The 218,850-nt window shown below is 46.7% G+C and overlaps 1 protein-coding gene across 1 annotated transcript; it reads left to right on the top strand.

Moving 5' to 3' along the window:
• Positions 1-19,936: 19,936 nt before the first annotated feature.
• Positions 19,937-153,773, top strand: SLC25A42 (solute carrier family 25 member 42). Its single transcript, XM_082243919.1, has 7 exons — positions 19,937-20,077; positions 44,751-44,862; positions 66,879-66,904; positions 100,766-100,932; positions 106,240-106,356; positions 127,533-127,684; positions 153,391-153,773. Exons 1-7 carry the CDS (start codon positions 19,991-19,993, stop codon positions 153,714-153,716), a joined length of 987 nt encoding a protein of 328 aa, XP_082100045.1. The 5' UTR covers positions 19,937-19,990; the 3' UTR covers positions 153,717-153,773.
• Positions 153,774-218,850: the final 65,077 nt, after the last annotated feature.

Below are 218,850 nucleotides of genomic sequence, written 5' to 3'. Positions count from 1 at the left end.
GCACTAATGGAAAAGCGAGATCTGTCTCTCTTTTACTTCCTGACAGAACAGCGGTCTGCCTTGTTTACATACATTCCGCCGAACGATCCAGTGGTCCCAGCAGCCATTGCGGCTGCCAGCCCCGCTGATTGGCTCCCACTGTGTCCATTGTGTGACACAGCAGGAGTGGCGCTCCAGTGGCACGCAAGCACGCCCCAGATTGATTGCACAAAATTACATACATGTAGAGTGATTTTGCGCAGCTGGGCCGCCCTGCCGCAGTGTATAAGCAGTGGGCGCTTCGGAAGCAGTTAAAGTGATTGTAAAGTCTCCTTTTATTTGTCTTTTAAAAATACCAAACATGTTATACTTGCCTCCTCTGTGTAAAGGTTTTGCACAGAGCAGCCTGGATCCTCCTCTTCTTGGGTCCCCGGCTGGCTCTCCTGGCTCCTCCCTCCTGTTGAGTGCCCCCACAGCAAGTAGCTTGCTATGGGGGCACCCGAGCTGAGTCAGCCTTTACACACACATGAACCTAAATGGCATCCCAGTCTTAGTCCGTAGGGTTCAATATTGAGTCGGCCCACCCTTTGCAGCTATAACAGCTTCAACTCTTCTGGGAAGGCTGTCCACAAGGTTTAGGATTGTGTCTATGGGAATGTTTCACCATTCTTCCAAAAGCGCATTTGTGAGATCAGGCACTGATGTTAGAGAGAAGGCCTGGCTCACAGTCTCCACTCTTATTCATCCCAAAGGTGTTCTATCAGGTTGAGGTAAGGACTCTGTGCAGGCCAGTCAAGTTCATTCACCCCAAACTTGCTTATTCATGTCTTTATGGACCTTGCTTTGTGCATCAGTACCTGACCTCACAAATGTGCTTCTGGAAGAATGGTCAAACATTCCCATAGACACAAAGCAAAGGGTGGGCGAACTCTATGGACTAAGACTGGGATGCCATTAAAGGTCATGTGCAGGCATCCCAATACTTTTGTTAATTCTAGTGTCTATAAATATACACACAAACACACACTTTTATAAACAAACATTTCAAAATGTATTATAACATAGATGGTGTCATTAGTAGGGATGATCGAACGGTTCGGGTCGACCATCGGTTCGACCCGAACATTGGATGTTCGATATTCGGCCGAATACCGAACTTTTTGCGGCAAAAGTTCGGTATTCGGCCACCAGAACCGCCCAAAATGCACTGGGACAGGAACTGGGCTTTAAAAGCCCGTGATTGGCCCAGAAACGTCTGCAAAAGCCAATGAGGGGGCAGGAGTCTCCTAGGAACGTGATTGGAGTGACTACGGGGACCAGAGGCCAATCAGGAGTGAATACGCCCCACACTATATAAGATGGCCCCGCCTAACCCCTAGCACAGTTATCCAGAGCCTGTTGAAGAGAGTTGAAGCAGTTCTGTCTGACTCCTGCTTGCTACACTACATTTCCTACATATCGAGTGGTTCTAAAGCTCCATATAGCAGAATTGTATTTAGCTTACAGCCAGTGTAGTTAGATACAGCGATTGTGCTGGTTCTTAGAGTTAAAAAAAAAAAAAAAAAAAAAAAAACTTAAGGGACAGTGTCAGTCTTCTGCTGTATGGAGCTTTCTATTTAGTGGAAAGGGATATCTAGTGTAGTTAGGGAACTTTGTACTACATTAGTTAGATTTGAAAATTTAGTTTCTGTAGGGAAAGTGTGAGGGTTCTGTTTAGTGAGCACGTGGCACAGTGCTGCTCTATCACAGCAGGTATACGTGCTTGCTAGGCAGCAAAATACAGTGACAACTTAACGCCTGTTGTTCAAAGCGTTAGGTGCACTGTACAAAAGCCTTTGCAACTGTGCGTGACACGCAACTGCTGTGCTGTATCCAGCGACAACTGTGGGTCGCATAGCAGTGTGCGTTTTTCACCGCACACAGTTGCCAACGCATCAGTGACAACCTAACGCCTGTTGTTCAAAGCGTTAGGTCCACTGTGCAAAAGGCTTTGCTACTGTGCGTGAACCGCAACTGCTGTGCTGTATCCAGCGACAACTGTGGGTCGCATAGCAGTGTGCGTTTTTCACCGCACACAGTTGCCAACGCATCAGTGACAACCTAACGCCTGTTGTTCAAAGCGTTAGGTCCACTGTGCAAAAGGCTTTGCTACTGTGCGTGAACCGCAACTGCTGTGCTGTATCCAGCGACAACTGTGGGTCGCATAGCAGTGTGCGTTTTTCACCGCACACAGTTGCCAACGCATCAGTGACAACTTAACGCCTGTTGTTCAAAGCGTTAGGTGCACTGTACAAAAGCCTTTGCAACTGTGCGTGACACGCAACTGCTGTGCTGTATCCAGCGACAACTGTGGGTCGCATAGCAGTGTGCGTTTTTCACCGCACACAGTTGCCAACGCATCAGTGACAACCTAACGCCTGTTGTTCAAAGCGTTAGGTCCACTGTGCAAAAGGCTTTGCTACTGTGCGTGAACCGCAACTGCTGTGCTGTATCCAGCGACAACTGTGGGTCGCATAGCAGTGTGCGTTTTTCACCGCACACAGTTGCCAACGCATCAGTGACAAATATGCCTGGTAGACCAAGAAAAGGCATACGTGGCCCTGCTGCGGAAAGGGGCACAGCTTCTAGGGTGTCTAGAGGCAGGGGTGGACGTGGTGGTCAGTCCTCAGCCAGGCCACCATTTGGATTGTTCTCCGGCAGTGGCCAAGCTATACGTCCACAGTATGTACAGGAGGTGGTGGACTATATGAACAAACCCTCATCATCGGCATCATCTGCAACTACAGTGACCCAGGCAGAGAAAAGTGGTCAGTCTTCTGCAGTTGTCAGAACAAATACAGATGAGTCCATGTCCACCTCATGTCCTCCCTTAGACCCAATTTCAGACATGGCAGAGGAGTCAGCTGAGCTGTTTGACCACAGTGTCGGCCATCTACTCCAGCCTGATGCTCAGTCCTTTATGGAGTCTGATGTTGGGTCTGAGTTTGAGGAGGAGGCAGAGCAAACAAGAGGGGAGAGCAGACGGCCCGCTCCATCTAAGGCCGCACCTGTTGTCTCCCAGGCCAGGCCTGATGCTCAGTCTTTGATAGAATCAGATGTTGGGTCTGAGGTTGAGGAGGAGGCAGAGCAAACAAGAGGGGAGAGCAGACGGCCCGCTCCATCTAAGGCCGCACCTGTTGTCTCCCAGGCCAGGCCTGATGCTCAGTCTTTGATGGAGTCAGATGTTGGGTCTGAGGTTGAGGAGGAGGCAGAGCAAACAAGAGGGGAGAGCAGACGGCCCGCTCCATCTAAGGCCGCACCTGTTGTCTCCCGGGCCACTATACACACCTCATCTTGCTGGGCCTTTTTTGAGACATCCCATGCAGATAAAACAGTTGCGATCTGCAAGATTTGTAAGAAGGGTATAAAACGTGGCAAAAATGTCAACCACCTGGGTACAAGCTGCCTAAACAGGCATTTGACAACCCACCACTCGGCCCGTTGGCAGGAGCATTTAAAGAACCCACAAAAGGGCCAAAGATTGGTCAGTCGGCCTCCTAGTTCTCCTCGCGCTCCTCCTCATGCTCCATCTGCTCCACCTGCTCCACCTGCACATCAGTCTGTTCCTGGCCCTGCTATAGTCACTCGTCACCTGTTGGCAGCCTCCACTGGCAGGGATGATGATATAGCAGGCAGTGTCGCATCTACCTCCAGCACACCACCAGCTGTATCATCTAGACGCCAAATTTCGATTCCACACATGCTGGAACGAAAAAAAATGTATACTCCCCGCCACCCACATGCCCAGCGTCTAAACAGTAGTTTGGCTAAACTACTGGCTCTGCAACTATTACCATTTAACCTGGTAGAGTCTGCTCCCTTCCGTGACTTCGCAAAATGTGCAGTTCCACAGTGGCAGGTGCCAAGTCGGCATTACTTTTCCCGTAAGGCCCTGCCATCCCTATACCAACATGTGGAAGGCAATGTAGTGTCATCCCTGGCCAAGTCAGTCAGCCGTAAGATACACTTGACGGCTGACACTTGGTCAAGCAAACATGGGCAGGGACGGTACATTTCTGTCACTGCTCACTGGGTGACACTGCTTGCCAGTGGAAGGGATTGTAGCCAGGGCTCGGTGCTGCAGCCAGTGTTGCCCCCACGTCTGCAAACAGCTGGTGGTGTCGCTGATCCGGGTAGATCGATCACTTCTACCCCCTCCTGCTCCTCCTCCTCTACCTCCTCCATGCCCTCCTCTGCAGAATGGTCCTTTGAATATGATGAGATACCACGTAAACGTTCAAAGGGCTATTCTATGTCTCAGGCCAAAAGGTGTCACGCAGTGCTGCAGCTTGTGTGTCTAGGGGACAGGCAGCACACTGCCCCTCAGATTCTTGGGGCTCTGCAGGCACAGGCCCAGAGGTGGTTGACACCACGCCAGCTGCAGCCAGGGATGGTGGTTACTGATAATGGGTCAAACCTCCTGGCCGCCCTTCGTCAGGGAAAGTTAACCCATGTGCCATGCCTGGCGCATGTCCTGAATCTCGTGGTACAGCGGTTTTTGAACTCGTACCCGGGAATGCAGGATGTGCTAAGGATGGCAAGAAGGGTGTGCAGTCACTTCAGGCGGTCGTACAGTGCCACTGCACGTTTGGCCGAAGTGCAGCGCGAGTTTCACCTGCCGGTACACCGCCTCATCTGTGACATGCCCACCCGCTGGAACTCCACCTTGGCTATGCTGCAGCGCCTGTACACGCAGCAGAGGGCCCTCAATGAATACCTATGCGAGTACGGCACCAGCACTGGCTCTGCGCGCCTGGGCTTCTTTTCACCACGGCAGTGGCTTTTGATTAAGGATGCATGCGCTGTCCTCTCGCCATTTGAGGAGGCCACAAGGATGGTCAGCCGGGACAGCGCATGCATCAGTGACACCCTACCGGTACTGTTTTTGTTGGAGCACACTCTGCGTGGCATTATGGACAGGGCACTGGAGGCAGAGCAGCAGGAGGAAGAGGAGGACTTCCTTGCCTCTCAAGGCCCCCTTTATCCTGAGAATCCTGACCCCATTATGCCTAGCTCCCAGAGGCCCGAGCAGGATCCAGGGGTGGAAGAGGAGGAGGAGGACGATTCTGCGGGAACTTTTGCAGGGTTTGAGGAGGAGGAGGAGGAAGACATGCGGCAATCTGCAAGGCCTAGTTTGACTCCCTCGGGACACTTTGGAGTAGTACGTGGCTGGGAGGAGGAGGAGCCCGTTGAAGATAATGTCGTTATGAGTGACCCCGAGGAGTCAGCTTCTCAGGCCTTCGCTAATTTGCGACGCATGGGAAACATCATGCTCCAGAGCCTGCGAAAGGACCCCAGAATCAAGGCCATTAAAGAGACTAACCACTATTGGTTGGCCACCCTACTTGACCCCCGGTACAAGTGTAAAGTCTCGGAGCTTTTCCCATCCACCCATAGAGTCCACAGGATCAAATCCCTTGAGGACAGTCTCAAGAGGAATCTGGTGAACATGTTCCCCGACTCCCGTAGGGTGCAGGGGCGGGGACAACCTACCATGGATTCTACTGGTGGTCACGAGAGGAGCGTTGGAGAAGGCGTGCGGTTGACGGATGCCTTTCGGTCTTTTTTTAGTCCTCACCGCCCAGGCCTCTCAGCTGCCACATCGCATCGACAGCGTCTGCATCACATGGTGGACGATTACGTGAGGGCACAAAGTGACACAGAGGGCTTTTCATGTGACGAATCCGATCCACTGGCATACTGGGTCTTAAGATTAGACCACTGGCCAGAACTGGCCCAGTATGCCATGGAGTTGTTGGCCTGCCCTGCTTCCAGTGTCCTATCGGAACGGGCATTCAGCGCAGCAGGAGGATTCGTCACAGACCATCGAACTAGACTCTCCACCGACTCAGTCGACCGTTTGACATTCATTAAGATGAATCAGTCGTGGATATCAAGCTTTGATGCACCTGATGCAGACCTTGTAGACTAGGCTATCGTTGTGATGTGGCAGTTGAGCCTCAGTTTAAGCCTGGACCATGGTGCCACCCTCAAACCCTCCTCTCATTCTCTTTACGTTCACAGAACCTCATTTTGGTTATGACAAAAACGACAATGTTTGCGCACCTGTTCCACAGGTGCACACCTTTACAATTTTTGGGCCTCCTTCAACACCAGCTCTTTGGGGTTAAGGTGGGGAGGCTATGCTAAAACAAAAACGACAATGTTTGCGCACCTGTTCCACAGGTGCACACCTTTACAATTTTTGGGCCTCCTTCAACACCAGCTCTTTGGGGTTAAGGTGGGGAGGCTATGCTAACACAAAAACGACAATGTTTGCGCACCTGTTCCACAGGTGCACACCTTTACAATTTTTGGGCCTCCTTCAACACCAGCTCTTTGGGGTTAAGGTGGGGAGGCTATGCTAAACAAAAACTACCATGTTTGCGAACCTGTTCCACAGGTGCACACCTTTACAATTTTTGGGCCTCCTTCAACACCAGCTCTTTGGGGTTAAGGTGGGGAGGCTATGCTAAACAAAAACTACCATGTTTGCGAACCTGTTCCACAGGTGCACACCTTTACAATTTTTGGGCCTCCTTCAACACCAGCTCTTTGGGGTTAAGGTGGGGAGGCTATGCTAAACAAAAACTACCATGTTTGCGAACCTGTTCCACAGGTGCACACCTTTACAATTTTTGGGCCTCCTTCAACACCAGCTCTTTGGGGTTAAGGTGGGGAGGCTATGCTAAACAAAAACTACCATGTTTGCGAACCTGTTCCACAGGTGCACACCTTTACAATTTTTGGGCCTCCTTCAACACCAGCTCTTTGGGGTTAAGGTGGGGAGGCTATGCTAAACAAAAACTACCATGTTTGCGAACCTGTTCCACAGGTGCACACCTTTACAATTTTTGGGCCTCCTTCAACACCAGCTCTTTGGGGTTAAGGTGGGGAGGCTATGCTAAACAAAAACTACCATGTTTGCGAACCTGTTCCACAGGTGCACACCTTTACAATTTTTGGGCCTCCTTCAAAGCCAGCTCTTTGGGGTTATGGTGGGGAGGCTCCGCCAACACCAAAACTACCATGTTTGCGCACCTGTTCCACAGGTGCACACCTTCATAATTTTTACGCCTTCTTCAACAACACCAGCTCTTTGGGCTTACAGTGGTATGGCTCCGCCAACACCCAAACAACAATTTTTGCGCACCTGTCACACAGATGCATATCATTGTAATTTTTTTCCTTACAAAGGCAATTATTGCTTTCATTACCAGCACTTTCATAGGGATATGGTGTCAAGGCATCGTCCGCACCACCAAATGCCCAATTTTTAAGCATCCTTTACTTCTATTCAAAGTCAAGAGACAACACTATTCATCCAAAACATCTCTAATCTTGTTCACTCTGCACTACATTGTGGCCCCTACCCCTAACCCTCAATGTATCCGTGCATATATGTCTGTTTCTTGTGAGATTTCAAGTTAAAGTGCACCAAACACCATTTTACATGAAATAAAGTGCAATTACATACATCTTGGACTTCTTGAAACATTTGGTAATAAAAGCCCCATTGTGGAAATACACCCGTTAATTATATGCACATTTAAAGAGACAGCACCTTTTTCCAAAAAAACCTCTAATCTTGTTCCCAGTGCACTGCATTATGTCCCCATCATACACATTGGCTGAGCCGTTGATTAGGAGCAAAAGTCATTTTTGAAGGTTTGGTATGCTGTAATTCTGGTTCTGGACATGCTACAGAACTGAAACTTCACAGGTACAACTTTTAGACCCCCCAGACACTAAATCCAAAGAAATCTCTTTTTTTTTTTTTTTTTTAATTTTTTCAATAATTGGCTATCTATCAAAAACGACAATTTTTAAGAACTTTTTTTTGTGTGATTAATAGTCCCTGGGGCATGACCCAGAACCCTAGGCACTTTTTAGGGGCATTTATTGGGTTTTAGGGCTTAAAAATGGTGTTTTTTTGATTACAGAAGTTCGGGTCCCATTGATTTCAATGGGGTTCTGAAATCCGAACCGAACTTTCGTGAAGTTCGGGTGTTCTGGTCGAACTGAACTTTTCAAAAGTTCGATCATCCCTAGTCATTAGATCAGTGGGGACAGTGTCAGTAGTTTTTTATTTTATTTTTTACAATTATTTTAGGAGCCCCATTTGGGGGGCTTTGGTGAAACATCATTGGTCTAACCATAGCCCTGATAAATACACATATGAGTAGCGCTAGTAATTAAGTCATAAATTGTATGAAACAAAAAGTCCATAAAAGGTAGCACAATATTGTAGGTTGTGAGGCAAAGGACGCAGATCAATAGACTCTTCACCCAGGTGCTTGGTAAGGCATACATGGTGACACAGCCCAGCCACCACACACTGACTCTTACTGACGGGTAAAGGTGTATACAACAGTAAGCAGTTATGGGACCACTAAACCCCGTTCATGGCACCGAGCAGCTTGGGGACATCCACTGTCTAAAGCAACCTCCTCGAATCTCGCTTGTTGATATTCCACGTGTAAAAAAAGGACCCATTACTCCTATGGTGTTCTGATTGGCAATCAACCTCCTAGATTAGATAAGGGATGACACCAAAAGGAGACAAGCCCATAGTGTAGTATCCTCAGATAGCTTTAATAATAAAAAGTTGGACATGCACTCACCGAAATTAAAAGCCTCATACGCATGTAAACGTGTAAGCCAAAACACTGGACAACGTTCCTTAGGTACCAAATAAAAACATGGCCGACCTTTGACTTCCAGGTGTGACGCTTGGCTAGCTCCCCCGACGCCTTTCGTCACTATGACGTCTTCAAGGGGACGGCATAGCCCTGATGTCTCACTTTTGATACAGAGAAAGGGACTGAGGACAGAGATTCTCCAGTCCCTTTCTCTACAGCCTCAGAATGAATGGGAAGCGCTCTGTGCTGAGCAACTTCCCATTCATTCACAAACTAAAGCATAGTAAGCACAGTTTAGTATGTTTCAGTTATGACATATTTGCTGGCCCTTTTCCCTCGCTCTCCATCCTAAAACATCCCTCACAGCAGCCAGCAGGGAATGGGAGCCTGGGCGGCAGGGGGTTTAGCACTGCATGGAGTGGTTAGGGTGTACCCAGGCACACCCTGTGCGCATGTGTATGGATGATGCACAGAGATATAACAAATGCTTCTGCATGAGTTGTAGCTGTGTATCTACAGCTTCTTCCTCTGCAGTTTTGAAAACACACAGAAGAAATGATTTCTCTTCAGTTCTAGGAGCAGGGGGCAGGGTTGTGAAGCCTTCACACAGCTGTCAGCTCTAAGCCTTGATTGGAGGGAAGGGACCCCCCTTCACACAGTATGGAGAACAAGCACAGCTATGAATGAGTCACAGTCTGAGTGCTGCCTATCACCATTTTAATGGAAAAAGCTGCTAAAATGTACTTGTACTGATAAGGCAGGAGAGAGAAAAGTACACAGTATAGAAGGATGTTCTTTGTTCATATTTCATGTCTGAGGTTTACCACTGCTTTTAAATAACAAATGTAATGGTTTTGCACAGAACAGCCCCAATCCTTCTCAGGGCCTCTGCCGGCACTGCTGCTGGACCCTCCATATCAGGCCACTTGCTTATGGGGGCACCCGTGCATGCTCGCTCCCAAGCCGGCTCTGTGTCCATAAGACAGCCCCCCCTGTAATGTGGAAATTGTCAGCTACAGGGAAACACCAGGCAATAATGAACACTAGTTCTTTGCCCTCTGTCTGTTTTTTTTTTTTTCAGACGCAACTTTTAGAAATCTAACAAACTTTAAAGCCCCGTACACACGTACCGATTGTCGGCCGAACGATTGGCCGTCTTTTGTCCAGTGCTGTCGTGTTGGTTGAAAAGTGCTCAAGACTGCACACAAATTTTGTCGGCCAACAACAACCAACTGCAGAAGTGATGTCATGTTCTGGTTTACTTTCCATGTGTTTTTTCTTCTCTGAGCATGCCCAGTCTTGCTCATCTGGCTTTTGTCGCCCGAAATCTGTACTGACTGACGAACAATCGGCCGTTCTGGTGTTGGCCAACAAAAATTTTATAGCATGCAGACCAAATTTTGTTCGGCCGAAAAGTCGCAGTCGGTTGTCGGAAGCATCATACTAACAAGCCGACAATCGGCTGATCGGACGTTGGCAGAATATTTACGTCCGGCAATCGGTACATGTGTACGGGCCTTAAATCTTCTTAAGATCAAATGAAGTTGTCCTAGACAAGGGGTAGGACCTGATTGTTAAATAAGATTAGGAGAATCAGTACAAGTTTTCAGGGTTGAGCAATACTGGAATACAATTGTTTAACACCAATTGTAGAATCAAGATTACTAATCCCAGTGATGTGATTAGGGTGTGTTTTGGAGTGACTACATTTTTTTTCCTGCCTGCAGTGTTGGTTCTTCTGTGACAGTTTTTTTCTGTTTTTATTGACATTCTGTTCAGACAAGTGTGTGACAAAATATCCTGTAGCCCCACCTGCAGTGAGTATTATACATTTCACAATCGTTTGGTTAAACTAGATTTCATTTCATTGTGCTGGCTTTCCTTCTCTTTATTGATATGCTTAGATTTTGTTATCTGTTGTACTTTGACACTTAAATATCTTTTCTTTGTACTTAAAGAATATGTTACCCCAACATTTCATATCCCTGATATGTGAATGTTGTACCATGTACAGCATGGGCCAAAAGTTTTGAGAATGATACAAATATTAATTTTCACAGTCTGCTGCTTCAGTCTTTTTGACGGCAATTTCCACATACTCCAGAATGTCCCTCTTTGCCATAAAAATGAACTTTTTTTTTTTTTTTTTTTTTTTATCAGAAAAAAAGTTTTTTTATTATGAAGCCACAAGTACTAATAACCAAATGTCTGTCAAATGTAAAGCAACAACATAGCATACATAAACTGCACACAGTAAGAATCATACAAATGACATATTTCAGGGTTACAGAATCAAAATAGAGGGGGATATGCACATCTCCAAAATAGTGTGTGGTGGCTTTATTAGAAAAGAAGAAAAATTAAAAATAAAAAGTAAAAGGAACAAAAACAAAATTCAGACTATGTAGAAGCCAGCTAATGCTGGAATTCTTCAGTCTCCTGTGTTGTATAAAAATTACTTTAGAAACTACTCCTATAGGTAATATTGCAAACTGCAGCAATACTGTTCCATAGAACGAATGGTCACTATGATTGTAATAAACGATCCATAATCAATTGAGGAGGAGCAAGACCCGGTGTGTCAAGCCAGGCCCGCCATAGCAAATTTATGATGGGCTCACCTATGTTGATACGCCAGCTTTTCATGTATAAGCATGGAGTTAACCTGATCGGTCCATTTTTTAATTGTGGGGGCATAGGGAGACAACCATAATCTAGCAATTTGCTTACGAGCTATATACAAGAGCCGAATGACCGTAATGTGAAGGGGTGGGGGAGACGCCTCTTCATCCTCCGCTCCCAAAAGGCATACTGGTGGATCCATTGGTACTGTAACAGAGATTATAGTGGATATAAGTCATCACTTCTTTCCAGTATTAAGAGTTTCGGTCATCTTCATAGCAGATGAACCGTATCCCCCTCATGTATCTTACATTTAGGGCAAAGGGGGGTGTCTCTACAACCCCACCTTAACAACTGTACTGGCGTACGATAAGATCTATGCAACATAAACAACTGCAACAGTTTATATGGAAACACAGAGCTCAGAGGTATCGATTGCAAGCATAAATCCCATTTCTCTATCGTTCATTGACGGACGCAGTTCTCTGATCCATATCGGTAGGGTTATACTGCCCCCTACAGGAGTAGGCAGAAAAAAGTTATGGCTACGCCTATGGGCATCCTGGAGGATACACCCTCTCACTTCCTGCATAGGATGTCCGTTTTAATCTGCCTATTCAGGAGTATAGACCTAGTTCCTTGCTGAGATCTTTGGTCCTAGCATAAAAGTATTTTTTTATGTAGATTTTTTTTAGCTAGCTATTTTCTTCCTGTGCGATCTTCAAGCAACTATGCCGGGCTGGGCGAGGGGGCTGGAACTCTATATCCAGTGGTCATCCCAGTCTGACCATCGAGTGCGTGCAGGCCTTAGGTCCGCACTGGGTCGGCCGCGACATAGTCCCACTGGCCGAGGACTGACCCAGTGAGTTAAACGTCTCGCCAGGACTCACACGACCGGGTCTAGGCTTATGTCGCAGCGTTCCTATTTGGCCGACAGTTCAGGCTTTGGTTCAACAAGCTGGACCTACTGGCCCTTGGATGGTTTTGTACGGATCAAAAGTTCAAGATGGTATCGGTTCGCACGATGGTGGCTTCCCTACATCAGGGGGATTCCTGGCCTCCATAGTAGTGATCGACCGATTATCGGCAACGCCGATATATCGAGGGCCGATGTGCACTTTCCCCGATATATTGGAATAGGCCACCGCAGCTAGAGGCATCACCCCGTTACCAGCGTCCATAGCGGACGGTCGGCTGTCTTGTAATGACAACCGATGTGGCTGAGAAGCCGCTTGGCTGTCATTACAAGGAGCAGGCGGGTCGTTAGAACCCCCCCCCCCCTCCACCTTCCGTGGCTCACCCGGGTCTCCCGCCCCACCGGGAGACCCAGACAACCAGCCTGCACAGCCGCAGAAGGCCCGATCAAAGCAGCATTCAGCTCTGATCGGGTCTCCATGTAAAAATACTGGAAGTGATGTTACTTGGTAAAAACCCGTGATGGGTACTTGGCTCCAGATTTTAAAAAAATGATAGCATTCAAAACAGCCAAAGTGCAGAGGAGGGGGTTCAGTGCAGAGGAGGGGTTCCACAAGAGTACCTGTCAAGTAATAAAAATTTTTTTTTAAATGTACGAAAATATCGGCCAATATCCGTATCGGCAACGAAAAACCAATATCGATCGATCACTACTCCATAGACCTCAAGATGCCTACCTTTACATCCCATTATGTTCAGGACACCAACGGTTTCTCAGTTTTTGCCGTGGAGAAGGATCTCTATCGGTTTGTGGCGTTACCCCTTGGTCTCGCCTCTGCTCCTCGGGTCTTCACAAGGGCAGTGGGGTATCGGTCCTGTTTTCCTGGCCGATCTGCTTCTCCGTGTGGTGTCCCCTACGATGCTGACAATGCAGTTTGGAAGTCACCATGAGAACTCTGGAGGATTTCAGGTGGGTTCTGAACCTTCAGAAGTCATCCCTGGTCCCTTCCATGAGAATAGACTATCTGGGCCTTACTGGACTCCTCCTCAGTCAGGGTATTTTCTACCTCCAGGGAAAAAACTTTTGACGCGGACTGCTGTCCCGCACATGGTTGTCCCTTCGGACCTGCATACGAGTTCTGGGACTGATGGTGTGGTCTTTCGAGATGGTCCCTTTCACTCCATCCCTCTCGGGGATCCCCCAGATGGCTATCCTTCTTGAATGGGACTAGAATCCAAACTTTCTGGATTCGGATCCGGCTGAGACGGCTGGCTAGGGAGTCTTGATCTGGAATCCTTCCTCCCCTTTTTACTGGACAATTGTCACCGCAGATGCAAGCCTGTCCGGGTGGGGAGGAGTCCTCGGCAGGTCCTCTGCTTCGGGAGTATTGTCCCTGGAGGATCCAGGTTACCGATCAGTGTCCTGGAGCTGAGAGAGATCTGGCTTTGCCTAGTTCACTGGATGGGGTACCTGCAGCTGTCCGGTGCACATTCATTGGACTACACCACAACCGTGGCTTATGTCATTCACCAAGGGTGTTCTTGTGGCCTTGGAAGTGACAATTCTTCGCTGGGCAGAGCGCCTTTGTTCCTGCTCTCTCCGCTGTTCCCTTTCCAGGTGTGGAAACATAGGCAGGCGGATTGCCTCAGTCGACAGGCCTTGGATGCAGGGGAATGGTCCCTTCATCCAGAGGTGTTTCAGCAGTTGTGCCTTCGTTGGGGGCACTCCAGACGTGGACCTGTTGGCGTTGCATCTACTGGATAGTGCTGAGGGTTGTGGCCCGCTCCCAGGACCCTCTGGAGGGTGCTTTGGTGGCACCATGGGTTCTGTCATAGGCAAGAACATTCGCTAAGTTCAACTTGAACGATGCCGAGCAGTTTAGCGTGGTCATCTGGGCAAGGCTGATGCCGGCATGGTCGTGTGAGAGTGGAGTGGTCACGGATAAGCCTTGATCAGTATCAGCTGCTGTCTGCCTTTCCTCCTCTCGAATTGCTGCTAAGAATTATTTGCAGGATCGAGGCGGAAGGGATTCCGGTCTTTCTTGTGGCTCAGGACGGGCCTCGCCGAGCTTGGTACACCGACCTGGTCAGGCTAGCCGCAGACGCTCCTTGGAGAATTCCTCTCAGGGAGGAGTTATTGTCTCCAGGGCCAATCTCCCATCCAAGTTTACGGTCGCTGGCTTTGCCGGCTTGGCTGTTTAAAAGCCAGGTGCTGAAGGACGGGGGATTGTCTGCTTCAGTGATTCCCACCCTGCTTAAAGCGTGGGAAGCGACTTCTAGGATGATTTTTCCGCATACGGGAAAGTCCTATATTGCGTGGTGTGAGTCTCCTTGGGCTCCCCCTCGCTCTTACTCGGTGGCCCGGATCTTGGCTTCCTTCAACGGGGAGTTGATCAAAAGTTGGCCTTGAGTACTGTCGAGGGTCAGGTTTCGGCTCTGGCAATTTTCTTCCAAAGGCCATTGGCCGCCCGTTTCCTGGTGCGTAACTTCCTCCAGGGGGTGCGACACTTGGTACTTCTGGTGCGACCTCCGTCACCAACTAGGGACCTTGATTTGGCACAGTCTGTTCTTCAAGAACCTCAGTTTGCGAGTATTCGTGGGTATCCCCTGCCTACCTTATTATAGAAGGTGGCCTTCTTGGTCGCTGTCACTCTGTGCACAGGGTGTCGGCACTGGTGACTTGTCCTGTCGTTCTCCCTATGTGTTGGTTCATGGGGCCAAGTGGTACTTGGTCCGGATCCATCCTTCCCTCCGAAGGTGGTTTGCGGTTTGTTTCAGGTGGACCTCATCTTTTGTTCTGATGAGTCTTATGTTTTTGGTCGGTTATGTTTAGCCTTGGGGACTTGTTCTTTTCTGCTGTTCCCACCCCTCATTTTATGGCACTGCTTTGGGACGTCCCTACTGATATGGATCAGAGAATTGCGTCCGTTAATGAACGATAGAGAAAACTGGATTTTTGACTTACCGTAAAAGTTCATTGACGGATGCAGTACCCGCCCCTCTATTTTGAGTTGGGTTGGTGTTACATTCTGACACTGCTTTAATACAAAACTGACATCCTATGCAGGAAGTGAGAGGATGTACCCTCCGGGATACCCATAGGCTTAGCCAGAACTTTTTTTCTGCCTAGTGTCCTACTCTTGTAGGGGGCAGTATAACCTTACTGATATGGATCTGTCAATGAACTTAAGAGAAAAGGATTTCACGTAAGTCAAAAATGCAGTTACTTCACCATCAAGATCACCTAGGTCCTGCTCCCATTTACTCCTGCATGGCAATTGGGACGAGTCTTGTGTAGTGGATGCTAATGCCGTATAGGATCTGGAAATCATGCCTTTTTTGTTGCTTGCTAGCATTACCTCTCCAACCAGTGCATGCTCAGCCAGTAACATAGTAGAAATTCGGGCCTGAGCCTGTATAGCATGCCTCAGCTGGACATAGCGGTAGAACTGTTGTCTAGGCAGACCAAACTCTCTCTGCAACTCAGAAAGATTTCAATAAATTCTGAGAATACAACTGAGATATGTATCTTATTCCCTTAGATTCCCATAATTGAAAGCCCTCCAACTTGAACAACACTGCATAAGAGGGATTATGCCACAAAGGGGTTTCCTGGTGGTATCCAGTGATTTTCAACTGTTTCATAAATGTAGACCAAACTGTTTTCATCACTAAGAATATAGGACCCCTCTGCCTAGTAATACAAGTCCCCCTCTAGGTGGGTTAGGAGTGACATTTGTGAAGAGTTACCCTGAAGATGATTGCCTATGGGATCCTCCGATTCCGGAATTCCCCATCTTCCAAAGTGTTGGAGTTGAGATGCTAAGTAAGAGAGTTTGGGAATAGGTACTGCCAACCCTTTCTTTCCCATATTGCAAGGTTTATAATCGTATTCTAGCAGGTTTCTAACGCCAGATGAGATCCTTAAACAAGGTTTCAATACATTGGAACCATCGACGTGGTATCCACAGCAGAGCATTATGAAATATTTATAGTAGATGTGGAGCCCAAATCATTTTTATCAAGTTTTACTCTACCTGTAACATTAAAAGTCAGTTTACACCACATAGTGCAGTTAAGTTTGAATTATCTAAGAAGGGGAAGTAAATCTAGTTGCAAATATTCCAGGGGATCAGCAGGGACCTGTATCCCTAAATTTATGAAGGACATAGCCACTTTGAGCTCACATGCCATAGAGGCCGAGTCAGATTGTCTACAGGGACAGATTTGCTCCAGTTGATAGAAAAACCAGACAGGGCTCCAAATCTATTGATCAAAGATCATGACATGAGTATCATCTGCGTACATTGAAACCTTTTCCTCCCTCGCACCATGCCTAAACCCCACTATTTGTGAAGAATTTCTTATAGCAGAAGCCAGAGGCTCAATCGCCAGGGCAAACAGCAGGGGCGACAGTGTGCACCCCTGCCGTGTGCCTCTATGGAGCGAGAAGGACTCTGTGAGATCCCTATTAGAGGTCCCTTCTAACGTCAGGCTTGCCCAACCCTGTTATTATGTTGCTGAGGTGCCACAACTGCATTATTTTCATTTTTGTGTATCGGTACTAGTGCCGTTCTACCTTCTGGTGAACTGAGAGAACCAGCGGCCTAGTACACCCTGGTCGTAGACAAACCAGCACTGCAGTATCACTTGATGTGGCGAGTCCCATAAGTGCGCACGCCAGTAGAACCGATAGTGCCCTTCCTGATGTGCTTACAAATCCTGATTGGCCACCCACAGATTCTGCAGCGCCTGTTGGTGTCACCCTTATTCAGAAAGGGGTACCATTTACCCGCGGACAATTTCTACACAGGCATGCCACTTTTTGGACACCTCATTCAATTAGTAATTGGCTCATGTGGTCTTGTGCGATCTAATTGCCGGGGCTTCCCCCAACGGCTTGTGAATGCCCCACTTAGTCAGAGGGAGAGAGCCTACTTGAGGTGCAATGAACTGCTTGCAGTGTGGTGAAAGGACAAACTGAACTTTTTCGTTCTGTCTTCCATTCATGCAGATACAGCAGTCCAAATTACCATGGCGACTGGTGTTGTTGAGAAGCCCCTCTGTGTCCACGACTACAATCGTAAAATGGGAGGGGTGGACTTCAATGACCAGATGAAGGGGCAGTACCTAGTTTCCTGTAAGGCTGGATGCTGATACAAAAGTGTGTCTGTATACTTATTCCAATAACGCTTATGTACTATAAAAAGCGCCAGGAAGAACTGGATCCTTCCTAAAATTCCAGCAAGAGATCATCACAGCCCTTCTGTTTCCAGAGATGCTGTGGCCCAATTTCCCAATCAAGATGCAGTGAGCCGGCTGCATGAGAGGCTGTAGGAGGTGATTTCTCCACCGCAGTTAAAAATAAATAAATGTAAGTATGGCGAAGCATAGGAGATGGGGTGGACACAGAGGGTGAATCTCCCCTATGCTTTGGCATACATTTTTATTCACTTTTCTTGACAGAGATTTCTTCACCACATCGTACCACGGGCTGAACGAAAGAAAAAAAAAACAGTGCATGCCCGTTATTAGAAGTGGGTTGATGCAGGGCAATGGTGGGCATACCACTGATAGATCGATGTGAATAAAAGAATCGGTTAGGTTCTCTTTTTTTCGTTCAGCCCACAGACTGCATGAAAAAAAAACATTCCTATATATGCCCAACTAGGACCAGCAGCGTATGGTTTTGCAGCTCTCCTTTATTTTGGAAAATGAAGAAAGAAAATGAAAATGTAGTATTTTTTGAAAATTTAAAAAAAAAAAAAAAAAAAAAGAAAAAAAACTTTGTGACTTAAAGCGAGATCTGCAGAATACTCAACATGCCTCTCAGCAAATAGCTTGGGGTGTCGATTTTCTGAAAAGGGGTCATTTGGGGGAGGGGGGAAGGGGGGGTTTGTGTTATCTTGGCATTTCATGGCCTCCCAAATTGTGATAGGTAGTGAGGAAGTGAAATGAGCAATTTTCGCCCTTAGAAAGCCTGAAGGCGGTGATTGGTTTTTGGGGTCCTGTATATGGGTAGGCTCCCAAGAAGTCTCACGTGGGGTATCCCCATACTCAGGAGAAGCAGCATAATGTATTTTGGGGTGTAATTCCACATATTCCCATGGCATGTGTAATTATTTTTTTTTATTACTTGTGACAAAAAATGACGAAATATTAAATGGGCTCAACATGCCTCTCAGCAAATTCCTTGGGGTTTCTACTTTCCAAAAAGGGGTAATTTGGGGGGGGGGGGGGGGGGGTTGTACTCGCCTGCCATTTTAGTATCTCAAGAAATGAGATAGGCAGTCATAAACTAAAAGCTGCATAAATTAGTAAATAAGTAAACGTACCATAGTTAGTAGATGCTATAACTTTTGCGCAAACCAATAAATAAACTGAATTTTTATCCAAGATGTGGCTGAATACATTTTGGCCTAAATGTATAACAAAAATTAAGTTTATTGGATTTTTTTTTTTAACAAAAAGTAGAAGATTTAATATATATATATATATATATATATATATATATATATATATATATATATATATATATATATATATATATATATAATTATAATTATAATTTTTTTTTTTCAGTATTTCCTTAGTTTATATATCGCAGAAATGAAAAATCCAAGTGGTGATCAAATACCGCCAAAAGAAAGCTTCATTTGTGGGAAAAAAAGAACGCAATTTTGTTTGGGTACAGCGTTGTGTGACCGCACGATTACCAGTTAAAGCAGCGCAGTGCCAAATTGCAAAAAGTGCTCTGGCTAGGAAGGGGGTAAAACCTTCCGGAGCTGAAGTGGTTAAAGTAGCACAGTGCTGAATAGTTAAAAAATGATTGGTCGCAAAGGGGGTGAAATCTTCCGGCGGTCAAGGTGTTAACAGATGTATTTGTTTACATTTTTGGGAATTTACCTTTAGACAAGTTTATGTGGTATTTAAGGAGTGTTTCTTATTTTTGCAGTAAATACCGCCTAAACCTGCAATCAATTGAGATTTTCAATTTTTAGCATTTTTTTTTTTTTCAAAATTGTTAGTGATTTTTTGGTTTATAGCGCAAAAAAAAAAAAAAAAACATAGAGGTGATCAAATACCACCAAAAGAAGCTCTATTTGTGGGGGAAAAAAAAGGACATCAATTTTATTTGGGTACAGCGTTGCACGACTGCGCAATTGTCAATAAAGTAACACAGTGCCGTATCACAAAAAATTGGCCTGGTCATTAAGGGGGGTATACCTTCCGGGGCTAAAGTGGTTAAGCAACCATCTTCCTTTCATAACCTGCTTTCCCTGGATCTGCTTATACTGTTGATTAGCAGTTTAGGCTCAGAAATTGAAGCACCAGTTTGCACCCCTAATATTTTCATTTGTGCCTTTGAAAACATTTGGCTACGTTATTGATGTTTCTTGTAAATGCATTTATAATTGATTGCTCAGTCTGTATGGCACTTTTTTTACATATATTAAACACTGATTTTGCTGCTTGTCATTTTTACCTTGGAGTCAGGACCTTGCAGCAATGCTTGGGATGTTTTGATATAGTAGTCTGAAAATAAGCTGTTGACTAGTGCCAATGCTCAGTAACATTACTGGCTGCATGTTGCTCACCCCCCTCCTTTTTTTTTTTTTTTTTTCACCTTAACACTGCACTGAAAGTCATTAGAAGAAATGTTCTGCTGTTTACATGACTTGCTTTAAACCACCAGGTAAAAGAGTACTGCTTGAAGATATCCTTTTTTTTTTTTTTTCTTTTCTTTGTCAGGAGTCGCTTTGTTTTCTAACATAGCTGGGAAGAATCGTGGTATGGAGAATGGTATTAAGGAAAGCCAAGCGAGTCTGAACAGAAATGGAGCACATACTGTCCTTTCCACTGCTGCCGTGTCATCAGAGGTAAGGGATACTGAGCAGTAGCAAGCAGTGTCGTTGTTAGGTTTTGTTGCTGTTTCGTGATCTGGACTGAAAGAGCAGTTGTATGGTATATCCTAGCAGTAGTTTGTCACAGGCACAACTTGTTTTATCAGTGGGGCTCTGCTTCCTTTATGATGTGCTAAATTACCTAGTGTCTGGAATTATTATTATTATTATTATACAGGATTTAGATAGCACCAACAGTTTGCGCAGCGCTTTACACTAAGGGGGACAGTACAATTACAATACAGGAGGAGTAGGAGGGCCCTGCTCATGGAGCTTACAGTCTCAGGGGGAGGTGGTACAAAAGGTAATAGCTGCAGGCATGATCTGATGGAGGTGACTCAGGTACCCTTCTTAGGTGGGGGTAGGGCAGGCTTCCCTGAATTGGAAATATTAGCTGCAATTTTAACATGAACTTAATTTCATAATTTTTTTTTTTTTTTATTGAATTTTCATACTCTTTCGCTCTTTTTAGCGCATTTTTGGGCACTTAGGCATCTTTTCTGCTCGAAAGCTCCTCTCAAAAACACGAGTTCTTTAGGTTTTATGTGATTTTGTGCATATTTGTTCACGTCAAAACGTATTCTTACGTTATTCTGCACAATATGTAAATAGACGTTCGTGTGCATTTGGGCTTATTTGTGCACATGAAGCTTAAATTACTGTCCAAAAAAGCAGATTTTTCAATTTTTTTTCTGAAGAATGCACGGCACTTGTTTACGTGCCATTGTGAATAGACACATTACAATTAATGGGATGTATTTTAGCTCAGTAAAAAAAAAAAAAAGGCTGTACTGAGCTTTTTCAAGCTGCAGTGTGCAAGAGGCCTAATTGGGACAAAGGAGGAGCTGGGAAAAAAAAAACTCATCAGAAACAGGAGAAGTAAAACCCTGGCTCCAAAAACCAACTGTAGAGAACAGATGCTTAAAAGGGGCTTCGGGTGCTTCTCTGATGTAAATAAATAACTGAAAATTTTACAAAAATACCAAACCACTATTAGACATCATCATAGAGAAACTTTTATTATCCACTTCCTGCTCAACAAAGTCATATCCCATCGCAGACTTTAAAGCGTAACTCCACTTTTTGTTGAGAAAAAACACTCCCCTCTGGGTGATGCTGTACATTGCAGGAATTTTAACAAACTTTGTTGCAGATTCCTACCTTTTGCTATTCTGAAGAAATCATTGGTTTCATAATTATCTATCAGCTGTGGCAGCTGCAGGGCTCTGAGGAAATCTGCTGGGCCTGCATCCATTTAGATGTGCTCCTATTGTGAGTATCTCACCAAAAATGACATTTCTCTTTTGTTCATTGACAGATGCAGCTTCATATCTTCTTGACCATTAGTTATACTGCCCCCTACAGGAGTAGGACACTAGGCAGGAAAAAGCTTTACCATGCCTATGGGGCTGTCCCTGCAAGCATAACCCCACACACTCTGCTATAGCCCTCAGTTTTTCTGCTTAGTTTATGAGTAGAACCTAGTTCCCTGCTGGGACTTCGGTCTTAGTTGTTTTTTGGGTACTTTGTTTTTTTTTAATGATTCATTTCTTTTAGTTAGAGTTCCTGGAGAACTACAAGCAACAGCCGGCTGGGTTTTGGACTGGATGTTCTAGATCCTTAAGGTCTCCCAACCTGGCCAGCGGGCGTGAGCAGGTTATACTCCAGCACTAAGCCTCACCGCGCCAGAGCCCCGATGGATGGGGACGAGCCTGCGAGTGGACTATCTTGCCGGAACAAGGACAACCTGGGATGCCCTGAGTCGCAGCGTATCCTTGCTTTCAGCACCCCCACCCCAGGTAGGAGGTGGTCTGTTCGGAGTGGCGCCCGCCTGATACCGTGGTTTGGTAAGTGTCCCCCCCCCCCCCCCCGAATTCCCTGGCGGTCTCGGGGAGGGGGCGGCATCTGTCCTGGTGGGGTCTCCTCCTGGGGACCCTCCAATGCTTCTGGTCTGATGACCCCCCCATGGGGGTCCTGGAGACCTCATGGCGTGCCGTGGGGGCTGCCATTTTGCTCTAGACTTCTTTCTGCCTTAATGTGAATTTTTTTTCTCATTACTATGCATGGGCGGCCATGTTTTGTTAGTTCCCCATAAGAATGCATGTGGCGGCCATTTTCTTGTAGTACAGATTGCTGGACAGCAAGGGGAGACACTAAAGGCTCTAGGCATGACCCAGGTGGTTTTCATATTCTGTGGCAAATCATTTCTATCTTCATCAAGGAACGTTCCTGAAGCTTCCAGACTGGTTTGGTGGTAATGTTTTTGGGGTCCCTGTATGCATTCCCCACTCACACTGCTGCAGGCTGTGTTAGGCTGGGACTGCCAGCGGCGCAAATCCCGTTTTTGCGACTTTTCTAAAGTGACACTGCACTTTTTTCTTTTCATTGCTAATGGAGTCCCAGGACAAAATTTCACCTACAGACCCCCTCAGTACGGCTGCGGGACCCTTTGGGTCACAGCCCTTGTCTGTTTTTACAGCAGTTTTGGAAAGCCTGCTGTCAAAAGTGAATTAAGTTTTGAAAAATACTGCTAACTGAAAGCATCTTTTTGCTTTCACCTCCCTCTGTGGTATCCTCAGATTCTGAAGCAGATATGGCCGCTGCGGACGCCTCAAACAGATGTTAATGATAGTCAAGCGCTTTAAACGGCGTTACCCCTTTGAGGATGCGGTTTCCACTAGGTGGACCAATTCACCTAAGGTGGTTCATCCAGTTCCAGACTGAACAAATCTATGGTAGTTCCGGTGGAAGAATCCCCGGCTTTTACAGACCCAGTGGATAGATGGATTGAGTCTCTGTCCCGCCATTTACAAACGGGCTCCATACTAAAACCAGTCTTTGTGATCACATTGGTGTCACAGACCATTACAGAATGGGTGACGTTACTAAAAGGTGACTTGGAAACTTATTGATGGACACAGCTCCAGAATCTTCTTGACCATTGGGTTATGCTGGAGTAGGACACTAGGCAAGAAAAAACTTTACCACGCCTATGGGGCAGTCCCAGGGAATATATATCCCACTTCCTGTTATAGACACTCTGTTTTTTTTTTTTTTCTGACCAAGTCAGGAGTAAGGACCTAGCTCCTTGCAGGGTTGTCTGGTCATAGCATTTTTTTTTTTCCTTTTCTCAATGGAATTTTTTCCTTCTTATATTATTTTCTGTTCCTGTCAGAACTATAATCAACTGCCAGATTGGGAGTCGGACTGATATCCTAGATCCTTATGATCTCCCAGTCCGGCCAGCGAGCACGACCTGACCTCAGCTCCGCTCTAGGTCGGCCGCGACATAGCCCCACTGGACGGGGGCTGGCCGGCGAGTTAATCGTCTCGGGAGGACGCACAGACCTGGTCTGGCCGGAGTCTCGCGGTTTCCATGGTGTGGTAAGTAGTATCTCCCCTTCCCCTGGTGGCCTTTTAGGGTGGACATGGGCCCCTCCCTTGGACAGTCAGACCCCCAAGGAGGGGTCCTTCCCGCATAGCATCCAACCTCATTTATCAGGCCCACCCCCATTTACCCACACCTAGCTCCCCCCCCCCCCAGGTGTTGCCATACATGTAATGTCTGTTTGGGGGTGTTGAGCGCATGATGGGGGGGGGGGGGGGGGGTGCCGCCTGCTGCTAAACACATTTTTTGGGGGGGGGGGGGGGTGGTCCTGGTGGGGGCTCCTGCCAGGGCCCCTCCTTAGTGCCCATTGGTTTCTGGGGTCTTGGGAGCCGTGTGGAGCCGCTATTTTGTTGTGGATGGCTGCTGTATATGTCGGTGGCCATTTTCTTGTAGTATCCCATTGATATAAAGCGGTGGCACTGTCTTTAAAGCCTATGGAGCGGTGATTCAGTGGTGGACCTCTCTAGGGTTACTTCCTGGATTTCTTCCTTTTCTCTGATCGCCAAACGGCGTGAAGCTTGGCTCTCTGCTCTGTACATGAGTTGGTGGTGATGAGTCCCTTTTGGGTACAAACGGCTCTCCCTCTTTCTGCTATAGCAGCAACTTGGTGCACTGGGATTTCTGGTGCCGCTTTTGCAGTGGTTGGGGGTCGTTTAGCAGTGCTTTTTCTATTTTTGCTAATTTGGTCCCCAGGTTAACCATAGAGTCCCTGAAGCATGTTTCATTACCTGACCCCCCTCTCAGAGATTGGGGGGCCCCTCTGTCTGCAATGACAGCAGTCCTAGAGTTATAAGTGTCCAAGGTAGATATGGTCCTGCAAAACGGGACGGGCAAAAAGCACCCCCCGCCTTCACCTGCACCCTCTGTCTCCTCAGATTCTGAGTTTCATCTGGTTGCCGCAGACGCGAGTATCCCTACTGGATTTGTGGCCACGCACCCTGAGTGCTCTGCTAGTGAGAATGATTCCTTTTCCACTAAGGCCACGCACGAAAAGGTGCTAGTGGATGCACTGATCGTATCAGTGCAGGAAACTTTAAATCTGGAGGACGCAGCTGCTGCTGTGTCGGAGACACCGGTATATTTCAGTACCCGCAGATCCTCAAAGGCGACAAAGGTATTCCCCTTTCCCACCTATTTTGACAAAATTGTCGTGAGTCAGTGGGGTTTCCCTAAACGCACTGTCGGTGTGCCAAAGTGTTTCGCTAGGAGATATCCTTTTGAAGAGTCCCTGTTAAAGCTGACAGTACCACCTGTGGTGGATTCTCATGGTTTCCCAGAACTTAACGGAATGGGCAAAGCTTTTGCCCCAGGATTTGGAAGGGGAACAGATTCCCCCTAGCCTCGCTGAGCTGGTGGACCAGTTAGTCCAGGGGTTGCAGTTCATCTGTGATGCCTCTCTGGATGCGGCTCCCTTAGTCTGCAGGGTATCTGTAACAATGGTGATCCTTCGGCGCATGATATGGCTCAAATACTGGTCTGCGGACCAGGCTTCCAAGAAGGTCCTTTCGGATCTCCCCTTTGTAGGAGATCGCCTGTTCGGCGCTTTCATGGATGAGATCATTAAGGGTCTTAAAGAGGGGAAGAGTACTCTTCTCCCGCAGGCTACCAGGAGCAAGGAGTCTCCTCGCAAACGTGGGCTATTCTTCTCGGCTTACAAGAAGAACAAGGGATCAAAATCTGGTCTGGTAAGCTGAGAGCAGGTCTCTCCAGACCCGAAATCAAGCCCTCTTCTGCCTGAAGGGGCGCCCTCACCCGTATGTAGGGTGGGGGGATGTCTTCGCTTCTTTCAGGATCCGTGGACCTCCTTGATTCAAGACAGGTGGGTCCACGAGCTGATTCGGTCTGGTTAACATCGATTTTCGGTCTTCGCCTCCAGCAAGGTTCTTTCCTTCCAACCTGCGTTTGTCCCCAGATCGCCTGCGAGGTCTCCTCGAGTGTGGTGCAACATTTGTTCTTACAAGGAGTCATTATACCGGTTCCGGAATGGGAATGCTTTTAGGGGTTTTATTCAAACCTATTTACTGTTCCCAGGAACAAAGGCAAAGTTCGTCCTTTCGTGGACCTCAAAGCTTTGAACTGCTTTGTGCAGTTACAAAAATTCTGGATGGAGTCCATTCTGCACGGTGGTGGCATCCCTTCATCAAGGGGATCTTCTGGCCTCTATCAATATCAAGGACGCTTACCTTCATATTCCAAATTATGTTTCTCTTACGTCCTCCGACAGTCGCCGCCTCTTCATATTCGTCACATATGGGGTATTAGACTTTGCTCCGAAGGAGTAGCTAGGCAACAGAATATGTTAACAATAAAGCTTTAACATATCCCACCCTCAAGGGGTGGTCCCCTCAGTCAATACCCTCCTACTTCCTGCAACCATATCTCAGTTTTAATGTCTAGCTTGTCAGGAGTGGCTGGCTCTCTCTGTGCTGGGACTTTCTGTCCCAGACTCTTTCTTCTTTTTAATATTTTGTTTGAGTTTTCTCTCTACCTTTACTTAGCTGTTATTTTTGTCAGCATTAGTTAGTTCTTCGGACGAAGAGGATCATGCGGACTGGGTCTCGGGCTGATCCCCCTGGTCGCAGGTCGTGGGTCAGTGGCTTCCCAGTCTGCCATCGAGCGTTCAGCCAGGTAACGCTCCTGGCACAGTGAACGACCCATCCCTGTTCGGTGCAGGGATGATTGGTGAGGTGGCTACCTCACCGGACGCTGTGCGGTTTCTTAACCTCCATTGTGTGCGTCTTGAATTGCGACTCTCCCTGCCTCATGTGCAGCGGCTTGTTCGCCTGTGCGGGCTCCCCACGCCATGTGAGGTAAGTGTATTTATGTGGGGACCTGTCTGTCTGGGGGGGTCTCAGTCTGGGACTGTGTAACCTGCCTTTAATCACACTGCTTGTCTCCCTATCTCTCGGCTGCATGCTGTGGGCTGCAAGGGGGGGGGGAGCTGTATGACACTGTGTGTGTCAGGCTGGGCAGTGTGAGGAGCTGTGTGCTGTGGGGCATGTTTTTTCTTGGCATGTTTGGGCATATACAGCGATCGCTGCGGCGATCTAACATGTATCCTTATATTGGGATGTAATGTGTGTGTTTTTATGCACTGTGGAGCGGCGTTTTCGGCGCCAAACGACGCCATTTTACCGGCGCCCGCTCCGGCCGCATGGTTTACATGCACGGCGGCCATTTTCTTGTAGCCTCCATAGGCTTACATAGAGCGCCCTGGCAGCATCACTTCCTCTTTCCAGGAACACCGATCGAGGCAGCAGCAGCAGCGGGGTCTCCTCAGGTTTTATCCTTCTATTCTTGCTATCCATTGCCTGTATTCAGTTTGTATATTCCCTGTGGGGGTCTCATTGTGCCTGAGTGTGGTGCGGTGGGCTGCGCTTGCCGCGCTTGCTAAAAGGGGGCAGTTAACCCTTGGTTGTCTGGCATTACAGGGGCAATGGATTCTCAGGAGGGCAAGTTTCCTACAGTATTGGTGGAAAGCCAGGGGACCGCTGTTTCCCCCCCAGGGGGGGATTTAGCCACTATTGTGGCTGGCCTTGCTGCCCAGGTGCAAATGCTGGTGGCTGCTCAATCTACTAAACGGCCCAGAGTTGCTCTGTCCTCTGATTCTGAGGGTGAAGGTGATGGGGCTGTTCTGGCAGGGACCTCCTTATCGGGGTCCCGCTCCTCTCTTGATCTAGTGGGGTCTGAGGTAGAGGCTGAAGTTGAGGGGGTTGATAATTCTCCCCCTGGCTCGCCTGAAGAGCTTGCAATCATGGATGAGTTGATTGCTTCCATTAAGCAGACGCTACGTTTACAGGACGAAGTGTGTCCCCCCGCTGCCTTGGCGGCTTATGGGACGCAGAGGAAACGCAGGACGCCGCAGGTTTTTCCCTGCAATGCTGATTTTCAGCGCGCTGTTAAGGATCAATGGCGCGATCTGCGCAAGCCTTTTGCGGTACCAAGTAAATTCAAACTGCGTTATCCTTTCTCGCCTGCCACTGATGAACGGTGGTGTGTGCCTCCGCCAGTGGATCATGCAATTGCGGTTTTGAACAAAGCCACTGCGATTCCTGCAGAGGGTTCCCCTGTTTTCCGTGATGCCACGGATAGGAGACTGGAGTCTCTTGCCCGTCATACTTATTCTGTTACGGGTTCTATGCTTAAGGCTCTGTTTGCTTCTCTCATGGCGGCCCAGGCGATCGCAAGTTGGACGCAGATGCTTAGGCGCGTCCTAGTGGCCGATTCGGCCTCGGCGGCGACCCTGAATATGGTGGATCAGATCCACCAGGGTGTCATGTATCTGTGTGATGCGGACCTGGACCTGATTCCGTTGGCTGCACGTGTGCACAGCGTGGCGGTGTTGTCTCGCCGCCTGGTTTGGTTGAAATGTTGGTCGGTGGACCAATCTTCACGTAAGACCTTAGCCAATCTGCCTTATGATGGGTCTCGCCTTTTTGGGGAGTCCCTGGATGTGTTGATTAAGGGGATCACCGGGGGTAAGAGCACTCTCTTGCCCCATTTCCCCAAGGCTAAGGGGGCTTCTGGGAAGAAGCATGCTAATTTTCGGCCCCCTCAGGGGTCCTTTCGTGCCTTTCGGCCGCACTACAAGGGCAAACCGTTCAAAGGCCAAGGCTCTCAGAAGAAGCCCTGGTCTGGGAAACAGAAGTCCGGCCAATCCGGACCTGCAGCCCATAACAGTTCGGCCTGAAGGGGCGCCCTCACCCAGTTTTGGGGTGGGGGGACGCTTGCTCGGTTTTCTTCAGCCCTGGTTGGCCCGTGTGCGGGACAGATGGGTTCTGGAAATCGTTCGATCTGGTTACAAGATCGAGTTTCTCTCTCGGCCGGAGAGCAGATTTTTTCCCTCAAATCTTCAACTGTCTCCAGAGCGCCTGCGGGATCTGCACCTGGCGGTGCGGGACCTGAGGGCTCAGGGAGTGGTGGTTCCGGTGCCTCATCGGGACAGATTTCGGGGGTTTTATTCCAATCTGTTCACCGTGCCCAGGAAGGAGGGCAAGGTTCGTCCGATTCTGGACTTGAAGGCTCTGAACCGCTCTGTGCGGGTTCGCAAGTTCCGCATGGAATCCCTGCGCTCGGTGGTGGCTGCCCTGGTTCCGGGGGAATTCATGGCCTCCATCGATTTGAAGGATGCGTACCTTCACATCCCCATATTCGAGGGTCATCAGAGATACCTTCGATTTGCCATTGCGGAGGATCACTACCAGTTCGTGGCGTTGCCCTTTGGTCTCGCCTCGGCTCCGCGGGTCTTCACCAAGGTGCTTGCACCGGTTCTGGCATTATTGAGGGCCCAGGGCATTTCTGTCCTGGGGTATCTGGACGACATTCTGGTTCGGTCTGCGACCAGACAGGGTCTGGAGGAGGACCTGTCTGTCACAATGCAAACTCTGCAGGAGTTTGGTTGGACGATAAATGTTCCAAAGTCGACACTGAGTCCGTCGGTTCGTCTTCCCTATCTGGGAATGATACTGGACTCGGTGCAGGCGAAGGTCTTCCTGCCGGAAGACAAACTCAGGACTCTTCAGGAGGGAGTCAGGTCCCTCAGGGACGTTCCACACTCGTCTCTGCGGACGTGCATGAGATGTCTGGGATTGATGGTCTCGGCCTTCGAGGCGATTCCTTTCGCGCAGTTTCACACGCGGGGTCTCCAAGCGGAGATCCTGTCCAAGTGGGACGGGCGACCTCAATCTCTGGATCTTCAGATCTCGTTGAGTCATCGCACCAGGGAAAACCTTCTGTGGTGGCTCCAGTCCCCGTTGGTGTCCGGGGGCAAGTCGTTTCGTCCGATCTCATGGACGGTAATCACCACGGATGCCAGCCTGTCGGGCTGGGGTGGTGTTCTGGGCGTTCTGTCCGCCCAGGGGACCTGGTCGGAGGGGGAGTCTTCCCTCCCGATCAACATTCTGGAATTGCGTGCGATAAGGCTCTGTCTTCATCGCTGGACGGACCGGCTGCAGGGCTGCCCGGTTCGGGTGCAGACGGACAATGCCACGGCGGTGGCCTACATCAACCACCAAGGGGGCACCAGGAGTGCCCGAGCGGCTCGAGAAGTGGCCGACATTCTGTCTTGGGCCGAGACTCATGTCCCGGCGATAACGGCGGTTCACATTCCGGGAGTGGAGAACTGGCAGGCGGACTATCTGAGTCGCCAGACCCTGGATCAGGGGGAATGGTCTCTCCACCCGGCTGTCTTCCAGATGTTGTGCGCGAAGTGGGGTCTTCCAGATGTGGACCTGTTCGCGTCTCGTCTCAACAACAAGGTGAGAAGGTTCGTGGCAAGGACGCGCGACCCTCGGCCAGACGCGTCAGACGCGTTAGTGGCCCCGTGGCATCGGTACAGGCTGATGTACGCGTTCCCACCGATTCAGTTGCTGTCCAGGTTCCTTCGCAGGTTACTCTCGGAACGCAACACGGTGATTCTTGTGGCACCGGACTGGCCTCGCCGGTCCTGGTACGCAGACCTCGTGAATCTGGCGGTCGACGCCCCTTGGCGTCTACCTCTTCGAGACGATCTACTGTCTCAGGGACCGATTTACCATCCTGCTTTACAGTCGCTGGCTTTGACGGCCTGGCTGTTGAGACCGAGGTCCTGAAGGAGAAGGGTCTCTCTCCAGAGGTCGTTCATACTTTGATCAACGCGAGGAAGTCTTCCTCGGGGAAGGTTTATTACCGTACTTGGAAGGCCTATTTTGCCTGGTGTGAGTCCAGGGGGTTTTCACCCCGCACGTACTCGGTTTCCCGTGTGCTGTCTTTCCTTCAGACGGGTGTCGATCAGCGTTTGGCGCTGGCTTCGATAAAGGGTCAGGTGTCTGCGCTGGCCGTTCTGTTTCAACGTCCCGTGGCTTCTAACTCCTTGGTTGGCACCTTTATTCAGGGTGTGCGGCATCTGGTTCCTCCTAGGAGGGATCCTTTGCCCCCTTGGGACTTGAATCTTGTTCTATCTGTGTTACAACGTGCTCCTTTTGAACAGATCAGGGAGATCTCGTTGTCTATGTTGTCCAAAAAGGTCGCCTTTTTGGTGGCGATCACTTCGGCTCGCAGAGTGTCGGAACTGGCGGCTTTGTCCTGCAAGTCTCCGTACCTGGTTGTTCATTTGGATAAGGTGGTCTTGCGACCTAATCCTTCTTTTCTGCCGAAACGAGTTTCGGAATTCCATCTTAACGAGGATATTGTTTTGCCTTCGTTGTGCACGAAGCCTAAACATCCAAAGGAGATGAGATTGCTCTCTCTGGATGTTGTTCGGGCGATAAGGGTTTACCTTAAATCGACTGAGTCTTTTCGTAAGACGGACTCCTTGTTTGTTCTTCCAGAGGGTCCTCGGAAGGGCATGGCGGCTTCGGCCTCTACCATCGCCAAATGGATCAGGCAGACCATTGAACAGGCCTATGCCTTGCAGGGGAAGGTTCCCCCTGTGCCTGTGAAGGCGCACTCTACTAGATCTCTGAGTACGTCTTGGGCCTGCCGTCATGGGGCTTCTGTAGCCCAGGTGTGTAAGGCGGCGACTTGGTCGACCGTGCACACCTTCACAAAATTCTACAAAGTAGATGTTCAGGCATCGGCGGATGCTTCCTTTGGCCGCAAGGTTCTTAGTGCGGCTGTTCCCTAGGGTCCCTTGTTGGGGACTCCTGGCTGTTGGGATAGTTTTTTGTATCCCCTGGTTTTTTTTTTTTTGTCCTTTCCTGGGTTGTTGCTCCTGTTGAGCACTTATTTTTGCTGTTGCCCAGCTGGTTTCCTTCCTTTGGTAAGGTTCCTTTCTTTGATGTGGAGACTGCGTTGCCTTTCGGCGCGGATGCGTTTCCCACCCCTCATGTTTGCACTGCTTTGGGACGTCCCCATATGTGACGAATATGAAGAGGCGGCGACTGTCGGAGGACGTAAGAGAAAACGGAATTTTTGTAAAATCTTACCTGTAAAATTCCTTTCTCTGAGTCCTCCGACAGTCGCCGCCCCCGCCCCTCTTTTGGGGTTTGAATGTATACTCTACTGCTATTCCACTAAAACTGAGATATGGTTGCAGGAAGTAGGAGGGTATTGACTGAGGGGACCACCCCTTGAGGGTGGGATATGTTAAAGCTTTATTGTTAACATATTCTGTTGCCTAGCTACTCCTTCGGAGCAAAGTCTAATACCCCATATGTGACGAATATGAAGAGGCGGCGACTGTCGGAGGACTCAGAGAAAGGAATTTTACAGGTAAGATTTTACAAAAATTCCGTTTTTAAGCGTTTTCTTCGCTTTGCCGTGTGCGAGGCGCATTTATCAATTCGTGGAGTTACCATTTGGTCTAGCCTCCTCTCCTCAGGTGTTCACAAAGGTTTTGGCCCGGTGTTAGCGTTGCTGCGGCAGCAGGGGATTGTGGTACTGGAGTACCTGGACTATCATCTTCTGAGAGCAGTGTCCCCAACTGCCTTGTCAGACAACCTGGACATTACTGTGCGAACCTTGCAAGAGTTCAGATAGAAACTGAATTTCCAAAAATCTGCTCTGGTTCCATCCACCAAGCTGGGACTACCTGGGCCTGACCCTGGGCTCAGCCTTCGCCGGGGTGTTTCTTCCAGGGGGAAAATCTCCAGAAGTTGCAGGATGCGATTCGGCTCCTGTTGTCCAACAGTCGGTCATCTTTCAGGACTTGTATGCAAGTGCTGGATCTGATGGTCTCCACCTTCGAGGCAGTTCCGTTTGCACAGTTTCACCCGTGACTTCTGCAAAGGGAGATCTTGTCAAATGGAACAAGAGTCCACAATCTCTAGACAATGTGATCCTGTTGAGCCGGGGTACGAGAGGGAAAATCCTTCCTTCCCCTGTAGTGGACGGTGGTCACCAGGGATGCCAGCCTGTCCATGTGGGGAGGCGTCTCAGGGGGTTTGGACTCTGGAGGAGCCCAGACTGCCGATCTCCTGGAAATTCAGGATATCAGGCTTTGCCTGACCCATTGGACGGATCATCTGCATAGGCGCCCGGTAAGGATTCAATCGGACAGTGCCATGGCTGTGGCATATGTCAATCACCAAGGGGGCACAAAAAGTGTCCCAGCGGCTTGGGAAGAAGCTGGGATTCTAAGGTGGGCGGCAATTGTTGCAATTTTTAATGTTGCACGGTATATTTGCACAGCAGTTTTTTTTTTTTTTGTTTTTTTTTTTAAATGCAATTGTTTTGGAAAAATTACACTTATCACTTCCGGACTACGTCGCTACTTTGACGTTAAATACTGGGGTTATGGCAGCTATCTGTATTTTTTTCACAGGGCGGACGGTCCTCTTTCACATAAAAGTGGTCTCAGCGGCAGATTCGCCGTGGGATCACTTTTATGGGCGGCAGGAGAGGTGCCCTCCCCCTGGTTCTTTTCCCTGCTTACTGGACCTGTCGGTAGCAGGAAAACAATCCGTTCCTTTGAAAAATGGAACCCCCTTGGTTTGGTGGGACTTTAGAGGTAACAGTAGAAATCTCTCAAGAGAAAAGTTGTATATAGTAAAACGTGAAATTTATTTAGAAGGAATGTAGGTGTTGGCAAAAGATCATCATATCCATATTAACATATAATCATAAACTAGGAAATATCATAAATGATACAATAGTCACAGGTAAAAAGCAGAGTTCAACGCGTTTCAAACAGTTGTCTAGTACAGAAATCTTCCTCAGGGAATCTGCATATATTCCTGAAAAGCATAATTAAATATAAATTCCAAAAAAGGACAAAGAAACATATACATTTTACAGTATTGGTTTTACATTGAAACAAATATTATTTGCATCTGCGACAACATATTGCCCCAAATTTACCATAAAAACCTCTTCTGGTTCACCAGGGGTGCCCCCAAGACACCCTTCTGTAAGGTACCACCCCGTGGGGAAAGAAGGCCCCCCAACAGTCGGAAACAAAGCTCAAGCAAAGAAAAAAGGGGGGGGAGGGGGGGGGAAGGGGGAGAAAGAATTAAAAAAAAGGGGGGGGGGTATGAAAAAAGAACTTCCAGATGGAATACCAATTGTGTTAGGGTCACATACCTGCGAGAAATAGAGCCCCATAGGATTACCCTTCAGGGGATAGTGGTTATTCTCCCATGCGTCGAGAGCTAGAGTCAGGTATATTCTATCACAAAATATTCTTCACCTGAAATAGTGAGTACTTTTGATGACTATCAGGGATCCTGGAATGATGTGTATATATACTTATTGTTCTAATCTAAAAAAGTATAAAAATATAGATTCACCTGTTATTATTTTCCATGCAAAGATATGGAGGAGAGGGTTTTAAAAGAAGGGGGAAGGAGAATTCTTTCAAGGAATTATTATCCTCCAATGTATGTATCTCCCGGGCTTGCTATATTATTAGTCCTGTTTAGGGGAGAGGGGGGGAGGTATGAGGGTATATCTTGAGCCCTTATGGGTAGAGATAAAGATTGAACAGTACTTAATTTCTCATATTTAATGTATCTTACCTCACTGCTCTATTGGAGGGTCTAGGACGTCCTATCGACCTCCATAAGTATAGTGCATAGAGGGCTTTGGCAGTATATCCCAAGTAGGAGTATAAATACTTGCCTGGAATAAATCTAAATATAAAGCAAACAGGATATACATGTGTATGTTTTTTTTTTCTTCCTAGTTAGGAGTAAGGACCTAGTTCCTTGCTGGGATCTCTGGTCCTGGCAATTTTTTCTTTTTAGATAGAAATTTTTCTCCTGTTTTTTTTCCTGTGAGATCTACAACCGACTGCAGGACTGGGCGACGAGCTGGATAATCCAGATCCAGTGGTCACCCCAGTTTGGCCAGCGAGTGTGCGCAGACCTCAGCTCCGCGCTAGTTTGGCCGCGACATAGACCCACTGGACAGGGCTGACCTGCGAGTTAAACACTTCGCGAGGCCACATGCAACCGGGTCCCAGGCCGAGTCGCAGCGTTCCTCTTGGCCGATAGCCCCCCCATTTCGATCGCGGGGGGTTCTGTCTGGTGCGGTGCCTGCCTGGTTCCTGGTATGGTGGGTAGCTGTCCCCCCCCCCCCCCCTCTCCCTCCTCTCCCCCTGGAGGGTTTTGAGGTGGACGTAGGCCCCTCCTTGATACGTTCAAACTCCTGGGTTTCCCTCCTCCCCGTCAGGTACCCCTCCTTTACCTTGTGCTGCAATGCACAGCGGCCATGTTTGTGTAGTCTGGCAGCCATTTTGTGGTAGTTTGCCATTGAAAGTAGCGTTGGCCATGACTGTGGAGCCCTGTGGTTGGCGATTTTTGGTGGTGGAAACCCTTCCTCATCCCCTGCTGCTGACTCCTGGATCTCTTTACTTCCTTATCGCCGCACGTGGAGTGCAGATTATCCTTGAGGCTGCGGGTGCCTGTTTCTACTGGGTGGTGAGTCTGGTGGGGTCCTCTCCCTCTCTGCCGAGGATCACTTGATGCTTTGTGCCTGGCGACCAGGTAGTGCTGCCAGCGTGGTGCTGCCAACTTTTTTTGGGGTCCCCCTGGTGACTCCTGGAGTCTTTAAAGCACATCTCCCCACCTGATCCCCTCTCTGAGGCTGCAGGGCCTTCCCAACCATCAATCCATGCACTGACTGCGGTCCTGGAGTCCTTTGTGTCCCGGGTGAAGGTGGTTTTTGGGGCGACAGGCTAGCAAAAAGCGATCCCCGCCTTCCCGTCTCATCTAAACCGGAATCTGATTTGACGGCCGCGAATGTGGGTCATCCTGCTGGGTCTGCAACCATGCGCCGGGAATCCTCAGATAGTGAGGATGATTCCTCTACATAGGCAACCACGCATGAAAAGGCAACGGTGGAAGCACTGATTGTATCTGTGCGTGAGACTTTAAAAATGGAGGCTGCAGTTACGCAAGTTCTGTTTGGCACTCACAAGCCATACAGAGCGGCAAAGGTGTACCCTTTCCCTGCCTATTTTGACAGAGTTGTCACTAAAGAGTGGGGGACGACCAAAGTGTCCCCTTGGGGCCCCTAAGCGATTTTGCTAGGTGATATCCCTATGAGGAGTCCCTTCTTTGGAAGTGGACTGTTCCACCGGTGGTGGACCCTCCCGGTTTCCGGATTGGACAAGGCAACCATGATTCCTTTTGAATAGTCCCCGGCCTTTAAAGATCTGGTTGACAGAAAGGCGGAGGCTGTGGCCCTCAATATGTACACTCTGGCTAGTTCGGCACTGAGGCCGGTCTTCACCAGTGCCGTGGTGTAGCAATCTCTTACTGAGTGGACTAAGCTTTAATGCCGTGACCTGGAGGGAGAACAGCTCCCCCTTTGTCTCACAGCGGCGCATACGAACTGACTTCGGCCTGAGTTTGTGGTGTTTTCTCCTGGCCGACAGTACCCACATTACGATGGAGCGATGTCCTGTTCGGAGCAGTGCCCACCCTGTTCCTGATATGGTAAGTAGCTGTCTCCCCCCCCCCCCCCCACTACCCCTGGAAGGTTTTGGGGTGGACGTGTGCCTCTCCCAGGGATGGTTGGGCCCCCAGGTTCTCATCCTGGTTGAAGTTGCTGCTGACTGGGTTTTCCTGGGGGGAAACTGTGTGAGGGTGGCTGATGCCACTGTCTCCCGCTCGGGCATCCGCCTTCCCCTCCGCAGCCCTTGGGTGGTTGGCTTCGCTGGGGCTTGCGTCCTGGTGGCTGGGCGCCTTCAAAAATATAGGCTGCGGCCAAGTCGAGCGCCGCAATTGGGCGGGGGGCGGCCTGCCTTGGTGGAACTGGCGGATCAGTTGGTCCAAGTGCTAAAGTTTGTCTGTGACGGCTTTTGGGATGCCGCTCCCCTGCTTTCTAGACGGTCTGTCTCACCAGTGGTCCTGCGGCGCATTATCTTGCTGAAATGTTGGTCTGCGGACCAGGCTTCTTAAAAGGCCTTGTCTGATCTTCCATTTGTGGGGGATCGCCTGTTTGGATCTTCCTTGGAGGACATCATCAAGGGCCTCACATGGAGAAAGAGTACTGTTCTTCCTCCAGGCTTCCAGGGGTAAAGAGTCCCGTCGCAGACGGGGACCCTCCTTTTCCATTCACAAGCGACTTTTTTCTTTCGGGCCTCCGCTAGGGGTTCCAAAAAGTCTTGGTTGGGGCAAACCAAGAGCAGGTGCTGCCAGACCTGCGGACAAAAATTCCTCCGCATGAAGAGGCGCCCTCACTCATATCTGGGGTGGGGAGAAGTCTTTGCTGCTTTCCGGATCCGTGGCTCTCCCTGTTTCAGGACAAGTGGGTCCATGAATTAATTTGCTCCGGCTACAAGATTGAGTTTCGATCATATCCTCCGGAAAGGTTCTTTCCTTCCAACCTGCACTTATCCCCAGATTGCTTAAAGGATCTCTGTGGGGCAGTGCAAGATTTGTTACTTAAAGGGGGGATTGTTCTGGTTCCAAAGTCGGAAAGTTTTTTAAGGTTTTTACCCAGGAAGGAGGGCAAGGTGCGCCCAATTCTGGACCTTAAGGCGCTAAACCGCTTTGTGCGAGTACAGAAGTTACGCATGGAGTCCATGCGCACGGTGGTGCCGTTCCTACATCAGGGGGATTTCCTCGCCTCCATCGACATCAAGAATGCCTACCTTCACATCCCAATATGTGTTGCCCATCAGCATTTCCTCCGCTTTCCCGTGGGTGAGGAGCATTATCAATTTGTGGCATTACCCTTTGGTCTCGCTTCCGCTCCTCGGGTCTTCACAAAAGTCTTGGCGCCCGGTTTGAGCATTACTGCGTCAGCGGGGGATCGCGGTACTGGGGTACCTGGACAATCTGCTTTTACGAGCAGAGTCTTCGACCGCCTTGTTGGATAACTTGGAGATTACTCTGCAAGCGCTGAGAGAGTTCAGTTGCATTCTGAATCTTCAGAAGTCTGCCCTGATTCCGTCCACAAGCATAGTCTACCTGGGTCTGACTCTGTACTCGTCCTCAGCCAGAGTTATTCTTCTTCGGGAGAAACTTCAAAAGTTGCAGTAGACAATTTAGCTTTTGCTGACTAACAGACGGTCGTCTCTTTGGACTTGCATGCACCTGTCCTGGTACGGAGGCGTCCTCTGCACAGATTATGCTCAGGGGGTCTGGTCTCAGGAATAGTCCAGACTACCGATCAAAGTACAGGAGCCTCAAGCGATCAGACTTTGTCTGGCTCATTGGACAAGTCGTGTATGTGCATAAACGTGTAGCGCTAACAATAAATTGTGACACAAATCAGTAATCCTAAAACAATGTGCATGACCCTCCCTTCTAGATTGTAAGCTCTAACGAGCAGGGCCCTCTAGTTCCTCCTGTTTTGAACTGCATTGTCTTCCCTCAAATTGTAAAGCGCTGCGCAAACTGTTGGCGCTATATAAATCCTGTATTATAATAACAATTGTGAATCAAGACCATAAATGGTTAATAAATACTAGCACCACTCCACCTATTGGTGAAAATGTAAAATGAACGGTGGCATGTAAAATGCTTCAATGAGTGAAGAGAATTATATAAACTGTGTGTGTGTATAAATATAAAACCTAAAACTAAAATTAAAAAAATAACACTAAATGGAAAGCGCAAAGAAACAGCAGTGAACTATTATTTATAAAGCAGTTAATGTCCCACTCCACGTTTAAACCAATAAGGGACATTTGTTTTCAAACTATATATCCTACGTGTTTCAATGCAGGAAATCTCCCTTTTTAGTGTTAGAACCCCTCCAGTGATGAATAGATTTCTCAATAGCAACAAAAAACATAGCATGAGGGTTCCTATGATGACACAGATCATAATGTTTAGAAACACTATGACCCGGGAACCCTTTTTTAATGTTCCAAACATGTTCCCCTAGTCGTATTTGCAAAGCTCTCATGGTACGAACTACGTAATGTTTGCCATATTTACATTGTAGCAAATATACCCCTTTTTTTGGTGGAACATGTAATGAAAGAATTAATGTCAAATTCTCTGTCAGTTTGTTGTGAACAAAATGTCTCAATCCTCTTACCTTTTTAAAAGAATTTAGAGTGCAAATATTGCATTTGCGACAGGGGAAATAACCCTTTAATTCCGGGAAAAAAGGGGTCTAATAGGTCGGTCAATAACATTTTGTGCTATTCTGTGTCTTAAAGAAGGGGACACCTCTAAAGATTCATGGTTGGTCGGGAAGAGCTGGACCTAGTATACGATCATTCTTCACAACGGACCAGTGTTTCCAAATAATATTTTTGATTAGGAAATGTTGCATCGAGAAAGAAGTAACAAATTTAATTTCTAGAAGTCATTATTTTGATTTTTTCCGCTTACTGGATTCCAATAACGTTGATCTGTTTAATATTAGCCACCTCCTTAATGGTATTATCCAAAATGTCACTATTATAGCCCTTCTCTATAAACCTGGATTTCAACTCTGAGGCTTGTGATAAAAAAATAATTGAGGTGTGTACAATTCCGTCGTAAGAGCATAAATTGACCCTTAGGTACTGCCTTTAGCCAGGAGTCATTATGACAGCTGTCAATTTGAAAAAAAAACATTACAGTCTGTTTCTTTAAAGTGCATAGTGGTGGTTACTCGATCTCCGCATGCAATCAAATTCAGATCCAGAAAGGTCACCTGTGAGGTGCTGCTGGAACAATCCAGCTTAATTCCCCTGTTGTTCCTATTAAGGCCTTGCATAAAAGAATCAAGGGACAGCTGATCTCCATCCCATAGAAAGGATGTCATCTATGTACCTCTGCCACAAAACAAGTTGTGGCGGACGGTCTCTAAAGATGACATCCTCCTCCCATCTGGCCATAAAAAGATTTGCCAGACTTGGAGCAAATTTTGCTCCCATCACGACACCGCAATCTTGTAGATAGGTGTTACTAAACCAAAAAAAGTTGTGTGTCATGGCAAACTCCAATACTTTAAAAATAAAGGATATTTGTTCCCCTGCCAGAGAACTTTCCATGTCAAGGTAGTAACTGGCTGCTTCCAACCCTTGTTGGTGGGAAATAATGGTGTACAGCGACGCCACGTCAGCTGTAGCCATAATAAATTCTTCCCTCCAAACTATCCCTTGCAGGATATTAAGAACATGAGTAGTATCCTTTAAGTATGATGTCATCTTTGATACTATGGGCTGCAAGAACTCATCAACGTATTTACCAATACGAGAACAAAGGGAATCCATCCCACTAATAATGGGACGTCCTGGGGTTTTAACAGGGTTTTTGTGCACTTTGGGGAGAAAATAAATTATAGGTAAACGTGGAGCTGAAGGGATGAGATTTGCCTTTTGTTTTTTTATTTAAGATGCCATTGTCAAAAGCTTTATCAACCAACTGTTGGAGTTCTTTTTTAAACTTAAATGTAGGATTTCCATTTAGGAATCCATATGTGTCCCTATCACCTAAGATATTATTAATTTCAAGAATGTAATCTTCCTTGTCCATAACGACAATCCCTCCCCCCTTATCCACTATGTCCTTTTTATCGCATAGTTGTTGCAGGCCAATATGTAAGGCCTCATTTCTAGGGGGTTTGTTGATCTTAATCTTGTCCAAGTCGTTAAAGACAAGGTCCCTGAACACCTGAATTGAGGGGGATATTTTAACAGGGGCGTTAAAGAGGCATTCACAAGTGAGGTATGTGAATATCTATTATCACCACTAGTCATGGTGCGGTTAGGATTGGAGATGAGGTATCTTTTGATTAACTTTCTGATGTATTTTTGCACATCCATAAATGTGTCAAATTTGCTTAAAACTTTAAGAGGGGCAAACTTGAGGCCACGATTAGGAACTAACTTTTCCTCTGCAGAGACAACAGTCTTTGAAAGATTAAAAATACCCGCATCCTTTATACCCGTCTTCTTTTTTGACCTTGCACGCCTCCCCCCTCTGGTCCCTCTCTTTGTTCTATATTTCTTTTGTTGTTTTGATTACCCTTGAGAAAATCCCCTGAATGGTATTCACTATCCTGTTGATATTGGGGGAAAAGATCTAGAATAGTGAGGGGGTTCCCGGGAGGGATAGTCCACATGTTGGTATTGGTCCCTATCTCGATTCCACTCTCCATAAGGAGTACCAAATGGATGACGGGTGATTATCCTGCTATCAGAAGGGGACTCCCAGGCGTCATTCTCAAGGGGGGCGTATCTGTTGTAAGTAGGAATTCCCCCACCATGGTTGGGTGTATGGGTGGAATTATGGTGATTCCTATTCTGGAAAGGTTGAGGTCCTTGAAAATTCCGATTTATTGAAAAAAGGTCTCAAGCCACCTTGTTGATTATTATGAGAGGAGGGATACTGAGATTTTCCTTCTCCCTTTATTGGGTTTGAATTGTTTATTATAGTCTCCCTTTGTACTGGTCGTGGGGGTGGCCTAAGGGGCATCTCCATTGGCTACCCTTTAGTAGGAATAGTCTCTGATGTATTTGGTGCTCTATTCAACTTTCATTTGAATACTGTATAATTTCCAAATTCGTTAACATTCCGATTTAATTTGCATTTTTTCTTATTCCTCTGTTCAGATACTTCCTTCTCGAGATGTTTGAGAAGATCTGATCTTTTTTTATATTCCTCATTCTCTTTAAACTCTGCCAAAGAGCTTTTTAGAGTACGGGTTTCTGCATCTATTTTAGACCATTTATTCTTTTTGCTAATGAGGAATTGTAGGAATTTGACTCCTGCTTCATTAAAATATAGGAATCAGTCGTCAGGATCTTGTTCATCGCTTTGGGGGTTGACCTCCATCTTAGACTTCTAGGTACCATCTTATCGGCCACATAGCGTTCCAAAAACGCTATGTCCCAATTAGCATGCACCTCTAAAGTCATAAAATTTTTTAATCGCATTAAGCGACTTCCTATGTCCTCTACCAAAATGTGATTACTATCAAAAATGCCATATGTGTCTAAGACTTGTTGGCTCCGAAATTCGAAAATATCTATAGTGACAAACAATGTGAACAAACAAGTAGAATAAATCAAAGCGGCAGAAAGGATTCTATATACAAATAATAAAAAAGGAGGAAAATTTTCTGCGCTGAGAATATAAGTTCGTTCTTCACTATGGGGGATATAAATAGGCGTGGAGTCACGTCTGGTAACTAAGCCCCAGACTACGTCAACCTATCATGAAACGCGTCGGACGGTACCAGACGTGACGTCGCCATGCCCCCTTAGCCGGCTTTTTTTTATCTATGAGTTCGGGGATGCTGCTGTTCTAACTACTATCAGCAGTTTCAGTATATGGACATGCCTGATTGCTCTTTTTAACATGTGAGTGCACCTATTTTAATAAACTTAATTGCAGTTTTAATACAGTATCACACTATGTGCCTTTGTTATCCCCTTTATCTATATGGCCCTTATGCATCCTCTCATGAGTGTATCTTACCATGACATCCTGAGGATTGACACCTGGGGTTCCTGTTAACTCTTTGTCAAGCGCTGTTGGCCTCTCCATTAGGTTTGGTGGCCATTGTGATTTAGTAAGCTGCCATTCGGTGTGTTCTATCCCACGGGTGATCTTTTCCTGCTTGCTGTGTGAGGATATATTCTACATGCTAGGACGTGTTTCCTCTTCATTTTTTCACACTTTTTTATTGTGAATTCCTTATCATTCAAGGACTTTCATATGGACTTTTTATGGTCTTGATTCACAATTATGCACATTGTTTTATGATTATTGATTTATGTCACAATTTATTGTTAGCGCTACACGTTTATGCACATTTACGGTTGGATTTTTCTATAGGTCTGTGTATGCTGCTTTACCTTTTTGTCATGTGTGTTTTTTTTTTTTTTTTTTTTTTTTTATTCAATCATTATTGAGCTTATATTCATAGCGCAGAAATGTTTCCTCCTTTTTTTATCATTGGACAAATCATCTACACGGGTGTCCAGTGCGGATTAAATCAGACAATGCCATGGCCATGGCCTATTTCAATCACAAAGGGGGCACAAGCAGTGTCCTGGTGGCTCGGGATGTAGCCAGCATTCTAAGGTGGGCAGAGAGATTCATTTAAGCCCTCTCTGCTGTGCACATTCCAGGGGGTGGAAAATTGGCAAGCGGACTATCTCAGTCGACAGACGTTAGACCAGGGAAGAATGGTCTCTTCATCCGGAGGGGTTTTATCAGTTGGGTCTACGGTGGGGTACTTCAGAGGTGGATCTGTTGGCCTCTCGCTTCAACAGGAAGGTTCAGAGGTTTGTGGCACGGTCTCGGGATCCTCTAGCCATCCCTACAGACGCATTAGTGGCTCCTTGGAGTCAGTATCATCTGATTTACGCCTTTCCTCCTCTCCAGCTTCTGCTGAGACTACAATGCAGGATCGAGGCAGAAGGGATTCCAGTCATCCTAGTGGCTCCAGAATGGCCTCGCTGGTCTTGGTATGCCAATCTGGTACGGCTGGTCGCCAATGCTCCTTGGAGACGTCCTCTCAGGGAAGATCTGCTGTCCCAAGGGTAAATCTTCCATCTTGCTTTAGTCGCTGGCTTTGATGGCTTGGCTGTTGAAAGGCAGGTGCTGAAGGACAGAGGGTTGTCTGACTCGGTGATTCCTATGCTGTTAAAAGCTAGATAATCTACTTCTAGGAAGATTTACCATCGTACGTGGTGTAAATCCCTCAGGGCCAGGTCTCGGCCTTGGCCTTGGGCAGATTTCCTTTTAAAGCGAGTTGGCCACACAATCCTTGGTGCGTTCTTTTCTCCAGGGCGTGGGATACTTGGTTCCTCTAGTGCTGTCTCCATTGTTGCTGAGGGACCTCAATTTGGTGTTGTCAGTTTTCCAGAAGCCTCCCTTTGAAAATATTTAGGAGATTCCCCTGCTTACATTGTCTGAGGAGGTGGCCTTTTTCGTGGCCAATTTCTTTGGTGCACACGATGTCTGAACTGGGGGAGTTGTCTTATCTTTCACCTGACCTGGTGGTTCACAGGGATAAGGTGGTTCTGCGTCCATTTCCATCGTTCCTTCCGAAGATCGTCTCTGACTTTCATTTGACATTCATCAAAACATTGTGTTGCCCTCCCTGTGCCCCAAGCCTAAGCATCCTAAGGAAGTTGCCTTGCTCTCCCGGGATGTGGTTCGGGAAATAACGGTGTATCTGGCAGCTATGGAGTCTTTTTAGGGAATCAGACTCACTATTTGTCCTTACTGATGGACCTCACAAGGGGCTGGCTGCTTCTGCTATGACCATTTCCAGATGGATCAGACAGACTGTGGTTCAGGCTTATTCTGTTGAAGGTCAGGTTCCTCTTTTCCCTGTCAAGGCGCACTCTACTCGGGCACTTGGTGCCTCCTGAGCCTTCCGTCATCAGGCATCAGTGATGCAGGTGGGTTCCTGGTTGTCTGTACACACATTCACAAAATTTTTTAGAAGTGGATTGGTTGGCATCTGCGGATGCTTTTTTTGTCCGCAAAGTTTTGCTGGCTGCTTAGAGGACTTATCCTGCTTTGAGGGTGTTTTTTTTTTTTTTTTCAGGCAAGCTCCAGTTGACAGTTGAAGTTGGCTATGTTTAGCCTTGGGGAAGTTTGTTTTTTTCTGCTGTTCCCACCCCTCAAGTTTGACATGTTTGCTTTGGGATGTCCCTACAGTCAAGAAGATGAAGAGCTGTGTCTGTCAATGAAGGATAAGGGGCTTTTGCTCCTCTATAGAGAAGAGACTGTAAAGCCTCCAGGGGAGACACTACTACTGCCTCTAAAAGCATAGCCATATTGGTAGTATCCAGGCAGCCAGGTAATATTTGAAGCAGTCAGGAAGTGCCAGACCTCCTCTAGAGGAAGGTCATCTGAGGGTGGACAATATGTAGCGGATATTTTAACCTCTCCACCCATTGTAACTTCATATCAGGGGAAACCAGGGCTTTCGCTTCAGGGACAATTTTGAGAACAGTTGGGACTTGGTCCTGTTCACGCAAAGGCTACATATATTAGAAATCATTCAGTATCCGAATAGTGCCCTGAAGGGATGAACTCGGATCATTCAGGAAGAGGAGCAGATCATCTGCTAATGGGGGCCACCCACTCCAGCCAGCCAAATTCAGAGAGATCCCAACTTTAATGCCAGGAACTTTAATGCCAGGATCCACCCAGACGCTGGAACAGCAGGAACGTGCTGCTGAGAACCTGAGCTAGCCACTCCCTCCCTCCTCCATCCATCCCTCCCTCCTCCATCCCTCCCTCCTTCCTCCCTCCATCCCTTCCCCCCTCCTCCACCTTCCCCCCCTCCTCCACCTTCCCCCTCCACAGCCCAGTGCTCTAGTTAACTTTGCTGATCTGAAGTATGAAACAATGTTGTGCAATCCCCATTAGGGATAGGAATACTTTTTGTAGATTGCTATTGTAACATTCTATTCTGTTTCACTAGGGAAACAAAAATGACAAGGGAGTCGTCAACTCCTTAATGTCTGGCGCTTTGGCTGGAGCTGTGGCCAAGACAGCAGTTGCTCCACTGGACAGAACCAAAATCATATTCCAAGGTAGGTTCTCCTTTGTCAAGCAAATATAGTGTACCTGAAGATGAACATGTACTACATTTTAAAGTTTTGCAAAGAATTTAAAACTCTCCTTTCCCTCTGCCAGCTCCATCTTTGCTGCATTAAAGAGAAACTGGCTGAAGAATCTTCAGACTCCAAAACTCCAGGAGTGTTGATTTCCTGGTCCCTTGCTTCACACTGTGATGCCCCCCACTGGCCTCTATGTCACTACAAAACACCGTAGTGAAGTAAGACCTGGTGGATTGAACCACTATGTGTAGCACAGTAGAAAAAGTCTGACACTCCCTGAAGCATTGTATTCTCTTTGCAGTGGGCAAATTTCTTTGCACATTGAGGCACTTTGAATTCATTTTGTTCCTTACACCTTGACTTTGCCCTAGGTTATCACTAAGCTCTACCACCTACTCTTCCTCTGCCTACTAAGCCCCTGTTTACACCGGAGCGTTTTGTAGCTTGAAGCTCAAAGCTCCAAAATGCTTTACAAACAGAATTTTATGCTTTTAAATGTTTCCTGTTCACATTTCAGCATTCAAGTACCTGTAGCTCAATGCCTGAAGCTTAGAAAGGTTCACAAACTACCTATAAATTGGAATAGGGTGTCTTTGCCGTCATTGACTTCTAAAGGAGCATGTAAAATATGCAAAAAAGTGTGTTGCAAGCAATTTGCAAGCTCTCCAATAATAAAAGTTTCTCTTACGTCCTCCGACAGTCGCCGCCTCTTCATATTCGTCACTAATGGGGTTATTGACCTTTGCTCCGTAGGAGTGCTAGGCAACAGAATATATTAATATCCAAGCTTTTAGCATATTCCACCCCCAGGGGGTGGTCCCCTCAGTCAATACCTCCTTGCTTCCTGCATACCAACTCAGTTTCATATGCCTAGCTCAGGAGTGCAGGCTGTTCCTGTGCTGGGGCTCTTAGTCTCAGCCACTTTTCTCTTTTTTGATTTTATTTGAAGTTTTTTCTCTTTCTTTTACTTAGCTGTTTATTTCCAGCTTTAGTTAGTTCTTCTGATGAAGATGATCGTGCAGAGCTGGGTCTCAGTCTGGCCACCCTGGATCCCAGGGCTCAGGGCCAGGGGCTTCCCAGCCTGCCATCGAGCGTTCAGCTTAGGGTTTTCCCTGGCACATTGAACGACCCATCCCTGTTCGCTGCAGGGATGCTATCGGTGAGGTGGCTACCTCACTGGACGCCATTGCGGTTTCGCACCGCAACTCCACTGCGTCATGCTTGCGACACTCCCTGTCCTCAGTACTGCGGTTTGGTTGCTGGAGCAGGCTCCCCACGCCATCCGGACTGGTAAGTGTATCTCTATGTGGGGACCTGTCTTTTTTGGGTGTCAGTCTGGAACTGTGTGACCCTGCATGTCTGTGTGGCTGCTGTGCTCCCTGTCAGCTCCTGTGTGCACTTGCTGCCTGTGTGTGGGCTGTGAGGGGGGGGCTCTCCCGCTCTGCTGGGTGTCATATGAAGCCGTAAGATTTTAGACATGCTGTGCGGCGATCGCTGCGGCGATCCGCCATTTTTCTGGGGCAAAAATGATGGTGGCAGGTCCTGTGAGGTACTGCACACGTTTTTGGCGCCAAACGCCGCCATTTTGAGCGGCGATCGATCCCACATGTCAGCGCCATGTTCTCTTTGCCCAGGGTTTTGTCCTCAGCCGAGCGGCCATGTTTGTGGAGCCTTGCAGAGGCTTCATAGGGGCGGTCAGTCTTGCATCACTTCCTTTTCCTCTGGGACAGCGATCGGTGCAGCAGCCTGTGTGAGCTCTCCAGGTTTTATATCTCCTTTTGTCCTGTATTCCTTGCCCAGTTTCTTATCCCTGTGGGGGTCAGTGTGTTCAGTGGGTGCGGTGGGCAGCGCTCGCCGCGATCTTAAAGGGGCAGTACCCTTTATTACTTATTTTGCTGGGGCATGGATTCTCAGGATTGCAAGTTTCCTACCATCCTGGTGGGGGGCCAAGGGGCTGCTGCTTCCCCCGAGGGGGCTGATCTGGCCACTATTGTTGCAAACTTAGCTGCTCAGGTGCAGATGCTGGTGGCTGATCGATCCACTAAACGGCCCAGGGTGTCTATTTCCTCTGATTCAGAGGGCGATGGGGCTGCTATGGCTGGAGTGCCCTTCTCAGGGTCTCACTCATCCCTAGACCTTGTGGGGTCTGACGGGGAGGCTGAGGTGGAAGGGGTTGATAATTCTCCCCCTGGCTCGTCTGAAGAGCTTGCACTCATGGATGAGTTGGTTTCTTCTATCAAGCAAACGCTGCATTTGCAGGATGAACCATGTCCTCCTGCTTTTGATGTCCTCTTATGGGACGCAGAGAAAACGCAAAACATCGCAGGTTTTTCCTTGCTCTACGGAATTTCAGCGCGCGGTTGATGAGCAATGGCGCAATTTAAAAAAGCCTTTTGCTGTGCCGAGTAGGTTCAAGCTGCGTTATCCCTTTACACCGGCTACTGATGAGCGTTGGTGTGTACCGCCTCAGGTGGATTACTCGGTGGCAATTTTGAATAAATCAACTGCGATCCCTGCTGAGGATACCCCGGTGTTCCGGGACCCGACGGACAGGAGATTGGAATCTCTGGCCCGTCATGCCTATACGGTTGCTGGCTCTATGCTGAAGCCTATTTTTGCTTCCATTATGGCAGCCCAGGCTATTGCGGATTGGACGCAGGTGCTCAAGCGCACTCTGGTGGCTGACTCTGCCCCGCCGACAACTTTGGCTATGGTGGATCAGATTCATCAGGGTGTCATGTATTTGTGTGATGCGGACTTGGATTTAGTCACTTTGGCGGCGCGCCTTTCTAGTGTGGCGGTCTTGAACCGTCGCCTGATATGGTTGAAATGTTGGTCGGTTGACCAATCTTTTCGCAAGACTCTGGCTAATTTGCCCTACGCGGGATCCCGCCTTTTTGGCGAATCTTTGGATACTCTGATAAAGGGTATTTCTCTAGCGCTCATTGACAGACGTAGTCCTCGGTGATACACCACCTTCGGGTTATGTTGCCTCCACAGGAGCAGGACTAGACAGGAAATTAAAAAGCTCTGGCCACACCCTAGGGGCAGTCCCAGAGGGTATATCCTCTCTCTCTCTGCCTCAGCAAATCAGTTATTTTCTGTCTAGTTAGGAGTAAGGACCTAGATACCTTGCTGGGATCTTAGGTCCTGGCAAGAATTTTTTTCTTAAAGGATTTTTAGACAGCTTTTTTTCTCCAGTGTTCCTGTGAGATCTTCAAGCAAGAAAGCTGAACTGGGCGACGGGCTGGATGTTGAGATCCGGTGGTCACCCCAGTTCAGCCTACGAGCGCGTGCAGGCCATAGCTCCGCGCTGGGTCGGCCGCGACAAAGTCCCATTAAAAGGACTGAACCCGCAAGTTAAACGTCTCGCTGAAACGCCAAAGACCATGAGTCACGGCGTCCGTATCGGTCGACAGCCCTCCCGCCCCGGTGGAGAGGGGTACTGTCAGGAGTTGGTGCCCGCCTGGTTCCGGTATGGTGAGTAGTATGTTCCCCCTTTTTCCCTGACGGGTTTTGTGGTGAACGCGGGCCCCTCTCTGTATGGTAAGAAAGAGTCCTTTCTATCCTATAACATGTCACAAATCCTCCTACTTTGAGTGTGATTTTATGTGTGCAAAAGCCAGGAGGCTTGGTTTGGGAGCTAACAATCTATTGTATACATGTTTAAAAGATGTAATCTGTGGCATTCTGGGAATCTTATGGGTTAAGTATAAGCTACCTACCAGTCAGAAGCCACGGACATGTAGACTGCCTTCCAAATCAGATCTCCAGCTATTAGCAGGCCTCCCGAACGGCCATGCGGTCCGCCAGGGCCGGTACCGCCAACCACGCCATATCCCCATGCAGATAGAGTGTTGTGTGCCCTGCAGCACACCGCTATTCAGTATAGGCCGCCGCCATTTTTTTTGCTGGATCGCACGAGCCGCCATTTTGGCGTAGCCTCGTGTCTCCAGCATGGGGGCGGCCATGTTTGAGGTGATCTTACACCTCGTGGAGCTTGGGGGAGGCGCCGGAAGGCGTGCAGAGGGGCGGAGCCGCCTCCTTTCTTCCTGGGCAGCCAGCCAAAAAGACTTCCTGTTTGTCAAGACAGCGCTGTAAGCTGTTGCAGTTTAACTCTGAGCATCAAGTGGTGAGCCTGGGGGTCTATCTCTCTCTCTCTCGATCGATAAAGATCCCTAGCAGGTAACACTAAGGGGCTTTTTGTGGCGCTGGGGGTCAGAAAAAAAAAAAGAAAAAAAAAAAAAAAAAAATTTTTTTCTTTACTTTTGAATTATATTATCCAGGAAGTAACTGGAGTTATTATGGACCCTGCCACACATATTCCCCCACCTGTTTCCCTCGAGGGGGCCTCGGGACCCGCCGGTGCACAGAGTATAGAGTCATTTACAGCAATTTTGGAGTCTATGGTGGCTCGGGTGGAGGCGGCCTGTCAGGGACGGGGGTCAAGGAAGCGACCCCCGCCTACCCCTATACTATCTGACACCTCTGACTCAGATTCAGAGATGGTCACGGCAGTTGCAGGTTCCTCTGCAAGGGCTGTTATCCCAGGTAAAGCCCCCTCAGACAGTGAGGAGGACGCTTCTTCTCTTGCTATAATTCAGGAAGAAGCATTGGTGGACGCACTAGTTGTGGCAGTGCAAGAAACCTTAAAACTTGAGGCTTTACCGGCAGAGGCAACTGAAACAGAGAGGCCTTTTGGGACTAATAAGCCCATCAAGACGGCGAAGGCTTTTCCTGTACCTAAATGTTTTGGTAATCAGATTAAAGGAGAATGGGAGCATTCTAAACGTACCTTTACTATTTCCAAGCGTATTGCTAGACGCTATCCGTTTGAGGAATCCATCATTAAGAAATGGACGGTACCACCAGTCGTGGATCCGCCTATTTCCAGGCTGAATAAAGCCACGGTTATTCCAGTGGAGGACACTTCGTCCTTTAAAGATTCGGTGGATCGAAAGATAGAAGCAGAGTCCCGCACTATCTTTTCTCTGATAGGGTCAGCATTTAGACCAGTAATTGTTATTGGTCTAGTTTCCCAGACACTTACGGAATGGGCGAAAATGGTACGCCAAGATCTTAGGGGAAAAGTATTCCCCAGGAGACATCTGATTTGATGGAACAGATCATACAAGGGCTACGGTTTATCTGTGACGCAGCCTTGGACACTACTCCCTTGTTAGGGCAAGAGCACTTTTTTGCCACAGGCTGCAAAAGCTAAGGGACCTCGCAACAAGCGAGGACCTTTCTTTACCGCCCATAAAGGGCGCCCGGCTGGTACTCCCGGGAAAGGCAAGACTCCTCCAGGAGGGTTCAAGAAGGGCTGGTCGGACAAGCAGAGGACCAACCCAGCCAAACCCGAAGTAAAGGAGTACACAGCCTGAAGGTGCGCCCCCACCCGGTTTCAGGGTGGGGGGACGTTTTCACCGGTATTCAGGACATTAGATCGAGCATCAACCACTACTACCGGTGCGATTCTTCCCTTCCAACATTTAAGTACCACAGGAAGCGGTAGTTACCGTTCCCTGAATAGATCTTTTCCTTTACCTTTTCCTAAGATTAGTCCCGATACCTCACAGGAATCGGATCTGATTGACCAGATAGGCCAAGTAGCCTCTAGTCGGGTGACTTCGGTCCCTGAGGTTCAACCAGAAAAGATCACCTTTCCTGATAACTATCAGGTATCTGATAAATGTGTGGAAACAGAAAACGACCAGACTTTCTCGGATGGTCGGGGCCAGATAGCTCTAGGGACGCCTGGTTCAGATCCAATCAGCGCCAGTGGTCCTAGAAATTCTAGGCTGGCCTCCTCAAGCCGGCCTGGCCGACTTGGACATGTTAGTCGCAGACGTTCCGTGGGAACTTCGTCTCAGGGAGTGTCTGTGGTCTCAAGGACCAATTTACCTTCGTGCTTTACAGTCGCTGGTTTTAATGGCCTGGCCATTGAGACCCAAGTACTGAAGGACAGAGGTTTGTCTACTTCAGTCATTCCTACCCTTATTAAAGCAAGGAAAGCGACTTCCAGCAAAGTCTATTATCACACATGGAAGACTTATATTGCGTGGTGCGAATCTTTAGGATTTCCTCCACGTACCTATTCAGTGTCTCGAATATTGGCCTTTTTGCAACAAGGGGTTGAGCAGAAGCTAGCCTTGAGCACCATCAAGGGTCAAGTTTCAGCATTAGCAATCTTCTTTCAGAAACCTTTAGCTACCAAATCCTTGGTGCGGAATTTCATCCAGGGGGTGCGGCACCTGGCTCCTCAAGTCCGCGCGCCCTTACCGCCCTGGGATCTTAATTTGGTTTTGTCGGTTCTACAGAAACCTCCCTTTGAAAACATCAGGGAGATTCCCTTGCTTACTTTAACCCAGAAAGTGGTCTTCTTGGTGGCTATTACTTCTGCTCGCAGGGTGTCAGAACTGGCTGCATTATCATGCCAGTCCCCATACCTAGTGATTCATAGGGATAAGGTAGTACTTCATCCTAAGCCATCTTTTCTTCCTAAGGTGGTTTCAGATTTTCATCTGAATGAAGATATTGTACTACCTTCCTTGTGTCCTCAGCCCAAGCATCATCGGGAACATGCGTTGCATTCCTTAGATGTGGTTCGGGCAATCAGGGTATACCTGAAAGCTACGGAATCATTCCGTAAGACGGATTCACTTTTTGTGATCACGGATGGCCCCAGAAAGGGTTTGCCTGCATCTGCCACGACCATTGCCAAATGGATTAGACAAACGGTGGTACAGGCTTATTCTATTAAGGGTCAGAGTCCTCCGTTCCCTGTTAGGGCGCACTCCACTCGAGCGCTCAGTACTTCCTGGGCCTTTCGCCATCAGGCGTCAGTGGTCCAGGTATGTAAGGCGGCCACTTGGTCGTCGGTACATACCTTTACAAAATTCTATAAAATTGATGTGACGGCATCGGCGGATGCCTCATTTGGCCGCAAGGTTTTGCAGGCCGCAATTTGAGGAGACCGGTGGTCTACCTCGAGGGTTTTTTTCTGTTTTGAAAAAAAAAAAAAAAAAAAAAAAAGAAAAATTTTTTTCTCTCTTTTGTTGAGTCTCATCATTAAGGATGAGCATTGTAAACTTCTAGTTGGCACCGGTTGGGCCTTCTAGATTGGGATTTGATTTCATTTTCCCACCCCTCAGTTGTGATACTGCTCTGGGACGTCCCGAAGGTGGTGTATCACCGAGGACTACGTCTGTCAATGAGCGCTAGAGAAAAATGGATTTTTGTAAAATCTTACCGTAAAATCCTTTTCTCTTAGCTCATTGACAGACGTAGTCCCCGCCCCTCTGTTTTTTTGAGTTGGGTTGGGTTAAAATCTCTAAAGACTGCTTTTTCACATAACTGATTTGCTGAGGCAGAGAGAGAGAGGATATACCCTCTGGGACTGCCCCTAGGGTGTGGCCAGAGCTTTTTAATTTCCTGTCTAGTCCTGCTCCTGTGGAGGCAACATAACCCGAAGGTGGTGTATCACCGAGGACTACGTCTGTCAATGAGCTAAGAGAAAAGGATTTTACGGTAAGATTTTACAAAAATCCATTTTTCTGGGGGTAAGAGCACTCTCTTGCCCCAATCTCACAAGAATAAGTTTGTTCGTGGTAAGAAGAATGCTTCGTTTAGGCCCTCTCAGGGGTCCTTTCGTGCCTTTCGGTCGCACTATAAGGGCAAGCCCTTCAAAGGCCAAGGCTCCCAGAAGAAGCCGTGGGCGGGTAAGCAGAAGTCCGGCCAGTCCGGATCCGCTGCCTATAACAATGCGGCCTGAAGGGGCGCCCTCACCCGTTTCTGGGGTGGGGGGACGTTTGCTCGGTTTTCTTCAACCCTGGCTGGACCGCATTCGGGACAGGTGGGTTCAGGAAATCGTTCGATCTGGATACAAGATCGAGTTTCTCTCTCGGCCGGCGGGCTGATTTTTTTCCCCTCAAACCTTCAGCTGACTCCGGAGCGCTTGCAGGATCTGCACCTGGCGGTGCGGGACCTGCGGGCCCAGGGAGTGGTGGTTCCGGTGCCTCATCGTGACAGATTTCGGGGGTTCTATTCCAATCTGTTCACTGTGCCCAGAAAGGAGGGCAAAGTACGTCCGATTCTGGACTTGAAAGCTCTGAACCGCTTTGTGCGGGTTCGCAAGTTTCGCATGGAATCCCTGCGATCAATAGTGGCTGCCCTGGTTCCGGGGGAATTCATGGCCTCCATCGACTTGAAGGATGCGTACTTACACGTCCCCATTTTCGAGGGTCACCAGAGGTACCTTCGATTTGCCATTGCGGAGGATCATTATCAATTCGTGGCGTTACCCTTCGGTCTCGCCTCGGCTCCGCGGGTTTTCACCAAGGTGCTCGCGCCGGTTCTGGCTTTACTGAGAGCCCAGGGCATCTCTGTCTTGGGGTATCTGGACGATATCCTGATTCAGTCCGCGACCAATCAGGGTCTGGTGAACGACCTGTCCATCACGATGTCTACTCTGCAGGAATTCGGCTGGACGATAAATTTTCCAAAATCGATGTTGTGTCCGTCGGTTCATCTTCCCTACCTGGGGATGATTCTGGACTCTGTTCAGGCGAAGGTCTTCCTGCCGGAAGACAAGCTTCGGACACTTCAGTGCGAAGTCAGGTCCCTCAGGGACAATCAGTGCTCGTCCCTCCGGACGTGTATGAGGTGTCTGGGATTGATGGTTTCGGCTTTCGAGGCGATTCCCTTCGCCCAGTTTCACACACGGGAGCTTCAGGCGGAGGTTCTGGCCGTATGGGACGGGCGTCCGCAATCTCTGGATCTTTGGATTTCGTTGGGCCGCCACACCCGAAGGGGTCTTTTGTGGTGGCTCCAGTCCCCGGCGGTGTCGGGGGGCAAGTCCTTTTCGTTTCTTGTCATGGACGGTGATCACCACGGATGCCAGCCTGTCGGGCTGGGGTGGTGTTCTGGGCGTCTTGTCCACCCAGGGAACTTGGTCGGAGGAGGAATCCTCCCTTCCGATCAACATTCTGGAATTGTGAGCGATAAATCTCTGTCTTCTGCGTTGGACGGACAGGCTTCAGGGCCGTCCAGTTCGGGTGCAGATGGACAATGCCACAGCGGTGGCCTACATCAACCACCAAGGGGGTACCAGTAGTGCCCGGGCGGCTCGGGAAGTAGCCGACATTCTGTCTTGGGCCGAGACGCACGTCCCGGCGATCTCTGCAGTTCACATTCCAGGGGGGGGAAAACTGGCAGGCGGATTTTCTGAGCCGCCAGACCCTGGACCAGGGGGAATGGTCCCTTCACCCGGATGTCTTCCAGATGTTGTGAGCGAAGTGGGGGTCCCCAGATGTGGACCTGTTCGCGTCTCGTCTAAATCACAAGGTGGAAGGGTTCGTGGCAAGGACGCGCGATCCTCGGGCAGACGCCTCGGACGCGTTAGTGACGCCCTGGCATCAGTATCGTCTGATGTATGCCTTTCCACCGATTCAGCTGCTGTCCGGGTTCCTTCGCAGGTTGGCCTCGGAACCGAAAACGGTGATTCTGGTGGCACCGGACTGGCCTCGCCAGTCTTGGTACGCAGACCTCGTGAATCTGGTGGTCGACGCTCCGTGGCGTCTGCCTCTTCGAGCAGACCTTTTGTCTCAAGGACCGATATTCCATCCTGCTTTACAGTCGCTGGCTTTAACGGCCTGGCTGTTGAAAGCCAGGTCTTGAAGGATAGGGGTCTCTCCCCTGAGGTCATTCCCACTTTGATCAAGGCCAGGAAGGCCTCTTCAGGGAAGATTTACTACCTTACTTGGAAGGCGTATTTTGCCTGGTGTGAGTCCAGGGGGTATTCCCCTCGCTCATACTCGGTGTCGAGAGTATTGGCTTTCCTTCAAACGGGCGTGGACCAGCGTTTGGCGTTGGCCACGATTAAGGGTCAGATTTCTGCGCTGGCCGTTCTTTTTCAACGTCCTGTGGCGTCTAACTCTTTGGTTAGCACCTTTGTTCAAGGGGTGCGACATTTGGTCCCTCCTAGGAGGGAGCCTTTGCCTCCATGGGATTTGAACCTTGTTCTGTCCGTGTTGCAACATGCTCCTTTTGAAAATATCAGGGAGATCTCGTTGTCTTTGTTGTCCAAGAAGGTTGCCTTCTTAGTGGCGATTACTTTGGCTCGCAGGGTGTCGGAGCTGGCGGCCTTGTCTTGCAAGTCTCCGTATTTGGTGACTCACTTGGATAAGGTGGTCTTGCGACCTAACCCATCTTTTCTTCCGAAGAGAATTTCTGAATTTCACCTCAATGAGGACATTGTCTTGCCTTTGCTTTGCGTGAAGCCTAAGCATCCGAAGGAGGTGGCTTTACATTTTTTGGATGTTGTTAGTGCGATCAGGGTTTACCTGTCGTCGACTAAATTCTTTCGCAAGTCAGATTCTCTCTTTGTCCTTCCCGAGGGACCTCGGAAGGGCATGGCGGCGTCGGCTTCTACCATCGCCAAATGGATCAGACAGACCATTGAGCAGGCCTATGCTTTGAAGGGGAAGGTTCCTCCCGTGCCTTTGAAGGCGCACTCTACCAGATCTCTGAGTACGTCTTGGGCCTGTCATCATCGGGCTTCTGTGGCCCAGGTGTGTAAGGTGGCGACTTGGTCGTCCGTTCACACCTTCTCCAAATTTTACAAAGTGGATGTTCAGGCATCTGCAGATGCTTCTTTTGGCCGTAAAGTCCTTAGTGCGGCGGTGCCTTAGGGTCCCTTGTTTGGGCCCTTGGTTGTTGGGGTGTTTTTACCCCTGAGTTACTTGTTTTTTCCTGGGTTGTTGCTCCTGTTGAGCACGTTTTCCTGTTGCCCAGTTGGTTCTCTTACTTTGGTAAGGTTCCTTTCTCTGATGTGGGTATTGCGTTGCTTTAGGCGCGGCTGCTGTTTTCCCACCCCTCATGTCTACACTGCTATGGGACGTCCCCATTAGTGACGAATATGAAGAGGCGGCGACTGTCGGAGGACGTAAGAGAAAACTGAATTTTTGTAAAATCTTACCTGTAAAATTCCTTTCTCTGAGTCCTCCGACAGTCGCCGCCCCCGCCCCTCTTTTGGGGTTTGTTTGTATACTCTGCTGCTATTCTACTGAAACTGAGTTGGTATGCAGGAAGCAAGGAGGTATTGACTGAGGGGACCACCCCCTGGGGGTGGGATATGCTAAAAGCTTTGATATTAATATATTCTGTTGCCTAGCACTCCTACGGAGCAAAGGTCAATAACCCCATTAGTGACGAATATGAAGAGGCGGCGACTGTCGGAGGACTCAGAGAAAGGAATTTTACAGGTAAGATTTTACAAAAATTCCGTTTTTTCGTATTTTTATTAGAACATTAATACGGCTTTTTTTCTTGCAGGCATTTATCGGGCATTTTTTGAGGCAGGCATGACTTTTTTTTGGATTTAGTGTCTGGGGGGTCTAAAAAGTGTACCTGTGAAGTTCCAGCTCTGTAGCATGTCCAGAACCCCCCAAAAAAATGAGCATTTTACTTCTTATTAATACAGCAGTGTGGCGGCTTTTTTACACCTTGCCTTTTTTATTGCAGGCATTTATCGGGCATTTTTGGAGGCAGGCATGACTTTTTTTGGATTTAGTGTCTGGGGGGTCCAAAAAGTGTCCTTGTGAAGTTTCAGCTCTGTAGCATGTCTAGAACCCACACTGAACCCACACTGCTGTATTAATAATTATAAGAAAAATGCTTTTTTTTTTTTCTGGTTCTGGACATGCTACAGAAATGAAACTTCACAGGTACATTTTTAGACCCCCCCCCCCCCCCCCAGACACTAAATCCAAAAAAAGTCATGCCTGCCTCCAAAAATGCCCGATAAATGCCTGCAAGAAAAAATGCCGGGTGCAGAGAAGCCGTATTCATGTTCTAATAAAATTTATAAGAAAAATGATAATTTTTTGTGGTTCTGGACATGCTACAGAGCTGAAACTTCGCAGGTACATTTTTTAGACCCCCCAGACACTAAAGACATGCCTGCCTCCAAAGACGCCCAAAAAATGCCCGATAAATGCCAGCAAAAAAAAAAAAAAAAGGAAAGGGAAATTAGGTCACAACACATCATATTCTGATTGGCCAAATACAAAGTCCTACAAAGTTGTCACGCTGAAGTCGCGCTAGAGGTCGCCCCTTATGAGGCGACTTTAGTGGTCGCGGCAGTGTGAACCGGCTCTTAACGCTCATCTAGAGGTATTGTTACTATAACTTTAAATACATTGTATGTTTAAAAACCAACACACACACACACACACATATGTATATGTGTATATATATATATATATATATATATATATAAAAAAAAAATCAGTGAGGCCTTTTTTTTAATTTTTGTACCAAAAAAGAAAAAAACCTTGCGGTGATCAAATACCACCAAAAGAAAGCTCTATTTGTGGGGAAAATTACATCAATTTGGTTTAGGTGTTGCATGACCGCGCAATTGTCATTCAAAATGCAACAGTGCTATAAGCTGAAAATTGGCCTGCGCAGGAAGGGGGTGTAACTGTCCTGTATGGAAGTGGTTAAATCTAATGCACAATCCTGGTAAAAGTTTACTTTAAATGTAATTGTAATGCCTTATATTCCCTCCAGTCTATCAGCCTCCATCTTCTCTGGGTTCAGATGCTGCTCTTCCCTGCACAGAGTCTTTAAAGTGATTTTTTTTTTTAAACAACAAACATGTTATACTTACCTGCTCTGTGTAATGGTTTTGCACAGAGCAGCCCTAAAACTCCTCTTCTGGGGTCCCCTACCGCAGCTTCTGGCTCCTCCTACCTTCAGAGCGCCCCAATAGTAAGCTGCAAAGTATAGTATAGAGTTCCCCTATAGCAAGGTAAAAAAAAAAAACTTCTGCCTTTTTTAGAACTACTTCCTGCCCAGGACTACATGTCCCATGAGAAATTGCTCCTCACACATTCACAGGTTCTCAGGCACTTACCGACATGTATGGGTGGTGTACTGAGCTGTATGTGTGCTGAACTGTATTTCCTGATATGTAAAACAAATAATGCATTATGTATGCAGGCCAACTAATCAGCTGACCAACTAATCGATTATGAAAATAGTTGACAACTATTTTCATAATCGATTAGTTATCGATTTAGTTGTTTCGACCCTAAACTGATAGCACCACTGACCTACCGACCTCAGCCGGCAATAAATAAGGCTAAGCTTGTGCAGAGAACATTGTTATGTGAGGAGGGAAGATTTAGAACTTTATTTCCCTGTATTTGTTTTGGCTACTGTAGGAAACTGCTGGAGCTCCAAGTGCGCCCCCTGCCTCTACACAGAGACACTGCCCCCAGGGCAGGTGCCACTTCCGCCCATGCCTTCTACCGGCCCTGCTTTAAGTGTATCTAACTTAACTTCAAAATTTGTAATATTGCATTTTTTTATTACTTTTTTTTTCCTCTTTTTTTTCATCTGTTAATTCTGCAAATAACATGCTTTCCTGCCCATTTTTCTTATCGTAATAAAAGGGACAAAATTCCATGCAATTCTCTTATGTTCTCTAGGTTCCCATGACAACCTCTCATAAGACCCATTTCTCTACTCAGATAATCTTTGGTCATGTGACAGTTTACTGTGCGAGCTCAGAGCAGCAGGTAGTGCAGAGAAGATGAGTATAATGTTTTCTATTAGGCCTCATTCACACTGGCACTGTCACACTTGCATTTTCATGAATTAGATGAAACTCATATAAATGTATGTAATCATTTTGATGCCATTCACAGTTTTTACCAGTATTTAGGGTGAATGAACCCATACCCCAGGTGAGGGCCATTTTTACCTGCACAGGGATACATAGGCTTTCCATGCATCTCCTTTCAGGCAGTTTCATTGCTGTCAATTGAGACACCCTGGCTGCAAGGACACATGGCTCTTAATGTAACATCCCTGCAGATGCATGGCCCCAAAAGCCCACGAAAACAGAATTCTTTGCGGATCCTTTTAGAAACTCTACACGCAACTAAGCAAGGCTAAACACAGCAGAGCTATAAGCAGGAACATCAGGCAAGGCATAAAAGTTGTATATACTTCCCAGATGACTCTGCCTGCATTTAGAAAAGCTAAATGATGGAGTGCTGGTGTGAATGAGGTCTTAGTGTTTTTGCAGAACGTGCACATAACTAGGACTATTCTGTGCATAGAATATAACATTTCATATTGTCAAGGTCAGGGTTAATTCGAAAATATTTTAATCGACTAAATTAACACTATTTTAGTCGACTAAAATTATGACTAAATCAGCATTTTAATCGAGACTGACTAAAACGAAATCAAAATCTGTAAATTTTAGTCGACTGAATTCTAATGGAATTAGTCAAACTGTAATGCATTATTTAAGCATTTCTTTAGAATTTCCAATCTCATTATATACTCCTGAAGTCAAAAATCGATTATGGTATTTATGGTATTAAGGTTTGAACATGCGCTATAAAAACAGATTTAGCTGTTGTGATATATAACTACTATATCGCAACAGCTAAATATATGGATATACAGTATCTCACAAAAGTGAGTACACCCTTCACATTTTTGTAAATATTTTATTATATCTTTTATTATACCTTTTTCATGTGACAACACTGAAGAAATTACACTTTTCTTCAATGTAAAATAGTGAGTGTACAGCTTGTATAACAGTGTAAATTTGCTGTCCCCTCAAAATAACTCAACACGCCATTAATGTCTAAACCACTGGTAACAAAAGTGAGTACACCCCTAAGCGACAATGTCCAAAATGGGCCCAAAGTGTCAATATTTTGTGCGGCCGCCATTTTTCTCTTACGTCCTCCGACAGTCGCCGCCTCTTCATATTCGTCACAATGGGGTATTAGACTTTGCTCCGAAGGAGTAGCTAGGCAACAGAATATGTTAACATTAAAGCTTTTAACATATCCCACCCTCAAGGGGTGGTCCCCTCAGTTAATACCCTCCTACTTCCTGCAACCATATCTCAGTTTCAATGTCTAGCTTGTCAGGAGTAGCTGGTTCTCTCTGTGCTGGGGCTTCTTTTTTGATTTTTTGTTTGAGTTTTTTCTCTCTCTTTACTTAGCTGTTCTTTTTGTCAGCATTAGTTATTTCTTCTGACGAAGAGGATCATGCGGGCTGGGTCTCGGGCTGATCCCCCTGGTCGCAGGTCGTGGATCGGTGGCTTCCCAGCCTGCCATCGAGCGTTCAGCCAGGTAACGCTCCTGGCACAGTGAACGACCCATCCCTGTTCGGTGCAGGGATGATTGGTGAGGTGGCTACCTCACTGGACTCTGTGCGGTTTCTTAACCCCCATTTTGTGCGTCTTGTATGCGACTCTCCCTGCCTCATGTGCAGCGGCTTGTTCACCTGTGCGGGTCCCCCACACCATTGTGAGGTAAGTGTATCTATGTGGGGACCTGTCTGTCTGGGGGGGTGTCAGTCTGGGACTGTGTAACCTGCCTCTGTTCACACTGTTTGTCTCCCTATCACTCTGCTGCATGCTGCGGGCTGCAAGGGGGGGGAGCTTTGTGACACTGTCTGTGTCAGCCTTGTTCAGTGTGAGAAGCTGTGTGCTGTGGGGCATGTTTTGTGGCATGTTTGGGCACAATACAGCGATCGCTGCGGCGATCTGCCATGTTTTTTTATATATGGATGGTGTTATGTGCATTACTGTACTGTAGGAGCGGCGGTTTCGGCGCCAAACGGCGCCATTTTGCCTGCACTCGCTCCGGCCGCATGTTCTACATGCATGGCGGCCATTTTCTTGTAGCCTCCCATAGGCTTTAATAGAGCGCCCTGGTCTCATCACTTCCTCTTCTCCTGGGTACACCGATCGAGGCAGCAGCAGCGGCGAGGGTCTCCTCAGGTTTTATCCTTCTGTTCTTGCTATCCATTGCCTGTGTCAGTTTATTGTCCCTGTGGGGGTCTCATTGTGCTTGTGTGTGGTGCGGTGGGCTGCGCTCGCCGCGCTTGTTAAAGGGGCAGTTAACCCTTTATTCTCCGGCATATCATATTGGGGCAATGGATTCTCAGGAGGGCAAATTTCCTGCCACCTTGGTGGAAAGCCAGGGGACCGCTGTTTCCCCCCCAGGGGGGGATTTGGCCACTATTCTGGCTGGCCTTGCTGCTCAGGTGCAGATGCTGGTGGCTGCTCAATCTACTAAAAGACCCAGAGTTTCTATTTCCTCTGATTCTGAGGGTGAAGGTGATGGGGCTGTTATGGCGGGGGTCTCCTTATCGGTGTCCCGCTCCTCCCTGGATCTAGTGGGGTCCGAGGTGGAGGCTGAGGTTGAGGGGGTTGATAATTCTCCCCCTGGCTCGCCTGAAGAGCTTGTACTCATGGATGACTTGATTGCTTCCATAAAACAAACGCTGCGTTTGCAGGATGAAGTGTGTCCCCCCGCTGCCTTGGCGGCTTATGGGACGCAGAGAAAACGCAGGACGCCGCAGGTTTTTCCCTGCAATGATGATTTTCAGCGCGCTGTTAAGGAACAGTGGCGCAATTTACGCAAACCTTTTGCTGTGCCAAGTAGGTTCAAGCTGCGTTATCCTTTTTCGCCTTCCACTGATGAACGGTGGTGTGTACCACCCCCGGTGGATCACGCAATTGCGGTTTTGAACAAATTCACTGCGATTCCTGCAGAGGATTCGCCGGTGTTCCGTGATGCCACGGATAGAAGAATGGAGTCTCTTGCCCGTCATACTTATTCTGTTACGGGTTCTATGCTTAAAGCTCTGTTTGCCTCTCTCATGGCGGCCCAGGCTGTCGCAAGTTGGACACAGATGCTTAGGCGCGTCCTAGTGGCCGATTCGGCCTCGCCGGCGACCCTGGATATGGTGGATCAAATCCACCAGGGTGTCATGTATCTGTGTGATGCGGACTTGGACTTAGTCCCGTTGGCTGCACGTGTACACAGCGTGGCGGTGTTGTCTCGCCGCCTGGTTTGGTTGAAGTGTTGGTCGGTGGACCAATCTTCACGTAAGACCTTAGCCAATCTGCCTTATGATGGGTCTCGCCTTTTTGGGGAGTCCTTGGATGTGTTGATTAAGGGGATCACCGGAGGTAAGAGCACTCTCTTACCCCATTTCCCCAAGGCTAAGGGGGCTTCTGGGAAGAAGCATGCTAATTTTCGGCCCCCTCAGGGGTCCTTTCGTGCCTTTCGGTCGCACTACAAGGGCAAACCGTTCAAAGGTCAAGGCTCTCAGAAGAAGCCCTGGTCTGGTAAACAGAAGTCCGGTCATTCCGGACCCGCTGCCCATAACAGTGCGGCCTGAAGGGGCGCCCTCACCCAGTTTTGGGGTGGGGGGACGCTTGCTCGGTTTTCTTCAACCCTGGTTGGCCCGCGTGCGGGACAGGTGGGTTCAGGAGATCGTTCGATCTGGTTACAAGATCGAGTTTCTCTCTCGGCCGGAGAGCAGATTTTTTCCCTCAAATCTTCAACTGTCTCCGGAGCGTTTACGGGACCTGCACCTGGCGGTGGGAGACCTGAGGGCTCAGGGAGTGGTGGTTTCGGTGCCTCATCGGGACAGATTTCGGGGGTTTTATTCCAATCTGTTCACCGTGCCCAGGAAGGAGGGCAAGGTTCGTCCAATTCTGGACTTGAAGGCTCTAAACCGCTCTGTGCGGGTTCGCAAGTTCCGCATGGAATCCCTGCGGTCGGTGGTGGCTGCCCTGGTTCCAGGGGAATTCATGGCCTCCATCGATTTTGAAGGATGCGTATCTTCACATCCCCATTTTCGAGGGTCACCAGAGGTACCTTCGATTCGCCATTGCGGAGGATCACTACCAGTTCGTGGCGTTACCTTTTGGTCTCGCCTCGGCTCCGCGGGTTTTCACCAAGGTGCTTGCACCGGTTCTGGCATTGAGAGCCCAGGGCATCTCTGTCCTGGGGTATCTGGACGACATTCTGGTTCGGTCTGCGACCAGCCAGGGTCTGGAGAAGGACCTGTCTGTCACGCTGCAAACTCTGCAGGAGTTTGGTTGGACGATAAATTTTCCAAAGTCGACACTGAGTCCGTCGGTTCGTCTTCCCTACCTGGGAATGATCCTGGACTCGGTTCAGGCGAAGGTCTTCCTGCCGGAAGACAAACTCTGAACTCTTCAGGAGGAAGTCAGGTCCCTCAGGGACTTTCCGCACTCGTCTCTGCGGACGTGCATGAGATGTCTGGGATTGATGGTCTCGGCCTTCGAGGCGATTCCCTTCGCCCAGTTTCACACGCGGGGTCTCCAAGCGGAGATCCTGTCCAGGTGGGACGGGCGACCTCAATCTCTGGATCTTCAAATCTCGTTGGGCCATCGCACCAGAAGGGACCTTCTGTGGTGGCTCCAGTCCCCGATGGTGTCGGGGGGCAAGTCTTTTCGTCCTATCTCGTGGACGGTGATCACCACGGATGCCAGCCTGTCGGGCTGGGGTGGTGTTCTGGGCGTTCTGTCCGCCCAGGGAACTTGGTCGGAGGGGGAGTCCTCCCTTCCGATCAACATTCTGGAATTGCGTGCGATAAATCTCTGTCTTCATCGTTGGACGGACCGGCTGCAGGGCTGCCCGGTTCGGGTGCAGACGGACAATGCCACGGCGGTGGCCTACATCAACCACCAAGGGGGCACCAGGAGTGCCCGAGAAGTGGCCGACATTCTGTCCTGGGCCGAGACTCATGTCCCGGCGATAACGGCGGTTCACATTCCGGGGGTGGAGAACTGGCAGGCGGACTATCTGAGTCGCCAGACCCTGGATCAGGGGGAATGGTCTCTCCACCCGGCTGTCTTCCAGATGTTGTGCGCGAAGTGGGGTCTTCCAGATGTGGACCTGTTCGCGTCTCGTCTCAACAACAAGGTTCGTGGCAAGGACGCGCGACCCTCGGGCAGACGCGTCGGACGCGTTAGTGGCCCCGTGGCATCAGTACAAGCTGATGTACGCGTTTCCACCGATTCAGTTGCTGTCCAGGTTCCTTTGCAGGTTACACTCGGAACGCAGCACGGTGATTCTTGTGGCGCCGGATTGGTCACGCTGGTCCTGGTACGCAGACCTCGTGAATCTGGCGGTCGACACCCCGTGGCGTCTGCCTCTTCGAGACGATCTCCTGTCTCAAGGGCCGATATACCATCCTGCTTTACAGTCGCTGGCTTTGACGGCCTGGCTGTTGAGACCGAGGTCCTGAAGGAGAGGGGTCTCTCCCCTGAGGTCGTTCATACCTTGATCAACGCGAGGAAGTCTTCCTCGGGGAAGGTTTACTACCGTACTTGGACTTTTGCCTGGTGTGAGTCCAGGGGGTTTTCACCCCGCACGTACTCGGTTTCCCGAGTGTTGTCCTTCCTTCAAACAGGTGTCGATTAGCGTTTGGCGCTGGCTACGATAAAGGGTCAGGTGTCTGCGCTGGCCGTTCTTTTTCAACGTCCCGTGGCTTCCAACTCCTTGGTTGGCACTTTTGTTCAGGGAGTGCGGCATCTGGTTCCTCCTAGGAGGGATCCTCTGCCCCCTTGGGACTTGAATCTCGTTCTATCTGTGTTACAACGTGCTCCTTTTGAACAGATCAGGGAGATTTCTTTGTCTATGTTGTCCAAAAAGGTCGCCTTTTTGGTTGCGATCACTTCGGCTCGCAGAGTGTCGGAGCTGGCGGCTTTGTCCTGCAAGTCTCCGTATCTGGTTATTCACTTGGATAAGGTGGTCTTGCGACCTAATCCTTCTTTTCTTCCGAAGCGAGTTTCGGAATTCCATCTCAATGAGGATATTGTCTTGCCTTCGCTGTGCGCGAAGCCTAAACATCCGAAAGAGGTGAGACTACATTCTTTGGGTGTTGTTCGGGCGATAAGGGTTTACCTTACATCGACTGAGTCTTTTCGAAAGACGGATTCCTTGTTTGTTCTTCCAGAGGGTCCTCGGAAGGGCATGGCGGCGTCGGCCTCTACCATCGCCAAATGGATCAGGCAGACCATTGAACAGGCCTATGCTTTGCAGGGGAAGGTTCCCCCTGTGCCTGTGAAGGCGCGCTCTACTAGATCTCTGAGTACGTCTTGGGCCTGTCGTCATGGGGCTTCTGTAGCCCAGGTGTGTAAGGCGGCGACCTGGTCGACCGTACACACTTTCACAAAATTCTACAAGGTAGATGTTCAGGCATCGGCGGATGCTTCCTTTGGCCGCAAGGTTCTTAGTGCGGCTGTTCCCTAGGATCACCTGTTGGGTTCCCTGGCTGTTGGGATATGTCTTTTATCCCCTGGTTATTTGTTTTTCCTGGGTTGTTGCTCCTGTTGAGCAAGTTTTTTCCTTTTGCCCAGCTGGTTTCCTTCCTTTGGTAAGGTTCCTTTCTTTGATGCGGAGACTGTGTTGCCTTACGGCGCGGATGCGTTTCCTACCCCTCATGTTTGCACTGCTTTGGGACGTCCCCATTGTGACGAATATGAAGAGGCGGCGACTGTCGGAGGACGTAAGAGAAAACGGAATTTTTGGAAAATCTTACCTGTAAAATTCCTTTCTCTGAGTCCTCCGACAGTCGCCGCCCCCGCCCCTCTTTGGGGTTTTGGTTATATACTCTACTGCTATTCCACTGAAACTGAGATATGGTTGCAGGAAGTAGGAGGGTATTGACTGAGGGGACCACCCCTTGAGAGTGGGATATGTTAAAAGCTTTAATGTTAACATATTCTGTTGCCTAGCTACTCCTTCGGAGCAAAGTCTAATACCCCATTGTGACGAATATGAAGTGGCGGCGACTGTCGGAGGACTCAGAGAAAGGAATTTTACAGGTAAGATTTTACAAAAATTCAGTTTTTTCCAGCACTGCCTTAACCCTTTTGGGCATTGAGTTCACCAGAGCTTCACAGATTGCCACAGGAGTCTTCATCCACTCCTCCATTATGAGATCACGGAGCTGGTGGATGTTAGAGACCTTGCGCTGATCCTTCTTCCATTTGAGCATGTCCCACAGATGCTCAATAGGGTTTAGGTCTGGAGACATGCTTGGTCAGTCCATCACCTTTACCCTCAGCTTCTTTAGCAAGGCAGTGGTCATCTTGGAGGTGTGTTTGGGGTTATGTTGTAATACTGCCCTGCGGCCCAGTCTCCACAGGGAGGGGTTAATGCTCTAGTTCAGTATGTCACAGTACATGTTGGCATTCATGGTTCCCTCAATGAACTGTAGCTTCCCTGTTCTGGCAGCACTCATGCAGCCCCAGACCATGACTGTGTGATCTTGGCCGCCATACTGCAGCTCTGTTTCAGGGTGTTGGCAATCTTCTTATAACCTAGGCCATCTTTATGTAGAGCAACAATTCTTTTTTCAGATCCTCAGAAAGTTCTTTGCCATGAGGTGCTATGTTGAACTTCCAGTGACCAGTATGAGAGAGTGAGAGCGATGACACCAAATTTAACACACCTGCTCCCCATTCACACCTGAGACCTTGTAACTCTATTGAGTCACATGACACCAAGGAGGGAAAATGGCTGATTGGGCCCAGTTTGGACATTTTTACTTGGGGGTGTGCGTCATTCCAGTGGCACCTGTGACGCTCTGGTGAACTCCATGCCCAAGAGGATTAAGGCAGTGCTGGAAAACAACGGTGGCCACACAAAATATTGACACTTTGGGCCCAATTTGGACATTTTCACTCATTTAGTGTATACTCATTTTTATTGCCAGCAGTTTAGACATTAATGGCTGTGTTTCAGTCAAACTGTACACTCACTACTTTACATTGTAGCAAAGTGTCATTTCTTCAGTGTTGTCACATGAAAAGATATAATAAAATATTTACAAAAATGTGAGGGGTGTACTCACTTTTGTGAGATACTGTATAAATAATTTTAGTCGACTAATATGACTAAAAATAAAACAATTCAGATGACTAAAACAAGACTTATACTAAAATGGCATTTTAGTCAAAAGACTATGACTAAAACTAAATTGAAATTTCACATCAAAATTATCACTGGTCTAGGTCATATGATATACAAACATTCAAATATTAGTGACTACTGTTGTTTCTCTGTAAATAAAAATGCATTTCTTTTAAGAACAAATCTTTTTCTCCTTTTCCCCAGTATCTTCAAACAGATTTTCAGCAAAGGTAAGCGCAGACATTACTGTGGGGTTTTCATGTTTACCTGTAGGTTTTTTTTGGGGGGTTTTTATCCCCTCTGGAAACTAATTAAAACTGATGCAGAATGAGGCTTGGTATGCTTATTTGTGACTGCAGCATTTCAGATTATCCTGAAAGTTTTTGGGTGGACAGCAATGTATGTCTTGCCTGCATGCATGCCTATCATCATTACAAGAGGGTAAAGTAATTTACCATCATCCAGCATTGGCGCATGGAGGCCTATTGGCTGCAGGAAGACTATGTTAAGAGTGCATGTACAAATGCTATACAAAATTACTGGGTGTAGAATGGTAATAGTGGATCTATGTTACTTCAATAGAAGGCCTTTAAAGGAGTTGTAAAGGTAGTTTTTTTTTTTTTTTTTTTTTATCCTATTACATTCTATGCATTAAGATAAAAAGCCTTCTGTGTGCAGCAGCCCCACTGACACTTACCTGAGGTCTCTGTCCAGCGATGTCCATGAGTGTCTCAGCCTTCCGAGATTCTCCCCCTCCTGGTTGGCTAAGACACAGCAACGGCTGCCGCTGTTGTCAATCAAAGTTAGCTAGCTAATCGGGAGAGGGGGCGGGGCCAGTTCAGTGTTCCGTGTCTGAAGGGACACAGGGAGCTGTAACTCAGGCTCGGGTGCCCCCATAGCAATTACAGAAGAGGGACCCAAGAAGAGGAGGATCCAGGCTGCTCTGTGCAAATCCACTGCAACAGTGCAGGTAAGTAGACCATGTTTGTTATTTTTATAGGAAAAAAAACAAGACCTTACAATCACTGTAAGGCTTTTTTATATATATATATATATATATATATATATATATATATATATATATATATATATATATATATATATATATATATATATATATAGAATTTTAAAATAGGGTTCTACGTCAAAGCTTAACACAGCCAGTATTAAGTGAGGGAAAGAAGGTCATCCCATTGCAAGTATATAATAATCTTACAAACAAGAAGAAATGTGGTGAATATGTTCTAAATCGAATATATATATATATAATACTTCCAAAAAGATTTGCCCCCTCCTCCATAGTCACCATATATTCCTAAAGTTACCGTCTTCCCCCATCTATCCTGTTTCTAATAATAACAAACAAAACAGAAAACCAAGCACAAACAAAAAAAAAAGGGGGAAAGAGGAAAACCCCCATCCCTTCTACACGACCAATGGCAGAAACCGTAAGGGGTCACAGTATCTAGTCCAAAAGGTACTCGGCCTCCGTTCCTTAACCAAGAAGATCTGCACCTTCTCTCGAGAGGACAAACCTATTCTATGCCTCCCATGTCTTGTTATAGCTTTCTTTTTTATGTTGAGCTGTCAATATTAGATCTTCCATTCTATTTACTTCTTCTACTTTCCGAATCCAACTCGAAATTGTAGGAGAATCTTGTTTTTTCTAATTAAGGGGAATACAGGATCTAGCCGCATTAGAGAGGTGGCAAATAGTAGACTGTTTGTATTTTTTAGCTGATACCTTAGTCAGTTGTAATAGAAAGAAAGCTGGATCTTCAAGGATCTATTTTTCTGTAAATGTTTGCATAATCTCTCTGACCTCTTTCCAAAAATGTGTCAGTTTAGGGCAAAACCAAAATATGTGTGATATTGTTCCTAATCCTTCCTAACATCTCCAGAAACTTCTGAAGAAATGCTGTGAAGTTTCTATGGGGTGTAGTACCACCTCGTTAGAATCTTATTTGTTTATTACATAACGAGGATTTAAAAGTGAAATTGATTATCTGCTGTCTTTGATCAGGAGTAAAGGCACAGTTTAACTCTCTCTCCCACTTTTTAAACCAAGATATTTGATATTGTTCATTGGGTATCTTTAATAAATTATAAGCTTTAGATAATACAGTACTTAAACAAGTTCCCTTCTTCTAAACATTATTTTTCAAAAGGTGTTAACTGGCGACTATAATTTTGAGGATTAGAGATTGAGTGCAGAAAATGATATAATTGGCACGCATTCCAAAAAGGCATTTTGAAGATATCTTTATCACTTACTAATACTTCTATTGAACACCATTTATTCTCTCTCAGAAAATGTGAAGCCTGAAAAATACCTGCTCTTTGAAGGGAACTAAAAGGCTGTGTATCAATGCCTAAAGAAAATCTAGGATTCCCTAAAATAGGTATAACGGCAGGTCCCATGAAGAAAGGAGACTTTGGCCACAGATTATGGAATACATTTTTAGAGTATTGCCTTTAAGGGTGTGAGCTTTCAGTTTTACAGATTAAATGATCAGAACACCGGAGAGCTCTTTTATGGGGTATATTAGTTTGTGCCTGTTCAAGGTTTACCCATAATTTTAGATTCGCTGTGACGGCACCAGTCTATTTGTCTACGAAGATGCGAAGCTTGAAAATATTTACGTATATCTGGAATTGCCACTCCTCCATATTTTTTTAGGAAGGGTTAACAGTTGTCACGAAATACGAGATTTCTTATGTGCCCAGATAAATTTAATAAAGAATGAACTTGCTTAAAATATCAAATAAGAATCCGTGTAGGCAATGCTTAAAAAAGGTACGGAAATCTTGTGAGTATAATCATCTTAAGCAGGTTACACCTGCCGAACCATGAATGTAATCCCGTGTGCCATTTCTCCAACTGGAGGCGCGTTTCTTTCAAAAGGGCAGGAAAATTGTATTGCTATACCTGGGATACGTCCGAGGGTATGAAGGTACCCAGGTATCTTATTGCCTTATCAGTCCATCTAAACTGAAAACTATATCTAAGGTTCTGTAGAAGAGTAGAAGGCACTTCCACTTCCATAGCCTCTGATTTATTGAGATTTATCTTCAAATTTAGATAGAGCACCATATAGCTCAAATTCTTTAAGTAGGTTCTTGAGTGATATTGCTTGTTTAATTTAATTAAAAAGATAAATCATCCACTTAGGCAGAGATTTTATATTGCCTTTTCCCAAGTGTGATACCCTCTATATTTGGGTTATGTCTGATCTTCCATAAGAATGGTTCAAGAGACAACCGAAAAAGAAGGGGAGACGAGGGACATCCCTGTCTCGTCTCGTCCCGTTTACGATTGAAAAAGGATCCAAAAGGATCCCATTGACTTTAACTTGGGCTGATGGATTTATATATATCGAGGAGACCCATCTTAGCATATTTTTTTCCCAGCCCAATATACTTCAAAGAAGAAAACATGAAGTCCCAATTAAAGCGATCGAACGCTTTTTCTGCATCCATTCCCAGAAAGACACAGGGTAATTGAGATTTTTTTGCCAAATGTAACAAATTAAGCACTTTTGTAGTCTTATCTCTTGCTTCTCTGTTGGGGACAAATCCCACTTGATCTAAGTGGATCAAACGATGTAGATGTTGCGATAAACGGGAAGCTAGTATTTAGTGAAGTTTTAATTGAAGAATTTAGTTTTAATTCTATATTGAGAAGCGAAATGGGTCTATAATTGCCACACAAAGGTAAGTCTTTACCCTCCTTAGGAATAATTGTAACATGTGTTCTCAAAATATCTCTGCTAAAGGCACAGCCTGATCCTACAGTGTTAAATAACTTTACTAAATAAGGTCCCAGAGTTGAAAAAAAGGCTTTATAGTATTGAAGAGTAAAGTCATCTGGCCCTGGTGCCTTACCTATTTTCATCTTATTCAGAGTTTGTTGCACTTCTGTTAATGTTATTGGTAGATTCATTTCTTCACAAATTTCTGTTAGATTCATTTCTTCACAAATTTCTGTTAATGTTATTGGTTGATCTTCTTCTTTTTTTTCCCCACAAATTTCTGGTGTAAGTGTAGGGAGTTGTGATACCGAAAGATATTCTTCAATCTTAGTTATGTCTGGCCTACGATCTGGGAGATTATATAAGGTAGAGTAGAAATCTCTAAAGGTCTGTACAATCTGTTTGGGGTATAACACTTTGTTTCCATTAGGGGATATAATCTGAAGTATATATTAGGGATAGACCGATATAGTTTTTTCAAGGCCAATACTGATACCGATATTTTGGTCACAACGTATGGGCCGATATTTTGTACATTTAAAGTTTGGAAAAATAAAGACAATTTTTGACACAAATCTGGTACTGAACATGTTAATTTTTGTTTAATGCTTAATGGCTGGCTTGCTGGCACCCTGTGGTGGGTGGCTGGCTGTCTGGCACCCTGTGGTGGGTGGCTGTCTTGCTGGCACCCAGTGGTGGATGGCTGGCTGGCTGGCACCCTGTGGACTCTCATTCAATCTCCAGAACCGATTCGCACCGAAAGCAGCTTCGGAGAGGGAATATAGTAATGTGAGCATGGTGAGACCATGTTATATTTCCGATTTCCACACTTTGTACTGCATGCAGTTGTCTGTGTGGAATCAAGAAATAGTCTATTGTATAAATTTTGGAAAAAACGTATAGTCTCTTTCGTTTGCATGTTGTAATCGCCATACATCTATAAGTTGAAGTCTATGTAATGTTTGAAATATATGTTTAATAACTCACGAGGGGACCGACAAAGATCCAGATAAAGTATCTACTGTTGGGATTAAAGGCACGTTTAAAGCGGAGTTCCACCCTGAAAAACATTTTTCACATAAAAATACCCCCGGGACAATCAGGGCTAATCCATTTAAGCAACGATAGTCTCTGAACTGTCCCCTGTTTCACTTACCTTTTTAGAAGAAATACTTACCTTGAAAATGTCTTGTCCAGTGCTGCCATCTCAGGTGTGGGCAGCTGAAGCCGGAGCGTCCTCTTCGGTGATGTCGGAGTCCCAGAATGCCCTGAACCGCCCCTGCTCGTCCCTTCCGGAGTAGGCGTGTCATCCCTGCACAGCTTCTGGGCATGCCCAGAAGCTATTCAGCAGGGAATGACGCGCTTGCACCGGAAGTGACGAGCAGGGCAGGTGCAGGCGCATTGATTCTTGGGATCGATGATGTTCATCTCCCAGGAGTCAATGCAAGGAGGAAGTGACGTCGGCGGCCGTGTCTGCAGAGGGAGGAAGAGGAAGGAAGGTAAGTATATTTTCTTTAAAAACAAATTAAGTGAATCAAAAAAAAAAAATTTTAATTATCCACTTGTTTTTCAGGTAATTTAGAGCAAGCGGACGGGGAAAAGTTTGTTTTGAGGGTGGAACTCCGCTTTAAGTCTCCACCTAAAATCCGTTGCCATTCTGTGAAATCTGCCAAAGTATTCAATGTTTTAGCTAGAAAGGTTTCTTGTCAACTATTAGGTGTGTATATGCTCGCCAGTGTTACCACTATTCCATTTATCTAACTTTTTGCCAAAGCATATCGTCCTCCAAAGTCTAATAGCACCTCCTTCATGGTCCAAGCGAGCCTATTTGCAATAAGAATAGTAACCAGTGATGGAAGTAACTGCGTTTAAGTAAACGGCGTTACTTAACGCAGTTACTTTAGAGGGTAACTAGTAATCTAACTGATTACCCTCATGGTAATGCAGTTGAAATTACTTCATCCACGTTATTGCAATTACATCTACCGCCACTAGATGGCAGTAGTGTAATTCCTCCTCTCCTCTATGACCGAGGCCGGCGCTGTCCGCAGCACTGGCCTCAGTCAATGAGAGAGAGAGGCAGCAGCACAGGCGTGAAGGAGGAGGACGGAGCCAGAGGGACCCCAGTGTGCCTGGGCAGACCACACACCACCAGCCAGCCAGCCACCACCAGCCAGCCAGCCACCACCAGCCAGCCAGCCAGCCACTACCAGCCAGCCAGCCACTACCAGCCAGCCAGCCAGCCACTACCAGCCAGCCAGCCAGCCACCACCAGCCAGCTGCCACCACCAGCCAGCCAGCCGCCACCACCAGCAGCCAGCCAGGCAGACAGCACTGCAGCAGCAGCACAACAGGTACCAAAAAAAAAAAAAAAACTCAGTCAGACAGTCAAGACAGGAGGACTCAGGACTCAGACCCCCACAGTGCGCCACACCACCACCAGCCACCACCACCTACCCACCCTATACAACCTCTGACCCCTATATACGCCTACCCACCCACGCTATACACCCACTGACCCCTATATACACCTACCCACCCACCCTATACACCCACTGACCCCCAAATACACCTACCCACCCACCCTATACACCAGCAGTGTACCACGCTGGTACCACAGTGCCACTCTCAGCTAATACCACTCAGCAAATAGCACGCAGGTACTACTAAGCAAATACCACGCATACAAGGGGCATATAAGTTATTTGACATATTTGATTATTTTTTTTAAAGTAAAGCAATTGTTACTTTTCCTGGTAATTAGTTACATTTTTACTGATGTAACTCAGTCACTAACTCAGTTACTTTTTGGGAGAAGTAACTATAACTAATTACTTTTTTTAGGTTACATGATCAACACTGATAGTGACCCCCTTCGATTTGGAACCAACATTAGTTTAATGGTACCCTACTGGAAAATATTTATTTCTAAGCATGCGAGTTTTAGCCTCTCTAAAGTGCGTCTCTTGGATAAACGGCACATCCGCATGAACCTGCCTTAGCTAGTTCAGTAACATATGTCTTTGTTCCGGCGTGTTTAGCCCTCTTACGTTCAATGAAACCACCTTTATGTCTGCCATTGGTCAAAGGAAAGAAAAAAAAAAAGAGGAAAAAATGCTTCCCAAAGGAAAGCTACTAAATCAACTGCTATTTACACGCTTACTCCACCCCCCAAAAACGGAAATCCTATCTGGGGTCGTGGCCTAACACCTCCACAGGGTAAGGCCCCATCCCTCCCCTCCCCGACCCATATATCTCTATAGATAGACACTTGCTTAAATTACCCGAAATCTAATTTAATTTATTGATCCCTCTCCTCTCTGCCCATGTAGGAGATCAAACAAACTAATCACCATCCTCCTCTTAGTGGGATGATTGTACCTATTACATCTAAACCAATGTGTTTCTTATTTTTAGTTTTGTCTTAATATCCAGGATGAGGAGGGAGGGGGAGAAAGAAAAAGTCCCCGCTGTCTTCATCTAAAGAGACAAACCTCCGTAGAGATCACACAAAGATTTCATATATACGGATTCCCAACCTGTGTCTGAACACAGATACAAGTGCCCCAATTCCTAAATCCGTATTACTCAAAAAAAAAAAAAAACCCTCAAAAATCACCCAAAGCCCCCTTTTTTCTTCCTATATCTCTCCATTTCCCTACCATCTCCCCACACCCACACACATCCCATTTCCCTACGGCAGTAGGCATCAATATAAACTACCTCTAAATTCATGAGATAATTTCCACTCTAAATCACACACATGATTAAAAAAATAGGGAAATAAGGCTATAACAGTTCATAGATATGCGTAGTCTATATCAAGCCTCCTCTTTCTGTTTCCCTCCCATATTTTCATACTATTCATGTAAATCTATCCCCTCCCTCCTATATTAGGGTAAGAGACAAAAACCAAAAGATAGGGGGCAAATGGAAAAGAAAAAAAAATGTGGGGGGGGGGGGGATCCTCCCTGTGAATCGCATCTATCAATCACATCTCAATTTTATCAACTAATTTCCACCCTGAGTCAATACACATAAATAAAATTTAAAAATCCACAATTCATAAGTAAATATAATCTATGTTAATCATCTTTTGGACTGGAAGGGAAAAAAAAAGATCCATAAAAGTGCATTCAGAAAAAGTGCAAACCTGTGCAATAGAAAAATGCTAAAGGCACAAAAAAATGCGGAACGTGTTAACCACTTAAAAAAAAAAAAGAGGAAATTTCCTTCTGTTCAAAAAAAGTGCCAGAAAGTGTAAAAATACATTCTTAAAAAGTGCAAGCGGGTGCAAAAAAAAAGGGCGTGCCAAAAAACGTGGCAAGGCATGATAAAGTGCTGAGAGAGCAAAAAGTGCCAAAAAAAAGGGGGGGAGGGGTAGAAAATCCTCCCTATAAATCGCATCTATCAGTCACATCTCAAATTTATCAGCTAATTTCCACCCTTAATACACATAAATAAAATTAAAAATCAACAATTTATAAGTACATATAATCTATATTAATCATAATCTTTTGGGCTGGGTCTTTTCTTCTCTTCTATCACTCATGCGCATGTGGGTCTCTCCCTTCCTCAATACATTAAGGGTGAGAGCTAAAAAAAAAAAAAAAAAAAGGGGGGGTTGCCTGGAAAGAGCATTCAAAGAAAGTGCAACAGAAAAGTGCCAGATTATGTGCGAAGGCTTAAACACTTCTAACGAAAAAAAGAGATGTATTGGGGTCCTGATCGATTATAACTGGCACCCTTTGGTTAATACCATAAAAATCTCATATATTCAATATATATTTTTACTTTCTAAATCCATCTAGTCTTTGGAACAGCGTTTTATATTTCATTAGGTTTCTTTCTTCTTATGAATCCCTTTTTTTTTCTCTGCATGTTCCCATCCTTTCTTCTGACCTTCCTTTCAACTTCCAGATCTCTCTTCTATCTTCTTAAGCATCTCCAAGTCTCCTCACCTCTGTGGGTAGGGAGGAGTCACCAACCAATTTGGTAGTTGTATTTCTTCTATACCCAAAAAACTGAACAGTCTTGGCAAGTCAGTTGGTGTTCGTAATGTAATAAAGGTTGCTTTTTTACAAAATGTAACCGCCAATGGATAATTCCAACGATATGTAAAACCTTTCTGTCTTTCCCTCTCAAAGACCGGACGTAACTTAGACCTCCGATGTAATGTGGCCCTAGAGACGTCGGGCAGGATTTTGATATTGGCTCCTTTATATTCTACTGACCCTTTAGTCCAAGCTCCCCAGAGGATCTCCTCCTTCTGTGTATAGTAATGTATCCAGCATATCGCATCATGGAGTCTGCCAGATTCATTCCACCTAGACCCCGGTGCCCTATGGACTCTATCCATTTTCAAGATATCAGGAGGGGTAAAACTCAAGACTTTATAAAAAAAATCTCTTACCGCTTCCTGTAGCTGTTCCCCTCCTGAATTTTCTGGAAGACCTCTGAGCCTAAGATTATTCAGTCGGCTCCTGTCTTCTATTTCTTCCAAATGTAACTGCAATGAAGTCACTTTAAGGCTTTAAGTGTTCATTACAGAGGTACAGAGTTTTATACGTCAGCTTGCCTCTACTCTGTCAGAGAGGGAATCGCATGTCTCCATAGCTGAAACTGCATTTATCTTGGATCCTGCATATGGTAGGTTTGTGGATTGGCAGCAGGCAACCGTGAGTACCACTCTGCTCTATCGGCCCATGCTGCTAAGAATACGATGGCTCAACGCTGCTGTATTTTTGAATATGGGGATAGGAATGGTCTTTGCTGGCCTATCTGGCAAGCTCTGAATATGTGCCCATTCATATTGCTACTATTTGTACAGTACAGGGGGTGGAAGTGGGTGCTTCACATGATATATTACAAGTTTTTGTTAATTACTAGAAGGACCTTTTATGCATCCCATGCCACTGTGAATCAGGCTGATCTTTTTACTTACCTGTCAGCAATTGATCTTCCAGAATGTCTGCTGCTGATCAGGAATTGATGGATGGTGCTATTACTTTGGAGGATATTGAAAAGGCTATAGGCTCCTTCTCTCCTCACAAAACCCTGAGGCTAGACAGCCTGCCCTCGGAATTGTATGGGATGTTTGGAGAGTCCCTGGCTCCCCGTTTACTTCAGGTGTTTAATTTAGCGAGAAAGGAGGGCTTTATGTTGCCCTCTGAGGGAGGCCCTTGTGGTCTTGTTGCCTAAGAGCGGGAAGGATGTCAGAGAGTGTGACGCTCATTGCCCCATTTTGCTAATGAATGTAGATACAAAGATTCTTGCTAAAGTCTTGACATGTAGGTTACTATTTTGTTATCTCAAAACGTATAAATGCTGATCAAAGGGGCTTCATGCCGGGTAGATGTGCTCAGATGGACATTAGGAGACTTTTTGTAAGTTTACAGTCAATGCATGACAACTCCAGTGTAAGGGTGGTGGCCTCCTTGGATACCAACAAGGCCTTCAACTCTGTAGAATGGTCCTATCCATTTCTCTTATTGAAGTGCTATAGATTTGGACCGAAGTTTGTGTCCTGGGTTTGTTTACTCTACACTGATCCGGTGGCACGTATATGTGTTAATGGGATCATCTCGGATCTCTTTGCTATATTTCAGGGGACTAGACAGGGATGCCCCTATAACCCCCTTTGTTCATGCTGGGCATCAAGCCGCTGGCTGCGCAGTTATGAGAGGAGAGTTTGATATCTGACTTGCACTTGGGTCAGCTGGAAGACGTGTCGCGCTGTATGTCGACAACATGTTGCATTTACAGGACCCGGGCCCTTCCTTGTTGGCGGCCTTCGCCCTGATCCAAAGGTTGAGATTTTTCGGGGTTTCGGATTGTTTTGTCCAAATCATCTTTGTTTCCTATCGATAATGTTACAGTCATCCCTAAGGATTGTACTATCCTGCTTTCTACATCATTTAGATGCCTAGAGGTACGGGTCCAGTTACCAGTTTCTAGATTTCTGGATAGTTTATCACCGGTAGTGGCTCCTTTAAGGAGAATGTTTGCAGGTTGCAGGCCCTTCCCCTCACTCTCAAGGGGCTCATAAATTTACTTAAATTTATTCTCCCTAAATTTCTTTTATTGTACTGGATCCTGGAAATTCTGATCTGGTTGAGAGAGCTAGGGCTTGTTGGTCTGCCATTGCACTGGAGCTGTCAGCTGAACAATGGAGTGAGGTGCTTTCCAGGTACAGTGAGAGCAAAAATGATTTGATCCACTGACAAAGAAATGATCAGTCTATTTTTAATGGTAGGCTTATTTTTACCGTGAGAGACAGAATATCAAAAAAATCCAGAAAAACGCATTTCAAAAAAAGTTATAAATTGATTTGCATTTTAATGAGTGAAAAAGGTATTTGATCCCCTATCAATCAGTATAATTTCTGGCTCCCAGGTGCCTTCTATACAGGTAACGAGCTGAGATTAGGAACACTCTCCTAAAGGTAGTGCTCCTAATCTCAGCTTGTTACCTGTATAAGACACATTTCCACAGAAGCAATCAATCAGATTCCAATATCTCCACCGTGGCCAAGACCAAAGAGTTGTCCAAGGATGTAGACCTACACAAGGCTGCAATGGGCTACAAAATCATCGCTAAGCAGCTTGGTGAGAGGGTGACAACAGTTGGTGTGATTATTCGCAAATTGAAGAAACACAAAATCACTTTCAATCTCCCTCGGTCTGTGGATCCATGCAAGATCTCACCTTGTGGAGTTTTACTGAACATGAGACCGGTGAGGAATCGGCCCAGAACTGCACAGGAGAATCTTGTCAATGATCTCAAGGCAGCTGGGACCATATTCACCAAGAAAACAATTGGTAACACACTATGCCGTGAAGGACTGAAATCCTGCAGCGCCCGCAAGGTCCCCCTGCTCAAGAAAGCGCATGTTCAAGCCCGTCTGAAGTTTGCGAATGAACATCTAAATGATTCAGAGGAGAACTGGGTAAAAGTTTTGTGGGCAGAGGAGACCAAAATCGAGCTGTTTGGAGGAGGAGGAATGTTGCCTATGACCCCAAGAACACCATCCCCACCGTTAAACCTGTAGGTGGAAACCTTAGGCTTTAGGGGTGTTTTTCTGCTAAGGGGACAGGACAACTGCACCGCATCAAAGAGACGATAGACAGGGTCATGTACCGTCAAATCTTGGGTGAGAACCTCCTTTCCTCAGCCAGGTCAATGACCCAAAACACATGACCAAGGCAACAAAGGAGTGGTTCAAGAAAAAGCACATTAAGGTCCTGGAGTGGCTTGGCCAGTCTCCAGACCTCCATCCCATAGAAAATACGTAGAGGGAGCTGATGGTTCTAGTTACCAAATATCAGCCTCGAAACCTTAATGGCTTAAAGAGGCTCTGCAAAGAGAAGTGGGACAAAATCCCTCCTGGGATTTGTGCAAACTTGGTGGCCAACTACAAGAAATAAAGTGATATCGCGCTACAATAAAGTGCTAATAACAAAAAATTGCTGTTCTATTCGAACAGCAAAAAAGACTGTGCAGTGCAAATAACAAAAATTGCTGTGCAAAGGTGCAATAATTAAAAGGGTTGAAGAAATTAACAAATTAATCAACATAAAACATGTGTCCATATGACTCCTTAGCATGAACACTAAAATAACATGTCAAAATCAGCTTAATCGTATCAATTGAAAAGATAAATCAAAAGTGCAAGGTGCTAGTCCATTAAAGTGATTTCAAGTGAATAAACAGTCTCTAAAGTGCCAAAATAAGTGCAGCTGCTGCAATGGATCATTCAGTTGCTCACGATCCCACCACCAGTGATGGATGGCCTCTCACCTTTTATAATTTGACCAGTGTTTCACCACTAGGTCAAAAACAGCTTTATATTATCCCCAGACAAATGGGTAGACTCGATCCTCTCATTAGGTCCTGAGTTCTCCCTGGTTGCTGCACAGATAATTAGGGTGGCTCTGTCCTCACTGTATTTCCCCAGTCTCCGTCATAAAACGAGAATAAATGGAAAACAAATATAGTGCTCTCTGTATATAAGGTATTTATTAAATAATCCAAATCTTAAAACTCACATTTGTAGGCACATAAGCTGTGCGGGCTGGGTAGGCATTGAATCGGTTTAGGAGAAGTTGTGTCCTGTAGCTGGATCTCGCCCGTGGTGTCTTCGCCCCTAAACGCATATCGTCAGGTGCTGATGAGCATGTGACTTCTTCAGTAGGGGTGGGGACTTTATTGTAGCGCGATATCACTATATATTTATTGATTTTATGTGTAGTGATTCACCACTTTGATATTGCAGCCACAATATTTTTTGATACTTAAATACTTTATTTAGTTGCGCTGATATACATTACACCTTTCAACTACAAGAAATGTCTGACCTCTGTGATTGCCAACATGGGTTTTGCCACCAAGTACTAAGTCATGGTTTGCGAAGGGGTCAAATACTTATTTCACTCATTAAAATACAAATCAATTTATAACTTTTTTTTAAAATGTAATTTCTCTTTCGTTCATTGACGGACACAGCTCCTGATCTTCCTAACTATTGGGTTATACTGCCCCCTACAAGAGTTAGGACACTAGGCAGAAAAAAAGTCTGGCTATTGAAGTCTGTTTTTTTTTCCTGTGATATCTACAGTCAACTGCCAGACTGGACGATGGGCTGGATATTCTAGATCCAGTGGTCACCCCAGTCAGACCAGCGAGCGCACGCAGACCTCGGGTCCATGCTAGGTCGTCTGCTACATAGCCCCACCGGACAAGGGCTGGCCTGCGAGTAAAACACCTCTCGAGGTCGCATGCAACGGGTCTCGGCCCAAGTCGCAGCGTTCCTCCTTGCCGACAGCCCCTCCATTTCGATGGTGAGGGGTTGTGTCTGGAGCGGTGCCCACCTGGTACCTGGTATGGTGAGTAACTGTCCCCCCTCTCCCCATGGAGGGTTTTGGGGTGGATGCGTGCCCCTCAAGGGGTTCTCTTTCTCCCCCCTCAGGCACCTCTCTTCATCAGTCCCCCCATCCTACCCTCCCCCCTCCACTTATGTTGGGGCTGTGTGGTTGGTCTGGTGGGGGAGGCAGGGCGCTATGCTGGCGATGGGGGGATGTGCCGCCAGCCTCGTGGTGCAGCACGGGGCTTCCATTTTGTTGTTGCCTTGTGCTGCAATGCACAACGGCCATGTTTGTGTAGTCTGGCAGCCATTTTGCGGTGGTCTGCCATAGAAAACAGCGGCGACCATGTCTGTGGAGCCTTCTGGGCGGCGTTTTTGATGGTGGGAATCCCTCCTCAGCCCCTGGTGCTGACTCCTGGATCCTTTCATTTCCTGATCGCCGCTCGTTTAGTGCAGATTCTCCTGGTGGCTGCAGTGCCTGGTTTCTGGGGGGTGGTGAGTCTCTAGTGGGGTTCTCTCCATCTCTGCTGAGGATCGATTGGTGCTCTGTGACCGGCATCCGGGTGGTGCTGCCATAGCGGTTCGGATTGTCCCTTAGCAATGTTTTACACTTTATTTTCATACATCACAGGACACAGAGACATAAATCATAACATATGGGTTATATAGCCACCTATAGGTGAAGGACACTGGCAACCAGAATTGATGACCCCCTTTATAACCCTTCCACACTGGAAGTACCTCAGTTTTTTCGCCAGTGTCTAAAAGGTGAAGGTCGCTGTGGAGAGGTGCTCCACATGTTTGTTATGTTTCAAAGAAGAAGAAAGTTTATGCTAACATACCCCAAACAGAGATCACTGGATCTAAGGGGTCAGCTATCGGATCCATCTAAAACAGTTAATGGACTAAAAGAATGGTACCGGAGCCTCGGGAAGCAGATACGAGGTTTTGCCTGTAACATTGTCCTTTTTAGGTGCTGGACCCTAGGATCCGGACCCTTGGAATACCAAACCCCATAGATGCTCCATGCAGGGTGCTCTATAGGTCCAAGGTTGTGGTCCCTCTTATATAGGGGACCCAGTCCTTGAAGGTCTCTGAGACCATGCTCACTGTGAAGGGTGAAGATTGGATTCTTGCTTATAGCAGTTTCCTGCAGCAGGACTGGTGAGTCCATTTTTAAATATTTACACAGCAAACAAACCTTAAAGGCTTAAAATTGTAAATATTTTATGCACTGTTCCCTTTAATAGGATCACAGAAACTTGTGCCAAGTGTATTTCTGCTTGTAATTACATTGTAGCAGGTTTATGCAAAGTATGTTAGTATGTTTAAAGCGTATTGTTTCTCTGTTTCTTACCCTGAGCTGATCACCTGAAAGGTATCAGCTGTGACAAACAAGATTCAGCCTAAACTGCTCTCACCCCCATTTGTTTGTTGTGTTCGCCCTATCGCATAAGCTTTCGCATGTTCGCCTCTGCTGGATTGTGTGGCGTAGGCCTATTTGCGCGCGCACAGGAATCTTCGCATTTAAGTACAGGCGTACGCCCCGTGGTGAGCGTGTTTTAACGCCATTTGGTGTGGACACCATGCCAGACATGCATAAAAGGGCACATTCTGCAAGGAACTGTTTCCAACACACTAGCCTTTGTCACAGGCTGAAAGGGACACAGCAGTAGCAGCTGGGTTGCTTGAATCACTGTGGGTGTATGTTACTGGCACTAATAGGTCCTGTATCTTAGGTAATCGTTGTGCGCATTAGGCTGTATAAGCTTGGCACAGACCTTGATTATACTTTAGTACCTCAAGTTTGTCTTGCTATAAAGCAATGTCTGCCCAAAAAAGGGCTGGAGGGAGCACCGTTGGAAAGGGCACTATGATGGCACTGTCAGGCCCTGAAGATCCTAGTCGTGCTTCCACTGTGTCTACTCCTCCAGATAAGCCAGAGGCAATTAGCCAATCTTAGCCATTACGGTTGTCAGGCATAGTAGCTACTCCGTGTACTTCTGCCACAGCCTATGTTATCAAGGATGATTTGGCATCGGCATTAGCCAGCCTAGAGGGTGGGAGTGCTGACATGATTGCAGCACCACATGGAGGAAAAAAGCAGGTTAGAGCCCCCTCTCCTAAGCCACCCCCTGAATCAGTTCAGGATTGGGCAAAGGATGTGGAAGATGTAGCTGAAGGTGACCCTATAGAAGGTCAAGCTGAAATTTCCACTTCCGGGGAGTCAGGTTCAGAGGAATCTCTATCAGCCTCTCAATCCCAGAGATTGTTTATTCAGTCTCTTGCTGAGATGGTCCGGGCTGAATCTAAACTTCCGCCCTTAGAGACAACTGAAGCCTCTTTTTCCAACCTGGGATCATTTCCCATACATCCACTCTTGGAGCAAGAAGTGTATAATGATTGGGGTCATCCTGGTAGGATGTTTGTTCCTCCTAAAAGGTTTTCATTGGTATATCCTATGGAGGATAAGTTTTCTAAGAAATGGAAAATTCCCACTGTGGATGCAGCCATTTTTTTCGGTTAACAAGAATTTAACCTGTCCTATGGATAATGCCCAGGTTTTTAAAGATCCAGCAGATAAAAGGTTGGAATCTTTATTGAAAGCCTCCTTTGCAGTTGCAGGTTCTGCAGTACAACCAGCAGTAGCAGCCATAGGAGTGTGTTAGTCTTTGAAAGACCGCATAAAGCGAGTGGCCAAGACAGTTCCTTAAGGAGTCTATGGAAGATCTGTCAGATCTACCTCGCACTTTGTGTTTCACAGTAGATGCTCTTACGGACTCCATAAAGCAAATGTCACGGTTTGCTCTGATAGTGTATATGCGCAGAATCCTTTGGTTAAAGAGCTGGTCTGCGGAATTACCATGTAAAAAATTACTGGCCAGCTTCCCCTTCCTTTAAGATCCCCAGCACACATAATACCAGTGCTTCCAGTTCAGGCAGTGGCGACGGCCTCAACCGTCTGTATCCTGTCCCAAGCCTTCGGGGCAAGGTCAGAAAAAGCCGTGGGCCCAGAGATCAGCGTTGGCTCTAAGCCAAAATATCCTTCAGACTTTACATTTCTGGGTTGCGTACTGAACTTAGCAAAGTCCGCATTACAGCCAGTTCAGCGCCTGGAATACCTGGGGCTTCTTGCTGACACGGTGCAGGCAAAGATATTCTTGCCAGCAAGAAGGGTCTCAGACCTGAAGGGTCAGGTTCAGTCTATAGTAAGGCTGAGATATCTATCTATACGTATTTGCATGATGTTACTGGGGAAGATGGTGTCCACTTTCGAGGAAATTCCCTATACTCAATTCCATGTCATACCCTTGCAGAACAAATTTCTGTCCGCGTGAAACAGAAAAAGTCCTTGGACTGGTCCAAATCTCTGCTACCAAGAGTACGACAGTCTGAATTGGTGGTTGTTGACCAAAAATCTGGAGAAAAGGGGGGAATCCTTTCTTCCAGTGACCTGGAAGGTAGTGACTACAGATGCCAGTCTCTCTGGCTGGGGAGCGGTTCTGGAGAAAGCTACTGTCCAGGGGAAATGGTTTTAGGTAGAGAGTTGGTTCCCCATCAACATTTTGGAAATTTGTGCAGTCAGTTGGGCTCTGAAATTCTGGACGTCCAGACTACTGGGTCACCCTGTTGGGGTGCAATCTGACAATTTCCCAGCCGTGGCTTATGTCAGCCATCAAGGAGGCACAAGGAGTCGATCATCCCAGAAAGAGGTGGATATTATCCTGTCCTGGGCAGAGAAGTTTGTGCCATGCCTGACAGCAGTGATCATTCCAGGAATAGAGAACTGGCAGGCAGATGTTTTGAGCCATCAACAGATGGTTCCAGGTTCAACAACAAGTTGGAGAGATTTGTGTCCAGGACCAGGGATCCACTTGCAGTCGGAGTGGATGCTTTGGTGACTCCTTGGGAGGAGTATTCCCGGATCTATGCCTTTCCTCCGGTACAGCCGATATTGCATTTTTTGCGCAGGATCCAGCTGAAGGGGAAACCAGTGATTCTGGTAGCTCCAGCTTAGCCGAGGAGGATTTGGTATGCACAAATCCAGAGATTGGCAGTGACGAGACCTTGGGTTCTTCCACTGGTTTTGGACTTGCTCTCTCAAGGTCCGATATTCCACCCTGCTGTACAGTCTCTAAATTTGATGGCTTGGCTATTGAAGCCTTAATCTTGGAAGAGCAGGGTGTATCTGGCCCAGCAGTTCATACACTGATAAATGCCAGGAAGCCAGTCTCTAGAAATATTTATTACAGGGTCTGGAAATCCTACATTGCCTGGTGTGAAGCCAGGAAATGGCATCCCCGCACATATATTATTGGCAGAGTTCTATCCTTCCTAGCCCTAAGCAAGATTAAAGAGGGGAGATTTCAGCTCTATCGTTTTTTTCCCAGGAACCGAACGCTTCCCATTCGTTGGTTCAAACCTTCGTTCAGGGAATATTGCGTTTGCTTCCACCAGTGAAGCCACCATTGTGTCCTTGGGACCTAAATGTGGTGTTGTCAGTTTTGCAAAAACAGCCTTTTGAACCCCTAGGGCAGGTTCCCCTGGTTCTTTTGGCCAGAATGCTGGTCTTTTTGATTGCGATAACTTCGGCTAGAAGGGTATCGGAACTAGCAGCTCTTTCTTCTCAAGAGCCGTTCTTGATATTTTATCAAGATAGGGTGATTTTACGTCCTCACCCAGATTTTTTGCTCAAGGTAGTGTCCGCCTGTCATTTGAATCAGGACATTATACCAGCTTTTTTCCAGATCATCACTAAGAGGAGGAAAAGTTATTGCATTCTCTTGATGTAATGCGTGCACTTAAAATGTATTTACAGGAAACCGCTCCAATTCGTAAGACCGAGAGCTTGTTTATGCTGCCAGAAAGCCCCAGAAAGGGGTTGGCAGCATCTAAATCTACGATTTCCTGTTGTATTCGCCAGGTTATTACCCAGGTGTATGGTTTAGTAGGAAATGTTTCACCTTTTTCTGTAAAGGCACATTCTACCAGAGGTAGTGGAATTACACTTTCTCTTACGTCCTCCGACAGTCGCCGCCTCTTCATATTCGTCACATATGGGGTATTAGACTTTGCTCCGAAGGAGTAGCTAGGCAACAGAATATGTTAACAATAAAGCTTTAACATATCCCACCCTCAAGGGGTGGTCCCCTCAGTCAATACCCTCCTACTTCCTGCAACCATATCTCAGTTTTAATGTCTAGCTTGTCAGGAGTGGCTGGCTCTCTCTGTGCTGGGACTTTTTGTCCCAGACTCTTTCTTCTTTTTAATATTTTGTTTGAGTTTTCTCTCTACCTTTACTTAGCTGTTATTTTTGTCAGCATTAGTTAGTTCTTCGGACGAAGAGGATCATGCGGACTGGGTCTCGGGCTGATCCCCCTGGTCGCAGGTCGTGGGTCAGTGGCTTCCCAGTCTGCCATCGAGCGTTCAGCCAGGTAACGCTCCTGGCACAGTGAACGACCCATCCCTGTTCGGTGCAGGGATGATTGGTGAGGTGGCTACCTCACCGGACGCTGTGCGGTTTCTTAACCTCCATTATGTGCGTCTTGAATTGCGACTCTCCCTGCCTCATGTGCAGCGGCTTGTTCGCCTGTGCGGGTTCCCCACGCCATGTGAGGTAAGTGTATTTATGTGGGGACCTGTCTGTCTGGGGGGGTCTCAGTCCGGGACTGTGTAACCTGCCTTTAATCACACTGCTTGTCTCCCTATCTCTCGGCTGCATGCTGTGGGCTGCAAGGGGGGGGGGGGGGAGCTGTATGACACTGTGTGTGTCAGGCTGGGCAGTGTGAGGAGCTGTGTGCTGTGGGGCATGTTTTTTCTTGGCATGTTTGGGCATATACAGCGATCGCTGCGGCGATCTAACATGTATCCTTATATTGGGATGTAATGTGTGTGTTTTTTATGCACTGTGGAGCGGCGTTTTCGGCGCCAAACGACGCCATTTTACCGGCGCCCGCTCCGGCCGCATGGTTTACATGCACGGCGGCCATTTTCTTGTAGCCTCCATAGGCTTACATAGAGCGCCCTGGCAGCATCACTTCCTCTCTCCTGGAACACCGATCGAGGCAGCAGCAGCAGCGGGGTCTCCTCAGGTTTTATCCTTCTGTTCTTGTTATCCATTGCCTGTACTCAGTTTGTATATTCCCTGTGGGGGTCTCATTGTGCCTGAGTGTGGTGCGGTGGGCTGCGCTTGCCGCGCTTGCTAAAAGGGGGCAGTTAACCCTTGGTTGTCTGGCATTACAGGGGCAATGGATTCTCAGGAGGGCAAGTTTCCTACAGTATTGGTGGAAAGCCAGGGGACCGCTGTTTCCCCCCCAGGGGGGGATTTAGCCACTATTGTGGCTGGCCTTGCTGCCCAGGTGCAAATGCTGGTGGCTGCTCAATCTACTAAACGGCCCAGAGTTGCTCTGTCCTCTGATTCTGAGGGTGAAGGTGATGGGGCTGTTCTGGCAGGGACCCCCCTATCGGGGTCCCGCTCCTCTCTTGATCTAGTGGGGTCTGAGGTAGAGGCTGAAGTTGAGGGGGTTGATAATTCTCCCCCTGGCTCGCCTGAAGAGCTTGCAATCATGGATGAGTTGATTGCTTCCATTAAGCAGACGCTACGTTTGCAGGACGAAGTGTGTCCCCCCGCTGCTTTGGCGGCTTATGGGACGCAGAGAAAACGCAGGACGCCGCAGGTTTTTCCCTGCAATGCTGATTTTCAGCGCGCTGTTAAGGATCAATGGCGCGATCTGCGCAAGCCTTTTGCGGTACCAAGTAAATTCAAGCTGCGTTATCCTTTCTCGCCTGCCACTGATGAACGGTGGTGTGTGCCTCCGCCAGTGGATCATGCAATTGCGGTTTTGAACAAAGCCACTGCGATTCCTGCAGAGGGTTCCCCTGTTTTCCGTGATGCCACGGATAGGAGACTGGAGTCTCTTGCCCGTCATACTTATTCTGTTACGGGCTCTATGCTTAAGGCTCTGTTTGCTTCTCTCATGGCGGCCCAGGCGATCGCAAGTTGGACGCAGATGCTTAGGCGCGTCCTAGTGGCCGATTCGGCCTCGGCGGCGACCCTGGATATGGTGGATCAGATCCACCAGGGTGTCATGTATCTGTGTGATGCGGACCTGGACCTGATTCCGTTGGCTGCACGTGTGCACAGCGTGGCGGTGTTGTCTCGCCGCCTGGTTTGGTTGAAATGTTGGTCGGTGGACCAATCTTCACGTAAGACCTTAGCCAATCTACCTTATGATGGGTCTCGCCTTTTTGGGGAGTCCCTGGATGTGTTGATTAAGGGGATCACCGGGGGTAAGAGCACTCTCTTGCCCCATTTCCCCAAGGCTAAGGGGGCTTCTGGGAAGAAGCATGCTAATTTTCGGCCCCCTCAGGGGTCCTTTCGTGCCTTTCGGCCGCACTACAAGGGCAAACCGTTCAAAGGCCAAGGCTCTCAGAAGAAGCCCTGGTCTGGGAAACAGAAGTCCGGCCAATCCGGACCTGCTGCCCATAACAGTTCGGCCTGAAGGGGCGCCCTCACCCAGTTTTGGGGTGGGGGGACGCTTGCTCGGTTTTCTTCAGCCCTGGTTGGCCCGTGTGCGGGACAGATGGGTTCTGGAAATCGTTCGATCTGGTTACAAGATCGAGTTTCTCTCTCGGCCGGAGAGCAGATTTTTTCCCTCAAATCTTCAACTGTCTCCAGAGCGCCTGCGGGATCTGCACCTGGCGGTGCGGGACCTGAGGGCTCAGGGAGTGGTGGTTCCGGTGCCTCATCGGGACAGATTTCGGGGGTTTTATTCCAATCTGTTCACCGTGCCCAGGAAGGAGGGCAAGGTTCGTCCGATTCTGGACTTGAAGGCTCTGAACCGCTCTGTGCGGGTTCGCAAGTTCCGCATGGAATCCCTGCGCTCGGTGGTGGCTGCCCTGGTTCCGGGGGAATTCATGGCCTCCATCGATTTGAAGGATGCGTACCTTCACATCCCCATATTCGAGGGTCATCAGAGATACCTTCGATTTGCCATTGCGGAGGATCACTACCAGTTCGTGGCGTTGCCCTTTGGTCTCGCCTCGGCTCCGCGGGTCTTCACCAAGGTGCTTGCACCGGTTCTGGCATTATTGAGGGCCCAGGGCATTTCTGTCCTGGGGTATCTGGACGACATTCTGGTTCGGTCTGCGACCAGACAGGGTCTGGAGAAGGACCTGTCTGTCACAATGCAAACTCTGCAGGAGTTTGGTTGGACGATAAATGTTCCAAAGTCGACACTGAGTCCGTCGGTTCGTCTCCCCTATCTGGGAATGATACTGGACTCGGTGCAGGCGAAGGTCTTCCTGCCGGAAGACAAACTCAGGACTCTTCAGGAGGAAGTCAGGTCCCTCAGGGACGTTCCACACTCGTCTCTGCGGACGTGTATGAGATGTCTGGGATTGATGGTCTCGGCCTTCGAGGCGATTCCTTTCGCGCAGTTTCACACGCGGGGTCTCCAAGCGGAGATCCTGTCCAAGTGGGACGGGCGACCTCAATCTCTGGATCTTCAGATCTCGTTGAGTCATCGCACCAGGGAAAACCTTCTGTGGTGGCTCCAGTCCCCGTTGGTGTCCGGGGGCAAGTCGTTTCGTCCGATCTCGTGGACGATAATCACCACGGATGCCAGCCTGTCGGGCTGGGGTGGTGTTCTGGGCGTTCTGTCCGCCCAGGGGACCTGGTCGGAGGGGGAGTCTTCCCTCCCGATCAACATTCTGGAATTGCGTGCGATAAGGCTCTGTCTTCATCGCTGGACGGACCGGCTGCAGGGCTGCCCGGTTCGGGTGCAGACGGACAATGCCACGGCGGTGGCCTACATCAACCACCAAGGGGGCACCAGGAGTGCCCGAGCGGCTCGAGAAGTGGCCGACATTCTGTCTTGGGCCGAGACTCATGTCCCGGCGATAACGGCGGTTCACATTCCGGGAGTGGAGAACTGGCAGGCGGACTATCTGAGTCGCCAGACCCTGGATCAGGGGGAATGGTCTCTCCACCCGGCTGTCTTCCAGATGTTGTGCGCGAAGTGGGGTCTTCCAGATGTGGACCTGTTCGCGTCTCGCCTCAACTACAAGGTGAAGAGGTTCGTGGCAAGGACGCGCGACCCTCGGGCAGACGCGTCGGACGCGTTAGTGGCCCCGTGGCATCAGTACAGGCTGATGTACGCGTTTCCACCGATTCAGTTGCTGTCCAGGTTCCTTCGCAGGTTACACTCGGAACGCAGCACGGTGATTCTTGTGGCACCGGACTGGCCTCGCCGGTCCTGGTACGCAGACCTCGTGAATCTGGCGGTCGACGCCCCTTGGCGTCTGCCTCTTCGAGACGATCTACTGTCTCAAGGACCGATTTACCATCCTGCTTTACAGTCGCTGGCTTTGACGGCCTGGCTGTTGAGACCGAGGTCCTGAAGGAGAAGGGTCTCTCTCCAGAGGTCGTTCATACTTTGATCAACGCGAGGAAGTCTTCCTCGGGGAAGGTTTATTACCGTACTTGGAAGGCCTATTTTGCCTGGTGTGAGTCCAGGGGGTTTTCACCCCGCACGTACTCGGTTTCCCGTGTGCTGTCTTTCCTTCAGACGGGTGTCGATCAGCGTTTGGCGCTGGCTACGATAAAGGGTCAGGTGTCTGCGCTGGCCGTTCTGTTTCAACGTCCCGTGGCTTCCAACTCCTTGGTTGGCACTTTTATTCAGGGTGTGCGGCATCTGGTTCCTCCTAGGAGGGATCCTTTGCCCCCTTGGGACTTGAATCTCGTTCTATCTGTGTTACAACGTGCTCCTTTTGAACAGATCAGGGAGATCTCGTTGTCTATGTTGTCCAAAAAGGTCGCCTTTTTGGTGGCGATCACTTCGGCCCGCAGAGTGTCGGAACTGGCGGCTTTGTCCTGCAAGTCTCCGTACCTGGTTGTTCATTTGGATAAGGTGGTCTTGCGACCTAATCCTTCTTTTCTGCCGAAACGAGTTTCGGAATTCCATCTTAACGAGGATATTGTTTTGCCTTCGTTGTGCACGAAGCCTAAACATCCAAAGGAGGTGAGATTGCACTCTCTGGATGTTGTTCGGGCGATAAGGGTTTACCTTAAATCGACTGAGTCTTTTCGTAAGACGGACTCCTTGTTTGTTCTTCCAGAGGGTCCTCGGAAGGGCATGGCGGCTTCGGCCTCTACCATCGCCAAATGGGTCAGGCAGACCATTGAACAGGCCTATGCCTTGCAGGGGAAGGTTCCCCCTGTGCCTGTGAAGGCGCACTCTACTAGATCTCTGAGTACGTCTTGGGCCTGCCGTCATGGGGCTTCTGTAGCCCAGGTGTGTAAGGCGGCGACTTGGTCGACCGTGCACACTTTCACAAAATTCTACAAAGTAGATGTTCAGGCATCGGCGGATGCTTCCTTTGGCCGCAAGGTTCTCAGTGCGGCTGTTCCATAGGGTCCCTTGTTGGGGACTCCTGGCTGTTGGGATAGTTTTTTGTATCCCCTGGTTTTTTTTTTTTGTCTTTTCCTGGGTTGTTGCTCCTGTTAAGCACTTATTTTGCTGCTTGCCCAGCTGGTTTCCTTCCTTTGGTAAGGTTCCTTTCTTTGATGTGGAAACTGCGTTGCCTTTCGGCGCGGATGCGTTTCCCACCCCTCATGTTTGCACTGCTTTGGGACGTCCCCATATGTGACGAATATGAAGAGGCGGCGACTGTCGGAGGACGTAAGAGAAAACAGAATTTTTGTAAAATCTTACCTGTAAAATTCCTTTCTCTGAGTCCTCCGACAGTCGCCGCCCCCGCCCCTCTTTTGGGGTTTGAATGTATACTCTACTGCTATTCCACTAAAACTAAGATATGGTTGCAGGAAGTAGGAGGGTATTGACTGAGGGGACCACCCCTTGAGGGTGGGATATGTTAAAGCTTTATTGTTAACATATTCTGTTGCCTAGCTACTCCTTCGGAGCAAAGTCTAATACCCCATATGTGACGAATATGAAGAGGCGGCGACTGTCGGAGGACTCAGAGAAAGGAATTTTACAGGTAAGATTTTACAAAAATTCCGTTTATTTTGGCATTTTTTCCTCCTCCTCCATACATGTTCTGAGACTCCATCTCTCTGGCAACTATTATGGAAACATGGTGATCATGTTGAACATTTAATCTCATAAACGTGGTGGTTTGTGGTTATCTCCGGAATAATATGTTTAACCCTTAAGCGTGATTGCTGGGTAATACCAGCTTACTCTCTGGTGAGTTTATTTAGTGAGACCTTTGATACACGGATGGTGGGATCCTCACGTGTGCACACTGAAGGCACTTATATGTGGATTTCTGGCACAGTTTTGGCACTATTCCTGCACTGGCACCTTGCTCTTTATCAAGACCTCTTTTGATGAACTGTGGACTTTTTATTTTTTAAGACCTTTATTCTACCGTATTTATTCACGGACATATGTTTGCAATTTTGTATGAATTTTTTGGATATGTCATTGTGAAATGAATCCCATTATTTATTTATTTTTCTGTTTGATACACTAGTGCACCTTACATACATTTTCCAGGAAGCTGGTCAATGTTTTTTCTTTTACAAAAAAAGTTTTCTCTTACGTCCTCTGACAGTCGCCGCCCACTCATACAGTCTTCACCAATGGGTATTGACCTCTTATCCACAGGAGCAAGCTAGGCATAAGACTTGTTAAAACAAAGCAATTTACATAGACACACCTGTAGGGGGCTGTCCCTTTGGTCCAATACCCCCCTGCTATCAGCCTTCCCAACTCAGTTTGTCTTCTGCCTAGTTAGGAGTAAGATAGGCTTCCCTGTGCTGGGGCTACATGTCTCAGACATTCTTCTGTTTTATTACTTTTATTTTCTGCAAAAGTGTTTTCTTTGCACTACTAGCTTTTTATTTGTTCTGCGCTTAGTTAGTTGGATCTTATCCTATTTCGGCTGTCGGCCCCCCCGCCGTCTGGAGTGGGGGGTTCCCGCGATATTGAGGCGCCCACGCCATATGGAGCGGTAAGTAACTTCTGTGTGGGGCCTCTGTCTGGGGATGACAGTCTGCTGATGTCTGTGCTCTCCCCTCATGTCTGTGTCCGGGGATCGGATCCCTCCCGGTCCCTGCGGGGGCCCCTTGACGCATGTATTGCCGGGAGGGGGTGATTTGTGGAGGTCCCTGTCCACTTTATCCGTGTTTGGGGGTGCAGACACTGCAGTGCGGACCGCTGCGGTGCCAATAAACCGCGGGTCCGCCATTTTGGGTGTGGGCAGCTGCTCTGGCCTCACTGTGGGCAACTTCTGCAGCTCTCTATGTAGTGTATTTTGGTGCCTTCGGGCGCCATCTTGTGTGTGGCAAGGTGTTCTTTGCACATGTTCAGCGGCCATTTTGCCAGAGCCTCCCATTCAGATGCATTGGCAACCATTTTCCCTTAGACAGTTTCCTGTTCAGCCTCTTGCGGATGACATCACTTCCTTTCCTGTATGCAGAGATCGTTTCTAGCAGCGTGGTAACACTTCTGGGGGTTCTTTTTGCTGGTTTTGGGGACTATTCTTCTGTTTTCAGTGCTTTTCCCGTCTCAGGGGGGTGCCTATGTGTAATCCTTATTGCTTTGCATTGCGGTGGGTCGCTGCGATCGCGTCTTAAAGAGCCAGCGATAGTGATTTTCTCATGGAGTCCCAGGACTGCAAATTCCCCCCAGCCTTGGTGAGTGATTCAGGTACTCCTGAATCTTCACCTTCCCTTGCTGCTGCACTTGCGACTTTAGGGTCCAAGGTGGATTTGTTGATGTCAGAGCGGGGTTCTAGGAAGAAAGCTAGGACTTCATTATCCTCTGATTCTGAGTCTGATATGGTTGCCCTGGACAGTTTACCCCCTGAGGGGTCTCAGTCCTTGCATTCTGATATGGAGATGGAGGGGGAGGAGGAGGATGATCCTTCTCCTGAAGTGGCTAAAGAACATGCGGCTGTGTCTGCGCTCATTGCTTCTGTTAAAGAGACACTAAATTTTAGAGGATGAACCCAACCCAACGGGTTAGCAGTCTTCCTTTAGGACTCGCAGAACCCGGAAAGCGACACAGGTGTTTCCTTGTCCCGCTGAGTTTCACGAAACAGTGAACGAACAATGGCGTAATTTAAAGCGCCCTTTTGTGTTACCAAATGGTTTCAGTTCCGTTACCCTTTCGCGTCTCCTACGGATTTGCGATGGACCGTGCCCCCTAAAGTGGATCACACGGTGTCCAGGTTAAACAAGGCCACTCTCATGCCCTCGTGGATTCTCCGGTGTTCAGGGACCCTACGGATAGGCGGGTGAAATCTCTTACTCGCCACGCGTATATGGTGGCGGGTTCCTTACTAAAGCCCATCTTCGCCTCTGTTATGGTCTCTCAGGCTGTGGCTGATTGGGCCCAGGTGCTCAAACGCACTCTGGAGGCTGATTCCACCCCTCCAGCTACTGTGGAGATGGTGGAGCAGATGCGTCTGGCGGTTTTGTACCTGTGTGACGCGGCCTTGGATGAGGCTCCCCTAGCAGCACGGCTGTCTGGTGTCACGTTGCTGCTCCGTCGTTTGATGTGGCTGAAGAGCTGGTTGGCTGACCAGTCTTCCAGGAAGACGTTATCTGTCATCCCTTATTCGGGGAATCGCCTTTTTGGGGAATCCCTGGACGAGTTGGTTAAAGGGGTCACTGGGGGTAAGAGCACTCTGCTGCCCCAGAATCCCAAGGGGTAAGTTTTTCCGCCATAAGTGGGGGCCTTCCTTTAAACCAAATCAGGGGTCCTTTTGTGTCTTTAAGGCACAGGACAAGGGGAAACCCTTTAAAGGTCAGGGTGGTCAGAGGAAGCCCTGGGTGGGCAAGCAAAAATCCAACCACGCCGGCCCGGCGGGTCCTTCCACCTCCACCTGAAGGGATGCCCTCACCCGTTACAGGGGTGGGGGGACGTCTGCGCGGTTTCCTAGAACCTTGGCTGCTCTGGGTTCCGGACAGGTGGGTTCAGGAAATCATACGATCAGGATACAAGATCGAATTCCTTTCACGGTCAGCGGACAGATTCTTTCCCTCAAATCTTCATTTGACCCCAGATTGGTTGCTTGATCAGATTGGTTGCATCGGGCGGTTCAGGGTCTCCTCGCCCAAGGGGTGGTTGTCCCGGTGCCTCATCGGGACAGGTTTCGGGGTTTTTACTCGAATCTGTTCACTGTGCCCAGGAAGGAGGGCAAGGTATGTCCAATTCTGGACTTGAAAGCTCTGAACCGCTTCATGCGGGTTCAGAAGTTCTGCATTGAATCCCTCTGTTCGGTGGTGGCCTCCTTAAGTCCGGGAGATTTCCTGGCTTCCATCTACCTCAAGGATGCGTATTTACACATCCCCCGTATTCAAGGGTCATCAGAGGTTCCTCCGATTCGCAATTGCGGAGGATCACTATCCGATTGTGGCGTTACCTTTCGGTCTCGCTTCGGCTCCACGGGTGTTTACCAAGGTGCTGGCTCCTGTTCTGGCCCTGTTGCGGGCGCAGGGGATTGCGATCTTGGGATAACTGGACGATCTCCTGTTAAGATCGAGTGCCAGCCCGAGCCTATTGCATGATCTGCCAACTACCGTTCAGACGCTCCAGGAGTTCGGGTGGACCATCAACGTTCAGAAGTCGACTTTGTCCCCTTCTGTTCGTCTCCCTTACCTGGGAATGGTCCTGGACTCTGCCCAAGCAAAGGTTTTTCTGCCGGAGGACAAGCTCCGGACTCTGCAGGACGAGGCCAGGTCCCTCCGGGACGTGGATTCCTCGTCACTCCGGGCCTGCATGCGGTCTCTGGGGTTGATGGTGTCAGCCTTCGAGGCAATACCATTTGCACAGTTCCACACGCAATCTCTTCAAGCGGAGGTCTTGGCCAGATGGGACAGGCATCCTCAGTCCTTGGAAAGGAGGATATCTCTGAGTCGCCACGTCAGGGAGGATCTTCTCTGGTGGCTCCAGTCCCCGGCTCTGACGGAAGGCAAATCCTTCCGTCCGTTATTGTGGAAGGTGATCACCACGGATGCCAGCCTGTCAGGCTGGGGTGGCATTCTGGGCATTCTGTCTGCCCAGGGCACTTGGTCGGAGGAGGAATCCTCCCTACCGATCAACATATTGGAACTGCGAGCGATCAGACTGTGCTTGTTCTGTTGGTCGGATCATCTTCGGGGCCGCCCTGTGCGGGTGCAGCCGGACAACGCCACTGCAGTGGCTTACATCAATCACCAAGGGGACACCAGGAGTGCCTGGGCGGCCCGGGAAGTGACCAACATTCTGTCTTGGGCCGAGACGCACGTCCCGGTGATTTTGGCAGTTCACATTCCAGGTGTGGAGAATTGGCAGGCCGATTATCTGAGCCGCCAGACCCTGGACCAGGGAGAATGGTCCCTACACCCGGAGGGGTTTCAGATGCTGTGTGCGAGATGGGGAACCCCAGATGTGGATCTGTTCGCATCTCGGCTAAACAACAAGGTGGGAAAGTTTGTGGCAAGAACGCGCGATCCTCTGGCGGACGCCTCGGGATGCGCTGGTGGTGCCTTGGCATCAGTATCGCCTGATTTATGCCTTTCCCCGATTCAGTTGTTGTCCAGGTTCCTTCGCAGGTTGGTCTCGGAACCGAAGTTGGTGATTCTGGTGGCCCCGGACTGGCCGTGCCGGTCTTGGTACGCGGACATCATACAACTGGTCGTCGAGCCTCCATGGCGACTCCCATTACGGGACGATCTGCTGTCTCAGGGGCCGATCTTCCATCCTGATTTACAGTCACTAGCTTTAACGGCATGGCTGTTGAAAGCCAGGTCCTGAGAGATCGGGGTCTCTCATCGGAGGTCATTCCAACCCTGCTCAAGGCTAGGAAGGCCTCGCCCGGTAGGATCTATTACCGTACCTGGAAGGCTTATTTTGTCTGGTGTGAATCCAGGGGCATCCATCCTCGCTCCTTTTCGGTGGCGAGGGTGTTGGCCTTCCTGCAAATTGCTGTGGACCAGCGCCTTGCGTTGACCCGATTAAGGGCCAGTTATCTGCACTGGCTATCCTTTTCTAGCACCCCTTGACGTCAAACTCTGATACGCACCTTTGTTCAAGGAGTGCGTCATTTGGCTCCTCCTCGGAGAGTCCCTTTACCTCCTTGGGACTTGAACTTGGTTCTGTCCGTTTTGCAACGTCCTCCCTTTGAAAACATCAGGTAAATTTCTCTGCCTCTGCTGTCACAAAAGGTTGCCTTTCTGGTGGCGATCACATCTGCCCGCAGAGTGTCGGAGTTAGCGACCCTGTCTTGCCGCTCCCCTTACCTGGTGGTTCATAGGAATAAGGTGGTCTTGCAACCTAACCAATCTTTCCTTCCTAAGGTGGTTTCTGATTTTCAACTTAATGAGGATATTGTTTTACCTTCGCTATGTGCGAATCCTACGCATCCTAAGGAGTTTGCCTTACATTCCTTGGATGTTGTCCGGGCGATCAGGGTTTACCTCTTATCCACTGAATCCTTTAGGAAGTCGGACTCTCTTTTTGTCCTTCCTGAGGGACCTCGGAAGGGTACGGCTGCGTCTGCAGCAACCCTTTCAAGATGGATCAGACAGACGATTGTACAGGCCTATTCAATTAAGGAACGGGTACCGCCCTTCCCTGTCAAGGCGCATTCTACCAGGGCGGTGAGCACGTCATGAGCTTTCCGGCATCAGGCTTGGGTGGCCCAGGTGTGCAAGGCTGCGACTTGGTCGTCCGTGCACACCTTCTCCAAATTTTACAAACTTGATGTTCTGGCATCAGCAGATGCCTCCTTTGGCCACAAAGTTCTGTGTGCGGCAGTACCTTGAGGGGGCCCTGGCTTTGCCGGTCCCTGACTGTTGGGGTTGTTTTCCCCTTGTTTATTTGCTTTCCTGGGTTGTTGCTCCATTTGAGTTTTTTTTGTTACCCAGAGGGTTTACCTTTCTGTTCAGATAAGGTTCCTTTCTCTGACCTGGGTGCTGCGTTGCCTTTGTGACAGTTGCGCTTCCCACCCCTCATGTCTACACTGCTTTGGGAGACATCCCATTGGTGAAGACTGTATTAGTGGGCGGCGACTGTCAGAGGACGTAAGAGAAAATGGAATTTTTGTAAAATCTTACCGTAAAATTCCTTTCTCTGAGTCCTCTGACAGTCGCCGCCCCTCTTTTGGGGTTTTATGGACTCTAACTGCTTGCTACCAAACTGAGTTGGGAAGGCTGATAGCAGGGGGGTATTGGACCAAAGGGACAGCCCCCTTCAGGTGTGTCTATGTAAATTGCTTTGTTTTAACAAGTCTTATGCCTAGCTTGCTCCTGTGGATAAGAGGGCAATACCCATTGGTGAAGACTGTATGAGTGGGCAGCGACTGTCAGAGGACTCAGAGAAAATAATTTTACGGTAAGATTTTACAAAAATTCAGTTTTTTCTTTTCTTTGTGCACTTTACATACATTTTCCAGGAAGCTGGTTAATGTTCTTTAGCACTTTAATCGTTAATTGATACTTTGCACCATTATTTCTGATTGCACTTGTCTATGCATAAAAAATAGTTTATTATATTGCACTTGGCACTTTTTAAGAAAAATAATTCAGTTCAAAGACATTTGAGACACAGAATTTTCACATTTTTTATTTCTTCAGATTTCACTCTATTTGGAGACCTATATTAAATTATAATACATCTAATATAATCTTTGGTTCACATTAGCAGGGGATTACTAGGGATTTGCGCTGATTGCCATCTTCATTTTCATGCCTTTGCTGAGCTGGCAGACCAGCTGGTCCAGGGACTGCATTTTATCTGTGATGCCTCTTTGGATGTTGCTCCCCTAGTGGCTCTGCTCTGGTTCGGCAGTGGTCTTTCTTTTCTTGTCGTTTGGCTCAAATGCTGGCCTGTGGAGTAGACTTCTAAAAAGGCCTGGACTAACCTTCCCTTTCAAGGAGATCGCCTGTTTGGTGCTACCCTGGATGACATTAATAAAGGTCTCACAGGGATCAAATCAAATGTTTTACTTGTATGGGGTGCAGCGCCAAAGGTTTTGGCTCATGTATTTTTTTTTTAAAAACTTGGCATACTATGGAATTTCCCTGTAAAGAGAACCTTTAAAGAACAAAATGTGTGCTTGCGTTGTTGGGCATTAGTAGGAGCAGTCATTTGCTTCTGCAGAACTTGTGTGCAGCACATGAGCTGACAAAGGTGGCAGCTTGTATCTAAGCCTTTACATGTTTTACTTTATAGTAAAGGCCAAGATAAAGAGGCAGTTTTACTTTGATTGTTGTTTTGAACATAATGTATGTTTAAACTGTCTACTGCAGTTTGTTAAAAATACATAACATAGACATAGACTGAATAGTCATTTCTGCTTAGATCATTTAAAGTGATTGTAAAGTATGTTTTTTTTTTTTTTTTTTTTTTTCTTTTAAAAGAACAAACATGTTATACTTACTGTGCAGTTGCTTTTGCACAGAGCAGCCTGGATCCTCTTTTTCTCTGGTTCCTCTTCAGTGCTCCTGGCCCCTCCCTCCTGTTGAGTGCCCCCACAGCAAGCAGCTTGCTTTGGTGGCATTCGAGGCGAGCTGAATCTCTATGTATCCATTCAGACACAGAACTGCGGTTCGGCCCCCCTCCTCTCTCTCTCCTGATTGGGTAACCGAGTTTGACAGCAACGGGGGCCAATTGCGCCACTGCAGTTTCTCAGCCAATCAGGAGGGAGAGTCCTGGACAGCTGAGGCACTTGTGCACATTACTGGATAGAGATGGGGCTCAGGTAAGTATTAGAGGGGCTTCTGCCTTTACAACCACTTTGGTTTTTGCTCTCAGGGGGAAAAATAATTAGAGCGTGAAAAAGAAAACAAGGACAGTGGGAAAAGACTGGAGAGACCAATTTTGTGTAGTTTTTGGCCCTGCTCACAGGGGGCAATCGGCTTCATGCTCTTTGCCATGCCGTCTGTTGTGTGCATCCCTGTGCAGGCGTCTAATTGTTTTCTATTGGGACATGGGACTGCACAGAAACAGCTGCTATGTTCCAATATGGTGCAGGTCCCCAAACTCACCCTGTTTGCATTCGGGGACTCGCACCCGCATGTCATATTGGCACATGGGCTATGTCTGTGCAGCAGTGTGTCCCAGTAGACCTCAATGGGAAACTAGCACAAGGATGCATCTGTTCATTCCGTGCTGGTAAAAGACAGCCCTGCACTGGGCACAGAGCCAATCGCCTCGTGAATAGGCCATCACTCTTGTATGGAGGTAGTCAAGCTAAGTAATATGTTGGTGGAAAATAAAAGTGCAGATTACACACATCTGGGTAGGTTGCACTTGTTGAGAATGTCTGTCTGTCTCCAGGCAGACCTTTATCCTGGATAGTGGTCGCATGCAGTGTATTGGGGAAACCAAACTTATGTGCCTATGGGTGGACTTTGTGTAGGATGGTTGATTTAAATTGTCAGGGAAGTATTTTAAAAATCCCATCAGCGTTGTGTTGCAGAGGCCCCTAGCATTAACGTCTTGAAGAGATTTCACATCTTCTGAGAAAGTTCCTTAATAAAAAAGATTATTAATAAGGAATAAAAATGGTGGAGGTCTTGTGTAGATGATCAAGTGTAATATATATGTCAATATAAAGAAACAGAAAAACATACCGTACAGTAAAATCCAGTAGATGCATAGTTCATAAATTCTGCCTCATAGTTAATGCGGAACTAAAGGGAGCAGAACTTCTCTCTTTCAATGATGCAATGTCCCTCACTGGCAAGTTCTACCTGGTTTCTTCCTGGTGCCAGGTGCCAGGCTGCAGGTGCCTTCGGTGGCTGTTGAATTGTGATGTCAATCCTACGCATGCACGGGAGTGTGGTCATCCCGGCACAGCTTGCGCAACTCAGTGTTTATTCCAGAGAAGATTGCGAGGCTTCACTGCATGTCTCTCTTGCAATAAAGAGCCTGCTTGCTTGCCGTTTTAACAGCGGGGCTTGGATTTTGTGTGAAGGCCTCATTTACGTGGGGTGTACTACAGCTTACACCCCTGTGAGAGCTGCGTTTACCTACATGGGGATGCACAGGTGTTCTGTGCATCTCCGTTTAGGCAGTTTGATTGATGTCATGGGATGCACTGTTCTCAATGTGACATCTGTGTGAGTACATGGCCCCAAACGCAGACAGTGTGTGTTCAGGGCCGTGTACCAGCACCCATCCAGATGTCAGATTGGGAGTAGCAATTGTGTCAGGGCATTGACATCAATGTGACTGCCTACACAGATGCACAGAACACCTGTGCATCCCTGTGTGGGTAAACATGGCCTTCGCAGGGACGAACATTGTAGTGAATGCACCCTTAGAGTGGATTCTGATCCAAGTTGCAGGGACTTAATACATTGTGGTATTTTATGTATCTGCTGTACATGGCTGTACTGACAATTGCGCTATGTGACTAACTGTTTATTCCTGTCTTATTTCTGTCTAAAGAATTTAAAAAAAAATATATATATATATCAGGGTGGTTGTTAAACTTTAATATTTTTTTCCCTCCAGGAAGCTTACAAGTTAATCTACCGCACCTACCTCAATGATGGTTTCCTGAGCCTATGGAGGGGCAATTCTGCAACCATGGTGCGGGTTATCCCATATGCAGCCATTCAGTTTTGCGCACACGAACAGTACAAAAAATTGCTTGGAAGCTACTATGGCTTTCAAGGAGCGTAAGTATTTTTCTGTTTTGACAAAATACTTAATGTGTTCTGTAAATTGGTGTTTCCCTATGCACTTCATTCAAAGGACATGATCACAGTTTTCTGCTGCGTTGTGTGGTTTAGTTATGGTTCTGAGCCAAATTCCAAGCATCTGCTTTGTGGTTCTATAATTGGTTTCTTGTTCTCACCTCTGCCACTGTTGGTAGATTGTTAGCAAGACGATCATTGTAAGGCATGTCCTCTCCTTGCTTGCATGCTAAACATAACCATGATCAACCAGAACTGCCTAGTATTTTTATACATGATCCTAGTCATGCTGGCATGGCATTTACTGGATCATTTTCAGGCTCTGTGGAAGTCCTTGCCTGGGAGTATTACACTGTTTTTCTGCTCTCTGCAGACCTCTATTAAAGGGAAAGTAAAGGGGTTTGCATATATTCTTTTTCTTATTACTATTTCTATTAGTAGTAGCACTGTTTTTAGTCAGGAATATATGAACTCTGATTAGTTCTTTCACTAACTCCTAATACTGTGGGAAGCCTTTGTCCTATTTGTCCTGTTTTGTTTTCAATCTGTATAAGAGGCGGTTCACATTAGAGCGATCCGACTTGCCGGGGCGACCTCACAAGTCGCGGTGCGCTGCTCGCACCGCGACCTCGGAGCGGCCGGCACAGCCTTCATAACATTGAAGTCTATGCAGGTCGCTCCGGGTCGCCCCAAAGAAGCTCCGGACCCTTTTTCTAAGTCGGAGCGACTTGTGTCGCTCCTATTAGAACGGGTCCACAGCTTCTCTATGGCAGGCGACCTGTCAGGCGACCAGGTCGCCCCAGTGTGAACCGGCTCTAAAAGGATTGTATACAAATAGTAAAAAAAATAATGAAACCCCAATTTAAAAACTTACACACACGCCTCCCTCACCCACCCACTCTATCTAATCAATAAGTATTATCACTGGGGAGGAGGTTCAGGTCATAGGTTATACATTTTCTTTTAATTCAACTAGTGGGTTAAAGGGAAAAAAAAGTGCCAATTTCCCCATCCCCACATTGGAGGTGGAGGCAGGATTCACTCCCGCTGAGCTATTGTGCTCTCACAATGAGGAGCCTTCCCCCATTGTCAGAACACAATGATCAGTGTTACTGGCTATAGCTGGCAGCACTAATATTTCAGAAAAACTTCAGTTGACAGATCGACTTTTGTACAACCAGGGTACCCACACATGATTTGAATTTTCGATCCATGTATGGCTAGCTTAAGTTTTGCAAAGATTAGAGATGTGACTTACTGACTGTAAGGCCTCGTGCACCCTTGGGCATTTTTGCAGCTGCTTATAGGGGCGTCAGACGTTTATTTTTCCTGCCTCCAAACTCCCCTGCATGTTAGCCTATGCGTCCATGCACACAGACTTTTAGCAGTGTTTAGTGGCAGGAGCTTTTAGAAGCAGGAAAAAAAAAACCCATGGCCAGTGCATCAGGAGTAGCAGAGTTTTGGAAGAAAAAATGCTTGATGCTGCTAAATGCGTCTAAACGCGCCTGAATGCTAGGCGCTTTTAGCACTTGACTGTTTATTTCAGTAGCTAGAATAAATGATTATTCTGGCCAATGAGATGAATTAACGCACAAGCTCTTGATGCCTGTAAATGCGCCTAAAAGCTTTAGTTTAGACACTTTTACAAGCATCAGACTTATTTTCTGCCAAAGTGCTGCTGCCAGGAGAAAAGGCTATTAGTTTGCAAAACGTCTTGTGTGCATGAGGCCTTACAAATTCACCATGTGTAATGTAAACAGGAACATTTCTGTTAGATCACACAGTGATTATCACTGGACTTTATTCAACTTTGTCACATGCCTCATTTAATACACAGGCTGATCTACAAAAAACACATGATGTCTTCTTGCTTGAATGCTCTGAAGTAAAGGGTTATCTGAAAGTTATTTTGGAGGCAAAAAAAGCTCACAGGCTGTAGCAAGCCTGCTCTTCCCTTTTTAAATATACCATAGCCAAGTATAACCAAGCATAAAACAGAAGGAGCCGCTACTCAGCATCTGTATTATTTTGAATCTTCACTCTTTTAGGCCTCATGCACACTGGACGTTTTTACAGCTGCTGTTAGCAGCGTCAGACGTTTTTTTTTTGCAGCTGCAGAACGCCCATCCATGTTATTCTATGACCTCATGCACACATAGAGCTTTTAGGAGCTCCAAGTGGCATAGGCGTTTTACAGCTCCAAAAAAACCCCAGGAACTGTGGGTTCAGGAGCTCCAGCGTCAAGCTGCAAAAAACGTCTGACGCTGCTAAAGGCTCCATAAGGCTCCATAACGTTGCTTAACGTGCGTTAAGCCACGTTATACGTTTTTTTTCTTCCATTCAAAATCAATGGCTCCCTATGGGAGCCTATTGATTTGAATGGAAGTCACACCGCAGGTCGGATCAGGGTGATCCGACTTGCTGTGCGACCTGCACTGTGAGAATCTTGAGGGGGAACTCCACGCCAAAATGGGGAAAAAAACGGCGTGGGGTTCCCCCCCAGGTTCCAAACCAGGCCCTTCGGGTCTGTTATGGAATTTGAGGGTAGCCCCGCGCCGAAAAAACGGCGTGGGGTCCCCCCCAAAATCCATACCAGACCCTTATCCGAGCATGCAGTCCGGCATGCCAGGAAAGGGGAGGGGACGAGCGAGCGGCCCCACCCCCCCTGGATCATACCAGGCCACACGCCCTCAACATGGGGGGGGTGTGGGTGCTTTGGGGCAGGGGGGGGCTCTGCACCCCGCACCTCAAAGCACCTTGCCCCCCATGTTGATGAGGACAAGGGCCTCATCCCCACAACCCTGGCCGGTGGTTGTGGGGGTCTGCGGGCAGGGGGCTCATCGGAATCTGGAAGCCCCCTTTAACAAGGGGGCCCCCCAGATCCCGGACCCCCTCCCTATGTGAATGGGTATGGGGTACACTGTACCCCTACTCATTCACCCCATAAAATGCAGTGTATGGAAATAACGACAGGAGACGTTTTGGAAAATTTATTAAAAATCTTCATCCGACTCTTGTCCTCTCCGGGGGTCTTCTGCTGTCTTCTCCTCTCCAAGGGTCTTCTGCTCTTTTGCTGTCCGCCCTTCTTGTCTTCTCCTCTCCGGGGGTCTTCTGCTGTCTTCTCCTCTCCGGGGGTTTTCTGCTGTCTTCTCCTCTCCGGGGGTTTTCTGCTGTCTTCTCCTCTCCGGGGGTCTTCTGCTGTCTTCTCCTCTCCGGGGGTCTTCTGCTCTTTTGCTGTCCGCCCTTCTTGTCTTCTCCTCTCCGGGGGTCTTCTGCTGTCTTCTCCTCTCCGAGGGTCTTCTGCTGTCCGCCCTTCTGCTGTCCAATCTTCTTGTCTTCTCCTCTCCGGTCTTCTGCTCTTTTGCTGTCGGCTGTCCTTCTTCCTCCGGTCCTCCTCCGACGACGTCTCCAGCGATTATGCCGGCCTCTGGTCTCTGCAGCTTATTATATAGCCATTAGGGGCGTGGCCGCCAGATGATGTCATCGGGAGACCACGCCCCCTTGTGTCACAGATGACGTAATCTGTGACACAAGGGGGCGTGGTCTCCTGATGACGTCATCTGGCGGCCACGCCCCTAATGGCTATATAATAAGCTGCAGAGACCAGAGGCCGGCATAATCGCTGGAGACGTCATCGGAGGAGGACCGGAGGAAGAAGGACAGCCGACAGCAAAAGAGCAGAAGACCGGAGAGGAGAAGACAAGAAGATTGGACAGCAGAAGGGCGGACAGCAGAAGACCCTCGGAGAGGAGAAGACAGCAGAAGACCCCCGGAGAGGAGAAGACAAGAAGGGCGGACAGCAAAAGAGCAGAAGACCCCCGGAGAGGAGAAGACAGCAGAAGACCCCCGGAGAGGAGAAGACAGCAGAAGACCCCCGGAGAGGAGAAGACAAGAAGGGCGGACAGCAAAAGAGCAGAAGACCCTCGGAGAGGAGAAGACAGCAGAAGACCCCCGGAGAGGACAAGAGCCGGATGAAGATTTTTAATAAATTTTCCAAAACGTCTCCTGTCGTTATTTCCATACACTGCATTTTATGGGGTGAATGAGTAGGGGTACAGTGTACCCCATACCCATTCACATAGGGAGGGGGTCCGGGATCTGGGGGGGCCCCCTTGTTAAAGGGGGCTTCCAGATTCCGATGAGCCCCCTGCCCGCAGACCCCCCACAACCACCGGCCAGGGTTGTGGGGATGAGGCCCTTGTCCTCATCATGGGGAGCAAGGTGCTTTGAGGTGCGGGGTGCAGAGCCCCCCCCTGCCCCAAAGCACCCACACCCCCCCCCCCCATGTTGAGGGCGTGTGGCCTGGTATGATCCAGGGGGGGGGGGGTGGGGCCGCTCGCCCCCTCCCCTTTCCTGGCATGCCGGACTGCATGCTCGGATAAGGGTCTGGTATGGATTTTGGGGGGGACCCACGCCGTTTTTTCGGCGCGGGGCTACGCTCAAATTCCATACCAGACCCGAAGGGCCTGGTTTGGAACCTGGGGGGGAACCCCACGCCGTTTTTTTCCCCATTTTGGCGTGGAGTTCCCCCTCAAGATTCTCACAGTGCAGGTCGCACCGCAAGTCGGATCACCCTGATCCGACCTGCGGTGTGACTTCCATTCAAATCAATAGGCTCCCATAGGGAACCATTGATTTTGAATGGAGGCAGAAAAAACGCTGCTAACAGCTACTGTGGCCAAACGTGCAATAACGCTAGTAGAAAAAGCTACTGAAAGCACGTTTTTACAGCTGCTGTTTCCCGGCGTTATGTAAACAGCTTTGGAGCACGTTTTTATGACGCCCTGTGTGCATGGAGCCTTATACTTATTTTGTTAGAGCTTTTATTTAATCGTGTTCTCTCCCAGTCAGAGCAGAAGTGTCATGCTTTTGGGGGGGGGGGGTCCTCCTCTAAATTGCTAATCAATACAAACAAATATGGAATCACATACAGTATGTTTTAACTTTTAATAATATATCATAAAGAAAAACATTACACAACCTTTTATGCTAAAAAAAAAATTATGTGGGCAAAAAAAAAAAAATAGAGTACACCTTTGCACATTTTCCCACATTTGTTAATCCTGCCAGAAATCCATTAATCTCCTAACTTTCTAGTGTAGGTTGACAGCACAGCCTGCTCTGCACTAAAATCTGAAGCAGCATGGTCAGTGTGACCAGAGTTCTACTCTGCTGGACTACAGAACTTCAAGTTAACTTCCAGATCACCACCTTTTCTCGTTTCTATAACTCCTCTGTTATATTCTTGGCACTTTATTTATTTATTTATTTATTTTTTCTCTCCCACAGTACTTTGACCCCAATCCCTCGCCTCCTTGCAGGATCTCTTGCAGGTACGACAGCTGCCATGTTAACCTACCCACTGGATCTTGTTCGTGCACGCATGGCTGTGACACAAAAGGAAATGTAAGTTAAAATGTTTGCTTACAAATAGGATCGTTCAAGGATAAGTTCACCTTTCGGAGCATGTTACACCCATAGTTAGGGTGTAACATGTTCCAGCAAACACAGCTGAATTGTTCATTCAGAGTTCTGTGAATGAATAAAATACAACTACTGTCTGCCATTGCAGCAGATGGCTTGTAGTTCTCAAAGAACTGTGAGGGCGCTGTTTAATGCTCTCATAGTTCATTGATCTTCCTGCTCTTCAGTAACTGGACATTCAGGAGGTATGGGCAGGCAGTTAGGCCCCTTTCACACATACGGTCCGTTTGGCCCTTTTTTCTTCCATCTGTTGACGGATGAAAAAACGGACATCATTGCATTCCAATGGAAAAACTGATGACAACGGATGATCATCAGTTTTTATCCGCTTCAGTCTATATCCGTTTTTTGAACTGATGAAAGCCCTATTTCTCTTGCGTTAAAAAAAAAAAAATGGATCGGACAAAAAACGGATGTAAACTGACAAACGGTTAGTTTTTCATCCGTTTTTGCATTGGTAGTGGATGTAAAAAAAAAAAAAAAAAAAAAAAAAAAAACGGACTAAAAGACGAAAAACGGATGAAAAACTGATGAATACTTCATCCATTTTGACTTGACTGAAATGATGAAATTAACGGTCTGTATGTGTGAAAGGGGCCCTATGCTGAGAATAGTCAGGAGCCAGGCATTGCACCTGTAATCTACTGCAATTGCACAGCTGCAATGCTTTCCAGGCTCATATGGTAACAAACAATAAATGCACATTTTTCTTTCTGCAGATTCCCAAAAAAAATGTCAACTTAGCCTTTAAAAATTACATGGCATAAGTTTGTTAAAGTAAAAATGTCTTAAAAACTTTCTGCTGTATTGTGTCATTCAGTAGATGAGTAACAAATCTTCCAGGAAAACTCTACTAAACAGGTTTTGAGGTATACAGTCCCAGAGTTTGCAAATTTACTCTGGAGCTCTTGCGTGAAATGACTGATTGATTGGAGATCTATCTGTTTGTAACCATTTAGCTTCTCCTTTTACTGTCATTGTGCAGAAGATTAATAACCTGCTTAATAGATCAGCTTCTCGCTGTTAGGTATTTAAATACACAAAGCCATCTGCGATTTACCTTATTTGCTTTCAACAGATAGGTGTACCTACTGTATATCTGCTTCTGTTGCTGGTATATTCCTATCAGCTAGGTTGTGTATTATAGAAGGAGCCCACCGTGTTGGCTATTACATATCACAGTCAAGGCTGTTACTGCCTGGCTTTAAGAAGTAATGCTAGTTTTAGGCCAAAGCAGGTTATTGCAGCATCATGTACAGTGATACTCTCAACCAGAAATGAGCTCAAGCTTGTATACATGTGACTGCGTGGCCTCTGATTGGCTGTGAGCTTAAAAGCTTCCAGGCAGGATAGCTTAGGCAGGTTCGGACTCGTATCCAAACACGCCTGAGCTTAATCCATACTTCAAACCCCTTAAAGTTAAATGAATAGCCTAAAAATCACTTTTTCTCTATCATCCATCGACAGACGCAGCTTCATCTCCATGAGCTTAGTGGTATTGCTGCCACCTGCAGGAGTAGTCTAGGAAGTATGTTAGTACAAAACCTTTAACATATACACACCCATAGGCTGTCCCTCCAGGCATAACCCCCACTACCACAGCCGGACTCCGGTCTCAGTTTTTTTTATTCTTTTCAGAATATTTTCTTTTTATTTCTCTTTACTCAGTTGCTAGCTAGTGTTCAGGGAAGAATTTTCCTGTTGATCTATACGCAACGATGCTGGCTGGGGCTTCGCACTGGATAATCTACATCCTTATGGTCCCCCCAGTCTGGCTTACGAGTGTGAACAGGTTATAGTCCCGACCTAGGTCTAGCCACGACGGTGCCCCTTTTCCAGATGGGGACGAGCCTGCGAGCGGATGCCTCGCTGGGACGCGACGACCTGGAACGCAACGTGCCCCTCAGCTGGCAGCACCCCCACTTCGGGTGGGAGGCAGTCTGCCTGGAGCGGAGCCCACCCGGTCCATGGTATGGTGAATAAATGTGCCCCCCTTGCCCCTGCTGGCCTCTGAGGGGATGTGGACCCTATCCTGGGGATAATGGGAATTTTGCCTCCCCAAAAGATCTCCCAGGCCTGCCCAGTGCCTGGTCTGTGTGTCCTAACCTCCCCCCTTCCCTGTCCCTACGGTGGCTGTGCATCTGGAGTACCTGGCGCCCTGGGGGGGGGGGGTTGGTGACATGGTACCTTGGGCTTGCTGGTTCCTGTTTAGTTCATGAGGCCTCCGTGTGTCAGTCCCTAGCAGCATGGCTCACCGTGGGCGCCTTAAGTGTAGGCAATGTGAATTTTTCCCCATATACTTTTATGGGGCAGCCATTTTCCTTGTAGCTTCCTTTTGATATGTATGGGAATCCATCTCTGTTTAGCCCTTTGTGCTATGCTGGGCAGTGTGGCTTCCTCAAGCGACATCACTTCCTGTCCATTTGTTTCCTGCTACTGGCCGAGGTCACTTCCTGTCTCTCTTCATGCTGCTGGAAGAATGAGGAGGACAGTTTGATGTGGTACAGTACTTGGGGGTCCCTGTGGGCATTTTCTTGCACTTTCTGCTGGCAGTTTAGTTTAAAGGGGTTCCCTGCAGACTTCTGCAATCTGTGGTGAATACCGCAGTCGGTGCTCTTAAAGCGACAGTACTCAGTTTTTTTCAAATTGCAATATGGAGTCCCAAACTGTGCAATCACTCTCAGACCCACTCTGTGCGACTCCCGGACAGTCTGGATCGCAGTCGCTGGCCTCGATTTCAGCAGTCCTGGAAAGCCTGGCGACTAAAGTTGATTGAGTCATGAAAAAGGTTGATAGCCGAAAACGACCGATGCCTTCTCCATCTTTGGAGGTGTCCTCTGATTCAGAGGCTGATGGGGTCGCCCCGGATGCCCCCTTACCCGAGCGATCGCAGTTCTTGCAGTCAGATGGTGAAGAGGACCTGTCGTCTTCAGCTACAGCACGGAAATGCGCATTAGTGAAAGCCCTGATTCTTTCAGTACGGGATACTTTAAAATTGGCTGATGAGCCCAAGCCGGCAGGGATGCGGGTGGCGTTTGGCTCTCAGAAGTCTCCAAAAGCTGATAGGGTTTTCCCTTGTCCCAACACTTTTCACAATATTGTGAATGACCAATAGCGGCATGTTAAGCACATTTTAGTGGTGCCAAAACGCTATAAACGCCGGTACCCTTTTGCTGAAAAGGTCTCCTGTGGAGGATTCCCTGGTTTTTATGGATCCAGTGCAGGCGGGTGTAATCCCTTTCCCGCCATCTTCACGTGCTGGCGGGTTCCATTAAAAAAAAAAAAAAAAAAAAAAAACGTTATTTGTGTCTGTGTTAGTCTCACAGACGGTGACGGAATGGGTTTTCGGGAGACTTTGGACCCCGAGACTGTTCCTCCGGAACAGCTGGAACTGTTGGACCAGGTGATCCAGGCCCTGGTGTTCCTGTGTGATGCGTCTTTGGATGCGGCTCTCCTGGTGGCAAGGGTGTCGGCCGTAGGCATTGTTTTAAGATGCATGGTTTGGTTGAAGAGCTGGTCTGCTGACCAAGCTTCTAAGAAAGCCCTGACTGATCTCCCCTTCCTGGGAGAACGGTTGTTTGGCGAATCATTGGATGTGTTAATAAAGGGCCTGACTGGCGGGAAGAGTACTCTTCTTCCTCAATCCTCCAAGGGTAAGACACCCTGTTCTAAGCAGGGTCCCTCCTTTTCTGCTCATAAACATTTTTTTCGTGCCTCCGGGGTGCAAGAAAAAGGTCGGCTATGCAGCTCTCCAGTTCGGGTTCAGTCAGACAATGCCACCTCCGTGGCTTGCATCAATCACCAAGGGGGCACCAGGAGTGCCCTGGCGGCCAAGAAGGTGGCCGAGATTCTGGTGTGGGCAGAACACAATGTTCCGACTCTCTCCGCAATCCACATCCCGGGGGTGGAGAATTGGCAGGTGAATTACCTGAGTCATCAGGTGTTGGATCAAGGGGAATGGTCCCTTCATCCGGAGGGGTTTCATTTCCTGTGTGCCTGGTGGGGGACTCTAGGTTGATCTGTTTGCATCTCGCCTCAACAGGAAAGTTCAGAGGTTTGTGGCCAGGTCCCGGGATCCTCTGGCCGACGTCACAGACGCTCTGGTGGCTCCTTGGAGTCAGTATCGCCTGATCTATGCCTTCCCTCCGCTCATTCTCCTGCCGAGGTTTCTTTGCCGGGTGGCAATGAAAGGCACTCCAGTCATTCTGGGGACACCAGACTGGCCTCGGCGGTCCTGGTATGCAGAACTGGTAAAAATGGTTGTGGATCCTCCATGTCGTCTTCCTCTGCGGGAAGATCTACTATCTCAAGGACCGATCTTCCATCCTGCTTTACGGTTGCTGGCTTTAACGGCAGCTGTTGAAAGCAAGGTGTTGAGGGATAGAGATCTCTCTGATTCGGTGATTCCTTCCCTTTTTGAAGGTCAGAAAGTCGACATCTAGGAAGATCTATCATCGTACATAGAAATCATACATTGCATGGTGGGAATCGCTGCAGCTGCACCCTCGCTTGTTCTCTATAGCTAGGGTTTTGGTATTTGTACAAGAAGGGGTTGAGCAGCGCATGGCGTTGGGCACTATCAAGAGCCAGGTGTCAGCCTTGGCTCTTTACTTCCAACGTCTGTTAGCTACTCATAGTTTGTTTGACGGGGTGCGTCATCTGGCTCCTCCGCGGAGATCCCAGTTACCTCCGTGGGATTTCAATCTGGTGTTGTCTGTTCTTCAGAAGTCTCCTTTTGAGAATATTAGGGAGATTTCTCTGCTTTCCTTGTCGTAGAAGGTTGCCTTCCTAGTGGCTATTACTTCTGCTCGCAGAGTCTGAGTTGGTGGCGCTGTCCTGTCCGCCTTATTTGGTGGTCCACAGGGATAAAGTGATCCTCCGACCTAATCCGTCCTTTCTTTCTAAGGTGGTGTCGGATTTTCATCGGAATAAAGACATTGTGTTGCATTCCTTATGTCCTAAGCCTAAACATCATGAAGAAGTTGCCTTGCACTCTCTGGATGTGGTTCGGGCGATAAGGGTTTATCTGGTGGTTACAGAGTCCTTCAGGAAGTTGGACTCTTTATCCTTCCGGACGGTCCTCGACAAGGTTTGGCTGTGTCCAGTGTGACCATTTCGAGATGGATCAGGCAGACGGTTGTTCAGGCTTATTCAATCAAGGGTCAGGTTCCTCCTTTCCCTGTGAAGGCACATTCTACTAGAGCGCTGAGTGCTGCCTCTTGGGCTTTTCGCCATCAGGCCTCTGTTGTACAAGTTTGTAGGGCAGCGAATTGGTCGTCTGTGCACACCTTTACCAAATTCTACAAGATGGATTTGTTTGCATCTTCGGATGCCTCTTTTGGCTGCAAGGTTTTGCAGGCTGCTGTTTCATAAGAGAATGTTTTTTTGTATTCTCTTCAGGGTCTTTTACCTGGGTGAGCTCCTGTTTTTGGTTGAGCTCCATGTTGCCTGGTTGGCTAGGTTTAGCCTCTTGAAGTTGATGTTACTGTCTGGTTGCGTTTTTCCCACCCCTCATGCCTATACTGCTTTGGGACGTCCCACTTTGCTCATGGAGATGAGGCTGCGTCTGTCGATGGACGATAGAGAAAAATACGATTTTTGTAAGATCTTGCCGTAAAATATTTTTCTCTGATGTCCATCGACAGAGGCAGCACCCGCCCCTGTGTATGGGGATGGTTCTTATGTCTTCACTGCTTGCAACTAAACTGCTGGGCTGTGACAGTGGGGGTTATGCCTGGAGGGACAGCCCCGTGGGCGTGTATATATTAAAAGTTTTGTACTAACGTACTGCCTAGACTACTCCTGCAGGTGGCAGCATAACCACTCAACTCAAGGAGACATCAGAGAAAAAGATTTTACGGTAAGATCTTACAAAAATCTTATTTCTCTTACGTCCTCCGACAGTCGCCGCCTCCTCGAAGTCCTCACTGATGGGTATTGTCTTCCTATCCGTAGGAATAGCTAGGCATATAGACTTAGTCCAAAGACAAAAGGCATTAGCATATACACACCCACGGGGGCTGTCCCATCCGGTCAATACCCCCCTTGCATCACCACTCCCAACTCAGTTTTAATTTGCCTAGCGTCAGGAATAGTCAGGCTACCTTGTGCTGGGGCTTCAGTCTCAGCCTTCCTAAATCTTTTATTTGATTTTCTTTTAAAATGTCAGTTTTTTTCTCTCATTTTACTAGCTGTTTATTTTGTCAGCTTTAGTGTTAGTTTATTCTTCGGATGAAGATGGATCATGCGGTGCTGGGATTCGGACTGGCCGCCCTGGTTCTCCAGGGCACAGAGGGTCAGATGGACCCCCAGCCCGCCATCGAGCGTTCAGCTATGGTTCGCCCTGGCATTAACAACGACCCATCCCTGTTCGCTGCAGGGATGCAGCCGTGAGGTGGCTACCTCACAGGACTCGTCTGCGCTGCTGCAGCGTCATGTCCCTGGCTCATGGCACTCCCTGTCAGATGAGGACAGAGGTTTATCCGTGCATGGAGGCTCCCCACGCCATCGGGTACAGGTAAGTACTTTCTGTGTGGGGCCTCCGCCTGGGGTGGCAGTCTGTGTTGCTGTGTGTCCCCATGTCTGTGCCTGTGTGACTCCCTGTGCGATCCCTGCGGGGTTCGCTTTGTGCAGATCTGTATGTTTGCCGGGGGTCCCTGTCCCTGTGTCACCTAGGTGCATGTTTGGGGGTACAGACTTGTGTTGTGCGGCGACCGCTGCGGGGGTAAATTCGTGCGGTCCGCCATGTTTTTACTATGCACATGTGTATGGCCCCTCTGGGGCGAGTATACAGGTCATTTTGGCGCCATCCGACGCCATTTTGTGGGCGGTGGAACGATCGGTTCGGCCGCATGACGGCAGCCATCTTGGCGTAGCCTCCTATGCATCCCTATGGGGCAGCCATTTTCCCTGAGGTCTGGCTTATAGCCAGCCCCCTCCAGCAGCATTTCCTTTTCCTCTCAGGCAGCAAGGATCTGCGGGCTCTGCAGTTTATCTCTCTGTCTTCTGTATACTGCTTCTGGCTCAGTTTCTTTCTCCTTTTGGGGGTCTGCATAGCTGTGACAGTAGCGGTGGGCTGCGCACTCCGCAGCGCTATTTAAGGGGACATTACACTACTTTTTTGCACGGTAGTTTTTTTATTATCTTGAGCCATGGATTCTCAGGAAAGCAAGTTTCCTCCAGCTTTAGTGGGGGGCCCCAGTTCTCCTGTGGCCCCGCTGTGACCTGATCTAGCTGCTGTGGTTGCGACTTTAGTGGCAAATATGGAAATGCTGATGTCTGAACGGGCTGCGAGAAAACGGCCCAGGCTGTCTCTCTCTTCTGATTCAGATGGGGATATGGCTGCTGCTGCTGCGAGCGTGCCCTTTTCAGGGTCCCGCTCATCCTTAGACCCCCCCGGGGTCTGAGGGGGAGGCTGAGGTGGAGGGTGTTGATGCATCCTCCCCAGGGTCACCTGAAGAACGGGCGACCATGGATGAGTTGATTATTTCGGTTAAGGATACCTTGCATTTGGAGGACGAGCCCAGTCCTCGGGGCGTTGTGTCCTCTTTTGGGACGCACAGGGCCCGCAAGTCTGTGCAGGTTTTTCCCTGCCCTGCTGAATTTCATAACACTGTTAATGAGATGTGGCGCACGTTAAAACGTCCATTCCTGGTACCTAGTCGATTCAAATTGCTTTATCCTTTTGCGCCGGCTACGGAATCGCGATGGTGTGTGCCTCCACAGGTAGATCACACTGTGGCCGTGCTGAACAAGGCTACCTTGGTTCCTACTGAGGATACCCCGGTTTTCCGGGATCCCACGGACCGGCTGTTGGAGTCTCTAGCCCGCCATTCCTATACGGTGGCGGGTTCGTTGCTCAAACCCGTTTTCGCGTCCGTTATGGTGGCTCAGGCGGTGGCTGATTGGATTAAGATACTTGGAAGCAACCTAGTGTCTGATGACGTGCCGCCTGCACGACTGGAAATGGTGGACCAGATCCACCAAGGAGTCATGTATCTGTGTGATGCAGCCCTGAATGAGGCCCCCTTGGTGGCTCGCCTCTCGAGTGTCGCGGTACTTAACCGGCGACTGATATGGCTGAAGAGCTGGTCGGCCGACCAGTCCTCGCGGAAAACTGTTGCTGATTTTCCCTATGCTGGCTCTCGTCTTTTTGGCGAGGCGTTGGATACCTTGGTAAAAGGCGTCACGGGGGGCAAGAGCACTATGCTACCCCAGAACCCGAAGAACAAGTCTTTCCGTGGCAAGCGGGGTTCTGCGCCTAGATCAAATCAGGGGTCCTTTCGTGCCTTTCGGAACCAATCCAAGGGCAAGCCCTTCAAGGCCCAGGGCAACCAGAAGAAACCCTGGGTGGGTAAGCAGAAGATCGGCAATGCCGGCTCGGCGGGACACTCCGCCTCTGCCTGAAGGGGCGCCCTCACCCGTTTCTGGGGGGGGGGGGGACGTTTGCGCGGTTTCCTCCAGCCTTGGCTGCTCTGGATCTCGGACAGGTGGGTCAAGGAAATCGTTAGATCAGGTTACAAGATCGAATTCCTTTCCAGGCCGGCGGACAGATTCTTTCCCTCCAATCTCCATCTGCTTCCGGGGCGTTTGCAGGACTTGCATCAAGCGGTGCAGGACCTGCTTGCTCAGGGGGTGATTGTCCCGGTGCCTCATCGGGACAGGTTTCGGGGGTTTTATTCCAATCTGTTCACTGTGCCCAGGAAGGAGGGCAAAGTGCGTCCTATTCTGGACCTGAAAGCACTGAACCGCTTCGTGCGTGTTCCGAAGTTTTGAATGGAGTCTCTCCGTTCGGTAGTGGCCTCCCTGAGTCCAGGAGTATTCCTAGCTTCGATAGATCTGAAGGATGCGTACCTGCACATCCACATTTTCGAGGGTCATCAGCGGTACCTTCGGTTCGCTATCGCAGAGGACCACTACCAGTTTGTGGCGTTACCGTTCGGTCTCGCTTCGGCAACCAGGGTGTTTACCAAGGTGTTGGCACCGGTTCTGGGCCTGCTGCAGGCACAGGGCATTGCGGTCCTGGGGTACCTGGACGATCTGCTTCTGAGATCGCGTGCCAGTCAGAACCTTGTGCACGATCTGTCCATCACGGTACAGATGCACCAGGAGTTCGGGTGGACCATCAACGCTCAAAAATCAACGTTGTCTCCGTCGCTTCGCCTTCCCTATCTGGGAATGGTTCTGGACTCTGCTCAGGCAAGGGTATTCTTGCCGGAGGACAAGCTCCGGACTTTGCGGGACGAAATCCGGTCCCTCAGGGATAATCCGTCCTCGTCACTCAGGACCTGCATGCGGGGCCTTGGGTTGATGGTGTCGGCCTTCGAGGCAATTCCCTTTGCCCAGTTCCACACGCGGGCTCTCCAGACGGAGATCCTGGCCAGGTGGGACAGACTTCCTCAGTCCTTGGATCTGGATGTCTCCTTGAGTCGCCAGACCAGATTGGCTCTTCTGTGGTGGATCCAGTCCCCGTCGGTGGCGGAAGGCAAGTCCTTCCGCCCGTTGGTGTGGACGGTGGTTACCACGGACGCCAGCCTGTCGGGCTGGGGTGGAGTCCTGGGCAACCTGTCTGCCCAGGGCACTTGGTCGGAGGAGGAATCCTCCCTCCCGATAAATGTGCTGGAATTACGAGCGATAAAACTCTGTCTCTTCCAGTGGTCGGACCGTCTCCAGGGCCTGCATGTCCGCGTACAGACGGACAATGCTACCGCGGTGGCTTACATCAACCACCAGGGGGGCACCAGGAGTGCTCGAGCAGCCCGGGAGGTGACCGACATTCTGTCTTGGGCCGAGACTCCTGTCCCGGCGATTTCGGCAGTTCACATTCCGGGTGTGGAGAATTGGCAGGCAGACTATCTGAGCCGCCAGACCCTGGACCAGGGGGAATGGTCCCTACACCCGGAGGTCTTTCAGATGCTGTGTGCGAAGTGGGGATCCCCAGACGTTGATCTGTTGGCATCCCGGCTAAATCGAAAGGTGGGGAGGTTCGTGGCAAGAACGCGCGATCCGTTGGTGGACGCCTCTGATGCGTTGGTGGCCCCTTGGCGTCTGATGTACGCCTTTCCTCCGATTCAGTTGCTATCCCGGTTCCTTCGCAGATTGGTCTCGGAGCCGCACATAGTGATTCTGGTGGCGCCAGACTGGCCTCGCCGGTCTTGGTACGCCGATGTTGTTCACCTGGCAGTGGCGCCTCCATGGCGTCTGCCTCTGCGGGAAGATCTCCTGTCTCAAGGTCCGATCTTCCATCCTGCTTCACAGTCGCTGGCTTTAACGGCCTGGCTGTTGAGACCCAGGTCTTGGAAGGACAAGGGTTTATCTCCTGAGGTTATTCCTACCCTGATCAAGGCTAGAAAATCCTCCTCTGGTAAGATTTATTACCGTACCTGGAAAGCCTATTTCGCCTGGTGTGAGTCCAGGGGGTTCTCCCCTCGTTCTTACTCGGTGTCAAGAATTTTGGCTTTTCTCCAGTCTGGAGTGGATCAGCGCCTGGCGCTGGCCACAATAAAGGGCCAGGTGTCTGCACTGGCTGTTCTTTTCCAACGCCCTTTGGCGTCTCATTCTTTGGTGCGCACCTTCATTCAAGGTGTGCGGCATCTGGCTCCTCCCAGGAAGGAGCCTTTACCTCCATGGGACTTGAACTTGGTTCTGTCCGCATTACAGCGTGCTCCCTTTGAAAACATCAGGGAGATATCGCTGCCTCTGCTGTCTAAGAAGGTTGCCTTTTTAGTGGCGATCACTTCGGCTCGCAGGGTGTCGGAGCTGGCGGCGTTGTCTTGCCGCTCCCCTTACTTGATCATTCACAAGGATAAGGTGGTTTTGCGTCCACCCCCATCCTTCCTTCCCAAGGTGATCTCTGAATTTCACCTTAATGAGGACTTTGTTCTGCCTTCGCTTTGTAAGAAGCCTAATCATCCAAAGGAGATTGCTTTGCATTCCTTGGATGTTGTCAGGGCGATCAGGGTTTACCTGTTTTCTACGAAATCCTTTCGGAGGACTGATTCCCTCTTTGTCCTTCCTGAGGGACCTCGGAAGGGCATGGCTGCGTCCGCAGCAACTATTGCCAAATGGATCAGACAGACCATTGAGCAGGCTTACGCCTTGAAGGAACGCGTTAAGCCCTTCCCTGTTAAGGCGCACTCTACCAGGTCTTTGAGTGCATCTTGGGCCTATTGGCATCGGGCCTCGGTGGCCCAGGTGTGCAAGGCGGCGACTTGGTCGTCGGTGCACACTTTTTCCAAGTTCTACAAAGTAGACGTTCTGGCATCAGCTGATGCTTCTTTTGGCCGCAAAGTTCTCAGTGCGGCAGTGCCATGATGGACCCTTGAATTTTTTCTCTGGGTCCCTGGCTGTTGGCATTTGCTTTCCTGGGCTGTTGCTCCTGTTGAGCATTGTTTTTTTTCTGTTGCCCAGTTCTCTTACGGTGCATGTAAGGTTCCTTTCTCTGATGTGGGTACTACGTTGCCTTTTCTACGGTTGCGTCTCCCACCCCTCATGTCTATACTGCTTTGGGACATCCCATCAGTGAGGACTTAGAGGAGGCAGCGACTGTCGGAGGACGTAAGAGAAAACTGAATTTTTGTAAAATCTTACCTGTAAAATTCCTTTCTCTGAGTCCTCCGACAGTCGCCGCCCCCGCCCCTCTTTTGGGGTTCTTATTACCTACTGCTATGCCACCAAACTGAGTTGGGAGTGGTGATGCAGGGGGGGTATTGACCGGATGGGACAGCCCCCGTGGGTGTGTATATGCTAATGCCTTTTGTCTTTGGACTAAGTCTATATGCCTAGCTCTTCCTACGGATAGGAAGACAATACCCATCAGTGAGGACTTAGAGGAGGCGGCGACTGTCGGAGGACTCAGAGAAAGGAATTTTACAGGTAAGATTTTACAAAAATTCAGTTTTTACATAATTTTCCTTTTATGAATATAAGATAAATCATTTCAAATTCACCAGATGAAAACTCCTACTGCTTACCTTGAAGCTGTATATTGATACCGTATATATACTTTATATTGAAGCTTTGTTGCTGCTAAGCACAGCCTAATGCAGGCGGGTTTGGATGGCCTCTTAAACAGCCATCTACAGTGGCAAGAAAAAAAACCTTAAAATTAACTGGTTTTCTGCAGTTATTTGGCATAAACTGTGATCTTATTCTCATCTCAAATCACAATAGACAAACACAATGTGCTTAAAGTGGTTGTAAAGGCTGTGTGCAGTGTGCAGCCCCCTCCCCACCCTCTAATACTTGCCTGTGCCCGATCCTTCGATGTGCATGAGACCCAAGGCTCTTCCGGGTCTATCTCCTCTGATTGGCTGAGATGCAGGAGCTATTGGCAGTGTGGGTGGTGGGGCTGAGCCGCGCTCTGTGTCTAATAGACGCAGTGAGCACTCACGAGTGCCCCCACAACAAGGGGCTTGCTATGGAGGCACTCGGCAAGGGGGAGGGGCCCAGAGCGTCAGCAAGGGATCTGAGAAGAGGAAGATCAGGGCTGCTCTGTGCAAAGTCACTGCACAGAGCAGGTAAGTATGACATTTTTTTTTTTTTTTTTTTAAAGAAAGTTTTCCTTTACAATCACTTTAAGCTGATGAAACGCAAACAATTTCTCATGTCTTTTTCTTGAACACACCCATTAAACATTTACAACCCTGGAGGAAAAAGAAAGTCACTCCTGGAGTTAATAGCTGGTTGAACTTCCTTTTGGCAGCTCTAAATCAGACCTGCACAATGTTCAAGCATTTTGACCATTCCTCTTTACACAACTGCTTCAGCTCACACATTTGTAGGATGTCTGTTGTGAATGGCTCTCTTGAGGTCATTTCACAGCATCTCTATGGGGTTAAGGTTGGGGCTCTGACTAAGCCAGTCCAAAAGGCGCATTTTGTTTCTCTGAAGCCAGTATGTGGTGGATTTACTTCATTACTTTGGGTTATTGTTCTGCTGCATCACCCAGCTTCTGCTTAGCTTCAGCTGGTGGACAGCCACCCTGACATTCTTCTGGAGAATATTTTGTTAAAATTGGATATGTATTTACCCCTCTGATGGCAAGTGGTTCAGGCCCTGAGGCAGCAAGACAAGCCCAAATCATTATGTTCCCTGCATCCCAACATTGGGATGATATTTTGATGTTGGTAACCTGTGCCAATTTTGTGCCATACATAGTTCTGAGTATTCTTCCAGAACAATTGAACTTTTGTTTCATCAGTCCACAAAACCTTTTCCCAGTAGCATTGCAATTTTGTCCAAGGTGCTATTTGGCTTTGGTTGTTTTTTTTTCTTTGGGAGAGCAGTGGCTTCATTTACCTTTTCCTCCAGCACTGTGAATGTTTTCAATAAAGACATGAGAAATTAGAATTGCTTGTGTGTTCTTAGCTTAAGCACGTCGTGTTTGTTTATGGTTGGGACTTGAGGATCAGATCACATTGTATGGCAAATTACTGAAGAAAACCAGTTCACTCCTAGGCGTTCACATAAAAAATCTATTTCTCTTTTGTTCATTGACGGACACCGCTACATATATTTTGACCCTTGGTTTATTCTGCCCCCTACAGGGGTAGGACACTAGGAGGAAAAAAAATTTGACTACGCCTATAGGGCAGTCCCAGGGGGTATACTCCCATTTCCTGCTATAAGTCTTCAGTTTTTTTTTCTGCCTAGTCACGAGTAAGGACCTAGTTCCTTGCTGGGATCTCTGGTCCTAGCATTTTTTTCCTTTTTAAATTGAATTTTTTGCTGCTTTTACATTTTTTCTGTTCCTGTGAGAACTGCAATCAACTGGACTGGGCGACTGACTGAATATCCTAGATCCTTATGGTCTCCCCAGTCCTGCCAGCGAGTGTGACCCGACCTCAGCTCCGCACTAGGTCGGCCACGACACAGCCCCACTGAACGAGGGCCTGCCGGCGAATAAACGCCTCACGTTGACGCATAGCCCTGGTCACGACCTGAGTCGCAGCGTGCCTCTGGCCCGCAGCCCCCATTCCAAGATGGTGCGGTGGTCTGCCTGGAGTGGTGCTCGCCCGGTTCCAAGGTGTGGTAAGTAGTGTCCCCCCCCTCTCCCTTGGTGGTTCGGGGTGGACGAGGACCCCTCCCTGGGATGGTCGGACCGCCAGGTTCCCTCCCCATCCCCCCCAGCCCTTCTAAATAGTCACTGTGGGTCTTTTAGCCCCCAACCTACACCCCCCTCCCCGGGTGCGGTAGGAGCTGGCTTTGCCACATGCTCCAGAAGGGAGCTTTTTGAGCAGGTTCCCTGCATCTTTGGGGGTTAGTGACTGGGGCAGGGATGTCCTTTGGGCTCCCTGCGGCGGTTGTTGGGCTGGGGGAGCAGATGTTTATAATATGTGGGTACGCGCCTCACACGGTCAGATCAGGCCACATATTTAGGCCGTGACCTACTACCAGCTGACGGACCAAGCTGTCCGAGCTGCTGACCAAGCTGGGGAGCAGATGTTTTACTATCCACGGGTACACGCCTTACGTGGGCAGATCAGGCCAAAACTTTAGGCCGCTGCTTTGTGGCCTACTTGCGGCTAACCGACCAAGCTGTCCAAGCTGCTGGCCAAACTGTCCGAGCTGCTGAAGCTGACAGGGCTACTGACTGGCATTCCCCACCCCCCTCTTGCCATGGGTGGTCAGCTCTGCTGGGGATGGCGTCCTGGTGGCTGGGCGCTTTGGGTGCAGTATGTTTAGCTGAAGCCTCCAACTCTTTCCAATTAAGGGTGCGGCCTGCGACCTGCTGGGCCATATGGTCAGCTTGACTCCTCCCTTGAACCTGGTGGTGCCGTGGGAGCGCTTCATTTTTTGTGACAGTGTAGCAACCATTGTTGTGTGGGCGAGGGTACTCTGCCTTCGAGTCTGCATCACGGCGAGCGCCCCCCCCCCCCCCCACCTCAAGGGGGCTATGTCCTATTATGTCCTCGCTACAGGGCGACTGTCTTGCTTTTTCACGGGGTCTAACAGGTGGTCTTTTTGTGGACCTTTGGTCGGCGTCTCCTTGCGGGACTGAGTTCGGTGGCCTCCCCTGCTTATGTTTTATGGGTGAGCTAAATATTTAGCGACCCTATTGGGTTTGCATCCACGCACTTCGAGTGTTCCGCATATGCGCATGAAAAGGCGCTGGTGGATGCACTGATTGTATAGTTGCGGGAAATTTTAAACATGGGGGATGCAGCTACTGCTGCACCACAGGCCCTGGTCCCCTTGGTGCCTCCAGATCCTCTAAAGAGGCAAAGATTTTCCCGCCCAGTGTGAAAAAATTGTCGCTAGTCAGTGGAGTTATCCCAAACACTATATGGCGGTGCCTAAGCGTCTCGATAGACGGTATCCCTTCTGAGTCTCTTGAATAATTTGGCAGTTTCACCTGTGGTGGACTCTCCGGTCTCCGGGCAGAATAAATCCACCCTAATGCCGGTGGAGGAGTCTCAGGTTTTTAAGAGATCCTTTTGCCAGGAGAGCAAGGACTTTGGACCAGCACATGTTTACTGTGGCCGGATCGGTCTTTAGGGTGGTGTTCACCATAGCATTTGCTTCCCAGGGTTTTGCGCCATGATCTGGGTGGGGGGCACTGTTTCTCCCTGCCTTTGACGAGCTGGCGGACCAGTTGGTCCAGGGGTTGCAGTTCGTCTGTGATGTCTCTCTGGATGTGGCTCTCTTAGTCTCTAGGCTGTCTATGACAGCAATGGTCCTTCGGCGCAGCATATGGCTGAAAGAAGGCCTTTTCTGATCTTCCCTTTGTGGGGGATCGCCTGTTGGATTATATCATTAAGCAGGATTTCAAGACAAGGGATCAAAGTCTGCAAGGACCTCCTCCGGAGCTTCCAATAGGACCTGGTCTGGTAAGCCGAGAGCGGGTCCTTCTAGACCAGTGGACCTCCCTGATTCAAGACAAGTGGGTCCATGAGCTGCTTTGGTCCGGCTACGAGATAGAGTTTCAGCCTTATCTTACAGAGATATTCTTGCCTTCCATCCTGCGTTTATCCCAGACTGCCTGCCAGGTCTCTTCGGGGGCATTGCAAGACTTGCTACTACAAGGGGTGATTGTTCCGGTCTCAGAATCTGAATGTTTTTTTCATGGGTTTTATTCAAACATGTTTATATGTCCAAGGAAGGTAAGCGAGGTACGTACAATATTGGACCTCAAAGCTCTGAACCGCTTGTGCGGGTACAGATGTTCCGAATAGAGTCCATTAGTACAGTAGTGGCATCCCAACATCAGGGGAAATATCTGGTCTCTACCGATATCAAGGACGCTTACCTTCATATTCTAATATATGTCGGTCATCCGCGTCTCCTACGCTTGCCGTGGGCGAGCAGAATTATCAAGATGTCTTGCATTGGCTCCTCAGGTCTTCATAAAGTGTTGGCCCCGGTGTTGGCATTGTTGCGCCAGCGGGGGATTGTGGTACTGGAGTACCTGGATGACTTTCTTCTGCGAGCAGAGTCTTTGACTGCTCTGACTGACAACTGGGAGATTACTGTGCGGACTCTGCAGGAATTCTGTTGAAAATTAAATTTCCAGGTATTGGTTCTCGTTCTGTCCACCTAGTTGGACTATCTGGGTCTGCTCTGGACTTGGCCTCAGGCAGGGTTTTCCTTACACAGGACAAGCCTCAAAATCTGCAGTATGAATTCGGCTCCTGTTGTCCAGCAGTCTTTCAGGACTGGCATGCTGGTGGTGGGTCTGATGGTGTCTACCTTCGAGGCAGTTCCATTTGTACAGTTCCTCACGAGACCTCTGCAAAGCGAGATTCTTGTCATGTAGTGCAAGAATCCAGAGTCTCTATATAATTTGATCCTGTTGAGCCGGGGTACGAGAGGGTCTCTGATTCGATGGCTTTGCTCTCCAGCACTTCGACAGGGAAAATCTTCCTTCCCCTGTACTGGACGGTGGTCACCACGGATGCCAGCCTATCTGAGTGGGGTGGTGTTTTTTGGCACAGATTTTGCTCAGGGGGTCTGAACTCTGGAAGGATCCAGACTACTGATCGATATACTGGACGTTTTCCTCCAGAGGTGTTTGATCTCTCGTCTCAACAGGAAGATCCACCTGGCAAGCTGGCTGCTTACCGCTTGGTGCTCCCTTCCTCATGAAATACCCTTGCATGACGTTAGGAGCCACCCTGTCCTTGTGTAAGGAGCACTACCAATACCCTCTTGCAGACTGCATTTGCTTGCATCATTTCATCATTCCCCCGTTCACCACTACGTCTTGGATTATGTTAGGTAATCTTACCAATGTAGTAACACACATTCTATTCCACATATATACATGTATATTTTTTTCACCATCCCTCTCCCTCTTTTCTTTTTACCATCTCCTTCACTGCGTCCACACGATATGATATCTTGCTACCCCATTCCTTTTGGGCTTTGGGCTCATTTTCACAGTCACCAGCTTGTTTGCACCTTTGCTTTCTTCGTTTTTTTTCCTCACTGCACTGGGCGACTATTTCTGCCACCCTAAACTTCCCTGGGGATTTCTAAAGCTATGAGCTGTCTACAACAATTTTACCAGATTATGTACTAACCAACATGTACAACGCTAGGCCCCCCTTTTTAGTTTATTTACATATATACCATTATATTATTATATATTTATTAACTATATCTGTAGAGAAGCTGTGCCATAGTAGTCAAATGACTAGCACCTTGTCACCTGTTTACAGCTTTCTGTATCCATCATTGACGGGTTGCTCCCAACATGGCCCCCTCACACATGCGCCAAGATTGTTGAGTTGAACTATACATCGGTTGCACTGCTCCTGAGGAAGTGACAATTGTTATGAAACGCGTCGAGCATTAGAGATGCAATCGTACCATTCATGTTATGTGTTACACATACTACTTTTTTTCTTTTCCCCCAATTAGCTTATGATGTCTATTCCTACGCTAGTGGACTATAAGCCAATTCATGGACTTATGGTTTTATGTTTTTTCGTTTTATTTTACATGGCTCCAACGATGGTATATACCTTTTGCTTCTAATCTGTGACTTACCTTTTTGTACGTTTCATTACCATGATGTTTTATCTCTGGGTACAATATGTATTACCAATGTCGATTATTTATGATTGATTTTTCAATAAATATTTGGCTTCATTTATAATTTTCCTGTCCTTGGCAGTTAAATATATATGTTATAAATTGCCAATCAGTATAGCGACACACATCATGTAAAGTCCCAATGTGTTCCCTCTCCCTTTTTATTCATATGATCAGGGATGTAGGTGCACAGCATCATGCGCCGCATTTAAAGTCCCATCTATTTTTATTTTTTCTTTTATTAGGAATGTGTTTAGGTTTTCTGGCACGGTCTCGGAATCCTCTGGCTGACGCCACAGACTGGTGGGTTCTTTGGGGCCAGTATCGTCTGCTATACGTCTTTCCTCTTCTTGAACTTCTGCCAAGATTCCTGCATGGGTCCGAGGCAGAAGGGATTACGGCCGTCCTAGTGGCTCCAGACTGGCCTCGCCGGTCTTGGTATGCAGATCTAATACGGTTGGCCGCCGAAGCTCTTTGGAGACTTCTTCTTAGAGGAAATCTGTTGGCTCAAGGGCATATCTTCCATCTTGACTTTACAGTCGCTGGCTTAACAGCTTGGCTGTTGGAAGCCTGATGCTGAAGGATAGAGGGTTGTCTGATGCTGTGTTTCCCACGCTGCTGCAAGCTAGTAAATCTACTTCTAGAAAGATTTACCATCGCGTTTGAGGAGCGTACTTTGTGGGTTTTAATCTCTTGGGGTCCACCCCCGCCCCTTTTCGGTGACTCTGAGTTTGCCTTTCCTCCAACAAGGTGTTGAGCAGCGTCTGGCCTTGGGTACCATCAAGAGCCAGGTTCGGCCTTGCCGGTTTTCTTTCAACGTCCTTAGGCTATGCAATCTTTGGTTCGTACCTTTTGTTCAGGGGGTTTGCCACTTGACTCCCCCATTGCCCTCGTGGGATCTCAACTTGGTGCTGTCGGTTCTACAGTAACCGCCATTGGAAAATATTCACGAGATTCCTCTGTTTTCATTGTCCCAAGGGTAGCCTTCTTGGTGGCTTTTCTTCTGCACATAGGGTGTCGGAGCTGGCAGCTTTGTCTTGTCGTTCACCTTACTTTGTGGTTCACGGAGATGAAGTGAAGTGGTGCTTCGTCCCTGCCAGTCGTTCCTTGCTAAGGTTGTCTCTGGTTTCCATTTAAATGAATACATTGTAAGCATATACAGGGAAACCCTATAAAGGGATGAGGGTAGACTAACTCATTTACTCCTCTTATCACACCCAACCTCCACACCCTCTTTGTTCAAATGAATACATTGTGTTGCCTTCCTTGTGCCCTAAGCCTAAGCACCCTAAAGAGATTACCTTCGAGATTGCCTTCGATTCTTTGGATGTGGTTCAGGCATTCAGGGTGTTTTGGCGGCGGCTGAGTCGTTCCGAAAATCGGATTCCCTGTTTGTACTAATGGATGGACCCCGTAAGGGGGCTGGCTGCATCTGCTGTGACAATTTCATGATGGATCAGGCAGACGGTGGTGCAGGCCTATTCTATTAGGGGGGGGGTCAGGATCCTCCTTTCCCTGTTAAAGCGCATTCTACAAGGGCGCTTAATGCCTCTTGGGCCTTCCGTCATTAAGCGTCATTGGTGCAGGTTTGCTAGGCGGCCACCTAGTCGTCCGTGCACACTTTCACAAAATTTTATAAGGTGGATGTGTTGGCTTCTGCGGATGCTGCCTTTGGCTGCACGGTTTTGCAGACTGCTGTTGGAGAGGATTAGTCCTCTTTGAGGGTGTATTTTTTTGTCAGATGAGCTCCAGTTGTTTCCTGGTTGAGCTCCTGTTTTACCTGGTTGACTACGTTTAGCCTTTGGGAAGTATGTTTATTGCTTCGTCCCTCATGTTGACACTGCTTTGGGTCATCCCAAGGATCAAGAAGATATGGAGCTGTGTCCGTCAATGAACGAAAAGGAAAACTGGATTTTTGTCTTACCAAAAAATCCTTTTCTCTGATGTTCATTGACGGACCCAGCACCCGCCTCTCTATTGAGCCGGGTTATATGTTCTTTGGACACTAATTGTTACAAAACTGAAGACTTATAGCAAGAAGTGGGAGTATACCCCCTGGGACTGCCCTGTAGGCGTAGTCCAAACTTTTTTCTGCCTAGTGTCCTACTCCTGTAGGGGGCAGCATAAACCAAGGGTAAAGAAGATATGGAGCTGTGTCCGTCAATGAACATCAAAGAAAAGGATTTTACGGTAAGACAAAAATCCATTTTTTTTGCTTTCTGCTACAAAGCGCATCCAATGAAAAAATGTAAAAAATCAGATTACTTCATCAATTTAGGCCAATGTGTATTTTGCTACATACTTTTGGTAAAAAAAAAAAATCCCAATAAAAGTATATTGATTGGCTTGCGCAAAAGCTATAGCGTCTACAAACAATGGGACATTTTTATGGAATTCTTTTTTACTTTTTTTTTTTTTACTAGTAATGTTGGCAATCAGCGACTTTGCTGGGGACAAATCTGACCCCTAACTTACAATGTTGACACTTTTTTGGGGACCAGTGACACAAATGCAGTGATCAGTGCTAAAAAATATGCACTGTTATTATATTAATGACACTGGCAGGGAAGGGGTTAACATCAGGAGCACTCAAAGGGTTAAATGTGTCCCTAGGGGGTGCTTGCTAACTGTGGGGGAGTTGCTCTGACTGGGGGAAGACAGATCCGTGTTCCTGCTTAGCAGAAACACAAGGCCTCCATCTTCTCCCTTGTCAGAATGGTGATCTGCCTTGTTTACATAGGTAGACCGCTGTTCTGCCTCTCTCCCTGGAATGATCGTAGGTGGCAGACCCGCTGATTGGCTCCCCCTCTCTCCAATCCGCACGCGATCTGGTCTCCTTCAATGCGTGCTCGCCACCTAGAGGCTATTGCATGAAATGACGTACAGGTATGGGATTTTGCGCAATAGCGCTGACCTGCCGCCGCAGTAAATGTACCTTACGTGGTCGGTAAGTGGTTAAACCAAGACAATAGCTTGAAGTTGCAGATAGGCCCATTTTACCAGCTACGTTAGAAAATATGGTCTTCGTCAATGTTTATCAAACCATCTGTGCTTTATTACAGGTACAGTAGCATCATTCAGGTTTTTATCCGTATGTCAAAAGAAGAGGGCTTAAAGACCCTGTACCGAGGTTTCACTCCCACAATTCTAGGAGTAATTCCTTATGCAGGAATCAGCTTCTTTACTTATGAGACACTAAAGAAACAGCATGCAGGTATGTAATAAAAAATGTGGGATATTTTTGCCTTATTATTTAAAGTAGAATTCCAGCCTAAACCTAACTGATCTTAAAAATGTCCCATCCCCCCTCCTAACACTTATGCTGATTAGCCTGTGTAAAAAAAGATGTACTGTATATACATGCCTATTTTCAGCCCGCTCCAGGTCTGGTCACATGATCCCTGGTGTCAGTCAGGGAGAAGAGAGAGTGCTCTACAATGGCTGGATTTTCTGGGAGCAGTGACAATCACCCATAGGCACCCATGTCCCAGCCACTGTCGGCACTCCCTCCTCTACCCTGCAGCTGTCTGTATTCCCGTTGCAAATTTTCTTTAATTACTTGTCTGGTAAAAAGTTTTTCTCCAGAACAGGATTTGAGGGGAAATCTCTCGAACAGTGTTTTGAATAGCAGCAAAGCCTGACAGGATATCGATGCACTTTAAAGTGGTTGTAAACCCTTACATTTACCCATTGAAGTAACTGGCCTCAGGTGATGAGAGAGATGAAACGCATCCTCCTACATAAGTTGTACCTGTTTATCTGCAGCCCTCTCTTCTTTACATCTGTTAAAAATGCAGAATTTACAGAGCTTGTCTGAGCTGTCAGCAAAAAGGTGTGCAGAGCTGAAATTACACACTGCAGAGCTCAGTGAGGACAGCTCTAAAAGCTGATTGGAGGGAAAGGACACACCACCCATCACACAGCACACAGGAGCAAAGCTGAAGTGGTCAATCAGCTGGAGCTCCTCCCCTGTCACATGTTCTCTCTTGGTGTCAGGAAAACTTGTCAGAAGTGACTCATGCTGATAGTGGGAAGGAAGCATCAGACAGAAATGACACTTAAGCCTCGTACACGCGATCAGATTATTGTATTTGTATTGCAAACTAGTCTCATATCGAAAGCAAAGAGGTTACTCAACATACGAAAGTTCTTGTACGACAGAATTTTACTTCAGAAGTGATGTAATGTGTTAAATTGTTTTGTATGTAATCTTTAGTTTGCAAGCATGCGTAGTCTTGCTCTTTCAAAAATACATTGCCCACAGTACATTTTTACTAAACACCTGACCAACACCGTCTACGCACACACACACACATATACACCAGCAGCTCAAGGCTAATTTGTAGAACTCTACACATTATATGTTATACCCAGGGCTGGCCCAAGACATTTTGCAGCCTGGGTCAAAGAATTAAATGCTGCATCACCCCCCCCCCCCCCCCCAAAAACAAACAAACCGGTCACTCCGCCACTTTTCCAAACTGCCATTCAAGGACAATTTTGCCAAGGGAGGGGGGAGGGAATGTAGTCTCAGGGTTGACGGGAATTCAGCGGCGGGGGCAATTTTGTCGGGCGAATGGCTGTTGTTAGCACTTTAAATCATCCTGACACCATGCTTGATATGGTTTCAGGATGATTAAATCCCATTATTTCTATTACTACATCGTAATATATAATGAAACAGTTCAATTCACCTTAATGCAGAATCAGTGGGAACCCTGAGCTTGTCACTTGCCACCGCCGCCTGCCACCAGATGCAGCATGTCACTTGCCACCTTCACCTGATGCTGCGTGTCACTTGCCACCAGATGCATCGTGTCACTTGCCACCACCACCTGCCACAAGATGTAGCATGCCACCATCACCTGCCACCCAGATGCAGCGTGTCACTTGCCACAGTCGCCTGCCACCAGATGCAGCGTGTCACTTGCCACAGTCGCCTGCCACCAGATGCAGCATGTCACATGCCACGGTCCCCTTCCTCCAGACGCAGCGTGTCACTTGCCATGGTCGCCTGCTACCAGATGCAGCATGTCACTTGCCATGGTCGCCTGCCACCAGATGCAGTGTGCCATTTGCCATGGTCGCGTGCCGCCAGATGCAGCGTGTTACTTGCCACCGCCGCCTGCCTGCAGATGCTGCATGTCACTTGCCACTGTCGCCTGCCGGCAAGAGGAGGTGCAGGGAGAAAAAAAAGAGAGGGGGGGGTTGGCAGGGAGAGAGGGGGGGGGGCGGGAAGAGAGAGAGAGAAGGGGGGCAGGGGGAAAGAGGGAGGGGGGTAGGGGGAGAGAGGGGTCAGGGTCTGGTCAATTAAAGTGCTCAGCTTTCTTACTTGTGTGGTCCATGGGAGCTCTCATTCAGCAGCTTTATTGTGGCTGTCGGCTGCTTGTTTAATCTTTCCGCCCCCACATCCCATTCACACAGGCAGGGAGAGAGGTGCAGGAGAAGGGATGTGTCACAAGCTCGCTCAGACATGCTGGATGAAGCAGTGGGCGAGTTCTCACCTAGGACAGCTGCACTAAGTTGGCTGTCACCTGCTGCCTGCACACTGACACCAGGGATGATCAGGTGGAAGGAGTGACAGCGGCCATCAGAGGACTTCTTTCTCCTCTCATCACCTATCAGACACATATCGCAGAGCAGCCAGAACCAAAGGAAGTACTCCAAAACCCTGTCGGCTCTGTGCTACAGGTGATGGGTGGGCTGTCAAAGCTAAGAAGCCTGCAGCTTCCTAAGCACCAGAGAAGCTGCCACGAACACTGAAGCTCTCAGCACGCTCCCAACCCCCGGCCCAGTCTGCCCCTGATTTGCTGCCCCATTCAAATTGCTGCCTTGCTCCAATGGACCCAGCAGGACCCATGGTACGGCTGGCCCTGGTTATACTTCTTTTAAAAGCAGCGCTGCATTCCTTTGCATTACAGTGCCTCATACATATTTTGGTATGTGCTTTGCCTCATGCCTCTCTATTACTCTCAGCACCTCATACCTTTCTATTATATGCAGGGCCTCAAACATATTACCAGCAGTGCCTTCTAATTCTCTTTTTTACTTTTATATAACAAACTTCAAACAAAGTCAACCAAGAAATAAAAGAACATACAAACCAAGGTCAAATTGCCACACCAAACAGTATCAGTCAATATGTTTAATACATTATCAACTAATTTTCCCAAAATATTCAGAAATATTTTTCTATTAAAGCAGCAGCTGTGACAGGCATAAGATGGAATCTGACAAAGTCAATATCTTGTGAAATTTAAAGTGCTTGTAAATTTAAAAGCATGAAATGATTTTTAGAAAGAGAGGGCAACCCAGCAAGTAGTATTTATGTTGTAGCATTTACTTTTTTTTTTTTTGAGGAAGAAGAATTTTAAACCAGTACAAGAGAATTCCCAGAGGGACATTTTAAACAATGAAAAAACATTAACAAGTGGGACTCAAGAGAGTCCGTGTATTAGAGGGCAACAATAAAACCTGTAACGGTATGACCTTGAGGGTTTTTAGGGCAAGGCAATGTAAAGCCATAAGTTAAAACGGGGAAGCTAAGTCATGGGATGCAGGGTATTGTTTAGTGTAAATAAGAGGTATAGTTCCCTATGGCCTACATCAATTAGGACCTGGAGGGGAACCATAGTCTGAGGCATCCCATGTCTCATTGAAATGAGGAATAGCATCTTCCACTAATGCCGTCATATACTCCATTCTACGTATATCTGAAACTACCTTCAATAATTGAGTTTGATTAGGTGGGCTAGTTGATAACCAATGTAGCGGCTGCTAATAGGCTAAAGGAAGCAAGTTTATTCGGAAATTTCCCTATGTTAGGAAAGGTAAAGCCCAGGAGGTAATGTAGCGGGTCCAACGGCAACAAGTGGTCCAATACCCGTTGGAGCAGAGACATTCCCAAGGACCAGAAAGGTTGAATGACCTCGCATTGCCCATGAAAATGGGTACCTCTAGCTTTGCCACAACGACAACATAAAGGGGAATGAGAACGGTTTTGGCTATGGAGAACCTCAGGTGTTTTATACCAAAACAGCAATATTTTGTAGGCTGTCTCTCTCTGCGCCACACATCTAGACATCTTGGATGTAGACGACCATATTTCATAACAATTAGGGAGGGAAATAGAACATTGTAGAATGAAGGACCATTTACTCATGTAGGAGTGAGAATTTATGGTTATTGGGGTTGCTTCATGGAGTAAATTATAGATAGAGGAAATTAGGTGGAGTTGATGTGGGCCTTGAGCACAAAGAAGTTCAGAAGGTGGGCTTGGATAGGACCAATGAGGGCATAGGCATGGAGAAATGGTGCTTAATTTGGAGATATAGATAGAAAGCATGTTTGGGGATGTGGTATTTGGACTGGAGGTCCTCAAATGTGCAAAACCTATGAGTAACTGGATGAACTAATTGGCGTAACTGGAACAGGCCCGCTCGCTCCCAGGGTGACACATGAGCCTGCGATAAGCTATCTGGGAGAAGAGGGTTAAAAAGTACATAGCGGGCATGGCGGAGAGAGAGAGAACATATTGATATATGTACGCCATATTTTGACAGTGAGAAGCATTGTAGCCAAACATTGACTCTGAAGTTTGGGGTCTAGATGAGAGGAGGACGAGCAGATCGAGGAGCATGGATGGGAAGGATATTGTGAACCCATGTCAATTTCTGACCATCTGTTCGGCGCCTCCTGGGAAGACCAAGAGGAGATCGAATGAAGGTGGGATGCAAGGTAGTATTTGAGGACATCAGGAGCACCCAGACCTCCCCCATTTTTGGGGGAGAAGATCACTGAGCCAGAAACCCGATGTGCCTTATTGTTCCATATAAAGTTAAGAAACCAGCATTTAAGCGTTTTTAGTTTGGGTTGTAGGAATCTGCACTGGAAATGTCTCAAAAAAATAAAGTAACTTAGGCATGATGGACATTTTCAGGACGTTTATCCTGCCCATCAAAGAGATAGGGTATGAATTCCAATGAGTTAGCATATCTCTAATGTCTTTGAATAATGGCAGATAATTAACCGGGTAAAGAGACTACTATGTAGGAGTGATCTGTATCCCTAGGTATCTAAGGGCGGCATAATTCCATCTGTCTGGATAAGTCTTCTGTAGAACCAGGAGGTCTTCCGGGGGAATATGGAGAGGCATAGCTTCTCTTTTGGAAGTAATAATTTTATAGCCAGATAGGGGGCTACACTTAGACAACAGGGCATGGAGGGATGGAAGGGAAAGGTGAGGGTGGTTTAATGTTAGCCGAATATCATCCACAAATAAGGAAAGTTTGTACTCCCTCTGCCGCATGAAAATTCCCCAAATGTCCGGATAGGCCCAGATGGCAGCCGCCAGAGGCTCCAGGCACAGTATAAATAGGAGTGGGGACAGTGGACATACCTTCCTAGTACCATTGAACATCCGAAAGGTCTGTGACAAAAAGGAGGACATCCGAACCTGAGAGGAAGGGTTAGAAAAAAGGGCCTGTAGGGCTGATATAAAGGGTCCCTTAAAACCAAAGCGAGTTAGCGCGGCAAACATATAGGGCCAGCTCAATCAATCGAGCGCTTTTTGGGCATCCAAACTTAAAATGATAGCGGGGCGTCTAACTCTATTTAACATATCTATAAGGTCAATGGTGCGCCTAGTGTTGTCCCCGGCATACCAGGTGGGAACGAAGCCCACCTGATCCTTGTCTATCAGTTTGGGTAAAAGTTGGGATAGATGGTTAGCGAGAATTTTCGTAAACATCTTGTATTTAGAGTTCAAAAGTGCTATAGGTCTGTAATTTGTCGGGGAGGGATGGGTCTTTACCCGGTTATGGTATCACCGATGAATGAGTGTGTAACCTTTCCATCTAGTAAAGAGTTAGAGGGATAACCTGTGGGCCAAGATGTGCAGGTAAGTCTTAAAGTACGTATAAGGAAGCCCATCAGGGCCAGGGGACTTATGGGTAGGTAAATGCTTAACCGTATTGGACAGTTCCTCTGTTAGGGGCATTCAGCTGCTGTCAATCAGAAGAGGACAAGTTAGGTAGGTGGATGTCCTCTAAGAAAGAATCAAATGAGTCCTGTTTAAAGACCGGGTGAAGAGTCGGAAATAGACAATTATATATAGAGTTTTTGGTAAAAAAAATCTCCAAACACCCTGGGCATAGTCTGGGGACAGTGGGTAGGCGCACCATTAGATTGTAGTAGGGTGTAAGGGAAAGAGTGGGAGGGGGGGGGGGGGATTTTGCTTGGATATCAACATCCTATGGGGTTTGTTGGAGATTTCATAAAATTTCTGTTTCGACCAAAGCAATGATTTGGAAGTGGTAGACAGGGTTAAAGATAGGAGCTGATCACGCAGAACTGTAACCTGTCAGAGATGGGCCACCGTGGGGGGAGGACAAGAGGCGACGTTCAGCGGCTCCTAGCCTTGCCAGAAGAGCTGATTTTTGGGCAGCTACATTTTTTAGGCGAGAGCCAGTGGATATGCATTGTCCTCTAAAGAAACCCTTGTGCGCCTCCCATAGGATGGACTCCCTCCCCCTCCACGGAGCCTACATTCAGCTCAAAGAATACAGTTAAGGCCTGCAAGAGTGTCTCCCTAGTGGTTTAACAGGGATTCATTAAGTTGTCAGTGGAAACGCCTTTGATAGAGATAAGTCAAAGAAAGTGGAGCGTGATTAGACCAGGTTATCAAACCCAGGTCAGACGACACCCCACTACTCAAAAGTGGAGCGGAGACAAAGAAGTAATCCAATCTGGAGAACATCTTGTGAGGAGGGGAATAGAATGAAAACTGTTTTCTGGTTGGTTGTTTGATTCTCCAAACATCAAACCGATGAGTCCGTATCAGCCTCCGTAAGGAAGCGGATGGGGAGTGCGTTGAGAGGGGTGAATTGGTATGAAGTAAGGATCTCTTATCTTGCGAAGGGGAGAACGCAACATTGAAGTCTGCCTACAATTGTAAATTGATGGGGGGATTGTTTCAAAAGCTCAAGAGTTTGAGAGGAATTTTATCTGCCCAGCATTTGGAACATACACATTCATAAGCATAAAGGGAGTAGACAAATATTCACATTCCAAAATCACATAGCGACCATGGGGGTCTAGATTGGAGGACTTGATCCAGAGAGGACAGGGGTGCGTTTGACTAGAATCGCCACCCCGGCCTTGCCAGATGAGTCCAATGCACGAGTGAGGAAAGTATCTAGAGGCGAATTTGAAAGAGCCTCCAGGGAGGAAGTGCGTCTCTTGAATCAGAATCACTTTGGACCCGGATGGCCTAAATTGGGCAGTACAACATTTCTTGATGGAGTTTAGACCTTTAACCTTTAGACCTTAGACCTTTAACATTATAAGATAAGTTTTAAAGCCATAGATAATTAGAAACATGAAGCACACATATTCTGTAAAGTACGGGAAGTGTCCCAATGACATATGAAAAAAAGAAATTAGATCTGAGTGGAAGGTCATACATAAAAAGGAAAGAAAAAAAAAAAAGAAAAATTAAAGTATTCTCATGAAGAAGTCCATACAACCACAAGGCTTCGAAGGCCTAAAAAAGGAAAAGAAAAAAAAAACTGAACAGTTGTCTCGGGAGCCCACGGATTGTACCGCGGGACAGGTGGGGAGACATGGTGACTCCGCAAGATGGCGAGAGAGGGGTCTCAGTCTCCCTCTCCGACCCAACAGTCAGTGAAAAAAGAAAAAACAAATGGCATTACAACCTCTGGACTGCACCGCGGGACTTGTCAACCTTCCCAAAAATAACAATGGGAAAAAACAAGGAGAAGCCCTGGTGAGAGTGTGTCATGGGGCCTAAAGCCAAAGCTGGATCCTGGGAGGCAAACACGGGAAGATCAGGTGGGGTACTTGCTCAGATGGGAACATTGGGGGGTGGCAGAGGTCTTCTTCGAGGGCCCCCTAGCAGGTGTCCAGACCCTGACAGGTGCAGAGGAAGCTCACGGGTGGAAGGTGGTGGGGGAAGAGTCATCAGCCGGGAGAGGCGGAAGGCCCAGGCTTTTAAGGAAAGCTTCACCTTCATGAAGGTCACGGAGGGTGTGCCGTGTTCCATCTTTCATGACACTCAGGCAAAAAGGGAAGCCCCAATAGTAAGGGACTTTGTGAGATTGGAGATGTGCAGTGATGGGTTGCCAAGGTGATTGGAGATAAATCGCTAAAAATGTAAATCTTGTCTCCCTTTTACTTTTACTTTTTTAAGGCTTAATGATATATAAAAAAAAATCCAGTCTAGTGCCAGTCTTTTTAACAATTTATAAATGTCCTAGATATCTGAATGTCACACACACTGTAGTGCTAGAGCACAGAGCTGAGTGTAATTTGAGAGCAGATTGGAAGAAAGTGACACACACTTCTTTTCACTGGTCCACCGTAACATACAGCTGAGGGTAGGAGTCGTGCAGATAGCAGTGGGAAGGAGATTTCAGAGAGGAGCCAGACTCATGCTTTGGATTTAGGTTAGTATACACCATAGAAGGGCGTGCCTTGTTCATTGTTCTGAGGCAGGGGTCCTCAAACTTTTTAAACAGGGGGCCAGTTCACTGTCCCCCAGACACTGTTGGGGGCCGGACTATAGTTTGAAAAAAATATGAACGAATTTCAATGCACATATTTTATTTTATTTGTAGTGCACAAAAAAAATACAATATTTAATGTTTTATTTATATATATATATATATATATATATATATATATATATATATATATATATATATATATATATATATATGTGTACACGCTGAAGAGCATAGTAGTCCCTCCTCCTGCGGCTCGAGAAGCACTCTTAATATAATATATACAGAAGCACCAGTCTGGTAATATAATAATTATATATTTATTAGATTATATTAAAAGACTGCTGCTTTTGTATATATTATATTTAATAGTAAATATAAAATTTACAAAGCAGCAGTCTTGTGTGATCCCCATTATTATATACAGCAGTAAATATAATTTCTCTATCGCTCATTGACAGACGTAGTCCTCGGTGGTTCAACACCCTCGGGTTATGCTGCCCTCTACAGGAGTAGGACTAGACAAGAAAGAAAACGTTCTGGCCACACCCTAGGGGCAGTCCCAGAGGGTATATCCTCTCACTTCCTGCTCTAGCAAATCAGTTTTTTTCTGTCTAGTTAGGAGTAAGGACCTAGATACCTTGCTGGGATCTTCGGTCCTGGCAGGACTTTTTTCTTAGAAAAGATTTTTTAGACCGCTTTTTTTCTCCAGTGTTTCTGTGAGATCTTCAAGCAAGAAAGCTGAACTGGGGGACGGGCTGGATGTTGAGATCCAGTGGTCACCCCAGTTCAGCCTATGAGCGCGTGCAGGCCATAGCTCCGCGCTGGGTCGGCCGCGACGTAGTCCCACTGGACGGGGACTGACCCTGCGAGTTAAACGTCTCGCTGAAACGCCAAAGACCATGAGTCACGGCGTCCATATTGGTCGACAGCCCTCCTACCTCGGTGGAAAGGGGTACTGTCAGGAGTTGGCGCCCGCCTGGTTCCGGTATGGTGAGTAGTATGTTCCCCCTTTCCCCCTGACGGGTCTTGTGGTGAACGCGGGCCCCTCTCTGTAATGGTAAGGATGGGTTCCCCTCTATCCTATAACATGTCACAGATCCCCCTAATTGAGTGTGATTTTTGTGTACAAGAAGCCAGGAGGCTTGGTTTGGGAGCTGACAATCTAATTGTAAAAATGTGAAAATGATTGTAGTCAGTGGCAGTACTAGAACTTTACTGTGATAGTATAAGGTATCCTACCTGTCAGAAGCCACAGGGCGATGTCTATACATGTATACTGCATTCCAGATCATTCCTCCAGCTAAGCAGATGCCTCCCGACGGCCACGGACCGCATACGGCCCGCCAGGGTCCGGTACCGCTGACCACCATGAGGGTGGAGGGTTGTGAGGCCGAGATCCTTCTGCAGACATGCCGCTATTCTGTGCAGGCCGCCGCCATTGTCTGGTAGATTGCACGAGGCCGCCATTTTTGTGTAGCCTCGTGTCTCCAGCATGGGGGCGGCCATGTTTGAGGTGACTCAAACACCTCATGGAGCCAGGGGGAGGCGCCGGCAGGCGTGTTAAGGGGCGGAGCCGCCTCCTTTACCCAGGAAATAGGGCCAAAGACTTCCTGTCTGTAACAAGACAAGCACTGAGCAAGCTGATGAAAACTTCTGTGCATCAGGGATGAGCCTTGGGGTCTCTCTCGGGTCCAAAAAGGCAGGTAACACTGAGGGGCGCTGTTGCGATTGGGGGACACAAAAAAAAAAAAAAAAAAAAAGTTTTTTACTTTGTCATTTTTTGTCGCTGGCAAGTGTCTTGTATAATCATTGACCCTGCCGCATAGGTATCCCCACCTGATCCCCTCAAGGTGGCCGCAGGACCCTCCAGTACCCCACTTGTTTTTAATGCATTATCGGCAGTTTTGGAGTCTTTGGTATCCCGGGTGGAGGTGGGCTGTCAGGGACAGGGGTCAAGAAGCGACCCCCGCCTACCCCTATTGTTTATCAGATACTTCAGGGGCTGTTGTCTCAGGTAATATCTCCTCAGCAGTGAGGAGCACGTTTCTGCCTCCGCCATAGCACAAGAGTGGTGGATGCACTAGTTGTGTCCGTCCGGGAAACCTTTAGTCTTGAGGTTACACCGGCAGAGGTAGCTGAGACTGAGATTCCTTTTTGGTACTTGTTAGCCTACCAAAAGGGCGAAGGATTTTCCTTTACCCAAATGGGGTCGTTTTGAAACGAACCCCTGTTATTTCCAAACGCATAGCTAGGTGCTACATGTTTGAGGAATTCCTCTTTATAGGATAGACGGTACCACCTGCTGTCTTGCCACAGACTGTTAGGATAAAAGGACCTCGTAACTAACGAGGACCTTCCTTTTCTGCTCATAAAGAGTTGTTCGTTCCGCGAGGGCGGGCGATAAGGCGAAACCCTCCAAAGCCCCTTTAGAGGGGTTTCAAAGGGCGCTGGTCGGCTAAACAAAAAGTCCGGCTCAGCCAAGCCTGAAGATACAGCCTGATGCGCCCCTACCCATCTCTGGGGTGGGGGGGATGTCTTCACCGGTTTCTGGAGGACACAGGATCGAGTTTCGATCACTTCCACCGGTGCGATTCTTCCCTTCTAACATTGAACGGTTTCAGGGGTTCTATTCGAACCTATTCACAAAGCCCAGGAAAGAGGGCAAGGTGCGTCCAAATCTGGACTTGGGAAGAAATAGAGTCCATCCGTACAGTGGTGGCCTCCCTGCATCAGGGGGATTTCCTGGCGTCCATAGACATTTAGGAGGCCTATCTTTATATCCCCATCATCGCAGGACATCAGCGTTTTTTCGCTTTCCCAAAGATCATCCCTGGTTCCCACCAGGAGACTGAACTATCTGGGCCTAAGGTTGGATACATCCTGGGCAAGAGTTTCTCCTTGCGGAGAAACTCCAGAAGGTTCAGTCAATGATTCGGATGTTGCTGTCCGTCAATTGGCTGGGACTGATAGTGGCCTTCTTAGAGGCAGTACTGTATACCCAGTCTCATACCCGAATTCTCCTGAAGGAGATTCTTTTTTAATGGAATCAGAATTCCGATTCCCTGGACAATCAGATCCGGTTGAGCGAGCGGACCAGGAAGTCTCCGATGCTCAACCAGGGGAAGTCATTTCTTCTGATAGTATCCAGATTACCAATAAGGGTATCGGAACTGAGAGCGATCAGATTTTGTCTGATTTACTGGATCGAGCAGCTCTAGAGCAGCCCGATTCGGATCCAATCGCATATGGCCTCTTCATCCAGAGGTTTTTCACTAGCTGTCCCTTCATTGGGACATCCCGGATGTGGATCTGTTGGCACCTTGGCTTAACAGGAAGGTGCGGAGGTTTGTAGCTTGCGCCGCGATCCTCTAGCGGACGCAGCAGAAACGCTGATCGCCCCGTGGGGGCAGTATCAGCTACGGCATGCCTTCCATCCTCTTAAGTTGCTGCGGGAACTTCTTCGCAGGATAGAGGTGGAGGGAATTCCAGTTATTCTGGAAATTCCGGACTGACCTCGTCGAGCCTGGTACGCCGGCTTGGTGAGGCTAGTCGCGGACGTTCCTTGGAGACTTCCTCTCAGGGACGATTTGCGGTCTCAGGGACCGATCTTCCATCTTGCTTTACAGTCGCTGGCTTAATGGCCTGGCCATTGAGACCCAGGTACCCAGGAAGGACAAGGGAGTGTCAGCTTCAGTTATTCCTACCTCCAGTTAAAGCAAGGAAAGCGACTTCCAGCACATGGAAGTCTTATATTGCATGGTGTGAATCTATTGGATTTCCCCCACATACCTATTCGGTGACCCGAATTTTGGTCTGTCTGCAACAAGGGGTTGAGCAGAAACTATCCTTGAGCACGATCAAGGGTCAGGTTTTCGGCGTTAGCAATCTTCTTTCAAGAAACCTTTGGCTAATCATTCCTTGGTGCGGAATTTCATCCAGGGGGTGCGACATCTGGCTCCGCCAGTGCGCGCACCCTTACCGCCTGGGATCTTAATTTAGTGTGGTCGGTTCTTCAGAAACTTCTCTTTGAAGATATTAGGGAGATTCCCTTGCTTACATTATCCCAGAAGGTGGCCTTCTTGGTGGCCATTACTTCTGCACGCAGGGTGTCAGAACTGGCCGCATTATCTTGTCGTTCCCCATATCTGGTGGTTCATAGGGATAAGGTGGTTCTTCTTCCGAATCCATCCTTCCTTCCTAAAGTGGTTTTCAGAGTTTTTCATCTGAATAAAAGTATTGTGTTACCTTCCCCGTGTCCTAAGACTAGCCATCCTTGGGAGTTTGCATTACACTCCTTGGATGGGGTTCAGAAGGATACACTTGACTACTACGAACTTGTTTTCGTAAGACGGACTCACTTTTTGTGATCACGGATAGCCCTTGAAGGGGGTTGCCTGTGTCTGCCGCGACCATATCTACATGGCTCAGTCAGACGGTGGTACAGGCCTATTCTATTAAGGGTCGGAATCCTCCGTTCCCTGTTAGGGCGCACTTCACTCGAGCGCTCAGTACTTCCTGGGCCTATCGCCATCAGGCGTCAGTGGTCCAGGTATGTAAGGAGGCCACCTGGTCGTCGGTACATACCTTTACAAAATTTTATAAGATTGATGTGATGGCATTGGCGGATGCCTCATTTGGCCGCAAGGTTTTGCAGGCCGCAATTTGAGGAGACCGGTGGTCTACCTCGGGGGTTTTTTTCTGTTGAAAAATTTCTGTTGAGTCTCATTGTTGAGGATGAGCATTGTAAACTTCTAGTTGGCACCGGTTGGGCCTTCTAGATTGGATTTGATTTCCATTTTCCCACCCCTCATTTGTGGTACTGCTTTGGGACGTCCCGAGGGTGTTGAATCACCGAGGACTACGTCTGTCAATGAGCGATAGAGAAAAATTGATTTTTGTAAAATCTTACCGTAAAATCCTTTTCTCTTAGCTCATTGACAGACGTAGTACCCGCCCCTCTGTTTTTGAGTTGGGTTGGGTTAAATTCTCTAAACACTGCTTTGTGACATAACTGATTTGCTAGAGCAGGAAGTGAGAGGATATACCCTCTGGGACTGCACCTAGGGTGTGGCCAGAACGTTTTCTTTCCTGTCTAGTCCTACGCCTGTAGAGGGCAGCATAACCCGAGGGTGTTGAATCACCGAGGACTACGTCTGTTAATGAGCTAAGAGAAAAGAATTTTACGGTAAGATTTTACAAAAATCCATTTTTCTCTTACGTCCTCCGACAGTCGCCGCCCCTTCCCAAGTCTTCACCAATGGGTATTGACCTTTGCTCCGCAGGAGTAGCTAGGCAACAAGATTTGTTAATAACAAAAGCTTTTAGCATAGACACACCCCTAGGGGCTGTCCCCTTAGTCAATACCTCCCTGCACCAGCATTTCCAACTCAGTTTGATCTTGCCTAGCTTAGGAGTAGCAGGCTTTCCTGTGCTGGGGCTTCAGTCTCAGCCTTCTACCCTTTTTTGATTTTATTTCAAGTATTTTTTCTTTTCTTTACTAGCTGTTATTTTGTCAGCTTTAGTTTAGGGATCTTCGGAAGAAGATGATCATGCGGAGCTGGGTCTCGGACTGGCCGCCCTGGATCCCAGGGCTGAGAGCCAGATGGATCCCCAGCCTGCCATCGAGCGTTCAGCTACGGTTCGCCCTGGCGCTATGAACGACACATCCCTGTTCGCTGCAGGGATGCTGCCTGTGAGGTGGCTACCTCACTGGACACCACTCTGCGGTCTTGTGCTGCGGTTACACTGCGTCCTGGCTGCGGCACTCCCTGTCATCCTGATAGCGGTTTGTCGCTTGAGAAGGCTCCCCACGCCATCCGGTACGGTAAGCACCTTCTGTGTGGGGACCATCTGTGTGGGTGTTCAGTCTGTGGCTGTGTGTACCCTTATGTCTGTGTGCTGTGCGGGCTCCCTGTCAGATCCCTGTATGGATGCATGCCTTTTGGGCTGCTAAGGGGGGCCCTTAGCTGTGAATTCTGTGGGGCTGAATGACAGACATGCCTGAGCGGCGGCCGCTATGCGGCCCGCCTTTCTTTTTGCAAGAAAATGCTATGGATGGCCCTGTCCTGTACAGCGCTGTGTTTTGGCACAGAATGCCGCCATTTTGGCGGGCCGCGCTCGCTCGAGCACATGTCGGCGCCATTTTCTTGTAGCCTCGATCCCTCAGCCTGAGCGGCCATTTTTGCGGAGCCTTCATAGGCTATAATAGTCAGCCGGTTATTGCATCACTTCCTCTTTCTCTGGGACAGCGATCGGTGGCGGCAGCTTGTGTGTGCTCTCTCCATGTTTTTTCCTTCTTGTCCTGTCATTCCTTGCTCAGTGTTCTCTATCCCTGTGGGATCGGTGCATGCAGTAGTGTGCGGTGGGCTGCGCTCGCCGGGTGTTAAAGGGACAGTACCCCTTTTTGATTTTATACTGTGGGCATGGATTCTCAGGACAGCAAGTTTCCCCCCGCCCTGGTGGGGGACCAGGGGGCTGCTGCACCCCCCGAGGGGGCCGATCTGACCACTGTAGTGGCATCCTTGGTGTCTCAGGTGCAGATGCTGATGGCTGAACGATCCGCAAAAAGGGCCAGGTTATCCATTTCCTCTGATTCAGAGGGCGATATGGCTGCTGGGGCTGGCGTGCCTTTCTCAGGGTCTCGCTCATCTCTGGACCTCGTGGGGTCTGAGGGGGAGGCGGAGGTGGAAGGGATTGATACTTCTCCCCCTGGCTCGCCTGAAGAGCTTGCACTCATGGATGAGCTGATCGCTTCCATTAAGGATACTTTGCACTTGGATGAGCCAGCACCTCCAACTAGGGTGTCCTCCTTTGGGACGCAAAGGACCCGCAAATCTGCGCAGGTTTTTCCCTGCCCTGCTGAATTTCACCATACGGTTAATGAGCAGTGGCGCAATTTAAAGAAGCCCTTTACAGTGCCGAATAGGTTTAAACTGCTTTATCCATTCGTGCCATCCACCGACGAGCGTTGGTGTGTGGCGCCTCAGGTGGATCACGCGGTAGCCATTTTGAACAAAGCTACTGCGATTCCTTCTGAGGATACCCCGGTTTTCCGGGACCCTATGGACAGGAGATTGGAGTCTCTTGCCCGTCATGCCTACATGGTTGCTGGTTCTATGCTGAAACCTATTTTTGCTTCGGTTATGGCGGCCCAGGCGGTTGCCGGTTGGACGAAGGTGCTCAGGCGCACCCTGGTGGCTGCTTCGGCTCCGCCCACCACATTGGCCCTGGTGGATCAAATCCATCATGGCGTCATGTACTTGTGTGATGCGGACTTGAATTGGGCTCCTTTGGCTGCACGTCTGTCTGGCGTGGCGGTGCTCAACCGTCGCCTGATATGGCTGAAGAATTGGTCTGTGGACCAATCTTCTCGCAAGACGTTGGCGGATTTTCCCTACATGGGATCTCGCCTCTTCGGCGAGGCTTTGGATACTCTGATTAAAGGTGTTACTGGGGGCAAGAGTACTCTTACCCCAGAATCCCAAGCACAAGTCTTTCCGTGGAAAACAGAACCCCTCGTTTAGGCCCTCCCAGGGGTCCTTTCGTGCCTTTCGGTCACAATCCAAGGGCAAGCCCTTCAAGGGCCAAGGCTCTCAGAAGAAGCCGTGGGCGGGTAAGCAAAAATCCGGTCAGTCCGGTTCCACTACCCACTCTAGTTCCGCCTGAAGGGGCGCCCTCACCCGTTTCTGGGGTGGGGGGACGTCTGCGCGGTTTCCTACAGCCTTGGCTGATCCGCATTCAGGACAGATGGGTTCAGGAAATCGTTCGATCTGGTTACAAGATCGAATTTCTCTCTCGGCCGGCGGGCAGATTTTTTCCCTCAAATCTTCAGCTGTCTCCGGAGCGTTTGCAGGATCTGCGCCTGGCGGTGCAGGACCTGCGGGCCCAGGGGGTGGTGGTTCCGGTGCCTCATTGGGACAGATTTCGGGGGTTTTACTCCAATCTGTTCACTGTGCCCAGAAAGGAGGGCAAGGTGCGTCCTATTCTGGATTTAAAAGCTCTGAACCGCTTTGTGCGGGTGCGCAAGTTCCGCATGGAATCCCTGCGCTCGGTGGTGGCTGCCCTGAGTCCGGGGGAGTTCATGGCCTCCATCGATCTGAAGGATGCGTACCTACACATCCCCATCTTCGAGGGTCATCAACGGTACCTTCCATTCGCCATTGCGGAGGAACACTACCAATTCGTGGCGTTACCTTTCGGTCTCGCTTCGGCTCCGCGGGTTTTTACCAAGGTGCTGGCGCCGGTCCTGGCCCTGTTGCGGGCACAGGGTATTGCGGTCTTGGGGTATCTGGACGATCTCCTCATACGGTCAACTGCCAGCCAGAGCCTAATGGCCGACCTGTCCACCACGGTGCAGACTCTGCAAGAGTTCGGTTGGACCATAAACTTTCCGAAGTCGACTCTGTGTCCTTCGGTTCGCCTTCCCTATCTGGGGATGATTCTGGACTCTGTACAGGCAAAAGTTTTCCTTCCGGAGGACAAACTCCGGACGCTTCAGGACGAGGTCGGGGCCCTCAGGGCCAACCACAGCTCGTCCCTCCGGACATGCATGAGATGTCTGGGGTTGATGGTTTCCGCCTTCGAGGCGATCCCCCTTTGCCCAGTTCCACACGCGGGGTCTCCAGGCGGAGATTCTGGCGAAGTGGGACGGGCGTCCGCAGTCCCTGGATCTGCGGATCTCGTTGAGCCACCGCACCAGACAGTCTTCTGTGGTGGCTCCAGTCCCCGGCAGTGTCGAGTGGCAAGTCTTTTCGTCCGTTGCTGTGGACGGTGGTCACCACGGATGCCAGCCTGACGGGCTGGGGTGGTGTCCTGGGCAATCTGTCCGCCCAGGGGACATGGTCGGAGGAGGAGCCCTCCCTTCCGATCAACATTCTGGAATTGCGAGCGATAAAGCTTTGCCTTCTGCAATGGTCGGAACGGCTTCAGGGCCGTCCGGTTCGGGTTCAGACGGACAATGCCACCGCGGTGGCCTACGTCAACCACCAAGGGGGCACCAGGAGTGCCCGAGCGGCTCGGGAAGTAGCCGACATTCTGTCTTGGGCCGAGACGCACGTCCCGGCGATAACGGCAGTTCACATTCCGGGGGTGGAGAACTGGCAGGCGGATTATCTGAGTCGCCAGACCCTGGACCAGGGAGAATGGTCCCTTCACCCGGATGTCTTCCAGATGTTGTGCGCGAAGTGGGGTTCCCCAGATGTGGACCTGTTCGCGTCTCGTCTAAACAACAAGGTGGAAAGGTTCGTGGCAAGGACGCGCGATCCTCAGGTAGACGCCTCAGACGCGTTAGTGGCGCCCTGGCATCGGTATCGTCTGGTGTACGCCTTTCCGATTCAGCTGCTGTCCAGGCTCCTTCGCAGGTTAGCCTCGGAACCGCACACGGTGATTCTGGTGGCACCGGACTGGCCTCGCCGGTCTTGGTACGCAGACCTCGTAAATCAGGCAGTCGACGCTCCGTGGCGTCTGCCGCTTCAAGAAGACCTTCTGTCTCAAGGGCCGATATTCCATCCTGCTTTACAGTCGCTGGCTTTGACGGCCTGGCTGTTGAAAGCCAGGTCCTGAGGGACAGAGGTCTCTCCCCTGAGGTCATTCCCACTTTGATCAAGGCTAGAAAAGCCTCGTCGGGAAAAATTTACTACCGTACTTGGAAAGCATACTTTACCTGGTGTGAGTCCAGGGGGTTTTCCCCTCGCTCGTACTCGGTGTCCAGAGTGTTGGCTTTCCTCCAGACTGGAGTGGACCAGCGTTTGTCGGAGCTGGCGGCTTTGTCCTGCAGCTCTCCCTACTTGGTGATCCACAAGGATAAGGTGGTCCTGCGACCTATCCCGTCCTTTCTACCGAAAGTGATCTCGGATTTTCACCTTAATGAGGAAATTGTCTTGCCTTCGCTCTGCGCGAAGCCAAAGCATCCTAAGGAGGTTGCCTTACATTCGTTGGATGTTGTACGGGCGATCAGGGTTTACCTGTCGTCCACTAAGCCTTTCCGCAAGGCGGATTCCCTCTTTGTCCTTCCTGAGGGACCTCCGGAAGGGCATGGCGGCGTCGGCGGCGACTATCGCCAAATGGATTAGACAAACCATTGTGCAGGCCTATGCCTTGAAGGGGAAGGTCCCTCCCTTCCCTGTGAAAGCGCACTCTACCAGGTCTTTGAGTGCGTCTTGGGCTTACAGGCATCAGGCTTCTGTGGCCCAGGTGTGTAAGGCGGTGACTTGGTCGTCCGTTAACACCTTCTCAAAGTTCTATAAGGTGGATGTTCAGGCATCGGCTGATGCCTCCTTTGGCCGTAAAGTTCTCAGTGCGGCAGTGCCTTAGGGACCCCTGTTTTTTGGGTCTTTGGCTGTTGGGGTGTTTTACCTCTGGGTTACTTGTTTTTTCCTGGGTTGTTGCTCCTGTTGAGCACGATTTTCCTGTTGCCCAGTTGGTTCTCTTACTGTGTGTAAGGTTCCTTTCTCTGATGTGGGTACTGCGTTGCTTTTCTGCGGCTGCGTCTCCCACCCCTCAGGTCTACACTGCTTTGGGACGTCCCATTGGTGAAGACTTGGGAAGGGGCCGCGACTGTCGGAGGACGTAAGAGAAAACAGAATTTTTGTAAAATCTTACCGTAAAATTCCTTTCTCCGAGTCCTCCGACAGTCGCCGCCCCCTGCCCCTCTTTTGGGGTTTTTGTGTACTCTTACTGCTATGCTACCAAACTGAGTTGGAAATGCTGGTGCAGGGAGGTATTGACTAAGGGGACAGCCCCTAGGGGTGTGTCTATGCTAAAAGCTTTTGTTATTAACAAATCTTGTTGCCTAGCTACTCCTGCGGAGCAAAGGTCAATACCCATTGGTGAAGACTTGGGAAGGGGCGGCGACTGTCGGAGGACTCAGAGAAAGGAATTTTACGGTAAGATTTTACAAAAATTCAGTTTATATACAAAAGCAGCAGTCTTGTGTGATCCCCATTATTATATACAGCAGTAAATATAATATATACAAAAGCAGCAGTCGTGTGTGTGATCCCCATTGTTATATACAGCAGTAAATATAATATATAAGCTGCAGTCGTGTGTGATCCCCCTTGTTATATACAGCAGTAAATATAATGTATACAAAAGCAGCAGTCTTGTGTGATCCTCAAAATTATTATTAATTCTTTACTGATATATAATATTGGGGATCACACAAGAATGCTGCTTTTGTATGTATTATAGTTTCCTGCTGACATATAATATTGGGGAATGTGGGGATCACACAAGACTGCTGCTTACATATTTACTGCTGATTATAAAATTATATCCTGATTCATAATCGCACACTGGCCATGTGGGACAGCCAGGGACTGTGGGCGCCTCTGTTCTCTTGTGGGTGGGGGCGAATGACGTCACGTTGAGGCACTCATCACTTCATTGGCTGGAAGCACCTGTCCTGTGTGAGGCCTGCACAATTGCACAGTGAGTGACAGGCAGTCAGCCCTATGCCGATGGAGTCTCGCGGTGCCGCGATAGCCGCGTCCGCTGCTGTGCCCGGCAAACAACATGAATGATCCATCGCGACCGGTGGGCTGGGTTCAGGACCGTGGCGGGCCGAATGCGGCCTGCGGGCCGTAGTTTGGGGACCCCTGTTCTGAGGTTTACAACCACTTTAAAAGAAGCAAAGAGGCTGTCACTGCCGACCTCTGCTGATTTTGCCCCACAGTTCTTTTTTTTCTCAGATCGCCTTTCAGGACAGCACCTGGAGAGAGCGCAGCTCCACCCAATCCACAGGAAACACTGCAAATAAAAACTCCTCCTCTTCCACCATGCCTCAGTCATTTGTGTTTCCTCCGCCATGGTGGAAGCATTGCAGGAGCTATGTGGAAGGGCTGCACTCTCTCCAGGGGGAGAGAGGGATTTGTTACCCAGTTTTTGTTTGCTGTTTCAGCATTTAGAGCATCCCAGCTCCCCTCCCTGGAGTGTCAAAGGGGGTATGCTCCGGAGCCTCTCACCTCGTTTGCTCAGGGGAGCTGAAACCCATCGGAGGATCCGGTCCGGGCGTCAGAGTTCCGCGCTTCGGCCGGTCGGCGGGCGGGGAGCCGCTTTTGGCATTCGAATCTCCCGCACTTTCGGACTCTGATCCCGGGGACGCGCGGCGTCACTTCCGGTGGACGGGACTTCCGGTGGGGGCGTGGCGGCGTTTGCTCCAACCGCAATACACGCAGGGGTCAGAGGCAGGTCACGAGGCCGGCGCTTCCGGTCCACAGAGGAGGACGCGGGAAGCGGTATTTAAATGGAGAGATCTGCCAGCAAGCTGCGCTTTTCAACAACATGGAGGAAAAGTCTGCAGCGACGGTGGAAGCAGGCACCGCCAGCGCCGGCCAAGCTCAGGTAGGAGAGGTGCAGTGGTGCCTCTTTTTCTTTACTGTGTGAGCTTTTATTGTGGGGTTTCTTCCCTCCTCCTTTGGAGCCTGCCCTGTAGACTGAGTAACTGTTCCCAGTCTAACAGGATACATATGCATAAGGGAGTCTCTTTCTTCTGATCCTTTTTGGTGTGGGTCACGATTTTCTCCCTTGCAAGAAATCACTAGGTGGTGGTTTTCTTTTATTAGTGGTTATTGGGCTTTCATGGTGGCTTTTTCTTTACTAGGTTAAAGCCACAGTGAAGACAAGAGCCCCAGCATCAAGGAAATGCCCTTCATGCAAGAATCCACTCAGAGATTCCTGGGTGAAGCCACTTTGTAAAGCATGTATTGCTGACCTTGTGAAGGAAGAGTCTAGTCAGCAGAATAATGAATTCATATCTTCATTTAAAGAACTCACAGACACCCTGTCCTCAGTTCGTTCCCTGTTATCCAGGACGCCACAAGTTCTATCAGATTCCCAACAAACGCGTAGTACATCTTCCCAGCCGTCTACTTCTAAGTCTGCAGTGTCAAGCGATTCAGAAGATGAGGGGGAGAGTGCTCTCTGTTCCATCAGGGATTCAGAGGAGGAAGAGAAGGAAGAGGTGGCTAGTTCTTCCAGATACAAATTATCCTTGGAAGAGGTTGATGAGTTGCTGAAAGCGATTTACACCACGTTGGAAATCGCAGAAGAAAAGGTGCAAGTTTCACTTCATGACAGAATGTACCAAGGCCTTGAACAGACAAAGCGCAGGGTTTTTCCTGTTCATAAAGTCCTTACGGAATCTATTGAAAAAGAGTTGAAGGACCCAGAGAGGGCCCCTTTTTTCTCTAAATCCCTAAGAAGGAGATTTCCTTTTGAAGAGGATACGGCGCACCTATGGAACAAGAAGCCCAGAGTGGATGCTGCTTTTTCTCAGGTGTCTCGCCGCACGAATTTGGCGTTCGAAGACATGGGTGTTCTGAAAGACGCCATGGATAAAAGGGCAGATTCTCTCCTTAAAAAGGCTTGGGACTCCTCTACGTCCAGCCTTAAGCCGGCCATGGCCTCCACGGTGGTAGCCAGAAATCTTGAGTGCTGGCTCGAACAACTTAAAGGGCACGTGGAGGCTGGAACAGCAAGGAAAGATCTCCTGGATTCATTTCCGCTGCTCCTAAAGGCAGTAAAATATATGGCCGATGCTTCTGCTGAGTCTATCAAAATGTCTGCCAGGTCAGCAGCCCTCGTCAACTCTGCCAGGAGGGCAGTCTGGTTGAAAACCTGGACAGGTGATTCAGCTTCTAAGGTGAAACTCTGTGGTTTACCTTTTGCCGGTGACTTGCTTTTCGGGCCTGAATTGGAAGCAATTCTTGACAGAACGGCGGATAAGAAGGCCTTTCCGTCAAAAAAGAAATCGCCTCCTAAGAAGAGATTTCGTTCTGTTCAACAAACCAACAGAGGTCGTGAACAAGATCAGAGATCAAGATGGACTTCCCATAAAGGCAAAGGGAAAGGTGGAGTCCTCTTTAGACCACCTGACCAGGCCAATAAAAGCAAGTGACAACAGTCTTCCAGTGGGAGGAAGGCTGTTATCGTTCCTCCCACGTTGGGAAGAGGTATCCACAAGCCCCTTTGTGAAGAATATAGTGGCTCAAGGATACAAACTGGAGTTTTCGGAGACACCTCCAAGCAGATTCCATGTTACTCCCCTTCCAAGGGATCCGGAAGAGGCTTCCTTAATGATGTCTCTTTTACAAGAGCTGATTCAACAGGAAGTGATTATCCAAGTCCCCGAGGGGCAACAAGGCCGTGGGTTTTATTCTCAGATCTTTCTAGTGAAAAAACCCTCAGGCAAGTACCGAATGATCCTAAATTTGAAAATCCTAAACAGATCAATTCGGTACAAGCACTTCAGGATGGACACCATTTATTCAGTGACCAAACTGTTGTCCCCAAACTGTTTCATGGCATCCTTGGATCTGAGGGACGCTTACCTGCACATCCCAATAAATCAGGAGTGCCAGAAATTCCTAAGGCTGGCGGTCAATCTCAGGGAATCGGTCTGGCATCTGCAGTTCAGGGCCCTCCCCTTTGGCCTCTCATCTTCTCCAAGGGTGTTTACCAAGGTAATGGCGGATGCCCTAGAGCCATTAAGGCTGAGGGGTATTTCAATTGTCCCTTACCTGGACGATCTGCTAATTTTTGCAGAGTCCAAGAGCCAGGCATTGGTACACCTTCAGGAGACTCAGGACCACCTAGAGAGTCTGGGGTGGCTCATGAATTTGGAGAAATCCAGCTTGATTCCATCTCAGCAGATAAAATTTCTGGGATACAGAATAGATTCGGTCCTCCAGAAGGTGTTTCTACCTCAAGAAAAGATCGAGACGACTCAGAACGCAGTTGCTCGATTACAAAGCAATCATCAGGTTACTGTCAGGTCGGCCATGGCAGCTTTGGGCTTGCTCACAGCCGCTATCCCTGCAGTACAGTGGGCAAGACTGCATTCCCGTTTTCTCCAGAGAGACATTCTGCAGAGTTGGTCATACCCGGAACATCTGGAGAAATCAATCAGAATCTCCACGAAAGCAAAGAGATCTCTGTGGTGGTGGAGGAATTCCAGAAATCTGGAAGAAGGTCTGCAATAGACTTTCCAGACGAACAAACGTCTGACGACGGATGCCAGTTCGTGGGGTTGGGGAGCCCACCTGGAAGGCCGGACGATGCAAGGGACATGGTCCAAAGCAGAGTCCAGGAAATCATCCAACTGGCGGGAGTTGAAAGCCATCCTTTTGGGTCTTTGGTCCTTTCAACAGACAGTCAGGGGCCATCATGTGCAAGTTCTGTCGGACAACATGACAGCAGTGGCCTACGTGTCAAAGCAAGGAGGCACAAGAAGCAGACAGCTATCAGATCTGGCAATACAGCTACTCTCCTGGGCGGAGAAAAATCTAGCCTCTCTGACAGCGGTGCATCTGAAGGGGTCACAAAACCTTCTAGCAGATCTGCTGAGCAGGAAAAAGGTGTTGGAATCAGAATGGAGTCTGAATCAAGAAGTATTCATGCAGATCGTGGAAGTCTGGGGTCTTCCCCAAATAGATTTGTTCGCTTGTCAACAGAACAACAAAGTCCAAAGATTCTTTTCCCTACACAGGGAGGATCAGGACTGGGGCTTGGATGCTCTAGCCCATCCATGGGACTTCCGTTTGTCTTACGCGTTCCCTCCATTCCAACTGATTCCGTTGGTTCTCAAAAAGTTCAGGGAAGAAAAGACCAACTTGATTCTGATTTACACCTTACTGGCCAAAGAGACCTTGGTTCGCCCTCCTGCTGAATCTTGCCTCAGAACCTCCCTGGAAACTTCCGTACAGGAGAGATCTTTTGACACAGGGGAACCTAGTGTACCCAGAACTGGACCGCTTACAACTGACAGCGTGGTTACTGAAGAAGACATCTTGAGAGCCAGAGGCCTGTCAGAAAAAGTTATCTCCACCCTTCTCTCCAGCAGGAAGAAGGTGACTAGGGATATTTACTTGAAAGTCTGGAGAAAATACAACTTTTGGTGTTCCAGCAAAAATTTTGAATTAAAAAATTTAATTTCAGTGCTTGAGTTCCTCCATGAGGGAATGGAGAAAGGACTAGCAGCAAGTACTTTAAAGACGCAAGTAGCGCACTTTCAGTTTTTTTCGAAAAGACTTTGTCCCAAGAGACTCTAATCATTCGTTTTTTCAAGGCATTAGCCCGCAATAGGCCAATAGCCCTTAAAGTATTTCCCAAATGGGATTTGACCATTGTGTTACAAGGTCTGACTAAGTTTCCTTTTGAACCTTTAAAAGAGGCTTCCCTGAAGAATTTAGTTTTGAAGACTATCTTTTTGATAGCAATAACCTCGGCCAGGAGGATCAGTGAGATCCAGGCCCTCTCAATTTCAGACCCTTTTTTGACAATTTTTGCAGATCGAGTAGTCCTAAGAACGGACCCAGCCTTTCTTCCAAAGATTGCTTCATCTTTTCATAGATCACAAGAAATTGTCTTACCAACTTTCTCCTCAACTCCTAGTAATACTCGGGAAGAATCCTTTCATACCTTGGATGTGAGGAGATGCTTACTTCAGTTCCTCCTGGTAACTAAGGAATTTAGAAAGACAAATGCATTATTTGTCATCTTCTCAGGGTCCCGTATAGGAGAAAAAGCATCAAAGAGCACTTTAGGCAAATGGCTCAGATGGGCAATTGAACAGGCTTATGTAGCTCAAGGAGAAGAACCTCCAGAAGGCATCTTGGCGCATTCTACAAGGTCTGTGGCAACCTCATGGGCTGAAAGGGCCGGTGCTTCGCCTGATCAAATCTGCAAGGCAGCTACCTGGTCCAGCTATTCAACCTTTATTAGACATTACAGGTTGGACTTGTTGTCAGCTCAGGATCAAGCCTTCGGCAGAAAAGTTCTGCAGGCAGTGGTCCCACCCTAAGTGTAAGTTACTCGCTTATCCTCTCCAGGTGCTGTCCTGAAAGGCGATCTGAGAAAACCTTAGTTACTTACCGGTGACGGTATTTCTAAGAGCCTTTCAGGACAGCAGCAGCTACCCCCCCCCCCCCCCTTGGTTTTGTTTATAATATAATTTGTAAATGTTTAACCTGTGGTAGTTTGTTTTCCAGCATGTCGGAGGCTACTCTATGACTGAGGCATGGTGGAAGAGGAGGAGTTTTTATTTGCAGTGTTTCCTGTGGATTGGGTGGAGCTGCGCTCTCTCCAGGTGCTGTCCTGAAAGGCTCTTAGAAATACCGTCACCGATAAGTAACTAAGGTTTTTTTTTTTTTTTCAGTGCAATGTGCCACTAACCAGTATGGTAATAAGGAGTGTACTCTTGCTTATCAGATCTGTATTGTTGTTTCAGTTCGATGTCTTAGACAGTAGCAAAATCGATGGGTCAGTATTCAATCAAGAAAACTAAAATTTTTCAAGAGTAGGCTATGACAGTGTGTGCATTTTAGTCATGACAGGTGAAACTCTATTTATAATGTTGACCAACTAGTAAGCATGCTTGTATTCCCTTTTTGTGTAGAGCATAGTGGCAGAACCCAGCCTTACCCTTTTGAACGTCTGCTATTTGGAGCCTGTGCTGGACTCTTAGGACAATCTGCTTCCTATCCTCTGGATGTGGTAAGACGACGCATGCAGACTGCTGGTGTTACCGGACATACTTATGGCTCCATCCTTGGTACCATGAGGGAAGTGGTGGCTGAAGAAGGGCTCATCCGTGGTCTGTATAAAGGGCTCAGCATGAACTGGGTGAAGGGTCCAATTGCAGTAGGCATCAGCTTTACCACCTTTGACCTAACACAGATTCTTCTGAAAAAGTTCCAACAAATGTCCAATGTTCAGAGGTAGAGCGGGATGGGGTTCTTTAACTCTCTTGCTGTTGCAAGAAATTCTATTTTCTTACAGCGAAGGCCCCTTTCAAATGGGCGTCCGTATGTTTGTCCGTTTTTCATCCATCCGTTGACGGATGAAAAACGGACATCAATGCATCTCTATGAGAAAATGGATGTAAACGAATGATCATCCATTTACATCTTTTTACATCAACATCCACTTTTTGTAACCAATCAAATCCCTATTTTTCTTTCATTAAAAAGCCAGAACAGAAGAAAAACAAACTCCGTTTTTGCATTGGTAGTGGATGTAAAAAAAACTGATGTAAATGAATCCTTTTTTTCTTTGGAAAAAAACAGATGAAATGAACAGATCGCTCGTGTGAAAGCACCGTAAGGGGTTAAAGTGACAAATTCCTTCTTACCAATGTGAAGGAATAAGATTGTTCTGTAAAGAAATTGATTGGTGCTACGGTAGTAAAGTTAGCCAATATGTTATGGCTACAGAAAGAAATTTAAATATTTAACCACAGTTGCCAAAACAGGTGGCAACGTTGTCAGTGGTTGGAATGGGGGGTTTAAAAAAAAAAAAAAGCCTAGGGGTGTGCCAATCAGTGGCCCTTATTAACAACATCTCCGTACTTAATAGCACACTCACTGGAGCACAAAGACGCACAGTGATAAGCATTTCCCCATCCACACCATGAACAAAGCTGCTATTGCCATCTCATTTTTGTGCCAGAGTTATATGCTTTAGCTATGTCTGTAAAACTCTATGGAATTTCAGACACTTGGCCACGGAAGTATTAAACATGCTTACAGGACAACTCCTGTGAAATATGTATGAGTTCGGAAGCATCTCAAAATGTAAAAAAAAAGCTGCATTTGTCCATTGACCCAGGCCCAAAGTCTGTCGATTTATATGCACTAATACTACTTGGCTCTTTTTTTTAAATCCATGCTTGAAAGGATCCTGCACCATTTTTGCCTCTAGTTCTGTGCATATGGCTGCCCCTTAGACCTAAATGATTTTAACACATAGGGGTTGATTTACTAAAACTGGAGAGTGCAAATATTTTATTCACAATAGAAAATAGAACAAACATCAAGTATTTAAACCTAAGAAAATGTACCATTTTAGGAAAAAATAAGGTCATTTTAAAATTGATGGCAGCAACATCTCAAAGTTGGTATTTTTGAATGACACAGCAAACTGTGTTCACATATAGTGGTTTTTGGATGTATTCCAGAGCCTATGCAATGATGTCCATCACAGAATCATGGCTGTTTTTAATGTAATGCCATCTGAGGGCCTGAAGATCATTGGCATGCAATATTGTGTTTGATATGTGCGGTACACGATGATATATTTTAAATTTATATTTTTTGTAAAAAATTAATAAATGCACACCTTTTTGCAGGTAACAAAATGTGCTTTTATTATTTTCTCTATCGTTCATTGACAGACACAGCCTCCATCTTTATCAGCCATTGGGTTATGCTGCCCCCTGCAGGAGTAGCTCTAGGCAGGAAAAAATTTAATCCCCACAGGCATTACCCACACACTCTATGCTCCAGCAAACCAGTCTGTCTAGAGAAGGAGTAGGACCTAGGTTTCCTTTTGGGACATCGGTCTCACTTTTTTATTCTTTTCAGAATATGTTTTTATTTCTCTTTACTCACTTTGCTAGCTAGTGTTCAGGGCGATCCTCCTGGTGGTTATCTGCAAGCAATGCCAGCTGGGGTTTTGCACTGGATAATCTAGATCCTTAAGGTCTCCCCAGCCTGGCCTACGAGCGTGAGCAGGTTATTGTCCCACACTAGGCCTCGCCACGACGGTCCCCTTTTCCGGATGGGGGCGAGCCTGTGAGTGGATGTCTCGCCGGGACGCGACGACCTTGAACGCCCTGAGTTGCAGCATACCCCTCGGCTGGCAGCACTCCCACTTCGGGTTGGAGGCGGTCTGCCTGGAGCGGAGCCCCACCGGGCCATGGTATAGTGAGTAAATGTGACCCCCCCCCCTTGTCCTTTGGTGGCCTTGGGGGGATGTGGGCCCTCTACTGGGGATAATAGGAACTGGACTTCCTAAAAGATCCCCCTGGCCTGTCAGGTACCTGGCCATGTGCCCTGTCACCCTCTCCCATCCCCACAGGGGGCTATGTAATTTGGGCACCTGGCGTCCTGAGGGGGGTGGTAATCATACCTTGTTTCTTGCTGGGTCTGGTTGTAGATCCTCGAGCCCTTCACTTTGGGGGTCCCTGGCCGCATGGCACGCCATGGGTGCCGCCATCTTAAGTGTGGGCAATGTATAATTTTTTCCAAACGACTTGTATGGGGAAGCCATTTCTTTTACGTCCTCCGACAGTCGCCGCCTCTTCATATTCGTCACAATGGGGTATTAGACTTTGCTCCGTAGGAGTAGCTAGGCAACAGAATATGTCAATATTAAAACTTTTAACATATCCCACCCCCAGGGGGTGGTCCCCTCAGTCTATACCCTCCTGCTTCCTGTTCCATACCTCAGTTTCAATGTCTAGCTTTCAGGAGTTAGCTGGCTGTTTCTGTGCTGGGGCATTTTGTCTCAGCCTTTATCTTCTTTTTGATTTTATTTGAGTTTTTTTCTCTCTCTTTACTTAGCTGTTACTTTTGTCAGCATTAGTTAGTTCTTCTGATGAAGAGGATCATGCGGGCTGGGTCTCGGGCTGGCCCCCCTGGTCGCAGGTTGTGGGCCAGTGGCTTCCCAGCCTGCCATCGAGCGTTCAGTCAGGTATTTTTCCTGGCACATGTGAACGACCCATCCCTGTTCGCTGCAGGGATGCTATGGTGAGGTGGCTACCTCACTGGACGCCATGCGGTTTCGCACCGCAGTCCTCCTGCATCCTGGCTGCGACTCTCCCTGTCACATGTGCAGTGGCTTGATCGCTTGTGCGGGTTCCCCACGCCACTCAGCAGGTAAGTGTACTCTGTGTGGGGACCTGTCTGTTTAGTGGGTGTCAGTCTGGGACTGTGTAACCCTGCATGTCTGGTCACATTGTGTGTCTCCCTGTCTGGATGCTGCTGTGGGCTGCAAGGAGGGGGGCTGTGATACACTGTTCTGTGTGCATAACTGTGTGATTTATCTGTGTGACATGCTATGTGTTGTAGGACATGCTGTGGATCATGTTTTGTGCAACATGCGGCGGCCGCTGCTGCGGTCCGCCATTTTAATGATGATTGCAGGCAATGAGGGCTTCTTCTATAGCTGGGAGCGGCGTTTTTGGCGCCAAGCGCCGCCATTTTGGCGGCGATCGCTCCGACCTCATGTAGCACTGCATTTACCTCCTCCCCCGGCGGCCATTTTTTTGTAGCCTTCCATAGGCTTTATAGGAGCGGCTTCTATTGCATCACTTCCTTTTCCCTGGGCACACCGATCGATACAGCAGCAGCAGTGTTCTCTCCAGGTTTTTATCCTCCTTAGTCCTGTTTTCCTTGCCTGAGTTTGTAGTTTTCCCTGTGGGGGTCGCATTGTGCTGGTGTGTGTGTGCGGTGGGCTGCGCTAGCCGCGTTTTTAAAGGGGCAGTTACCCTTTTTTTTTTCTCCTGCACACTTCTGGGGGCATGGATTCTCAGGAAAGCAAATTTCCTCCCACCTTACTGGGTGGACAAGGGGCTGCTGCTGTTTCCCCTGAGGGGGGCGATTTGGCCACCGTTGTGGCTAACCTGGCTGCTCAGGTGCAGATGCTTGTGGCTGCTCAATCCACTAAAAGGCCCAGAGTTTCAATCTCCTCTGATTCAGAGGGCGAAGGTGATGGGGCTGCTATGGCTGGGGTCCCCTTATCGGGGTCCCGTTCGTCCCTGGACTTTGCAGGGTCGGAGGGGGATGCAGAGGTTGAGGGGGTTGATGATTCTCCCCCTGGCTCGTCTGAAGAGCTTGCAATCATGGATGACTTGGTTGCTTCTATCAAACAAACGCTGCATTTACAGGATGAACCATATCCACCTGCCGTTCTGGCTTCTTATGGGACACAGCGGAGGCGCAAAACATCACAGGTTTTTCCTTGCACTGAGGATTTTCAGCGCGCTGTTGGTGAACAATGGCGCAATCTCAAAAAGCCTTTTGCTGTGCCAAGTAGGTTCAAGCTGCGTTATCCCTTCACACCCGCCACTGATGAACGTTGATGTGTGCCACCTCCGGTGGATCACGCGGTGGCGGTTTTGAATAAATCCACTGCGATTCCGGCAGAGAATACCCCGGTGTTCCGGGACGCTACGGACAGGAGACTGGAGTCTCTTGCCCGTCATACTTACTCGGTTACCGGTTCCATGCTAAAAGCTATTTTTGCTTCCCTTATGGCAGCTCAGGCTGTTGCGGATTGGACGCAGGTACTCAGGCGCGTCCTGGTGGCTGATTCTGCCCTGCCGACGACGTTGGCTATGGTGGATCAGATCCATCAGGGTGTCATGTATTTGTGTGATGCGGAATTGGATGTAATTCCTTTGGCTGCACGTGTGCACAGCGTGGCGGTGTTTGATTTGGCTAAAGTGTTGGTCTGTGGACCAATCGTCTCGCAAGACCTTGGCTAATTTGCCCTATTCAGGATCTTGCCTTTTTGGCGACTCACTGGATACGCTGATTAAGGGAATCTCTGGGGGTAAGAGCACGCTCTTGCCCCAATCTCACAAGGCTAAGGGCGCTCTAGGTAAGAAGCACGCTTCATTTAGGCCCCCTCAGGGGTCCTTTCGTGCCTTTCGGTCGCACTATAAGGGCAAGCCCTTCAAGGGTCAAGGCTCCCAAAAGAAACCGTGGGCAGGTAAGCAGAAGTCCGGCCAGTCCGGATCCGCTGCCCATAACAACGCGGCCTGAAGGGACGCCCTCACCCAGTTCTGGGGTGGGGGGACGTTTGCTCGGTTTTCTTCAACCCTGGCTGGCCCGCGTTCGGGACAGGTGGGTTCAGGAGATCGTTCGGTCTGGATACAAGATCGAGTTCCTCTCTCGGCCGGCGAACAGGTTTTTTCCCTCAAACCTTCAACTGTCTATGGAGCGTTTGCGGGATCTGCACCTGGCGGTGCAGGACCTGCGGGCTCAGGGAGTGGTGGTTCCGGTGCCTCATCGGGACAGATTTCGGGGGTTTTATTGAAATCTGTTTACTGTGCCCAGAAAGGAGGGCAAGGTTCATCCAATTCTGGACTTAAAAGCTCTGAACCGCTTTGTGCGGGTTCGCAAGTTCCGCATGGAATCCCTGCGCTCGGTGGTGGCTGCCCTGGTTCCAGGAGAGTTCATGGCCTCCATCGATTTGAAGGATGCGTACCTACACATCCCCATTTTCGAGGGTCACCAAAAGTACCTTCGATTTGCCATTGCGGAGGATCATTATCAATTTGTGGCGTTGCCCTTCGGTCTCACTTCGGCTCCGCGGGTTTTCACCAAGGTGCTTGCGCCGGTTCTGGCTTTATTGAGAGCCCAGGGCATCTCAATCCTGGGGTATCTGGACGATATTCTGGTCCGGTCTGCGACCAGTCAGGGTCTGATGAAGGACCTGTCCGTCACGATGCAAACTCTGCAGGAGTTTGGTTGGACGATAAACTTCCCAAAATCGACGCTGTGCCCGTCGGTTCGTCTTCCCTATCTGGGTATGATTCTGGATTCGGTTCAGGCAAAAGTCTTCCTGCCGGAAGACAAGCTCAAGACGCTTCAGGACGAAGTCAGGTCCCTTCGGGACTTTCCGTGCTCATCCCTCCGGACGGGAATGAGGTGTTTGGGTTTGATGGTCTCGGCTTTCGAGGCGATTCCCTTCGCCCAGTTTCACACGAGGGATCTCCAGGCGGAGATCCTGTCCAGGTGGGACGGGCGACCACAATCTCTGGATCTTCAGATCTCGTTGAGTCTTCGTACGAGAAGGAATCTTCTATGGTGGCTGCAGTCCCCGGCGGTGTCGGGGGGCAAGTCATTTCGTCCGTTTTCATGGACGGTGATCACCACGGATGCCAGCCTGTCGGGCTGGGGTGGTGTTCTGGGCGTTCTGTCCGCCCAGGGTACTTGGTCAGAGGAGGAATCCTCCCTTCCGATCAACATTCTGAAATTGCGGGCGATAAATCTTTGCCTTCAACGTTGGACGGACAGGCTACAGGGCTGTCCGGTTCGGGTTCAGACAGACAATGCCACAGCGGTGGCCTACATCAACCACCAGGGGGGCACCAGGAGTGCCCGAGCGGCTCGGGAAGTGGCCGACATTCTGTCTTGGGCCGAGACACACGTCCCGGCGATAACGGCAGTTCACATTCCGAGGGTGGAGAACTGGCAGGCGGATTTTCTGAGCTGTCAGACTCTGGACCAGGGGGAATGGTCGCTCCACCCGGAGGTTTTCCAGATGTTGTGCGCGAAGTGGGGTCTTCCGGATGTGGACCTGTTCGCGTCTCGTCTGAACAACAAGGTGGGAAGGTTCATGGCAAGGACGCGCGATCCTCGGGCAGACGCGTCAGACGCGTTAGTGGCTCAGTGGCATCAGTATCGGCTGATGTATGCATTCCCACCAATTCAGTTGCTGTCTCGGTTCCTTCGCAGGTTGTCCTCGGAACCAAGAACGGTGATTCTGGTGGCGCCAGACTGGCCACTCCGGTCTTGGTGCGCAGACCTCGTGAATCTGGTGGTCGACGCTCCATGGCGTCTGCCTCTTCGGGAAGATCTTCTGTCTCAAGGACCGATATTCCATCCTGCTTTACAGTCGCTGGCTTTGACGGCCTGGCTGTTGAGACCGAGGTCCTGAAGGATAGGGGTCTCTCTCCGGAGGTCATTCATACTTTGATCAATGCTAGAAAGGCCTCTTCGGGGAAGATATACTACCGTACTTGGAAGGCCTACTTTACCTGGTGTGAGTCCAGGGGGTACTCCCCTCGCTCATATTCGGTTTCGAGAGTGTTGGCTTTCCTTCAAACGGGCATGGACCAGCGTTTGGCGTTGAATTTGCCTTGCACTCTTTGGATTTGGTTCGGGTAATAAAGGTTTATCTGACGGTTTCAGAGTCTTTTAGGAAAACTGAATCTTTGTCCTTACGGACAGACCTCGAAAAGGTTTGGCTGAGTCTGCTGCGACCATATCAAGATGGTCAGGCAAACGGTTGTTCAGGCTTATTCTCTCAAGGGTCAAGTTCCTCCTTTCCCTGTGAAGGCGCATTCTACTAGAGTGCTGAGTGCCTCTTGGGCTTTTCGCCATTAGGCCTCTGTTGTTCAAGTTTGTAAGGCAGCGGACTTGGTCATCTGTGCACACTTTTAAAAAAATTCTACAAGGTGGATTTGTTGGCATCTTCGGATGCCTCTTTTGACCGCATGGTTTTGCAGGCTACTGTTTTCATAAGAGCATGTTTTTTGTTTCTCTTAGGGGTTTTTTCGCCTGGGTGAGCTCCTGTTTTGGTTGAGCTTCATGTTACCCAGCTGGCTTAGTTTAGCCTTTGGAATTTACGTTACTGTCTGGCTGCGTTTTTCCCACCCCTCATACCTACACTGCTTTGGGTTGTCCCAATGGCTAATGAAGATGGAGACTGTGTCTGTCATTGGACGATAGTGAAAACAAGATTTTTGTAAGATCTTACCGTAAAATCTTTCTCTGAAGTTCATTGACAGACGCAGCACCCGCCCCTCTGATATGGGGATGTTTTTTTTTCTCTTCACTGCTTACAACTAAACTGGTTTGCTGGAGTAGAGGGTGTGGGGGTTATGCCTGTGGGAACAGCCCCGTGGGCGTGAAGATTACATTTGTCCTGTCTAGAACTACTACTGCAGGGGGCAGCATAACCCAATAGCTAATGAAGATGGATGCTGCGTCTGTCAATGGACTTCAGAGAAACAGATTTTACGGTAAGCTCTTACAAAAATTTTGGTATTTTTATACTCTGCAGTCTGTAAAGCATTTGCAGTGTGATCAGCAGACAGCATCTGCTCGTACCACCCGTACAAACAGACAATTGCTAAAGTCTAGGAAGAATCCATGAACTGTTTTTCATTCACTAGCACCCTCGCGGGTAATTGAGAGCTACAAGCTGTCAGTGGCAATAGATGATTGTACATGTAGTTCATTCATGCACAGGAAACTGAATGAATGATGCGGCACATCCCTTACCCACCTTCACAATGAAGGATTAGTGGGGTGTGGGCAGGTGCTCTTTGGTAACATGTTATCAAAGGTGAAATTATCCTTTAAAGTCTTTGCAATTCCATCTTTACTTCTAAGACACTAAATCTCTAAGATACCCTTTTTTAACCAATCATATTACTGACCTGTTGCCATCTAACCCAATTAGTTGCAAAATTATGTTTAGTCCCCGTTCACACTGGGGCGACCTGTCAGGCGACCTGGTCGCCTGACAGGTCGCCTCCCATACAGAAGCTATGGAACCGTTCTAATAGGAGCGACACAAGTCGCTCCCACTTAGAAAAAGGGTCCGAAGCTTCTTTGGGGCGACCCGGAGCGTCCTGCATAGACTTCAATGTTATGAAGTCCGTGCCGGCCGCTCCAAGGTCGCGGTGCGAGCAGCGCGCTGCGACCTCTGTGGTCGCCTGGGGAAGTCTGATCGCCCCAGTGTGAACGGGGGCTTTAGCTCTTCCTCGTTACTTTGTCATCTTTTTGTTGCCCTGTCCCAACTTTTTTGAGATGTGTTGCTGCCATCAATTTCAAAATTACCCTATTTTTTTTTTTCTTGGTAAACTTTCTCAGTTTAAACCTTTTGATATGTTTTCTATTTTTTAAGTGAATAAAATATGGGTTTATAACATTTTCAAATCCTTTCGCTCTGTTTTTATGTATAATTGGGGTTGTAGAACTCTGTGCAGGAACATCTTGATTCAATTAAAAGTTTGCACTTCATACTCTTAGCTCTCCCACAGAAAATTATCAATATTTGGTGGGATTCTTTATAAATGCACATGCCTCATTAAACATCCCTCTATTCAGATGTTTCAGTTGAGTTTTTTTTGGGACTGAAGCATTTACAGTATTCCTTAAAGTGGAGCTTGTGCAAATTGTCCAAATGGGCGAACAGGCAGGATTTTCAATGCAGAAGAGACATGGTTTGTCCCTTCTTCACTATACTTACCTACCTGCCTTTTCTCCCCTGTACAGTGAGCTGTGCCAAATCCGACTGAACTCCCATGAATGCATGGGAGTGGCGTCATATCAGCCCGGCCAATGAAAGCGGCCAGTGCTCAATACCTGGAAGCCGGCCGCTCAAAGATGTCAGCAGCCGGGGGAGCTCCAGGACGTATAGTTCCGCTTTAAGGGTTATTAGTGTATTACTTGGGACAGCACAAGCTAGACATACATCAGTTTAGCTCTGTTCTTTTTATCTCGTGGTTTATGCCAATAAGTGTGAATTTTGCAATTTTCTTGCTTACAGTTTGTAGTACAAGATTGAAGTTTGCCTCTCAGAAAAGTTCTGTATACTTTCAGCAGAAAAACTTGAAGTGCCATTACTTGTGATTTTGGAAAAATGTATTGATTGCACATGTGTTCATGTGTTTTGTCTTTGTTGATATGTATGCTGCATATTTGTACTAGTAGACATGCAAAGTTACATACGTGCCTGAATGCACATAACCTTGTCCGTGTAATCAGAGGTATAGGGATCAGTATTTCCTTCCTGCCACTGATTTCATAAAATAACTTTTTATAAAAGCTGATTATGTACTGAAAACATACAGAACTCCCCAACACACACAATGTATTTTACAGTGATATTTTGTTGCTGCAGATCAAACTTACTACACAATGCTAATAGGTAACTTTGCTGCTGAAAGGTGATTTTTTTTTTTTTTTTAATGTCTAATGAAGACTTTATGCTTTCCCATATGTTCTGCAGTGACCGCACTTTTGGAAAATGTTTATATATAAATATATATATATTTTAAATAACTTGTAAAAGATTGTATATTTAATAAAACAATAAAAACTTGATATTTTATTTTGTATTTGTTTTTTTTCTGCACACTTTCATTTTTGGATGGCAGAGGGGAGTATTTTGATTTGTACAGGTGGCTGTTTAAAGCCAAGCTACAGCCTTTCTGTTCTGTACGAAGGCCACTAAATAAACAGAATGTGTGAAGAAATCGCCAACACCGGATCTGGACTTTAGGGGCTTATATAGGTGACCAATAATAATTGGCAACCAGTTTGTGCTCCTGCGGCACTGTTTGTGTTCTTTAGTTGCAGTAGGGAAATCTTTGTGACCATCTGACCCAGTATACACAGTAAAGAACTAATTCATGATATTGCACTGGACACGAATAAGTACTGAAAACCTTAGCCAGTGTAGGTGATGCAGGCTTCATCAGTACCACAACTCTTAAAGGAAAAGTTCACCTGTTACATGTTACACCCATATTTAGAGTGTATGTAACATAGGATACCTGTGAATCAATGGACTACAAGTACCGCCCGCCTTTGCGTCTGATGGCCTGTAGTTCTCCATGAACTACCAGGGCACTGATGAGTGATCTACGTAGTTTATTGAGCTTCAGGTTATTCAGTACCTGCCTGCCCATATTGGAGGTACGGGTAGATGGCTACCCAGACAGTCTGCAGAAGGGTGCCATGCTTTACAGTCTCCTAACAAAAAACCATAAACATTTCTGTTCACAGAAAAAACTGTTGCAATAGCTGAAGGCTTTTTCCAGCATACTTTAGAGGGCATAATTGCTAAAATCTAGGCCTTGACATGAGTGGTGAGACCTTAATAATCAACTACTTATTTTATCATGACCACATTCATTTCAGCCATGGATGCTGAAATAGTTGCTGTAATAGGTAACCACTGAAAAAATACATCCAATTTCACCATCATTCAGAGAATGGTCCATTTTTGTACACTTTTCTTATTCGAAAGTCACCTCTTCCTATATGAACGCCATGACAGTTAGAAATAGTGGCAGAATGTTCATCTAAATATATATATATAGGATCTGTTATTCAAGATGCTTTTCTGTGGGCTTTCTAATAAAGATCTTTACTTTCATCTGGTTGTGATATGACTACATTTTATTTCAGCCACTTTGTAATCTATTATGAGTTGGGTCCAATGAGGTGGACTTTTTTTTTTTTTTTTTTTTTAAAATCTTACAGTTTTATGGAGCTCTGGGAGGGTAGCTATCACTACATGTCTGGAGCTCTAACACAAGACCCTCTGGTTTTGGCTCCTTCAGCTTCAGAGTAGCATGCAGCTGCTGTGCCCACCCTTTCCTCCTCCTGCCCAATCACAGAGGGCTTTTGTATTATGTGAATTCCTTCACAAAATACAAAGGCTTCTTTGAATGGGCAGCAGAGGGGAGGGTGGGCAGAGATGCCATGTGTGAAAAGACAGCGTCTCTTCACTCAGAGCCCTGGATTGTAGTGATAGCTGTGCTCCTGAAGCTCCATAAAACTATCAGATGTAAAATGCATTCTAGTTTCATATTAAAAGTGAAGAGGTTACTTTCGTACGACAATACAACTTCAGAAGTGATGTCATGTTGAATTGTTTTTGTATGTATTCTTTCATTTCCGAGCATGCGTAGTCTTGCTCTTACAATTTTCTTTTTTCGGAGGAAAATTGTACTAATTAAACGAAAATCGGACATTGTGTTCAGTTACGATAAAACATTTTATAGCCTGCACATTCAGTTTTTGTTGTAGGAAAATTTGTAATCGGTGGTCGAAAAGCACCATACGAACAATCTGAAAATCGGCAGATTGTTCGTCGGACTAAATTTTACTACTGATTTTCTTATCGTGTGTACGGGCCTTTAGTATGCCAGAATTTTACAAAGTGGCTTAATACCTAAAATTAAGCCTGTACCTTCTATTTCTATGCAATTTCAGTCTTTTATTAGTATTCAAAGTTCTAAAGTTTTCTGAATCCTATTAAGGCCAAAAGGGGAATAGTGCTTGATAATTGCAGAAACATCTCAATGTTAAAGCATTTGCAGGTTATGCTGTGTTATTGACACAGCGGTTTAAAAAGAGTTGGCCTTCATTAGCTAGGAGTAACTTCTGGAGAAGACTGCTTTGCATTTTTGAAATTCTAAGCAAGTGGTAAAGATGAACAAGTATTATAAGCCAACACTACACAGCATCCTACACACTAGAAACCACAAAGTACATGTTTTGGACTGTACTTTCATATTTGTTTATGCTACTATGCAAACAAGTAGAAAATAAACATATTTCATATCCTTTGTTTTTTTTCTACATTGTTTATTGCATACAAGGAATTATCTTCTAAGAGCATTTTGTAAAAAATGAATTCTGGCAATGACTCCCAAACTACAACTATTCATATGGTATTAGCCTAAAGCCTGCAATGGCCCACAATGTGGTGTTCATTAACACTTCATGTTTTATTTGCTTTCTGTAGCATACAATTTTTATTGAATTATTAATTTAAAGTCACTGTGCACGTGGAACAGAGTGATACAAAATGAATGTAGCATTTATTAAAAAGGCATGGGGACATTTCACATGTGTTTAACCACTTTAGCCCCGGAGGATTTGGCTGCTCAAAGACCAGGCCCTATTTTGCGATTCGGCACTGCGTGACTTAAAACGGACAATTGTGTGGTTGCGCAACGCTGTACCCAAACGAAATTGACGTCCTTTTTTTCCCACAAACAGAGCTTTCTTTTGGTGGTATTTGATCACCTGTGCGATTTTATTTATTTTATTTTTTTTTGCGCTATAAACAAAAAAAGAGCGACAATTTTGAAAAAATAACTATTTTTCAAATTTTTTTATATGAAATTCTCAAAAAAAAAAAAAAGTGAAAATCAAAATTTTTTTAACATCTTAGACCAATTTGTTTTCTGCTACTTATTTTTGGTAAAAAAAAAAAAAAATTGCAATAAGCGTATTTTGATTGGTTTGCGCAAAAGTTTGTGCATTTACTAACTACGGGAAAGATTTATGTCATTTTTTGTTTTTATACTAGTAATGGCGGCGATCTGCGATTTTTTTATTTTTTTATTTTTTTTTTTTATTGTGGGACTGCAACATTGCGGCGGACAGATCAGACCCCTGACTGACACTTTTGGGGGTAGCAGTGATAAAAATATGCACAGTTACTGTAAAAATTACACTGGCAGGGAAGCGGTTAACTACTAGTGATCAAGGGGTTAAGCGTGTCCCTAGGGGCGTGATTCTAACTGTCAGGGGGCGTGGCTTGTGAAGTAATCACAGACATGCGATCCTATACAGCAGGATCACATAGCCTCTGTGAATACTTCAGTGAGAATGACAGATGGCTGTGTTTACATTAGCCATCTGTCTTTCTCCCTCTGCTGCGGGAGATTGTGAGTGGCAGGCAGCCATCGGAGCCACTGGTCACAAGCACTGGCTCCCCAGGGAACGAGCGGGAGCGCGCCGGCGGCGGAACGCACTCGCCCCCTAGGGTCTCCTGAGCGAGCGACAAAGTACTACATCGCTTTGCCCAGGAGCGGCTGGCTGCCTGCCGCAGTAAAACTGCGGCGGGCAGTCGTTATGTGGTTAAAGTGTGTGTGTTATAATTAAAACGTGTTTTCTCTATCGTCCATTGACAGACACAGCTCGCATACGTCTTAGCCATTGGGTTATGCTGCCCCCTGCAGAAGTAGTACTAGGCAGGAAAAAAAGCAATTCACCACGCCCATGGGGCTGTCCCTATAGGCATAACCCCACACACCCTGCTCCAGCAAAACAGTTTGTTTCTGCCTAGTGAAGGAGTAGGACCTAGGTTTCCTGCTGGGACTTCGGTTTCAGTTTTTTTTATTCATTTATGAATATTTTGTTTTATTTATCTTTACTCACTTGCTAGTTAGTGTTATGGGGGATTCTCCTCCTTATCTTCAAGCAATGCCAGCTGAGGTTTCGCACTGGATAATCTAGATCCTTAGGTCTCCCAGCCTGGCCTACGAGCGTGAGCAGGTTATAGTCCCGCACTAGGTCTCGCTACGACAGAACCTCTTTTTGGATGGGAACGAGCTTGCGAGCGGATGTCTCCCTGGGACGCGATGACCTGGAATGCCGTGAGTTGCAGCTTACCCCTCGGCTGGCAGCACCCCCACTCCGGGTGGAAGAGGGTCTGCCCGGAGCGGAGCCCACCTGGTCCATGGTATGGTGAGTAAATGTGACCCCCGCCTTGTCCCTTGGTGGTCTTGGGGGGGCATGGGCCCTCTCCTGGGGATAATGGGACCTGGACTTCCTAAAAGATCCCCTGGCCTGTCAGGCTACCCGGCCCTGTGCCCTGCCCCCTCTCCCGCCCCCTTGAGGCGCTATTGTTGTGGCCCCCTGGGGGAGGGGGTGGAAATGGTACCTTCTTCTGCTGGCTCTGGTTATAGATCCCTTGTGGCCTTCATATTGGGGGTCCCTAACCACATGGCGCGCCGCAATCTTTAGTGTGGGCAATAGAACTTTTTTTCTCCATTGACTGTATGGGGCAGTTATTTTCCCTGTGCTTCCCATAAACTTGCATTGGCAGCCATTTTTGTGTAGCCCTATGGAGCTACACAGGCAGCTTGACCTTTCACATACCAGGCTGATGTCATATCCTGTGTCTCTCACGTTTCCTTCTGCACAGACCAAGGAGGTTTCCTCTGAAGGTCGTAAAGTACTGGGGTCTTTGTGGGCATATCCCTGCGCATTCTGCTATCTGTATATATTTAAAGGGGACTTTGCTGTCCGCGGTGAGCGGTGGTGGGGACCACGCTCCGCATTTTTAAAGAGACAGTACTCTGTTGAATTACTATGGAGTCCCAGGTAGTGATTTCACCCTCAGACCCCCTTAGTGCGACTATTGGACCTTCCGGATCGCAGCACTGAAAAGCCTGGTGACCAAGGTCGGCTTTGTTATGAAAAAGGTTACTAGTCGCAAACAACCGCTGCTTTCACCATCATTGGTGTGGTCCTCTGATTCAGAGACTGATATGGTCGCCATGGATGCCCCCCCACCTGAGGGGTCGCTGTCCTCACGGGAACGTGCTTTGGTGGAAGCCCTGATTGTTTCAGTAAGGGAAACTTTGAAAATGGCAGCTGAGCCCACACCGGCAGGGACACGGGTGTCTTTTGGCTCACGCAAGACCCAAAAATTGGGCAAGGTTTTCCCTTGTCCCGATAATTTTCATCATATTGTTAATGACCACTGGCGGCATATCAAGAATGTGCTAGTTGTGCCTAAGCGCTTTAAACACCGTTATCCCTTTGCTGGGTGGTTCCGCCTAAGGTGGATCATCCTGTTTCCAGGTTGAACAAATCTACTATAGTGCCTGTGGAAGATTCCCCGTTTTTTACGCATCCGGTGGACAGGCGGGTGGAATTACTTTCCCGCCATCTTCATGTGTTGGCGGGTTCTATCCTGAAACCGTTTTTTGTGTCTGTTTTGGTGTCACAGACCGTTACGGAATGGGTGAAGGTGCTGAAAGGGAACTTGGATCCTGACATCGTTCCCCCGAAGCTGATGGAACTTATGGACCAGATGGCCCAGGCCCTGGTGTTCCTATGTGATGCGGCTCCCCTGGTGGCCAGAGTGTCGGCTGTGGGGATTGCCTTAAGACGCATGGTTTGGCTAAAGATCTGGTCGGCTGACCAGGCTTCCAAAAAGGCCTTCACAGATCTTCCTTTTCCGGGAGAGCGATTTATTTTGGCGAGGTGAGGATCTGACTGGTGGGAAGAGTACTCTTCTTCCTTAATCCTAAAAAAACTCTGGGGCAAGCTCAAGACCAGTCAGTGCGGTTCTGCGGACATGTCCTCTTCAGCATGAAGGGGTGCTCTCACCTGTTTCTGGGGTGAGGAGAAGTCTGCGCTTCTTTTAGGAACCCTGGATTTCCTTCGTTCAACACAAATGGGTTAACAAACTGATTTGTTCCAGGTACAAGATCTAATTTCGGTCCCAGCCGGGGGACAGGTTCTTTCAGTCAAATCTTCGCCTGTCTCTGATCGTTTCAAGGATCTCCTTGCTCAATAAGTGATTGTGCCAAGACCTCCGCAGGAACTATTTCAAGGTTTCTATTCAAACCTGTTCACGGTGCCCAGAAAAGCGGGCAAGGTGCATCCAATCCTGGATCTCAAGACTCTGAACCGCTTTGTGCGGAGTCCATTCGGTCTGTGGTGGCATCATTGAATCAGGTGGATTTTCTGGCCTCCATTGATATCAAATATTCATATTTGCACGTCCCCCATCTTTGAGGGACACCAGTGATTCCTCTGCTTTGAGGTGGCAGGTGAATTCAATTTGTGGCATTACCCTTTGGTCTCGCCTCCGCTCCCAGAGTTTTTACTAAGGTTCTGGGCCTGGTGTTGGCCTTGTTACGTCAGAGGGATTACGATCTTGGGATATCTGGATGATCTCCTGTTACGAGCAGACTCTCACTCTGATCTTTTGGGTGACCTCTCAATTACAGTTCAGACCCTTCAGGAATTCGGGTGGACGATCAATTTAAAAAAAAAACTGCTCTGACGCTCTCCGTACTCATTCTAGACTCCGCCTTGGCAAAGGTTTCGCTTCCAATGGAAAAACTTCAGAAGTTGCAAGGGGCGATCAGGTTGCTGTTGGAAACTGCTCGGTTTTCCCTACGGACTTGCATGAGAGCCCTGTGTCTGATGGTATCGACCTTCGAGGCGGTTCCGTTTTCTCAGTCTCACTCGAGGCCTCTGCAAAAAAGAGAGATTCTTGTAAAATGGAACAGGGGTTCTCGGTCGTTGGACCAGAAGATACGTTTTGAGCCGGCTCTATCCTGGTGGATTTAGTCGCTAGCTTTGTGTCACGGCAAGTCCTTCCTGCCGCTGTTCTGGATGGTGGTCACCACGGATGCCAGCCTGTCAGGCTGGGGTAGCTCTGTGCCCAGGGGACTTGGTCGACAGAGGAGTCTTCTTTGCCCATCAATATTCTGGAGCTCAGAGCGATCAAGTTTTGCCTGTTCCACTGGACAAGTCGGCTACACGGTTCTCCGGTTCGGATACTATCGGACAATGGCACGGCTGTGGCTTACATCAATCATCAGGGGGGCACCAAGAGTGTCCTGGCGCCCAAGGAGGTGGCTGAGATTCTTTTATGGGCGGAAGACAATGTTTTGGCTCTTTCCGCAGTCCACATTCCGGGTGTGGAGAATTGGGAAGCGGATTACCTGAGTCGTCAGGTGCTGGATCAAGGGGAATGGTCCCTTCATCCGGAGGCGTTTCATCTCCTGTGTGCCCAGTGGGGGACTCCGGAGATGGATCTGTTTGCGTCTCACCTCACAGACAAGTCCAGAGGTTTGTGGCCAGGTTTTGGGATCCTCTGGCCAATGCCACAGATGCTTTGGCGGCTCCTTGGAGCCAGTATCGGCTAATTTATGCCTTCCCTTCACTCAAACTCCTGCTGCGGTTTCTTCGCAGGGAGGCGGTGGAAGGAATTCCGGTCGTTCTGGTGGCCCTAGACTGGCCTCGTCTGTCTTTGTACGCAGACCTAGTAAAAATGGTCGTCGATCATCCGTGGAGACTTCCTCTGCGGGAGGATCTGCTGTCCCAGGGTCCGATCTTCCATCCTGCTTTACGGTCACTGGCTTTAAAGGCATGGCTTGTTGAAAGCGAGGTGTTGAGGGGTAGAGGTCTTTCTGACTCAGTGATTCCTACACTTTTTTGAAGGCCAGGAAGTTGACGTCCAAGAAGATCTGTCATCGTACATTTCCTGGTGTGAAATTCAGCTGCACCCTTGCTTGTTCTCTATAGCTAAGGTTTTGGTTTTTTTTTTTTTTACAAAAAGGGGTTGAGCAGCAGTTGGCTTTGGGCACTATCAAGGGCCAAGTGTCAATCTTGGCCATTTACTTCCAACGCTGCTACTGCCCTGATAGGCACCTTTATTCAGGGGATGCGTCATCTGGCTCCCCCGCGGAGAGCCGCGTTGCCTCTGTGGAATCTCAATCTGGTTTTGTCCGTACTTCAAAAGCCTCCTTTCGAGAACATTAGGGAGATTTCTCTGCTTTCTTTATCCAAGATGGTTGCCTTTCTGGTGGCAATTACTTCTGCCCGCAGAGTGTCTGAATTGGCGGCTCTGTCCTGTCCACCTTATTTGGTCGTCAACAGAGATAAATTGGTACTCCGACCTAATCCATCTTTTCTTCCTAAAGTGGTGTCGGATTTTCATCTCAATGAAGACATTGTGTTGCCTTCTTTATGTCCCAAGCCTCAGCATCCCAAGTAAATTGCCTTGCATTCTCTGGATGTGGTTAGGGCGATAAGGGTTTATCTGACGGTAACTGAGTCTTTTAGAAAATCAAACTCTTTATTCTTACCGAAGGACTTCGGAAAAGTTTGGCTGCCTCTGCTGCAACCATTTGCAGATAAATCAGGAAGACGGTTGTTCAGGCTTATTCACTGAAGGGTCAGGTTCTTCCTTTCCCTGTGAAGGCACATTCTACTAGAATATGAGAGCTGCGTCTGTCAGTGGACGATAGAGAAAACTGGAATTTTTTAAGATCTTACTGTAAAATCCTTTTCTATTGAGTCCAGTGACAGACTCAGGACCTGCCCCTCTGATATGGTTTTGTGTCTTCTTTCGCTGCTTGCAACAAAACTGTTTTGCTGGAGCAGGGTCTGTGGGGTTATGCCAATAGGGACAGCCCCGTGGGCGTGGTGAATTGCTTTTTTTTTTTTTCTCCTGCCTAGTACTACGCCTGCAGGGGGCAGCATAACCCACTGGCTAAGAAGTATGTGAGCTGCGTCTGTCAATGGACTCAACGGAAAAGGATTTTACGGTAAGATCTTACAAAAACACTTTTTTTTTTTTTTTTTGGATAGAGCATGGAAGGGTTCTATTCCCTGTCAGGATTTTATAGGCTCCTGTGTCCCTGATGAGTATAGATCTATTTAGTGAGGTGAGAGTAAATTTTCCAATGGGGACAACTAAAAGGGGCATTGTCCTAATTGCCTTTGCCATCCTGCTGCATCTCCATGAAAGAATAAAGAAAAATGTTCCAAGAAATGGGACACAGCAAAAAATAAATAAAACCTACTGGTGTTTTAACCCATCCCTCCTCTAGCAAAAAAAAAAAAAGTTTGAGCTATACATATACTTTAACAAAGCACCATGCTAGTGTAATTTTGAAGACATTCTTGGTATAAGTGGTATTGAAGTGGATACTACATGGAGGTGACTTGTTTGAGAATCGCGTACCCTATTTTTTTTTATATATATATATATATATATACAGTGCCTTGCGAAAGTATTTGGCCCCCTTGAACTTTGCAACCTTTTGCCACATTTCAGGCTTCAAACATAAAGATATAAAACTCTAATTTTTCGTGAAGAATCAACAAGTGGGACACAATCATGAAGTGGAATGAAATTTATTGGATATTTCAAGCTTTTTTAACAAATAAAAAACTGAAAAATTGGGCGTGCAAAATTATTCAGCCCCCTTAAGTTAATACTTTGTAGCGCCACCTTTTGCTGCGATTACAGCTGTAAGTCGCTTGGGGTATGTCTCTATCAGTTTTGCACATTGAGAGACTGAAATTTTTGCCCATTCTTCCTTGCAAAACAGCTCGAGCTCAGTGAGGTTGGATGGAGAGCGTTTGTGAACAGCAGTTTTCAGTTCTTTCCAGAGATTCTTGATTGGATTCAGGTCTGGACTTTGACTTGGCCATTCTAACACCTGGATATGTTTATTTGTGAACCATTCTATTGTAGATTTTGCTTTATGTTTTGGATCATTGTCTTGTTGGAAGACAAATCTCCGTCCCAGTCTCAGGTCTTTTGCAGACTCCATCAGGTTTTCTTCCAGAATGGTCCTGTATTTGGCTCCATCCATCTTCCCATCAATTTTAACCATCTTCCCTGTCCCTGCTGAAGAAAATCAGGCCCAAACCATGATGCTGCCACCACCATATTTGACAGTGGGGATGGTGTGTTCAGGGTGATGAGCTGTGTTGCTTTTACACCAAACAAACCTAACGTTTTGCATTGTTGCCAAAAAGTTTGATTTTGGTTTCATCTGACCAGAGCACCTTCTTCCACATGTTTGGTGTGTCTCCGAGGTGGCTTGTGGCAAACTTTAAACGACACTTTTTATGGATATCTTTAAGAAATGGCTTTCTTGCCACTCTTCCATAAAGGCCAGATATGTGCAGTATACGACTGATTGTTTCCTATGGACAGTCTCCCACCTCAGCTGTAGATCTCTGCAGTTCATCCAGAGTGATCTTGGGCCTCTTGGCTGCATCTCTGATCAGTCTTCTCCTTGTATGAGCTGAAAGTTTAGAGGGACGGCCAGGTCTTCCTAGATTTGCAGTGGTCTGATTCTCCTTCCATTTCAATATTATCGCTTGCACAGTGCTCCTTGGGATGTTTAAAGCTTGGGAAATCTTTTTGTATCCAAATCTGGCTTTAAACTTCTCCACAACAGTATCTCGGACCTGCCTGGTGTGTTCCTTGTTCTTCATGATGCTCTCTGCGCTTTAAATGGACCTCTGAGACTATCACAGTGCAGGTGCATTTATACGGAGACTTGATTACACACAGGTGGATTCTATTTATCATCATTAGTCATTTAGGTCAACATTGGATCATTCAGAGATCCTCACTGAACTTCTGGAGAGAGTCTGTTGCACTGAAAGTAAAGGGGCTGAATAATTTTGCACGCCCAATTTTTCAGTTTTTTATTTAACAAAGTTTGAAATATCCAATACATTTTATTCCACTTTATGATTGTGTCCCACTTGTTGATTCTTCACAAAAAAATTACAGTTTTATATCTTTATGTTTGAAGCCTGAAATGTGGCAAAAGGTCAAAGTTCAAGGGGGCTGAATACTTTCGCAAAGCACTGTATATAAGAGAAGACATTCTTGTATTTGAACTGTGCAGTGATCCCAGTGAATAAATATTGGACTTACTGAATAGACTTGTTGATAAACACAGGTTTCAGGCCCCGTTCACACTGGGGCGATCCGACTTGGGGGGGGGCGACCTCCTAGGTCGCAGTGCGAGCAGCGCGCCGCGACCTCGGTGCGGCCGGCACGGACTTCATAACATTGAAGTCTATGACGGTCGCTCCGGGTCGCCCCAAAGAAGCTCCGGACCCTTTTTCTAAGTCGGAGCGACTTGTGTCGCTCCTATTAGAACTGGTCCGCAGCTTCCCTATGGAAGGCGACCTGTGAGGCGACCAGGTCGCCTTAGTGTGAACGGGGACTTAGTTTGACTACCTCCTAAAGATTCAAGACTCAGTGAGTGCCGGTTCACATTTCTGCGACGCGGGAACGCTGCGAATATACAGCGTGTTCCCGCATCGCATCCGCACCCCTAGTAGTTCACACTGCCATATGCGATATGCTGGGGGTGTCAATTAAAAGTTGACACCCCCCAGATCATATCGCAGTGTGATCTGAAAGTTCGCACAGAATCGGATCGCACTAGTGTGAACCACCATGCGATCCAAATCTGCTGCGGACCAAAAAAATGGTCCTGTGCGATTGCGGTGCGAATTCAGACATACAAACTGGCTGAATTTGCACCCCACAGAGATCACATGTAATTTTAGGAGCAGTGCGCTCCGAATTACATACGATCTCTGTGATCGCAGAAATGTGAACCGCCACTAAGGTGTCCATCATTTGTGTGCTATAGAGGTCATTCTATGGTACATCAGGAAAGTATTCACAATGCTTTACTTTTTCCACATTTTATGTTACACCCTTATTCTAAAATTACTAACCTATAATGATAACCTGAAAGATATTTGCTTGAAATCTTTGCAAATTTCTTAAAAAAAAAATTAGAAAAAATCCTATGTACGTAAGTATTCACAGCCTTTGCCATGACACTCAAAATTGAGCTCAGGTGCATCCTGTTTCCACTGATCATCCTTAAGATGTTTTTACTTCTTAAGTTGATTGGAGTCCTCCTCTGGCAATCTCAGTTGATTGGACATGATTTGGAAAGGCATACACCTGTCTATATAAGGTCCCACAGTTGGCGCATGTCAGAGCACAAACCAAGCCATGAAGTCCAAGGAATTGTCTGTAGACCTCCAAGACAGAATTGTATCGAGGCACTGATCTGGTGAAGGGTACAGAAAAAATTCTGCAGCATTGAAGGTCCCAATGAGCACAGTGGCCTCTATCATCTGTAAATGGAAGAAGTTTGGAACCACCAGGACTCTTCCTTGAGCGGGCCACCCCGCAAAACTGAGTGATCGTACGGAGAAGGGTGTTAGGGAGGTGACTAAGAACCCGATGGTCACTCTGACAGAGCTCCAGAGTTTCTCTGTGGAAAGAGGAGAACCTTCCAGAAGAAGGACCATCTCTGCAGCACTTCACCAATCAGGCCAGTATGGTAGAGTGAATAAATAAGTAAAAAAAAAAAAAAACCTGCGCTCGATAAATCACAAAGGTAAATGAAAAAATATGTAGTAGAAGCTAGCACAGGTCTATAGATATATCCAACATACAATAAACAAAAAAAGTGCAGCTCTCACCAACAAACTGATGTAAATTCATAAATTATAAATAAACAGTGAATCATACATAATCATAATGTGCAAATTGATACCATAAAAATACATGAAAATAATGTAAAAGTGGTTACCATAAAAAGTCCATATAAAATGTGCAAACGCAAATGGGTACAAGTGACAAAAAGTAAATTAGCTTTCAAAGAAAAAAAAGTCCAATGATGTGAAAAAAATTAAACCGAAAAACATGATTCACTGTTTATTATTTATGAATTTACATCAGTTTATCAGTATGGTAGAGTGGCTAGACGAAAGCCTCTCCTCAGTAGAAGGCACATGACAGCCCACCTGGAGTTTGCCAAAAGGCACCTAAAGGATTCGGACCATGAGAAACAAAATTTTCTGGTCTGATGAAACAAAGATTTAACTCTTTGGCTTGAATGGTATGCATTGTGTCTGGAGGAAGCCAGGCACCGCTCATCACCTGGCCAATACCATCCCTACAGTGAAGCATGGTGGTGGCAGCATCATGCGGTATGGACATTTTTAGTGGCAGGAACTGGGTGACTAGGATCAAGGGACAGATGAATGCAGCAATGTACAGAGACATCCTTGATGAAAACCTGCTCCAGAGTGCTGTGGGCCTCAGACTGGGGCAAAGGTTCATCTTCCTACAGGACAACGACCCTAAGCACACAGCCAAGATAACAAAGGAATGGCTACAGGACAACTCTGTGAATGTCCTTGCATGACCCAGCCAGAGCCCAGACTTGAACCCAATTCAACATCTCTGGAGAGATCTGAAAATGGCTGTGCTTTGATGTTCCCCATCCAACCTGATGGCGCTCAAGAGATCCTGCAAAAAAAATAATGTGAGAAACTGCCCAAAAATAGGTGTGCCAAGCGTGTAGCATCCTACTTTAAGATTTGAGGCTGTAATTGATGCAAAAGGCTCTTTAACAAAGTATTGACAAAAGGCTGTGAATACTTATGTACATGTGAGTTTTTATTTGTTTGAAATTTTTGCAAATTTATAAAAAAAAACTTCTTTCACACTGTCATTATGGGGTATTGTTTGTAGAATTTTCAGGCAAATAATGAATTTAATCAATTTTGGAATAAGGCTGTAACATAACAAAATGTGGAAAATGCTGTAATCCCGTTGCAAAAATTTGGTGCTCTGTTTTTTTAAAAGTAGTGCATGCCATACTTTTTGCGTGTTCCACTGCGATTTGCCAAATTGCACTGCAGGGAAATGCACAGGAATTCTGGTGTGAACCGGTTCCTAATACAGAACTATAGCCTTTTGAAGATTAACTGTACATATGAAAGAGATCAGCTTTATTTTTTTATGACAAGGACTTGATGCCAAGATGCCCAGGCCACCTTTAGTAGTGTCATGATGTTTCTGTTAATTTGACTAACTTCATACATAAATAATATTTATATTTTTAAGTAGATAGAAGGCTTTTATTTGGTATGCCTACTCTTAATATTTTGGCTAAAAAAAAAAATGATCACAAAAAAAATATATATACATACACTTTTTTTTTTTTTTTTTGCAACAAATTACAGCACAGTAAGTGTACACTTGTAGCCAGTAATGTAGCAACTCCAGGCAAAATTAACATATGATGAATGGATAGGTCCTAAATTGCTTCATATATACATAACACATGGGATACAAAGGATGTGTTGCCATTTGTTAACCCTTGCCTATAGCAAACTATTGCTTGTGAAATGTGGATTCTCATTGTCGTATATTGCAAATAATACATGTTCGGGCTGCCAAGTTATGTCAAAGTGATCCCTCTCTGGCCAGCCTCTACTCTATCTTGCAGATTTGCCAACTTTTATTTGTTAAAATAGCTAAAAAAACCCTCTGAATCAAGATCTAGCCATGCGCATCCACACTGGGAATTGATTTTGGTTTCCTAAAACAAATATAGATGTTTATTACCATATCTCCAGCGTGGGGCAATGCATGTGACCATTAATATACAGTTAGGTAGACAGGAAAGGGTTAATATACGAAATCTTACCAAGGTGTGTAATGTATTAAAGTAAACTTGAAAGTGAAGATCCTTGCATTAACACCACAAGATGCTTAGTTTCACATTTTTACTTAGGCCTGAATTTTTCTGACTTCACGGCTAAGGCTTAATTTGCACATGGCGATTAGCTTCATGCCCCGAGCAGGGGTGTGTTTTCCAGGCATGGAGAAGCACAGGTATTGCGTGCATCCCTGTACTGGCGTCCAATTGTTCCCTATTGGGGACACATGGCTGTGTAGACACAGTCACTGTGTCCCAATATGACATGCCAGGTGCGAGTCCCCGAACTTGCACTGTGTGCACTCAGGGACCTGCATCTGCATGTCAGTAGGTACACAGCTGCTGTGTCTGTGCAACCATGTGTCCCAATAGACCACAATGGGAAGCTGGCATGAGGATTTCCGCAACACTTTTGCATCCTCATGCCAGGAAAAGACGCCCTTGCACAGGGCACAAAGCTAATCTTCCTGTGTGATTGGGGCCTAATGCTCACCATGCATGTTGCTTACAAACATCATACAATCTACACTAAAACTATGCAAAATAAAGCTCTACATAAAACTATCTGCTCATTCTGTATCTAATCAGGCAGGGCCTTGCACTAATTGTTAGTAGAGCTAAAGTAGGTTGTGTAGTATGATTTTAAAGCGGATTTCCGGCCTCAAAATGGACTTTACACGATCCGCTTGCTGTCCTGTTGTTGAAAAAGAATTGGATAATTTAAATTTTTTTTATTTACTTACATTGTTATTAATGAAAATATACTTACCTTCCTTCCCCTTTCTCCCCCCTCTTCGGCCGCTGCCCGCGCTGTCACTTCCTGCTTGCATTGACTCCTGGGACAGGAGCGTCATCGATCCCAGGAGTCAATGCGCCTGCACCAGCCCTGCTCGTCACTTCCGGTTCAGCCGTGTTATTCCTTGCTGAACAGCTAGTGTCCAAGACCATACAGCGGTTTAACAGGACAGGTTCTACTCAGAACAGGCCTCGCCAAGGGGTTGAATACACGAGCTTGGCGTCATAGCTAGAGGTTTTCTTTGGGAAACAGACGTATGAGTGCTGCCAGCATTGCTGCAGAGGTTGAAGGGGTGGGGGGTCAGCCTGTCAGTGCTCAGACCATACACCGCACACTCCATTAAATTGGTCTGCATGGCTGTCATCCCAGAAGGAAGCCTCTTCTAAAGATAATGCACAAGAAAGCTTGCAAACAGTTTTCTGAAGACAAGCAGATGAAGGACATGGATTACTGGAACCATGTCCTGGGGTCTGATGAGACCAAGATACATTTTTTGGTTCAGATGGTGTCAAGCGTGTGTTGTGGCAACCAGGTGAAGAGTACAAAAACAAGTGTGTCTTGCCTACAGTCAAGCATGGTGGTGGGAGTGTCAATGTGTGGGGCTGCATGAGTGCTGCCGGCACTGGGGAGCTACAGTTTATTGAGGGAGCTACGAATGCCAACATTTACTGTGAAATATTGAAGCAGAGCATGATCCCCCTCCCTTCAGAGACTGGGCCGCAGGGCAGTATTTCAACATAACAACCCCAAACACACCTCCGAGACAACCACTGCCTTGCTAAAGAAGCTGAGGGTAAAGGTGATTGACTGGTCAAGCATGTCTACAGACCTAAACCCTATTGAGCATCTGTGGGACATCCTCAAATGGAAGGTGGAGAGGTGTGCAAGGTCTCCAACATCCACCAGCTCAGTGATGTCATCATGGAGGAGTGGAAGAGGACTCCAGTGGCAACCTATGAAGCTCTGGTGAACTCCATGCCCAGGAGGGTCAAGTCAGTGCTGGAAAATAATGGTGGCCACACAAAATATTGACACTTTGGGCCAAATTTGGACATTTTCACTTAGGGGTGTACTCACTTTTGTTGCCAGAGGTTTAGACATTAATGGCTGTGTGTTGAGTTATTTTGAGGGGACAGCAAATTTACACTGTTATACAAGCTGTACACTCACTACTTTACATTGTAACAAAGTGTCTTTTCTTCAGTGTTGTCACATGAAAAGGTATAATAAAATATTTACAAAATTGGGGAGTGTACTCACTTTTGTGAGATACTGTGTGTGTGTGTGTATTATATATATATATATAATACACACAGTAATCCCCCGCTCCATCGCGGTTCAGTTTTTGCGGTCCCGGTAATTCGCGTTTTTTTTTTGTAATGTTATTTTACTATATAAATCATTAAAAATGAAATATTTTTGTGTTTTCCATAGTTCTTGCTATGTCTCTTAGTATATTTTATGTGTTTAAATGAGTTTCTATTGTTTTAAAAGTGTGTTTAAAGACCTTAAAATGCTTCTACACGTACAGTGACAGTAAAAAAAAACATGCCTACAATGCATTTTATTGGCTTTTTCTATTTCGCGGAATTTCACTTTTCACGGCTGGGTCCGGAACGTAACCCCCGCAATGGAGGGGGGTTTACTGTATACACATACATACACACACATACAATTTCCTGGCAATATATACAAAGCTTCAATACGTTCCCTTTTATACACGGTTTGTTTTTAAATGAAATAAGGACAATTCTAATCATTGCACTGTTCTTAAAAACAAAAAAAAAAAGTTATTACCAGGGTTATCAGTGTATACCCACGAGACATATTTATATTTAAATATTCAAAAAAAGCTGTGAATGCTAAGGAAAGGACAGGCAAAGTACAATAGGGGTTTACCCATTTTCCACCACTGGAGGGCATTGTCCCATTGCATTTGACCTGGACATTGAATTGTTATTTTTGTGTCCTTCAAGTTAATATTCGGAGCATGATAAAAAAAAAAAAAAAAAAAATAGAATTTTTAGGAATGATCTGATGACAATATTTTTTTTTTTTTTCGTGTATTACTTCTAACTTTGTACTTACACCATCTTTACTATTATAATTGGTATAGAACCTGTTTGTATATCGATCAATACAGGTGCATCTCAAAAACATTTGAATATCAGTAATTCAATTAAAAAATAAAACTCATATATTTAACATAGATGTGTTACACACAGAGTGATACATTTCAAACATTTATTTCTTTTAGTTTTGATGATTATGGCTTACAGCTAGTGAAAACCCAAAATGTAGTATCTCAGAAAATTGGAACATTACATAAGACTATTAGAACATTTTTTTCAATACAGAAATGTTGGCTTCCTGAAAAGTAGGTCTATCTACAGTATATTATGGACTCCATATTGGGTCGTGGCTCCTTGTGCATGAATTACTGCATCAATATGGCATGAAGACGATCAGCCTGTGGCACTGCTGAGGTGGTATGGAAACCCAGGTTGCTTTGATAGCGGCTTTCAGCTCACCTGCATTGTTGGGTCTGGTGTCTTTCATCTTCCTCTTGACCATACCCCAGAAATTCTCTATGGGGTTTAGGTCAGGTGAGTTTGCTGGCCAATCAAGCACAGTGATACCATGATCATTAAACCAGGTATTGGTACTTTTGGCAGTGTGGGCAGGTGCCAAGTCCTGCTGGAAAATGAAATCAGGCTCTCCATAAAGCTGGTCATCAGAGCGAAGTATGAAGTGCTCCAGAATTTCCTGGTAGAGGGTTGCGTTGACTTTGGACTTGATAAAACACAGTGGACCAACACCAGCAGATGACATGCTCCCCAAATCATCACTGATTGTAGCATTTTCCAGCAGGACTTGGCTCCTGCCCACTCTGCCAAAAGTACCAATACCTGGTTTAATGATCATGGTATCACTGTGCTTGATTGGCCAACAAACTCGCTTGATCTAAACCACATAGAGAATCTGTGGAGTATTGTCAAGACGATGATGAGAGACACCAGACTCAACAATGCAGATGAGCTGAAGGCAGCTATCAAAGCAACCTGGGCTTCCCTAACACCTCAGCAGTGCCACAAGCTGATCCCCTCCATGCCATGCCGCATTGATGCAGTAATTCATGCAAAAGGAGCCCCGACCAAGTATTGAGTGCATACCTTACTGTACATGAACATACCTTTCAGTAAGCCAACATTTATGTATTAAAAATCCTCTTATCCATCCAGCTTATGTAATATTCTTATATATCTTTTCTGAGATGCTGAATTTTGTGTTTTTACTAGCTGGAAGTCATAAACATAAAAAAAAAAAAAAATGCTTGATATATATCACTGTGTGTAAGGCATATATATATATATATAAAAAATATGAATTTCACTTTTTGAATTGAATTACTGAAATAAACTTTTTGATGATATTCAAATTTTTTGAGATTCACCTGTATATGCTGATAGCGTCCTTATGTACTTTTATAGATAGAAGGGAAAAATAAGCTAGAACACAGCACCAATGTTATCAGACTTGCAGGAAATTAATACATACCCTGATATCCATTAATAATGCGGTGCAGACAGCAGCCTTTGGGCCAAAAGTCCCCTTCCCCCTTTCATTAGTTAGCCCCTATTAAGACTGCATGTGAACATGACTGAGAGGTGTTGTACACGCTCTGTCCCAGCCTATGGGGTCACGTCTGGGTGAGCCCCCCTGAGAGCAGCCAGCCTGCAGTCCTGCATATATTAGAACCTGAAATATTCTGCTGATAATCAGTCATTGTCACCAGACACATTCCACACATCCAGGCCTATTATCCACCCTCATTAGATCATGGTTTACTAAGCCACTGAGCACAATATTAGCCATCAGATTAGCCCTCCTCTATCTATCTACGGGAAAGCCCTGGGAACAATTCTAATTATTGGAAAAGTAGGGGAATCTCAAATGAGCCATAAAAAAAAATCTATCATAAAACCTGTGTTCTTTAAAATAAGAGAAGGTGCTTGGGAAGCAGTTACTGCTCTATAACCCACATAAAAACACTTGACATTTCCTAAAAACACCAATATATAAATAAAAAGGTTCTCTCTTTCCAAACATCCATTTCCAGAACCCTACTGTGTGAAGAAGTAGGTAGGGATACAAGTTCTGTTTTTTCTTGTACTAGGATTTTGGTTTTTGCATGGGACCACATGCTACTGCTGCAGAGACTACCAGCAAAAATGAATTTAGTATGTAATGGAATGGGGTAAGAGTATTGTTAGGTTGCTTTAGGGTTTGCTGGGGTAGTGTTATGAGCTCACAGGGTATACTGTACATGTTGGTGGGATGAGATTAATGACTACTGCAACTCCCTCCTCATTGACTTACCTTTATATTGGCTATTCTCCCTTCAGTCCATCATGAATGCTGTTCCCAGACTGATCCACCTTACCAACCGTTTAGTGTCTGCTACTCCTCTCTGACAACACCTCCTGCGCCCAACAAATAAAATTAAAAATACAGCAACATACAAAGCCATCCACAACTTTTCCCCATCTACATCACTAAACTTGCCTCAAAATATCAACCAGTTCTGTTTGGTCCTCACAAAGCCTCCTGCTCTCTAGCTACCTTGTTACCTCCTTCCATGCTGATCTCCAGGACATCTCCCAAGAACTATCTCCTACTCTAGCCACCTTTAGGCCTGGTTCACACCTATGCAGTGGTGTATTTAGGTTTTGTGCTGCCCTAGGCCTGACTAAACTTGGGCACCCCCTAATTTAAATATGACCCCCCCTTCCTGTAAAGGTCACACCCCTTCATGTTTATGATCCGCCCTGTTATCTGTAAATCATAGACTTCAACCAGTTTTTCAGTGCAGCCTCATAACTGGCCATCAGTGCAGCATATCAGTGCGGCCTCATCAGTGGCCATCAGTACAGCCCCGTCAGTGGCCATTAGTGCAGCCTATCAGTGCATCATATCAGTGCCCATCAGTGCTGCCTTATCAGTGGCCATCAGCGCAGCCTCATCAGTGGCAGTCATTGCAGCCTCATCAGTGGCCATCAGTGCAGCTCATTAGTGCCCATTAGTGTAGAATATCAATGCAGCCCCATCAGTGAAGCTGATCAGTGCCCACTTTTTTGCTGCCCCCCTGCAAAGTGCCGCCCTAGGCCTGGGCCTTGTTGGCCTAGGCCAAGATACTGCACCTATGCATTTTTTAGTGCGTTTTCAGCTTTGCAGGAACATACTACAGTCCATTTGTCATGGTTTCCTATGGGTCACGTTCACATCTGTACATTTTATGTAAAGCGCCAGAGACTTTTTTCTGGTTTTTGGTTCCATAGACTTCATTGGATCAAAAATGTGTATTAAAAACACAAAATGCACCTGGAATGTGCAAACTGCAACCTGCATAGGTGTGAACCAGGCCTCAGACGATCACTGAAAACCCATACCTTTAGAGAAGCCTATCCTGCTTCTAATTAGTAAGCTGCCTTTTTTTTACTTTCTATATCAGCTCATCCCCCCTTAGTTATTACCTTTTGTATCACTTGACCCACCATCTTGGATTGCAAGCTAAAACAAGCAGGGCCTTCTGATTCCTCTAGTATCGAATTGTATTGTAACTGTACCTTAATTTTGTAAATCACTGCACAAACTGGCGGCGCTGTATTAGCGCCCATTCAGACTGGCGCGACACGATTTGCTGGGGCGACCTGTTAAGTCATATAATTGAAGTCAATGCAAGTCGCCTCCAGGTCGCCCCAAAGTAGTACAGGACCCTTTTTCTAAGTCGGAGCGACTTGTGTCGCTCCTATTAGAATGGGTCCTGTACTATTCAATGGCAAGCGACTGACCGCGACTTGTCAGGCGACCAAGTCGCCTGACAAGTCACGCTAGTGTGAATGGACCCTTAATCCTGTATAATAAGGACTTGTTTTGAGGAATGGCTAAAGTGTTACTAACCCCAGAACCCTGCATTCACTATATCCGGTCCCCCATAGTAAACAGAACATGAAAATGCAATTATTTAAGTAAATCTAAAATGTTAAATACCTTTTCTCATCAGCAGTATATAGCAGTCTTGTGACTTCTATCAGTATCCGGCCGAGCACTGGTTAAAGCTTGTAGGAGGAGTTTTAATTCTCCTCTGACTGTCATATGAGGCTGCATGACTCCTGACCCTCTGTCTGGACAGTGCTGATTGGCCCTGTGCACCCTACCAAAAAAAAAAAAAAAAAATACCTCTCTAGCACTACACACCAAACTGAGCATGTGCAAAGTACCCTAAGGCTCTGTACTACAAGGAGATGGATTGGGGACTGTGGAAGAAGGGGATGATCAAAGAAGACAGGATCAAACAGTCTTTTTACACAATGGAGAGGATAAACCCCTTAAACTCCACAGTGAGTATAATAAGCATGCTTTACTTCATATACCAACTGATTTTACTGTTGTGGGTTTACAGTAGTAACATTTTAAAGTATAGCTAAAGCTCACAAAGCTTTCATTTTGGCTATAGGATCCTGGGGTTAAAACCGCTGTCAGGTTGTTTTTGTCTTCTGTATGTTATTGGGAGGATTTCCCATCATTTCAGGAAGTGGACAGAAAGTAAGAGAAAATCTCTTCAAAGTTTGATAAATTCCCACTTATAAGAAAAGAAGGGTTTGGGACCTTAAATGAGGTACATGTGATAATGTACCTCCATCCCTATTTGTATAAGAAAAAAAAGAGGTTTGGTACTTTATATAATGTGCCTAACCAACAGTTGGTATATTGCATATAGACCTAGTATACATTTATGTATAAAAAGGTAATATTAAAAACAAGTATTTTATTAGGTAGTCTCATCAGCAGATTGTAAAAATTTTACATCATGATTGCAACAATTCATGTGGTAAATTATATACATCCATGGCACAATTGAGCCAAAGTACACTTGGTATAAAAATGAACATCTAAATACATGATTAAAGCAGAAAGATAGCATCCAATAATGCTCTATGCGTTTCATGGAATTCACTCCACTTCCTCAGGAGTAGGTGCAATACATGTAGGAACACTTTGAAAACACATCAGATCTCAATGGGGAAACATATCATGATGGATATCTATACTGATATGGACTGGGTAATGTGTTAAGAATGAAAGGATGCCACATCGTTTGATGGAAATGAAAATGATCAACCTACAGAGGGCTGAACTCAAAGACAACCCAAAAATCAAAATGAAAAAATGATGCAGCAGGCTGGTCCATTTTGCTGAAATTTAATTGCAGCAACTCAAAATGGTACTCGGTAGTTTTTTGGCCCCCACGTGCTTGTATGCATGCTTAACAACGTTGGGGCATGCTTCTAATAAGATGACGGATGGCGTCCTGGAGTATTTCCTCCCAGATCTGGACCAGGGCATCACTAAGCTCCTGAACAGACTAAGGTGCAACCTGGTGACGTCGGATAAACCGAAACATAATGGAAAGTGGGGGCCATTCAATGATATCAATTCCTTCATCCTCCGGGAACTGGCTGCATACTCTCGCTACATGAGGTTGGGCATTGTCGTGCACCAGGAGGAACCCAGGACCTACTGCACCAGCGTAGGGTCTGACAATGGGTCCAAGGATTTCATCCTGATACCTAATGGCAGTCAGGGTGCCATTGTCTAGCCTGTAGAGGTTTGTGCGTCCGTCCATGGATATGCCTCCCCAGACCATCACTGACCCACCACCAAACCGGTCATGCTGAACGATGTTACAGGCAGCATAACGTTCTCCATGGCTACTCCAGACCTTTTCATGTCTGTCACATGTGCTCAAGGTGAACCTGCTCTCATCTGTGAAAAGCACAGGGCGCCAGTAGCAGACCTGCCAATTCTGGTGTTCAATGAAAAATACCAGTCGAGCTCCACGGTCCTGGGAAGTAAGCACAGGGCCCACTAGAGGAAGTCAAGCCACGCTCTAGAAGTCTGTTTCTGATTGTTCAGTTAGAGACAGACATTCACACTAGTGGCCAGCTGGAGGTCATATTGTAGGGTTCTGGCAGTGCTCATCCTGTTCCTCCTTGCACAAAGGAGCAGATACCAGTCCTGCTGATGTGTTAAGGACCTTCTATAGACCTTTCCAGCTCTCCTAGAGTAACTGCCTGCCTCCTGGAATCTCCTCCATTCTCTTGAGACTGTGCTGGCAGACACAGCAAACCTTCTGGTAATGGCACATATTGATGTGCCATCCTGGAGGAGTTGGATTGCCTGTGCAACCTCTATAGGGTCCATATATTGTCTCATGCTACCAGTAGTGACACCGACCCTAGCCAAATGCAAAACTAATGAAAAACAGTCAGAAATGATGAGTCTGTTAAACCATTCCTGTTTTGGAGGTTGTCTCATTGTTGCCCATCTAGTGCACCTGTTAATTTAATTAACACCAAAGCAGCTAAAAATGATTAACAATGCCCTCTGCTACTTAACTGACCAGATCAATATCGCAGGAGTTTAACCACTTCAATACTGGGCACTTTTCCCCCATCCTGCCCAAGCCAATTTATAACTTTTAGCGCTGTTGCATTTTGAATGACAGTTGGGCGGTCATGCAACACTTTACCTAAACCAAATTTATGTAATTTTTTCCCCCACAAATAGAACTTTCTTTTGGTGGTATTTGATGACCGCAAGGTTTTTTCTTTTCTGCTAAACAAATAAAAAAAGACCGAAAAGTTTGAAAAAAAAAAGGTTTTTTGTTTGTTATAAAATTTTGTAAATGGATATGTTTTTTCCTGCACTGATGAGGCCGCGCTGATGGGGTGGCACTAATATGCGGCACTGATAGGTAGCACTGATATGCAGCATTGGTGAGCACTGATAGGCGGCACTGGTGGGCAATAATGGGCACATGGTGGGCGGCACTGATAGGTGGCAATGATGGGCACTGGTGGGCAGCACTGATGGGGAGGGCAGTGGCGGGCAGCACTGATGGGGAGGGCACGGGCGGGCTCCCTGATTGCCATCCCTGGTGACCATGGTGGGCATCCCTGGGGTCATGGGTGGGCTTCCCTGGGCTCATGGGTGGGAATCCCTGGTGGCTCTAGTGGCACCCCCCCAAGGGTCTGCACTGGTAATCAATGCTCTGATTACCAGTGCAGACCCCCCGTCCCCTGTCAGGAGAGCTGCAGATCGGCTCTCCTCTACTCATGCCTATCAGGCACGAACTGAGGAAAGCCGATCAACGGCACTTCCTATTTATTATGTGGCCTGCTGTGATTGGACACAGCTGGTCACATGGTAAAGAGCCTACGTCAGTAGATGAGATCGAGATCGGAGATGCGGTGTGTCAGAGTGACACACCGCAGCACTGATCGCAGCTATGCGCGTCATATGACAGCATGTCAGGATAATACCACCACCTTCCTGCCGTCAATTCCCTATAGGGTGGGCGGGAAGTGGTTAATGGACTTGATGCTATGCTCTGATTAGGCCTGTTCTGAGTAGAACCTGTCATGTTAAACCGCTGTATGGTCTTGGCCACCATGCTGCAGCTCAGTTTCAGGGTCTTGACAATCTTCTTATAGCCTAGGCCAGTGATGGGGAACAACCCCAGTTGTTTTGGAACTACATTTCCCATGATGCTCAGCTACACCGCAGAGTGCATGAGCATCATGGGAAATGTAGTTCCAAAACATCTGGGGTGCCAAGGTTTGCCATCACTGGCCTAGGCCATCTTTATGTAGAGCAACAATTCTTTTTTTTAGATCCCCAGAGAGTTCTTTGCCATGTGCCATGTTGAACTTCCAGTGACCAGTATGAGAGAGTGAGAGCGATAACATCAAATTTAACACATCTGCTCTCCATTCACACTTGAGACCTTGTAACACTAATGAGTCACATGACACGGGGAGGGAAAATGGCTAATTGGGCCCAATTTGGATATTTTCTCTTAGGGGTGTACTCACTTTTGTTGCCAGCGGTTTAGACATGAATGGCTGTGTGTTGAGTTATTTTGAGGGGGCAGCAAATTTACATTGTTATACAAGCTTTACACTCACTACTTTACATTGTAGCAAAGTGTCATTTCTTCAGTGTTGTCACATGAAAAGATATAATAAAATATTTACAAAAATATGAGGGGTGTACTCACTTTTGTGAGATACTGCATATAATATATATATATATATATATATATATATATATATATATATATATATATTTATATGCAGTATGTGCATCTCAGCAGATGACATGGCTGCCCAAATCATTATGGAATGTTTAAAATTTTGCATTTTATTTGGAAATCAAGGTCCCAGAGTCTGGAGGAAGAGTGGAGACTGAGGCACAGATTTCAAGTTGCATGAGGTCCAGTGTGAAGTTTCCACAGTCAGTGATGATTTGGGGAGCCATGTCATCTGCTGGTTTTGGTCCACTGTGTTTTATCAAGTCCAAAGTCAGCACAGCCTGCTACCAGGAAATTCTAGAGCACTTCATACTTCCCTCTGCTGACCAGCTTTATGGAGATTTGTGGACATTTTCCAGCAGGACTTGGCACCTGCCCACACTGCCAAAAGTACCAATACCTGGTTTATTGATCGTGGTATCACTGTGCATGATTGGCCAACAAACTCGCCTGACCTAAACTCCTTAGAGAAACTGTAGGGTATTGTCAAGAGAAAGATGAGAAACCAAACCCAATAATGCAGATGAGCTGATGGCCGCTATCAAAGCAACCTGAGCTTTCATAACACCTCAGAGGTGGCACAAGTTGATCGCCTCCATGCCACGCCGCATTGATGTAGTAATTCATGCAAAAGGAGCCTCGACCAACTATTGAGTGCACACTGTACATGGACATACTTTTCAGTAAGCCAACATTTCTGTATTAAACAAATCCTTTTTTTATTGGTCTTATGTAATATTCTAGTTTTCGGAAATGTTTGAAATATTTTACTTTTTGTGTAACACATCTATATAAAATATGAGGTTCACTTTTTGAATTGAATTACTGAAATAAATTAACTTTTTGATGATATTCTTTTTTTATGAGATACACCTGTATATATAAAACCCAATTCCAAAAATGTTGGGACACTTTGTGAAAATCTACATAAAAACAGAAAGCAATAATTTGCACATCTCAAACCCATATTTTATTCACAATAGAGAAAAGAAAACAAATCAAATGTTTAAACTGAAAATATGTTGCATTTTAAAAAGGTATTTTAAGGTAACTTTGAAATTGATGGCAGCAACATGTCTCAAAAATGTTGGGACAGCATAACAAAAAGCTGACAAAGTAAGTAGTATTAACAAGAAAGAGCTGGAAGAACATTTTGCAAAAAAATAGGTAAATTGGCAACAGGCCAGTAACATAATTGGGTATAAAAAGGGCATCAAACAATTTCAGAATATTGTTCCTCATTGTAAAATTTATATATAGTATTCTACAGTAAATAGATAAACTTCAAACGATTCAGAGAATCTGGAGAAATCTCTGTGTGCAAGGGACAAGGCCGAAACACAGTATTGGATACCTGTAATCTTCGGGCCTTCAGATGGGTTGCAATAAAAACAGGCATGATTCTGTGATGGACATCATTGCATGGGATCATGAATACTTCTAAAAATCACTGTCTCAAAACAGTTCAGGGTGCCATCCACAAATGCAAGTTCAAGCTCTATCATGCAAAGAAGAAGCCATATCTAAACATGATCCAGAAGCACTGCCATCTTCTCTGGGCAAAAACGAATTTAAAAAAATCTGTTACAAAGTAGAAAACTGTTCTGTGGTTCACGTTCCTCCACCCCAAACTCGCTCGTTCATGTCTTTATGAACCTTGCTTTTTGCACTGGTCCAAATCATTTGGTGGAGGGGGGATTGTGGTGTGGGGTTGTATTTCAGGGGTTAGGCTTGGCCCCTTATTTTCAGTGAAGGAAAATCTTAAGACGTCAAGACATTTTGGACAATTTCATGCTTCCAGCTTTGTGGGAACAGTTTGGGGATGGCCCCTTCCTGTTTCAACATGGCTGCGCACCAGTGCACAAAGCAAGGTCCATAAAGACATGTATGAGCAAGTTTAGGGTGGAGGAATTTGACTGGCCTGTACAGAGTCCTGACCTCAATCCGATAGAAAACCTTTGGGATGAATTAGAGTGGAGACTGCGAGCCAGGCCTTCTCGTTCACATTAGTGCTTGACCTCACAAATGAGCTTCAAACATTCCCATAGACACACTCCTAAACCTTGTGGACAGCCTAGAAGGGTTGAAGCGGTTATAGCTGCAAAGGGTTGGCCAACTTAATATTCAACCCTACGGACTAAGACTGCGATGCCATTAATGTTCAAGTGCGTGTAAAGGCCGTTGTCCCAATACTTTTGGTAATATAGTGTGTATCCTGGTTTCAGAGCAGCATATGCTCCCATCTAGACAATGTCTTTTTCAGGAAAGGCCTTGCATATTTCAGCAGGACAATGCAAAACTGCATACTGCATCTATGACAACAGCATAGCTTCATAGTAAAAAGAGCCTGGTTGCTTAACTAGCCTGCCTGCAGTCCAGACCTTTCACCAAATGAAAACTTAAAAAAATATGACAAAGAAGACTCGGAACTGTTGAGAAGTTTATAATCCTCTATCAGGGAAGAAAGGGACAATATTCCTCTCCCAAAACTCCAGCAACTGGTCTCCTGAGTTCCCAGATGTTTACAGAGTGTTGTTAAAAGAAGAGGGGATGCCACACCATTGTAAACATGGCCCTGTTCCAACTTTTGTGAGATGTGCTGCTGCCAACAATTTCAAAGTTAAAAATATATGTTGGCGTTAGTCGCCAGCAGTACCTGCGCAAATGGCAAAATTAAGAAAATAAAATGTGTGCTGTGTAAATTCTATACAAAATTAATTAAATTAATCATAAAGTGCAACATATAGGCGTGAACCATATAAAAGGAGCTGCAGCTGAATCGTAAAAACATAAGGAATGGTATAAATACACCTATAGAGGTGTACAGAGCTGCGCTCATCTAAAGTGCACTAAGTGTAATATAATAATTTAGTGAACCATTGACAAATAAAAATAAATATAAATATAATGAACAAAATCGCTAATATCAATTAATATAAAGTGCATTAACGATGGTGAGTATAAAGTGCAACAACAATGAGTGCAAATAGAATCACATATAAAGTCCCATGCACAGTAAATAAATATGAAGTGCAACAGCAATGAGTGAAAAAAAAAAATCGCATATAAAGTCCCATGCACCAACAAGATTCAGTGCAGTCTCTAAAGGATTCTTCCACATATGAACAGATCTTCAATCCCTTCACCACATGTACACCCAATGTGTGAAAAGGCTTACCAGAAATCGCCGACCCCTTAGTTATAGGGGGTCAGTGTAAGCAGAATGATAACCATCAGAAGCCAATAGTTCCAGAGTAGATTTGAGCCCTCCTGGAGGATCCACCTTACAATCGCCAATATGCTGCTATACTTCAGAATCCTTAGCCAGCCCCACATTCCTCAGCAGTATAAAGTAAAGGAATGGCCAATATGGTGAAGTACGTACAGACAATATTTATTTAAATAAGGTAGATGCACTTACATTAAACAGGCATTGGATCAAACAAATGCTGGGGATATTGGGTGGCGCTTCCACATCTCATTGCATCTCATCCGTTCCATAGGCTATGACCCTTGACAACGACGGCCTGCATGCTATCGAAACCGGTCGGGACTCTAGGAGTGCAATCACACTGCCATGTTATTTCTGGGAACGGATGGGACCCCAAACACCTCTATAAGGAGGACCTGTCAAGGCCCATGCTATCACAAGGGATGTTGTTCATCCCTTGTGGTAGCAATAAAGTTTGTACAAAAAAAAAAAGTGTAAAAAAAAAAAATAATAATAATTTAAAGCTCCACTGTTCTTACGCGCAAATGCGAACGCATACATTACTCCCGCACGCATATGTAAATGGTGATCGCACCACACGTGAGGTATTGTCGCGATCATGAGAGCGAGAGCAATAATTCTAGCACCAGACCTCCTGTGCAACTTTAAACTGGTAACCTGTGAAGGCGTGTAAAGCGTCGCCTATGGCGAATTTTAAGCTCTGTAGTTTGCCCCCAGTCCACGGGCAGACGGAATTTTAAAGCGTGACATGTTAAGTATCTACTTACTCAGTGTAACATCATCTTTCACATTCTACAAAAAACAATTGGGCAAACTTTTTTTTTCTTTTTATTCACGAATGTGTTTTTTTTTTTTTTTAAATTGTTTGAAAAAACGCTGCACAAATACCGTGTGACATACAAAATTTCATCACACATCATTTTATTCTATAGGGTCTCTGCTAAAAAAAATATATATGTTTGGGGGATCTTAAGCAAAAAAAAGTAGATTTTCTACATGTAGGAGCGAAGTGTTAGAATAGGCTTGGGAAGGAGGTGGTTAAAGCTTAACCCCAGCTAAAAGTGTAACTCCACTTTTGTTGAGAAAAAAACGTTCCCCTCTGGTTTATCTCTGTACATTACAAGGATTTTGACAAACTTTTTTTGCAGATTCCTATCTTTTGTTATTCTGAAGAAATTTTTGTCTGTGTCCATGTGAAGAAGTGAGTCTAAGGGGAGTGGTTTCATAAATTTATCAACCAGGTGCTACACCTGCAAAGCTCTAATGAGGAAAATGGCAGGGTCTGCATCCCTTTAGATGTGACTTTTTTTTTTTGTGCAAGGGATGCCTGAAATCTGACTTCTTATCTTAGTGCAGACTACTGGGAAAATCGGTGAGCCAATCACACAAGCAGGAAATTACATATCTGGGGGGGCGTTCTGTACACATTCTGTGTAGAGAACAGCTCCAGGTAGCTATATTGCATTTTACAGAAAATTAGAGAGCTGCAGATTGAAAAGGAAAGGTCATTTTTAATAACATTCAATTCCAATATGGCTTTTGTCGTAATTGTACAGTATATGCTATATAATTATTTTTTTTTTTTTATTTGCAATTTTTTCCCACAAAAGTGGAGTTATCCTTTAAGTCTACAACAGTAATATTTGACTCTGCATACACAATTTAAAATTTTGAATGCAGTTATTGTGTATCCGTAGCATCCAATTACATGTCAGACAAAATTACTAATAATGCTTTACAAATTTGTCAAATCAGCTTGAATTGTATGAATGCACCCATATCACATGAGCCATATACTATACGGAGCAGGATTAGTTAGGCACAGTCATCAATAGCTGCAGATCAAGATAAAAGGATTAGGGATCAGGGATGTGTAGCTGTCAAATATGTACGGATGTGGCATACAGGCACATGGCTGGCCCTGCTCCTCCTACCAGTGAATGTCCTTATTTCAGTCTAGTATTATCTTTATACAAGTGAAGTTGGTCAGACAAAATGACATGTAGATCCCGGTAGAGAGACAATAACTCCTTCCCATACATGCAAAGTGACTAAGCAGGGGACACCCAGAGTGGTAGACATGGCATTCATAAAATCATTGCTTTTATCAGGTTAGATGATCTTGGGACACAATTACTACAAAACACAAATACTGTATGTATATCTATAAATCTGTATGTATTATACTTCAGGGTTTCAGGAGACCAATTTCTATGTGGTAGTCCAGCTATACTGCTTTTGTGATTGATGGAGAACTAAGAACATGGGGAAGGTCACCGGGACTGGCTGGATTCCAAGGCTGGTGAGAGTAGCTGCAAGGAGCCTTGGAGCAGTATTGCTGGATCGAATTTAAATCAGGCATGTTTCCAAGTATAGCCTCTTGCACTTCTTTTTGTTTCTGTCCTTTCTAAACTGTAGTAGGATAATTGAGAGTCCTGTCAATACTCTATTCCTTCTGTTTGCTTAACCCCTTCATGATCAGGGGTAATTTAAACCTTTATTACTAAACCAAGTTTTCAGGTGTGATAATGGTTTTCTAGTAGGATCCTTAGCCACGCCTCAGTATATTATAGGTAACTATGTAAAAATATACTATGCCTGGAATTCATATTCAAGGTTAAATTCATAAAACGCAGGAAAGATAACCCATTGAAAAATGTTGTTAAAAGCATTTAAAATGACATAAAAACCAAATGCAAAATGGATACATTTGGTCAATGATTACATTTTTACATAGTGAGGTTGAAAAAAAGACACCAGTCCATCCAGTTCAACCTATGATGAGTGTGTGTATACAGTAAGTGTTTAGGTCAATAGTACATTGTATACCCCTGTATGTTGTGGTCATTAAGGTGCCCATCTAATAGTTTTTTGAAACTATTGATGCTCCCCGCTGACACCACTGCTTGTGGAAGAGAATTCCATATCCTTACTGCTCTGACGGTATAGAACCCTTTACGCAATTTAAGGTTTAACCGCTTTTTTTTCTAATTCTAGCGAATGACCGCGAGTCCTTTTTATTTTCCCTTTCGTTGAATACTTTGTTCTCTATTCTAGTTTTGCCACTATGATATTTGTACATTAATATCATATCCCCTCTCAAACGTCTCTTCTCCAGAGAGAGCATAAGTTCAATGATTGTAGTCTTTCCTCATAGCTGAGATCCCCCAGTCCCTTTGTTAGCTTTGTTGCCCTTCTCTGTACGCTCTCCAGTTCCAGCACATCCTTCCTGAGGACCGGTGCCCAGAACTGGACGGCATACTTGAGATGAGGCCGGACAAGAGTCTTGTAGAGTGGGAGAATTATTGTTTTATCTCTGGAGTGAATCCCCTTTTTAATACATGCCAGTATTCTGTTGGCTTTGCATGCAGCAGCTTGACACTGCATGCTATTGCGGTGCTTGTCGTCTACTAGGACCCCCAGGTCCTTTTCCATCTTAGATTCCCCCAAAGGCTCTCCTCCTAGTGAGTAATTTGCATTCGTATTTCTGGCACCCAAATGCATTACCTTACATTATTTCAACATTAAACCTCATTTGCCGTGTAGATGCCCACCCCATTATTTTGTTCAGGTCTTCTTGTAAGGTTACCACATCCTGCATAGCCCTTTATTGCCCTGCTTAATTTAGTATCGTTCGCAAATAGAGATTAAGCTGTTTATCCCATCCTCTAGGTCGTTTATGAATAAATAAAAAAGAATTGGTCCCAGGACAGATCCTTGGGGGACCCCACTTTCCACACCAGACCATTCCGAGTACTCCCCATTTATCACCACCCTTTGGACTCACCCCTGAAGCCAGCTTTTAATCCAGGTACTCACTCTATGGTCCATACCTATGTATCTTAGTTTGTACAGTAAACATTTGTGGGGAACTGTATCAAATGCCTTTGCAAAATCCAGATACACCACATCCACAGGCCTTCCTTTATCTAGATTGCAGCTCACTTCTTCATAGAAGGTTAAAAGATTGGTCTGGCAAGAGCGATTTTTCATGAATGCATGCTGATTACTACTAATGATACCATTTTCATTACTAAAATCTTGTATATAGTCCCTTATCATCCCCTCCAATATCTTACAGACTATTAATGTTAGGCTAACCGGCCTGTAGTTCCCAGGGATATATCTCTGACCTTTTTTAAATACTGGTACCATGTTGGCTTTTTTCCAATCAGCTGGTACCATTCCCGTCAATAGACTATCCATAAAAATTAGAAACAAGGGTCTGGTTATCCCCTGGCTGAGTTCTTTAAGGACCCTCAGATGTAAGCCATCTAGTCCCAGGGACTTACTTATGTTAAGTTTTTCAAGTCTAGTTCTGAGTCCATCTTCTGTTAACCATGAGGGTGCTTCCTGTGACGTGTTATTAACATTACAGTCTAGGTTACTGTATCCCCCCAATTCTTTTATGAAGACTGAGGAGAAGAATTTATTTAGCACCTTCACCTTCTCTCTGTCCTTTGTAGCCAGGTTCCCTTTGTCGTCCTTTATGGGGCCAATGTGTTCTGGCCTCAGTTTCTTACCATTTATATGCTTAAAGAATTTCTTGGGGTCTTTTTTTTTTTTACTCTTTTCCGCTATGTACCTTTCCTGTTCTATTTAAGCCGCCTTGATTGCGCTCTAACGTTTCTTATTGCATTCTTTGTAATGTTGGAATGCTGCCAATGACCCCTCAGCCTTGTATTTTTTGAAGGCCTTTCTTTTGTTTTTTTATGCATTTTTACGTTGGAGTTTAGCCACCCAGGGTTTATTTTAGCTCTTTTAAATGTATTCCCCATTGGGACGTATATATGTGGTATGGTTCCTGCGCTATCATGGATTCTACTTGTTACCTTGATGCTGCACTACGGGGACTGATACTATAAAACAGTTATGGATATTAATTAAATGGGGGTTGCAGTGCGCTTCAAAGGTGTGAGAAAAAAAAATGTATTTAAAGTGCTTGTGTGTGGTTAACGATTTAAAATAAATAATGTTGCAAATGTGTATTATATGCCCATTTCACATAATTCTGCTGTATCTATGATTTTTTATATATGTAGTTCACTTGTGTAGATAATGTTTCCAATGCGGTTGTAAAGCATATCACTGTGCTTCTTATAAGTGCTATTTTAAAAGTGCTCCGTGCTTTTAGTGTAGGTCACAATAAAATATAAATATAATTTTTGCTAGACAATTCGTAAACAATGTATCAAATATGTGCAGATAGAGGAATATACATATCCTAGATTATCCAGTCCAACCACTTATATAACATAAAACTGTGCTTCTTATAAGTGCTATTAAAGTGCTCAGTGCTTGTAGTGATAATCCTCATAAAAATATAAATATATAAATATGACTAGACGATTCATAAAACAATATATCAAATATGTGCAAATAAGCAAATACACATATCCCAGAATGTCCAGTCCAAACAGTGCATATAACCAATCTTCAATAAAAAAGCTGCTTCAAATTACTTAATATATAACACCAATAATGTGAATAATGGTGAATAAGTGGTGTGACTTCTTTTCCTCCACCTTGTGCCACTTCTAGGTGTGCTAAATTCTCACCTCAATTACGAGGGTAATACGCCTGTATTATGTGTCTTGGAAGGTAATGGTTCCTTATCCTCCTCTCCTCCAGCATGGTATCTTGTTGGCAACGAATCCTTCCAGGAGGGTCCTATATATATTCCCGATCTCTTATGATCACTTAGGGCTCCTTTAAATGGTTTCCTTAGGGTACGGTCTCCTTAGTCTATGCCTCCTCCTCAAGGGCTCATTAAAAGAATAGGACCATCATGGTGCAGTATTATAAACTTTTATTTAAACAATAATGTAGCAAACTTACAGTTAAGACTCTTATTTCCAGCATGAGTCCGAAAAAGCCCGTGGTGTATGTGCCCCTGGGGTGGCAGCCCAGGGGTGCCTCAATTTCACTGGTGAGGGGCAGCTCACCTGAGTTTTTGTGGCACCTTGGTCACTGCACCATCACACTTTTTCTGCACCTGCCTCTTGGGGTGGGCCTTTTGGCCAACACCAGAGGAATTTTTTATTCCTGGCCGGGGGGCCTGCCGAGGTCTTGCACTTAGGCACTACCCAGCACTTCTCCACTTCCCTTTTCCCCACTCTGTTTTTTCTTTGTTTGTGTGTTCACGTGTGTCCCTTTTTGGTTGTTTGTCACTTGCACGACTTGGATGGCGTAGGTCCTCGGGCCTGCCCTGTAAGTCTTGGGTGGGGGTGGATATGGCCTTTTGGCTTAGTTCGCCCTCTCCCATGGGGTCTCCCTTCGGGGGAACCCCACCTAGTACTCGGGGTGGGCTGTTTCGGCAGTCCCCCTGAAGAATGGGGTCTGCCCGGCTTCGGCTGGGTGGACCAAAGTGAGTACCTCAGTCCCTGTCAGGAGCTTCGTGCCCCGGGGGATCAGGGTCAGGGCCCTTCCTCTTCGGAGGAGGGCCATGTGTACGCCTTGTGCACTTTTTGTGTGTCTCACGTTTGCGTGTGTGCACTTTTTTATGCACCGGGTGTAAGTCTTTTGAGTGTGTTTCACACACCACGGGCTTAAAAAATTTTTATCTGTTCTTATCAGTTAAAAAAAAAAAAAAAATAACAGTCCCAACTGCTGGACTAAATAATACTCTTAAGTTTATTGGCTTTAACTTGCCCAGCACTAAACACAATGATGAAAAATACAGGAGAGCTCTTTTACCTGCTAGAAAAAAAAAGTGCATTTCTGTCTATCCAGTCCTGAGCTTTACACAGCTCTGCCTTTTCCCTTTGCCTTTAGCTTTTTCAACTATCAGCATGCTCCTTGCACTGCAACATACTGTGTTTTCTCCTGGTGTTCCTCTACCCCCCTTTCCTTCCATCAGTTTTAGTGTACAAAGACTGCAAAGAGCTAATAATCAGTTCAAGTTCAGGCACTTAAATCACTTGCATTAAAATAATACATTTAGATGTAATATTGAATACAGAGCTGAGTTAATTTGTGCCCTTTATCTGCCTGGAGTTCTGGGTTTTACTTTTTTTTTTTTTAAGAAATCTTTATTTTACATTTTCACCATTACAAAACAAAAAATAGAGAAAATGCAAAGGACTAGAAATCAGCATCAACAATAACAGTTATCGCTTGTTTAAGTGCTAATGCAATCATCTATAACATTACAGCTGCTGATCTCTCTATCTCCAGGCTTGGAATGCCCTCAGGCATTGAGGGAGCATGTTGAGACCAGCACGAGCAGCTGATTTAAATGATCTTGAACAGGAAATGGATAAAAAGGGGGGCTGATTTAGTGCAAACAATGGTCTTTGGACATTTTCAAATTTTACCAGTAGAGCACCTTTCCACGTGTAAGCCCAGAAAGGTCTCACCTGCTGGACTGGGGGTACAAAGTCAGAACCAGCCACTCTTGGGGCAATAACCGCATGAAGCAGCAAATCGCCCATACAACTACCCAGGGCTGCTGCCCAAATGTGGGTAGAATAAAGAGTTGACTGCCCTAGAGCACTAGTGAGACTAATCATTGACTCACACAAGGTAGAGTAGACAACTAGCGTCTGGCCATACTAAACAAAATTTATAAAAGTAAAAGGTGAAGCTCGCACTGGAAGTCACGCTTCCACTCTCTGATGTATGTTTAGGGCTAGGGGCAGCTGAAGCAAGAAGCTTATAAAGGGCCAAAATCATATTGGGAACGGGGCCCTTGGAAGCCCCTTAGGCATTCAATTTCCATGGGGGTAGACCTGATCTGGGCCATTTGGATTTGAAAAGTCATGGAGCGGACGATATCTCCCAAAGTCAAAAGGGAAGCTGCTGAAATGCTCCCTAAGGGTAGCAAACGGGGCCAAGGTACCACCCTCAAAGAATCGGGATAAGCTAACATCTTTGTCACTCACCCATGTCCCAAAAAGAGATAACTTCTCACCCGGGGGGAAACCAAGGTAAACCCACTAGTGGTGCCAACGCTATAGACTTATTTAGTCTATCCTAGATCTTGAGGACATGGACAGTCTAAGGCAGTGTTTCTCAACTCCGGTCCTCAGGGCACACTAACAGGCCAGATTTTAGGTATTACCTTGGGAAGATGCAGACTAGAATACTGCAATCACTGAGCGGTAAATTATATCACCTGTGATGTATTTCAGTTTTCTTGAAAACCTGGCCTGTTAGTGTGCCCTGAGGACCGGAGTTGAGAAACACTGGTCTAAGGGAAGACCCACGGTGAATATGGCAGGTTCCTACCTGCAACAGTTTTTTTGAGGGGGACCCACGGTTTATTAGAAGCGTGAAACCTCCAGTTGAGACTTTGCTGCAGTGCAACCTTCCGATAATATTGTTAAACATCAGGTATTCCAAGACCTCTCATCTGTTTGGGCCGTTGCAATAAAGCAATGGCAAGTCGTGGTCTCCTGCCACTCCAGACAAATGAGATAAAAAGGCTACGGAGCTCAAAAAAAGAATTGCTTATGGAGGGGGACTGGCACCATCTGCAGGGGAAAACGTATATGGGGCAAAACAGTCATCTTAATGTTTCTGCGATCTATCCACGTGGAAGTTGCTCTATCCCAGGACTGTAAGTCCCTATGAATCGTTCTGAGTAGGAGGGCTGGAGTTCTGCTTTAAAAAAGGCCCAATAAAATTGCCCAATAACATTAAGCAGCCATATTTAGTCATTAAGTCATATACCTTTAAACTGGTGCTTAGCATTTTTGTTTTTAGTGCATTGTATGGGAAAATGGAGCAAATGCCATTAAGTTGTCAGTTTAGAAACATTTACTTTTGACTCACAGCATGGCAATAAGGAAAACTACAGTAAAATATAGCTTTGGTGTCCAGAGTAAACTGACTGTCAAATTGCATTATTTCCATGGGTTATTTTCATTTTTCCTTTTCCACAGTTGATTACAAACTAATAAAAACTGACATGTATACTTTAAGCTGTCAGTTTAGTGGGAACCATTTTAAATTCTCAATATGCCAGTGAGAAGCAGTGCCCTAATATTCAATAACCACTTCAGCTATATGCCCCTTTTGGGCTAGAGTTAGGCCCCTTTCACACGAACGATCCGATCAGATCCGCCTGTCAGTTTTTTAGGCCGATCTGATCGGATCCTCCATGCATCTCTATGGTGCAGCGGGTGTCAGCGGAGACATGTCCGCTGACACCCGCTGCCATCTGCATTCAATCCTGTCCGTGAAATCCGGACGGATGGAAACCCTATTTTCACAGGCTCCTTTCACACGGTCGGCTGTCCGGTGCGGACCGTTCTCTGCTCAGCGGGGATCGATCCGCCGATCCCCTGCTGAGCAGGCGGATGACAGCTCCGTCTCTGCACTGTGTGCGGAGAGGGAGGTGTCAGAGCCCCGATGCTCTCTATGGGGGAATCAGAGGTAAAAGTTAAAAAGTGGAGTATACTACCGCTTTAAGCTATTTCTTTGGGATATGCAAATACCCCACATGTGTATGTTACTGGCTGCCTGTATGTCTTACATTTAATGATGCCCAGCTTGACTTTCAGGATGCAAATTTTCAATGTTTACTGTTCTGACATCATAGTGCCTTTTCAATTGAATTTACGAAGGGGCACGCATGCCCCGAACGCTAGCACCGCCCCACTTCCGCCGGATGTGATGAGGGAGAAGCTGTGACGCCGACAGGGCCAGAAGCCACTGATACAGCCAGGACCCAGGGCTGTCGACACCTCTCCTGCCTCCCCTGCAGCGGATCGGATGACTTGCTGTAAAGCCTGCTTTCCTATCACTCATGTGAGTGCATTACCTTTTTTGCCAATAAAGGATTGTTTTAATACAACACTCAAGTGGAGCTTCTCTGTTCATTCTTTATTATTTCTCTACCATGCACAGAGCCCCCTCCTAAATCCAGCGGCCACCCAGCCATCCATCTCTACATAGACTCTACTCCATGGACTTTGTATCTACATACACCTGTAACATGTATCATTATTGTGTTTTTTATTATTATTTTTTGATTCTCTATATCTGTTTTTATATCTATTGTTTACATTTGTTTTTATAGTTCTCCCTTCACACTGTGGGTTTAACAGTGCTTGTCCAGCATCTGTTATAAGCTTCAAAACTACCCTGTTCCTAGGGGAAAAAAGGGTTCTTTACAAGATATGGCCGTCAGCTCCAAGACCCGTCTTTCTGATGTGATAGCCACAAAAAAACACCCTACGAGGTTTGCCAGCGGCTTACCCAAATGTGCTCAAAGGGAAGCTTCTGTAGAGCCAGAGCTGGTAGGATCAAGTTTAAAACCCCATGGCGAGACCAGTGAGTGACAAATGAATAGGGGTGCTATGAGAGCCACCCACTGAACAATTTACCAGTGAATCAGCATCCAGAGGTCTCTAGAAAAAAGCCAAGGGCAAAACCTGACCCTTTATTGTGCTCAAGGACAATTGCTGATCAAGGTCAGACTAGAGAAAGCACAGGACATGCCCCATTGAGCATTTTCTAGGGTAAAAACTTCAATGCCTTGACCATGTGAAAAAACCTTCCAATTGTGATGTTAGACCTTTCAAGAAGTCAGTTTCCTAGCTTTAGAAAGGGGCCAGGTATCGGTTGACATCATAACAAAACCTTTTGGCCCCCTTTACCTGCATTAGCTAAGTTACACCATCGGAAAGCATGAGTCCTTTTTCTTTTGAAGCATCCATCCCAGCACCCCTTCATACCAGCATCAGATAAGTCCCACAGGGTTATATAAAGCGTGTGGATCGTTGATTTATTCTAATTTAATGTTTGTGTTCTTGGTCCCATATAACACATACTATTGGTTCGAATATGTGTATATAATATTATCTCTCTTTTTATGCAATACCATCCTGTTCCAATTGTATTCTAGTATTGGGATCAACTAATCCAAAATCAAGTGATGCTAACTAACTGACCTGCCCAAATGGGGTGGGCCTTATGCCAGAAGGCATCTGACCTATCATTATGTGTATATAAAGCTCAGTCATCTGTACCTCAAATTTGCTCTGAGGAAGGGGGGACACCCCCGAAACATGTAAGCTGTATTTAGAGGTCTACATTTTATCACAGTTTGTACCAGCGGACTATGCCCAGTGGACTTTTTCGGTGGACTTATCATCGTACTTTGTGCCCATTTCTTATCCATTTTTGTGAGTATGATGTACATACTTTTTTAAACAATAAATAGTTTTAAAGGTAATGCGCTAGGCTGGTGCGCCCTCTGCATTCTTTCTTTTCATTGGCTGACATCAGCTGGTATAGTAGAAACCGGTCGACATTCGGCCTGTGTGTACTGTACAGGTCCTTATTTGATAGAAGCCGATCTCCCGACCGGCTTATGCTGAATAAGCATAAGCATCCGGTCAATGCTGGCTGCGAGCGCTGACCTTTGTGTTCTGGCGGAGGGCTGTCCCCATCCCCCTATCAGACCTCAATAGCTCAGTGGGGAGATCTCTGTACTAACATCACATAGTTAGTACAGCGAGCTTTTCAGTTTTTTGTTCAGCTCGCTGGGTTGAACGACAAAAACTTACCATGTGTACCAGGCTTTAAGCAGTGTAATAATGGAGCCAGACCTCAATCAGGACTTTAAATAGCCAAGCCATCAAAGCCAGCTACAGTGAAGTGGGATGGTAAGACAGAAGATAAGGTCAGTTGGGAAGTGCCCACAGAAATGTGCGAGTAGGAAAAAGTGTGAGTCCTAAGCCCTTCTGGGCCTGTTTTTTATTTTTTTTAATTTAATTTTCGTTTTTCCAAATAGTTCTTCATTTAAAGGTAAACGCAGAGAAAATCTGTCATGCAGTACAGATGAGCAAGAAAAAAGGGTAATAAAGTATAGCTGGAAGCATATATATATATATTTTTTTTTTAACAAGTAAAAGTTTATTAATGCACAGAATGATAATACACAGCTACAGCTAGTAAAGTGCAGTGGATAGTACATAGTTTCCAATCAGAAAAGGAGAATAAACCAAAATATAATACTATCAGAGGTTACAGTTATCATATCCAGTTTATACAGATCCAAGATGTACATTATCCTATGCAAGAGAAATACAGGGGTGTAAAGCAGAATTCTGTTGCCCAAAATAACTGACTTCAATACCAAGTCATAAGGAGAAATCTGTGTCCGTTCCTGTCAGTATGCGTAAGTGGGGTAAACCTTCTACAGTCAGTACTGGGAGGGGAAAAGGGGGGGGGGGGGCTTGGAGGAAAAGGGGCTGCAGTTGGGAGAATGTGGGAAAGGGGGGGATGAGACAATGCATAGGACAGCATAGGGATAGAAGTCAAATATCACACAGTACCAATTGGATCTGAACCATACACATCTATCTAAGTCAGCTTGTTTAGATGCAAAACAGTATTCATTGCAGCTCTCCAAGTATTCAAAGTGGGAAGGTTAGGAAGCTTGCAGTGTCACGGTTTAGCCTGCATTTTCCCGACTCTGTATTCTTACCTTCTTGCTAGACCTCTGTTTTTTTTCACATGTTTTGTTTGGCTTCTGGCATCACTTACTATACTGTGGGCCTTTATTTTCTTAAAGCGGAGTTCCGGCCTATTTTGCAACTTTAGTGATTCCTGGAGTGCTCGCTATGCTGATCAACAATTGGGCATTTTCAATTTTTTTTGGGGGTCCCTTACCTTATTTTCAGGGCATTTTTGATTGCACTCCTCCTTCTCCCCCTCTGTGGCCGCAGCCACCGAGATCACTTCCGCCTTTGCATTGCATCCTGGGAGCTGTTTGTCATCACTCCCAGGAGGCTGGAATCAGGAAGAACTCCCAGAACACTCCCCGGAATCAGGAAGAAGGACACAGCAGATTACACTGCGGCTTCAGATGCCCACATCCAAGATGGCCACGCTCAGACAGCGTTTTTAAAAGTAAGATTTTGACTAAAATCCAATACTATACACCTTGTAAGTATGAGACTAGTGGTTCTGTAAAGGGCGATGGATTAGTGTTATAGGGGTATTTTTTGTTAAAAAAAGGTATTTGAGGCTGAAACTCTGCTTTAACTTCCTGGCCAGCCTCATAGTTTGCTTTCCTATATAAAACATGCTCAGTGCAGCCTGCGTTGCCTGAGAAACTTTCTAGTTCCCTGAGCTCCGGTTTGCCAAGTGTTTTGTATATTCAGGCAGACTTCCCGAGTACCGACCCCGGATTTGTTTTCTATTTTGGGCTTTTCTGCCATCTGCCCTGATCTATGCCTATTTCCCGGATCATCTTCTGTCTCCTGCCATCTGTACTCTGCATACGTGAGTGGTCTCCTTATCGTCAGCTGGGCGTACCTGGGGGCCGCGACCTGGTTTCAGCTTGCTGCTAGTCCATTGCCACTATCACAACCTTGGGAACCCTAGGTTAGCATTCTACATAGGGCTCACTACGATAGAAACCTGACATCCAGAATTTCCCTCCTTGCATAGAAGAATGCATAAAACAAGAACAATTTCAGGTGCCTACTAGCTACCACATCTTCCATAACACTCAGTAGCAAAAGTGCCAGATCTGGCCATGGGGTAAGGTCACAAATATCATTCAGAGCATCAACCACCCGCTCCCAAAAAGAATGGATGAGAGGGCACAGCCAAATCATGTGTATGAATGTACCAGCCAAAAAATTACATCTCGTATACATGAGACTCACAATGGGGTAGATGCTTGCTAATCTCTGAGGGGTATAGTAGGCCCTGTGAAGAAATTTCAATTGTATAAATCCATCTTTAGCAGAAATCATGGTGGCGATATATGTAGCTATTCTGTCCTCCTCAGAGAGTTCCAAAATATCTCCCTGCCATCTCTCAAAAGTCTGGGTTGATTTAGAAGTAGGGGCTACAGATAGTTGGAAATAGAGGAAAGACAATGGCTTCCCCATCACACTCAACCTAAGCAAATGTTCCACTGGGTCAGACTGCAGGCCCTGGAAAATGTGCATTAACAGCATGTCTCTGCAAGTTGTAGGTACCTGAAGTACAATGTATTGGGTATAAAATATTTAGCCTTTAAAACGTGTAAGGAGGAAAATTTGCCATCAGTAACTATATGCTTTAGGGTTGTAATCCCTTGGGTGGCTCAGAGCTGTGGGTCAGGTGTCTGAAAAAGATGGGGGTTCAATGGGTTTGCCCAGAGATGGAGATGGGTGCGAGAAAGTGTACTCTGCTCAATAAACCACCCTGGCTTGTGTCCACACTCAGATCGCCGTTCACATAGGATAGACACATTTTTCGGGTCCCTGAGACGCCAAGTTGCTTAAAGCTGCAAAAGAAGAAGTGCTGCCTCAAGAGCTGTAACTAGCACAGCTGTCCAGTAGTAGAGTTGAAAATTTAGAAGTGCCAGTTCTTCCTGAGTCATGAGTAGCTCAAGCGTCTTTAGCTAGTCTAGGGGGTCTTTCCTGCCCACACAAACAATACTTCAATTTCATCCACTTTGACAAATATGGCTTTTGGTATAGGAACTGGGGTGTTTCTAAAGACATAGAGGAATTTAGTTAAAAAGACCATCTGTAGCAAATTTACTCTACCAACCAGAGTCAACTGGAGGGACCTCCAAGTCTGTCTAAATAATTTGCTTCCTTCCCACTAACCCACACCCCCAGATAAATAAATTCCTCAATCCATTGAAATAGCGTGTTCGTCACAGAACCAAGTCCCGAGAGATGAAGTGGGAAAAGTCCAGATTTATCCCAGTTGATGTGAACTCTGGAATAGTATCCAAAGGGATCTATAATTTCTAATGCTTTTCCTATAAGGGCCCCACTGTGATTCCCTTCACCCTAGGATCTTGGTAAATAAGAATTGCAAAGAGTTATAATGCTAACCCAAACAGGCCTGGGGAAAGTGGACAGCCCGGTCTCATCCCTTCCCAAGGGGGAAGGGGGTTGAAAGAGTACTATTGACATGTACTTGGGCTGTAGGACTTGCATAAAGCGCCTTAGCCAGGGGATGAATTTGGGGCTGAAACCAAAACAGTCCAGAACTGCCCAACCAAACTGAACACTTTCTTAGCATCTAGAGAGGTCCCTACCCCAGCTATGTCCAGTGTAACTCCTTCCCCCCACTCTGCCATCCCCATAAAACAGAGTGGCTTGTGTCCCAGTCCCAAATATGGCTTATCACCACCCATAGGGGCGCTGTGCACAAAATGCATGGAGAGAACCAGTGGAAGAAGCTAATTTCAAACAAGCTGCTTCTGGAAAATAAATGTGGTGCAGGTCACCCAGTAAAACTGGGGGTACTAAGCTTGAACTGTAACAGGTGCAAAATGGTCAGACAGCCACTCAAGGCACACAATCCAGAGTGAGCAGAATAGAACCCAACAGTAATAACAAAGGCTTCGCTAAGGAGGCAAAACAAAAGACTCAGACCATACCCAGACAAGGAGGTCATCTTAAGATTAAAGGAGCATTAGTCCTCTGAGGTAGCTGTCAGGGTGATCCAGGCTAGTCCAGTGTAAGAAAAACAGTAGGAGAACCCTAAGGCTCAAGCTCTGTGGATAGTGTCTTCCAGTGATGTGAAGAATTGCACTTGATTGCTATCTTGGACTCTGAGTTGCACTTGGAAGAGCAAGCTGTACTTAAAGCCCTTGGAACGTGGCTTGGCTGAAAAGCGGTAGACGGAGTTTCTCAAATGCTGTGTCTCCACAGAATAGTCAGGAAATATGAGGAGCTTAGTATTCTCAAGCACCATATCTCCTTGGTTGTGTGCTTCTGTAAGCATGAGATCTCTGAAGTTTAAACATGAAAGTACAAGATGAGTCCCCGGTGGGCCTTGTACAGGAAGAATGTGGTATGCTCTTTCTACAGCAATTAATTGTGAAAACCTAGCTCTTTGCAGGAGTGTTTTAGGCAGGTTTTCTATAAATGAGATTGGGTCAGTACCTTTAGGGCCTTTTGGTAAGCCCAGAATGTGTAGACTGTCGCGCTGGTTGCGATTTTCAGCATCTTCCGCTCTAGACTGCAAGTACTTCACTTTAATCTTCAGAGTATGGAGGTCAGCAGTATAGTCCCGCTGTACATCTTAAAAAGTGGAGACCCAGTGTTCCACCTCTGTGATATGTTTACAAAGGGTATTGAGATCCCTCCAGATCAGTTCAAGTGCTGTGTGTACATGGTCTATTTTAGACGTCGTAGTAGTGTAGAAGTGTAGTTTGACAGCTGGTTATTGCTTGCATCAGCAAGGCGAAGTAAGGAATGTCTAAAGAGGCAAGCTCCAGCTACTCTGCCTGTGTAGCCATGCTTTTGGTAATGCGACGGTTCGGGCCGGCGCTTCTGCCTCTGGTCATAACCCCTCCTACTGTCTCGAAGAGGAAGAGAGATGAATTTCAGTTAGAAGTAGCTTGCACCGATAAATCCACGGATCTATGAACTGGATAATAGAGCCTCCCGATCAAACGTCTGCTCCTGGCACCATCTTGGACACCCCCCCCCCCCCCCTTAGCTTGAAGCATAGTTGCTCACAACCATAGGAGAGTTTTTTACAGTTGATTCTAAGCAACATATATAGGAAACTTTAATAACAAACAGTATAGCAAAGACCAGAATTGCTAGCTATCAAGCAATAGAAGTTTACATCACATCTATCCAATGGGATCATATAGATTTGAATTTGCAGGACGTATTTCACAAATGATATGTATCTATTTCAAAGAAAATGTATTTATTTAGTTCAAAAATCTATTTCTGCACAGTAGGTCAGTTAGTAGAAATCCACTTCCAAGCTGATAATCTATGAGAGACAAAGAGTGATCTTGTACCTGTAATAGTGAAGTAGATATCCACAACCTAATGTACAGGTTTGGTCTATACAACCAAAAAGGTTTTATAGAGTTGAGATTACACTGACCAATACCTTTTCAACATATGGCGTCAAAAGGTGAACGAGATTGGGAATCTGGCAAGTAATGGAAGGAGGGTCTTGGAGACATAATCATATCACATTAGAGATACAGTAAGTACTCCATGGTATTTAATTGCCACTTTAAAATGGGACAGTGCCGGGGTAAGTGAGCTGGGAAGTGGATCTAAGGGAAGCAACACGGATTTGTCACAATTAATATGCAGACCTGAAAAATTGTGGAATTCAGTAATAAGGGGCATTGCAGAGGGAAGAGAGGATTGGGTGTCAGAGAGGAACAACAGTAAAATTTTGGCATGAAGGGACACTTTCTCCTCATGTAGTCTTCTAGGAAAACCAAACATCCTTTGGGACTGTTGTATTAGCCCAGCAAATGGTTAGATTGCTATAGTGATAAGGGACAGCCCTGTCTGGTCCCTTCAATGTAGTGTGAAGGAGAAAGATTGAAGGCTATTAATTTGCACTGAGGCACTTGGACTAGCATATAATAATTTAACAAAGTTGCAGAAAATCTCTTCAAAGCCAAATTTCGTAAAGACTGCCCAGATGAAGCTCCAATTGATGCTGTCAAATGCTGAAACATAGGTCTAGCAGCACCATATTGTCAAAAATCCACTAGTGTCTGAATATTTAGGACATTTATGCCTGATATTGGTGGATGTAGAAAGGTTGGGCATAGAGCCAGTATGGTCTGGTTGTATTATTTTGGATATAACTTTATTTAACCTAAAGACAAGGACTTTGGCTAGAATTTTGACATCAGCAGTAAAGAAATGGGCCAATAGGAGTCTAGCAGCAGCAGATCTTTGTCCTTCTTAGGAAGTACCACAATAAATTGCCTTGCACATAGAAGGTAGGCTATCAGTACCCAGTGCCTTGCAGTTCAGAAAACTGGCAACTACCAATTCCAGCTTACCAAGGATTATTGGGGAAACAAGTAAAGAACGGTAGGCAATGAGATACGATCTAGGAGTTGCTACAGTTCAGTACTTGCGTAGTGGGCTATGCAAATACATAGGTATGTATTGAAAAGGGATTTAAAGGTTTCCAGTATGCTATCAGAGTGAGTGTGGATTTGGCCAGAGCTATCTTTTATATCTCCAACATGGGAATCAGTTGACTGGGAGCGATCAATGTTGGCAAAATGTCTACCGGCCTGTTCTCCCTCCACCCAGGAAAGGTTTTTTGAAGGAATTGTTTATGTTGCACCCCTTTAATAAGCAATTCTTGTAGTGAAATCTGCATTTATAGCCAGCAGGATTGATTATTTGGAGTGGAGTCTGTAACATTACTAGCTTCATCCTCCAGGACAGCTCCACTAACTGCTCCATCTCCAATCTGGTGGTGGTTTTGATGGTACTAATCTCTTTAGTGAGATCACAAAGCCATCCCAAATTATAGGCTGTGATGCAATAGCAGCATTTATGGAAATAAAAGAAGAGAGAGCCTCATGTATGGGTTTGTGAGTGAAATAAAGAAATTCAAGGGGCTAGGTCGCCAGGAGGCACAGATAGAGTAGAGGCCAGGTATGTCACCACTAATGGAGAATCATCTCTGGGTTGGATAGATTTGTGTTGATTAAAAGTCAGCAGCTACAAAAGCTGTAGCTGCTGCCCTTTAATAAACAGACACTCCCCTGTCCTAGGATCCAGTGATGTGCTCACCCAAACCGTTCCTTCCATTGGTGTCTTGTCCCCAGCGTCACACCTGTGGGCACCAGGCTCTGACAGCATGCAGCTTCACAGCCAGATGGCCACTGCGCATGTGAGTTGCATTTTGTGAATGGTCCTGCAGTTTCCTTGGACCTGTGACTTATCCCAGAAGACTGTGGGGAGGGAGGTACCCGCCACTACCCCCCAGAAAAAAAAGGGTCATTCCCTAAAGAGGAGGGGAGGAAGTCTTAAAGCAGAACTTCCTCTTTTGGGTGGAGCTCCGCTTTAAACTGAATTTGCAAAATGTGCACTAGATGTCATGTAGACCCAATTCCTTGCAAAGTTTACCAAAGAGAGTTAAAGGATCATTGAGAATCACGTTAGGAGGGGGAAGCTAACATAGTTACATAGTTAGTCAGGTTGTAAAAAGACACAAGTCCATCTGGCTCAACCAATAAAAAATAAAAACCAGTAAAAAAAAACCACAAAAATACAATCCCATATACACAATCCTATACCCGCAGTTGATCCAGAGGAAGGCGAAAAACCCCAGCAAAGCATGATCCAGTTTGCTACAGCAGGGGAAAAAATTCCTTCCTGATCCCCCGAGAGGCAATCACATATTCCCTGGATCAACTTTATCTATAAATATTAGTACCCAGTTATATTATATACACCTAGGAAAGAATCCAGGCCTTTTTTAAAGCACTCTAGTGAGCTGGCCTGAACCACCTTTGGAGGGAGTCTATTCCACAGCTCTTACTGTGAAGAAACCTTTCTGTATTTGGAGACAAAATCACTTTTCCTCTAGACGTAAAGAGTGCCCCCTTGTCCTCTGTGATGACCTGAAAGTGAATAAGTCAACACCAAGTTCAATATATGGACCCCTTATTTATACATGTTGATCATATCACCCCTTAATCTCCTCTTCTCAAGAGAGAATAAATTCAGTTCCTCTAATCTTTCCTCATGGCTGAGCTCCTCCGTGCCTCCTATCAGTTTGGTTGTCCTCCTCTGCACTTTCTCCAGTTCCCCCATATCATTTTTGAGAACTGGTGCCCAATCTAGAAAATAATTAAGAACGCTGTTATAGTACCCCGCTACCAAAATTGTAAACAGGAGTAGATCAGCTAGAAACCTGGCTAGGAGTTATAGTACCTCAGGTGAGTAGGAGTGAGGAAGATACACATTAGCTATACACATGATGTAACAGACTGGAAGACTTGGCTTTAGAAGCTGAGGTCCAGGAGGAATGAAAAGAACTCCTCCAAATTCTGATTTTGCAGTGGGCACCTTAGCTTTCTTCTTGCTAGGTAAGAGTGAGCTCTTTCTGCCAATGGATTCCTTAATAAAGTGTCTAATTAAAAGGTGTCCCAGGACTCTCAAAGGGGTCCTATGTTAAACAGAAGTATTTTTCAGTCAATTTTTATAGACTCTCTTTAGACCAGTTCTGTAGCCAGGGAAACCTGCTTTGTTTGGCACTGTCCTCACCTGAAGGTGGCAGCATAGTACCCATGGTCTTGATTAATGGAAAACAAAAACAAAATGGTGCGCGGTTCCTTTCAATATATGTGACAATCAACTGTGAATTGATCTATTAAAAAACAATTGTATATACAGAGCAATAACGTGAAATAGTGCACAGTTCCTTTAAACTGAACTCAAGTTTTCATCCTTAAAATGTGACCAATTAGGCCGCATGTAAAAGCTCAAAAAAGTTTAAGTGTTAGAATACTGTGCAAAGTGCAATATGAATCAAAATTATATAACTATAAGGTCCATAAAGAAAGTGACAAAAAAGTAAAGTGCTGGGTGCTCCACAATGTACAACTACTCCAAAAGGTGCCCCAGTGTGGTAAGAGGTGCTTTTATACAGTATTTAAGCAGATGGCCTCTTACCCAAATGAGCGGATCTCAGTTACAGAGATCACAAACAGCCTGCACTCAATATCCAAGGCGTTGATTTCACAGAAGAATGGTCTCCACAGCATGAATCAGATGGAATCCACTCAGAGTTACTTGGACTCTTCTAGGCTGGAGAACATCAACCAGCAGTTGTCCCAAATAATGTAAGCAGGCTGGGGCTTCTGGAGTTGCATTCTGCAGGCCCCGGGTGCCCCCTTTTACGGCCAAAGAATACTGTGCAGTTAGTCAGCCTTTGTTTTTTTTCTTGATTAATGGAAGCCTGCGTATTTTACTGAACAATTAAGATGGAGATATTAAAAAAAAACAATGAATGGGACTTTTATCCAAATATTCAAGGGTGGTGCTTCAATCACGGTCACTTAAACAATCCGGAACATTAGCTGCTTTATAAATATATCCCTAAGGGTGATTTTTCTTACCTACATACTTTTGAGGAGTATGCACACAACTTTACCTTCTGCCTTTGTATCTTGTGGAACTAGCATTAAAGGAGACCTATAAAAGTTTGGGACTGTCATCCTTTTAAAAAAACATTTTGTGCTCAATAGGGAGTATATTATAAAATATGTGTTTTTTCATTTTTTTGTGATTTTTATGAATTATATAAAATATAAAAATAGCATAAACATCAAAAAGACTCCATTGAAACACGGTCTTACCTTTTCAACATTCAAAGGCATACATCAAGGATCTTTAACCACTTTAATACAGGGCACTTCCCTCCCTTCCTGCCCAGGCCTATTTTCCCCTTTTAGCGCTGTTGCATTTTGAATGACAATTGCGCGGTCATGCAACACTATACTTACACCAAATTTATGTCATTTTCCCCCCACAAATAGAGCTTTCTTTTGGTGGTATTTGATCACCTGTGCGATTTTTACTTTTTGCTAAACAAATAAAAAAAGACCGAAAAGTTTGAAAAAAAAAAAAAGTTTTTTTGTTTATGTTATACAATTTTGTAAATAAATAAGTTTTTTCCTGCACTGATGAGCACTGATGAGACTGCACTGACAGGCACTGATGAGGAGGCAATGATGGGGTGGCACTGATAGGCACTGATAGGTAGCACAGATATGCAGCATTGGTGGGCACTGATAGGCGGCACTGCTGGGCACTGATAGGCGGCATTGATGGGCACTGATAGGCGGCACTGATGGGCACTGATAGGTGGCACTGATGGGCACTGATAGGCAGCACTGGTGGGCACTGATGGGCGGCACTGACGGGTGGCACTGATGGGCACTGATAGGCAGCACTGGTGGGCAATAATGGGCACTGGTGGGTGACACTAAAGGGTGGCAATGATGGGCACCTGTGGGCAGCACTGATAGGGAGGACACTGGTGGGTATCACTGATGGGGAGGGCAATGGGGGGCTCCCTGAGCCCTGATTGCCATCCCTGGTGGCCATAGTGGGCATCCCTGGGGTCATAGTGGGCATCCCTGGGGTCATAGTGGGCATCCCTGGTGGATCTAGTGGCATCCCCCCCCCCCCCGAGGGTCTGCACTGGTAATCAATGATCTGATTACCAGTGCCGACCCCCCCCTGTCAGGGGAGCCGCCGTTCGGCGCTCCTTTACTCGTGCCTGTCAGGCATGAACTAAGGAAAGCCGATCAACGGCTGTTCCTGTTTTACTATGTGACCAGCCGTGATTGGACACGGCTGATCACATGGTAAAGAGCTACGTCAGTAGTCTCTTTACCGAGATCGGAGGTGCAGGGTGTCAGACTGACACCTCGCATCACCGATCGCCGCTCTGCGCGCCCCCGGGGGACGCCCAGAGCGGTGTTATCCTGCCGCCGTCATATGACGTCCAGTCAGGATAACTCAACCACATTCCCGCCGTCATTTTGTAATAGGGCGGGCGGGAAGTGGTTAAACTACGGCCCTCCAGCTGTTGCAGAACTATATGTCCCATGAGGCATTGTAAAACTCTGACATTCATAGACATGACTAGGCATGATGGGAATTGTAGTTTCTGAACAACTGGAGGGCCATTGTTTGGAGACCCCTGGCATAAATCGACATGTGGGATTTTAAACTTGTTACTGAGCTATTAACCACAGTCATCCAATTAGCAGCAATTCAGTGTACCTGTTGCTATAAGCAAGATTTCTGCACATCTATGCCTAGCAGTAAATGATGCAAAAAAAAAAAAAAACACTATCATCTGCCAGTCTTTGAGACACTAATTCCTTTATAAAAACATGCCAGTTAGACTGAACTCTTGAAGTACTTGTTGATAAAAGAAGTCAGTCACATGCAAATAGAAAGTCTTCTATAGAAATACAAGTTTTACCCGTAAACACCATGATTGACTAACTACGATGATAATACAATTAGGAAGACTAGACTGGTTTGTTTCTTCTCTCCTGGATCTGCAGCTGCTGATCTTATCGAGCAGTGGTCTCCAAACTGCTGCCCAAGGGCCGGATGTGGCCCTTTTTTTGCCTTTATCTGGCCCTTGGGGCACTATTTCTCCCACTGATACAAGACACTATTCTGCCATCTGACACCAACAATGGGGCCCCATTTCTCCCACTGACACTAATAAAGGGGCATGATTTCTCCCCCTAATACCAAATGTGGAAATGTTTGCTTCCACTCATGCCACTAAAATTTCCGCTCCCGCTGTCCAATGTCTGGCCCTCCTAAAGTCTGAATTACAATAAAGCAGGCTTTTGTTTAGAAAGTTTGGAGACCCCTGTTCTAGAGATTGGGAATGAACTATGGCACAAAGCTTAAATGAAAAACAAGAAACATCCCTGGTTCTCTCTGAGGCCACTCATGATAGGCAGAGGTTAATTGAGTAATATTAAGTACTTGGGCTGCCACTTTTCCTGCATTGGGAACCCTGCAAGATTTTTTTTTTTTTTTATACTGAAATACAGTCATGTAGATGTTTTTCTAGTTTGCGGACACATGCAGGTGGCATATCTGGTTCATTAACTTCAGAGGCCAACTCATGATTGTCTGTCAGGGGTCAACAGAGGAGTATTAGATGCTAGGACTGCCATATTTCGCTTGCAACCCCCCCTTTTTCATTAATTGCATTTTTTTCTACATGTACATCCTTACAATAGACTAAAAGGTATGTGTTGTATTTTTTTTTTTTTTCAAACGGCTCCTGGTACTGGGATCAGCCTCAAATACCTGCTTTCAAAATTAAATTCTACATTGGCATGGACAACTTTTACTTGACACCCACATGCTTTTCCTGGGTCAGTAACTCCGTAAGTAGTGAAAGAAGAAAAGGTATAAAAGCCAGGGACCATGCACTTTCAAAAACAAGTTAGCTGTTAGCATATTACTTTCTTGCCATGTCCCCTTCAACTTCAAATCTGGACTTTTTTTTTTTTTTTTAAACTAGAAAAGTTTTAGATTGTAGCAAGAAAGAGTGGAATCACTTTCAGAAATCCCTAAAGGTTTTGACAGCTGACACCACTGTTAGAGCTATACCATAGCCTACCATTGCGCTAGGCAGCTCGGCTAGCCTGATTATAAATCGTTGCTTAACTCACAGCTAGAATTTACTCTGGGGCAGTGACATAATTTTTTAGTAACTCATGTTTTTGGGTTGGTTCTTCGATTTTCCCAGCTCAAACATTCAATGGTATGCATAACCTAATTGCAGGGAGAGTGAGTATTTAGGAAATGGTAGCACTCAAAACGCAACAGATTTTATTTTTATAAAGACAAAAAAAAAACTTTATTTCAGTAAATTCAATCCATTTATTACACAATAAGTAGCATTTTCAAAACACAGGGGCTTTTTAAAACATAGTTTAAATGCAAATGAAGTGCTACAACCTGTAGCAACCAATCAGCTTTTAGTAGCAAAATATGCTGAGTAAAACTGATGTGTAATTGGCTGGAAATTGCTACTACAAAGCACTGCTGTTTGCACCACATTACTAAAAACCAAAAATATACTGTTTTTTGGTTCACTCATGTGTGAACACTTACTTGTAAGGTAAGGCTATGGTTTAGGAGAAACTTATCAGGACTGAAATATGGTATTATCCATTGCTGACTTTGGTAAGAAGGGGCATGTACTGGGGCAAACACACTTTTCAGTTCTTCGGTACTCGGCAAGTCATGCAACTAAAAGAATCTGGTATTAGGACGCTCAATAGTTTGTGAAGTGTCAAGTCTCAGTAAGTAGAGAAGCCAGGATTAGCTTACCCTGGAGCATGCACCTTCATATTTAGGTCAGCAATAGTAGCTCCCATATTTCTTTTGATATTTGGAAGAGCATATCTAAGACACAAACTTTCATGTATTCAATTGTTTGGTCTAAAATCTGCATTTATTAATACAGTAGAATAGTATTCACACATTACCAAATATAATTAGACTAAACTGGCCATGAGTTTGCCTGTTGTGGCATTCAAAACTTTTATTTCAAGTCATCTTACAGTGAATTTGTCCCTTCAGTACGATGTAGAATTTTTGTAGAGGAAACAATTGTGTACAATTTAATGGTAAATAATATTTTTAAGATTAGTTGAAATTAATTTTTTTGAGCAGAAATGCCAATAAATAGTGTTCTGATCCTGAATTCATCTGCGGTCATGGCCTAAATAAATCTGAAAGATATGGCTGAATATATACAGACAAACCCTTCATATTACTGCAGGGTAGAAGAGTAGCATAGCCATGCTGGACAAAACAGTATTCCAATCTGCACAAGAAGTCAGAAATATATAGGAGTCAAGATCTTTCGAGTAAGGGGACTTTTATTATTGCATTCAACATTTTTTGTCAAAAATATATACAATACATTTAATATCCTATTCCTCTTACATTTCTTTCTTTACACTAGGCATGATGGTACAGGGGACAGAGTGGTTTCCATTTAGATCAGGGATCCTCAAACTACGGCCCTCCAGCTGTTGCAGAACTACACATCCCATGAGGCAATGTAAGACTCTGACATTCACAGACATGACTAGGCATGATGGGAATTGTAGTTCTTAAACAACTGGAGAGCCATAGTTTGAAAACCCCTGACTTAGATAAAAGCTCCAGGAATAAACTTTGGAAAAGACAGCGGGAGGCAAGTGTAATGGGTTACTTACGCTTACCTCCATACAATCCTTTGCAGCTTTTTTTTTTTTTTAAACCTACCATTACCTTAGAACTCCCAGATTAGGCATCTTCTAGATTTCAGTGAATCAGTTACCACAAAGGGATCCCCACTGGGTTCCTCTACAGCAGCTAATATCTTAAATAACTGCAGGACCTAGAAGCTGAATGCACACAGAACAGAAGCAGTGAGTCAAGGTACTGTTGTGCTTCCATCAGGGCGTTCACAGAGCATGTCTTGGGAAGGTCAACAGACTATATTAAAGGAAGCTTACCTTCTACAGTCCGTTTAAAAAAAATATTCCTGGGAGGAGTTTTTTTTAATGCTTTTCTAAACCCCAAAACAAAAATTTACCAGCCCTTTAGTGGTGGCTGCTTTAGTTTTTCTTTTTTTCAGACTAGGAACATTTTCAGCAAGCACAGAAAATACTGGTCCCCATAGACAGAATGGGAAAATTAGTGCACCCACAAAGCAACAAGAAATGTATTCTTCACAGGAATATCAGGTGAAAAAGTGAAAAAAGTTTAAAATAATAATAACATTTAAGGGCTGATAAGTTGCAACATATTCAAATTTTGGTTTTGGGTTTAAATCTAATTTAACTGCATTAACTATACCTACATTACAGCATTAAAGGCTGTGTGAACTCCTAGCTCAGCTGTGAAATCAGCACTGCCAAGACATGTTAGGGAAGGTCCAGCCATAGATCCATTTTATTCTGTTTGAACAGAGCGGATTTCATGGAGCATTTGTTCTCCTATGGAAGATAATGGGCTGAAAACTTTAGGGCTGGTTCACACCAGATACTTTCCAGTGCTTTTTGAAACCGCATCTAATGTTTGATGTATTCCAATGGCCCTACTTCTCACCAATGCAGTCCGTTCCAGTGCTTTCAACAAAAGTACAACCTGTAGCATTTTTTTTTTCCACCCGGAATGCATGAAAATATGTGTAAATGCTCCAGAACACACAAGAATGCACATTGTCCTAAAGAAAATTAAGGATTTTTCAAAAATATAC

The sequence above is a fragment of the Pelophylax lessonae genome (genome assembly GCF_965119305.1).
Source record: "Pelophylax lessonae genome assembly, chromosome: 1".
Classification (NCBI taxonomy): domain Eukaryota; kingdom Metazoa; phylum Chordata; class Amphibia; order Anura; family Ranidae; genus Pelophylax; species Pelophylax lessonae.
Note: the sequence above shows the minus strand (reverse complement) of the source record. Positions and strands in the feature narration are given on the sequence as shown.

Bases quoted from the DNA above. Each gene is read 5' to 3' on its own strand.
- SLC25A42 (XM_082243919.1), top strand. From the start codon at position 19,991: ATGGAGAATGGTATTAAGGAAAGCCAAGCGAGTCTGAACAGAAATGGA. The intron at 106,357-127,532 runs GTAAGTTAAAAT...GCTTTATTACAG, and splicing joins GCTGTGACACAAAAGGAAAT to GTACAGTAGCATCATTCAGG. The intron at 127,685-153,390 runs GTATGTAATAAA...CTTTTTGTGTAG, and splicing joins ACTAAAGAAACAGCATGCAG to AGCATAGTGGCAGAACCCAG.